The sequence below is a fragment of the Dermatophagoides farinae genome, chromosome 3 (genome assembly GCF_024713945.1).
Source record: "Dermatophagoides farinae isolate YC_2012a chromosome 3, ASM2471394v1, whole genome shotgun sequence".
Taxonomy (NCBI): domain Eukaryota; kingdom Metazoa; phylum Arthropoda; class Arachnida; order Sarcoptiformes; family Pyroglyphidae; genus Dermatophagoides; species Dermatophagoides farinae.
The window spans coordinates 926,392-1,209,235 of record NC_134679.1 but is presented as its reverse complement, the minus strand read 5'-3'; the positions used below and the strand labels follow the sequence as shown (position 1 = coordinate 1,209,235).

At 29.4% G+C, this 282,844-nt stretch overlaps 50 protein-coding genes and 3 long non-coding RNA genes across 77 annotated transcripts; 26 read left to right on the top strand and 27 right to left on the bottom strand.

Moving 5' to 3' along the window:
• Window positions 1-356: 356 nt before the first annotated feature.
• Window positions 357-4,233, bottom strand: LOC124498391 (sodium/potassium-transporting ATPase subunit alpha-4). Its single transcript, XM_047062133.2, has 5 exons — window positions 3,638-4,233; window positions 3,408-3,521; window positions 1,077-3,332; window positions 860-990; window positions 357-737 (listed from the first exon to the last, which is right to left on the bottom strand). The coding sequence occupies exons 1-5, from the start codon at window positions 4,151-4,153 to the stop codon at window positions 512-514; spliced, it is 3,243 nt and encodes a 1,080-aa protein (XP_046918089.2). The 5' UTR covers window positions 4,154-4,233; the 3' UTR covers window positions 357-511.
• A 25,914-nt stretch (window positions 4,234-30,147) lies between these two features.
• LOC124498546 (cytochrome b-c1 complex subunit 7-like) lies at window positions 30,148-30,905 on the top strand. The gene is made up of 4 exons (XM_047062313.2): window positions 30,148-30,272; window positions 30,336-30,395; window positions 30,459-30,628; window positions 30,698-30,905. Exons 1-4 carry the CDS (start codon window positions 30,245-30,247, stop codon window positions 30,794-30,796), a joined length of 357 nt encoding a protein of 118 aa, XP_046918269.1. The 5' UTR covers window positions 30,148-30,244; the 3' UTR covers window positions 30,797-30,905.
• Window positions 30,855-32,675, bottom strand: PIG-S (phosphatidylinositol glycan anchor biosynthesis class S). Its single transcript, XM_047062312.2, has one exon. It carries the CDS (start codon window positions 32,622-32,624, stop codon window positions 30,903-30,905), a length of 1,722 nt encoding a protein of 573 aa, XP_046918268.2. The 5' UTR covers window positions 32,625-32,675; the 3' UTR covers window positions 30,855-30,902.
• A 63-nt stretch (window positions 32,676-32,738) lies between these two features.
• Window positions 32,739-33,910, bottom strand: LOC124498187 (surfeit locus protein 1). 2 transcript variants are annotated; one of them, XM_075729366.1, is made up of 3 exons: window positions 33,666-33,910; window positions 33,134-33,614; window positions 32,739-33,061 (listed from the first exon to the last, which is right to left on the bottom strand). In XM_075729366.1, exons 1-3 carry the CDS (start codon window positions 33,864-33,866, stop codon window positions 32,775-32,777), a joined length of 969 nt encoding a protein of 322 aa, XP_075585481.1. In that variant the 5' UTR covers window positions 33,867-33,910; the 3' UTR covers window positions 32,739-32,774. The 2 variants fall into 2 exon arrangements, with proteins under 2 accessions (XP_075585481.1, XP_046917865.2); XM_047061909.2 differs by having other exon boundaries at window positions 32,739-33,077; window positions 33,138-33,614.
• Window positions 33,911-33,997: 87 nt separating this feature from the next.
• On the bottom strand, window positions 33,998-36,268 carry Tif-IA (RNA polymerase I-specific transcription initiation factor RRN3 homolog Tif-IA). The gene has a single exon (XM_047061910.2). The coding sequence runs from the start codon at window positions 35,926-35,928 to the stop codon at window positions 34,027-34,029; it is 1,902 nt and encodes a 633-aa protein (XP_046917866.2). The 5' UTR covers window positions 35,929-36,268; the 3' UTR covers window positions 33,998-34,026.
• Window positions 36,269-36,664: 396 nt separating this feature from the next.
• On the top strand, window positions 36,665-39,624 carry LOC124498186 (ADAM 17-like protease). 2 transcript variants are annotated; one of them, XM_047061907.2, is made up of 5 exons: window positions 36,665-37,227; window positions 37,295-38,440; window positions 38,517-39,095; window positions 39,155-39,298; window positions 39,363-39,624. In XM_047061907.2, exons 1-5 carry the CDS (start codon window positions 37,146-37,148, stop codon window positions 39,410-39,412), a joined length of 2,001 nt encoding a protein of 666 aa, XP_046917863.2. In that variant the 5' UTR covers window positions 36,665-37,145; the 3' UTR covers window positions 39,413-39,624. The 2 variants fall into 2 exon arrangements, with proteins under 2 accessions (XP_046917863.2, XP_046917862.2); XM_047061906.2 differs by having other exon boundaries at window positions 36,668-37,227; window positions 38,514-39,095.
• Window positions 39,610-45,814, bottom strand: LOC124498615 (uncharacterized). 2 transcript variants are annotated; one of them, XM_075729143.1, is made up of 4 exons: window positions 45,479-45,808; window positions 44,934-45,386; window positions 43,736-44,862; window positions 39,610-39,829 (listed from the first exon to the last, which is right to left on the bottom strand). In XM_075729143.1, the coding sequence occupies exons 1-3, from the start codon at window positions 45,513-45,515 to the stop codon at window positions 43,772-43,774; spliced, it is 1,581 nt and encodes a 526-aa protein (XP_075585258.1). In that variant the 5' UTR covers window positions 45,516-45,808; the 3' UTR covers window positions 39,610-39,829; window positions 43,736-43,771. The 2 variants fall into 2 exon arrangements, with proteins under 2 accessions (XP_075585258.1, XP_075585257.1); XM_075729142.1 differs by lacking the exon at window positions 39,610-39,829 and having other exon boundaries at window positions 43,530-44,862; window positions 45,479-45,814.
• On the top strand, window positions 40,568-42,633 carry LOC124498350 (ADAM 17-like protease). Its single transcript, XM_075729094.1, has 3 exons — window positions 40,568-40,760; window positions 40,827-41,963; window positions 42,026-42,633. Exons 1-3 carry the CDS (start codon window positions 40,679-40,681, stop codon window positions 42,631-42,633), a joined length of 1,827 nt encoding a protein of 608 aa, XP_075585209.1. The 5' UTR covers window positions 40,568-40,678.
• Window positions 45,815-47,869: 2,055 nt separating the features above from the next.
• On the top strand, window positions 47,870-48,937 carry LOC124498464 (uncharacterized). The gene is made up of 2 exons (XM_075729145.1): window positions 47,870-48,129; window positions 48,208-48,937. Exons 1-2 carry the CDS (start codon window positions 47,944-47,946, stop codon window positions 48,790-48,792), a joined length of 771 nt encoding a protein of 256 aa, XP_075585260.1. The 5' UTR covers window positions 47,870-47,943; the 3' UTR covers window positions 48,793-48,937.
• Window positions 48,938-48,977: 40 nt separating this feature from the next.
• LOC124498461 (nucleolar protein 16) lies at window positions 48,978-49,995 on the top strand. Its single transcript, XM_047062218.2, has one exon. It carries the CDS (start codon window positions 49,037-49,039, stop codon window positions 49,736-49,738), a length of 702 nt encoding a protein of 233 aa, XP_046918174.2. The 5' UTR covers window positions 48,978-49,036; the 3' UTR covers window positions 49,739-49,995.
• Window positions 49,996-50,043: 48 nt separating this feature from the next.
• On the top strand, window positions 50,044-52,332 carry LOC124498460 (uncharacterized). The gene is made up of 3 exons (XM_047062217.2): window positions 50,044-51,281; window positions 51,355-51,774; window positions 51,842-52,332. The coding sequence occupies exons 1-3, from the start codon at window positions 50,518-50,520 to the stop codon at window positions 52,212-52,214; spliced, it is 1,557 nt and encodes a 518-aa protein (XP_046918173.1). The 5' UTR covers window positions 50,044-50,517; the 3' UTR covers window positions 52,215-52,332.
• On the bottom strand, window positions 52,241-53,378 carry LOC124498463 (uncharacterized). The gene has a single exon (XM_047062219.2). The coding sequence runs from the start codon at window positions 53,014-53,016 to the stop codon at window positions 52,369-52,371; it is 648 nt and encodes a 215-aa protein (XP_046918175.2). The 5' UTR covers window positions 53,017-53,378; the 3' UTR covers window positions 52,241-52,368.
• A 680-nt stretch (window positions 53,379-54,058) lies between these two features.
• On the bottom strand, window positions 54,059-60,389 carry LOC124498459 (retinoic acid receptor RXR-alpha-B). Of its 3 annotated transcripts, XM_075729141.1 has the most exons (7): window positions 59,763-60,389; window positions 59,430-59,539; window positions 59,279-59,332; window positions 55,759-56,269; window positions 55,047-55,687; window positions 54,776-54,985; window positions 54,059-54,706 (listed from the first exon to the last, which is right to left on the bottom strand). In XM_075729141.1, the coding sequence occupies exons 1-7, from the start codon at window positions 59,831-59,833 to the stop codon at window positions 54,660-54,662; spliced, it is 1,644 nt and encodes a 547-aa protein (XP_075585256.1). In that variant the 5' UTR covers window positions 59,834-60,389; the 3' UTR covers window positions 54,059-54,659. The 3 variants fall into 3 exon arrangements, with proteins under 3 accessions (XP_075585256.1, XP_046918172.1, XP_046918171.2); XM_047062216.2 differs by having other exon boundaries at window positions 59,430-60,389; XM_047062215.2 differs by lacking the exons at window positions 59,279-59,332; window positions 59,430-59,539; window positions 59,763-60,389 and adding an exon at window positions 56,462-57,360.
• A 4,315-nt stretch (window positions 60,390-64,704) lies between these two features.
• On the bottom strand, window positions 64,705-67,285 carry LOC124498563 (uncharacterized). Its single transcript, XM_047062334.2, has one exon. The coding sequence runs from the start codon at window positions 66,487-66,489 to the stop codon at window positions 64,960-64,962; it is 1,530 nt and encodes a 509-aa protein (XP_046918290.2). The 5' UTR covers window positions 66,490-67,285; the 3' UTR covers window positions 64,705-64,959.
• Window positions 67,286-69,926: 2,641 nt separating this feature from the next.
• On the top strand, window positions 69,927-73,316 carry LOC124498562 (platelet-activating factor acetylhydrolase). 2 transcript variants are annotated; one of them, XM_047062333.2, is made up of 6 exons: window positions 69,927-70,434; window positions 70,620-70,736; window positions 70,812-71,656; window positions 71,715-72,122; window positions 72,184-72,609; window positions 72,992-73,316. In XM_047062333.2, exons 3-6 carry the CDS (start codon window positions 71,146-71,148, stop codon window positions 73,075-73,077), a joined length of 1,431 nt encoding a protein of 476 aa, XP_046918289.1. In that variant the 5' UTR covers window positions 69,927-70,434; window positions 70,620-70,736; window positions 70,812-71,145; the 3' UTR covers window positions 73,078-73,316. The 2 variants fall into 2 exon arrangements, with proteins under 2 accessions (XP_046918289.1, XP_075585254.1); XM_075729139.1 differs by having other exon boundaries at window positions 69,932-70,434; window positions 71,721-72,122.
• Window positions 73,317-78,579: 5,263 nt separating this feature from the next.
• Window positions 78,580-122,994, bottom strand: SLO2 (slowpoke 2). Of its 6 annotated transcripts, XM_075729130.1 has the most exons (25): window positions 122,558-122,994; window positions 119,100-119,798; window positions 96,306-96,385; window positions 95,989-96,088; window positions 94,863-94,991; window positions 94,682-94,730; window positions 94,357-94,416; window positions 93,450-93,524; window positions 92,641-92,724; window positions 91,869-91,963; window positions 91,530-91,769; window positions 90,101-90,209; window positions 89,805-90,005; window positions 89,153-89,261; window positions 88,940-89,048; window positions 88,670-88,819; window positions 84,854-85,484; window positions 84,194-84,762; window positions 82,169-82,274; window positions 81,258-81,505; window positions 80,929-81,175; window positions 80,534-80,851; window positions 80,325-80,469; window positions 80,159-80,243; window positions 78,580-80,049 (listed from the first exon to the last, which is right to left on the bottom strand). In XM_075729130.1, the coding sequence occupies exons 2-25, from the start codon at window positions 119,447-119,449 to the stop codon at window positions 78,960-78,962; spliced, it is 5,379 nt and encodes a 1,792-aa protein (XP_075585245.1). In that variant the 5' UTR covers window positions 119,450-119,798; window positions 122,558-122,994; the 3' UTR covers window positions 78,580-78,959. The 6 variants fall into 6 exon arrangements, with proteins under 6 accessions (XP_075585245.1, XP_075585244.1, XP_075585247.1 ...); XM_075729129.1 differs by lacking the exons at window positions 119,100-119,798; window positions 122,558-122,994 and adding an exon at window positions 102,866-103,776; XM_075729132.1 differs by lacking the exons at window positions 119,100-119,798; window positions 122,558-122,994 and adding an exon at window positions 96,684-96,812.
• Window positions 122,995-126,919: 3,925 nt separating this feature from the next.
• Window positions 126,920-130,696, top strand: LOC124498352 (uncharacterized). Its single transcript, XM_047062095.2, has 3 exons — window positions 126,920-127,254; window positions 127,370-128,424; window positions 128,533-130,696. Exons 1-3 carry the CDS (start codon window positions 127,017-127,019, stop codon window positions 130,267-130,269), a joined length of 3,030 nt encoding a protein of 1,009 aa, XP_046918051.2. The 5' UTR covers window positions 126,920-127,016; the 3' UTR covers window positions 130,270-130,696.
• A 183-nt stretch (window positions 130,697-130,879) lies between these two features.
• Window positions 130,880-137,194, bottom strand: LOC124498354 (mitochondrial adenyl nucleotide antiporter SLC25A23). 3 transcript variants are annotated; one of them, XM_075729137.1, is made up of 10 exons: window positions 136,922-137,194; window positions 136,601-136,853; window positions 136,292-136,533; window positions 134,729-136,218; window positions 132,907-134,659; window positions 132,337-132,675; window positions 132,109-132,267; window positions 131,902-132,048; window positions 131,555-131,836; window positions 130,880-131,477 (listed from the first exon to the last, which is right to left on the bottom strand). In XM_075729137.1, the coding sequence occupies exons 5-10, from the start codon at window positions 134,035-134,037 to the stop codon at window positions 131,157-131,159; spliced, it is 2,379 nt and encodes a 792-aa protein (XP_075585252.1). In that variant the 5' UTR covers window positions 134,038-134,659; window positions 134,729-136,218; window positions 136,292-136,533; window positions 136,601-136,853; window positions 136,922-137,194; the 3' UTR covers window positions 130,880-131,156. The 3 variants fall into 3 exon arrangements, with proteins under 3 accessions (XP_075585252.1, XP_075585251.1, XP_075585253.1); XM_075729136.1 differs by having other exon boundaries at window positions 136,300-136,533; window positions 136,922-137,190; XM_075729138.1 differs by having other exon boundaries at window positions 136,300-136,533; window positions 136,754-136,853; window positions 136,922-137,078.
• Window positions 137,195-137,240: 46 nt separating this feature from the next.
• On the top strand, window positions 137,241-139,270 carry Vta1 (vesicle trafficking 1). The gene is made up of 3 exons (XM_047061853.2): window positions 137,241-137,471; window positions 137,662-138,780; window positions 138,872-139,270. Exon 2 carries the CDS (start codon window positions 137,671-137,673, stop codon window positions 138,682-138,684), a length of 1,014 nt encoding a protein of 337 aa, XP_046917809.2. The 5' UTR covers window positions 137,241-137,471; window positions 137,662-137,670; the 3' UTR covers window positions 138,685-138,780; window positions 138,872-139,270.
• A 1,042-nt stretch (window positions 139,271-140,312) lies between these two features.
• Window positions 140,313-141,938, top strand: LOC124498146 (serine hydrolase BPHL). The gene is made up of 3 exons (XM_047061854.2): window positions 140,313-140,555; window positions 140,710-140,917; window positions 141,015-141,938. Exons 2-3 carry the CDS (start codon window positions 140,782-140,784, stop codon window positions 141,752-141,754), a joined length of 876 nt encoding a protein of 291 aa, XP_046917810.1. The 5' UTR covers window positions 140,313-140,555; window positions 140,710-140,781; the 3' UTR covers window positions 141,755-141,938.
• LOC124498144 (KRAB-A domain-containing protein 2) lies at window positions 141,865-143,435 on the bottom strand. The gene is made up of 2 exons (XM_047061850.2): window positions 142,881-143,435; window positions 141,865-142,822 (listed from the first exon to the last, which is right to left on the bottom strand). The coding sequence occupies exons 1-2, from the start codon at window positions 143,313-143,315 to the stop codon at window positions 141,968-141,970; spliced, it is 1,290 nt and encodes a 429-aa protein (XP_046917806.1). The 5' UTR covers window positions 143,316-143,435; the 3' UTR covers window positions 141,865-141,967.
• Window positions 143,436-143,521: 86 nt separating this feature from the next.
• On the bottom strand, window positions 143,522-238,636 carry Mlc1 (Myosin light chain alkali). Of its 3 annotated transcripts, XM_047061855.2 has the most exons (6): window positions 144,825-145,000; window positions 144,649-144,715; window positions 144,540-144,567; window positions 144,166-144,306; window positions 143,851-144,105; window positions 143,522-143,786 (listed from the first exon to the last, which is right to left on the bottom strand). In XM_047061855.2, exons 2-6 carry the CDS (start codon window positions 144,649-144,651, stop codon window positions 143,731-143,733), a joined length of 483 nt encoding a protein of 160 aa, XP_046917811.1. In that variant the 5' UTR covers window positions 144,652-144,715; window positions 144,825-145,000; the 3' UTR covers window positions 143,522-143,730. The 3 variants fall into 3 exon arrangements, with proteins under 3 accessions (XP_046917811.1, XP_075585242.1, XP_075585243.1); XM_075729127.1 differs by lacking the exons at window positions 144,649-144,715; window positions 144,825-145,000 and adding an exon at window positions 238,610-238,636 and having other exon boundaries at window positions 144,540-144,568; XM_075729128.1 differs by lacking the exons at window positions 144,649-144,715; window positions 144,825-145,000 and adding an exon at window positions 179,152-179,165.
• LOC124498555 (uncharacterized) lies at window positions 146,285-148,291 on the bottom strand. The gene is made up of 2 exons (XM_047062323.2): window positions 146,744-148,291; window positions 146,285-146,668 (listed from the first exon to the last, which is right to left on the bottom strand). The coding sequence occupies exons 1-2, from the start codon at window positions 148,289-148,291 to the stop codon at window positions 146,363-146,365; spliced, it is 1,854 nt and encodes a 617-aa protein (XP_046918279.2). The 3' UTR covers window positions 146,285-146,362.
• LOC124498556 (uncharacterized) lies at window positions 148,291-149,728 on the bottom strand. The gene has a single exon (XM_047062324.2). It carries the CDS (start codon window positions 149,726-149,728, stop codon window positions 148,463-148,465), a length of 1,266 nt encoding a protein of 421 aa, XP_046918280.2. The 3' UTR covers window positions 148,291-148,462.
• Window positions 149,862-151,789, bottom strand: LOC124498210 (uncharacterized). Of its 2 annotated transcripts, none has more exons than XM_047061933.2 (3): window positions 151,459-151,789; window positions 150,778-151,373; window positions 149,862-150,717 (listed from the first exon to the last, which is right to left on the bottom strand). In XM_047061933.2, the coding sequence occupies exons 1-3, from the start codon at window positions 151,481-151,483 to the stop codon at window positions 150,592-150,594; spliced, it is 747 nt and encodes a 248-aa protein (XP_046917889.2). In that variant the 5' UTR covers window positions 151,484-151,789; the 3' UTR covers window positions 149,862-150,591. The 2 variants fall into 2 exon arrangements, with proteins under 2 accessions (XP_046917889.2, XP_046917890.2); XM_047061934.2 differs by having other exon boundaries at window positions 151,529-151,656.
• Window positions 152,516-152,923, bottom strand: LOC142597359 (uncharacterized). Its single transcript, XR_012832097.1, has 3 exons — window positions 152,913-152,923; window positions 152,726-152,858; window positions 152,516-152,671 (listed from the first exon to the last, which is right to left on the bottom strand). It is a non-coding gene; the product is annotated as an uncharacterized LOC142597359 (long non-coding RNA).
• Window positions 153,550-154,079, bottom strand: LOC142597425 (uncharacterized). Its single transcript, XR_012832155.1, has 3 exons — window positions 153,973-154,079; window positions 153,722-153,920; window positions 153,550-153,669 (listed from the first exon to the last, which is right to left on the bottom strand). It is a non-coding gene; the product is annotated as an uncharacterized LOC142597425 (long non-coding RNA).
• On the bottom strand, window positions 154,367-155,448 carry LOC142597420 (uncharacterized). The gene is made up of 5 exons (XR_012832149.1): window positions 155,278-155,448; window positions 155,197-155,221; window positions 154,849-155,078; window positions 154,595-154,774; window positions 154,367-154,541 (listed from the first exon to the last, which is right to left on the bottom strand). It is a non-coding gene; the product is annotated as an uncharacterized LOC142597420 (long non-coding RNA).
• On the top strand, window positions 158,941-163,867 carry LOC124498201 (uncharacterized). Of its 2 annotated transcripts, XM_047061922.2 has the most exons (6): window positions 158,941-159,288; window positions 159,354-160,589; window positions 160,645-160,965; window positions 161,023-162,096; window positions 162,157-162,846; window positions 162,916-163,867. In XM_047061922.2, the coding sequence occupies exons 2-6, from the start codon at window positions 159,437-159,439 to the stop codon at window positions 163,380-163,382; spliced, it is 3,705 nt and encodes a 1,234-aa protein (XP_046917878.2). In that variant the 5' UTR covers window positions 158,941-159,288; window positions 159,354-159,436; the 3' UTR covers window positions 163,383-163,867. The 2 variants fall into 2 exon arrangements, with proteins under 2 accessions (XP_046917878.2, XP_075585355.1); XM_075729240.1 differs by having other exon boundaries at window positions 158,947-159,288; window positions 161,023-162,846.
• Rpt2 (26S proteasome regulatory subunit Rpt2) lies at window positions 163,922-165,912 on the top strand. Its single transcript, XM_047061929.2, has 3 exons — window positions 163,922-164,065; window positions 164,149-165,047; window positions 165,116-165,912. Exons 1-3 carry the CDS (start codon window positions 164,063-164,065, stop codon window positions 165,555-165,557), a joined length of 1,344 nt encoding a protein of 447 aa, XP_046917885.1. The 5' UTR covers window positions 163,922-164,062; the 3' UTR covers window positions 165,558-165,912.
• Window positions 166,229-170,048, top strand: LOC124498202 (peroxidase-like). Its single transcript, XM_047061923.2, has 5 exons — window positions 166,229-167,512; window positions 167,602-169,154; window positions 169,226-169,598; window positions 169,664-169,769; window positions 169,847-170,048. Exons 1-5 carry the CDS (start codon window positions 166,558-166,560, stop codon window positions 169,920-169,922), a joined length of 3,063 nt encoding a protein of 1,020 aa, XP_046917879.2. The 5' UTR covers window positions 166,229-166,557; the 3' UTR covers window positions 169,923-170,048.
• Window positions 170,168-172,373, bottom strand: LOC124498204 (phosphatidylserine lipase ABHD16A). The gene is made up of 3 exons (XM_047061926.2): window positions 172,139-172,373; window positions 170,528-172,057; window positions 170,168-170,456 (listed from the first exon to the last, which is right to left on the bottom strand). The coding sequence occupies exons 1-3, from the start codon at window positions 172,193-172,195 to the stop codon at window positions 170,352-170,354; spliced, it is 1,692 nt and encodes a 563-aa protein (XP_046917882.2). The 5' UTR covers window positions 172,196-172,373; the 3' UTR covers window positions 170,168-170,351.
• LOC124498355 (uncharacterized) lies at window positions 172,139-178,006 on the bottom strand. Of its 3 annotated transcripts, none has more exons than XR_012832105.1 (4): window positions 176,482-178,006; window positions 174,433-176,191; window positions 172,407-172,662; window positions 172,188-172,197 (listed from the first exon to the last, which is right to left on the bottom strand). XR_012832105.1 is itself a non-coding variant. In XM_075729120.1 (3 exons), coding segments are annotated over exons 1-3 (3,201 nt in total). In that variant the 5' UTR covers window positions 177,923-178,006; the 3' UTR covers window positions 172,139-172,196. The 3 variants fall into 3 exon arrangements, 1 of the variants encoding a protein (XP_075585235.1); XR_012832106.1 differs by lacking the exon at window positions 172,188-172,197 and having other exon boundaries at window positions 172,411-172,487; window positions 172,555-172,662; XM_075729120.1 differs by lacking the exon at window positions 172,407-172,662 and having other exon boundaries at window positions 172,139-172,197.
• On the top strand, window positions 172,811-174,388 carry LOC124498206 (uncharacterized). Its single transcript, XM_047061928.2, has one exon. It carries the CDS (start codon window positions 172,863-172,865, stop codon window positions 174,309-174,311), a length of 1,449 nt encoding a protein of 482 aa, XP_046917884.2. The 5' UTR covers window positions 172,811-172,862; the 3' UTR covers window positions 174,312-174,388.
• Window positions 179,319-179,786, top strand: LOC124498215 (uncharacterized). Its single transcript, XM_047061939.2, has one exon. The coding sequence runs from the start codon at window positions 179,331-179,333 to the stop codon at window positions 179,697-179,699; it is 369 nt and encodes a 122-aa protein (XP_046917895.1). The 5' UTR covers window positions 179,319-179,330; the 3' UTR covers window positions 179,700-179,786.
• CkIIbeta (casein kinase II subunit beta) lies at window positions 180,540-182,004 on the bottom strand. Of its 2 annotated transcripts, none has more exons than XM_047061935.2 (3): window positions 181,903-182,004; window positions 181,609-181,826; window positions 180,540-181,522 (listed from the first exon to the last, which is right to left on the bottom strand). In XM_047061935.2, exons 2-3 carry the CDS (start codon window positions 181,807-181,809, stop codon window positions 181,058-181,060), a joined length of 666 nt encoding a protein of 221 aa, XP_046917891.1. In that variant the 5' UTR covers window positions 181,810-181,826; window positions 181,903-182,004; the 3' UTR covers window positions 180,540-181,057. The 2 variants fall into 2 exon arrangements, with proteins under 2 accessions (XP_046917891.1, XP_075585240.1); XM_075729125.1 differs by having other exon boundaries at window positions 181,609-181,853; window positions 181,903-182,002.
• Window positions 182,156-184,049, top strand: LOC124498356 (casein kinase II subunit beta). Its single transcript, XM_047062098.2, has 2 exons — window positions 182,156-183,157; window positions 183,219-184,049. Exons 1-2 carry the CDS (start codon window positions 182,600-182,602, stop codon window positions 183,777-183,779), a joined length of 1,119 nt encoding a protein of 372 aa, XP_046918054.2. The 5' UTR covers window positions 182,156-182,599; the 3' UTR covers window positions 183,780-184,049.
• Rad1 (Radiation insensitive 1) lies at window positions 185,823-187,019 on the top strand. Its single transcript, XM_047061932.2, has one exon. It carries the CDS (start codon window positions 185,839-185,841, stop codon window positions 186,916-186,918), a length of 1,080 nt encoding a protein of 359 aa, XP_046917888.2. The 5' UTR covers window positions 185,823-185,838; the 3' UTR covers window positions 186,919-187,019.
• On the bottom strand, window positions 186,934-191,278 carry LOC124498208 (uncharacterized). 2 transcript variants are annotated; one of them, XM_047061931.2, is made up of 4 exons: window positions 190,793-191,278; window positions 187,758-188,711; window positions 187,599-187,689; window positions 186,934-187,524 (listed from the first exon to the last, which is right to left on the bottom strand). In XM_047061931.2, the coding sequence occupies exons 2-4, from the start codon at window positions 188,652-188,654 to the stop codon at window positions 187,199-187,201; spliced, it is 1,314 nt and encodes a 437-aa protein (XP_046917887.2). In that variant the 5' UTR covers window positions 188,655-188,711; window positions 190,793-191,278; the 3' UTR covers window positions 186,934-187,198. The 2 variants fall into 2 exon arrangements, with proteins under 2 accessions (XP_046917887.2, XP_075585237.1); XM_075729122.1 differs by lacking the exon at window positions 190,793-191,278 and adding an exon at window positions 188,810-189,690.
• On the bottom strand, window positions 191,455-193,512 carry LOC124498214 (UPAR/Ly6 domain-containing protein rtv). Its single transcript, XM_075729126.1, has 3 exons — window positions 193,265-193,512; window positions 192,415-193,166; window positions 191,455-192,339 (listed from the first exon to the last, which is right to left on the bottom strand). Exons 2-3 carry the CDS (start codon window positions 192,542-192,544, stop codon window positions 191,981-191,983), a joined length of 489 nt encoding a protein of 162 aa, XP_075585241.1. The 5' UTR covers window positions 192,545-193,166; window positions 193,265-193,512; the 3' UTR covers window positions 191,455-191,980.
• On the top strand, window positions 193,678-194,868 carry LOC124498213 (uncharacterized). The gene is made up of 4 exons (XM_047061936.2): window positions 193,678-194,056; window positions 194,114-194,336; window positions 194,437-194,627; window positions 194,711-194,868. The coding sequence occupies exons 1-4, from the start codon at window positions 193,955-193,957 to the stop codon at window positions 194,831-194,833; spliced, it is 639 nt and encodes a 212-aa protein (XP_046917892.2). The 5' UTR covers window positions 193,678-193,954; the 3' UTR covers window positions 194,834-194,868.
• On the top strand, window positions 194,873-196,380 carry LOC142597375 (uncharacterized). 2 transcript variants are annotated; one of them, XM_075729124.1, is made up of 2 exons: window positions 194,873-195,252; window positions 195,353-196,380. In XM_075729124.1, exons 1-2 carry the CDS (start codon window positions 195,231-195,233, stop codon window positions 196,276-196,278), a joined length of 948 nt encoding a protein of 315 aa, XP_075585239.1. In that variant the 5' UTR covers window positions 194,873-195,230; the 3' UTR covers window positions 196,279-196,380. The 2 variants fall into 2 exon arrangements, with proteins under 2 accessions (XP_075585239.1, XP_075585238.1); XM_075729123.1 differs by having other exon boundaries at window positions 194,875-195,255; window positions 195,353-196,378.
• LOC124498203 (peroxidase) lies at window positions 197,040-202,004 on the top strand. Its single transcript, XM_047061924.2, has 12 exons — window positions 197,040-197,512; window positions 197,571-197,756; window positions 197,824-198,380; window positions 198,440-198,554; window positions 199,176-199,352; window positions 199,432-199,708; window positions 199,770-200,211; window positions 200,273-200,499; window positions 200,577-200,692; window positions 201,178-201,231; window positions 201,315-201,420; window positions 201,599-202,004. Exons 1-12 carry the CDS (start codon window positions 197,074-197,076, stop codon window positions 201,960-201,962), a joined length of 3,060 nt encoding a protein of 1,019 aa, XP_046917880.2. The 5' UTR covers window positions 197,040-197,073; the 3' UTR covers window positions 201,963-202,004.
• LOC124498158 (aspartate dehydrogenase domain-containing protein) lies at window positions 202,298-204,530 on the top strand. Of its 2 annotated transcripts, XM_075729648.1 has the most exons (5): window positions 202,298-202,574; window positions 203,151-203,592; window positions 203,667-203,816; window positions 203,897-204,177; window positions 204,246-204,530. In XM_075729648.1, exons 2-5 carry the CDS (start codon window positions 203,233-203,235, stop codon window positions 204,454-204,456), a joined length of 1,002 nt encoding a protein of 333 aa, XP_075585763.1. In that variant the 5' UTR covers window positions 202,298-202,574; window positions 203,151-203,232; the 3' UTR covers window positions 204,457-204,530. The 2 variants fall into 2 exon arrangements, with proteins under 2 accessions (XP_075585763.1, XP_046917828.2); XM_047061872.2 differs by lacking the exon at window positions 202,298-202,574 and having other exon boundaries at window positions 202,986-203,592.
• LOC124498357 (uncharacterized) lies at window positions 206,930-221,178 on the top strand. Its single transcript, XM_075729119.1, is given in 13 exon segments — window positions 206,930-207,010; window positions 207,098-209,605; window positions 209,737-211,440; window positions 211,505-211,770; window positions 211,836-211,964; window positions 212,026-212,203; window positions 216,658-216,793; window positions 216,861-216,891; window positions 216,893-216,981; window positions 217,108-217,189; window positions 217,256-217,383; window positions 217,459-217,708; window positions 217,790-221,178. Coding segments are annotated over 12 exon segments (6,198 nt in total). The 5' UTR covers window positions 206,930-207,010; window positions 207,098-209,076; the 3' UTR covers window positions 220,466-221,178.
• LOC124498162 (uncharacterized) lies at window positions 214,694-216,471 on the bottom strand. Its single transcript, XM_047061881.2, has 2 exons — window positions 215,812-216,471; window positions 214,694-215,594 (listed from the first exon to the last, which is right to left on the bottom strand). Exons 1-2 carry the CDS (start codon window positions 216,224-216,226, stop codon window positions 214,888-214,890), a joined length of 1,122 nt encoding a protein of 373 aa, XP_046917837.2. The 5' UTR covers window positions 216,227-216,471; the 3' UTR covers window positions 214,694-214,887.
• LOC124498358 (uncharacterized) lies at window positions 237,958-255,130 on the top strand. The gene is made up of 6 exons (XM_075729121.1): window positions 237,958-238,291; window positions 240,688-241,641; window positions 242,192-242,291; window positions 244,914-245,583; window positions 253,006-253,965; window positions 254,030-255,130. Exons 2-5 carry the CDS (start codon window positions 240,723-240,725, stop codon window positions 253,942-253,944), a joined length of 2,628 nt encoding a protein of 875 aa, XP_075585236.1. The 5' UTR covers window positions 237,958-238,291; window positions 240,688-240,722; the 3' UTR covers window positions 253,945-253,965; window positions 254,030-255,130.
• Window positions 255,131-255,205: 75 nt separating this feature from the next.
• LOC124498282 (lysosomal protective protein-like) lies at window positions 255,206-256,768 on the bottom strand. The gene has a single exon (XM_047062016.2). It carries the CDS (start codon window positions 256,704-256,706, stop codon window positions 255,216-255,218), a length of 1,491 nt encoding a protein of 496 aa, XP_046917972.2. The 5' UTR covers window positions 256,707-256,768; the 3' UTR covers window positions 255,206-255,215.
• Window positions 256,769-257,471: 703 nt separating this feature from the next.
• Window positions 257,472-262,226, bottom strand: LOC124498276 (dynactin subunit 1-like). Its single transcript, XM_047062011.2, has 3 exons — window positions 259,226-262,226; window positions 257,792-259,161; window positions 257,472-257,707 (listed from the first exon to the last, which is right to left on the bottom strand). The coding sequence occupies exons 1-3, from the start codon at window positions 262,086-262,088 to the stop codon at window positions 257,540-257,542; spliced, it is 4,401 nt and encodes a 1,466-aa protein (XP_046917967.2). The 5' UTR covers window positions 262,089-262,226; the 3' UTR covers window positions 257,472-257,539.
• A 24-nt stretch (window positions 262,227-262,250) lies between these two features.
• mRpL53 (mitochondrial ribosomal protein L53) lies at window positions 262,251-264,198 on the top strand. 2 transcript variants are annotated; one of them, XR_012832107.1, is made up of 5 exons: window positions 262,251-262,405; window positions 262,665-262,819; window positions 262,883-262,995; window positions 263,064-263,290; window positions 263,403-264,198. XR_012832107.1 is itself a non-coding variant. In XM_047062015.2 (4 exons), the coding sequence occupies exons 1-4, from the start codon at window positions 262,283-262,285 to the stop codon at window positions 263,162-263,164; spliced, it is 492 nt and encodes a 163-aa protein (XP_046917971.2). In that variant the 5' UTR covers window positions 262,272-262,282; the 3' UTR covers window positions 263,165-264,198. The 2 variants fall into 2 exon arrangements, 1 of the variants encoding a protein (XP_046917971.2); XM_047062015.2 differs by having other exon boundaries at window positions 262,272-262,405; window positions 263,064-264,198.
• Window positions 264,199-264,745: 547 nt separating this feature from the next.
• LOC124498280 (histone H2A) lies at window positions 264,746-266,970 on the bottom strand. The gene has a single exon (XM_075729118.1). The coding sequence runs from the start codon at window positions 266,968-266,970 to the stop codon at window positions 266,596-266,598; it is 375 nt and encodes a 124-aa protein (XP_075585233.1). The 3' UTR covers window positions 264,746-266,595.
• Window positions 265,886-267,045, top strand: LOC124498277 (histone H4). Its single transcript, XM_075729117.1, has one exon. The coding sequence runs from the start codon at window positions 265,886-265,888 to the stop codon at window positions 266,195-266,197; it is 312 nt and encodes a 103-aa protein (XP_075585232.1). The 3' UTR covers window positions 266,198-267,045.
• Window positions 267,046-267,217: 172 nt separating this feature from the next.
• LOC124498278 (histone H2B) lies at window positions 267,218-267,874 on the top strand. Its single transcript, XM_047062013.2, has one exon. It carries the CDS (start codon window positions 267,335-267,337, stop codon window positions 267,710-267,712), a length of 378 nt encoding a protein of 125 aa, XP_046917969.1. The 5' UTR covers window positions 267,218-267,334; the 3' UTR covers window positions 267,713-267,874.
• Window positions 267,875-282,844: the final 14,970 nt, after the last annotated feature.

Here is a 282,844-nt window from a genome sequence, read left to right as displayed (position 1 = left end):
AAAAAAAAAAAAAAAAAAAACACATGAGAGTGATCTAGAAAAAAGAATGAAAGCAAAGAAAAAAAAATCGAAATTCCTGATTCCATCATCCATTATCGAAAATGATGGCAAACGAATCGATCGATCGATCGATTGGCCATTGTTTCAACAGTAATACTAGATGTGCGCACACACACACAATCATAATTACATTCCATAAAAAATGATTCGTTCGTTCACCTTTCTCTCAACGAACAAATTTTTTTCATCAATCCAATCATCATAATCATCATGGTGTTAACAAATTAACATAACGACCTTTAGGAAAGAAAAAAATAATGAATTTTCATATATTCATAATATATTTGGTATAGTAGTGGGGATTTCAAAGAATTGTTTATTTGTTCAATAATAATAATAATGAAATTTGACAAAGCTTGTTTCATCATCATCATATTATTAGCCTAAGTCCAAGAGATAATGATAAAATTTCGTTTGTTTGTTTGTTTGTTTGTCCAGAATATTCTTTTGTTTAGGCCAATAATTCTTTACTAAAAAATGATGAAGATGGAAATTGACGAATAATCCATTTACGAAATTCTTCATATAAAAACATTAGAACCATAAATGTGAATGCCCATATAAAACTATGCCAATCAACTGTATTTATTTGCATCACTTGATTCAATGCAGGCACATAGATAAATGCTGCTGCTAGTATTGTTTCAATTACGATACTAAAGTTAAGAACCCAATTACTGTATTGTTGTTGACGGGATGAGGAAATGATGGGAGAGGAGAAAAAAAAATAAATAGCAAAAAATGAAATCAAAAAGAAACAAAAATTTTTATGTGATTTTGATCAAACAAACTAAATCACCTCATTCCGTGTCGAAAAATTGATACACGTCGTGTTTTACAAACAATCACATCCATCCATTGCATGATGATTATTCCGGCAAAATAGGCACTTTGAGCTTCGATTTGAATTGACATTCGTTCTTCGTATGTCTGTGTGAATGGGGAAATGAAAGGGGAAAAAAATTTTTTTGATTTTTTTTTTGATGTTTGAAAATTCGAAAAAACAAAATTCATACCGTATTAATAGAAGGTTTTTCATGTAGATGATAATGTTCCATATCTAATCGTGGAAATGTATCATTTGGATTATTCCAACGACGTTGTGATTGGATCAACATTAATGGATCAAAACCATGACGCCACATTGTTACGAAATAGCAGAAAAATGCTGCCGAACTAATCATAATTCCAATAGTTAGATATGCACGTTGTAGTAATCGTCCATCGACCATACGATCTTTTTTAGCATCTCTGGGACCAATATTCATGATATCATCTTCAGATTTTTCATATGCTAATGATATGGCCGGTGCTATATCAGTGCCTAATGCAATCAACAATGCTACCGATGTGGACATGGCTAATGGTATACCGAGTGTAGCATACAATACGAATGGATAAATTGTCGTCACATTTCCGGCCAATATGTAGGAAATTGTTTTCTTAAGATTATCAAATATACGCCGTCCTTCTTCAATACCGATGACGATGGTAGCAAAATTATCATCCAATAATATCATATCGGCAGCTTGTTTTGAAACTTCTGATCCAGTAATACCCATTGCAATGCCAATATCGGCTTTTTTCAATGCCAATGAATCATTAACACCATCACCGGTTACGGCTACTATTTCACCCATTGCTTGAAATTGTTCAACAACACGGAATTTTTGTTTTGGTGATGTACGTGCAAACACAATTTCACCATAATCAAGAATTTGTCGTAGATTTTCATCCGACATTTCCTCTAATTCATTACCCGGTACAACAATTGATCGTTGATTATCTATTATTGATGTTGTACTTCGTAATGATGCAATACTCGTACCACGATGTACTTGTGATATGATTCCACACATTTTTGCAATTGCTTGTGCTGTAATTGGATGATCACCGGTAATCATTACGACACGAATACCGGCTTGTCGACACATGCTAACAGCGTTTGGAACATCCGGTCTTGGTGGATCAATCATTGAAACGAGGCCAAGAAATCGTAAATTCTCTAATGTAATAATTTCATCTAGATTTACACCATCGAATTGATAATTATCACCAAATTCTTCAGCAGTATATTCATGATCACAAAATGCAAGTACACGTTCACCATGAGAACCATATTCTCGATATGCATCTTCAAACATTATTATGAAACTATCATCAATCGGTACGGTTTTACCATTCTCATTAACTCTCCATTTACATCGTTCAAGAATTCTTTCCGGTGCACCTTTCATCACTAGAAAATGATTGGAAAATAATCCCGTATTTGGATTAATTTGTCTATGTATAGAATATTGATATTTGTTCGTTGAATTGAATGGTTTTTCGGCCAATTTAGGATAAAGCTGTCGATATTGTTCTACTGGACCAATGGATTCTTCTAAAAATTTCATGATGGCCGTTTCTGATGCATCACCAAGTGTTTTTCGTTCTTTTATAATCGGATTATCATCAAGAAATTCAGCTCTTGAACAAAGCATTGCACAACGTTTCAATGCTAACCAATCTAAACTTTGTTTAATTTGTTCATTTTCTTCTTCATCTGAACATAACATTCGATTACGATTTGTGTAGCTATCACCACCAAACCAAAGATGTTCAACTGTCATACGATTCTGTGTTAATGTACCGGTTTTATCTGTACATATGACCGATGTAGATCCAAGTGTTTCCACGGCTTCCAAATGTTTAACCATACATTTTTTTGCTGCCATTCTTTTAGCAGCCACTGTCAATACAACGGTCAATGCAGGTAATAATCCTTCAGGTACATTGCCAACCATAATACCAATCATCAATATGAATGCATCAAATATTGATTCACCAAAATAAATGGTTAAACCAAAAAATAATGCACTACTTATTAATGAAATAATGGTGATAATATTGACAAAAAATGAAATCTCCCTCGCAATGGGTGTTGTTTGTTCACCAATATTCGATACAGTTGATGCTAGATCACCAATAACCGTATTATCACCGGTGGCAATTATAACGCCAATACCACTGCCATCCGTACAATTGGTGGAAAAAAAAGCTAAATTTGATGCTTCTAGATATGATTGTTGATCATCACAACGATCTATTGTACGTAGTAATGGTTTTGATTCACCAGTAATGGATGAATTGTCAATTTTCATACTATCCGAATGTATAACACGTATATCGGCAGGTATACGATCACCAGCTTGACAATAGACAATATCACCAATAACTAATTGTTCGACAAGTATTTCTTGTTTTCGACCATTACGTAAAACGAATGCATTCTGTTGGACAAGGGGGATAAAAAAATATTCAGTTTTTTTTTTGATATATTTTTTTTTTTATTTTGACCAACAAACCTGTGGTGTCATTTGTTTGAATGATTTAAACACTTTTGAACTGCTCATTTGTTGATAATAGGAAAATAAACCGGTCATAACGACGGTGGATATTAAGGCACCACCCAAATATGCCTGTGTGTGTGTGTGTGTGTTTACGCACACGAATATTGATTGATAAGAAATACAAACAACAACAAACGTGAGAAATTTTTATCTAAGAAAGAAAAATTAAAAAAAAAATAACTTACATCTTCGTTTTTATGTTCAGTAAAAAAAGAAACAAAACTAGCGATACCGGCAAACCATAATAATAGTGCAAACCCGCTGGTCAATTCTTTGATAAACAATAGATACCATGGTTTACTTTTTGGTGGTGTAAATGTATTTGATCCATATCTTTCTAGCCTTTCGATTGCTTCTCGTTCATTTAGGCCATCAATGATTGATGTATTATATTTTTTAATCACTTCTTCAATGGTCAATAAATGATCGGTGATTTTATTTTTATTTTTTACGTTGTTATGATTGTTTTCAATGTTTGTCGATGGTGGTGGCGGTTGTGTTGATGATGAATTCTGAACTTGATGTTCATCAATGGTGTTGGTAATTGGAATCGATCCATTATCAATGGTTACCCGTTTTCGTGTTGTCGATGATGATGATGTAGAGGGCTCTGCAATAGAAGATTGATTGCCATCATTTTTATTTTTATTTTTATTAACTTTGTCGAATGAATTCATATTTTGTCGATTCTTTTTCGCCATTTGGAATTGAATGTTTTTTTTTTAAATAATTTTTTGAAAAAGTCAATGCAATTTAATGTAATGAAATGAGAATCATGAATGATGATTTTATAATTTTTTTGATGATTTTTCTGGACAAAAAAAACACCCCCTCTTTTTTATGCATTGAAATACCAAATGATGTAACATCAAATTGATTGTATCGTTCAATGAATGGATAATAATTATACCTCCCCAAATTGATATCGGAAACTATGGGAACGGATATTTGGTTAATTTTATTTCATTTTTTTTGTTTTGTTTTCAAAAACATGATTACCACTGTGTTAACGTTGATGATTTCCAAATGTTTTTCTTTCTGGTTAATTATTTTTACAGTTGTTGTTGTTGTTGTCGATAAATCAATTTTTTTGGTTTCGTTTGGTTGAAATGATGAAACGACCAATCAATCATATATATATCGGGTTACACCATTTGTGGACATATAAAGGGTTTTTTTTATATATTTTTTTTCTCACGGATTCCACAGACAATTTTTTTTTTCTTGTTACATCAAATTTCAAAGACGGAACCGAATTCTTGAATGTTGAGATTTTTGGGTTTTTTTTTGGTTTGCTTCTCAGTCATAAAATTTTTTTTTTACTGGAGAAACTGAAAATTTAATTCAAACTCTTTCCCACGATCAGAATAGGAATGTTTCATTTGTTCATCTATCAATCAATCAATCAATCAATCATTCAATGGAAAAATGAGTTAATCAAAACATTGATTTTTTTTCGCTGTAAAAAAATTGGTTTTTTTTCCACTGAATTTTGTTTGTTTATTTTTTGTTTTCAATTTTTTAGCAAATTCGATTTTTCTTTTTTCATCCAAAGTTCGTAGAAATTTTTGTTGTTGTTGTTGTTGCACGTGCAATTTTTTTTCAATGTTTAATAATGATTGGATCCTTTCATTTCAATTTAATTTTTAGATTTCATTTCTGTTATCATCATCATCATCACACACGACACACGACTTTGTTGTTGTTAGTTATTGAAAGGAGGATTTTCAATTTAAAAAAAATTGAAAAATTTTCAATTTTAAACTAAAAAGATAATAATCAGAATATATATGATGTCAAGCGTAACCCCACACACATACACGTTTTTTTTCTTGGGGCGTTGGTGTAAAAATCAAACCTGAAATGATTGCGCATGACCCACACACACACACACCGAACAATATTAATTAATCATCATTTCATTTTTTAATTCAATTTAGACATATATGCAAGTGATTAAAAAAAAGTGTAAATTTTTTTTCTCTCATTTATAGAGAACAAAAAAAAAATTGAATGCCAGTAAAGCTTAAGTGTGTAAAATAATGTCCTGATTAACAATTTTTATGCTAATTTCACTGGATATTTATATCACTGACGATCCAATTTTGTGATTCGAAATTTGTAATTTTTTTTTCACTCTCTCCATTTGAATTTTGATGTTTCAATTCAACTAATGGAAGTATTACGAATTTTTTCCTGATTTCGATATGATCAGCAAGTTTTTTTTGTTTTGTTTTTAGTTTTTTTTTCGTTGCCATAAAATTCGGAAAAAAATCTCAATCCATAAACCGATTTGCATTTCCGCGTTTTTTTCTCCCCTTGTTACACATACACACACGAAAACAAGCAAAGCACCCAACCGAGTTTTGCATTTATTTTTCCCGCTTCCACTACTTTGAATTGATGTGTGTTTGAATTTAAAGTTTTTGAGCAAAAAAAAAACAGAAAAAAATCTGTTATTCACTTGTGTTAGATTACCGAATAAAAAACCATCCGGTATCGACAATGCATCAATCAATTGTTGTTGTTGTTTTTTTCTTTAATTTTTTTTCCACATTTCCAACATTAAAATGGAACATTCCACTAAAAACAAATTCAGGTTTCCATGGTATGGTATGGTGTATTCCATACCCTTATCCATTATTGTCAACAATGAAAATGAAAAAAAATTCATGACATTGACATGTCACCATAGCAAATAATAATAATCCTTTTTTTAAAAATAAAATAAAGTTTGTTGTTGCATCCACCTATCTATCTCGCCCCTTCCCCCACCATCACCCGTTTTCTGTTCATCCATTCATTCAATCTTCATTTTAGTTTAGTTTAGAAAATCCATCCATTATTATTAAATGTTTTTTTTTTCGTTGAACATTCAACTACGACGTAGATAAAAAAAAACTTGGATGGATGGATGGATGGATGGATGGATGGATGATGATGATGATGACACACGGACAACTTGGATCGATCAAACACAGGAAAAAACACACACACAATTTTACAATGTTGATCAAAAGCTGTCGCTTTATTGCAGCATCGTTCATTTTTGTTTGTTATGTTTGAAATTTGTTTTTGCAACCCAACTGATCATTGAAGAGTTTCATCGATATTGTTTTGTGTCGTTATATATGTGTGGCTTCAATGATGATAATAATAACCAGTGTGTTTAGTCCTTTTTTTCATTTTGTTTTGTCAATGAATGAAAAAAAGTACTGTCAGACTGATGCAGTCGGTAATTTGACTGAATGGGTGAGTCTCAAAAACGAGATGATGATGGTGAATGGCGATGAAAATGAAATGAAAACCCGATTTGAATAGATATCGAATGAATGGCCAATGGAAAAACAACGACATCCTTTTTTTCCCCCGATATAAAAGCGATAGAATTGAAAAGTTTGGGGTTTTGAATTTTTTTTTTAAATTTTCAAACAACATAAAAAACAAGGGAACGGAAAAAAAATCAATACGCGCGTGTTCGGTGCCGGGTTGAATTTGCATAATTTTATCAGCCAAAACGAAAAAAAAAAAAAAAAAAATCCATCCATCTACTAATGAATCGAAATTTTCCATCATTGCCTGTTTTTTTTAGATTCGTTAATGTGAATTTTCTATTCACCAGGATAATCAAAATTTAGAATCGAAATGAAATTTTATTTTTTTTTTTGAATTCAATTGTGAAATAATCAGCAGTCGATTTGAATTCGTTGGAAATGAATGAATGAATGAATGAATGGAAAAAAAATTATGCACAAATGCAGATGTATAGAATTTGAATAAAATGAATTTGAATCGTAATCATGGTTGTGTGTGTGTGTGTGTGTTTGTCTTCCCTTAGGCCGATGATGATGATGACGTTTTCACTAGGCTTTTTCCCCCCAAATTTCCATTTCATTTCATTTCGGGCATCCATTTTCCACGAAAATAAAAATAAAAAATAAAAATCGGGTGAAATGATGAAATCCGCATCCATTCATCCATCCATCCTTGGATTGGGTAAATTTTTTTTTTATTTTTCAACCAGATGAAAATGGCCAAAATCAAATCCAATAAGGTCCCAACGGTTGGTTGGTTGGTTGGATTTTTTGCATCATAAAATTTTTATTTTTTTCAACTTGGTTCTCATCATTTTTCAACATTCATTGAACAATAAATTAACATTTGATTTGATTTGATCAAACGGTGGTAAAACTAAATGTCATTTGCATAAAAAACATCCAGAAGAAATAAAATTTGCAATTTGTTACTTGGTCTTGATTTCAACTGATGTTGTTGCACTGTTTGACGTTCGCTCAATTGATTTCAATGAATTTTCTTTTTCTTTTCCTTTTCGTTTTTTCGTTTGTTTTTTTGAATAAATCCAAAGAAACCAGAAACGTTCAAATTTTTTCTCATCATCATCATCTTTGAATAAATTATTACAATCAGATTGATACACGGTTATTTTCACTTGGTTTCAAGGATGAATAAATGAATGAGATATATGAAGACCTTGAAGTGTGGTGTAATTTCTCAAAGAAATTTTGAACTTGAAAATCTTTTGTCCATGACCTTCCCCTGAACAAAACAAAATTAAAAAAAAGTTTGGGGTTTTTCTTCACACACACACTCGCACCGAAACTAGTTCACATACAATGTCTTAACCTCTCTAGGTCTCTCTAAAATGAACGTATGTCATTTTTTCTCATCATCATCATCATAATATCTCGATCCTGTCACACATGTGATATCCATACAAAAAAAAAAATTTTTTTTTCACTTCGGTCCCTCCATTTGACTCTATAGGACATGATATGCTTCTGGTTTCTGGTGTGTGTGTGTGTGTGTTGTGTATGTGTTTTGAATGCAAAATTTCTAAACTTTTTTTTCAACCAATTCCAAGTCAGTTAGAAAGAAAGAAAAAAATGAAATTTGAAATTTAAAATTTAAATTTCATTTTTTTTTGCATTTTGACGTTTGAGTTTCATCATAATGGAATGGATAGAAGAAAGGCCCAATATTACATAATGGCATGTGTGTGTGTGTGTACATTACATTATGCTCAAATAATAATGATCAAAAAGTAGTTGTTTGGTGTGTGTGTGTGTGTGTGTGTATATTGGACCCCTCTGTTTCATCAAATATTGTTTTTTTTTGTTTCACCCTGTGTGTTTTGTATTTTTTTTTCACTGTTTTTTTTTTGTTTCATCATGACAGGCATCCGTCGTTTGCATCCGTTCACAAACCGAAAACCCTAACCGAACGGGCCAAAAAAAAGCATAACGAAGAAGAAAAGAAAGGGGCTACCACATCAAAATAGAGACCCAGAGAGAGAGAGAGAGAGAGAGAGAGAGAGAGATGATGTCAAAAAAGATGTGAAAGGCGAATTTTTTTTTAAAAAATGAATGAATGAATGGAAAAAAAGTTTCAGTACCCAGTATTTGTGTGTGTCATGCCATATGATAGGGATAGGGATAGGGAAAACATACACACACACACACGAAACCCGACAGGCTGTTAACCAGGCTTCCTTAGTAAAATAATAATAATAATAATTGAAAAGAAACACTACCACTTTTGGAACCTACCCGAAAATATATGCATATATAGTAGTGTCTAGTGTGTGTATTGTAGTAGAAGAGCTCGTTTATATGTACGCATTGCATACACACACACACACACACAATATTGTGCAATAATAATAATAAATATCCATCGATCCAAGATCATGATGATGATGATGATCCATAGAACTTGAAATTGAACATTGTGTGTGCGTGTTTGTTCAATATATTCGTTTCTCTTGTTTTTCATTTATTCAGTATTTTTTTTTATTATTATTATTCTACCCTTGATATCTATGTGTTCCAGTTTGATGGTCTAGTTGATTGATTCATCCGTTCAGTTTGTTTTTTTTCGTTTTGTTTTTTTTTTCGTTTCGTTTCGTTTCGTTTGGTTGTTGGCCTTTCACATTTCATTCATTTCGTTCGTTTTTTTTTGCATCGGTCCGATCAATTCGTATTCACATTCAATTATTCGGGTTTATTTCATTTTCATATCCGATTCATTATTATAATGACATGTTTTATACTGGAACAAAATGTGTGTGTGTGTGTCTTTGCATATATATAACCCGAATGAATTTTTTTTTTTGTTACACAAATACTTTTTATTCTGCTATATGATGACGATGATGATGATGGATACCAAATTGGCCTCGCATGTTATACAATAAGATGCAATACATATATTTTTGTTGTATTTTTTATCCATTATTGCCCGTTTGTTTTTTTGGATTGTTCTTTTTTTTCGGGTTACCGCTGCTGCTGCACTGCTGTATTTGCCCCGTTCGCATAACCCAAACACACACACACACATTCACATTCACTTTCACTAAACAATTTAAGTGACATTAGAGTTAAGTTCCATTCGATGGTTATTAATATTGATATAATATTATTTGATCATATTGACCTTAATCACTCGCACACACACACACACACACACTTGCACACACTGGACCCATATGAGACGAACTGTGTAATTGTGTAAATGGTTACTTCTCTTTCTAGTCTATTATTGTTGAAACTGGAACAAAACAAAACAAAACAGAAAAAAAATATGTTATGCAAAAAAAAAAAAAATGTTGGTCACATTTTATATACGTATATATATAAAAGATTAATTGAACCATCCAAATCATCATTATCATCATTTTATCAATGTGTTTAGTCTATGATAATAATAATAATAATCGGAAATAATATTGTTGATGATGGTAAAAAGAAAGGAAAAGGAAATTGGCTATAAAATTTCTTTGTTTTTTTTCTCTCTCATTTCTTTATGGTCTGTCTGTGTGTGTGTGTGTGTATTGGGAAAAAATGTCGATTTTTTTTTTTTTTTTGATCAATGATCAAACATCATCATTGAATTGAATGAATGTCATTGAAAAAAGGAAAAATGTGAATGTTGAATTTATAAACTACATACACACACACACACACAATCCACTTGACAATGTTTGTTCAATGCAATACCATTCCATTCCATTCAATGTGTGCAAAATATTAATGTACAATGTGTGTTGGTCCACACACACACACACACATATAGTTGATTTAGTTTGTTTGCTTTTTTTTCTATTTTTTTTTTGTTTTATTTTATTTTACCATCACACAATAGTCCAATAAGCAGCAACAGCAGCAGGTTTACTAGCCTAATAATAATAATAATAATGATGATGATGATAAGAAAAAGTGAAGGATTCGCATCTCAACAAAGTGTAATAATAATAAATAAGTGACATAAATCAACAGAATTTAGAAGAAGAAAAAAAAAGAATATTTCGTATGTACATCGCCATCATTTTTTTTTTTTTTTTTGATAATAACTAGCTAGCTAGCTAGCCAGTATTTGTTGTTGTTGTTGTTGTTGTTGGAAATTGGATCCAACAACAATGGCACACATTGAAAAAGAATGAATTTTTTTTTCGTTTAGAATCCATTTCATATGAATGAAAACAAAAAAGAATTTTCAGAGTTTCAGAATAATACTCATACACATGCATGCATGTAAAAATGTGAATTTTATGAAGCTGAACATAATGGTCTTTTTTTTTTTTTTTTTTTTGTTATTCGTGATTTTATTATCCATGGCAATTTTTATGTGGAAAAAAAAGTAAATTGAACGAATCCAGTGATTCTGGTAGTAAGAAAAAAAATGAAAATAAAAAAAAACCAGATCCACACACAAACATTGATGGATCTTTGGATGATGATCCTAATGATCCAATGAATTTTGACCAATTTTATCTGTTGAATCTATATTCAGAACTGATGGTCATTGGCCATACATATATACCCGCAGCATCCATAATTGTTATACTATGATGATGATGGTGATGGTGACTTTTTTCCTTTTCTTATTTCATTCATTTGATGATGTTTGTTTGTTTGTACGTTGTCCAAAAAAAAAAAAAACGGTAAAACACACAGAGATGTTATCTTTTTGGTCATTTCATCTATGGATTCTCTTTCTGTCTGTGTGTGTGTGTGTGTATATGTCTGTATATGGTTGGATTATTCTTCTTTTTAACGCGTTTCGTTTTTCAAATCATTAATTTTTTTTTCTTTCCTGGTCGTTATAGAAAGATACACGCGTCATTGGTCGACAAGATAACGACCGATTTATTATTATTATACCAGAAGATATCATATTATATAATACACAGCAAATATTACATCTAAATCATTGGCGAAAATAACCGTAGAATAAATATTTTCAGAGAAAATCTTTTCTTCGTCTTCTTCATCATCAACATTGTCATAGTTTTTTTTTGTATTTCTGACGATAATTTCATTATTAATAGCCCTTGTTATGCTGTAGTTGGCAAAGCAAAAGCAAAAGCAAAAGAAAATAGCCATGCACACATTTTGGATTACCATAAACCATGGCCAGATGTTTTTTTCATCATCATCATCATCATTTTTTTCTGGTTCTGATATCTGGTTTTTTTTTGTTCAACCCGAATATTCTGTTGTAAATGTAAAAAACAAAACGAACTTTTTTTTCAGCTAGCTAGCCCGTGAGGCTTTTTTTTTTGTTCGCAATGCTGCTGTGCATCTGTGGTGTGTATAATGTTGCTGTTGTTTTTTGCGTCGACTGCCTTTGCTTTTGAGTGGAATTTTAAAATTTGAACAAAAAAAATTTAAAATTCAAGTTTTTTTCCCATTATCATTATTCGGAATAAATTTTTAATGAACAACGCACACACACACACACACAGCCGTTATGGTTTTCACGAATTGAATCGTTGTATAGTTGAAAGAATTCAAGAATTCTGTGTGTTTGTGTGTGTGTGTGTGTGTAGAACATTTTTTTCCATTATTCAACATATAAAACGAATGTAGAATGTTCATGAATCTCACTGAATTTTTTTTCTCTCTCATTTTGATGATCATCAATTTTGGGTTGAATTAGTTCCAGCCTTTCACAAACAAATGTATGTATGTGTGTGTGCTTTTTGTATGTTTTCAAGAGACTAATGATCATCATCGATTGTCGTTTTTTTTCGAGTTAGTTTGTTCGTCGTTGTTGTTGTTGTTGTTGTTGAAAAAAAACATGATTTCCATCTCTCTCTCTCTCTCTATGCCCGATTTGAATTGAAAAAGATGAAATTTTTTTTTAAATTTTTTAAATTTTAAAAACCAAAAAAAATTTGTTCCCGAAACTTTGCAAAAATGATCCTGCCTTTATTTTCTTTTTTTTTCTCTGTCCGTTGTTTGGCCCTAATGATTTTGTCATTAGATTACCCAATGATGTGTTAGTCGTTAGCAAACACACAAATGGCTCGAGCTTAAATATTTTAAATTAAACATCAGTGAAAAGGAAAAGGCAAAAAAAAAAATGTTTAAAAATTTCGAGTATCTGTGTGAACTTCTGTTTGTGTAAGTAGCATGTAGAGAAATAATCGAGCCTAACCAATGAATCATCATCGTTTAGAGTTGAAAATTGAGAAATTAAGCTGAAGAAAAAAAAATGGTGTTGGACAATTAAATTTCATATATATATAAGTTTTTCATTCCACATAATCATGTGTTTAATTATCATTTTTTTTCTCTCTGGATCGAAAATCCATGGAATTCAATCAACTAAATGGTTTTTTTTTTTCGCTTCCTAGTGGTTGTCAAGTTTCTGGAACCCGTCATATGAATACAAACGATTCAAATGGGACATTCAAACAACAATAGCAAGCAGCAACAGCAACAGCAACGGCAACCGACAATGGAAAAAAATTCATTTATCAAAAGCAAAAAAAAAAATTTCAATTTTTCAAACTTGAATTTTGCTTATCAAAATGAATTATTTTTCATTTTCAAAATTTCATAAATTTTTTTTTCTCTACAAAATTCATCGACATGAATTGTGTGTGTGTGTGTGTTGATTCACATCGTTGAATTCGACATGTCGATGCAAAAAAAAAAAAAAAAAATATTGTTGTTTATCTCAAACAGCAAAACATTGCACAATTCAACAACGAAAAAAAATTCATTTTTGATGATCGATTCGTTTCGCAGAATTTTTTTTTAAAAAAACAGAATTCACTTATTCAATGAATGGCGCTTGCTTGTGTGTGTGTGTGTAAGTGTGTCGCATGACTGAATGGATATAAAGTTTTTTTTTTCTCTCTCTCTCTCTCTCTATTTTTGTCAAAAATTCAGAATATAAAAAAAAATCAAAATTTTAAATTTTTTAAACCAAACTGAACTGAACTGAACTGTCACCCGATTGATAATAAAACATGTTTACAGCCACTATGGATGATTGAATCGTATGGAAAAAGTTACAAATACGGCTGAAATTGTTGTTGTTGTTGTTGTTGTTGAATTCATAAATAGCCAGAAACTTGGAGGAAAAAAAATAAATTCTTTCAATTCAAGCTTACTTAGTTTGTGATATGGAATGATGAACGAAAAAAAAAATCGTTGTTTGCTACACACACACACACACATCGCGCGTACTTTTTTTTAATTTCGTGATCATGTCGGCATTGCTTTTTGCAGAATTATCGTCATCATTAGAAATGACTATTAACGAATTGGATTTTTCTTTTTTGTTGATGATCATCTTCATCATTATATAATGATAATGATAATGATGATGGAAGGTGTGCATAAATTGATCTCAGATGTTCTCAAATCATGATAATGATAATGATGATGGGTAATTTTGGTTGAGAATCAAAATGAACAAAATTGGCGCCATCATCATCATCATCATCATCATTATTTTATTATTATTATTATTATTATGATTGGACATACCACGCAAGATTCATTTACATAATTTTCTTGTCCATCCATTGCCATTATTATAAGCAACACATAAATTTCTAATACAGATTTTTGTTCCCATTTTTGGCAATCAGCCATTAATTTTATTATCATTATTACGATTATGATTATGATACCAGAATATATGCGGCAAAAATAAAGAACAGAAAAAAAGCCATCAAAAACATTGATCATCGACTTAATTGATCATCATCATTATCATTATAATGTTTGTATATATTCCATCATGAAGCTATTAATTTCGAAGTGATCGTTGCCGTTTTCTGTGTTTGATGTTAATTTCATGGTTTTCATTTTACCATTTCTATTTGTTTCTGTATCAAAGAATTCCTGGTGTTCAAAGTGTTTCATCGATTCCAGTTGATTGAGATTATTCAGATCTGTGTGATTTTTTTTGCTAAATCAAAAAAAAAATTCATAAAACTTGAAATTTTAATCTTTTTTTTTTCGTTGCACAGGCCATAAATTATGATGATGATTGAATTTGGCTATCGTGAATGAAAATGCAATAACTTTGTTGGTGGTGGTGGTGGTGGTGGTTGGTTTTTCAATGATAATTAATTGCTTACAACGATGTTGACGACCACAGCCATTGAATGCATTCAGCTTGAGCAATTCAGTTTTACTTTTGACAAATTTTTTTGTTGTTGTTCGCCAATACAATTTTGTTCATCTTATCTTTTTGGTTGGTTGTACGACCACGGCGACTACGACGACGACGACGACGGCAACAATTCTCCACAAGGTGCACCAAGCCAACAACAACAACGATGGACAATCGACCGCTATCTAATTCTAAACATTTATTATAGATTGCTACACATAAATCATCATAAAAAAAGAAATTGGAATGAAAAAATTCATTGCTCATGATACAGCATTGGTGGTGGTTGTTGTGGTGAATAAAAATGGCGTCGTGATGACCAATGGCTATATATGACCATTTTTCATATTTTTTATATTCGAAACACGAAAAGAAAACAAAAATTTGCAGAATCAATCAATTAAATTATTATTATTATTTGGAGGTTTTGAATTTTGGTTCCAAAGAAAAAAAAATATTGAAAAATTCTTTCAGTGATCGTGGAACATGTTATTATGATGAAAACAAGAAAACAACAACAACAACAACAACAGTCCGAAATGAAATAGAAAAACAAAACAAAAACAACAACAAAAAATGATTTATGAGACACTAATAATAACGTGTGTATCGATTGCTTCGTTTCAAATTTTTCTCTTATTTCAAATCACAGAAATGTCTAGTTCCAAGACATTCTTGAATGAATTCTGTTCTGAATTTCTGTGAACAAATCCTGATTCAGAACATGAAAATGAAACTTTAACTTTTTTTTATTCAATATTTTTCAATGAATCATTGTTGAACTATAGTTGTGGTTTCTATTGCTAGTATTAACCAAAAGATCGACCAAAGTTGACATTTTGATTTTTTCTCTTCATGAAAAATGTTCATCACATAAATCATAAACGCTTTTTTTTTATTTATTATTAATACGATATCGGTATCGTATGACCCAAAGATTATGATGTTTTGTGGTTCCTTTCTCTCACTCATTCTCTCTTTCCATCTGTATCTGTATTTGCCTAATCTCGAATGATAACACGACCACCCCAAGTCGATGATAAATTTATGTAAATTTTCATTTGAAATTTTCATTTTCTCCATAATCACTACATTGATAATCTCTATTTATATTCAGAGTGAAAAAAAAATTCAAAATTTGTTGAATTTATTTGTTGTTTTCTCTTTCATATTTGCTCATTAGATTCGGTTCATAAAATATTTTTCTTTCATAATTTTGAATGGAAATTTTGAAAATTGAGTTATGTTGGTGGTGGTTGTGGTGGTGCAAAAATCCTGCAAACTTTTTTCTCTTTTCCAATATTGACCATTTGAAAATGATGATTCGATAAAGAAAACAACTTTTTTTTTCGTCGTCGTCGTTGTTGTCATAGTAGTTTCCATCACAATTTTTCTTTTATTGCCTTGATTCTAAACTAAAAAAAAAAAACAGAGAAAAAGTTGGTGGTGGTGGTGGTGGTGGTTTTTTCGCCTACACACACACACACAATAATAACGACAACCAAAAACCATTAGAAAATTATGATTTATGGCCATTTGGTGTATTTGCAAAAAAAAAAAAAAAACTGAAAGAAATCAAACAAACCAAACCAAACCAAAACAACATAACACAACACAGACAAAAAAAATTGCAAAACAATCCCATACACAGTTTTTTTTCTCTCTCTGTGTGTGTGACATAACTTTTTTTTTATTTTATGATTTCTAAATATATATAAATGTGATGTCTTTACATAACATGGATAGACACATAGATCATCATCATCATCATGATCATGATGATGATCATAAATGTGTATATACCACACACGTGTTTTATGAAAATCGTTGTTGTTGTTGTTGAGAATTTTATATTTTTTTTTTACAAAATCAATTTTTTCTTGCTCAAGTTTTACTCATTTTTTTTCACAAATTGTGACAGATGATCATCATACATACATGATGCTGAATTAATCCATCACCAGCATTGGTTTTTTCATTCATTCATTCATTTATTCACTGGAATATATAACAAACATGAAAAATTTGAAATAAAAGCAAACAAACAATACACATTTTGAAACACCCATTTATCATCGGACGAAAAAAAAGATGTAGAACCAGAATGTGGTATTTATAAATCTTTATCCATGGAAAATCTATGCCGAAAAAAAAGTCATTTTTTTTCTTGCATTTTAACATTCGACATTTTCGTTCAATTTAAATTGTAAATTGTTACCTGATCCTGTGTTTTATTACCACCGCCCTCCAAAAACACGACACAAACAAACAAACAAGCAAACACATCAATCTAATCAAAATTAATGATTTTTTCTTCTCTCTCTCACATTCAACTACTCAGTCACTCATTAGATCGATACTTGTGTGTATGTGACACTCAATAAAGTCTTGAGTTTTGGTTTGATGATGACTTGTGGACCTTTTATTTTTTTTTCTTTTTTAGTTGATGTAAAATAATAGTAAGAGAATGAATGTTGCTGTTTTGTTGTTGTTGTTTTTTTTTCTCTCTTGTCATTGGCCAAAAAATGGAGTGACGCACACACACTTTTTTGTCAAAATTCCGGTCACCAATATTGCTGTAGGGTGATGGCAAGGGAAACAAAAATATGATTCAATAATTTATCATAAATGTTTCGAAACATTGCAATTACCATTTTGAAAAGTGTAGGAGGATATGGAAGAGGAGACAAAAAAAAAAATCTTTTTTCATCCATCCATCCATCCATCCATGTGGCCATGACAATTTTGTTGTTTTTTTTTCTCCACTAGCCAATGGTGATGATGGTCAGCTGTTGTGCCATGAAATTCGTGATTTTTTTTTGTTCTCCTGTTGTCGTGTGTGTGTGTGTGTGATGGTCATTTTCATAAATCGTATGAATTGAATGAAATCAAATGAAACCATAGTGGTGTAGGTGGATTTTTTCTTTTTTTTTTTTTTTGTTTTTTTCTGGTGATATATAAACTACAAGACCCACTTACAATTCAAAATACATGATGATGAAATAATGAAAAAAATGGGCACCCACGCAATACTGATGGACATGCAATTATAAGTGGACATTGTGTGTATATGACATCTAATCTCTTTGCATTCACTTTCTATTTCTTTTTCTTCTTTTTTTTTCGTTTGTTTGATTCAATTGAAACGGTTGTCCATGTTATTATATTCTCTCTCTGTGTGTGTGTGTGTGTGTGTGTGTGTGATTCTAACGCACTGGATAAATGTAACAATTTTCGTTCTTTTTTTGTATGTTTTTTTTCCAGGATTTGATATTTTTTTTTTTGCTTGTGTTTCATTGTCAAAAAATATTATTATTATTATTATTATACATCAACCGCATATGTATGTATGTATGAACAACTTTTCAATGGTCAAAACTACTACTGACAACAACAACAACAATCACTCTTGACCATTGGCCGGATTAAGCAAGCAAGCAAGCGAGTGTGTGTGTGTGTGTGTGTGTGAACAAGCAATTTTCAATGTGTCACCGAATAATCATAATAAATATCGGCTAAAAAAAAAGAAAAGAAAAGAATGGTGATATAGCCCAAAATGAGAAGAGAATTAAATACATTTCTGATCAAGAACAACAACAACAACAACAAAGAAAAGAAAAAAAAATCGACATGTGACATATATATTCATCTTCGGTGTGTTATGATGATAATTACAAGTTGATTACACAACACACAGGCAAACAATAAGTTCCACACACTTGTATACATGTCAAAGTTTCTATCATTATAATCGGTTCCAGTACATACACCCACGCATAATAAAAAAAGAAAATCTGAATTATTAAAAAATAATAATCATCTTTTGTTTGAAGCATTAACATTTACTAATAAAAAAAACCATTTGAAATACTTGAAATCAATAATTCAATTTGACAATTTGATTAATCGAAAATTATTAACAAATAACCAGTGTCATTCATAAAATTGAATATATCACCTTTGCCCTTGGTTAATCATGGATTTTGTTGTTGAATTTTTTTTTTACTTTTAATAATAATAATGATGATGATGATGATCCTAGACACACGTTTCATTGGAATTTTTTTTTTCGTTTTTTTTTTGAAAACGCGTTATACTTGTCTGTGTGTGTGTGAAATGGACAGGCGATAAGTGTCCATGTGTGTTTGTTTGTGAAATGGATATTTATATCGAATATTCTCAGTTTAGTGTTTTGTATGTATTTTCGTTATTGTTAGCTAAATTGTTTAGCTAACACCAATGGATGGATGGATGGACGGATGGAAAATGCTGTTTTGTACAATTTTTTTATCCTAATCACTGGACAATCATAGACACATGAACACATGAACATTAACCGGAACGTGACCTGAAAATGAATCCAAAAGAAAAAAAATTCTTCTTCATTACCCACCAATGGTCAATGTGGATAATTTGTTGCTGATGGTTGTTGTTGTTGTTGTTGTCCATGAAAACAAAACGGTTCTATCGGCGATTTGACCTGGCCTTTCGGCCGTGACATCGATAATAATTTGAATGAAATGAAATGACTTTTCTCTCTCTCTCTCTCTCTCTCTCTCTCTCTCTCTCTCTCTCTCTCTCTCTCTCTCTCTCTCTCTCTCTCTCTCTCTCTCTCTCTCTCTGTGTATGTTTGCTGTGTTTTTGTTTCGAAAATCCAAAATTGATTCAAATGAGAATAATAATAATGATGATGATGATGATGATCATTATTTGATACAAATTGTTGTTGTTGTTGTTGTTTTGTGACAACAACAAACGATGACCTTTAGTATAATAGAACCAATTATCATTATCATCATTATATAATGATGATGGTGATAATGGTATATTGTTATTCTTTCATTCTTACATCATGTCATCGTTATTGAACAACAGCAGCTAATAATGATCATGGTGTGTGATGCACACAGATGCTACAAATAAATTTTTTTTTTGTTTTGTTTTTCTCAGAAAATTTTTCTCTTCACCAGAAAAAAAAGATTTCTTCAATTATAACATGTTAACACGTTGGTTGTGTTTTCTGGTTCCAAAAAAAAATCTTCAGTATCTAATAGAATATAAAATTTGAATCGATACAAAACAAAACGAAACGAAACGAAAAAAAAACGAAAAAAAAATTTTCATTATTCAATGTTTGTACATTGAACTTTATCAGTTATATTTGCTTTTCACTTTATTATTATTATTATTATTCTTGTTGTAAATAGAGATAAAATGTATTTTTTTTTCTGTGGCCACCAACAACAACATTTTAAATGTGTTTTTTTTTATCATTTTGGGCTATCGCAGTACACTGCAGAATTTTATTTTTTTTTTTTTTTGTTTACATAATATCGCCATTATACAGAATAATATAATAATATATATATGTAGAATATAGATATAGAATTTCTCACATATGGCTTCATCATTTTGGTTGGAGAATATTTTTTTTTTTATTTTTTATTATCATGTTTTTTTTTGTTGTTTGTTTGAATAAATGGATTCTGCTTCTCTACTATTAATGGTAGAACATTGAATGATTTTTTTTTCATATATATATATCGATTATTCCAATGCACGAAACATTTTTTTTTATCTTCATTTCATTTTTTCCCCAAAAAAAATATATATTATCGATAAAGAAGAAGAAGAAAGATCCTCATATCATAATCGTGTGTACAAAGTAGGAAAAAAATAGACCCTTTAGGCAATTCTAACAATTGGAACACTTACAGATCCAAATATAATGAGATCATACCACGCGCGCATCATCACCAATCACAATACAAAAAAAACACTATTAACACTAGCCAACAAACAAAATGGCTAGCGTCGCGTGACCATTCAATATTTGATGATTTTAATGATTAAATGAACAATTTTTTGTTGTTGTTGTTGTTGTTGTTATTGTTTTTGCCTTTATGAATGATTTAATTTCGATCGTTTTTTGTGTGTTTTTTTTTTGGCAATTAATTTATCTCAAAAATATCATTATTTTATTACTCAGTGATTGATTCTACGGTAAGATTAACAATTCATTCAGTGTAATTAATTTTGTGTGTGTGTGTGGCTTATTGAAAATGGTCAAATAGTCCAGTTCTAAAATTAATTTCTTTCTCGAAACTTCCCGGGAAAACAAAATTCAAATCAAAAATTTGAATCCACTACCACAGTATGATTAAACAAATTATGAATATGCAAAATAATGGTTATAATATATATCTGAATAAAAACAAATTACCAAAAAAAAAATCCAAAAGATACGAATGCGCAACGCGCCTTTGTGTATGTGCGTGATAATATTAGCAACAACAGCAAAAAAAAAAGAAAAAAAAAAAAGCTCATAATAATTTTCTATGCTAATGAACATTGAACGATTCAATATCTATGAATGAATGAATGAATATTGGATACTAGATAGAAGTGTATCCAAAAAAAAAAAAAAAAAAATGTAGCCACCATTACCTTTTTCTTTGCCGCTACACTTTTTTTTTGAGTGTATGCGTGTATATGTGTGATGTGGCATGTATATATCTTTCTCTCTCTCTCTCTTTTTCGTTTTCTCTTTCCATATATTGCTTATCACACATTTTATCACAAGTCCCACCTTATTGAACCACGCCTGATTGTGTTGCAAACACTAACACACACACACACACACATATATATATATAATAATGTTAAATACATATATATATATCATATCATTCACAAATGCTGCTATCATCATCATTTATATTATTTAAAAGTGAATAGGATTTTCAAATTTTTTTTTGTTTGTTTGTTTGTTTGTTTGTTTCTTCATGCAATGCGCCAACACATCCATATAGAGAAGAATATTGGATCCTAGGTATTTTTTTTTTTTGCTGGCTATATAATAATTTCTTATTTCTGAATTTTTTTATTCCATTCATATTGAATCCTCCTTGGTCATCATCATCATCATCATTGGATACATATATGGCATTCAAAATTGGAAAAAAAATTCGTACGTGTACACCTGCACCTTTCTGTTGCAGATTGATGATTGAAATTTTATTCTGATCAGATCTGATTCTGATTTGAATATTCTATCAATTGGATCTTAAATTCTTGATGATGATCTAATCATCAATTATCATAATAACATTGTTTCTTTTATTTTGGAACAATCCAAATTATAATAATGGAATCTGGATTTTGATTGACATGCAAACATACAAACACACACACACACACACAATGATTTGACTTTGAGGTTTTTGTTTTCCATCGATCACTTGTCTGTCCTCACCATCAGACAACATCCAAAAAAACCAAAATGACGTGACATATTCGAACCACTTTTTTTTCGACATAAATATATTCTCCAAAGTTTAAATTGAATCAATCAAGCTAATGTTTTTTGGCGTGACATATACAGACATATTCATAAACATTTCCACTGACAACAACAGCAACAGCAACAGCAATTGTCCAGAAAATGGCAGTATTTTTTTTTTCTTTACAGCTTTATCATCAAATTACGTCAGAAGAAACAATAATTTTTTTTTTCATTTGATCTTTCCATGAAACCATAATAATAATTATAAAAACAAAACAAAAAACAAAAAACAAATCATAAAACATACACATTGTCTCCGCCCATATCACCAATGCTGCCACCAATTGAATTTTGTAAAATCAAAAAAAAAAAAAAAAAAAAATTTCATCAAAATTTTCGATATAATTACAGGGTAATTCTTTAATAATTTTCGTCCGATATATCCATCGTATCCGTGTGTGCAATCATAATGATGCCGTAATTTAACATAATTTACATAAAAAATCAATTAGTCACATCATAGGATAGTGTGTGTGTGTGTGAGAGAGAGAGAGAGAGAGAAGGAGAATAAAAAGGTGTGTCTTGTGGCCTGTCCCATAGTTGTTGTTGTTGTTGTTGTTGTTGTTGTTGGTTCATTGATTGATTGTTGATAATAATGGATAAGTCTTGAGGCTACTTATATATCGATATCGATAAAAAAAAAATGTTGTTGTCTCTGGTCCTCTGTCATCATTTATGGGTCGTATTCAATAATGTCATGTGATGTGATGTGAAAAAGAAAAAAAAAATCTTTTTCCACTGTTTATATGCAATGTATTAGATTGAAACATTTATGAACGACCAATATTTTTAATGGTTTAATGAGATATACAACAACAACAGCAGCAGCAAAGTTTCATCGTTTAGAATTTGAAAAAAAAACTGTAGAAATAAGAGGCTTATCATACAAACAATCAATATCAATAAAAATATTAAGTTGAGAATTTCAACGATTTAAAAAAAAAAAATTTTGAAAATTCCATTTTTATGACCATAAGGGTCATTATTATTATTGTCCATATATAGATGCTACAAACAGAATAAAATGTACTTGTATGACACATCCATAAAATTCTTTGGTTCATGGATCGAAATAATATTGATGACACATGGATCTGTGTATGCATCATTTTTATGATTAAATTATCATTTCAATAAAAATAAAAAAAAACATGAAACATAAAACATAAAATGAAATAAAATAAAAAAAAAATTATGACAATTTATGTCCAAAATCCTTAAATTTATAAATATTTGCCTTGTAGAATTTGTATTTGACACGTGTCCAAATGAACAAATGAATGAACAAAAAAAATTACGATATGAAATTTAAGAGAAAGAATTCAATAATAAGCTAATTACATGACCATTAGCACAAAAATTTTAAAATCATTCCCCAGAATCGTTTCAGAATCGATTCTTGAGCCATTATAATAATGAACAATAAATGTTTAGAATAATGTTTAATAAATTGATAAGAAAATTTTTCCACATAAAAAAAGCTTTTTTTCCAATTTTTTTTTTTTTTGAAAACCAAAAAGAATGCACCAGAATCCAAACTAACGTAGAGAGAGATTCTGGATTGTTGTTGTTTGTAACACACACAACAACAACTTTATTACGACTCAATGAAGAAAATAAAGTTGGTAAAAGTTAAATTATTTTATTACATTTCATTTAATGATGATGACATGGTCGGTCACTATAGTATGTCATGGATGTCATTTGATACACACACACAAACATACAAACCATGAGTAATAAGTTTCAAATGTATACCACACACACACACACACACACAAACATTTATTGATGACAATGAAAAAAAAAATTTGAACGAAGAAAAAAAAAATAAAATTGATTGCCTTTCCTTTAGGAATAATTTCATTTCTATTTACTATCTCGTATATGTTGTGTTTTTATGTTTCTGGATATACAGAAACAGAATGATGGTCAATCACCATCATCTGGTTTCTATTACGACGGTTATCATTATTATTATTATTATGGCACACGCGGTCGATCAATCCAATTGGATTTTTTTTTTTGAATCATTGTTGTTGTTGTTGTTGTTATTGAGATGTGTAAACCGATATCCTCATCATGTATGAATGAAAAAAAATCGTCCAAAACAGAAGATTTTCTTTTTTTTTATTTCTTCAAATTTTGTATCTATTTACCATGATGATGATGATGTGTATATATAAATTTTTCGCATAAAAATTTATTGAATTTATTCTGTGTTGTTGTTGTGGTCAGTTAGTCATTTTTTTTTCGTTCAATCACTGACGTTGTTGTTGTTGTTGTTGTTGAATCATTTAGTGTTTTTTTTTTAATTTGGAACGAAAATTGACTCGTGTCGATAATATTTTTTTTTTCAAGATTTTTTTTCCTATTAACAAATGAATTTTTTTTTATATATATATTTCTACTGCTCTAAAATTTAGTGCCGGAAATTGGCTCTGTCAATTTCCGTTTGATTTTGGCAATTGGTGCAAAAATTTTTTTTTTTTAACATCCGTTTTTATTTTTGGAAAATTGAATAAAAATCAATTCGTTGTTGTTGTTGTTGTCGTTGAAACATACATATAATTTATGGAATTTGTAAAGTGTTTTTTTTTCTTTTCATTCGTAATGACTATTACGACAACAACGACGATGAAAGATTCAATTCAAAAACATTGATTGAAAGTGAAAAAAAATGAAAAAAATAAATATTTGATAGGTGGAGTAGATTTGATTTGATGTTTAGGGATGTGTGTGTGTGTGTATTATCAACCAATATATTGGTGAACAAAGTGAATAATCGAAAGAGAGAGAGAGAGAGAGAGAGAGAGAAAAAAAAAAAAAATTGAAATTTTGTTTGATTGGTTCAACATAGTGTTAGTGTGTTTTTTGTTTTTTTTTTTTTTTTTTTGGTTGCACATGTCAATGCCAAATGTCGATCCAAAAAGGAAAAACTTTTTGGGTTGGTCCTTTTTTTTCTGTCTGTATAATTTTTTTTTGCTGGAAATTTTCTCTGAATAAATATTTTTTCTGATTGATATGCATCATTGGATTGTCGTTTGTTGTTGGAATATTTTCACACACACACACACTCGAAAATTTATGAATTTTTGAATAAACGAAAATTATAATAATTTTCACAAATATTCAACCATAAAATGTTCACATTTTTTTTTGTCTCTACATCACACGATAATTATTTATTCAGCAATTTGATCCATAGTTTATCCTTGGGATTTCCGTAAAGTTTTTTTTCTGGGTAAATTAATATCTATAGTAACAAAAAAAATTTGATCATTTTGTGTGTGTGTGTCTGTGTGTAATCCATGAAATGAATGTTTAGCTAAATGTTCATGCTGTGTGTGTGTATGTATGTTCATTTGTAGATGATTGTGATTGATGTGTCCCATGTTTATATATGCTAATATGATGTTTTGGCTGGTAGAAAACTATTAAACTAAAAGGCTTTATTTGCCTATATCGATTTAATTATCGATGAACAAAAAAAAAAAAAAAAAAATACTATGCTGTACTACCAGCTAGTGAAATACGATCAAACAAAACAAAAAAAATGTGATATAATTTGTACATACACACACAACAACAACAACAACAACAACAAAAACACATCGAAAGATAAAATGGAAATCTTTTTACCAGAAAAACGAAAAAACCGAAATGCGAATCATCATGAAATGTTTTTTTTTCTTTTTTTTTTTTTTTTTTGATTGATCGATGATGATTATTTGTACCCAACCCTAACCAAAGAATAACCATAACAACGCAACAATCACCAAACGACGACCAGAACTCAAAACAAAACAAAACAGCAAAAAAAAATGAACGGAAAAACCAGAAAAAAAAACGAACGAACTAATAACATTTGAGTAGTTTCATATTATAGATATCTATGGTCATTTAGTTGGTCATTCAATTCATTTTGGAATGTTGTTATTTTTCAAAAAAAAAAAAAAAAAAAATAAAAAAAAATCTTATCATAATGATAATGACATTGTGTTTGAGACATTTTTGCCGAAAAAATTCATACAAAATCTTTTGGTTTTTGTTATACAAGATCGATGAACGATGGATCCGTTCTGTTATATAAACTAGATAGAGATAGAGGATAGACCACTTGATTGATTGATCACTAAAGTTTGAACGCCACTATTTGTGTGTGTGTGTGTGTGTGGCTAGAACGGAAATGTACATGTAGCCAAATACCGTACATGCATAGATAGATGGATTTTTTCGTCTTTTTTTTTGAAAATGAATTACCCGTAACGTATTGTGTGTATGTGTGAGAGAGAGAGTATAATATGATATTCCGCAAAAACACTATTTTATAAAACAAATGATAATAAGCTCGAAAATTTGATCCATATCGATCGTGAATGTTGTTGATGATGATGATGATGATGATGAGCAGCATCAAATACATCATTCTAATGTGACGATCCCAAGTTCTGTGTGTGTGCAGAACAAAACAAAAAAAAAAAATTTCAATTTTTTCAAATGAAAAAAATGTTAATGTCAAAGTCAAAGTCAAATTCAAATTCAAAAAAAAAAAAAAAAATCAAGTGATATCAATATCCTGGTCATGGTCATGGCCATCATCATCATCATTGATATTAATATCTAGAGGTCACATACACACAAGATACACACACACACACACACACGCGTGAATATAAGTTTTATATGGATCCAAAATAAGTTCATGACCTCATGATGGAAATATTTCTATTTTTTTTTCACTAATATTTCCATCATCATCATCATCATCATAAAGATAGATCGATTTTGTGTTCCACCGGATGGGCAATATTGATGAATGAATGAAAAGGATGGATAGATGGATGGGGAAAGAGAATTTTTTCATCATCATCATCATCATCGTCATCATTTTGTATTGATTAATGATTTTCTTTTCTTTTTTTTTAAAGTTTAATTTGTTATTTTTTTTTGAATGAATTTGAAATGAAAAAAAAAATTTCAATTTCAATGTCAATTCATTGTGTGTGTGTGTTTGTCCGACCACTGCATGTGTCATTTGAATTGGTAGTGGTGATGGTGGTGGTGGTGGTGGTGATGGTGTTGGTGACAATATCCCAACCTCAACGAATGTGATGTCACAGAATTATTGTGTGTTGTGTTGTTGTTGTTGTTGTTGTTGTTATTGGCACATAGTGAACAAACTGGGTATGATTCAATTTAAAAAATTTTAATTTTAAATTTAATTTATTTTTTGTGTGTGTGTGTATCTGTGTTTGCGCAAGATATGTCGTCGTCGTCGTCATCGTCTGGTATCTGACACGAGGACATACAAAAAAAAAGAGAGACTGACAGGTTCGACACACACACACACACACTTGAGGCCACCAACACGGTTTTATCATTCAAAACCAATGGATCGATCGATTGATATCTGTGTACCAATAGCGGCCAACCAACCGGCTATTTAGCTATTTGGAACAATGAATTGTTTTTTTTTTGTTTGCTTGCTGGTAGTTTTTTTTAGCCCTAACCAAAAAAAAAAAAAAAAAAAAAAAAAAAGAATGGAATGGAATAGAATTTGAAATGATGAAAAAAAAATGAAGAATTTAATTTTTAAAATTGAAAAAAAATTTTTATTTTTATCAGTGAAAAAAAAATCCATGATTCACATTATTATTGTTAGTGTTTCTCTCTCTCTCTCTCTCTCTCTCTCTCTCTGGCTCGTTTTTTTTGGTGCGGTCATCATCATCATCATCCACAATAATCCACTGAGATCTTGCTGCTTACTTTTTCTATCATAGATAAATAGATCCAATTATCACATGGAACAATTTGCACGTTTTTTGTTTGTTGCTTTTTCAATAAAACGTGTCATCATCATCAATTGGATAACATTTTGGACAATTGACGAATGTGAATGGCCATGGATGAAAATGGTGATTTTTTTTTGTTCATTTCATTTCATTTGATTGATTGATTGATTTTAAAGCCGATTTTGGTGGTATGGTTTCACGCCAATACTGTCAAATTGGTTTCACTGATTTTGGAAAAGATTTTTTTTTCAGTTTAAATTCAACTTTTAAATGAATTTCAAATCACGTACTTCCATTTTTTCGTTCGTTGGTAACAAATTAATTTTCAATTATTTCTTTTTTTTTCTGTTGTAAATCATTTTCTGGTTTTCTGGTTTTAATCAACAACAAACTGGATCAAATCAAATCAAATGATCGGATTGCAAATTTTCTACCGGAAATGGACCACACTTTCACAAACACACACACTGTCGGTGGTCAATGTATTTCCATTTCCATTCAACCATGATGAATGAATGGATCCAATTCAGTTAGTTGGTTACCACATTTACACACAATACATATATTCAATGATGATGATGATGATGATTTGACTTCTATTGACTTTATGTTTATGTTATACTTGTTAAACCATTCATTCATTCATTCATTCCATTTACTACCATTAATAATGGCACCCTTTCTTGATTCAATTTATACTTGTCGTCATCAACATCAACATCATTAACGTTATGCACATACAAACACACACAAAGAGAGAGAGAGAGAGAGAGAGAGAGAGAAAGAGATATATTTCTCATTGCTTTGCATTTATAAAACACCGAAACCAATTAGAATCCATATATACACACATTTTGTCTTTTGTGTGCATTGATGGTGTATGGGGTTAATGTTTTTATTTTTTTTTTCTATACACTAAATAGTTAAAGTTGAGTTGAGTGCAAGTTTTTCTTTTTTTTTTCTTGATACTGGTGTCAAAAAGAAAAATTAACACTTTTGATACTAGTTTCCGTTTTTATTATTTCTTGCTTTATTGTTGTTGTTGTTGTTGATGGAATGTTTTCTGAAATTTTTCTTTATGACCAACCAAAAAAAAAATCAAATGATAATGGATAATGGAACATGAACATTTGTTCCAAATTTCAAATTACAGTCTACATTGAATAGATTACATCGATGAGTCAGAGATTCCACAGAAAAAGAGTTATTTGATCATTTCTATAATAACGATGACATTGACAAGTGACAAGCTTTGCCAGAGAAAAAAAAAATAGTGAACCATTTGATTAGCTTTTTCGATGTAGAAATAAGAATATTGTTACTCCTTTTTAATTTCAATGAGAAAAAAAAAGATCAACTGACAGAAGATCTAACTGAAGATTCAATACCAATAATCAAATTATATTTGGAAATATTTTCATTTGTCTTGTCTGTTCTATTTCCATCAAAATTCATGGTTGTCACAAATTTTCATACCATGAGATTCACAACGGTTGATAACCCTTGTGAATGTTTTTTTTTTTTTTTTTTGAAAATTGATTTTCTACTTACTTATCGTTGTGTATGTTATATGCAAATATTTACTCAGAGAGAAGAAGAAAAAAAAATTTGATGCATTCATTTTTTGTACTGTATACAACAAAAACATTGAGAACCATTTAACCAAGGAAAATCAAATTACACACACACACACACTCTATCTATCTCTCTCTCTCTACTTTACCATCCTTTTTGATGTCGTTATTTTTTTTTATATAATTCTCAAATGTCGCATTAATGTGATGTGTCTGTGTGTATGTGGAAGACCACAGATGTTCGAGTCTAGTTGATAGATATATTATTATGGATGTATAATTTACTTAACTAACATAGAAAGAATCAAATTATTTTCCATTCGGCCATTGAATGTCATTCTTTGTCAAATAATCCTTTTGCAAAATGTTTTTCTTGTTTTTTTTTCTTCAAATTACCGACCACATCAATCAAGTTTAAATATTTGAAATAGATAGATTTTTTCACATGAACACTGTATGGCCATCTATTGATGATGATGAAAAATATTGTCATTGTTTTACCGGAAAGTTTCTTTAGATTAATTTGAGTTTTAGTTTTGTGTTTAGGAAAATTTGCCCACCGTCCTTGTGTATATCACGCTCAGGAGGACAAATATATTTTAGATTTTGTATCCACATTTTTGTATCCAGATCGAAAAGAAAATGGTTCATCTTACAAAAACTCTTCGATGTAAGTCCATGTAATCCACTAATCGATCGATATTCATTCTTGATTATAATTTTTTTTTGTCAGTCATTAACAATCCTGGTTTTCGAAAATTCTATTACGGACTCCAAGGATATAATAAATATGGTTTGTAAAGAAAAAATGTCAAATGGACAATTGTTTATTATTGATTGATTAATTCACATATAGGATTGTATTATGATGATTTTTATGATTATACTGATGCCGCTCATCTAGAAGCTGTCCGTCGATTACCACCCGATCTTTATGATCAACATACGTATCGTTTAGTTCGTGCATCACAATTGGAAATAACAAAACAATTTTTACCGAAAGAACAATGGCCATCGTATGAAGAGGTAACATCGTTTACATGCTAAATAGACTTTTAACTAAAAATTTTTGATTTTAAAAACAAAAAATCATAGGACATGGATAAAGGTCGATTCCTTACACCATATCTTGATGAAGTAATGAAAGAAAAAAAAGAAAAAGAAGAATGGATCAATTTCTTGTCGAAAGATTGAATTAAAAAATTCAATTTATTAAAAAAAAAATGTATAGAAAAAAAAGAGACGAGCGAACTATTGAATATATAGAATTCATTTAATCAATAAAAAAAAAATTTCATTTTCATTCCCGTTTATCTTTATCATCAATTTTCATGTTACGATTTTTAAACATTTTAAAAAGATGATAAACATTGTGCAATAATGGTATCGATATTGGTAAAAATAATGGCAAATAAATGGCATATTTTTGATCATCTGGAAAATAAAGTAATGATAATAATGATGGATCATAGAATGCTTGTTCACTATATGAATAAGCGATCCAACTTTTTTCATATGCTTCAATAATATCACCATTTGAATTCAATAATTCAGCCGCTTTCATTGACATTTCCATTGAATCATGTATGCGACGTGAAATTTTCTCTTCAATAACCATGTTGCTCACTTTATTCAATAATTTTTCAATCGATTCCAATGATTTCAATGTTTCGTGGATATGTTTCTGCACCAATGCATGAACAATGGATTCAATTTCTAATTGTGTAAAAAATTCACCCGATACTTGGCAACGATTTGGTAGATATAAAAATGAACGAATTAATTGTCGGAAACCATTGAAAAGATCTTTTTCATTATTCACAATAAGTATTGATCCACGAAATGGTGTTGATATTAGATTTGATTGATTATTAGTTTGATTATCGAAAAATTTCAACACTGGTAATGATTGTGATCGAACATATAGAACTAAATGATAACTTTTATCATTATCATGTTCTACACGGCTTGTTTCAATTCGATTCAATATGGAATCAATAGATGATATTGGTAATAATCGTTCTTGTTGTTGTTCCGATGTATTGTTTGATGATTTCAATAATTTTGATTGAATAAAATTATCACGTGGAAATACATAATGTAATACCTGTGTAATGAAATTGATACGAAAATATTGACTAAAACTAAAACGATGTGTATAGAAACGTTCCAATAGTTGATCAATTTGTTTGATCCATTTTCGATGACGTTCTTTACGTTCGTTTAGATTTAAATTTTTATCCACATGATCATCTTCATAAATGATGTCAAATAAAAAATCAAAATCTCTAGCCATCAATAGAACAATATTTTGTTCTTGTTTATCAGCTTGATGCGAATAAAAACGTGTGATGAGCATTTGAACCTGATGAACATACTGGTTGATTTGTTCGCCCAAACATTCGACAATATTTACCTGGCCACAGATATTATCCAAATGATTTAGATCAATAAAATAGGATCGATATCTGCCGGCATTTATAAATCGATCTGTATGAATATTTCTAGGTAAAATATAAAACATAATTGAATTGATTGATTGAATATTATCGGCTGATAGCAGTTGATCCAAATCATTCAATTCAAATGAATCTTGATTTCGTATCGATTTGAATGCCATTAATTCGTTATTGAATGCTGATCGTACTGTCCATTCTTGACGAAATGAAAGACTATTATCAAAGCTAATTCTTGTATGATGATTTGCATGCAGATAATTGCGGAGATCAATATTTTGGAATGATTCATCAGATTCATTCAGATGAATTATTGATATTTTATAATAATGTGTCAATGTTTGTGATCGTACCATTAGCCATGAAATATCTGGTAATGGCCATCGTTCGGGTGTTGTTGTACGATACCAAATCGGTAATCCAATCAAAAACAATACGGACAAATAGAATATGGATGCAATCAAAGTGGAACGATTCGATTGTTTTTTCGATTTTTCTACACAATCTTTAACGATTCTTTCGAATTCTCGTTCCAATACATCATTATTTTGGTCATCATTGGCCATGTTGATTTAAAAACAATTTATCATCAAACAAATGATAATTCATGCAAAGAGTTATGAGAAACTTTCCGGCAAAATGTTAGCCGGTTAGTAAAAAAAAACATTCTCGGAAAATGATTGGAGATTTATTTAATTTTTTAAAAATTCATACATTTACAATCTTGATTTAAATATTTTTTTATACCATAAATAGGAAAAAATACCGGTTAAACTATACCAGGTTATTATATAAGATAAATGTTCATTACGAAGATTGATACGAGTTTGTCCACCAATAGGGCTTACATCGAATTGTCGTTGTTCATGATCACCATTTTCACAGATTAATTTCAATGGATGTGTTTCAAATGCATCCAAATAAATTGGTGTCGTTTCTAATTTTTCCGACATTTTTTCAATATCACGTCGTGTCCAATATCCTTGTGTATATTCTTGTTTCGCTGTAAATGGTTCACGCTGAATGAATGAAAGAAAAAAATTTACTGCAGGAAGAAAAAACCTAATTATTGAACAAACCTTTTCAGTTTTTCTAATGACACCGATTAATTCGAATTCTTCTTGTGGACTAAGATGAACTTTATGATTTTTAAGTATCAAATTAATTTTATCCATTTTTTCACGAGTAATCCATCCAAAATTGACCAATATTCGCAATGGATTCATATCGAATCTTTTGTCTGTGATTACAAACGGTAACACTAACTGAGCTCCTAAACCTTGACCACTTCCTTTCGATATTAATGATCCTTGATTTGTGGATTCATCTCTTTGGATGATTGACCTAGGAAAAATGAATTGTGGTGCAGATAACCAATCAATATGTCCTTGAATTTTCACTTTTACATATTCCATATCATTTATCATATCTAATTGATCGGGAAAATCAACAGGATCATTATTAATGATTGATTCTAATTTTGCAATTAGATCAAGTTTCCATCGTAATCTATAGATTTGCCATGTTCCCAAACAGAATGTTGCAACTGGAAGTAACTATATCGAGATGATTGATTAATGATTATGGTAATAGATAAAATGACTTACAGCAAATAGATAACCAACTGGCGATCTTGGTTTCTGATATTGTGATGATGATTTCACTGCCGATTCTCCAGCAATATTAATCGAACGTAACTGAATACGTAATTTATTCGAATGATTGGAATTAATTGGTGTTAATTTCAAACAAAATTTCAATGTATTAATCCGAGAATTAAACGAAATTCGATTCGATATGGCAAACATTTTTGAGAACAAAACAAAAAAAACACAATCATCAATCCGATGATTCACGTGATAAAACACATGATTTTTAGAAAAATAAATAAACAAATTGCGCATGCGTTATAAATCAATCTTTAAATCAGAAATTTCAATTTTTTTTCAAATACAATTCTCAATTTATTTATTCCATTGTTTCACAATCATCACTAAGCATATGATTCATAATAAAACTAGACATTACGGCATTATTAATACCACCTTCATTTGGACTTGTGGTCATTCCATCATCACTTGTTGTTGTTGTTGTTGCTGTCGTCGTAAAATTTGGACTTTTACCCATCATCATCATCATTGTTTTTTGTTGTCGATAATTTGATGAATCATTTTTCTTGAATAATGATTCATTACGAATTTGATAGCCAAAATTTTCATTTGTACCATCAAATAATTTATCCAAATCATTAACATGTAATTGAATACGATTTTTAACCGTTTTCAAATAACAGCTACCAAAATGACAAGTTTTCGATTGATGTGATGAAAATGTTTGATTCAATGTACGATGTTGAATATCGGAAATATTTGCATAACCAATACGATAATAATTACAAAGATGTATAAAATGTTCACCAAGTTCCAATGAAACATATTGTAATGGTTTATAATCCGATATTAATATAGTACGTTTCATGTCCATATTTTTTAAATAATCAATTTGATTACGATTAAAATCATTATGGAATATACAGAATAGTTGACAGAAACCAATACACAATTGATAATAGATTAAATCATTTTCATTCATATTTGATTTCATTGTTGTTGATGCATTATGATGATGATGATTCGAATGTAGTAGATAGCTGTTCAATGATTGTAGTATAAGTTTCAATAATGAAAATATTGAATTTGTATTGATAAAACGTCCATTTAGAAATAGAGAAATGATAATATTTATACTACTCTGTCGTATACGTATCGGTGTTTGTGTGGTGGATAACAATGTCCAAAGATCATTGACAAGAATATCACAATATGATTCTGATTGTGAACAAATATAAAATATTAGATATTGACAATGTATAGAATTTGATGATAGAATACGTTGAAAAAATATTCTTGTTAATATTTGTATCAATTTATCCCAATGATTGTTTTCATTTTCATTCTGTTGTTGTTGTTGCTGTTGTTCATGTTGACATTTTAGATGATCATCAATCTGATTAAACAATATGCTGAGTATGGAATCAAGAATTTTCAATTTTTTAAATCGTTCATTGTTATTATCATTGTCGACGATCGAAAATGATTCAAGTTCAATTTCAAATACATTCGAATTTTCTTTATTCTGGTTGGCAAATTCATTGAAAAATTGTTCCATATCAATTTCTAATAATTTTATAAATAAAAAATCCATCAAATCGATTGCATTATCAAACGAAAATAGTTCAACAAATTGAATCATATTGAATGCAAAACAAATAAATTCATGTACACTAGAATTATGTATGAATGGATAATGTTTTTTCATCAATCGTACTAGAATAAATTCGAAATTCTTCACATTCGATATCAACGATTGAAATGATTGTTTCAAACATAAGAATAATTCCATTTCTTTTTCATTCACGATCACAGTTTCATTGTTGTTGTCGGTTGATTGGCCTCTTAAAATGAATAGAAAATCATCCAAAAATTTTTCACATCTATTCGGAAATATCTGTACATATTCGGCTATAAAATGAACAAATATTGATGGTTTTAATGATTCTTCCGCATTATCATTATCACCAGTGTTGAACAGATATTTTTGCCATTGTATTTGGAATAATAATTTTTCATATTTAAAATTTGATAAACAAACATTATTCAATAGATTATCGGTTATTTTCGTTACAATTTCATTTATACACAATGGTCGTTGTCCATTGGTTGAACAATACCATTCATCAGAATATTTAATAAAATATTCAAAATGTATTAGAAATTTTTCTTTATTCATTTCGGCAAACAATTTTTCCAGATCAAATTGTTCATCATACGATTTTGTTTTGTTATTCTTATTGTCCATTGTGTTGGCCATTATTAATTGTTATTGTCGTAATTAATTCACATAAAAATGACGAGGAACGTGTTTTTTCTTTGATAACAAAAAAAAAAAAAAAAATCAAACAACGTGGAGATAAATATAAAAAGCGTGTTTTGGATAATAATAAAAACAACAACAAGAAATATTTGAGCAGACAAGATTCATCCATAAATTGAATGCAGACATGCGTATTATCAAAACATGTCCGCATTGCAGAATATCATTGAATTTGATGGATTTTCGTCATTTTCTGGTTCTTTTCTTTCCATTTTTTAATTATGACATCAGTGTTATACATTTACCAACAACAAAAAAACGTTTTGACAACGTTATTTTTGTCATCGAAAAAAAAACAGCTCATATGATGTTGATTCAGCCCTTCCTCCTCATTCTAGTCAACAATATTTTCGAAGATCAAAGATCTCTCTTTTTGAAATTGGTCATGAAAATATGCCAATTTTTTTTTGTCATGATGATCATTTCTATTCGAATTTAATTGTCGATTGAAAATTATCGAAATTTTTTTTTTTAATACTCATTAACCATGACGACGACAACAACACAACAATGTTGTGTGATAATATTCGAAAATTTTTGTGGCCACATAATATTTACATTGTAGCATAATAATTGTCAACCACCAAAAACAAAAAAAAAAACTCTGAAATACAAATGATGATTAAAATTGTGATTTGTGATCAACGCCATCATTGTGAACAATCAGGGTCACAATCAAAAACAATTCACCATGATGATCATGATCATCACAAAAGCATAATGTGAAATTCCGCCATAACACACTCTCATCATTATCATTGATGTTTTGTTTGTCTTTCAATTTGATTTTGCTCATTATCCATAGAGATTATCTTCAATAATTAGCACCTCATTCTTTTATTTTATTTTATTTTCTATTTCTTTGTTGCCATCATATATTACATATATACAAGAAGTAGCAGTAGTAGCAAAAAAAAAGATTGTAATTTCGATTTAATTTAATTTGATTTTTTTTTCGCCAATTCATTGTTGATTGTTTTATATTTACTTTATTTAATCATTATCATCATTAACAATTAACCAAACCAAAATATTGCCTTGACACAAAGACACTCAAGATTCCGCCAAAACCCTTTTTTTGTATTCTATTGATACATGTGTGCCATTTTTTTTATGATAAAAATCTCATTTTGTAAATTCATAATTTATTCAAAATGTCATCATTTTATATGCTAATTCATAGTAATATTTTCGGTATCATCTTCATATTCTGGTTGAATATCACTATCAACACTTGTGAGTATCTTTGTGAGTAAAAAAATATCTTTGTCATCATTTTGAATTTTGTTTTTTTTTTACATAGCATCAATCGTACAACATCAAGCATACATTAAGCTGATAAAGTTATCAAACAATAATAATTTCATACTATTATTGTCATGTCCAAGCAATGATTATTATGATGATTCCATTATTCATCTGAATTCACTAAATACGGACACGGAACCATTGAATGTATTCACAATCAAATCAGATGGTCATATTGAATCAATTAATAATTTATTACAAACACAACATTTCCATGGAATGATTACAAATTCCAAATGGAATCATGTGATTACAATTTATGCAACCGGTATTATTGCTGTTGTGAAGAAAAAGATCTCTTTGATGATATTTACCGATTCAAATGAATTCTATTTAACACCACGCATTTCTTTTGATGAAAATCATCAAAATAATAATTCAAATCCGCATTTTATCATCATTGATAATCAATTACCGCATCGATTTTTTATACCAAATCTTTTTCCTTTAAATTCTCGTCGACATCGACGTAGTACAAACAATTCATCAATTTATTATTGTGGTATCAAATTAAGAATCAATTATGATTTATTTCAAGAATTCAATGGTGATTTAATTTCCACTGTTCAACATAGCCAATTTGTGCTACGATTTCTTAATCAGATATTTTTTCAAACCAAATGGTCAGAAAATGGATTTGAAAATTCATCAATCGATATGGGAAAATTTGGTGTAGTGCCATGTAAAATAATTATTGAAACTGAACCGCAACAATTTACGATACAATCCAATTGGACATATTCAGACATGGACAAATATATTCGATCCATTTCTGATGGTGATTTTTGCCTATCACATGTATTCACCAATGTGAATCTTTACAATATTAATGGAATGACATATAAATCACGTATTTTCGATGAAAATATTAACGGTGGTATATCAAGTTTTGGTCATTGTGAAAATCCATGGGAAATTTATTGTATCCTAAGTGTTGTACATGAATTCGGTCATAATTTCGGCTCATCACACGATATTGAAAACGAGGATTGTATGCCTGAAGAAGGTGGATCTTATATAATGAGCTTTCCATTTAATGATAAAAAAGGACCGAATAATTTTAAATTTTCACCTTGCTCAAATCGTGCCATTTATCATAATTTAGCAAAGAAAAAAGGACAATTCATTACCATGTATTTAGGTGAGTAGTTTGTATTTTAACTGATTGAATTCAATTATTTGATTTGATTATTAATACTTTTTTTACCAATTAGAAGGTTCTTGTTCTAATAAAAATAAATGTGGTGATGGAATTCTTGAAAAAGGGGAAGAATGTGATGAAGGTCCTAAAGGTGGTCATTGTTGTGATAAAAAATGTCATTTGAAACCTGAAGCCGAATGTAGTAAAAGTCAACCGAATGCTTTATGCTGTAATGATGAATGTAAAATTCGCCAAAAAGGTGAACAATGTCTGCCGAAAGATTTGAATTTTTGTCTAAATAATGCCGTATGTGATGGTTTCTCATATGAATGTCCTAATCGTAATAAATTACCTGATAATACTTCTTGTGGTGATAAACATTTGGATGGATTTTGTTATAATGGTTATTGTAAAATGTGTGAACGACGTATCGATGGATGTTATTTTTGTTGTGTGGATAAATTCCAAAAAACCTGTATAACAAACCCAATAATGATGCCAGCTGGTTCAACATGTCATCTGAAAGACTCATCTATGCCTGGTAGATGTGATCTACAAGGCAAATGTCAAGATTTAAATTCGATTATCGGTACTACTGAATTGCCATCTACAACGATTCCTATTGAAAAAATTCCTTTGGGTCCTTCAATACAAGGTATTTAAGAAAAAAAAATTCTATTCCACCGTATTCATTCTTTTCATGTATAATTTTAGAAATTATTGCCATTGTCATTAGTATTACGATAATAATTCTTGTCGCAATACTAATATGTGCATATATGTTGGCAGAAAAAAATTCATTTGATGATGAATATGATGGTGGAAGTAAAGTCGAATTGATTAGCTCGAAAAAACGAGGTACAAACTTTTTCTTTGCTTTTCACAATTTATTCAATCTTTTTTTTTTGGTTTTGTTTTCAAGGTTCATCCAATTTGACTTCATTGATGGCCGTAAATGTTAGAAATTCATAGCAACAATGAATGATTTTTTGTTTTATGCTGAAATTTTTCTTTGACAATCAATTTAAACACACTAGTCACTGTTGTTTTTTTCATCTTATGAATTTATATCGACCACCACTACACTGTATATCAACGGGTAATTTATAAACATTGTAAATTGTACACAAATTGATTTTTCATTCATTTGAATTGTCAAATAATAAAATTGATTAGAATTATCACTGCAAGTGTACAATTTATATTTATTTCATTCTATTTACAACAACAAAGGAATAAACTTGGTTATATGGGATGGAAAAAATGATATAATTTCAACAAAAAACTAAAAAAAAGAAAGAATATTTCACTCAACAATGTATTTCGATTTCAAAAATTTACATTGTTAAATTCAAAGAAAAAAACAGGTGATTCACTGTTTATCACAGTCTCAAAATCAGCAAAAGAAAGGCATAATGATGATCACGTCAATTGAAATTTACATTTATCAATTGTTGATGAATTTGTTCGATTTTTCTGGTCATTATTAATACCACCTTCATTAGGAACGAATTGCGCATGCGTCATAAATCAATCTTTAAATCAGAAATTTCAATTTTTTTTCAAATAATTCTCAATTTTATTCCATTGTTTCACATTCATCGCTAAGCATATGATTCATAATAAAAATCGACATTACGGCATTATTAATACCACCTTCATTAAGACTTGTAGTCATTCCATCATTTATCACAATGATCGTTTTCATTTTGTTGTTGTTGTTGTTCATGTTGACATTTTAGATGATCATTTGGTGATGATTCTTCCATAACAATCTCATCACCATTGATGTTTTTTTGTCTTTCACTTGGAGTTTTCTCATTATCCATGGGGATTATCTTATCATTAATTAGCATCTTATTTTTCAATACTTTATTTTCCTTTTTTGCTGCCAGCATATATAAAAATAATGTAACAACAGTAGTAGCCAAAAAGATATTGGTAAAACTTAATACGGATACTCCATTCATTGAAAATTTTAATGTTGAATTAGTGTTAAAAAAACTGTCAAAATAGGTATATATTTCGAAGATAATAGAAAATTCTAGAACGATATTGTGATTAAACTAATTGATTCGTTTGATTCATTTCCGATGAAGTTGCAAGTCCAAACATTGCAAATACAAAGAGATGCGCATACATACACAAGATTCCAACGAAACCATTTTGATTTTTTTATACGTATGTAACACCTTTATATAATAAAATTTTATTTTGTCAATTTTTATTTTAATCAAAATGTCATCATTTAATTCCGTAATTCATAGCAATATTTTCGGTATCATCTTCATATTCTTGTTGAATATCTCTATCAACACTTGTGAGTATCTTTGTGAGTGGAAAATATCTTTGTCATCATTTTGAATTTTGTTTTTTTTTTACATAGCATCATTCGTACAACATCAAGCATACATTAAGCTAATAAAGTTATCAAACAATGATAATTTCGTGCTATTATTGTCATGTCCAAGTAATGATTATTATGATGATTCCATTATTCATCTGAATTCACTAAATACGGACACGGAACCATTGAATGTATTCACAATCAAATCAGATGGTCATATTGAATCAATTAATAATTTAATGCAAACATATTTCCATGGAATAATCACAAATTCCAAATGGAATCATGTGATTGCAATTTATGCAACAGGTATTATTGTTGTTGCGAAGAAAAAAATCTCTTTGATGATATTTACCGATTCAAAAGAATTCTATTTAACACCAAGAATTTCTTTTGATGAAAATCATCAAAATGATAATTCAAATCCGCATTTTATCATCATCGATAATCAATTACCTATCGATATACCAAATCTCTTTCAGTTAAATTCTCATCGACATCGACGTAGTACAAACAATTCATCAATTTATTATTGTGGTATCAAATTGAGAATCAATTATGATTTATTTCAACAATTTAATTGTGATTTAATTTCCACTGTTCAACATAGCCAATTTGTGATACGATTTCTTAATCAGATATTTTTTCAAACCAAATGGTCAGAAAATGGATTTGAAAATTCATCAATCGATATGGGAAAATTTGGTGTAGTGCCATGTAAAATAATTATTGAAACCCAACCGCAACAATTTACGATACAATCCAATTGGACATATTCAGATATGGACAAATATATTCGATCCATTTCTGATGGTGATTTTTGCCTATCACATGTATTCACCAATGTGAATCTTTACAATATTAATGGAATGACATATAAATCACGTATTTTCGATGAAAATATTAACGGTGGTATATCAAGTTTTGGTCATTGTGAAAATCCATGGGAAATTTATTGTATCCTAAGTGTTGTACATGAATTCGGTCATAATTTCGGCTCATCACACGATATTGAAAACGAGGATTGTATGCCTGAAGAAGGTGGATCCTATATAATGAGCTTTCCATTTAATGATAAAAAAGGACCGAATAATTTTAAATTTTCACCTTGCTCAAATCGTGCCATTTATCATAATTTAGCAAAGAAAAAAGGACAATTCATTACCATGTATTTAGGTGAGTAGTTTTTATTTTAACTGATTGAATTCAATTATTTTATTTGATTATTTACCAATTAGAAGGTTCTTGTTCTAATAAAAATAAATGTGGTGATGGAATTCTTGAAAAAGGTGAAGAATGTGATGAAGGTCCTAAAGGTGGTCATTGTTGTGATAAAAAATGTCATTTGAAACCTGAAGCCGAATGTAGTAAAAGTCAACCGAATGCTTTATGCTGTAATGATGAATGTAAAATTCGCCAAAAAGGTGAACAATGTCTGCCGAAAGATTTGAATTTTTGTCTAAATAATGCCGTATGTGATGGTTTCTCATATGAATGTCCTAATCGTAATAAATTACCTGATAATACTTCTTGTGGTGATAAACATTTGGATGGATTTTGTTATAATGGTTATTGTAAAATGTGTGAACGACATATTGATGGATGTTATTTTTGTTGTGTGGATAAATTCCAAAAAACCTGTATAACAAACCCAATAATGATGCCAGCTGGTTCAACATGTCATCTGAAAGACTCATCTATGCCTGGTAGATGTGATCTACAAGGCAAATGTCAAGATTTAATTTCGAATATAATTTTAGAAATCATTATATTTTTTTTCCCAATGCTAATACTATGGTTTATTAGTATAATACTTATGTATATACATGAAAGATTTGGATTCTAAAAGAATCATGTTTTGGAATGTTAATGATCAAAGTTGTGATGTTTGAATATTTTAAATGAAATGTTTGACTTTGATTTAATGAATGTTATAACCTGATTAATGTTTCTAATGGATTGTAATCTAGTATTTAAACTCATCCTAAATTATCATCATTCATCGATTATCTTGGATTTATGATCTGAGTATACTTGACCAATAAAGCTTTATTTTATTCATCAATATTTCAATAGTGTCCAATTCCCAACCATAGCTGCGAACTTATTATCGATATGATTATTACGATGTTGAGATCATCGTAATTTATTACATACATAAGTTTATAATATATGTGAGCAGAAATAAAAATTCACTTGCTGATGAATATGATGGCGAAAATAAAATCGAATTGATTAGCTTGAAAAAACTTTTTCTTTGCTTTTCACAATTTATTCAATCTTTTTTTTTGGTTTTGTTTTCAAGGTTCATCCAATTGGACTCCATTGATGGCCGTAAATGTTAGAAATTTATAGAATTTTATATTTATTTTTTATACAATTTGTTGTTTTATGTTGGAATTTTCCTTTGACAATCAATTTAAACACTAGTCACCGTTAGAATAAGAGACGATTCTTATTGCTGGTGCTGAGCCACATTCCAGGATTTTTTCTTCATCTGATGAATTTATATCGACCATCACTACGCTACACCAAAAAATGGGGGAGTCAAGTCTATGGACGCCACGCTATTTACAGACAATTTTGCATCCCCTGCCTTACTGTTGCTGTACAATGCCTACCTCCATTTTTTTGGACGACTTTTTTCGGTGTATATATTAACGGATAATTTATAAACATAGTAAATTGTACACAAATTGATTTTTCATTCATCTGAATTGTCAAATAATAAAATTTGATTAGAATCATCACTGCAAGTGTACAATTTATATTTATTTCATTCTATTTACAACAACAAAGGAATAAACTTGGTTATATGGGATGGAAAAAATGATATAATTTTAACAAAAAACTAAAAAAAGAAATTTGAATATTTCACTCAACAATGTATTTTGATTTCAAAAATTTACATTGTTAAATTCAAAGAAAAAAAATCCCCTGTTTATCACAGTTTCAAAATCAAAAAAAGAAAGGCATAATGATGATCACGTCAATTGAAATTTACAGTTATCAATTGTTGATGAATTTGTTCGATTTTTAACAACAATTTGTCTGGTCACTTTGTTCCAAATTGATTCTAGGTTTGATTCTTTCATTTTTTCCGTAAAAATAATACTACGATTATAAATACATTGATCAATATGTTTTGGTTCAACATTGAATTGAAATCCGGGTATTTGATGTCGTCGAAATGAAATTTTTGAAATTTTTTCCAATTTTTCCGGTACAATACCGGTTATATAGATATCTTCCCACAGTAATGCAGGCATTGCTTGCTGTACAGCTGCTAAATAAATGAATAAACAACTTGAACGACCATTCATAAGCCAAGCGGAACCAGAATAAAGTGGATAAAATTTTTTGGAATAATCACGAAAACTAGTAAAGAATTTATTCTTCTGTAAACGTATTACTGCCGAATTATTCCAAAGATTTCCATAGATTGCAAATCGTGGTGGCAACATTTTTGTTTCATTATAATCATCTGGTTTTTGTTTTTGTTTTAATTTTCGACAAAATTCAATAAAATTATCATGATTTATCAATGCATCGGCATCCACTTTGAATACATTTACGGCTAATGGACAATAAACGCTTGCCCAACGTATAATGGCCATAGATTTAATTGTTAATCGAAAATAATCTTCCTGATAATTCCATTGAATAATATCATTGAAATATTCATTTTCTCGTCGAATCAATTCTTCAATTTTACGAAAATCAAACATTTTCTGTTTCATTTGTCCGAATACAAAATATAAACGACTTGAATTGTCTGTTTGAAATTTTGATGCCCAAGTTGATCGAATTAATGATCGTAAACGAAAATCATCCGGTTTAGTTACAACCAATATGACCACCGTTAAATGGGCACCATATGTATATGGATCACATAGTCTTGCACCATAAATTAATCTAGTGATTCCTTTGAATTCAGATTTTTTTATATTAGTTTTCATTCCCAATTTTCTTCGTCGATCAATATCTTTTTCAACAATGGTCATCGATGGTTGATCAACATGAATGTAGACATCAATTTGATTGATTATTTGAAGATGAAATAATAGAATTCTATCTATAATTTAACGATATAATAATAATAAGAAAAAATTCAGATCACCAGTGAAAACACAGACAAAAATTTACCTTTAAAATGATTAATTGTATCAAAACCATCGATGGACAGGTTAAATTTAGCTGGTAAATTTTTCACATCGTAATTGGTAATAAAATTTTCAAACAATGAAATATTACCATTTTCAATTTGGGGCAATTGATTATAATACAGATCGGTCAAGTTCAAATGTTTTATCCAATGGATAGCATTAGCATTGATTTTTTGTATTTCACGTAAACGTTTCAATATTGCGGCCGTATTGCTATCACTGATGGACATATTGTCAACTATCAATTGATTCTGATATAATTGATTGGTGGTATGTTGAATGAATAACAATGTTGAAATGATTATCAAACAAGTTATAATGGTGAAACATTGTTTCAATTTATTTGATAATGAAAACATTTTTTTTTTGGCAATGGTAAAAAAATATTTTATTTTTACGTGGAAAATTTTTCTTGTACGTAATTCATAGCTACCTAAATCAATATGGTTTCGGTTTCAATATTAATTCATTTTGATTATAAAATAAAAAAAAATTAATGACTTAATCTGTTTTGATGATTATTACCATAGAAATGACAAACAAATAAACACATAGGTAGCATTGATTGATTGATTGGTTGATTGATGTGTTGATTAACATGGTAGTAAATGATGAAAGTTCAATTGTTTGATAATGATGATATCGTTCAAACTAAGACAATGTCAATCGTTTTCTTTAACGATGAGACTCATTTTTTTGTTGTTGTTGCTTTAATTTTGATTGAATTTGATGATTAATACATGTAGCACATTTACTGATTGACGTAATGGACTGTTTGGGAAAAAAAAGATTGGCAATTTAACGGGCAAATTGGTATGTTTTTCAAAAGTTTAAATGTTTTTTTTTTTTTGAAAAATGTAAAAAACAAACAAACAGACAAACTTTGCTTCATCATCATAACACCATTCGAATGATGATGATGATCATCATCATCATCATCGTTGTTGTTTTTTTTTTCACCAGCAACAGAAAAAAAAGTGATTGTCATAGATTTTTTTTTTCTTCTGCGTTTTCTGGCTCTTCCAACCGAAACGGTTGCCAACTTTTAGTTTCTTCTTCTTCTTCTTCTTCATTCTTTGCATTTCATCATTGAATCGAATTTCCGATAAGCAAGGTGTGTGTGTGTGTGTGCGTTAAATTGTCGTAAATGTACAAGCCAGACAGAAAAAAAAACACAGTTATAGAACAGTTAGGTGTTATTGTCATCGTTGTTGTTGTTGTTGTCGTAGTGTTTTTTTTTCACCACCATCTGATTTAATGATTCCATTCAAAAGTATGGCTGGGCTGTTTGAAAGAAAAAGAGAAATATTCCATTTCATCATCATCATCATCATCGTCACCGTTCGTTTGAAAAAATATTTTTGAAAAGCGGCATTTTTAAATTTGAACAAACAAACTGAACATTTGAAATTTTTTCCTCAATCTAGCGGTTTCGGAAATTCGATTTTTTTTCACTTTTGAATTCCAAGAAAAATGATGATGACGATGATGATGATATTAATGGTGTTGTGTGGCAAGCAAGCGACAGTAATGATGACGGGTAGCGGTAGCGAAAAAAAAAATTGATCCACATTTAAATGACAGATGATTCAGTGATAAAGATTATTGGGTAGTGGAATGCTTAGAGAGAGAGAGAGAGAGAAAAAAAGGTTAAAGTTTATTTTTTGAAAATATGGAGAAAAAAAATTTCGATTTTTTTTCTTGTTTGACGTGTTTGAATCCCAGAATATTCTATCACAAGGTCTTTGCGTTCAATGTTGTTGTTGTTGTTGTTGTTAATAATTTAATAAAAACACACGATGCACTGAGAGAGAGAGAACTGAAAATCTAAAATTATCAGTCATTACCATTTTCTAGTAAAAATCATAAATTTGGAATAAATAATTTAGTTATGCATAACAATAATCGGATAATATTATGGAACGAGCACAGATTTTTTTTTTTGATATTTGGAAAACAGGAATTGGGCAAAACAAACAATGATGGAAAAAAATCCAGTGTGTGTGTGTGTGTTAACGATAGCGTGACTGGCTGGTGTTTATTTTATTTTATTTTTTTTTTTTTTTGAAAATTTAATTTGTCGTCCATGTTTTTTGTTTCCGAAATTAGATCATCTGGACACTGGTTAAAATTTCATTCATAAACATGATGAATTCCTGTGTATGCGTCAAAATAATAATGATTAGAATTATGTAACCGAATAATAAATGATGATGATGATGGTGACAATGGTTTCTATTCTGGTTCATCAATCATTTTTTTTCTGGTTTCATTTGAATTCCAATTCCAAAAATGGAAAATTTTCATCTTTTTTTTTTGTTATTTTTCAATTATCATCATCATTATGATGTAAAAATCATCATACAATCATCGATCATCATTCCAAAACAATCGGTCACACTCATTGATAATCACGTATCATCATCATCATCATCCATTAAATGAATAAATAAATAAACAAAAACAAAAAAAAAAATTTGCGTCATCATCATCATCATCATCGTGGTCTTGCGACTTGTTGGAAATTGTTTTTTAGACACACATCAAAAAAAAAAAAAAAATTACAGTATCAAATAATGATAATCAAAAAAAGAATTGAAAATGTTTATCCGAAAAAAACAAAAATGTCAATAAAATTTGAAAGAAATGTATCCACAATATATCATTATCATCATTTGATTTTGATAAAAAATCAAATGGATCGATATTTTCGTTTGCTTTCACACACACACTGATATCCAATTGATTTGCCTATATAGACGTCAATCAATAAAATCAATGATGATTGACTGATTGATTGATATTGATATATTATTAATGTAAAAATGCGTTATCATTATTTTTTTTTCAATTGGCCAGAAAAGAAATTCAATATGTTTTGTTTCACACTATATAAATATTGCACATTACATCCAAAATCAAAAATCATTTCAATTGAAATATTGAAAAATTCATTTTTATGTGAACGAAAGTAGTAAAATCAATCAATCATGCGTTTATTGACCATAATTTTGTTTGTAATTACATTGATTGTAATCGATAATAATAATTTTGCAAAACAAGTTGATGCAAAAAAACAAAATTCTATACAATCAATCAATGATGATGATGGTGGTGGTGGGGGTGGTGGCGAAAAAACATTCGATCCACCGATTGATTCATCTGACACTTGTAATGTAAGTTAATTATGATTTCCATTTGGAAATATTTTTTTTTGTTTCTTTCAACATTTCATTTCATTTTTTTGCGGACAGATTTCAAATGATGAAAAATTGGCAACAAAAACAATAGCAAAGAAATCGAAAAAAGCAAAAGAAGTGATTGTCGAAGACATAATCGTTGAAACAAAAGAACAACAAGATGAGCTTATTGCACAGCAAAAACAAATTGACGAAAACGATACCACCACCACCACCACCACCACCACCACCATCAATTATCATGAAAAGGAGGAGAAAATAAAAAAACCTCAAAATGATAAACCGAAGAAAAAACAAAAACAAACCAAACAGGAAACAGTGGAAACTAAAACAGCAAAAACATCCGATTTTAAAACTAAAACTAAACGAGAAATCAATGTTGAAGTAGCCAATCATGATCAATCGATTGAATCTTCTTCTGTGGAACAACAACAACAAGTTGATGGTCAAGAACAAGCTAAGAAAACAGTCACCGAACAGCAACAATCAAAAAAGGAGAAAAAATCTAAACAAAATAAATCGGATAATAAAACAAAAGATTCAAAATCAAAATCGAAATCAAAATCAAAAAATAAAAAGAATAAAAAAAGTAAAAAAAAGAATGGAAAAAAACGTAAAAATGGTAAACGACAAAATTAATTGATTGATTATTGATTAATTGCAATGACATAATAAAATGATGATGATGACGATTTGTTTGTTGTAAATAAATGGATGATAATTACCTATTTTTTTCTTTCTCTCTGTCTTTTTGAATAAAATCGAATGATTTTCATCGTTTAAATTTGGACACGTCCTATATGAACGGTCTTTGTATTTGAATACACGTGTTTTTTTTGTGGATTTATGTTTTCTTCTGTTTTTTTATATTTTATACGATAAAATGGGAAAAGCATCTGGTGTTTCACGGCGAAGATTGAAAGCCGGATCGTTTCATTATAGACGTAGTAATAAACTAAAACGTCAACGATTACGTGTACTACGTAAATGTAATACAATCAATTGTGATGCCATACGTCAATCGTGGGATGATAAAAAATCACTTATAAATAATATGAAAAATATGGGACTTGCAGAAGATCCGAATAAATTATTGAGTGATGTGAAATTTCATGAAAAATATAAAAATCCTGCATTGAATAATGATCGTAACGATAGTATTGTACAACGATTACATAGAAAACTTGAACGAAATCATCGGAAACGAAAAATGAAAAAATCGAATGAATTTTCCATCGATGATATGGCACAGAATGCAAAACCAAATACAACGAAAACATCAACAACAGTTGTTGAAAAACTAACCGAATTGGCATCGAAACCTGTAAGGAAAAATTTTCGTTTTGGCCCCGAACAGATAAAATTCTGTGCATATATGATTGAAAAATATGGCAATGATTATGAAGCAATGTGTCGTGATCGACGAAATTATTATCAAGAATCTGTTGGACAGATTCGTACGAAAATTCAAAAATTTCTTGCCAATCAATCACATAGAAATGTATATGAAACAGCTATAAAAATGTGTGAAACTAAAATCGATGATGACGACGACGACGACAACGATGATGATGACTGTTATTGATGTTGTTGATGAATTTTGTTGGAAATTAATTGTCAATCCGATTAGTCATGGTTTTCGTGTTTTTTTTTTCGTAAATAGCCATTACATTTTCTATCCCATCCATCCCTATTTGCACCATTACCGATTTTTGCTTCATTAGTCTCAATGTTTAATTGATTTTTTTTTCATTATTCCATATTTCATTTCATTATTATTAAACAAAATAAAAATAAAATACCAGAACCATGACTGATGGCGATGGTGATGATAGAGATTAACCTGGTGCAATGTATGTGTGTGTGTATCCAATATACCACGAACAGATTGTTGGTTTTCTTTATCGAAGAAACAAATGCATATGTGTGTGTGTAACCATATATCAATCAAAAAAAAAAAAAAAAAAAATGACATCCACGTAAAATTCACCTGTATATCCTGTCAAAAAAAAAAAAATTAAATTAAATTTTCGAAATTTTTTTGCTGCTGCTGCTGCCATATTTTTCATATGACATAAACATCGTGTTTTGCTCGTGTTTTTCAGATTCAATCTGAACCAGATATAAATATTCATTTATGTCCTTGATTTTTCTTGATTGATATTGATTTCATCTAAATTAATCACAAATAATCATCATAATGATGACGACAATAGCAACAAAAAAAACGCGTTTGCTTTTAAATAATTTTTTAGTGTAAAAAAAAATTCATTGTGTATTAGTGATTGTCAACTGAAGAAACTGCTATTTTTTCTCTTTTTTTTTTTGCTGGAAAAAATTTCTTTTAAACATCTACAAAAAAAAATGGACACTACTTCAATATCGATTCCAGCGTCATCGATTCATGAACAACCAATCGGTACAATGTTGCTTGTATTACAATTATTCAACATAATCAATAAAAATGAAACCAATTCGAATGTCATCGATAATAATAATAAATATTATCATCGAAATGTTCCAACAACAATATTGACCAATAATTATAATAATGATGATTCATGGTTTAATCTTTTCAATGATCAAGAATTAATGAAATATCATCCATTATTAGCACTTATTTATCATCAAAATGAAATGTATCCAAATCGTAATCGAACAAAACAATCATCATCATTGTATACAACAACAACAACAACAACAGCAGCGACAACTACAACGACGACAACAGTGCCAGTAAAAATAGCAATGAAACCTAATGAACATTATTGGAATCAAAACATTAATCATAATCTATGTTGTACATCAAATTGTGGTAAAAATGATTATTATTCATTTGCTCGTCGCCATGATCCAAGACCACCTTCACCGTCATCATCATCATCATTGTTGTCATTATCATCATCATTTGCTAATTATTATGATCATATAAAAACATCGAATGATCCATTTTTTCGTCGTAATCAATTAAGAATTGTCGGTGGACATGGTGTTGATATTAGCCAGATACCATGGCAAGTGTCATTTCAACGATCACGTGGACCATATACATCGAATTATAAACATTTTTGTGGTGGTGCCATCATTCATCCAGAATGGGTGATAACAGCAGCTCATTGTTTTGGATGGTTTGTTTTTTTTTTTTTTTAGTTTCTCTATGCAATTGTAAATGTGTAATTTCAACAAAAAATTTTTTTTCAGGCTTAGAGGAAATCCTGTGAAATCTAATCAGTTGAATGAAGTGAGAATGAGTTCCGGTGCCAATACTGCTTTACCGAATGGATATTCAAATTTTGTATATATCAATAGTCATCAGAATAATAATAATGATGATGATGATCATAATCGAATCATATCGAATATTGAAAAAGTTATTAAATATCCATTATATAGAAAAAATTCATCCAAATATGATTTGGCTTTAGTTAAACTTTCCAAACGATTACCATTGTTACCGAATTCTATACAAAATGCAATTTGTTTGCCAACATCATCGCAACTAGAACGACAATTTCATCATTATCGTGATCATTTTACTGTTTCTGGTTATGGTCGAACAATGGAAAATGGAAAATCAGCACCATCGTTGCAGGCGGTTAATGTAACATCCAGATCCGATTTGTAAGTTGATCATGATTTTGTTTAAAGATTTTTTTTTTATTAACAAGTTTTTTAAATTTTAAATTAGTGAATGTAAAAATGTTTATGAAGATTTATTTACACCGGAAAATATGATCTGTGCCGGTGATGAAGGTGAAGATTCATGTCAAGGTGATTCCGGTGGGCCATTATTTCGTTTTGATCCATTGGTTAATCGTAATATTCTATATGGTATTGTTTCATATGGTGTTGGTTGTGGCCGTCGTCATTATCCGGGTATTTATTCACGGATAAGTTATTATTCTGATTGGATACAAAAAACAATTAACAATGATCATCATCGACAACAACAAAAACAAGATGAATATTCAGAACAAATACAAAAATTTTTTTATTCCAATTATCATCATAATAATGATGATGATGATCTTTATAGTGGTGATAGTTTTTATGGTTATTAAACATTGTGTTTGTCTTTCTGTTTTTTTTCTCTGCATTTGTATTTTGTTTAAATCCAATGTGTGTGGGTGTTTTTGGACAATGAGTAGTGATGAAAAATCAATAAATTAAATCAATAATTGATCGATCGATTGATTGATTGACAGGTTAAAACATTTATCTGCCTAATGGTCGAGCTGTAACCCAATTTTCAACACCACATGCATGACGACAATAACCTAATGCACGGCGACAATCGAATGCAAAACAACAATGGCCAATACAATTACGTTGTTCATCATTTGCATTTCGTGCATCCCATGATGGATCAAAATAATATCGTTCACAATAATATTTTTCACATTCTAATTTATCACTACGTTTTAGGCCAAAACGATTCGGTGTTTGAGTGCCACATTTACGCCGACATTGTACCAAATGTCCCCAATCTCTACAATCAAATGCTAGGCAACAATGTGCAATACAATTACAACGATTACGATTGGATTCATAGCAATCTTTTCCTTCATCAAAATATCCATCTGTACAATTTAATGTTTTTGGACAATTTGAACGATATGTTGAATGTTGCTGTTGTTGAAAATTTATGGTCGATGATGATGATGATGAAGATGTGGCAATATCATTTGTTGTTGTTGTTGTTGTTGGCAATGATGATTTCGAAATCATTTCTGATGATGATGATGTTGTTGTTGTTGTTAAGGTGTGAACAAAATGATTATCGAATTTATAAATTAATAACACTAATAACAATAATGATGAGAATAGATTCGAATAATATGAAATAATGATGATAAGATACATATTTTTCCGTTTCACTGTTTTATCGATTGATTGATTGTTGTTGATTATCGAATAAATGAATGAATCAATGATGAAGGATTAGGTGACTAGATTGTTATTATGAGGGTAGGAATTCTCTTTCTTTTTTTTCTGAATTATTTGAAAAACAAGGATGGATCGTCGATGTTTATTTGTTGATGATAATGATCATTGGATCAATGTTTTCTTCGTGTGTGTGTGTGTGTGTGCATGAATCTCACCTTCGATTTTGATCAATAACGACAACAACAACAGAAAACAACAAATCATTCATAAAATGTCAGGATCATTTCAATTTGAATTCAAAATTTTTTTTTTCATTTCTTTATACACACAAGATTATTGTGATCGAGGACTACCACTCAGTATATATGTGTGTGTGTCTTTAAGATTTGAAATGAAATTAATTTCAAGTAAAAAAAAAACTCATCATCCAAGTTTTTAAATAATGATGATGATGATGATGATACGAATGCGAGAGAAAATAAACTTGTCATTCATCATGGATCATCATCACATGGTGGGAACAACAACAACAACAACAACGACGACGACGAGGTGAATGTTCCGCATTTTTTTCTCATTTGCAGCAATTAATTTTTTTTCAAATCTAAATTTAAAAGAAAAACACGATCCTTGATTACCTGAAGAGATCGAATGAATGCAACCATTCCAAGCTTCCGATATTTTTTTTTTTGTTCTGTACTCTATCTCATACACACACACACACACACACACACACACACACACACACACACACACACACACACACACACACACACACACACACACACACACACACACACACACACACACACACACACACACACACACACACACACATTTTAAACGACGAGTTTGAACTGAATAAATTATAATTTAAAAATTTAAAATTACCGGTATTTGATTGATGAAAGTGCTGCCGTCTGATGGAAAAAATAAAATAAAACTATGATTCAGTTATTTTTCAATTTCAACTTGAATTTAATGAACATTGACCAATGTCCACCACCATACACAAATGTTCAACCCTCTGGAATAAAATTTTATTTAAATAACATTTAGTAGTAGTAGCCTGTTGCATATACAATAAATTGCATCAATTTTGTTGTTGTCATCATTTTTTTTTTTTGCAAGTAAATCTGATAAATCATCAACAGAGAAAAAATTGATAAATTTTTGGAAGTGGATATAAATCCAAGATAGAAAGAGAGAGAGAGCAATGAAGAGATCAAAACATTCGATGACAATATATATGAGATTGATGGATGATGAGAGTTGTTTTAAGAGTTTGTTTTCAATTTTTCATTTTTCAATTTTTTCATTTTTTTGAATTTTACAATAATTACCAATGTAATAAGAAATACATGCATACGAGCAAACAATGTGATTACACATAGAGAATAAAAATTTACAAAATATGTAATTTCTAATAATCCGAAATCAAATGATATGAACAGAACAAAAAAAAAATTTCTAAAAGATAAAATTTTAAAGAAAAGGAAAAAAAACCACAATGAAATGAGATATCATGTGAAAACAGGATTGTATGATAATCAATTGAAAAAAAAGAAAATCAATATTTCATCGGATAGAACAGCGTATGGGGGCAGAATGATCATTGATTATTGATTGATTGATGGTGATTCTAGATTCTCTAGAATATAATCATCTGATTGTGAAAGAAAAAAATTGAATGAATGAAAATGAAAATGGAAACCATACAGAATAAAAAACATACCGATATTTTTATTTAATAAACCCAATTGTTTAACAAATAAATGATCAACACATTTAAGGCCAATACTACGCAATGGTGGTAAACGTAATAATAGTTTAGCAAAACGGCCAGGCTGATTTGGATAATGTGATTTACAATGTTCTTCTAATGCTGCATATACTTTATCTCGATATTGTTCAACATTGGAAACGGATTTAAGATTTTTCATTTCTGTATAAAAATTGATTCAAAAAAAAATTAGAAAAAAAACCAAACAACATTCAAATGTTACCTGAATTGAAAAGAACCACCGAACGTAAACAACCAATTTCTGTTTTATCCATTTGCATTTCACGCATTTTACTAACCAATTCGGTCAATACACGTTGAAATACTTCACCAATGCCGGTACTTTTTGCCGCTTGTTCATTTATATAGAAACCATTGGACAATACTAATACTTTATCCGCTTCTATTGAACGATGTGCAAATTCAGCAATGAGCAATTCATTCCAACCAGATTTCATTAATGATACTTGATCATCTAAATGTAATTCACTAAAATGTGGTATCATACGAGCCCATTCAAATAATTGAGCAACTTGTTGTTTCACTGCATCGGTTATATCCGTTATTCTTTCTTTACGTAGTTTAATATCTATACGCATTTCTGCTTCACGAATCTGTTGTAACAAGAGATCATGATTATAATTGGAAGTACTTTCTACTTCATTATCATTTTTTTCTTTTGTACGTTGCCGTTCTTCTTGTACTGCTTCACGTTTCATACCCATTTGTAAACATTTCTGATAACGACAATATTGGCAACGATTTCTTTGTTTTTTATCAATTATACAGCTACGTTCTTCACGACATGCATAGAATAGATCTTTTCGTACGGTACGTTTAAAGAAACCTTTACATCCTTCACAACTGAAAAATTATAAATGAAAAAAAAAAATTATGAACTATAAACCAAGAACCAGAAATAAAAACGAACGAACCTATAAACACCATAATGTTTACCGGATGCACGATCACCACAAATGGCACATAAATGTTTTGATCCACTTAATGGATGATTTGGTGGATATGATCCACCAGATTGATTATTATTTGCCGTTGATGATGATGAACTATTATTATTATTTGTAGTTGATTGTGGTGAACCAACTGAACTTGCAACAATTTGATTATTACCGCCATTGGAATTTCCATTACCATTATTCATTTGTGGTGATGTTGTTGTTGATGATGATGTTGCCGCTGTTGTTGTTGTTGAGGACATATTGTTGTTTATAGATGATGATGATGATGGAAATAATGAAATTGATTGTGTTGAAGAAGATGATGTTACTGGAACTGTTGTTGTTGCTGTTGTCGATGGATATGGTGAAAATACATTAGTACTGCTCGAAGATGGTGATATCGATGCTATCGAACTGACTACACTATTTGGACCAGAACCATTTGTTATTGTTGCTGTTGTAGTTGTTGTTATTATTCCGTTTGCAGCTGTAATTTGAGAGAAAAAAACAAATTATTTATTTCAAATAAAAATTAATGCGAAAGGGTTAAGTGAAAAATGAGAAAAAAAATAACCACTAGCATCCAAACACACATAAACAAAACAAAAAAATAATCGCGCGTGCAAGTTGATAAATTGTGAAACTATGAATCGTTGCGTTTACAAGAGCAACGATATACCTGAAGAAGCTGATGATGAGAATTTAGATTGAAAATTCTGTGAATTAATCCAATTTAATGTTTCCGATTGTTGGATCGATGAATGTTGTTGTTGTTGTTGATAATAGACATTTTTCGATAATTCCTGTGATTGATGATGATGATGATGATGGTCATTATTAAAATTTTGTATATAAAATTGTGTAGAATTTGTATCATTCAATGAATTTAAATGATTAGTGTGATGATGATGACGATGATGATGATAAGGATAATAAAACATTTGAAATGATGCTGTATCAGGATGATGACCATGGCCATGATGATGAAAATGATGTTGTTGTTGTTGATGATGGTAAGCATATGAATTGGTCATCATATGATTTGTAGCCGTTGTTGATGATGATGAATTTTCAAGATGATGATGATGATAATTAGAAATCATTTCATAACTACCGTTACCACCACTACTACCATTTTCTTCATCAATATCATGATGATGATGATGATGATATGAAGAAAATAATTTCGGAACAATCATTTTGGCATCATGATGATGATGATGATGATGATTATCAGATTGTTGTTGTTGAATTCGTTGATCATCATCATTTGAATTATTATTATTAACATTAATCGTACCATTAAAACCGGAACAATGTAATGCAGTTATATCACAAAATAATTGATAATGTTGTTGTTGTTGTTGTTGTATATTATGACCATGACAATGGCCATCAACATCATTCTGATGATGACCATTATCAATGTCCATTGATAAATTATGATTATTCATCATGGATGAAGTCATTATTAGTTTAAAAATTCAATTCAATTCAATTCAATCCAATCAATCATCAACTACGAAAACATCAATTGAATATAAATGTATGAATCCGAATCTGAATGATCGTCATTTTTTTTTTTCGTTTCTTTTATTATTATTACCGATATATATTCAAATCCACAAGCATCAATCATCAACGCGCCAGCGCTCATACATTGGATTTTACAGCTATTTAATTTAATTTTTTTTTTATAACCGAATAGTAGTAGTGGTATATATGAAAATTGATGATAAAAACCATCATATGTTAACAAATAATAAATAATAATCGGAAAAAAATGAATCGATCGAAAGATAATCTATAATTTCAATCAGCCGAAAAAAAAGACAAAACAGAACGAAACGAAACGGAAAAATCTCAATTGATCCATATTAATTAATTAATTTGTTTATATATCAACCATAATAATGTCTGATGAATTGATGAATGTCAGACAATCAGACAAAATTGTTTTTTTATCATGGTTGCCTGATAAAAAAAACAATTCAAAGTAAATCAGATCACCAAGACGAAAAAAAAACAGAATAATTTCATTAACAGCGTTTTTATTGTTTTTGACATGAGTAAATGAAATTTTACCCGAAAATCAATCCATCGAATGTGTGAATTTATCGAAATCAAAAAAAAAATTTGAAACAACAAGCAAAATAGACAGAATAATAATATACAATGGGCGTAAAACACAGACTGTTAACGAATTAAAACAAAAACAAAAACAAAAAAAAACAAGAAAATGAAACCAAGTGCAGTTTCGCCAATCAATCCAAAATCCTTTTTTTTCTTTGTATCGATTCGAAATTGAAAAACGAAAAGAAAATATGAAAAAAAAACATTTCAACCAGAAACCAGAATAGATTAATCAAACAAGAGCAACAACAACAACAACAACAAATTTTGGTCAAGAACTTTTTTTGACCTTCAAAATATGGAATTAGAGATGAATTTATGCAATAATATATTTTTTTTTTGGGGATTTAATCTGCTTATTAATTTTTTTTTCATTTTCTTTTTCTTTCTCTCGTTTGCCTGACCAGAATGTGGTGTTGACACATTTTTATTTTTTTTTTTCATTTTGTGAGTTTTTTTTCTGTGTTGTTGATTTATTTTTTGACAACCCGAACAACGAAAACAACAACAACAAGCATCTTTTGCATTGTAAAAATCAATATGGATAATTGACATTGAAATAGTGGAAAAGATTTTTTTTTTACCCATTTTTTTTTTGGCTGAAAATCGTGAAAAATATGAATTGGCTGTTCGTGTGTCGAATGACATTTTTCATTTTTCGTTCAAAATACATATAAAACATTTGTCAGACTACGATCGTATTTGAACCTGATCGTCGTCTGATGAATATTGATATGGATTTAAATTTTAAATATTGAATTAAATTAAATTTTCTGGCAATATACAAAATGTAAAACATTACATTACGTCTAGCTCATTTTTTTTATTGATTGATTGATTGATTCTTTGCCATTTGATTCATACAAAATTGGTAATTGAGTGAAAAAAATTTGATTATTTTGCTTTTGTTTCACAATCAATTGAATTTGTTCAATAATAATGATCATCATCATGTCTGATGTGTGTGCAATCGAATCAGACAGTGAACAATGATGATGATGAACTTTATTTAATTAAAAAAAAAAAAAATGAAAACTTCAACCAGAGTGGTAGACAGAAAAAAAAAATTTAAATTTTTTTAAAAATTCACCCACACACACACACACGATAAATATATTGCCATCTATTGGTATGGAATAGAGATCACGTGTGTGTGTGTGGGTGGATGTGCTTTTTTTCTATGTTTCTTCAGTTATAATTTATGTATGCATACAATAATGATGATGATGATGATTATTATCAACACGATGTAATAATATTTTTATCATTTGAATGTATATGTGTGTGTGTTTGTCTGTGTGGTTGGATGCAAAAGGCGCCAAAAAAAAAAAAAAAAATAAACAAAACAAACAAACAAACTTACCTAGATAAAGTGATTCATCCAACGATTCATCTTGTTCAATTTTAATTTGTAACACTGTTTGAAATTTTGTTGAAAATATCAAAAAAAAAAAAATGAAATTTAGATTTAGATTGTAAAGAAAATTTCGTTAAAAAAAATCAAAAACACCTACTATTTTTATTCGATTCAGGTATGGACATTTTATGATGGTGTTCACACACACACACACACACCTTAACCGTAATTGGTCGTTGTTGTTGTTGTCCAGCTGTTTTTTTTTGTCTATTCACAATGACAATCACAATTGGTCAATAAAAATGGAATGAAAACAACAACAACAACAACAATTCACTTTTAGGAATGAATGACGAAACAAATGTTGGTGTTGAATGTAATTATCTAGTATTCAGGAACAAATAATTACATCACACACACACACAAACTATAGTTGCAAGAAAATAAACAGACAAAACGCACACACACAAACATCACATGGGACACCTACACAATAAATTTTTTTTTATCCAGGAACATTATCCAGGAAAAACCAAGAAAAAAAATAACAGCAACATTCATTGGAACAATTTTCAGGTATTTTAATCGGTTGCAACGAAAAACCAACCATCATATCATCACACACAAACACAACGAATTGAGCGTCAAAAAAAATGTCAAAACATTTTCAATCACACTACGCATACACACAAAACACGAACAATTTAAGAATTTTGGTTTTGTTTTGTTTTATTTTTAAAAATTATTCTCGAAAATTAATCTTGGATTCACTTTATTGTTTCGACGGATTTTGTTTTTTGTTTTGTCTTGTTGTATCAATCAAACACACGACGCAAAGTGCACTCATGAGCACATTGGATCTTTTCTTTTCGTTTCTTTTCTTTTTTTTTTTTTAGTTCTGGAGAAAGCGCTTTCTTTTCACTTTCTTTCTTCTGGTTTTTTGTTGTTGTTGTTGTCGTTGTTGTTGTTATTATTGTTGGGTTGGCTGTAGAGTATCCACACATTCAATCATTGTGTTGTTGTTGTTGTTGTTGTTGGTGTTCTTCAAAAAAAAACTTTCGTTACGATTCACACAATTCTATTCTGATCTTCAAAATATCCACACACACATACACACACAAGAAGTGGTTTCTTTTTTGTTGTTATTATTGATCAAGTAGTGGCATGACATACAAACCACACTGATCATACTACCACCACCATCGTCATCATCATCATCAACAAATATAATACCCAACCATCCAAAGCCAAAGCCAAAAAAAAAAATGCATAAAAAAACATGACATTTTTTTCTGTGATGTGATGCGATGTTCGTTGGATACAACCAAACAAAACAAAACAAAAAACGTAGCAAAAAAAAAAGTCAGTGACTGATTGTCATGACACACACACACACAGTGTGCATTTATTATTGTCTCTGTCATTCGATAATGATTGACTGAATGAATGATTTGATGAAAATTACAAATCATCAGCCATATAGAAATTATTTATTCATTTCGATTCTTCTTCTTCTTTGTTGTTCGTTGTCGTTGAATTCTATATTCCATATTTGTGTGTGTGTGTGTGTGTGTGTGTGTGTGTGTGTTTTTGTTGCTGACATTATCGATCATTTATATATAAAAGTTTATTGACCATTGTGTAGTTGAATGGAATCATTAATTTTGTCATTCGTAGAAACAATTCTGTATTTCATTGGAATTTTGTATCATTCAAAAGGAAATGGTTTTTTTTTAGTGTATTAAAGAATTCTGGTTCAACATACAGTGGTAAATTATAAATGACCTATATAATAAACACATTATATTATGCTAGCAGTATTATTCATCAGATATATCAGATATATTTTGTGATCTATATATATCGGATTTTTTTTTTTGGCCCAATTTAAAAATTATTACAGCCACATGTGTCGCCATCTATTGATTTTCGAAATTGATCAATTTTTTCATCGAAAGATGGCGACACGTATTTTGTAATTTTCCAAAAAAAACTATCCTATTTATGAATTCGCTTAATTCGAATATATGCGCGCGCGCCAATTCTTTTCTATTATAATTGGGAAACAAAAATAATAATAAAAAAATAAATCCTACTGGATTCTACTATATAAGGGATTCATTATTAAAAAGAAGCAGAAAAAAATAATGAATTCAAATCAACCCTCAAGCCTTTAGTCTCTCTCTCTCTCTATCTATCTATGGATAATTGCATTCAATACACTTGAGATAATGGTTAATTAACGAATCAAATTATATTAGAATAACCGGCTAATAGAATAATTTGGAATTCAGAAAAGCCGGAAAGAGGAATCTTTGATTCTATTTAAAAAAAACACAAATGCTATTGATGAATGATAAACAGAATAATGAAATTAGTTGAAAATCATTGATTCACATGATCTTGATCAAAATTTTTTTTTCTGTTCCAGAAAAATTTCTAGAATTTTCTAGAAATTGTGTGTGTGTGTATGTGTGGGTGTGCATTTAAGTCTAACTAACAATCAAATTGGTAGATCTTTGTTTTTTTTTTCTTTGTTAGTGCCAATTTATTATCCAGACGAATGTCTTTATCTGTCTATCTATCTTCTAGTGTAGAAGAATATTCTCGTTGATTTGGAAAGAAAAAAAAACGATTGGCCAATAAGAGAAAAAATTCGAATTCCAATGATACTTTGGCGGCTACCGAAGAAGAAGAAGATACAAAATTAAATTTTACATAATATTACATTCATTGTCTTCAATAACAACAACAACGACGACGACAACAATAATTGAATTCTTTACATTTTCATCTTCATTATAGAACAAAAAAAAATTCTTCTCTGTCGCCCATTCACATCGGACAGAATTCTGCTTTAAATAAAAATTCTAGTGAATTTTTTTTTCGTGTTAAGGTTAAAAATTTTGTTGAAATTTACATTTATCGATTAAAATATTTCTGTTTTCAAATGTGCGTGTGTGTGTATGAAAAAAAAAAATTTCATTTCATAATCACTGAATTATATATATGAAAAAGGCTTAAAAACAAGAAAAAAAATTGATCGACATAACAGCAACAACAATAATCGATCCAGGATGAAAAAAAACCTTGATAATTTCCAAAAATAATCTATTATTATCCAGCACCACCACCACCACCAGTACCCAATGACACATGATTTTCTAACAACAATAGCTAGAAAAGAAGAATCAATCATACGACATTTTTATTTATAAACCGATTGATAGAAATCAGACATTATTATACACACCATACCAGCTGACAAACAAACAAAATATGGACGGATATTATCATCATCATTATTATTACAACAACAACAACAACAACAACAGCAACAACGACAACAACAACAACAACAACAACAACAACGACAAACGAAAACGAAAATCAATCCCGGGTAAAAGAAACAATTTGCATTATGCGTCAATACTAATTTGTTTATACAGCGTGTGTGTTGTGTGTGTGTGTGTGTGTGTGTGTGTGTAATATTGAAATTGAGACCAGAAAATCAAAAAAAAAAAAAATTCAATTTACAATGAATACTATGTACTACAAAGTATTGGATCATCATCATCATCATTTTTTTGTTTGTTCGTTTGTCATATCGATAAAATGTTTTTGTGCTTTTTTTTTGTTGATCCAAAATGTTTATCGCCTGAATGATGAAATATCAGCGGCCATATCTCTTTATGTGTGTGTGTGTGTGTGTGTGTGGGATGCATTTTTTTTTTTTTTTTTGCTGGTGCATCAAACATCAATCAAATTTGATTGATAATATTGGATAAATGGTTGTTTGCAACCACAACAACGATGACGATGATGTACATATGTATGGAACAAAATTTTTATTAGCAAACGAATATGGTGAACAATCGAGAGAAAAAAAAACGAATGACCCGGAATTCCATAATTTATCTTTAAACATTTATATTCTGACTATTTGTTGTTGTTGTTGTTGTTGTTATTCCTGCTGTTTTTTTTGCTATCCATCCATCTATTTATTCTATATCCAAATTTTGATCCAATTCATTAGAATCAACTTGATGTTTGTGTGTGTGTGTGTGTGTATATATGTATGTGCAAACAAGTTCAAGTGTGTGTGTGTTCAAACAAGTGCAATTGTAAAAGGAAATTATTAAGAAGGGAAAAAACCGGAATCGAATAAAAAACGAATTAATGAATGAATAACATTGACATGAAATGAAAAATGAAAAAAAAATTTAGCTGAATTTTTTACGACAACAACAACAAAACAACAAAAACACCAACTACAATCAAATGATTGTTGCAATTTCATTCATTCATTCATTTTAATTCTGCAAAAAAAAATAATGACAACAACAAAAACAGATTAAATAGTGACAATTTGAATGAAATGTGAAAAAAAAATTCAACAAAACATGTACCGGAATAATTTTGATCAATTCTTGGCTCCTTGCTTTTTTTCTGTCAACAGAATTTTATTATGTGTGTGTGTGAGAGAGAGAGAGAGAGAGAGAGAGAGAGAGAGAGAGAGAGAGAGAGAGAGAGAGAGAGAGAGAGAGAATGACGAGAGAAAGAGAAATGAATATCCATTTCAAAGAGAGAGAAAAAAAAATTCCATTACCGTACAGAATTTTTTAAAAAAAGGACATAAAATTTTATTTATGTGAACAGAATTTAGATTTTATTTTGTTTTGTAATTCTTGTGTATCTGATTCTATCGTCATCATCATCATCATCATCATCATCAGCGAAACAATTTGATTCAACAATGATTCACATCATTTATATATAGAAAAAACAAAACGAAAACTTGAATGAATCGAAAGTTAGTTTTGTTTTTTTTTTTGGCACATGATTCTGATTTATATGATTGTGTGTTTGTATAAATATAGCCAATCTATTGATTTGAATTCGATTTATATCCATTGTTTTGGTTTTTGTATTTTTATTTTTACTATTGGATAAAATGATACATGTAATTTGAATGGAAACCATATAACAAACAAAATAAGCCAACGAGAAAAAAAAATCCGAGATCAAGAGATGAATAAATTTGGTTGGATAAATCAAACACATGAATCCGTACAAATGAACCTGAATTCTGAATTCTGAATATCTGAATGAATGAAGTGAATAAATTCTTTTTCTTTTCTTTTTTTTCGGTTATATTAACTTGCACAATTTCCAACGACTATTTTCCTATAGGAATCAAAAAAAAAATTCTATTTTAAATTTTCTGTCAATTTAGTTTTTTTTTATTTCACAACAACAACAACAACAGCAAAAAAAATTCAACAAACGTAATCGATACACAAATAATGTGCTCATTTTATCGCACACAAAATACACACACGAATCAACGAATTTGATTGCCACCACCGCACAAACATTTGCATATACACAAGAGAGAAAGAAAGAGAGAAAAAAAAATCGATCAAGCAGCAAAAATTTTCGGGTTTTTTTTTATTTTGGCATTTATTTATTTATTCATGATTTCCATTTGGACAATTTTTATTCAATTTTCTTCAAGGCCAGATTATTGACTTACATTTTTTTAAAAAAAATCGGAAAATGAAAAGAAAAACGAAGAATTTTGTTCTTCGTCAATGGGAAAATAAAACTCTTTTTGTTGTTGTTGGTGTTTTTTGGGTATAAAATTTATTTTACAAAAACAAAATACAGCAAAAAAAAACGTCGGATCAATTTTTTCGTAGATAATCTTTCATTTTTGCTGACCATTTACCAAAATGAATGGATGATAATTTTGTCAGACTTGTTGCCGTGGTTGATGATGATGATGATGACGATGACAGCCTATGGTTATTCATCAATTTTTCATCATTCAATAATTGTTTATTACCACCGTTTGTTAATCCTGAATTGTTATTGAAATTTTTTTGTTTCAATTCTAAATTTCCATTGATTTTTTCAATGTCATTGAACTTTATTATTGATTTTTGTTCATCATCATCATCATCACCATCATGATCGTCTTCATGATTAATTCCATTATCATTCTGATTGTTAATATGGATATTCATTGAAAAAATCGTACCATTAGTATCAATTAAATTATCCATTCTATTTGCATTATAATTCATTGTTTTTACTGGCGTCTGGATCATTGATTTCATTGATGGCTGATGTTCATTATGATGATGATGATGATTGACAACAGATTGATATGACAGTCGACTGTTATTATTAGTATATTGATGATCAATTAATAAATTGTTTTCATTATTTTCCTTGTTATTTATAGTAGAATTGTTATAGAATTTCATTTCATTCAGGTTATTCACCGTGTTTGGTTGTGAAGATTTTCTTTTACTACTAAAGTGATGCTGCTGCTGCAGCTGCTGCTGTTGGCCACTAATTGAATCTTCATTAGTGGTCGTTGAACGTCTTGCATTGGTTTTCAATGTATCACAATCATCATCATCATCATTATTAACATTCTTATGGATCATTTGCCAATAATAATGTTTCAATGGTTCATATTTTGTACTAATCCTACGGATCAATTCTCTTTGATATTCATTTAATGATGGTTTCTGTTGCAAATATTGTTCAGGCGCCATTATCATTTGTGGTGCTTGTGATTGCCAATTTGATGGCCATGTATGTGGATCATCTTCACAGTAATTTGTCGGTGTTATCGTGTCGTATTGTGGTGATATATCCGCAGGGAGTATTTTTCGTTCTTGAAAATGAATCAGTAATAATTTTGAAATTTGTTCATATTCTTCTGATGATAATTGTTGCTGTTGTTGTTGTTGTTGTTGTTGTTGTTCATGTTCATTGAATTTCTGTTTTTGCTTTGTTGTTGTTGTTGTTGCTGCTGTTGTTGTTTTCATAATCGGTCGATCTGTTGATGATGAATATCTTGAAACATTATCATATAATGATGATGATTTTGTAATATTTGATGATGAAATTTTTAATTTTGATTTAAATTTATCATCATTGTTTGGATCATGATCACCGGTAGTAGAAACAGCAGCAACAGCAGCAGCACCAATATCGATCATTCGATTCAAACTTGGCGATGATGATGATGATGATAATAAAATTGATTGATTTTTACGATTTTCATCTTTTTGTTGACAATGATTATTATAATAATGCTGATGATTATGATAATGTTGTGGCTGCTGTTGATAATGTCGTTTATTATGTACACCATCATTACCGTATGTATTCGAAATGTTGATTGATTCCATCATCATGGTGTTTTTTTTTTTTTTTTTTTTTTTTTTTGATATATTTGCATTAATCAATTTGGCATAGGGAAAAAAATGTTTTTTTTATGGATCATAAATTAATTTTTGAAATTAAAATTTGCAAAGTAAAAAAAAGGCACACACACACAGACAAACAAACAAACAAAAAAAAATGAAACTCCAAAATTCAATCAATCGAATGATCAATAAAATTTAGTGTACAACAATGAGGATAGCAAAAAAAAAAAACTGACAACGACAACTTTGACAAACAGAAAATGTTATCAAAAAAAACAAAAAAAAAGTTTGTGTTTTTTTTTCTCTTGGTTGGTCGGATGATGGTTGACGTGTGTGTGTGTGTAATTTACATACGAAAACCAATAGAATCTATATTACCAAACAAACAAAAAAAATGGAATCAAACAACAACAAAAACATTTTGTTGTTATATACAATATGCTTGTACGACAAAACGAAAAAAAAACAACGACAAAGACGATGGCAACAAGGACACCACAGACGTACACACACACAATTTAATTCGACAATAAATATTCAGCTCAACAACATTAAATGTTCAACAATGATGATGATTTTGATGATGATTAGGATGATGATGATGATGATAATGGTGAAAATGATAAAAATGAAATGAGATGAGATCAACAACGAATCCACTATAGTGAAGAAACCAAATAAATCCAGCAGCATTCATTCACGAAGAAAGTGTGAGAGAGAGAGAAAAAAATTCTTGAATTATATTTGGCTTGCCATTTGGTTGTTGTTGTTGTTGTTGTATTCCATCATCATTCACGCCTTTGAATGGCGCCGGCGTCAGCACAGCCGCTTCTGCTGCAATTATGCTGCTGCTGCAGCTGCTGCTGCCGTTGTTGTTGTTGTTGTTGTTACTGGTGTAATTTAATCTTGAAAAAAATTATAGACAAAAAAAAAGAATGAAATGAAAATCAAAACTTGTAAAACAAATGAACATCAACAATTGGAATGGCCAAATTCATCATAGAAGTGGTCATTTTTTTTTTGAAATTGGAAAATTTTTTTTTCATTTTGTTTGATGAAAAAGAATTCCAAAAATTTTAATCCAACCAAAAAAGTGATGAACATTGTTGTCACAGATTATTTTTCGGTCATTTGTTTGTCAACTAGCCAAATTTTTTTATTGTTTTTCTTTTATGAACAAAAAAAAATTGAAGAATTTCCAATCAAAAACAACAACAACCCAATCCGAATAGATAAATCCAACAAAAATTCGATAAAGAACATATGGACAACGAAATTGATCAAAAAAAAAAAAAATAGTTATCCACGTTCAATATAATATATATAACGATCAATCGATTTACACATAATCTCATCATCAGAATCAGAATCTGAATCAGAAAAAAAAATTCTCCACCCAAATGCTCACACACACACACACGCAACAAAAAAAAAAAATAATCAAAATGACACTTGAATGCGAATTCTGTTTTTGTGGTTTTTATATACAACGTAATTCACATAATAATAAAACCACCAGATCAACCAAACGAATTGAAAGATTGGTGGAAAAAATAGCCAAACACAAAAAAAACTTTCAAATATCGTCGTCGCCGTCGCCGTCAGTTGACATACATTTTATGCGACACACAACTACATTGTCACACACACACACACACACACAGTACATTGTATTTAATTCAAAGTGAGACAAGAATAAAAAGAAAAAAAACTTTATAGTGATGAAATTGCAGAAAAAAAAGAGGATTAATGTTTATTACACATACACACACACACACACACAAACGTTATTGTTATGTAATATTGATTTCGATGGTTTTAATAATCTTATATTAATCGATCGATATTAATAAGTCAAAAGTAAGTATTTACTGTCGTTGTTATTAGCATAACCAAAATCTATCTATATATATGTCATTAGGCCATCGCTATTGCTTTCTATTGATGATGATCGGCGATTGATTGAAGAATATTTTTAAGAAACATACACAGACACAGACACACTGTTGATGTTTTGTGGTTGTTGTTGTTGTTCAAAACGATTGGAAATCTACAAAAATTTGCAGTAATTATAATCAATGAATAGATAGGGTAGAGATGGATTTCTGTTGTTGTTGTTGTTGTTGTTGTTTTTATGGTTGTAAAAAAAACTAATTTTATATGTCATTATCATCATCGTAAAGCGAAATATAGCCGTCATCACATACGTCATTTATTCATTTGTGAATGCCTAAATTTGATGATGAATCGTAAACAAAGCAACCACAGCGATAGAGAGATAGAGAGAGAATTCTGATTTGATTGAAACTTTTATTAGATGATAAATCTGATTTCCAAATAATATACGATTGGAATATATGTGCATAGAGAAAATTTACATTGGAATTTCGTTTATTGTATGAATTCTACAGAATTTTTTTTTTCTTTATTTTTTTTCTCCGATTGCCCGCAATCGTTATTCTACGCCATTCATTCGTCCATTTCATCAAAAAAAAAAATTTATTATTATTCTGCAATTGAAACACAATTCAATTGCAAAAATCGTATTGATTGATAATGAAAAAAAAATTTTGCGCCATTTCTCGTTTTAGAATGTTGAAAATGTTTTTTGAATTCGAAATTAATAATTATATCTACCGATTGACCATTAGAACTGAATGAATGTTTTCTTTTCATTTTAATTGAATATACGAATCGCCAAGGTTAAATTTCAACAATTTTGTTAGTGTTTTGTTCCTTTTTGATAGTTTCGTTTTAGTGCACTAATTAATTTTAGTGTTGCCAAACTTTTTTATTTCTTTCTTCACATATGATGAATATTATAGACCTGATATATTATGATATGCAGTGCTTAGGTGCAATCGCCACCAATGGGCAAATAGAGAAAGCGAGAGAGAAAAAATGTTTGAAACAATCAATCAATCCATTAATCGATCGGTTGGTCGATCGAAAATAAAATAAATGATGATCAGAATGAATGAAAATATTACCTATTACCATCAACCCTCTGACTCTATATGCATATATTATGGATTTGAAATTCAAAAATTAATCAAAAATATATGAAATCTATCTATCTATATGTAACATGCAACATCATTACAATTACACAGATTGCATTCATGGAACACCTACATACAAACACAATTTATATTTTTCTTTGATTCGATAAATATATTAGGATGATGATGAGTTCATTGCATTCATTTTTATTCAAGTTTTAATTATTTTATTTATTTTTTTTTATCTTCAAAATTTTAATTACAAAAAAAAACAACAATTACACACACATTGCCATCTAGCGATTAAGATTAAAACATTTTTCATTCATTATAATTATCGATAGATGGCGTACAGAAATTCTTGTTTTTTTTTTTTTTTTTTTTTTTTTAATATAAACAAATTGGCCTGATTTGTTCCATCGTTCAACTGTGTGTAGTTTCATTGAATTGAATTGAATCTCTCTATGAATTGTGTGTGTGTGTGTGTGTATACAATATACTTGTTTTTTAGTTATTCACAATAAAAATGAATTTCACGCATACATAAACACACTCACACAATGAACTCTTATGGATGGTGATCATGATCATCAAACGAAATGAAAAAGAGAAAGAAAATAAGAAACTCAATATATACACAATACGAATACGCCCAATTTCTTTAAATATAATAATAATAATAATCATTTAATGACAAAATTGCCGATTGGCTTATGGCTTAAACCACACACACACACAAAAAAAACGAGAGAATAAAACGTACACATCAATCAAATCAAATCAAATTTAACTAATCCTGATTGCCTGTTATCATCATCATCATCATCATCATGATCATGAAACTCAAATGATGATCACTTCATTTTGGAATAATTTTTTTCCCTTTTTTTTACCATAATTATTCGTTTGATGATGATGATCAAAAAATCAAGTAAGTCATTTTCTTGAAACAAAGTATCTTTTTTTTTAAAAAAAAAACTCAAATTGTACTTGTTTCACTCAAATGAACCTGTTGAATGTTGTTGTTGTTGTTGTTTTCTATTTTTGTTGTTGAATGTGTGAATTATTTTTATCACTCTTTCTTTCTTTTTTGTTCTTAATAAAAATCGAAAATAGTTTGACCTTCACAGTCAGTATAATATTTGGTACAATCCATCACCATCATCGTAATCAACAAGAAAATTTTCGTTTATTTTTTTTTTGGCAACAGAAAAAAAATCATCATCATCATTGGTTAGTTTTTCGTATGATTATATATGTTTTATGTTTCCTAATTTTTTTTTTTCGTTTTTTTTCCTGCCTGACCAGAAACAAACATCAAATCGAATCAATTTTTTTTTCAGTATGTGCCCATTATTCATCCACATTTGAATGTCAAATGTTTATCGATCGTCGATTATTATGAGTTATAAATAAAAAAAAAATTTATGCTGAATTGTTTTGTACACACACACACACATCTCCACTGACGTCAAAGTACATCCTCGTCATCATCATCAAATCCATGACCAAATTGGTTATTTGTTTTCGACAAAAAAAAAATAAATAAATTCTAAAATTGTTCAAATAGATGGATCGATTATTTTTATAGATCGATAGATAGATAGATAGTTAGATTCATCAAATAAAATTACAAATCTCGATGATTAAATCGTCTATAATTGCTAGAAATAAAATCATGCCAAAGAAGAAAATTAAATTGAGTAAATTACGTGATTATACGTTGAAAACAAATGATCGTCATCATGTACCATTACCAACGGGAAAATATCAGAAAATTGGTTGCCGTGATCTGATGATAGGATTATCACGAAAAAGTGGAATACTCACACGTTTATATTATCCGGCTAAAACTGATCCTGGAAAACAATATGAAATGAATCCATTTTTGTGGCCAAATTGGTTACCGCATGAATTTTATACACAAGGTTATGCCGATGTTGCCAATATACGGTCAAAATTTATGTTTTCAATGGCCAATAAAACACGAAAAAAGAATGTTTTCATACCTGCCGTACCAAATGCACGGCCACATCAATTGCCTGTTGGTCAAAAATATCCGATTGTAATATTTTCACATGGTCTTGGTTCATGTCGTACCACTTATTCAGCAATCTGTTGTGAGCTGGCTTCACAAGGATTTGTTGTCGCCGGTAAGATTATCATATTCGTATTCGTAAAAAATTTCAAATTTTTTTTTGGTCCATCTAGCCTTAGAACATCGTGATAATTCGGCATGTTTAACATTCTATCCAAAACGTCCAACGTATTCATTTAAAAATTCGAATCCAGATTTTTTCAATCAAATCGGTGATCAAGTTGATGCCGATGATGAAGTTGATTTTGGTGATGAAATCGATGATCCAAATTATATACCACCAAAAGCATTAACGGCATTGACACATATACCACATCTAGAATTGGCTTGGATTCGTTTCCGTTATGTAAGCGTATTTCGTGCCGACGATGATGTATTGGCGTTTCGAAAAAAACAAATTCAACAACGTGTTCGTGAATGTACACGTGCTTTAGATCTAATGGAAGCATTAAATGCTGGCTATGAAATTGATAATCTTCTTGATCCAGGATATAATTATCGTGAATTTGAAAATATGCTTGGTATATAATGAGATTTTGTTATCTTTTTGTTAATATTCAATTATTCGATCTAATTCCATAGATATGGATCGTGTATCATTAATGGGTCATTCATTTGGTGGCGCAACAGTATTGATGGCCGGTGCATCTGAATTACGTTTCAAAACTATTATTGCGCTTGATCCATGGATGTTTCCAATTAAAGATGAAACATTAGATCTAATACCGCAACCAGTATCGATGATATTTTCGGAAAATCTTTCAAAAATACCAAATACAAAATCAATTGATGAATGGCTTCGATCCGATGTTAATAATGATTATGGTGATGATCGTAATGCCATCATTATAAATGGTAGTAATCACCTGCAACAAAGCGATATACCATATGTATTCAGTGCCTTTAATCGAATATTCAATACATTCAGTTGGCGTAATCGTATCAATCCGATCATGGTGCATGATTTAACAACAAATTTATCCATACAATTTATCGGCAAACATTTAGGTAAATCAAAAAAATCAATCAAACAAACAAATTTATCTAGTGTTTTTTTTTTGTTGATTCGCACTCGTGTTTGTGTAAAACAACAAGAAAAACCTGATTTTGTTTTACCGATTTTTTTTTGTTTGTTTTCTATCCAACCTTTAACAAATTGATGATATGAATGTTGTTGATCATGTGATCATCATCAACAACAATCATGCAACGGAAAGAAAATCATCACCATAATCATAATCATAGGCAAATTAATCACATGATCTATCACACGGTGGTGACTTGTATATAAACACACGTATCACACCGTTTTTATCTTCTTTTTTCGTTGAAATAACTTTTGTTTTTTTTTATTTTTTTTTTATTATGCGATATATATACTACACTGCAGATATTCCTATCGATGAACGTATCAATCAATATGTGGATGAACAACGAAAACATTTACGGCCATTGATTAAAAAAAAGACTATATAAAATCGAATCCAATTCCAGCCGCTGCCGCTACTATTCAATCAATCAATCAATCAATCGATCCTTGATTAGACACAATCATTGTATATTTTTTTGTGATTTAAAATCAATCATCACAATCTAACAAAAACAACAACAACAACAACAGAAATTTTGTGACAACATTTTTTGACATTTTTTATTTTGAATATATTAAAAATGATAAAAAAAATTCGAAAATTCACAAATGAATTGAAACAAAATTATATATGTTAAATAAATGGGAAAATAAATAATGTGTGTGTGCGTGGGTGTGAAATTGAAATCCATTCAATGACAATAACCAAAAAAAAAAAAAAAAAAAAATGATGATGAATTTAAATAAAGTTTGAAACCAACAAAAAAAAACAATGATTTGTTAAGTTTGTTTTTTTTCCATTTGATTTTTCAAAGATTTAAGTATTTAGTGATCGATCGTTCGATCGATTGATTGTTTGATAGATCGATCAATCTGGGGAAAAAAATGTGTAATTTTGAATTGTGTAAATGATATTAATATAATATAATAATTTAAGATGAAAAATTTGGCAGAATAAAATTAAATAATAGGAATGATAATGATGAATGTGTTGTGTGAATGATTGATATCTGCAGTTTTGTGCGTGTTTTTTTTTAATGTGCAAAAACAAAAAAAAACAAAGGAAAATCGGTGGTAAGTATAGAATAAGGATGAAATTTGGATTTTTTTTTTTGTTTGAAAAAAATTCAAATTGAAACATCAATGCTGATGATGATGGTGATGAATTATTTTTTTGATTTTTTTCTTTGTTCAACATCCAAATCATAATTGACAAAACTGATACAATATTCACGTACACCATCCAGATTTAGGCAACAAAGATAGAATGCATCTTCACTACCTGTCCATTGGCCACATTGTGAACACATTGTATAATTTTCATTTGAACCGCATGGATTTTTTTCCGTCATTTTTTTCAATACATTTTTCCATTCATCATTTTCGGCTGTATATTGTTCTTGCTGTTGTTGATTATTAGACAACGTTGTTTGTAATGTTGATGATGATTCTTCATTTAAATCTTTTAAATTCATCATCGGATTACATAATACCAATGTATTTTTATCATTTTGATTGATAGTTAACATTATTATGGCTGTAATCAACAGGCTAGCCATAAATGACATGTTTGTTCTTGTTATTAAGATCATTATTTGTTGTATGAATGATGAATGATGATTCATTTTGTTTTAATAGAAAAAAAAGCGTGAAGCAATTTTCTTGAAAAATAAAAATAAATAAAGAATTCACACACACACACACACACACACACAGGTAAATGATAATCAATATGATAATGAATGTTCAACTCTGTGTAAGTAATAATAAATTAAGTATATATAAGTAAATGGTGATGATGAAAACGAAAATAGAAAAAATTCAATCTTGATATTGGTCAACAAAAACAAAATATTCACGTAAGAATCGTAACGAATTAATTTTTGTTGTTGTTGTTGTTGTTGTTTGGTTAACTGTTACCAGATACGATGATGAATGATTTTTGAGATCATGGATTGATCATCATACGCTTTTTATATCGATTATGATGATGATCAATACATCGAAGAACACACACACACACACACACACATTCAATTTACAATGAAATCAAAAAAAAAAAAAAGATAAAGACACACAACATCATCATCTATTAATGTTTATGGATGGTGTGTGTGTGTGTATTATATGGGACGATCATTGCACATTAAACACACATTAAAAAAAAAACGAAACATCAATGATGATGACGATGAACATTTTTATTCGTTTTTTTTTTGACAATTTTTTTTTATTATTATTTCGATCAATGTTAATGGTGGTAATGACGATGACGATGGTGGTGGTGGTGGTGGTGGTTGTGGCCGTCAATATATCATGTATGTATGTGGTGTGTGTGTGTTTAAAACACCATCATCATAATCATCATATTTGATACATATATTGGGTATATTGCCATCATTCATTCATTCATTCATTCATTGTTTATATATTTTGTATACAGGGGCCGACAAATGAAAAATTTTTATTTTCTTTCTTTTTTTTTACTTGAAATCGATGATCATCATGATAGGATTATGTGTGTGTGTGTGTGTATGGCATACACTGACACTAGTTGCATTTTGAAAAGTCTTTTTTCTTTTTTCTTTTCTTTTTGTTTCGCGACAGATTTGAATTTTTGCTGTTGTTGTTGTTGTTGTTGTTGTTTTTACTCAGTCTGAAAAAAATGAATAAATAATCGATGCTTGAAGTGAAAAAATATTGGATAAAAATAGCAAGGTTGAACCGAAAAAAATTTAAATTGAAAATTTTGTTTTTTTTTTCATTTCATTTGCTTTCACTCAATGGATGTTTGAAACAAAAACAAAACAAAAAAAAATCAACACACCACGCATCATCATCACGATGTGACAATCATCATGTGATCACAAGATAATAATCATGATCAAGAAGATCATTGTCAATCAATGAATAAATTTTGATTAATTTTTAAATTTTAAACTAAAAATCAAATGTGGATCTGAAATCATATTGTCTTCGTTTTCAAATTTGAAGATATGGAACGATAATTTTTTTTTTTTGTTCATTTCGTTTAAAATTTTCAAATTTGACATTGATATCGGTATCAACATTGATAATTGAATGGTGAAACAAAAAAAGAAAAAATTTCCGTTGAAAAAGTAAAAGTAAAACAAAAAGTGAAAGTAAAAAAAAAAAAAAAAAAAGCTGTCTCCTAAAGATAGATTATTTTGCCCAAAAGTTGATTGGTAAAACAACAGCAACAACAATAAAAAAGAAAGAAAGAAAGAAGAAAATCAAAATCAGAGCATCTCATTTTGAATTCATACACCGCACCCGCACACACACACACACACACATGAATATTATCTGAATTAATCAATACGAGACGATGGCGGCAAAGATGTCTGCGACAAATCATTAATAATAATAATAACATATATATTGGTTAATTGAACCAACAATAAATGTATGAATGAATGAAAATGAGAATACTCATTTTACGTAGAAAAAGTTCAAACACTATATCTTTCAAGGACAACAACAACGAAATACATTTTCTGCTCAATTCCAATTTTTTTTTCTTCTTCTCTTCTCGCTGCGTGTTTGTTTATTTTCATTTCACTGACAGAAAATAAAAATAAAATAAATAAATACAATTCTTCAGATGTTTTTAGGAAGAAAAATAATAATAATAATTTCCAAGCCCAGACAATATATTATTTTCAAATCATACAATCATAGAATGAATTAATCGAATCATCATCTAGATCTCATAAATTCCAATTAATTGATTGATTTTTAATGTCAAAAAAATTTTTTTTTATTATTATTGATTGATTTTTTCCACAGAAACTCAATCAATCAATCAATCAATTAATTGACTATACTACTCTATATATTTAATGATGAAAAATTGCATCAGCATTATATTATGATGATTATGATCAAATGATTGCAATAACAATAAAATTTTTTACACTATATGACGATGAATATGTTTGGATTTTGGCTATTTTTAACTTTTTAACAATTCTGGCTCTGTTTTTAGTGTTTTCTTTTTTTTCGTTCATGAAATGACGACGAGAACGCAATAATAATGATGATTGCACACACATACACATGCACAATCATAAAAAAAATGACCGATGAATGACGCGGAACATCAGCAACGTTTGTTCAACGTAATCATCATCATCATTTGAGGTCAATAAATTGTGATAATGATGATGATTACGGTCATGGTGTAATCAGTGTGCAAGATTTTTTTCTTTCAATTTCAATGACAATATATCGATTCAATCGATATTTTTATTATTTTGTTTCAACAACGAGAAAAAAAACCGGCAACAACAAGTTATCTTACAATACAGACATGTGGTTTTTTTTTCGTCGTTGTTGTTACATTTCATTGATTCATTGATTCATTCATTCATTCATTCAAAAATTGTTTCTTCTGTTGTTGTATAGTTGAGAAAAAAAATGAAATTAATCACCATATATAAAATATATCGATTGCAATCATTGCAATGATGCGAATGACCATTTTTTGAATGTGAAAATCCGTGTGAATAAAACAAAACAAAAAAACCATTTCACTTTTCGTCTAAATATTGAGTGAAATTTAGCTTCACACACACACACACACACACACACAACAGTCATAGATAGATTATATGTGTCATGACATTTTACACAAAACAGGAGAAATTTTATATTTTTATTTTTTGGCAACCTGTTGCATTCATATCATCATGTTATTTATTGATTGAAATAATCGATAATCTTTCCTTAGAATGTTGATTGATATTATAATTGGATGATGATGATGAAACTTTGGACTTTTAGGACGAAATCTTTTTTTTTATGTTGGAAAAAAAAGTAGATGATTTGAATTGAATAAACTTTCATTGTATGTGCGAGTATGATTTTGTGAACATTTGGTATTTATTAGTAGACGAGTTGCTAAGGCAAGATTTTCCATAACGAAACAAAATGAATGAAATACAAGCACCAAATTCAAATTTAATTTTGATTATTTAATCTCCTATATATCACACGCACACACACACACAAAGATTTGGATGATTTTCTTTTAGTGTTTGTACTGTTGTGATTAAGATTTTTGATCTTTTTTTTTCACTTGATTAATATATATCGATGATGATGATGATTATCTATCGCTTACTTTTTTTTCATTTTGATTTTTCCCATCAAAGACCTTGGCGTTTGAACACATCTCTTGTTCGTTCGTTCGTTAGTTTGTTTGTTGTTTTATGCCAAATTTAATGCTTTGCCAAATTTGATAATCAATTTTTTGATTTTTTTTTTAATACGCGAGAGAAAAAAAACTTTTTTCTTTTCACCATACAGTACGATGATTCAATTTACAAACAAGTTATTTTGGTTTTTTTCCTCACCAAAAACCATCATCATCATCATCATCGTCATCATTATCGATTGAATGAGAAAAAAAACCATGACCTGAATCTTGTTTTGGTAAATTTGGCCTTTTTTTTCAATTCAAAATGAAAATATCAAAATTTTTTTTTCTTTCACCACGACTAGCGATCATTGATCGATCAGAAAGAAAAAATTAAATTATCAAACAAACGATGATTATCGGTGGAAAGTTTTTTTTTCTTGCATGATGATGAGGAGTATGAAAAACATACACACACACACGCCATTTTTGTGAAGAAAATGAACACACAGCAAAACAGAAATTAAAAAAAAAAAAAAACATCAGAATCATCAACAAAAAACGATTTATCCGGAATTGAATTATTTCCGCGAATACTGGCTATCATCATTTAAATACGTGGAACGTAGAAAAAAAAATCCAAAACAAAACAAAAATATGTTTGCATTTCCGATTTTGATCAAACACACACACATAGAATAATAATACTGCTTTATTCTCTGGAAAATTTAGATTTTTCATTCATTCATAACAATAACAATGATATTCATTCGCATTTCATTTCAACAACAACAACAAAAAAAATTGGAAAAAAATGGAAACATGAAAACATTTCATAATAATTTTTTCACTATAATAATCTTGATAAAACATGTGGTGATCATTCAGTTTACAACAACAACAACAACAAAAAACAAAAAAGTTTTCAGTCTATTTTTGTTTTCGGTTTTTTTCGGACTGAAAATGACGGAAACATTTTTGTCATGTGTGTGTGTGTGTACATTATATCAAGTTTTTAATAATCCGGATTCGAAAAATAATTTTGTTTGGCCATCAGGAAATTAAAAGGATTGATTTTTTTTTCTTCTTTTTTTTCTTCCGAATCATTCAAACAATGGTACCATTGAATGTTTGATTATTATTGGCTGTCGATGCAGTTGTATTGGTTGGACCAGTTGTAGTTGAATTTGTTGTCTGTGACATTTTTGTACTCAATTCTTCTTCACTTGGTGAATCGATACAAATCTGTACGATATCTTGATTTTTTAAATTTTTTTTTTGTTGATCATCCTGATTCACTTTATTATTATTAATGGATTGTTGTACAGATAGATTACCATTATAATTTTTTGGCACTGTTATAGCAGGCAATATTATACAATCATCATCACTATCAGTATCATCATTATTATTTACATTATCACTATTTAGTCGTTTTTGTTGTTGTTGTTGTTGTTGTTCATCATCGTCATCACCATCGTCATTGTTATTGATTTTAGATTCAATCATTAATGTTGGTAATCGATGACCAGTACGACGATTAATAATTGTTGATTTTTTTGCTGTTGTTGTTGTTGATGATGATGATGATTTTTTCGTTTTCGACGACGTCTCAGATGATGACAATAATGATGTTGGTCGATTTTTCATTCCATGTGGACGAATATTACTATTATCGACAGACATGAAATTTGTTTTACATTTTAATTTACCTAAACGTGGTGATTTATTACGATTAAATCGATGACAATTGTTATATAAACGTTCTTCAATATTATCATCAACATGAAGTGATACACGTGATGAATTTGATGATGTAGATGATGATGATGATGATGATGATGTAGATGTGGAATTAGATGCTGAAGATGTTGATCTAGATGATTTAATCACATCATTTGTTGTTTGGGATAATTGTCTTGTTGAATCAGCAATACTAAGCATACTGATACCATCAACGGCACTAACTTTGAGACCACCACCACCACCACCGATACCACCAATACCACCAGTTAAATGACAACTACCACCACAACCACCATCATCGCCATCATCGTAACCATTATTATTATCATCATGAGAATTATTTTTGTTATTTTTTTTCTTTTTTCTTCGCATAGGTGATTTAGATCTCATGGAACTGGCACGATTCAAAAACATTTTCTTACTATTCACTGGACTTGGTTTGATTATAAAACTAGAGTAGTGGACAATTAAAAAAAAATGGGGGGAAAATGAGAATTTTTTTTTTTGATTTCTGGCAGAAAAAAAATCGCACACACACACACAAAATTGATTTGTCTTACATAATATCACCTTCTTCAAGTTTAAGATCACAATTTGGATTGATTATAACATAGGATAGTTCTGTTCTTTTTTCCGAACAATTATCTAAGAATTGAAAAAAAGAGGAAGAGAAAGAGAAATGAAAATGACAATTCTTTTTCTTTATCTATGAACAATTCGACTAACCATAATCATTCGATGGTATTCCAAGATCTTGAAGACGATTTCTAACTAGATTGGATATCTCTTGTCTTTCCACTTCATATGTAAGTGCCTGATAATTGATCTGTTCAGTCAATGGTAACATGAAATCAAATGAAATCTGTATGCCCTACATATTGAAATGATAAAAAAAATCAATATTTTTTTGGTTAATAATCAAGTGATCCAAATACCGTTCCAATATCATTTGAATGTGTACTTTGTGTACGATAAATACCGATTGGTATTTCACAAGTAGTTGAACAAAGACGTTGATAAAGTCGGCCATAAGTACGTATCCATAGATCATCTTTTGTGATACGCATCGATGAAAGAAATCCAGATCCAGGTGCTTGATCAATGCCCAATAATAAACGAATAATTGTAATCATATAATCCTTGACAAATGCTTGATATAGTAATGTATCCAACATTGATGCACTGAATACATTGCCAGCGGCAAATGGTAAACGAAACATGTATGATATATGTGAACCACGTTCACGTTCATGCTAAAAATAAACATAAACAACAATAATTAATGTGAGTGATAGAAATTCGAAGAATCATATTTTGATTCAATTTTTACCTTTTCCATTTTCGATAATGATAATGCATAAATATCATGTGCACGAAATTGCATAAAACGCATATTACTTGATTGTGATAACTCGGTAATAATCCGTACAGATGAAAACATTTTAAACATTGTCTGTACAGCCACAATTGTATTACAATCTGATAGATAATCTTCTTCAGCTGAATTTGTTGTCTCTTTATTGACCACCACCACAGAATCGGCAAGATTAATTCCGGCTCTAATTAAATCATCAAGACTTTTTTTTTGGTTGTTTGTGGTTATAAAACAATGAAAAAAAATTAATCAATTCATTATCGATAAATCATTAAATCACTTACTTATCAATGCAGCCTTTCATCCAATAGACCAATGGAAACCATGAAATGGCATCAATAAATGCTAAACTAGGTGTCTTTTCCAATAACAATATTATTGGCCGTAAACTGGTTGGTTGATGAAAATGTGCACGTAATGGTATGATAAAATTATAGATACCATAACTAGCATAATCGGCAGCCAATATAATACATTTGATACCTTGCCAATCATAATCACGTGCATGAAAATATGGACAATGTTCACATGGCTATCATATAGTAATAATAATGGAAAAAAAGATCATTATCAGTAAATAATGACCACCAGAGTAGCAGTAAACAAAACAAAACAAAAAACAAAAAAAAATCAAATGAAATGAAACAAATGATCACACAATGATAATCGATATTCATTATTTTTTATTTTTTCTATCCCAAAAAAAAGTCAAACAAAACAAATAACTAGTCTTTGGAGAGGAAAAAATGACAATTTTGTTTTCCAGTTTTTTTTTCTCTTTTCATTGCTCAAAATGGGTTTCTTCTTCTTTTTTTTTATTCTGTTTGTTTATTGTAAAACAAATGACCATCACACCATCACTATTATAGAATCGAAAAAAACCCGATTGATCAATTTGAATGATAAAGATAATTACATTGATTGTGGTTTTTTTTCTGGTTTCTATTCTATTCGATTCATTTTCTTTCTTCATTTATATATATATAAATAAAACCTATCAGTTTGTCGTTATTTATCACCATTCTCTACATCTGTATTCATTTATTTCTAATTTTAAAAACATCCCATTTGATGTCAAAAGTCAAATGATGACAAAAAAAAATTTATATTATATCGGTATATCCAATTGAATGATTTCCTAGTTTCACTATAGTTTATAATAAAATATATAACAAACACAACATATTATAAATACCATTGATATCTGAAGACAGCATGGTGGTTTTTTCTCCTTGAGCAAATAACATAATGTTGGCGATACACCAACATATGGTGACACTGGTGGAAATCCTTTGATGATCCTGATTGTTGTTTTCCAAACCGATCCAAAAAATAAAGAAAAAAAAGAAGAAAGAAAAATTCACTCAATAATTCATTGTAATACAATACAAATGGACAAACAATGACAACATACACACACAAACACAAGAATCAAGAATCGAGAAACATGAGAGAATACAAAATTCTCATTTGGGTTTTATTTTTATTTTTTTTCGTTTTGGTGATTAATCGATTGGAAAAGATTTTTGTGTTTTTTTATTTTTTTCTGTTCTAAGAAACAAGATCAAACAAGATTTTTTTTTTTGGTTTGCATTTTCAATCAGATTCTCATCAGATTTCGAAATTTTTTTCTTGGAAGAGAATGTGAATGAATGAAAGCTAAAACTTGTCATCATATCGTGTGATATCCATGGATCTGAATCTGGATTTTTGATAGTTTTTTTTTTGACCGAAAAAAATCTTCAATTCTACACAATATTCTTGTTTCGCAAAATACATTGATTGATTGAATTAAATGAGAAACAAGAATCATTTTAAAAAAATTTTTTATTATGAATCAAAAATCATCATCTACCAAAATGAAAAACTTTATCATTCTCATCCTGATGATGATCATTGATTTTCATTCATTCAATCAATTCGTTTTTTTTTGTTCGTTCGTTTTGTTTTGCTTTGTTTCGTTTCACCGATATATTTTCCTTTCTTTTTCTTTTTGGGTAGATGATGTTGCTAAGTAATAATAACCAGTCGAGCAATGAAAGAAAATCAAATCAAATAATGATAAATTCTATAGCGAGTGCAATGAAAAGGAAAATCTTTTTTCTAGAGAGAGAGAGAGAGAGAGAGAGAGAGAAAAAAATGAAAATAAAAAATCAAACCAAGCAAGCAAGCAAGCAAGCAAAAAAAAGTAAGATCAAATTGAAATGTCAAAATTCAATGAAATGGAAAACAGAAAGTGGAAATAAAAATTATTATCATCATCATCATCATCGAGAGAGAGATTTTTTTCCTCTTGTTTCTCGTTTTTTTTCGTTGTTTTCATTTTACCACGGAAACCAAATCTGATTCTCCATTTCTTTTGTCGTATATGAATAAAGAATTTTGCATGAAAAAGATAAAACGACAAAAAAAAATTTGTCATTTTTTTTCACCATCCCTCTTCTCTTCTCTTCTCTTCCCACTTCTATCAATTTATTCAAACAATTCGACAATCAATGATGATGATGATGATGATGATGACAAATTGAATTTTTATCTCATCTTATCTTATTTGAAAATTGAATTCAATAGAAAAAAAAATTTCAAATTTTGAATTTGAATATTTTTTTCTCTACATCAACAATTTTGGTTCGGTTCTTGACCACACCACACACACAAAAAAAAAAAAAAAAAAAATTGCACAACACTGTGTTTGTGTTTATGGCACACATTTACCAGATGGCATGATGTGCCACACACACACTTACACAAACAAACGCATCAATAGTGGAAAATTTTCCATTGAAAATACATGGTTGATATGCAATAGGATGTGTGTGTGTGTTTATACTATAAATATATTGTAAACAAAACAAAAAAAATGACGATGAATTAAGAAAAATAAATATATCGTCGGTAATAATAATAATAAAAATATAATGAGAGATACATTTGTCAATAATATCGGTTAATGGAAAAGTTTTCCATTGATTTTGTTTGGAAGACAGAACGAAAAACGTGCAATAAAAAATAAAAAGATCAAAGTGTTTTTTTTCTCATTTCGATTTCATCCACTGAACCACATATCGGTCAACCAACTAATCAACCAAATGATCAAGTATTAAGTACAAAAATCTTAATCCGTAATGAATTTAGAAAATCCACGAATAAAAATTAATGGATCAAAGGTTATTAGGTTATTAGTGTGGGGTAAAAAACTAAATGCAAAACAAAAACTTACACAGAATTTTCCACTGGAAATGTCCATTGATTTTCAGAATGACGATCCATTTGTTTGTTTGCAACATTTGTCACATCTTTTGATTGATTATTATCATTTTTTGATTCTGTAGGTGAAAAATTTGCTTCTTGTTGATCACCACCACCACCATTACCAACACATTGATCACTTGATTCTGTTGAACTTTCACTACTACTACTATCATCACCTAACATTGCTGGCACTGGTGCAATACTTGGTCTTCGGCCACGTGCAGCAACAACATCGTTTGTTTTTGTTGCCGGTGAACCAAATTCAATTTTAGGCACCTCTAAATGACTTAAATGTTTACCGGCTGTAACACGTTTCATTTTGGTTGCAAATTCAGCCACAGCACGTTTCAATCGTGTTGGTGATGAATCACGACGTTTTCCAAGTGCTAGATCCGATAAAAATAAACTGGATGATTTTCGTCGTAAATTACTAAATGAAAATGGATTTCCACTACTAGTTGTGCTTGTATTATCTTTTCCATTATAATCAGTAGATAATAGATGCATATCAGATCGATTATTGTCATTACGGTCATTCTGTAATTAAAAATCAATAGAAAAAAAGAGAGATGATACAAAATTGTCACAAAAAAAAATTTTTTGTTTTGTTTTGTGTAATGATACAAACTTTTTTCGATTTTAATAAACCAGGTGATAATGGTGGCGGTGGTTGTGGTTGCATCAATGATGATGGTGATGTATCAACATTATCGATAATCATTTTAATTGTTGGATCATCATCATCATCATCATCATCATTATCATCACAACAGCTATCTTTGTGTCCATTATTATCTTCATCTTGATGATTATTATTGGAACAACGACAATCATCATCATCATCATTCAATAATTGCAGTGCAAGTTGTTTTGGTTGTTGTTTTGTTTCATTATTATTATTATTATTAATATTAATAATATTATCGGATCGTTGTTTCTTTCCATTATTATTATTATTATCGATATTGATTTTATTATTATTTTGATCACCACCACCACCACAACCACCACCATCATTACCGCTGCCACCATGGCCAACACCATTTGTAATTAGTTGATGATTACTACCGGCTAAATGTTGTGCACTAATCGATGATGATGTTGTTGTTGTCGGTACAAATGTTGAATTTTCTTCTTTAGCTATATTCATATAGAAACAAACATCCGAATGTTTCAATACATATGATGGTCCCGGATTTAACATTATTGGCCATGTACCATGCATATCGGTTTGTATGCCGATTAATGCAACACCGTATCTATAAAAAAAAAAAAAAAAAAATACAAAATGAAATGCGTGAGAAGAAAAAAAAACAAAAAAAAAAGTTTTTTCTCTGTCCAGTCATCATCATCATGATTCATGATTCATTTTCAGCATCATCAACAAATCATTAATGTTTTTGTTGATCTACTAAACTAAAAATAAATTGTCAACAATTGATTTATTTGTTGTTGTTGTTGTTGTTGTTGAATGATCAACAACAACATCTGAGTCCTTTCTCTCAGATCCAATATGGACAATAACAAAGTAAATTACTTTTTTTTCTACTTTTGTTGCTGCTGCTGCTATAAACAAACCTTGCACATCAACAACAACAACAACAAAATAAACAAACAAACAAACAAACTTCACCGATTATCATCATCATCATCATCATGATGACCAAAAATTAATATCATTACTAATATCATCACAGGCGTGAAAAAAATTGTACCATCAAAAGTAAAACATCATGGGGGGGTCGAGAGAGAAAGAAAAGTTAATAAAGAATATTTTTCTCCCAGCAACCAAACACAAACAGCAGCAGATGCAATGGAATTTTGCATTCCAAACGAAATATCAAAAAAAAAAAAAAAAAAAAATCCCAAAGCTTGGAATTCTCTCATTGCTTTTATCGTTTGTTGAAAGATTCAATTAACCAAAGTTTTCACATCATTTCAGTAATAGCCATAATCAGAGGAATATTCATTAAAATGGGAGGTGTGTAAAGGGGTGTGTGTATGTGTTTGTTTAAAAATTATTACAGTTTGAAAAAAAAATACAGAATTACAAAGTTTTTTTCACTCTTTCTCCTCTCTTCTCTGTCGTCGTTTTAATCTTGATATGATTAATTTATAAACGAAAAAAAAAATTCATTCGTTTTATTTGTTGTTGTTGTTGTTGTTGTTTGTATAAATTATTCACTCGTTGCTGTTGTTGTTGTTGTTGTTGATTTGGATTTTTTTGCATTGCAAATTTTGTTTTTCTACCTTTTTTTTCAAATAATTTGACAGCTACAACATGTACCAGCACCGTTATTATCATCTACAAATCCACCAACATCATCATCGATATCAACAACAGAATTTTCCAGATTATTTATTGTTTTTATTCTCTTTGAACATTCACGATTCTTTTTCTTTATCATTTTTTGTTGTTGTTGTGGTTGTTGTTGTTGTTGTTGTTGTTGTACATTTTTCATATCTTTATTACTTTGACTTTTATTCGAATCATCATCAACGTTAGAATTAGCATCATTCATTATTATTGTCTTTACTGGATGTTGATCGTTATTAATTATCATTTTCATTTTTTCACGAATTTTATTCCATTCATCAATCTCTTTATCGGTGACACGTTTTTCTTTCACCATTATTTCCACCAATAATGATGGTGTATCCGATGGTATATGTTGTATATGATAATAATCATTATTTTTTCCACGCCATTGAAATTTTGTTGATTTTTGTTGCTGTCGCTGTTGCTGTTGTTGTCCGAGTTGTTGTTGTTGTTGTTTCGGTTGACCACCACCACCAACACTAACTTTTGGACATTTAAAAATATGTTGATAATCACCCGGTGCAATCAATATAGTTGGTACATCAGAATCAACGTGTTTAATTTGATTATTAAAATCATCACCATCGACATTATTATTATTATTATTATTGAGATTTGATTGTTTTTTCGTCAGCAATTTTTTCGTTAACGATTTTAGCAATGAATTATTGCTACGTTTTTGACTTTTATTATCATTTTTATTCACTGCTGCTGTCAACTTTTGATCAAATACATTGGGCAATTTTTGTTTAAGATTTTTCGAAAATTCTTCAACAACCGGTAACAATATCGTTGCATCATCGGAACGAACTTTTTTCACCTGGTTTGTTTTCGTCACTATTGATTGTATTAATCGTGATTGTTGTTGGTCAACATTACTCAACGATGATGTTGATCTGGATTTTGATTGTCGTGATTTTTGATTTCGTTGTTTTTTAATTTGACTTTTTTTATTATTTTTTCGTTTACTAATCGATCTTTTATTGACTGACAATGTTTTCGGTTGTTGTTGTTGTCGTTTTGAATCATTATGATCATCATTATCGGTTTGTTGTTGCTGTAATCGAAGTTTCGATAATTTAATACCACTATCGGCTAAAACATATTCACCTTCTTTCACTACAATTGAATTTAATCTTGATGGTATACGTTTATTGATCTGTGTTGATCTATATAATGATAGATGATCATTCGTTTGACGACCACCACCACCGCCACCACCACCACCATCATCATCATCATTTTTTGTTGACATCCGAACACCAACAGCAATTTATTTATGAATGTTTTCAGGTGAACAAAAATCACAATACCAAGATGATCAAAGTGGACAAAAAAAAAATATCAAGTATTTCTTTGGTTGCCTTCAATTAAAAATAGTAATTCGTATGTGAAATGAAACCAATGCCAATAAATTAGAGAATTTTTAAATCATTTTTGTCATTGTTGTTGTTGTTGTTGTTGTTGTTTATTTGATTTTTTCCACTGTTCTAGAATTTCTTATTATTCTTTGTTGTTTGTCAATTTTTTTTTCACACAAACAAAATTTGACCTCGATTTTTTTCAATGAAAAAAAAAAATTTTTTTTTTTCACCACTTGATATATATCACACACACACACATGCACATACATTTAATTAGAAATTACATTCTATAATATTCGTCGTCGGTAGGCCACTTCAATTGATTCAATATATTTTCATTATTTTTATTATTATTATTCTCAATCTATCATCACCAGATTCTTCATGGATTCTTTTATTTTCAAGTTTCAAGTAGTTTCAACAACAACAACAACAACAAAAAAAACGGTGAAAAATTTGACGTCGATCAATAATATATAAATCACAACAGCAGCAACAGTATACACACACACACACACACACAATTACTATTTCGATTGAAGTCAATTATATTTAGGTTTTTTTTCTTTCTTTTTTTTTTTTTGGACAGAAAAAAAAGCCATTAGCCATTTTATTGTCTTGAAAATAGTGGCCAACAAGAGAAAAATTCGGCAAGACATTATTATTATTATTATTATTCTGGTGACTTTTATACTCAATGTGCATTCATATACACACACACACACACACACTGGTAGATAGTGAAATTTCATTTACTTACTTTCGATGTGAATGAAATGAAGCATAGGTAAAACTTTTTCCTTCATATTCACCAAAAAATCGGCTATCACCAAGTCTTATATGATAAATTTCATTGCCTGAACATTTTCCATATAAACGATGCCATTCTTCATCCGATGTTTGACCTTCTCTATTTTATTATTATTGATTGATTGGTTGGTTAATGCATCAATAACCGGAAAAAAAACAAATGAAGTGAGGAAATGAAATTTTTTTTTTTTTGTTTGCAATATATTAAATCACCACTTACTGTCCACGTGATGTATGCAATAATAATGTGACCAATGTAGATGTTCCTGGACATAGACAATTATTGGCCAATAATGCATATTTGAATTCATCTTCACAAACAACGTGTTCTGTGTTTGTGTTTATTTTTTCAATTTTGAACGAAAAAAAAAAATTGATTTTATCACAATCAAACAAAACAAAACAAAACAAAAAATGTGATTTGCATATTTACCGGCAAATGCAACATGAATTTTATTTTCCGGACGAAATATCTGTATATATTGTGGAACGTTTGGTGCAAAATCTCGTACTGCCCATGATCTTAGAATTGTATGTTGATCCTATATAATGATGTTTTTGAATCAAAAAAAAAAAGAAAACAAAACAAATATTCAAATTATAATTAAATCAATTATTAATCGATTAATTAGTGTACGAAAAAAAAACATAGAAATAGACCGAGAATCTGACAAAAAAAATTGAAATAAATCAACAGAATATTCTCTTCTTTTCAATCATCTTTTTATCTTCAACTAATTAACTATACAACAGTTTAATTGATACCCATTTTTTTTATTCAGAATCAAATTATTATTTGTTTTCAATTAAATAGCTGAATACAGTCACACAAACAGAGAATCTCTGAATGTTAATATTGAATAGACCGAAAAAAATTCATCAAAAAAAGCTAATCTTTTAATGGCTGTGCTATCAGGAATCAGTAGTATCATTTCAAATGGATTAAGAGCCTATAGGATGGAGTTATTTTTTTTTTGGAGACAAAAATGAGGTCAAACTACAAATCAAAAGGTCTATTGTTGTTGTTGTTGTTGTTGTTGATGTGAAACAGAATAAATAAACAGAAAAAAAAATTCAATAATTACAGCAGCCGATCGATCATTATAATTACGTGCAGCCAATATAAAACAGGCTTCAGCTGCATTCATTCTTGCCCTTGTTAGATCCGTATCTTTTAATGCTGAACCTTGTAGATAGATGACACGTTGTACCCACATTGGCATCTGTAATATCATTTTCATTGTTGTATCCAATTCACATGGTGATAATAGTACAACATAAAAATCCTATATATATTAACGAATTAAAAGTGGCAAGTTTTCAGTTTTACATTTCAAAAAAAAAAAAAAAAAAATTACATCATCAACAATAAATTTGTTACCTGTAATAAAGGATGAGCATAAAATTCATTCAAAAAATCCATCACAGTATCTGATCCAAGTGTTGTGGAACAAACGACAACATGTTTTTCTGTTTGAGCACGATGAGTACTAGGAAAAAAACAAAATAATAATGTATTGTCAATTATTATTTGTTTCAATTTATTATCATTTTTTTTGTTTTATGACATGAATGTCATATTCTTTATTATATAATAAAGAATATTCTGTGTGTGTGTACATATATGTAAAACTAAATTAAGTTTGACAGGTTCTCAGTAATATACATAATTCTTCATTTTAGAAATAAAAAAAAAATGAAATGAAATGTAATGAACCAAACCAAAACTGGAATAATTTTCATATTATTAGATTTTCTTTTTTTTTGAGGGTTATTCATTCGATTGATAATTAGAAAATACCGGATAAGATATCAATCGTGATCGAATGATCTAGTGATCTAGGGTTCGGGGTTTGATGATGATCATATATAACAAAAAAAAAATTTGATATTCCAATTATTATTAAATAACTGATATGAATGTATGTGACGCCGCCCATCACACAGACAGAAAGAAACCCGGGTCTGAAGATTTCCATTCTAATGATAATAAATCTAGGTGGTCATAATTTGTTCGGAAAAAGACAAAAAAAAAAATTTTTTTTTTTTCGTTATCTTCCACTTTTTGTTCATTCATTTAGAATGAAAATTACCGGAATAAATGAATGAATGAATGAATGAATGAATGAATCTTGTAGAGAAAAAAAAAGAATAAAGTCACGAATCATCATCATCATGAATCCAAAAAAAAAAAAAAATTATTGAAGAAAAAGAAATATTAGATAGATAGATAGATAGATAGGTAGTGTAACATAATAATGATCATAAACCAATTTTGTCTGTATGTTTTTCTTGATTCATTCACATATAAATAAAGATCGTTTTTGATATAAATTTCAAATGAAACGAAACGTGAATGAAAATTTAATAAGTTTCATTTGGTCAGTGTGTATGTGTATGTTTATGGGATCATCATCGATAATTTTTTCAGTTCTATTTTTCATGTAATCATAAAATTTGACATGAATTTCATTTATTTTCAATATCAAAATATACCCGATACATGAAAAAAAAACACGGTTAAATTGTTTTTTGATGACTTATTCGTTTCAAAGGGAATTAGATGATGATAATGGTGATGATTCATCATCATATATCTCATCATCATAATGATTATTATCAAGAGAGATGATTGTGAAAAGGATGTCAAAGTCTGTGTGTGTGCGTGTGGAAGGAATTTCAATTTAAATGAAACGACAATGAACAAAAAAAAACATTTAATTTGGGCAATTCACTAATTCTAAATTGGTTGTTTTTTTTTTTTTTTTTTTTGTTCAAATAGTCATTCAAATAGTTCAGTTACAACATACCTATAACTACCACCAAGTTTTTGTCGTTCCATCCATGTATATGCTAACTGTTCAAATTGTGTAGGCAATACAATCAAGGCAACACCAATCATAATGACCATAAACAGCTGTGATGGCCAACGATCGGGTTTATAATCACCATAACCAACGGTTGCAAATGTTACAACAACAAAATAAAGGCTTTCAAATAGATCAACATTACGTCCACCGGCACGTTGAAAATGTTGAAATCCACAAAGACTGAAACAAAAACCAAAAAAAAAAAATTATTGAAAAATTTAAATTTCAGAAAAAAAAATTAAACAAACATTAAAATCATCGAGTAGCCAAAAAAATTACCTCGTAAATATAAGACATAATAATGTTGCCGAAAGAATCATTAAACGTTGTGATAGTGCCGATTGTGAACGTTGCATGGCACGATTCAAATCGTTCTGTGTGGTCAGTGTGTGTGTGTGTGGTTAGTTTTAAAGAGGCAAAAAAACAATAATTTTTTTTTTCGTTTAGTTCATGGATCAAATTATTAACGATTAAATTATGTTAATCAAAGAAAAAAAAAAAAAACAGAAAATGTAATGGTATGTTTAATGGTTCATTGCGAAAGAAAGAAGGAAAAAGAATTCCGAATCTAAAAGAATCATAAACAAAACGTGAATGAAAAAAAATTCTAGATTCTAGATTCTAGAATGAATGAAAAAAATCGATTTATGAAAAAAAAAAGAAAATTTTCTCATGAATATTTCAGACACAGATCAAGTTCAAGTTTTAGAGATTTTCAAAACGATTTTATAAATCGGTTTTTCTCTCTCACTCTCTCTCCCTCATTTCTATCCTGCACTCCTCTCTGCCTAAATTAGCTCATAACCATTTTGGTTTTATTTATATATTTCAATATTCAATTACGTCGTATTTTGTTTGTTGTTGTGGTGAAATAAATTCTCCACGAACCATTTGGAACACACACATGCACAAATTCCTGGAACGCACATCATACCAACATGTAGATTATTGATCTAATAAACTTTAATAGACTTTATTATGTCTAAATGGTTGGATTTTAAATTTTTTTTTCAACAAAAAAAAACAGCGTGTGAGTGTGTATATGACTTACAAACATATTTTCCAACGTATATTTAGCCAGCCAACAATTTAAAAATGATGGAACAAAAAGATTACGTAAAGGTGAATAGAAAAACTGGTAAGAAAAAAAAACGAGAGAAAAAAAAACAATGTGATTGGCATCAGTCAGGAGTAAAAAAAAAAGTTTTAAATATAGTAAAAAAAATGTCGATGATGATGATGATGATGAAAAGTTTCGACACACACACACACACCAGACACAGAATCAGAATCAGTATCATCGTTGAGCTAAAATTTAGCTGCAGTTGACAAACAAATAAAATGCGAATGATGAAAAAAAAAATTGTGATTTCATTATCACTGAATGAATGGTGAATGGTGAATTGAATCAACTTTTTTTTTGTTCCTTTTTGCTTCCGTTTTGTACTTTTACTGGTTTTTTTTTCGGTACAGAAAAAAAAGTTTCATACAGAAAAAAAAGAACAGAAAAAACCCGATATAGAGTAAATATAAATGATATGACGGAATTTCTAATTTTCATTCAATTTGTTGTTTTTTTTTCCTGATATTGCACAATAGAATTCTGATTCTGAATTCTTCAAAGAATTTGTTGATTTTTTTTTCATCTTCTTGTGGCTACAACGTGATTAATATATTTCAACCGAATGATGATGACGAAAAAAAATGGCAAAATAATGATAATGAAAATTTACATGATAAATAATAACCTGAATCTATCTAGAGATTAGGTGATTTGATTTTTTGATTATTAAATATGAAATAAAAATGAAACATGATCGATGCTATAATATATGAAAATATAAAATTACTACTACTTACCGATACAATGTATGGAAGATTAGTGATGATTTCAACGACAAATTGAAATGTAAAAATTGTTTGTAAACAATTTCCCTGTGTGTGTGTGCGTGTGTATATATATGAATATTCAGATTACAGAATTCAGGCCGTTACAGAATTTTTGTTTGAATAGAAAATAATGATCAGGAACAGCATGAAAAAAATGAAAAAATGAGAAAAAAAAGAAAATGAAATACCATTAGTGATTTTTTTTCAATATTTTCTGTTCGTATTTGTTAAATTTCCTGTATTATGATTAAAAGAAAAAAAATTCTTGTATTTTGATGCATTGTGTGTGTGTGTGTGTGTGTGTGTGAAAATTCAATTTTTTCGTATAAATTGGAAATTTGAACCCATAGAGAACATGCACACACACACACACACAAAATGATAAATACTGCCATTTTTTGACAGCAAATTGCCAATGATGCAAATAATTATGCCATGACCTGAAGAATTTCTTATTTTTTCTTTCGGTTTCATGGTTAGTGCCATTGGGTTGAATATAGATGGTGATGATGATGATCTGAATGATAATCATTTCAAAAAGATGATGTAATGAGAATATTCAGTGTTTTGTGTAGTGAACAAACAAAGTAATGAGAGAAAAAAATTAAATCAATTCTGTCAACTTGATTACAATGATGATGATAATGATGATGATGAAGGTGAGAAAATTATTTTATTCCTCTCTGTTGCTTTGTTAATGTGATGACAACTTTGAATTTTCGTAATTTTATTCCTGTGTTGTTGTTGTCGTCGTTGTTGCATACACAATTGAACACGTTGCATAATTTGCATAAAAATAAAGAAAACTTTCTTCTACTTCTTTTGTTTTGATTGCAATCCAAAGAAATCAGAAAAAAAATCACGAATCATCACTCACCTTGTTGCTTAGATAAGCTAATAATAAGGCCTCCGTAAAGCACATCATTGATATAATTGACTGTTTGTTTTTCATTTCGTTTCGTTTTGTTTCGTTTTTTCGATTTTTTTTTTGATGAATGAAGGATATGTGTGTGATGTGTGGAAAATTTTTTTTAGATTCAGCAAAACCAAAAAAAAAAAAAATTTGTCGTTGCAAGCAAAATTGCAATGAAAAAAGCATTCAAGATGAATTGAAAGTAATTAATTTATTTGAAAAAAAATAAATGGAGGAATAAATGAAAAATTAGATCAAGATGGGTAATAAAAAAAATATCTGCACATACCTGTAAAAACCAAACCCCAAATGATCTGTCCACCCAGATTATGGCACGCCTAGAACAAGAATAGTGATAAACCATTATCATTTTAAATTGTCACACATGAATATGGTTTTCATCAGCTTCATCAGTGACTAACCAACCCCCCACCACCACCCCCAAAATAAAAACAAAAAAAAAGACATACCAATTTAATGGTGCCATCTGTGCAGAAACATTGACTGGAAGCCATCGATTATCATACATACGACAATCATACATTGAATTATAATTTGGTGATGTTTGATTTGTTAGATCCGGTGGTGGACATCCATGGCTATATATATATATAAACATGGTGTAGAAAAAAAAATGAAAATTAGCCAGAAATTAACCAGAATTTTGTGACACAACAACAACAACAACATTAATAATAATAATAAAAATGAAATGGAATAAAGAGAAAAATGCCTGAAAGAAAAATAATTCCTATACAGAATAATTTGCCTGCCGAGAAAGAATTATGATAAGCATCCCTAGTTTGACATCCATAAAAAAGATAGAGATACAGAAACAGAGAGAAACATTAATAATTTCATTACTTTCAACTTTTGTTTCTGGTTTCATATTTTTATACTTGTGTACTTGAAATTCTTTGAAAACAAGACAACAAAAAAAAAATAAATAAATAACCTCCTGAATATATCTGTATTTAGAATGAAAAAAACAAACAAACAAACAAAAATGTGTAATAATAATATTATTAATAATATCCAGAAAAAAAAGACATCAACATGAATATGATGATGATGATGATGATGACTTTATATATTCAAACACATAATCTAATTACAATGATAATGATGAATGATGGTGATGGCTTTTAATGGTTTCTGCTTAATACTTGTTTTTCACAAAATAAATAATTGATGATTAAATGAAATGGAAATGAAATGAAAAAAACAAAAACAACACACAAAAAGAAACTTGGACATTGGAGAATTGTATCGAGAGAGAGAGAAACAATTAATCGATTAATTAATAATCAAAGTTGATAATGATGAAATATTTGGTATTGACAAAATCTATATATATGGAGGTTTTGATTTTTCTGTTTGTGTGTGTGGGTGTGTGCGTGTGTGTGTCTTTGGGCATTTTTTTTCATCTCTGTTTATGATCAAGTCTCAAGTTTTTTTTTCTATATTATATTGCTGCCTGTCTCAAAAATGTCAAATGTGTGAAAATAAAATAAAAAAAAACAACAACAACTGAATAACAACAAAAAAAATGAAAATGAAAATTTTGAAAAAAAACAACAACAACAACAAACAAACCAATTTGCCAACAATGGTCCAGCATCGAATATCACTCGTACAATGTAGAATAAACATGTCAACAATTTCAATACGGTTTTAATGATTCGTATTTGAAGGCCTAGATGAGAATGGTGAAAATGGAAAAAAACAAAAAAACAAAAAACAAAAATTTGACAGATTTTTCATTTCAACAAAAAAAAACAATGAATAAATGAATGAAGATGACAACCAGACCAGAAAAATGAAAAAAAAAATAAAAAACATAAAAGGAAATTTGGATCGAAAAAAAAAATTTTTTTTCTTTTTCATTCACCACATGAACAGAGAAAACTTACTTGTACGTTGATTTTTGATGAAAAATACATGTAATTTTTCTTTGATCGTATTTTCATTTTCATAAAATTCCACACGAATCCTTTTGGAGGCAAAAAAAAATGAGAAAAAAGACAAGACAAAATTAGAAATTTTTTTCCTGTGTGTGTAATGGTGTTGTATTGGTAAATGGATGATATAAAGTCAAGTAAAGTTTTTTAGAAACAAACAGAAAAAAAAGCAAAAAAACATTGTGATGAGTGGTGAAAATAAACAAAAAAAAAATGCTTAGTCATCTATAAATACCGAGCAAAAAAAACAAAACAAAAATCTGGAGTATATAAGATGACAACCTCTGACATGAAAAAAAAACGAACGAACGAACGAACGCACACAGATACCTTGACAAGTTTGAATACACAAACAGAAAAAACATGTGGATTTTGATTTATGGATTTTCATCATCAACATCATCATCATCATCATCATCATTTTAAAACTTTACAGAACAAATGAAAAATGTATTAAATTCTCATGTAATGTAAAATTTTTTTAAAAAACAAAAGTTTAAAGAAAGAAAAAAAAACAAAATGACCAATGATCATCATGTTTTTTTTTTGTTCTCTGTAAAGTTCAACATCAATATATACCCTGTTTTCAAAGGTTTAACACAAACAAACAAACAAACAAAAATCTTCTTGTCAGACATATAAATACAATAGTGATCATCATCAATCATCATTCGATTCAAGTTTAGTTTAGATTCTTTAAAATTCTTTGCTGTTGATGTTTGTTGAAAACGGAAACACACGCACACGCACTTGAAATATTTCAATACAAAATATTCCATCAATTCTTTGGACATTTTTGAATGAATATGATCAAAGAATCGTAGTGAAAATCAAACAAACAAACAAACAGAATTACTAAATGTCAAAATGATAGTGGTGATGACAATATATTCTGGGATGTTTTTGAATAATAAAAATGTTTCTGTGTGTGTGTGAATGGAACAACATTGGTAAATAATGTACTTTTTATTGATGATTAAATCATGCGAAATAAAAAAAAAAAAAACTGCCCCATAAATCGATTAGAACACAGGTGTGTTTGTGTGTGAGTGTGTGAAAAAAATGATAAAATACATTTACAACTAACTGATGATTGATAATGGAACTAGAATAGAAAATAGAATCGAAAACGAAAACGAAAACAAAAAATCATCACCAAGCATCATCAAACATATTTTCGGATCGATATTTCGAAATACATTAAAGTTAAATGTTTTGCTATACTATATGATGTTACAAAGTCCATTTTTGATTCATTGAACCAAAAAATTAATCGAACGCACACACAAACACAGGGAAAAAAATTACTAAGGAGCTTATTTATAACCACCACCAATAACAAATTCAATTTATTGTTGCAAATCTTGAAACAACTTTTGCCAGGCTCTCAATTATTTATTTGTTTTTGTTTGTTTGTTTTTTGCTTTCCATCAATCAATGGTAACAATCATTTCATCAAAAAAATTTTTTTTTTTTGATGATAATCATCATTTTTCATATTTAATATTGTGTAACATAAACCGGGGAAAAAAAATTCCACCATTTCGATTAATTTATAGATCGATTATGGTGGCAAATAAAAAAATTGGCATTTTTTTTCTCATTCTGGTGAATTATTATTATTATTCAAAATTACGAACACGAATCGGGTGGAGCCAAGTGATTCTATTTGATTGATTACCATATTGTTGCTGTTGTTGTTGTGGAAAATGTGTGTGAATAGAAAAACATTTCCAACAACAATCATACAAAGCCCAAATCATCATCATCGTCATTTTTTTTTGTTGAATTTTAAGATTTTCTAATCCAGATAAATATTCAAAATATTTGAAAAAGCACCACATTCAAAATGGATGCCAAAATACTGCTGTTGAAATCGATTTTCGCTAGAAAGCGAAAAAGATTTTCATCATTTCAAAATTTTCAACAAAAAAAAAAATTCATCAAGTAGTCTTGAGTAGATGATTTTTTTTGAACACTCACAAACACACACACACAATAAAAATAACTTGATGGACAACAACAACAAAAAAAAAATTCCAATGAAATTCATTGTCATCTCAAGTATGTCATTTTTTGGATAAAGAAAACAAATAAACAAACACACAAAAATAACAACAGAATCAGAATCAGAATCAGAATCAGCAGCAGCAGCAACGAATAAAAAAATGTCAATAGCCCAGAAAAAAATTCCATCAAATCATCAGATTCAATTCATTCAACATTTCAACGTGAAATTCAAGAACTTTTTTTTTCTTTGATTCCTGGATAGAAAGTTTTTTTTTCATTATTACAGGATTAATCATCATCATCATCATGGTTGGATATCAAATTGCCAAAAGGTATTCTGGTTGAATCAAAAATTGATTTTGATGAAAAAAAAGTAGCAAAAAGAAAAGAAAAAACATTGTAAAATTTGTAAATTTGAGCAGTCCAAAATGACTCACATATCAAATCACATTGATTGGTTTCATTTCATCAACAAAGATTAATTCTGGATAGAATCAGAATATTATTATTCTTGAAATCAATGTGCATGGATGTTTCTTGTGTTTGCCATTTGAACATGAAACAACAACGTTCATGTTCATGTTTGTTTTTTGTTTTTTGCAAAATGACATAACGTGACTATTTTACATTATTATGTGGAGTTTTTTTTCTATTTTTAATTGAACATCAACAGTGCCATGTGTTGGTGAACTACAATTCAACACCCAGGAATTGGAATCGATGTTAGTGAATTCCGATGAACTAGGCTTGAAAACAGCTGATTTAGCCATTCTTCTGCTAGGCTGAAATTTTACATTGCAGTTATGATGGAGTTTTTTTTTTCTTTTGATTGAATTTATTGATTGATTTTTTTTCTGCTTCTCGCTGCTTTTTACTCGATTAATGTTTTTTTTTTGCATGTTCATTATGAAAAATTGAATTTTTTTTCCTATCTACTGGGTCCATATGTCAGGTTTGAATTGAATTAAAAAAAAGGAAAAAAAACACAAACATAGAAAATAGCAATACGTAAATCCTGAAATTCAATTAAGTCTAGGATGTAGGCGAAAGAAATTAAAAAAACACAAATGTAGGTGAAAAAAAAATGAATGAATGAATCTTGACAAATGTGTTTCCATAAAATATAAATTCAAACGACAAATAAACAAAGAAAAAATTTCGAATATTTGATGATGATGATAGTGAAAAAAAGAAACATTCAGATTGTTGGAATTTATTGTTGAAACAACAACAACAACAGCTCGTATTTATGCAGATTGTGTGAAAGATAAAAATCGCAGACACATAAACAGACATAAAAGTCAATTTTTTGTAGGCGAGGTTATTATCGTTATCAATTCAATTTTGAATATCCGGGCCAAAGAATCCAAACATTTGTGCTCTCATTCTGTCAACAATGACAATGATGATGGGCTATGCAAAGATTGGATTTGATGAATCAAGAATATTGCGTGTGTGTGTGTGTGTTCCGGAAAGCGGAAAATTTGTTTAACGTTCTCCATTTTTTTCCAGGTAAGAAGAAATTAAAATAAATGAATAAATGAACGAGGTAAAAAAAAATCCTAGAAAACCATAGTGGTATCAACCAGAGTATAAAGAAAATCATCAGATAAAATCAGTGGTGAACCAACAACAACAACAAAAAGTAATCATATGATATGACATGAATATTGACTTTTACGATTGTGTATGATGAATCTGTATATATGAATCTGAGATTCTAGATTCTAAGATTCTGATAATAATAATAATAAACTGATCTGATCTGATCTGATGTGATATGAATATAATATAACCATAAACTTTGAGTGAACTAAATTCTACTACACACAAAGAAAAACTCAGACAAATGACAGAATTCAAATTTCAGAATATTCCATTGAAAAAAAACAACATCAAACATTGAGGATGATGGGGAAAATTTTTTTTTCACTACTTTTTCAAATATTCAAAAAATTTGATTTCCAAACATAATTTATTTGAGTAAAAAAAAACAAACGAAATGAATAAAAAAAAATAAAGGTCGATGATATTTGTAACACAACCAAACAGAATTATTGACAAAACAAAACAAAAAATTCACAGAATACAGAATCTTATTCTCATCTGGCATCTGGAAAACAATTCATTATGTAACACACACACTTACACACACACACATATTGTTTTTATTATTATGAGCATTATTACAGCAACAATTTCTTTTTCTTTTTCTTTCTTTCTTTCTTTCAGTTTTTGTAGACGTTGTTATCATAGTCCATTATACATAATGTATCGTTGTGTGTGAGTGTGTGTGTGTAAATAAATAAATAAATAAATAAATGATTTGAATGCATATAAGCGTAAATAATCTCTATTGTTTTTTTTTGTTGTTGTTTCGTTTTGCTTTTGTTTTTGTTTTTGTTTTTTTTTTTTTTTTTTTTTTTGAACCAAAAGATATATTGCCTCGGAAGTAGCTAGTGGTTCAGGGACTAGAAATGTACGTTTTTTTTTTTTTTTTTTTTTTTTTTGCTAAGTTCTTGATGGAGCAAATGAGTGTGTGTTTCATAATAATGACGATGATGATAATGTGTGTATTGGGTTGTTGTTAGTATAAATCTAAAAGATATATACAAATAAACCGATAGGATAAACAAGAAATACAAATAAATTACACATCATCATCATCATCATCATCAGCGACAGGAGAAAAAAAAAATAAAGCAATGAAATGATCAATCAATAATCAATCAATATATATGTGAATGGATTTCTGTTTTGTTTTGTTTTATCATCAAATTAATAATGATGATAATCAAAAAATATATAAATACCATACAGATTCTGTGTTTATAATCAAGAATTGTGTAGAATGTGTCATTTTCATTCATTATATAAAAATAAAATTATCATCATTACAATTAACAGGAAAAATTCTGGAATCGATATTAAGATTGTCATCAATTTTTTTTTCTATAGTGGAAATTATTCCACTAGAAAATACCACTACACACACACACACACACATAAGGGAATCATAATTTCATTGTAAGTGTGTGTGTGTGTGTGTGTACTTAACCGTAAATTTTCTGGGAAAAAAAATTGTTAGAAAATTTTTTTCTTTAACAACAACAACAACTTGCTGACTCAAAATTATGTAATCATCACCGAAAAAAAAAAATATAAATTCAAGAATGTGTGTGCGTGTTCATTGTAAATGTTTAAAAAGCTAATATAAAAAAAAATAATAAATACTCAGGAGAGAGAGAGAGATGGAGAGAATGAAAATAAAATTTCTGAAACAATTTTTTTTATCTCGTTTTTAAAATAAATTCATCGGATTAAATTGCCTAAATTGATTATAATGATTTTTTTTTCGCTTGTTCTCTCCCTCTCTCTCATACATTTTTTTTTGTTTATCTAATTCTAGCTCAGTGAACATTTTTCTGTTGTTTTTTTTTTGTTTTTATAATTTAAAAAAAAATTCTTGACACATTCTTTTCATTTTTAAGAGAGAGAGAGAAAAAAAAATTTGTTTAAAGAAATTTTTCTTGTTTCCAGGATAAAAAAAAAAATATTAGACCAACCAACAGTGGATACATGGGATCTAATCAATTTTATTTTGTGTATTTTTTACAGCCTCTAGGGCTAAAAAATTGGACTGGTTGCTAACAATACCGTTGGATCGAAGATGATGATCACGATGATGATGATTACAACATAAAAATACTTGATCATCATTTTGTGGCAATGTCCGAATCATCTTAATGCCAATAAAAGTGGCCAAAATAGCCAAAAGATATACACACATTAGTATACCTGAATTCAATGGAATTTTTGCACCACAAAAAAAGAACTAAATGGTATTTGTCATCATTTTTTAAGTGGACAATTTTAAAATGAAAAAAAAAATTTAATAATTTTTCACATTCTGATGGAATTTTTTTTTTCAAATGAAACATCATCATTCTGTTTGTTTGTTTGTGTGTTGACCAAATACATACATACACACATATGGTTTAATCCTGTGTTTATTCTGTTTGTTTGTCTGTCTGATTCTCTTTTTTTTTTTTTGTTGCCAATCGACATTTAAACATGGTGAATAGTGAGAAAACAGCAAAACAGAATGTTTTTTTTATGATTCTTGTTTGACCAAAGTCAAAAATGATGGCAATAATAATAAAAAAAATAAAAAATAAAAAAATAAAATTCGTTTGCGTTGGTGTGTTCACCGGCAAGATTTATTATCATCCAAAACGGCAACAACAACAACAACGACAACAACAACAAAAACGACAGAGTATTATAAATATTTCCACTTTTTCGTTGTCAAAACAACAACAGATTATTTATCTTGTCGTTGTTGTTGTTGTTGTTGTTGTTGTTGTTGTTGTTTGCTCAATTCATTCACATTAACGTTTTTTTTTATTACAATTTTGTCAAATTAAAATATTTTTTTTTCATTGTTAAGAAAATCAAAAAATGATGACAAAATTGAATATACAACAAACGACAGAATATACCTTGGTATAAGTTGTGCAACATTATCCATTGAATCCGATGCTTGTGGATTACCGGATAGAAATGATCGCCGATGTAATGGTGGTACATCACCATATATATGAAATGTATTTGTACCAACACCATATTGTACACCACAATATGATGTTGTTGATGATCTTGCCGAATGTATACGAGACATTGTCTGTGATAATGGTGTTTGACCACTTGTTCGATGTTGTTCAGTTGTAATTGTTTTACTAAATGGCCTAAAATTATGATCTAAATCTACAATCACTTGTGTTTGAGCTTTATTATTAGTGGCTGTATTTGTGGCCGTCGCTAATGCTGTTTGTGTTGTTGTTGCTGCTGCTGCTGTTGCTGTTGTTGTTGTTGTTGTATTTGATGATAAAAATGGTCCACGTTCTGACGACGATCGTCGTCGATCCATTTGATTGGATGGAGGATTTGAACCACTTCGTAAACGAAAAAACCATAAATTTGACATTGACAATAATAATGATAATTTTTTGGCAGAAACAAAAAATAGAAAAAAAATGAAGGTGATGAAACGAAAAAAAAAAATTATGCTACACACACACATCCAACACAAAAACAAAAATGATGATCAAAAAAAAAATTATCGGAAAAATTCTGGACGATCAAGAATCTCAAGAATCATTCCGCACACTCACACACACACACACACACAAATGAATCGTGATTGAAAAATTTTTCAAAAAAATTTTTTTTTTCTATCACGGCAAATAAATACAAATTGCCTCAAGTATTTGTTGTTGAAATAAAGTTGACTTTTGCTGGCTGTTGTTATTGTTAACGGTTAAAATTATTATAATTGAAATGTAGAATAAAAAACAAACAAACTTGTGCATTGGAAAATCGATGGAAAAAAAGTTAATTTTTCAATCAAAATTCGGTTTTTTCTCATCCATTCATTAATTCGCTAAGTTCAAGTATCATTATTGTTTGTTTGTTTGTTTGTTGTTTTTTTCGATCGAAAAATTACGAAATGAGAAACCAGCAGCAACAGCAACAACAACGAAAAAAAAGAGTTGATCAGAAAAAAATAAATAAACAGAATTTAATGAGAAAATCTGATTAATTGAATCTTATTGCTGTTTTGATCATCTTAATCATTCATTCATCATCGCGACAATGATGAAGTTGAATAATGAATCAATTCATTTCCTTTGTTCATATATGATGATAATAAAACAATAGAATTTGTGCATCAGTTTATCAGCCTATTCACAAATTCATTGATGACAAAAATTCCAAATTCAATCAAATTGATTTGATACACACACACGCAAACAAAACTAACAGTTGATCGATTCTGGATGGTAGATGGATTGAAATTTGCTTTAATTTCGCCTTGATTTATCTCTTGCTCAAATATCACACATGTATTCAATTTAAATCACATTTTTATTCATCACAATTGGTTTTAATTTTCAAAAAAAAAAAATTATCGATCACCATGCAAACGAAAAAAAAACTTTTATCAATCAATAAAATTGAAAATTATTTTCAAAATTCAATAAAAAGTCGAATTTTCATATTGCCAACGTTGTGAACCGGTTTATTGATCGGATGAAAAAAAAACATCACCATTGAAAATGATCAAAATTTATTATTCTGAAACAGGAACAAAAAAAAATGATGATCATCATCATCATCTTTTAAATATATCGATCGATCAATCATAACCACAAGAAAAAAAAGAAATAATAATAACAGTAAACAGAAGTAGATTCTTTCATCAACAGAATAACAATGTAGAATCGGAGAATAGAATAAAGGAAAGAAAAAAAAATTCCATCAATAATCATATAGTATCCATCACACAAACATAGTGGGATTGATTTGATTTTTTTTTCTATTTAAGAATGGATGAAACATCCAAAACACACACACAAACACAAACACAGACACACAGACACACACACACACATTTCACATTTGTCAGAAATCGAATGAACTGAAAAAAATCACATATCATCAACATCATAATAATCATCATAGAATGGTAGAGAAAGAAAAAAAAATCTAACTTTCACACCGAAACAGCGCAGACGATATATATTCGGGTATAATAATAATAATAAATATAACCGTATATAATATAATGCATGTAATGCGTGTGTGTGTGTGTGTGTCTGTCTAGTATGATTCGATTCCATTACAGAATCATTCCCCATCATCATCATCATCATCAACATTCGATTTCAATTCGTTGATTCTTGTCCATTCTTTTTCTTCTTCTTCTTCTTCCTATTTCCAGTACCTTTACGCTTGCGGTATTTATTTCTATTGCGCAAAATCCAAGGAAGATCCAAAGAAAAAAAAACCAGAAGAAAATCCTTTCATTAAAATAATATGTTTTTATTCGCCATGATGATGATAGACAACCATCATCATCATCAAAACGAAATTATCATTATTACACATAACAACGACAACAACAACAACAATGGCGAGAGAAAAATGAATAATGAAGAAATGAAAATGTGAAAGAGTTACAATTTTATTCATTCTTATCCAGATTTTTTTTTTTTAAAGGAAAAAAAATGAAAAACTTTTTTTCTTTCAGTTCGCTATAATAATAATAAGCTTATTATATGTTTAAAATGTAATTAATACTTTTTTTTTGCTGTGATTGGTGTATGATGATGATGACGAACTGACAAACTGACGAACTAACTCATGATTCATTCAATCATTCATGAATATCCGGATGATGATGTAAATGAATGATGTTTTTTTACTTTGGATTTTCATTTTTTTCCACTGTTTTTTTTCACTTTTCATTTACAGACGATTATTATTATTGTCATTATTAGCCAACTTTTGTGGAGACAAAAAAAAAATTCTGTACAAATTAATTTTGAAGAGAAAAAGCAAGAATAAGATTCTAGTGATTCTATAGATTAATTTCCCAGATGATGATGATAATGAGAACTTATTACTTTAATGGCTAAATCGGTTGTATAACGAACTAAAAAAAAAAAAAAAAATCTCTACAGGGAATTCAAGAATTATTCTATGGCCAGAAGTAACCCAAAAAAATTGATGGATTTTGAAAAAGATCTATTGTTGTTGTTGAACACATGGACCAAAAAAAAACAAACAAAAAAAAAATTAGCTGGCTATAATTTCAAAGTTTTTTTTTCAACATACATCTCCACCATCTTCAATAAAGTAACCAGATTTTTTCATTTTCAATGTTTCAAAAAAAAAAAAAAAAAATAAAATAAAATAAAATAATGATGATAGAAAGGATAGATTATCACCATTTTATTATTATTATCATTATTATGAACAGGAAGACATAGAGATTTATCTCGTTATCAGTATTGGTAATTTTATTAATTTTTTTTCTTTTACTTTCACTTGGATTATATAATGTGATTTCAATCGATAACAATGAATCAATCGATTCTATAGCGATTCTAAACACGAATACACACACAGACACACAGACAATCGAATGTGAAGAAGACCATTTGTACGGCATAAAATATTTTCACAATCATAGAATCCATCTATAGTATGTTTTTGAATGAATTTTAAAATCAAAAAAAAAAAAAGAAATATGAATTTTGAATGAATGAATAAATGATAAACAAAATAACTCTGGTTGATTCTCAATTTACGAAGAAAAAAAAATGAAAAAAATTCTTCTTGATGTGACAATCATCATCATATTCATAACAAATATCAGTTAGTCGTTAGTCGTTTCGACATCGATGAATACATTTTTTAATAATAAATTATTAAAAAATGAAATGTGAATTCAAATTTTTGTGTTGGAACAAAATTCTTAAAACATTTCTCCTTTTGTAGTGAAATTAAAAAAACCGAAATTGACTGCCATCTAGTGTTGAGAAATTTGAATCATTTTATCATATAAGTGTTTGTAATTAATCCACGAATAATTGGATTTGAAACGAAACAAAACAAAACAAAAAAAAAATGTTTATCTTGATCAAAACTAGATAGCAGTGTAGTAATAATTGATAGGAATTTTGTTGAGAATAAAAACAAAAATTCTGTCCACAAAACATACGCCTACACACAAGGTGTGTGTGTGTGCGTGTGTACATGTGTTAAGGGTGTAACGCTTTATTGAATTTTTTTTTTCTTCTTCTTCTTCTTTCAATGTGTTTCTTATCAATTGTGTGTATATTTTGAATGTATATGAAAATATGCAGAATATATTGTTAAGAACCGGAAAAAAAATTCAATAACAATTCAGCAATAGAGTAAAAAAAAACAACAACAAAATTCTTGAAAGAATTTCATTCTTGGTACAATTTCATAAAGGTAATAACAATATACAATACAAGTATATATATTGATTCATAATTCAATTTTGTAGATGAAAAATATGAATGAAGAAGAATGGAATGGAAGATTGGAAGAATTCCATTATCATTTTATATGTGAAAATAATGATTTTTATATTACAACACAAATATATATATGCCACATGTGAAAACAATTTATTTTGTTGTTGTGATTGTTGCCGCAGCTGTAGTGGCAATGGAATTTATTCATTCATCATCGATTGATAGATTGATAGATAGATAGATGGATAGATATTGAAATCTTGAACGTTGATATTTTCCATTTTTTTTTTATTTATTTGTTTATTAACAGAGAAAAAAAATTTGGTTATTATTCTGTAGAGCTTTGGAAAAATTTGCATATAAAAAGCATGAAAATTTTGGAATCGGAAAAAAACTTGATATTTTTTTTTTAGAAATTTTCGAAACTTTTTTTTTCTTTTTTTTTTGCCTTCACTCCATTCATCCATCGGCTCATAATAAGGAATGGTGAGAATATGGAACAACTTGGAACAAATGAAGACAAAGAATTTTTTTCCATTTTTCATCAGATTTCAGAATACCGAAAAAAAAAAAAAAGTGAACAAAGAATCATCGTGAAGGAATGCATGAATGTCCATTTTTCTCAATAAAACTTGACACATATGAAAATGTTTTTTTTCGTTACACTTGAGATTACAAAAACAAAAAAAAAAACCAAAATAAAAGTAAACTGTAATACACTCATACATAAGGGTCCCAATTTTTTTCACCCAGAAATAAAATATTTGGTTCTTGTTGTGTATTAAGTCATCATCAACATCATCATGATCAATCGATAAAGAAATGGAATATAAATCCATCCATTTATTCAATGGAATTACAACAAAATGGAAAAAGAATTTTGTAGAATTTTGTTTGTTTTTTTTTGTACAAAACTTGTTCTTTTTTTTCATATATTTTGAAAAATGAAATGATTCTTGAATAGCTTTTTCTTAATGAGAATTGTTTTATTTTATTTTTTTTTACATTTACATTTGAATTTTTTTTTATTCAAATGGAATTTCGTGGAAAAACGAAATAAAACAAAAAAAAATTCATTCGTTCAATTCATTTCAATGGATTCACTGTTGTTGGTAACAAACAAATGGCAAACAAGCAAAAGCAAAATGTTTTTAAACCATTCTGTTTTTTTTGTATGTTTTCCATTTGTTTGTTTGTCTTTTGTCTATTTCCGGGTTAAATATCATTATCATCGTCATCATATTACCATCAACTTTATCACCCACGCAAAGTGGATTCAATATGAATTTTCGATGAAAAATTTTTGCTTGTTATTTTTTTTCAGTCGTTGTTGATAACCATGATGATGATGATGATAATGATGGTCCAGGTAACACTATGACAATAATCAACATTTTTTTTGGTTATCGTGGGCGTTTGCGGTTTGTTTGTTACTTTTTTAGTCAAAAAAAATGAATGGAAAAATTCTTTTCCCGAATAAAATTCTTTTTGTTGTTGTTGTTCACTAGTGATCATCATCATCATCATTTTTACCCGAAAAAAAAACAGAAACAACAACAAAAAGGCTCATCCAGAATGAATTATCATTATTATAAATGAATAAAAATGGCAAAATATGAAAAAAATGGCAAAACAGCAACAACAACAACAACAACAAAGGTTTTGAACTTGTGGGGAAAAAAAATTTATTATTATCATAATCATTCTTATGCGTTTTCTAAATCCACTTGGGAAAATGTATGCCGTGTGTGTGTGTGTGTTTACAATAGCAAAAACAACAACAACAACAACAATAAAAAAAAACAGCGACACAGCCAAATGAATGGAATAAAAATAAATAAATATAATGACATTTAACGTGTACAATACTGAAAAAAAGAAACTAGAGAATATGGTATTCTTGAAATGAAGGGAAAAAACCAAATATTTCTTCTTGTAGCTAATCATAGATTCTTTTCTTTTCTTTTTTTGGATTGTGTGTGTGTGTGCGTAAAAGTGAATAAAAAAAAACCAAGAATTTTTTATTTCATTCTCATGAAATCGATTGTTTTTTTTTCGTTTGTTTGTTTTTGAGTGAGTGAGTGAATAAAAATTCTTCGTAAATATAGAAAAAAAAGTAACCAACCAACCAAACACCAACAACGGCAACAACGGATCATCATCATCATTATTGAAGAAGTTGAAGAGAGAAAAACGATATTATTGCCAGAATCAATTGATCGAATATCGATATCGTATTCTGAATACAAAATTGAAAAACATTGATAAATTCTTATATGTATCAATGTTTTTTTTTTTTTTTTTTTTGATAATTTATGAATTGTGAATCCAGAATTTTTTTTTCTCAGTGGAGATTATAAAATTGTAAAATGGAATTCTGAGTATAGCGAAAAACAAAACAAGAAAACAATCAATCGATTGATCGATCCCAACACCACCACCACCACCACCCCCTCTCGTTCAAACACGCACACAAACACACATCAATATTTAATGTAAACTAAATAAAAGTTTCAAAATTTTCTTTTCAAAACAAAACAAAAAAATTCCCAATAAAACCTAAAAAAAAACAGATAAACTTTTTCCAGCAATGGCAACAACAATCATTGTGCCTATGGGCTGTATGGGTCATGTTCATTGAAAAAAAAATTTCATTATTTGCTAGATCAAGAAATTAAAATTGAAAAACTTTTTTTGTCTTCTTCTTGATTTGAAAGTTACAAAATGAACAAGAAAAAAAAATTAATGAAAATCCAACGATAATGTTCAATGCGGCTGGTGTGAAAAAAAATAAATGAATAAAATAGAATACAACACATGATGGCTACTACATTCAAATACCAAACGGTCAAAAAACAACAACAACAAAAAAATGGACCAGAAACAAAAAAAAAATTCATTAAAAATAACATCAGATGATTATATATTACACTGAAAAAATAAGAACGAAAGAAAAAAAATGACCATCACATTAAATGAATGAATGAATAAATAATCGTCATGAAAATGTTAATAAATGGAATCATTACATACATAACGAACACCATACAAAAACCATTATCATCATCATCATCATCATCATTTTTATTAACCAGAGAAATGGATTGACAAATATTTGTTATATGGACCATGTCATCATCATCATTGTGGCCATTTCTTTACCATTTTTATTTTACTATTGTGAGAACCATTGTGGATAAGTGAAAAAAATAACAAAAAAAAACGACGACAACAACAACAACAACAACATTGACAATGGCCAATGAAAATGAATAGAAATGATGATGATGTTTACTTATACACAATTCTATTGTAGTTCTGTTGTTGTTGTTGTTGTTGTTATAGTCGCTTGTGGCTATCCGTGTTTCATTTCAACAACAACAAAAGAATCGATAACCTCAATAATTCAATGACTATAACACACACACACACAGAGATAAACATCATCATTGTTATTCTTTTTTTTTCTTTCTTTTCGGGTTAAACACAAATCATTCATTTATGGTATACAATAAAAATAACATAATGGAAATGAAATGAAAAAGAAAACAGTTACCAATTGTGTTTCATATCATTTGATCATCGATTGATTATAATCGATATATATATATGTATTATCGTGATCAATTTATCGATTATGAATTGTGTTGCCATTATACAGAATTTTTGGATAAAAATTCCCATTATGAATATAATAATTCAATATATAAAACATATGATATTCAAATGTGATGTTTGAATTATCATTTTTATTGTGATCAAATGATTACCGGAACAATCAATCATTCATCATTTTTGACAAAAAAAAATGATGAATGATCCAATGTAGTAGAAAAATAATGATCCAAAAGAATTTTATCACATTACATGATTATTATTATTATCATCATGATGAATTTTAATCGATGATCATCATTGTTTCATCATCATAATAATTGATAATGAAACACTGATTTTACTCACAAACTTCTTTTTTTTGTTGAATAATGATTTAATTAACACACAGATCATCAATCGAGTAATAAAAAGTCAAATCAATCAATCAATAAAAAAAACAACAACAGAATCATTCTAGTGTGTTTACATTGTTTGATATTTGAAAATGAATGAATAATCCAACCGATTGCATTCTTCTTCTTCATTTCGGTTTTGTTTACCATTCATCCATTTTTATTTTTCTGTTAATCATAAAACAAAAAGAAATTTTACGAGCCGTAATTTTTGTTTCCAATGATGATTTGTTCATTCATTCATTCATTATATTAATAGGAGCAACAAAAAAAAACGACCAACTTAAAAGCTGTCAATGTTTATTCTATCTCGACATTTTGTGTTGTTTTTTTTGTTGTTGTTGTTGTCGTTGTCTATTTGATTTTCAGTTTTGTTTTTTTTTCGATACTCACAACAAACAATCTCTTTCTGAACATCATAAAATGAATTTTTTTTTGTTTTTGTTTTTTATTATCATTATTATAATGATGATGATGATGATGATGATGGTGAAAGAATGGCAAACAGAATATTCTGTTTGCCATTGGATGCGCTGCTTTTCGGTACTGTAACATTCAATGGAACATGATATTCATCATCAGATGAAAATTGTCTACCACGAAATGAAATGAAATGGAATTTGAAACTTTTCAAACACTAATAAATTGAATTGAATTTATTCATTTTTGCAATCATCGTAATGTCCAAACGAGTGAGTGAAAAATTGAATTGAATCAAAATGTTAAAAATCCAACAAGAAAAACATTGTTTTTGGTTAATTCCAAGCAAAAAAAAAAAAAAATTCAAATTCGGTAGAAAAAAAACGACAACGACAAACTTGATCCAAAAAGAATTGAAAGATGAGAAAAAATAGTTTGAAGAATCAGCAAATTAAATTTGAGTGTGTGTGTGTGTGTGTGTGTGTGTGTGTTGTTTGTAGGTGTGTGTAGGCGTATGTTTGGTTTTGTTTTGTTGTTTTTTTTTGGCCAACACAAACACTCACTTGTTTGAACTTTTTTTCAGGCTACTTTTACTTCCACATATACATGTTTGTCCGTTGTCCATTTTTTTTGTTTACACAGTGGATTTTTTTTTTTTTTTTTGGTTTGGTTTGGTTTTTTTTTGCCCAAACAGCATCATTATTATTCCATAGTTTAGTTCCATCCACTATTTTTTTTTCAATTCATCTTTTCAGTCTGTTGATGATGATGATGATGATTATTCGTCTGGAATGTGGCACAAAATTTTTTTTTTTTTTTTTGAAAAAAAACTTGAACTTGTTAAACAATCCATGAATGAACAATTCAGATATTCTATGTGTGTGTGTGTATATAGTGTTTTGATGTTCATGAATATGTATAGAAATAAATAAAATGGCTGAGTATGAGTCTTGTTCAGCTAGGTAGAAATAGTCGATTAAAAATGCAAGTTTTTAAGATTATAATCAGAAAATTCATTTCCGTACAGAAAAACAGAAATAAAAACTTTTACAATAAAAATATCAATTTCTGTTCACTGAATTGAATCGAAATGAAATGTACCGAATACGTTGTTTGTTTGTTTTTTTTGTGTTTTAAAACTTGAAAAATCAAAAAGAAAACGAAAGAAAAAAAAAGTTTTACAATCATTATGCATTGAAAATAGACGAAAAGGGATGGAAAAAGACGCATACAAGTTTCCATTTTAATGGAATATGATGATTCAGAATAAAGATTTTGAAAATCAAATTTTTTTTTTTATTTTACTGTCTTGAATATATTCGATTTTGATGTTGTGTTGTTGAATAATATTGAGAAAAGGGAAAAACGGGGAAGGGAAAAAAAATCTTTTATGATAATCATATGTGATTTTTTCCCCTATCTCTTGGGTAATCAATTATGTATGTAATAGTTGTCAACCGGAAATGAAATAATAAAGTTATGATTTGGCTGTTTGAATAAAAAAAAAAATGATAATGATGAAAATAATGAAAGAAAGGCAAATTAATTGCCCACTGTGTGTGTGTGTGCGGGTGTGTGTGTGTGTGTGTGGGTGTGTGCGCGCGTGGGTCTTAACGAAAATCCTAAAAATCTGTATGAGAGTTAATTTGGAAAAATAAAAGCACATCTGATGATCATCATCAAAGTCGAAGTATCTCTCAAATTCAGTAGTTTAGTGTATTAACAGACAGGCAGCATAAAAAAAATTGGCATTAAAAAATCCATTAGTTGAATGATGACGATGATGTATGTGTGTTGTGAATGAAATATTGTTAACACCATTATTCTGGTGGAACAAAAACAAAAAAAAACAAAAACAAAAATCTGATAAACCAAATTAGAATTATGATAATTGAAAGATTTTTCCTCTTGTTCCTCACAAATGATAAACGTTGGTTTTTCAGTGTGCTTGTGATTTTTGTTTGATTAGAACAAAAGTGAAAAAAAAATTCCATAGATGATGACAATGTTGAATGTCGTCAATTATTGGATTTTCTTTTCTTTTCTTTTCTCTCTCTCTCTCTCTCTCTCTCTCTCCCAAAACAAAACCAAAGCTAAAACCACATAATCGATCATGCATTTTGAAGGTTTTTGAAGCTTTCAAAAGACGAAAAAAAAACAATAGAATTTGCAATAAGAATGCGAAACTGCTGTGAGAAAATGGATGATTTTTTGTGGTTCAAATGTCAATGATTTCAGAGACAAAGAGAGAGAGAGAGAAATGATAAATTCGTCCGCACATATTTTTTTTCCTTTTTCAATATTTGAAATGAATAAGAAAATTGTAAGAAAAACACGATTCTGTCCCCAAATGGTCGATACCGGAAAAAAAAGTGCAAAGACATACATGAACTCACACAAACAGACAGACAGACACACACACACACACATACACAGGAATTTTATTTCGTTAGAATTCATTATTCAGAAAACTTTTCAACCATAAACAAACTGAATTCATTTGAACACATTTTTTTTCTCTATACTGGAAATGAAAATTTATCTTTTATTTTTCTCCCGTTCTCTCTCTCTTTTTCTTTTTCTTTTTCTTTTTTATTTCGGATTAAATTAGAAAAATTCAGAATCGAGTGATTTTTTTTTTTTGCTTGCATGCCATTCCATTTCATTTCGGCAACGTTATTGTTGTAATCAATAACCTGAAATCAAATGAATGATAATAGTGGCCGCAATGAAATAGTGCAACGAAAAAAAAAAAACATGCATATCCATAATTTACATATATATATCAAGCTCATGTTATGAGAAAGTGAAAAAAAAATATTACAGCCAAACACGAACAACGAATTTCTACGGGTTTTTTTGTTTGCTTTGAATTCTTTTATTCTATTACGAATTTCGTTCATCTGTCATCAAGATTTATTTAGCCTCTAATTATGATTGCCGTTAATTTGCTTTTTCTGTTCAAAAAAAAAAATCAGAAAAAGAAAGAATTCTGAGTACTACCATGCAGCCAATTTGTTAGTTATATTGTAAAGATGAGTTTTTTTTTATTTCTTTCTTTCTTTCTTTAGGCCATGTTGATGATGATGATGATGATGAAAAGATGTTTTTGGATTCTAGTGTCTGTATTCATTGAAAAATTCCAATTAAAACTTGACCTAAACTATAGTACAAAATGGAAAAATTCATCTAATGATGGGATCAAGTAAAAAAAAACGAAAAAAGACGAAGAGGAGAAGAAATTACCATCAAATTCTCTACCCTCACTTTCTGGTTATCAACAGACAAACCAAAAAAAAAAAAAAAAAAAAAAAAAAAAACACACACACGCACACACTGGTCATTTTGCACCATTATACCGGAGAGAAATAAAAACGTTAAAGATAAATGGAACGAAAAAAAAGGAAATTTTTTTTTCATTTTTTTTCACGATAACCGATTTCACAATAGAATTAGAAACAACAACAACAACATGGTCATCATTATCTCTATATGGATTCTATTTCTTTTTTTTTCTTGGTTGGTCAGTTAGATTCTTGGCTGTCAATGACAATCATTCGTGCGTGTGTGAAAAGAAAAGAAGATTCGTTTTATTTTATTTTTTTTTCATAATAACTTTATTTCCTGTTGTTTTTGTCGGTCTGTTTTGTTTTGTTATACGATTCTAAAAAGTTTTTTTTTGTTTTTGTTCATGTTTTGCTTTGATTTGATTTTTTTTTGTTGTTTTTTCATTTCATCACCCTGTTTACTTTATTTTCCGTTTTTTTTCCACTGTGTTCGTGTGGAAATGAAATGATTTTTTCCGTAAATAAAATGGCTGAATAAATATTTTTTTTTTTTGGATCGCAAGAGAGCAAGAATAAAAAGCACTGGAATCATATATAATTAATAGATAGATGGATAAATGAAATGAGCAACTAAAAAAAAACTGAGCATTTTTTTCTGGTTGGAACACAAAGCAAAATGATACTGTATACGTGAGAAAAATAATCTAATTGAATGAATGTCAATGATGATGATGATGATGATGATGATGATTGAGTTTGAAACGAAATTGAAACGAAATTTACCATTTTTTCGGTTGTTTGATTTTTATCGACAATTTTGACAATCATTGACCAATAGTGTAAGATTATCAGATGTTTTCATTTTCATTTTCATTTTTTTGTGTGTGTGTGTTACCAAAAAAAAGAAAAACCAAACATTGCAAGCACAGAATAATTGTTCGTTTCGTTTTTCAATTCGGATGGATATCATTTTTCTTTACTTATTTTCATTTTTGGTCAAGTTTTTTTTAAGAATTCTAGAGAATTTATCATCATCATCGCCATCACTGCAACAAACAAAACAAAAAAGTTTTGAAAAAGGAGAAAAAAAAACACTGAATTTAATAAACCGGAACCATAATAAACATGATTAAAATGTCCAATGTGTGTGTGTGTGTGTGTGTGTGTGTGTGTGTGTGGACGACCATCCACTTGGTGTTAGTGTTTTCAGAGCTGTCAAATAAATATGACAACAATCGACATTTATTTTTTTTTTTTTTTTGGTTCAATCTTGACTTTTATTTTCCTTTATTCGAATAAATTGGAAATTTTTTTTTCATCCTTCTTTTACTTATCTAGAATCTTAAAGAATCAACTTTTGAAAAAAGAAAATAAGAAACACACACACACACGCACACACACGTTTGTTTCCCACATTCCAGAATCCAGTGAATAGATTATGGGAAATCACAAGATTCAATGTGATGATTATGAGTGTTGCTGGTTGTTTTTTTTTCATTTTCATCATCATCATCATCATTTTCGTTGTCTGTGGATTATTGGAATTTTGATTTTTCAATTTGACCGGGGCAAAAAAAAAAATTTTTTTTTTCAGGAAATTTTCTTTCTGGTTTTTTACTCTCTTCTGGGAAATGAAAGGATTTCGACGACGACGACGAGAACAAAAATTATTCAAATTCTTCTCTTTTTTTTTATTCACAACTTTTGAAAGTTTTTTTTTCTCGGAAATCATTCCATTTCCTGTTTCAAACATACAATATTCTTTGTTTGTCAAATGATGAAATTTTCGGTCAATTTAACAAACTATAAAGTTGTTGTTGTTGTTTTTGTTATTGTTTTTTGTTTCGTTTTGCTTTCGTTAAAAAAACAAAACGAAACAAAAACAAAACAATTCAATCGGCCATATAGGAATGACAATTTTCTAGCCATCAGATTTTCAATATGAATACAAGAGCCAGAGAAAAAAAATTTGAAAATGAAAACAAAAGAAAACGGATAATGGTGATTCGATTGAATTACCGAGTGGAAACATACGAAAATTTTTGCTGCTTTAATGAATACAATATATGGTTTTTTGTTTCTGGTTCCAATGGGGCCACATTTATTGCAAACAACATCATCATCATGATGAACATCCAGCCACATTTGTTTGGAGCAGCCACATTTTATTTTCTGGTTCCATTGTTTTATTTTCAATGATTTTTATATAAAATGATGAATGTACAGGAGGGAGCTGGTTCATTTTTCTGGTTGATCAATTTGTTATTTATTTATTTTTTTTTTTTTTTTGGTTTCGTTCACTTTCAAATTCATAATCAAACATTATTTCATATTTTGAATTTTTTTTTTCGGTGCGGGTGTGCATACAAAAAAAAATTCTGTCGAAAAGAATAATTCAGGGAGAAATTAATAAATTCTTCACTCACCAAAAAAGAGTTCAAAAATAAAACCATCAAAAACAGGATGTTCGACATAGTTTAAATCAGGAAATCAAGAAATCGTTATGAAATTCATTTTATCTGTGAATTTTTTTTTCACCCTATATAATGGGTTTGTGTATATGTTTTCCAAACATTTCAATGTATCGATGAAAATCATGAAATTTAGATTTGTAATCCATTGGAAAAATTTGTGAACAAAAAAAAAAAAAAAAAATTTTTGTTCATCATCATCGTTGTCCACATATCAAAGCAAGATAATTATCTCATGATATAATAGGATTATATTGGCAAAAAAAAAAAAATTTTTTTTTTTCACAACACATTATCATCATGATCAATTGATCGATCGATCGATTGATCGAACAAACAATCAATCAATATGAATTTGAACAAGTAGGACAACAACAACAAAAAAAGTAAACAAATCCGGATCTCATTTCAGTATAAAACACACAGACATACACGCACACGAACACACACACACACACAATGTGAATAATGATAATCAGATCAATAAAAGGTCACGTATTGGTGTAATTTATCGATAAATAATTTGTAATTAAACGACAACTTGAACTGATAAAAAAACGAGAAAGAATGAAAAAACAAACATACACACAGAGAGAGAGAGAAATATCTAAATCAAAAGAAAAATTACCCGCAAGACTTTTTATTTGGACCACTTGAATCATGATTCACGATACGATTGTCTCTTTGTTTCGATCAAAAAATGTTTGTAACAGTAGCAAGAGAAAAAAAAATGAGAAATCTTTCCAGGAAAAAAATTCATTGAAATGGAAGAAAAATGAATTTTTTTTTTGCAGAAAAAAAACCCATCATTATGTGCCTGAAGCATTTGAATGCTTATGAAAAAAAAATGATGAAAAAGAAAAAAATTCCTTGGATGAAAAATACTTGGAAAATTTTTCAAATAATTTTCTGGATCATTGTTTTTCGATTTGAACAATTGTTGATGATGATGATCATTATTAATAATAATAATGATCATCATCATCATTTTTAATCATAATTATTCTGGGTAATCAACTTTTGTTTCGTTCATCTGATGAAAATGAACAAAACAAAATTGAAATGAGGAACGTTTTCTATGAATTTTTTTGTTGTTGTTGTTGTCGTTGATTGTTCACGCTGAGAATCATTTTGAAAGAATAAAAATGGAAATCAGAATGGAAACAATCAAAGAAATGTTCACATTTTTATTGTTTTTTGGTTGCAAATTTTTGGAAACAAATAATGAAAACATTTGGTGCAAATGTAAATGCAAATGATGATGATTAGTCAATTTTTTTTATTGCAACAAAATTCAGGTTTCATGTTTGTTACATGGAAACAACCAGAAAAAAAACATTATAACAAATTGGTTGGATGATTACCATTTTCATATTCCGGTCATTGATGTGGCCCATTATTCATTCAAATCAAGAAAATGGTCAACGACAATTATCATAAATAAATGAATGAAGCGAACACTCAAACAACAACAACAAAAAAACCATAAACATTTAAAGTTTGAGTGGTTTTTGGTCACTTCAATATATTTATTTTTTTTATTGTTATTCTAAACACACACACAAAAAAAACATTTATGTAAAACAACAACAAATCAAAAAAAAAAAAAAAAAAAAAAAGAATCGTGATTTATGTCTTATTTTGATTTTGTGACTGAAAATCATTATCATTATTACAAAAACACAAACAAACATACCTTTCACCATCATCGATATATGTATTATAAGTATCGGTAGTTGCACCCATTAATAATTCTCTAAAACGATATCTAGGTGGTAATGGTGAACCAAGTAAAGGATTGTTGTTGTTGTTGTTGTTGTTCTGGTTGGTCGATGTTGTTGATGGCTGTTGTTGTGTTGTTGTTTGTACAGCTGATGGTGATAATGGTGGTACCATTGTTATCATTGACATTGGTGCTAGTGGTGGTGGCGGTGGTGGTGGTGTTAGTGATGATGGGTGTACACAAGGTGTTATCAGTGGCGATGGATCGCTACTGCTACTGCTGTTTCTGCTGCTACCGCTGTTGCTTGATAAAAACATTTTCATTCATTTATAAAGGTGATTCGTCTTTTTTTTTTTTATCTCGTTGTTTGTTTGTTGTTGTTGTTGTTGTTGTTGTGATTAATGTTGTTGTTGTTGTTGTAGTTGTAATGGAAAATTTATTATTTTTTCATTCAAATAAATCACGTATGAAAACAATGACAAACAAACAAACAAGTAGATACGAACAAAAACTGGACACATGAATTCACTTTATATTATTCTGTGCACAACAACAACAACAACAACAACAACAATAAACAATTGATCATGACAGCGGTAATATGGAAAAAAAATCTGGTTGTAGTGCAACAATCCGGAAAAAAACAATATTCGTTTTACAATTAAAACAATGCTAATGATGATGATGTGATGAAACAAAATGGGAGAAAAACAGGAAAAAAGTGAAAATAAAAATAAAATTAATTAATTTCTACACATATATACAGTCAATATGTTGATTATAAATAGTTGAAGATGTTTCAGTTAAAGTGACTGGATGACTGTGATAATCAACCATTCATCATATAGGTATGTGTCGATATATATAGCTGTTGGTCTTGGAGTAATTTTTTTGTTTTTCATCTGTTTGTTCATAAGAATTGAACAGAACGACAACGACAACGACGACGACAAAAAAAAACAAAGTGGATTTGTATGATCCACAAAGTAAACATTGTGATCCACATTGATGATGATGAAAAATGCTGTGTTTTATGTTTTTTTTTTTCACTGTACTCGGCCAAAAATAAATATCACGTGAAATTTTTGCAAATTTTTTTTGTTCTTGTTTTGGCAATAATAAAAAACAAGACAAAAAAAAAACATTTCTTTTGTTTGACATTTCTGGCAACCGATACATTCCATTTAGGTTGTTGTTGTTGTTGTCGTCGTTGTTGTTGTTCCTGGATCATTGTATGAAAAAAAATGATAATGATGATGATCATCATGCGTAGGTTTTCACTGCATGTGGTCGTATAATTTTATATATAAATTATTTATTATCAACTGAAAATCATCATTTTTTTCCAATCTATATCTATTCAATATATTCAACTAACAAAAGAAAGATTTTCCAAATAAAAAAAAAGAAAAAAAAAACAAAGAAAGAAATACGGCTATTTGACATTTTTTCTTTACTGTTCCAATGGGTTTCATTATTATTCAACTACAACAACAATGATGATGCATGCGCGCACAACGTTAATCATCATTATCATCATCCATAAGTGGAATGAAAAGAAGGAAGATAAAAAAAAACATTTTTGTTCTGTCTGGCCAAAAAAAAAACAATGAAGATCGATAAACGGATTGAATCCAACAACAGAAAAAAAAGAAAGAAATGTCTAAAATCATGTCAAACACCTGGTACACACACACACTGAAAAGAAAAGATTCTGTTCTGTTTTTTTTCTTTCTTAATAATTTAATGTTTTTTGGGGATTTCGTACAATCTATTTCACTGTTATGTTCGTGTATTTTGTTTTTTTTTCGTTTTTGTCATGTTGTCGCCAATTGTAGGCCAAATACACAACACATTAATAGCGATGATGATTTATCACAGGTAAGCCAACTTTTATAGGAGACCAAAACAAGAAAACATTCATTTCCATTATAGAATTGGGTTTGTTTGTTTGTTTGTTTGTTTCCATTAACCATATATGGTTTAACTACAATTCATTTTTTTCTCTCTCCCAACACACACTCATAAATCTCAACAGCAACAATTTTGATCAATCAAATTGTTGATGAGATTAAATGAAACAGAAAAAGAATTTATTATTGGGCGTAACATTGGCTATTTTGTCCAATGAAAAAAAAATTGTAATAGCCAAAATAGACAAAAAGAAAAAAAAGATTATTGACCCAACCACAACAGTCAAAATGGAATAAAATTCCCCTAAAAAAAAACTAATGATGACATTGAATCATTCACACATGAGACAATCTTTTGACAATTCTTTGAGAATAATGTTTCTTGATTGATAAATTATCAATGATGATTTTTTTTTTAGAAAATGTTAACGAACTTATCATCATCATGATCATTAAGAACATCATTTTTGATCAGAATCTACACTTTGTCAGACTAATATCTAATAATAATAATAAATTGAATTTGAAAAACACACACACACACAACATGACTTGCTGCTTGCAAATGAATCACGCACACACAAACACTCTTGGGACGTTAAATGATGAGAAGCAAAAAAGGAAAAAAAAGTCCATCAAATTTTTTTGTTTCCACCAGAATTTGACTTATTCTGATTGCTGATGTTTTTTTGGAGAGGAAAAAAAACACACACACACACAGCGGGCAAATGTTTTCTTATCCATTTTCACAACATTCAACTATGGATGCTAAAGTAAAGTGAACAGAAAACAAAAAAAAAAAAATTTGAATATTTATTGATAAGGAAAAACGACGACGACGATGATCATCATTATGATGGTGGAAAAATAAAATGAAAACAAACGCACAAATCAAATGCATTTCGTGTGAATCTAGTGAATGAAAAATGTTTTCTCTATCTTTCTCTCTCTTTATGAATCTCTGCTTATTGATTCATGATTCGATTATCAGTTTTTTATGATCATCATTTTATGGATAAAACAGATTGTTGCTGTCCATTTGTTGTTGTTTTTTTCATCATATTGCCATTAGATCAAGAATACAAGAATCTAATGTTTTTGTGGTTTTCAATGGTTAAAAAACAGAAAATTCTCACCATTATTTTAATGAAATTTTCTGCCCAAAAAAAAACAAAAAACAATCCGCAAATCAGACTTTGAATCACATTTTTTTCAGCATTTGTTTTAGCAAATTACTTATTCTTGTTCATTCACATGAACAAATCATCATTTGTGTAATTGTTTTTTTTTCTTTGTTCATGTGTATGCGTGCGTTATTCATGATTCATGAGGTTGTTGCAGCAAAAAATAAAAATAAAGAATCCTGAAGAATACGTGAAAGGGAGAAGAAAAAAAAACCACTTAAACTTTGTTAATTAACAAATCATCATCACCATCATCAATGTAAATGGTAATATTCATTGGATTTCAACAAAAAAAAAAGAAACAAACAGAGTTTTTTTCTGTTTATTCACTTACTTGCTCAATTGATTTTTGTGTTCAGTAAAAAAAAAACACAAAAAAACATCACAATCAATGATGATGATGATGATGACAATTAGCGAGAAAATTGGAAAAACTTTTTTTTCACCATCCATTAATTGTTTGTCACAACTTGTGACGACAATTGAACATGAATTTTTTGTCTCCGTTTGTTTGTTTATTTGTTTTAGAAATAGAAATTTGGATAGATGCACATATTATGAACTTTTCATTTGGACACGATTAAAGTTTCAAATTCGCTGATGATGATTATTCACATATGGATGAATGAACGATGAATACAGCAGCTACGAAATGATAATTGATAATCAATAAGTTGTCATATGATTCAAAATATATTCCAATTAGATGAAAATTTATGGAATTTTTTTCTCTCGTTGCTTTTGTTGTTATCTCGATGTCAAGAACATTGAATGAATGAATGAACGAATGAACGACTTAAATCAAATCAAACTAAAGAAAGAACCGTTGAAACTATTCACAATGAATGAAAAATTTTTTTTTTTTTGATTTTTATGATGTGATATACTTTGTGTGTGTGTGTGTTTGTGTAAGTTGACTGTGCAAGTATCTTTGTCTTTCTATTATATAAAGTCTATGAATGGAATTATTGGTTTACCGTACCCATACACACACACACACACACATACACTTATGAATAGAATTATGGCGCCGGTGCTATGATCACTATACACACACACAAAAAAGGTTCCAAAAAAGCACTACCACTAGGTCCTGTGTGTGTGTGTGTTTGTGTGTGAACGATACCATACCAGTGTCCAAAAAAAAAACAAATCATTCAGGCATGTATTTTTTTTCTCTTCATTTATCCTGTGTGTGTGTATCAAAACATCATTATTATGCTTTTCACTTTATTTTTTTTTTTCATTGATACTAAATCATTCTCAATATTTGATTCATAATAAAGGTATATATAAAAAAAAACTAAAAGTAAACATCAACGATATTGAAGATGTGATGATGATGATCATGATCATCATCATCATTGAAAATATTATCAAATATCAGCTTGTGATATCAAATTTCAAACGTTCATCATTCTGTTTTCTGGTGGAACAAGAAGAAGAAGATGAAGATGAAGAGGAAGAAGAAGAAGAAATGGAAGAAAAACCAAAAAACGATAATTGATTATTGTTAATTTACACACATAAAAATAATTTGACAATTTAAACAATTCCATAAAAATGGTAATGATAATGATAATTTTTGGCTTGATTACCAACTGCTGCCCATTTATCTATCTATCTACCTGGTGTGTGTGTGTGTGTGTGTGTATGATGAAAATTGATTTTTTTATCATCATCGTCATCATTATCGTGATGAAAAAAAAAATTGGTCCAACACTTAATTAGTACACACACACACACACACAGAATGAGTGAATAAGAATTCTATAATTCTGAAAGAAAAAAAAACTTGATCGATTTATTCTACTTTCATTTTTTTTGTCAGTCTCACTAACTTGTTTCAAAGTTGAATATCTTGATGATGAAAACTTTCATTCACATTCACTTCATCACAAGTATGATTGTCAATATTTCATTCATTCATTCATTCACTTTTGTCAATCTACATTATATTATGGATTCAAAGTTGGTGATAACAATTTCAGCAAAAAAAAAATTGGAATTTCCAGCCAAAAAAAAAACTAAACGAAACGAAACGAAACTAATGATGACGAAAATCGATATCACACACACACTTTATTCTTTTGCAAATCAATTCATAACCACCACATCAAATGGCGACACCATTCGACGATGGTGATAATGACCAAATATTTGGTGGTATTTCAACTTGAAAAAAAATAAATCATGATTCATCTATATCCATCACCATCATCGTGAAATTTAATGATAATTTTTTTCCTCTTTTAATCAGATTTTGTTGTTTGTCACACACACACACACATTTTGTTGTTTGCCAAAATCTAATCAACCGAATAATAATTCGATAATGATGATGATGATGATGATGAAGATTTACAGTGCTAATTTCATTATGGCAAAAAAAAAAATTTCTCACGAATGAATGAATTAATTAATAGCAAAAATGAGAGAGTAAATATGTCTACAGAAACAGAAAAACCTAGATCATGTAATACAAGTGAAACTAAACAGAAGACAAACAAAAAAAAATTCATCAAATTCAATCGATTTCATTGGCCACACAGAAACATTGTTATTCAAATATAAATATGAATGATGAATGAATGAATGAATTTTTTTTCTACTTGTTCAGGTTAACTTTCACCAGTTTCATTAATCATCAATAACCAGTAGTAGTAGTAGTGGTAGTAGTTTCAGCTGGTAAAATGAAAATAATTTCAACAATGAAAAAAATAAGTGTTTTTTCAATGAAATTTTTTTTCTTTTACCACTTACACACACACACACACACACACTGAAAAAAAAGAATGAAAAATGATGATTTTCATAAACCACACACACACACACACACACACACACACACACACACACACATTTATCGATCATCAATCAACCATCATCACCATCATCATTATCAATGAATATATTTTGAATTGCAATCGATTGATCATTGCAATCGGAATTGATCGATCAATTTATATTTATTCATCGTCAAACATTCAAATAATAAATACAGTCTCTCTCTCTCTGTATGTGTAAACGAACGTGTGATATAAATAATAAAAACATGTAATTCTCTTGTCATTTTTTTTCGAAATTCACACAAATCAGATCATCAAACTATCAATTTTTTTTCTGTTTTTTTTCTTTGATCTGGGTTTGGCTCGGTTCGGTTCGGTTCGGTTCGGTTTGGTGTGTGTGTATGTCAAAAATCTTTGAAAATCAAGGCTAAGAAATTGATTTGATTAGACAAATGAAAAGAAAAAAAAAATGCTAAAAAAGAAAAATTATTATTATTAGTCGAGGATCATTTTGTCAATCAAAAATGAATCAATGTTTTCTCGTTTTCTCCTTAAATATTTGGTGGGCAAATTTTTTTGCTTTTTTACTTTACATTTGCCATCATTTATTAATCTCATCGGATTTTAATCGAGAGAAAGATGGAGCTACTGCGAATGTTTCGAAATGTTTTTTTCCTCTTTTCGGGTTTTTTTTTCATCATCTTCATCGTCATCGTTTGGATTGAGTGTGTGTGGTGAGTGGGTGGAATGTGTATGCATGTTGAGCATGTATTTGTCAGTATTAATTAGCTTCAAAACAAAAAATGTTGTTGTTGTTGTTGTTATCCATAATGAGCGTAAAACAACAACAACAACAACAATGATTGACAACAAAGAATAAAATAATCAAGATTTTCAAAAAAAAAAAAAGAAATTCTCTTGTGTATGCGTGTATATTAATCTACCACAATTGATCATCATCATCATCATCACCGTATTCTTAATTTATTCATAATGATAATGATGATGATGATAACAATAGAAAGATAATGGTAATGATAATGATCACTTTATGTGCATAAAGTAAATTAAGTAAGTAAGAAAAAAAAATCTCGTTTTTTTTTTGATTCTTTCACAATTATAAAGAATAAATCCTCGAGAATGTTCTGCAAATGTGAAATTACTTACGGTTTGTTGTTTTTGTTGTTGTTTTTTTTTTTGGTTCCAAAAAAGCTTCATCTTGCCCTAGCCGCATTCTTTGGGTTATATAACTTGTGTTGTTTTTTTTCTTCATTTCAAATCTAATCATTTACGGATGAAGAAGATAATGTGGACAAAGAATAAAAATATATATATAAATCCTCTTTGTCCACGAGTTTGCATGTCATATATGTTGTAATGTTGTTTTTCACTTTCACTTTCGCTTTCATTCTTTCGTTTTTTCTATCTATCGTAAATCCATTTGTAATGTATAAAACGTTGGTCAATTCATGATGGATCGTAAAAAACATCAAAAAAAAAAACAGATGAAAAAATCCCATTATAAATATTTGTTTCTCTCTCTCACTCTCTCTCTTTGGGTTCGAAATATCAACACAAGCAAAAAAATCAAATATTCATTTTCATTGCCATCTGGTGGATAAGAATTTGATCGAAAATGAAAAAATTTTTTTTTATATTCGAAAATTGTCAATAACCGGCGGCTTTTATTCGGAATCAAAACAAAAATATTAAAACATAACATAAATCATTCAATCATCAATAAATTAATCACACACACATCATGGACTGTCATTCACTGATAACATTTGGCTGAAAAAAAAATCAGATTATAAATCAAAAAAAAAAAAAAAAAAATAACCTTTTGACAGATTTATTTCCATTTTTTTTTTTGAAAGATGTTAATGATCAAGAAACCAATGGAAAAGAAATCCAATTCATTTCATCTTATTCCATCGTCAATATTCCATCATTTGTTTGTAAAAGTTTGTGTTTTGAAAAAAAAAATTGAAACACAGAAAAAAAATGACTGATAATCGTGAAAAAGAAGATAATCCAATGAATGATAATTCAACAATTGATTTTCATCATCATGAAGATGATGATAATCTCAATGTTCGTTCATCAAATTCTTTCATTCGATCAATTCGATCATTTTTGGTTACAGTATTTCCAATTTTTGGTTGGTTACCATATTGTTTTACAACCATTTTCAATGATATTATAGCCGGAATCTATATTGGTCTTTATCAGATTCCACAATGTAAATTCTTCTTCTTTGCTTTTTTGAATAATAATTAAATTCATTTATCACGTGAATAATTTTGTTTTTGTTTTTGTTTTCGTTTTTTTTTCTCGTATAAAAAATTACCAATTAGGTATTGCATATTCAATTATAGCTGAATATCCATTGGCACATACAATACATACAAATGTTATTTCATCAATCTTGTATGCATTAATTGGTGCTAATCGTCGTTTTTCTTATGGCACTTTTTCATTAGTATCAGCCACATATATGGGTATTATTTTACGACGAATCAATAATGATTTTGATATGGCCGAAAATGTTGTCATTGTTGTTACATTCACTATTGGTATTTGTTGTATGATGGCTGGTCTATTGAGAATTGGTTCAATGGTACGTTTTATTCCATATGAAATACTAAGTGGTTTTCGTGCTGGCCTCTATCTATTGATAATTACATTACAAATCTGTTCAATGGCTGGTTTTCATCAACAATGGACATTGGGTGATGGAAAATCGATAATGATTATACCGAATTTATATCGAAATAATTTCTATAAAAATCTCGTTACAATGAAACATATTAACTGGAATAGTTGGATAGTATCGATTGGTTGTTTAGCATTATTAACATTGTTTCGATTATTCCATTATTATTGGCAAAATATATTCAATTATCGTTTGAATTGGCTACGGCAAATTGTTTGCCGGATACCGATTGAATTTATATTGATTTCAATCAGCATTATTGTTGTTTGTTTTGTCGATGTGAAGAAATATAAAATTTATACAATCGATGGAATTAATTTTGGCAATGAAACTCTAATCGATATGTCGAGCAATTTTCATCTGGAATGGCCACCAATTAGTCAATATATAAACCGTATATGGTTTGAATGTATTACGGCTACGTTGTTATTCTTGATCTATATGCATTCATTAGCCATAGATTTGGTTATCAAAGATACTGAAGAAATTCATCAACCAAAATTCGCTAAACGTAAACATCAATTATGGCCAAAACAAATGAAATTTTATCGTTTAGGATGGAAAACCTATAATATTAATAATGAATTATTATATAAAGGTATTATTGATTTGTTTGGATCATTCATGAAATGTTTACCAAGTGGTCCATCAAAAATACGTAGTGATCGTATGCGTAATGTTGGTGCCTGTACACAGGTAATTCTTGATTGTGATTGATTTATAATTCTAGCCATTCATTGCCACTCATCATAATTTTTTTTTCTTTTGTTGTTGTTTCAAAAAAAAAAAAAAAAAAAAAATTAGATTTCCAGTTTGATTGCTAGCACGGTAACATTGGCCATTTGGTTAACATTACAAACATTTATTGCCAAAATACCAAAATGTATTATTGCCAGTATTGTTGCATTCGATACCGTTGTTGCTTTGATTGAAGAAATTGGTAATGTTAAAAATTTTTGGAAAACATCCATCTTAGACATCGTAATTTGGACACTTACTTTTGTATCATTTATTTTGCTGAATATTGAAATATCGTTATATTGTTCTTTGGGACTTTCATTGATTATTTATTGTTTACGATATAGACCATTTGAGTCGTTTACATTTTCCATACAAAAAGCATTGATAACTAAAACAAATTTAGTTTTACTTGTATCCAGAAATATTTTACATTCAAAATTTGATCATCATCATCATAATGGTCAAGATGATGACGATGTTGATGATGATGATGATAATGAATGTAATATATTAAAAACATTGCCATCATCAACATTGAAAACGATAAATATATTCCATATAGATAAACGAATATTGACAATAGCAAATATCGATAGTTTCGTACGCGATGTTTGTCGAAAAGTTTCCGATTCATGCATGTTGACAACAAAATCAAATGATGATTCAAATTCAATGATTATGAATAGAAAATTAATTTTTGATTGCAGATCAATATCATATCTTGATTGGCCAAGTATACGTGCTATAAAAGGAACAATAATGAGAACAATACAGATATGTGAATCATGGCAACAATCAAATTTGATCAACAAATCATCATCTTCATCGTCAGCACTCACTGTGACTACTGATTTATCGAATAATAATGATCATGACCATGATCACGATCATCGTATGAAACAATCATCATCAAAACAACAACAACAACAACATTCATTGGTTGTTATGTTTATATTTCACACACGATTAGTACAAATTATTCATAATGCTGGTGAATTTAGTATACATTTTTATCATTCATTACATCAATCATTGCATATTGGATTGAAAGCAGCTATTAATATGGCCATTACGATTCCAATGACAAATTCAAATCGATATGATACATTGGAAACATTACATAAACAATTACGTTTAAATTCATCAAGTGATGAAGAAAAAATTCCGACAACGATGACTACCACAACAGTCACTGATATTCAATCATCAACCACCACCGGTAACAATAATAAAGATAAAAAATCCGGTAAAATTAAAGAGAAAAAATTGAAAAATTTTTTCAATAAACGTGTCATTGAATTGGAGATGGAATCCAATAATTCGAATAATGATGATAATGGTGGTGGTGAAAAACGTGAAACCGATGGCCATTCAATCAATGACAAATCAACCGTACTTCCTATATCATTTAAGCGACAAAATTCTATTGATCATTCTGAACAACAACGACAACAACAACAACAATCATCATCGAATCCTTCAAGATTTCAAATAATTAATCAACAATCTTTAAATAGAAATTATGCACAACCACCTCCACTAGCAAATGAATCAATTGTTCATAATAAATTATCAAAATCAATCCCACCACCACCACCACCAGAACCAAAATTTACATATAGCAAGCCAGGTGTTTGGAAAAAATCTGAAAAATCAGACAACAAAGAAAATCAACAACCACAACCACAACAACGACGACAACCAGACGATGAAGAACAACAACAAGATGAAACAACATCATTCTCATCAATGTCGGATTTCAAAAAACATCTAGAAAGCTTATTTATACAATCAAGATAAAATTTTGACATTCTGCAAAATATTCTATATATATTGTGATTCACAATGATTGGTTTTTCATTTTGTGTGTGATAAAATAATATCAATAATTTTTTTATACAAATTACACAATAAGTTATCAAAAAGAAGAACAAGAAAAGCAAAATAAGAACACACACACACATACATGTCATGTTTATTTCGCATTATTTTTTTTTTTTTTGAAAATTAATCAATTAATCAATCAATCAATCAATCAATAATCATCAACATCATCAATAATAATAATAATCAATAAAAAAAATGAATAAATTATCAATTAAAAATTTTTGAAGAAGAAAAAAAATCACAATCACAATCTTGGTTCACAATTCATTGATTCATTTATATTTTTGATACCTAATTTTAAATTCCTATTTTTTTCAATATAAAGCTATCATATTTTTGTTGTTGTTGTTGACTATTGTCGGTGTGTGTGTGTGTGTGTGGGTGTGTGTGAGAAGCAAATTTTTTGTTTGTTTGTTTTCTTTTCACTAACTAATTTAATTTTTTTTTTACCTAAAGAGAATTGTTATTCTAAAATGCATTCAGCTGATGATGATGGCGATGGTGAGAATCCCAAAAACAACAAGAAATGATAACAAATTTATTTATAAAAAAAAGAATTGTGAAATTCTTGTTGATTTGTGGTGTTTTTTTTGAACTTTTTTTTTGTGTGTGTGTGTTTAACGAATCGAATTTATTATTTAATTGATTAATAAGCAAGCATGTGGGTGTGTGTCTGTGTATAAATATAGAAAAATAAAGAATCGAAGGTCCAAATTTCAAATGATGATGATGACGATGATGATGATGATGATAACAAAAATTTCTTTTTCTTCGGAAATTCGAATGAAAAAAAAAATTTTTCAAGTCATAACAGCTCCTAATGGCCTTCTTGTATATTCATAAACAACATAACTGATTGATACGGCCGGTGCAACTTTCATTATATTGGCAGTGATACCTCGATATAGGCCACGAGGTCCTTCATTACGCATTATTGTACGAAACATATCAATCATTGAGCTACGATGATGTCCAGTTTCTGATTGCATTCGTGTACGAATCAATGCTAATGGATAGCTAGCAATTTGACCAAATGTTGATGATACGGTACCACAGGTAAGACAAACATAAACAGGTGCTTCCTCTAATGAATGACTTTTCATATACATTTTTTTCAATGTCTATAGAACGGTGTTGGAAATATTTGTTAGTTATCGTTATAGAAATTCCATACACAATTATATTCATTATTAATTACCTCATAGATTGTCAGATCAATACCAGCATATGGTATTATACCAATTAAATTTGGAATATATCCACGATAGAAATTTTTAATTCCACCATTTGAATAAATTTTTTGTGCTGCATCAAACAATCCACGATATTGTCCCGTTTCACGAAGACAAAAACGTGTCTTCAACACTTCCATTGGATATATCACAGTTTGAGAAACAGCTCCAGCAATCGATCCTGCTAGAAATCTTTCCATTATTGTTATTTCAGTACTAGGATCACCTGAATGTATCCAACGTTTTAACTGCAATAATGTGAAACAGCCATATTTTAATTTTTTTTTAAAACTACGAATAACAATCAACATACCTGATCAAAAGTCATAAATTTCATAGCAGTTTCAGGAGCAATCTTTAGTACATTGATTCCATTACCACGCCATAATGATAAAACACCACCTTCCTGTATCATATGTTTAAGACATACGCCCAGGCCATTGAATTCTGCACCACGAACCTGGTGGGCCCAATTGATAGAATATTCATAGAATTCAAAAAGAACACAAAATAAACATACCTGAAGAAATACTTTAAGACGATCAAGTGGTGCTGTTGATGTTCTCGAAACGGCACCGGCAACACCACCGGCCAACATGTGTCTCCACCACATACCAGTTTTCATTTCGGTTTCGCTGAAATCCACTGGCATAATACCATCTTCGCCAAAATCGACAAACTGTGATAGACAACAAAAAAATGATGATGATGATGATGAATTGAATCAAATCAATGAAAAAAAACTAACTGTTCCAAATCTCCATGATCGCATTAAATCATTTAATGAATCGGTTGGATGTAATAGAAGATAATCACGAAATTCTGAAAAATTCAATTCAAATTTATTCGGATTATTTGAATCGGCTTTAATACGTCGAACAAGACGGATGGCTTCCTGTTCATCCACTTTAATGCCAGCACGTTTGAATGCCACCACCAATTCATGTGAATCAATTTTTCCATCACTATTAATATCAATATCTTTAAATATAACATGTAATTGTTTTTCATTCTCCAGGCAATATGATACGAATTCAGCGAAATCAATATCACCATCAAGATTTATATCCGATCGTAATATGAGATGCTACGAGCAAAAAAAAAAACACAAAAAACGAATTAAAAAGACAATTAAAAAATGCACAACAAAACACAGTATTTGTGTGTATGCAGCTAAAAATAACAACAACAACAACAACAAAAATCATCGTTATTCACGAGACTTTTTTTCCTAACACAAAAAGAATTTCAATTTGGCAATAATAATGAAAATAAAAAAAAAACGAACAAAACACCAGAATTCACATGATATTATTACCTTAACATTTTCATGTGTTGCTTTGATACCTTTCTGTTCCAAAGCTTGTAGAAGATCATTAAAATCGATGACACCATTACCATCGACATCGATCTCCTTAAATAATCGTTCTAAACGCTGTTTATCCGCCAGTGTTAATTGTTTATATTGTGGACTTGTAAAAATAGCTTTATAATTTTCCACAGTAAATGTTTCGTCGTCGTAAAAACGATTATTGTATTCTTCTTCTTCTTCTTCTTCTTGTTGTTCGTCATTAATCACTTCATCAAAATAGAATCGATGTTGCTGCTGTTGTTGCAATGGATCAATGTCATATTCTTCAGCATTGACCACCAATGATGTTGATGATTGATGTTCATCAATTTTGTTTGAATATTTTTCACGAATGTCGTTTTTGTTATTATCAACAATATTATTATCACTATTATTGTAGCTAATAATGTTTTGATTTTTGTGTTGTTGATGTTGATAATGTTGATTATTGCCGCTGCTCGGATGCAAAAGTAGCGTTTTTGATGTTGTAGATGATAATGCTAAATTATCACTGGCCTTCGTGTTTGTTGTCGTTCTCGTTGTCGTTGTTGTTGTTGTTGCAGTTGTAGCTGTTGCTTGTAAAAAACATTGTTTATTATTATGAAAATGTTCAGAATTCAATTTAGAATTCTGATTATTTCCTCTCACTAATAATAAACTATTATTATTATTATTATTATTATTCAGATTAGAAGATGATAATTTTCGTTGTTGCACTTGATTATTATGACTAGGTGATATTGTCGATTTAATTGTAAATATTGATATTGATGGTATTGATAATGATGGTAAAAATAATTGATTCAATCTTGATTTCCATACATTCAATATATTTAATGAATTAATCTGCTGATAATAATATGAATGAAATGGACAAAATGTTGATGTTAATAATTCTTGCTGCTGCTGCTGTTGTTGTTGTTGTCTTTGATTATCGTTTGATAATTCTGTCGAAAATGTTCCCGTTGTTGGTGATGTTGATTTACTACCGTTGTTTATAGTGGAAGAAAAAGCTGTCATAGATGTACTCGATGATGATGATGATGATGACGTTGTAGTGGTATTAAAAGAATAATTTAATGAACGAAAAATATCCATTGTTAATAATGATGATGATGATGATGAAAAAAGGCGAACGGAATATTATTGGTGATGATGATGATTTTGTAATGGTAGTAGTAGTAGTAGTAGTAGTGGTATTATTATTAGTTAATGATGTTTGTTGTTGTTTTAAATTCATCATCATCATCATTGAATTATTATTACTACTATAACTAGAATTTGAATTTAAATTCTGTTCATTTACAGAATTCGATGATGATGATGATGATGATGAACAAGATGCACGCATGATTGGTATCATTAAACGTAAATTTAATGCTTTCATTGATGAAATTCCATTAGAATTTGAATGAATTTGTTTCATTTGTTGTTTCTGATTATTATTATTATTATTTAAATTTAAATAATTATCACATGGTAACGTTGATGCCAATTGATTATGTTTAACAATTTTTTTCTTGTTGTTGTTGTTGTTGTTGTTGATTTCACCGGACGATTGTAATAATAATTTTCTTTGTTGTTGCCGTCTATGTTCATTACCATTATCATCATCATCATGACGATAATGATGATGACCATAATCATTTGTTTCAACCACTAAACAGATTGTTGTTTTATCCATTTTTTTTAAATTAATTTTTTTTTGTATATGAAAGACCTTTATTTTATACAAAATAAAAAAAGAAGAAATTAATGAAAGAAAAAATTTATAATCACATTAACTTACTTGCTGAGCAATTAGTCACTTTTGTTTTTGTTTTTTTTTCTTGATTTATTCAGTTCACATTGAATCAAAATTTTAAAAAAAAATCGTGTGCGTGTGATTTGAGATTCAAACGTTGACGAAACGAACGAAAAACAAACAAATAACAACAAATGAGATAATGAGTAAAATTCGAACCCTTTTTTTTAAGTGGCTGAATGAATGATGGAAAAATTTGAAAATCCTAAATTATTATCGACCAGAATTATTATCATGTTTTCGCCCCCCAAAAAAAAGAAAAGAATTTTATCATGAAAATTTTCATCTGATATTGAATTCATGATTCTTCAACACAGCAACACTGACAATGAATACATCGTCATTTTTTTTGTTTTGTTTTGTTTCTTGATTCCAAAATTTCGAATTAAATTAAAAAAAAATGGAATGCTTGCCAAAAAAAAACAACAAAATAAAGTTATCAAAATGTTTTTATGTGGAAGAATTTTTACCGGAATCTTGTTTGTGTGTAGATGATGTTTGAATGTACAAAGAATTCAGAATGTTAGTGTTTGTGTCGGTGTGTGTGTGTGTGTTCGTGTGTACAAGAATAAACAACTTGTTGTAAGAGAAAAAAAAACATAAATTATTGAGTACTACACTCGACAAAATGATGAATGAATACGGTGGAACGGTGGTGGTTGATTGAACATAAACATAGAAAAAAAAGAGAGAAGAGAGGTAATATAAAGGTCAAAACAATCTGTTGTTGTTGTTGTTGTTGTTGTTGATTGTGGTTGTGTGGCAGAGTGGTGGTGGTGGTTGTGATTGTGATATGGTATAATCATCATCACAGAACAAAACAAAACAAAAAAAAAAACAAAAACTGAATTCAAAATGAAAATATCGATATCAACAATAAAAAACACATGATTCATAATCAAATGTTCCAAATTTCAAAATTCCAAAGTTTTTGGATTTTACACAAACACAAACGGACACACACATGTGAATCGATCAAAAGAGACCAAAAAGGACAAATTACTATTGATGATGATAATTTTCAAGTATTACACATACACACACAAAAAAAGGGACAATGATTTTTCGTTTAAATCATCAATCACATTATCAATCAATCAATTATTGTTATCAATTCTTTAATTCAATTTCGTAATCATCACTGATCACACTGATCACACACACATCACATTTAAATTCAAATCAACTGCTGATTATAAGGAACGATGGTAATGTTGAACGAGTTTCAAATCAAGTTAAAACTTTCAATGGCAAATGTGATGATGAGTATGTTTTGTTTTTGTTGTTGTTGTTGTTATCATTAAAAGTTTATGGATAGATTGATGGATGCTATGATGATTTTTTTTCTAATTTTTTATCATTCTTCATACACACACACACACACACAAATATATAGATGTAATTAATTCGTATGACGTGCTATTTGTTGATGATTTGGTATGATAAATTACACATACAGATGAAAAAAAATGTACCTTTATGTAAATGGATACAAAAAAAAAATTTTTTTTGGTTAAAATGATGATTTTATGATGGTTAGATAACTACCAACTAACCAACAGCAGCAACAACAACGACACAATTCATCAGGATCTTATGTTTGTTACAATTCCATCGATTGATGATGAATGATTGTATTTTATCGACAATTTTTGTATCAATCATAATTTTGCATAAAGATCATATTGCACACATATATTGATTTCGATTATTCTATTTCGTTGTTGTTGTTGTTGTTGTTTGCTGTTGTTGTCTTCTAATATAATAGGACAAGGTCAGGGTTCAACATTCTGTAAAAGAAAAAAAGAATACGGATTTTAGAATTTTTCTTTTACCGAAAACAAAAAAAAAATTCACCAGAATTTTCTTTTGAAAATCATCATCACTTTTCTCACTGTTTACGGTGTTGTTTTGGTTCGAATGAACGCAAATAAATACAACCACAAAAATGATGATGATGTGAATGTTTTGTTTTCTTTATGGGTGTGTTTTGTTAGTATGCATACATACACGTTAATCGTTTTTTTTGTTTTGTTTTGTTTTCTGATCTTGATGAATTCATCAATCAATTATATTTTTCTATTTCACATATGAAAACAAAAAGTGTACACTAAAAATAGATGAATTTCATAATTAAATTACTGATCACGGTTTTTTTTAAATTTTATTCGAACTTACCGGGTGTTGTTGTCGTTGTCGTTGTCGTTTTGTTTTATTATCACCATGGTATTGTTGCCGGAAACTTGAATAAACTATTTCATCATTGAAAAATTATTCATTCTCATAAATCAATGAACTAGAGACATAAATCATAACAACGAAAGAAAGAAAAAAAAATTGGTGATTAGAATGAATTTTCTTCTATCTTTATCAATTTGTTTTTCGGTTTATTTTAGAAAATTTTTTTTCAATTTTTATTCAGACCAACATTGTGCATATACGCGTATATATATATCATTTTTTCAACAACATGTGAATGTGATTAAAAAAAAAACATCCATCGAACTATTCAGGTGAAAATAGACGTCTCACTGTGAATATATATAACATAACATAACATAACTGTTTATTCTTAAGCAAAAAATTTTTTTTTTCGTTTTTTGTTTTTGTTTCATCGGTGATTTTCCAGATTTGATTCATCATCATCATCAGATGTTTTAATTTTTGAACAGTAAAATTTTGGAACAAAAATCTCTATCTATTCAAAGTTTATTGTAGATAAAAAAAAGTAAGATGATTATTTTTCGAATCAACACGTAATCGATCATTGCATCAAATGTTGAAATAAACCAAAAAAAAAAATTTAAGGCGTTGGCAATCATTTTATTTTGATTGTCATTGAAATAATTTGTCATTATATTGTATTCGTAGATTTCGTGCATATGCAATTTTTTAATCATTTTTTTTTGTTGTTACAGAAATCCAAAATGGATCAACAAACATTGGACGCATTTTTGAAACAATCGACAACCAAACCAATTTATAAACAATATTTACCATTCATGAAATTAGCACGTGATTGTTTTGTACAGAATCCAATCATAACATATTGGACATTATGTTATGTGGTTGAAGCTGCATTAAAAAATCAAACAAAACCAAGTGATGATTTTCGTAAATTTTTATTGGAAATAATGTCATGTTTAGAAATGGAGAAAAAATCACGTTCTAGTACTGGTGATAGATTATTCTTGGATGAAAAAGAAGCACAAAAATTTATAGAAGAATATGGTAATAAATTGGTGGAAAAAGCTGAAGAAAATGAAGAATTAATGGAAAAATATGATCTTGCATATAAACTTTATTTATCGGCATCAAACATATTTCAAATGTACACCGTATTTGTTCGTGATGATGAAGAGAATTTGAAACGAATTAAATTCTGTAAATGGCGTGCTGTTGAATGTTTTAAAAAGAAAAAAGAACAAGATGAAAATCCAACACCCAAACCTGAAGATAATGATATTGGTGGTGGTGGTGGTGGTGGTGGTAGTGATGGATCGCTTGGTGATAATAATGAACAACATCATGAATCATCATGTCCATATCCATCTGGTGGTACATCAACATCATCAACGAGCAATACATTGCCTTATCCATCAAACATTGGATTTTCTCCTGGTTCTAATGATTATAATAATGTTCATTCTAATGAACCGATTAATCCTATTGAACCATCACCATCATCATCATCATCAATCCAGTATCCTACACCAGCACCACGTGCAACACCAACAAACGCAGGATCAAAACCTCATGATGATCGTCAAAAACAATTGGCACAAGAATTAGCTTCATTACAGCTTTCTGAATCAGATTCAAAACGTGCTGAATTATTATGTGAAAGTGCATTGTATGCAATACGTGCCAATGATCTATTGACAGCAGTGGAAACATTAAAACAAACATTAGAATTGCTTTATAAACGTGCAAGAAAATGAAATGACCATCAACAACTTATAAATCAAAAAAAAAAAAAAAAAAAAAAAATCCATTTCCAATAGTACAAAGAGCGAGAATATATTCGAATAATTCTGGTAAATTCATTCAAAATACTTGAACATGTTATTTTTGTGATTCATTAATTTTCTATTTTTTTATCTCTTTTTTTTCTAAATTTGGAAATAGGTCATCAACATCATCACTTAAGCAACCCAAATCTCAAATAATTACCTGTCTTACAAATGAACAACAGAGAAAAACATCATGATGATGATGATGATGAAAAATCAAATTTAGAATTTCAAAATTGATGCCTTTTTCCTTCATCAAATGATGATTTCCGTTTCCCATCAAAAAAAAAAACAATAAATTTTCATCATCATCATCATCACTTGGCCTTAATTGTTTTTCATATAAATACGCTGCTTGTGGTCATTCATTGGGTGGTGGTGGTGGTGGACAAGTGCAAAAATAACCAATTTAATATTTCGAAAAATGATGATCATAATACATACACTAACTACAGCTACTGTTAACAAAAATTTTTTGTTTTTTTCAAATAAAATTTTTTTTTTATTTTGTTTCATTTTTTTTTTTGAAAATTAATGGAAACACCATGTGTGTATGAAATGGCAAAAAAAAAAAAAATTCAATTCAATCCAATATGTGACATAATCCTGATTATAATCAATCAATCAATTTGATTTATATATGTTGTACTTGCACTTTTTGTGTGTCAACGTCATAAATAAAATAAATAAATAAAAAAAAACGGAAACAAAGTGGATAATATGTAGTTTTTTTTTGTTAACGAGAAAATCATCAATAAAGTGGTTAAGCAACAACAACAACAGCGACAACAACAAGAACATTGGAAAACCTTCAAGAGTTGATGAAAATGATTTTTGTTTTTGTTTTTTTGGTATTGTCTCTATATATGTTATTGATTAAAAAGTCATTGATTTTTTTTTCTTCACAATAATAATAATTATTTTATTTATTGAAAAAAAAGAAAAAAAAATTTTCTGGCCCTTGGAAACTATAATTATATGTCCCAAATCAATTAATTAATTGAAATGAATGAAACGCTCCAATGAACCGGTGAATTATTATATACATTATTTGTGGATAAACGAAAATCAATCTCGTTCGAATTTTTGGTTTTTGGACACAACATATGTGTGTGTGTGTGTGTGTGCGTGTGCCATTTGGTTACCTTGTGTGAAAAGATTTCAAAATAATTTTATTTTTTTTTTCTTTAAAAGTTTCCATCATCACCACACCGCCACCACCACCACCACCAAGAAGAAAAAAAAAACACACATAACAACAACAACAACAAAATAATTATCGGGTATGATACAAGTAAAAAATAAAAATAAAAATATAAAAAAAACAAGTTTAACTGGTCGTTATTATTTTTGTTTACAGATATAAAAAATTTTTTTATTATTATTATTATCTCATCATTCGTCATGATTCTCATGCCAAAGATAAATGTAATACTTAAGGACTTGGAATTCCTGTATTAAGAATGTGTTTTTTTTTTTTTGGTTGCAATTTCTCTTTCTTTCTTTCTTTCTGTGTAATGAATAATGATGATAATCATTTATATAATCAGTAGGAAAAAAAATCCTGTTTATCATGATTACACGAACAAAAAAAAGCCTGATTGACCAGCACAAAAATAACGAAATGTACAAACGAAAGATAAATTCTTCAATCTTTTTTTTTTCTTTCAACAAACTCTCACTTTGAACTGGTTATTTCTCTTTCTTATCTTTCTCACCAAAAAAGATAAAAAAAAATAAACATCGTCATCCCGTTATTATCCGCATCTTGTCATTGCCGATTTACGAGTTGTGTGCTGGTAAATAAATTTTTGTTTTCTCTACATTTTTTTTTCTTCATTTTCTTTTTCTCTTTTTGTCTTTTTATCTTTTCTTTTTTTTCTACGGTCTCATTTTTCGTCCATCATTCATAATATTTCGTTCTGGATCTGGATTTTTTTTTTCCAATTTTAGTTTCGAAATTAATATCCTTTTTTTCTGGTGACTGTATATATCATTTATTTTCAATCATTTCATCTTGACGTAATGAATGAAGCAACAGGAAAAAAACCCGATCTTGTGCCTGATGATGAAGGATCTGTAGACATAAATGGATTTCCAATACATTGGCAAAAATTTGGCCATGGTCCAACAATTGTATTGCTTATTCCAGGAGCATTAGGTTTGTTTGTTTGTTTGTTTTTTATTTGGTCAATTTCATTGGCATTTTATCAAAAAAATTTTTTTCTCCTCTCACATTCACACACACACACACACAGGAACGGCTAAATCAGATTTCTACGTACAATTAACTGGACCATTGGCATTCGATTTTAATCGCTATACATTCATTGCTGTTGAATTACCTGGTTGGGGTAAATCACGTCCACCAAAACGACCATATGGCTTGGATGTTTATGATAATGATGTCAAATGTTGTATGCAATTGATGGATCATTTGAATTATCATAGCTATTCAGTACTTGGTTGGTCAGATGGTGCAAAAGTTGCAATACTATTGGCAATATTACAACCATCAAAAGTTCAAGCTGTTGCTGCAAGCGGTATCTATGTGTTCGCTAATAAGACGAATATTTTACCATTTTTGAAAACACAAAAAATTGAAACCTGGGACAAAAAAATGCGCGGTAATTATGAAGAAATTTATGGACCAGAATTGTTACAACAACTTTGGGATAATCATTGTAATTGGTGTCGTGATTTACAGGCCACAATTATGGCCGTAAATGCAGCAAAACCTGAATTGAAAGATCTTCGTTTTGCTATACACAATGATCTAATGAATGGTTTGGGACGTATTCGTTGTCCAGTATTGATTATACATGGTGACAAAGATGCATTGATTCCATTGGAACAACCATTATATTGTCAGGAACGTATTGCCAATTGTACATTGAGACGTTTTCCTGATGCAAAACATAATCTTCATCAAACACATACAATGGAATTTCGACAACTTATTGATCAATTCTTTGAAGATTCAGGTGATTTCTATTGATTCAACCATTTTGGTAAGAATTTGTTTAATCCAAAAAAAAGAGTTAATAAATGAAACAAAAAAATGCTCTTTTAAAAATAAACAAAACAAGAAAAAAAACTTTCAAAGTTTTCAAACACACATATATATTCACATTTAATAATCAAACATAATTTTAATCAATAAAATTTCATATCGATATCAATTTAATGATTGCAAAATTCATAATTCCATCTATTCATCATCATCTATTATTGTTCTATTTTCACAATATTTTTCTTGTCTATGACAAAAACTACTACATTTTGAATTGGCAGCCAAACATGAACATCTTTTGGTTGTACAACCAGTTTTACAATGACAAACCACCACAGACATTGAACGATGTAGATTTGGAAATGTTTCTTCACTTTCATCAGTGTCTGAATCACTATTGCCAACATGAGCATCCGAATCATCGGATAATATGGCAGAATCATTGAATGATGTTGATGGTTTTTTACTAGAATTTGAATTTGTATTCAAATATTGACGACAAAATTGTTCCAATTTTTCTTCAATTAAATCTTCTGTTTTGAAATTTTTCGGTAAAGCAATATTCAAACCGAAATTCGGTTTACGTCCAAAGAAACGTTCGTATGGTGTACATTGATCATGATCTTCAATAGTGTTCAACATGAATTGTAATTCCGGTATTACTTTGGCCCAGGAATCGGTTTTTCGATTCTTACACAATGTGGTCAGCAATTTTTTGAGTTCATTTTTCCATTCAGAATTTTGGCAAGATTCTTCTTCTTTACCAGTGATTATTTTGAGATCATTATAAAATTCTTTCAATTTTTCTTTTACGTTTTCAACGAATTCACGATCACCTTCATAGCCAAGAATTTGAGGAGCACCTAACCATCCGAATATTTCTCGAAGATTTTCCGCAACTTGTTCGACATCGTTTCCTTTCAGTGGTTTAAAAATACAAAATTTCGTACAAACATCTTGATATTTTAAAATGTATCGATAATCACCATCACTAGAATTGGACATGTCGACAAAACCAATCAACCATTTAGAGAATTGTCGTGAATCAAATCCCTTTTGAATGTTGAAAATGAATATATTAGAAAAAGTTAATCAATTTGCAATTCATTACCTTTAGACTCTTTTTCGTTTGACAAAATTCACAAGTTTGAATATAGAGTGTAATAGATTCCATCGTAATGTTCATGTATGTAGATCGAAGATAATCAAACATTTTCTTGGCGCTAGCATGATTCAATTCATGATGAGCTTTTTCGAATATTCGAAATAATTCACCTGAATGAACAAAAAATCTGGTACCAAAAAATTTGCTACCACGTTTAACCAAACGTTTGGTACCTTCCAAACGTAGTAGATCAAATTTATTCAACAAACGAATTTCCTGTGGACTTCGTGTTGTAGCCAGTTTTCTATTCGCATCGATGTATTCACGAATCAATTCATCATGATGTTCTTTAGTGAATAAATTACTTTTAGTTTTTTGTTCCAATAAATTTTGTAATTCTTGATTAAAATGATCACGACGAATTTGTTTGGAATTTGCCATTTTTTATTTCATTTGATCTGTTTCGAAATAATAGTTAGCCATGTGTTTGACAGGGAAAAAAACCGGAAAAAAGAATGATAAAAAAAACAACGCGTATATTTTTAATCAATAGATTCGATCCAAAACTATTTCGATCCAACTATTAAATTAGCCTTTTGAATTTTTTCCAAAAAGGATGATTCAATCAATTCAAAAAAATTTTAAAATTTTTTTTTCCAATAAATAAATTAGAATTTTATTGTAAAAGGCACAAATTGGTGTTTACAAATGATTTTTTTTGCCATTAATTAATTTGATTGTGGTTATCAATTTGATTGTTGTTCTAGAATTTGTGCTTTTTGTTTTCGTTGATATTTGTGTTTGTTTGGGTGTCTGTCTGTTTGATATTGTTATTGTTTGTTTTTTTTTAGTTTGATTATGATTTTCCTGCCTCTTCTGGGAACGGACCTGCCATGACATTTTTGATGAACGCTAAATAAATTTTAAAAAACAATAAATTAATCTCATTGAAATCAGAATTCTGAAAAAAACATACTTTCATATTTCATGAATCCTTCATCATCACAGCCACCACCACATGTTTTAATAATTTCTTCCACTTCAGCATCGGTCAATTTTTCACCCAATGACAATAAAACATGGGCCAATTCTGCTTCCATCATGGTACCATTTTCAGCTTTATCATAAACTTTTAAACCTTCAACCAAATCTTCGAATGCACCACAATCTTTATCTTTCTTTACTTGGCTATAAATTGGAAGAAATTCTTCGAATGTCATGAATTTCTGACCTAAAAATAAAAAGCCATCATTTTATCATTATTTCGAATTGTAAACAATTATTAACATACCTTTTTTCTTTTCCCAGCCATTTTTCGCCACTGAATCTTGGGTAGGTCGAAGATCTAATGATCTCAACAGATCGCCCAAATAATGATAATCAACTTTGCTTTGGCCATCGAAATCATAGATATCAAAATGAAGACGAGCCTCTGTTGATGAAAAAAGAAAACAAAATTTTTTTTTGTTTGAAACAAAATTCAAATATCAGTTAAAAATAGGTCATAAGCTCGCCTACGCTTAATTATTCTTGGCATTCGATTCGAATCATTTTCATCAACAACTATTTTAACAACAACAACAACAATCACCTTTAATGGTAATGGTAATTGAAAAAGGCAAAAGCAAATTCGAATGACAAAAAAAAAATCAATTTAAAACTTACTTTCAACTTCTGGTGGTCTTAAATCAGCCTAAAATTGTTGGACATCAGCCCCCCCAATAACATTGAGTGAGAATTTTGAATTAAATAATTTCAAAAAAAAAATGCTTACCATTATTTTTTTTTTTTTTTTTGTTCAGATGAATAAAAATTCGAATGAATTAAACAACAAGAAAATACTGTGTGAAGAAAAAAAAATATCGAAGCAATGAAAAAAAATTCAAAGTTCACAAATTTTCATCAATGAATCAATAAATGATAAATCAATTAAAAAAAAAATTGCTCTACCTCAAATGAATGAGTTGATCAATGGACGAAACAAGAAAAAAATTTCTTCAATCAAAAACCAGAAATATAAAAAAATTTCACCAAACACACCAATCTCCAAACAGTGATGATACGATAGACAGGCAAACAGACACTGGCAGTGGATTCTTGATGAAAAATTCTTGAATGAAAAAAGTGAGAAGAAAATTCCGATCACAGAAAATTCAAAAGATTCATCAAAAAAAAAAAAAAAAAAAAAAAAAGAAAGAAAATTATTTCCATAATCATTTGGTGTGGCATAGTTTGGCGTAATGTTTGAAGAAAAAAAACAAAGTAGGCGTTATTCATTGCCATATTCAAAATCAACATCATCATGTTGTTTTCTGTTGTCGAAATGATGCTGATGATGATATGATTCTAATAATAGAAAATTCCGTTTCATACAACAACAACAACAATATTAGCTATCCGATTTGCTGCTGCCATCAGAATGTCTAATTGACCTAAAATAGTCACTAGCTTCTTTCAAGAATGAATTGAATCTAGATTTTCTAGAGGAATGAAATTTTTGTTCTTTTCAAAGAATTTTTTTTTCTCTTAATGAAATACCGACTGGTAATTTTAATAGATGGTAAAAACAACACATTTGCTTTATTTTTTTCATCAACTTTTTCTATTCCGTTGTTTTGAACCCATTCGCTCCATTGATGATGATTCTATTCGATGGTGGCAGTAACAACAACCACTCATCGAATTTCAAAATATTATTTAGCCTCAGAATAATTATTCAGTTTTTTTTACTCGTTTTCTTATTCACAATCGGCTAAATTAACAATAATTAAATCGACTGAACAATGGAGAGAGAGAGAGAGACAAATTCTTTTTTTTTTACTTTTGCCCTTCAGCAGAATAAAAAAGAATCTGTTTTTTTTTCTTTTTGCTGTTCCGAAAAGTTTACGAGAAAAAAAACTTGAACAATAAACACACACACACATACACAAGATATATCTTTCTAGAGATAAAAACACAAGAATACTATAGATTGGCTTTTATTCAAAAATTTTTCATCATCATCAAAATCATTTGATGTGTCGGGTGTTTAATATAAACACACGCACACATGTCTTGCAATGAAGAATCTCACAAGGTTTTCATTTTTTGCTTGTGTATAAGTTGCACTTGATATTCACCTAGCCCAGATTCTAAATTGTAAAAAACGGTGTGTGTGTGCGTGTGTTGATGCATTTATAACACACACACAATGAAATCCTCCTACACGATGATGATGATGATGATGATGATGATGACGATGATCTGGCATCATAATCATCAACGCCCAATGGGAAAAAAAATTCTTTATTTAGACAGTGAATAATAATTCAATGAAGAAAATGACAAAAGATTATTTGAATTTTTAGCTTAATTGGGTAATCACCATCAATGGGCCTCCACACAAGGTTAATTCAATTGTTGAAATTCAAAGAGTTAAAGTTTCTTATTTATTTAATTACACATTTTTGTTTTAAATAAAAAACATTAAAATAGAATATATTCTATCGCTAATTTAATCGTAATTTTAATGAACGCATATTCTGTTGAAAATGATACGGTAATGGTGCACGTATGAATATGTTTTGGCCATTTTTACCCAATTCTGGTATCATTATTAATGATGCATGTAAATGCATTGGAATTGTACGTGATTTTGATTGACGTATTTTCAATGCCATCAATATGTCCGATGGTAATCGTTGTGGTGATAGACTATCCAGATTGGAATATTTATGATCACCAAGTATTGGACAACGTAGACCGAAACCAAGATGAACACGAATCTGATGTCGTATACCGGTTTCGGGTGTAACCTAATGATGAATTTACAAATCAAAAAAAAAATGATTAGCACAGATTTTGGGATTTGAAAATCACACATCACTTACTTCAATTAAGGCTGCATTTCCATGATCGGATCGAATTTTATAATGTGTAATGGCTTTACGTGCTGTACGCCAATTTCGTTGTAAACGAATTCCTTGTACTGGTTCTGGACATAATACCATTCGTTCACGTTTTCTGTCAACACCATCTGATGATGATTTAATATAACCTAATTCGATTGGAATATCAATAATTCCTTCTGGTTTATCGGGTTTATTTTTCGTTATACAATAATATTTTTTCATTATTTTTTGTTTCTTAAATAATTGATTCAATTGATTAGCTTTTTCTTGAGTTTTCGTCAATAATAATACACCGGTTGTATCACGATCTAAACGATGAACAGTGTATAATTTCGTACAATTAAGATGTTCAGCTAATTTTGGTAGAAAATAACCAAGATGTATTACATGATGAAATTTTGAATTAATTCGATGACTAGAAATTTTTGAATTTTTTATTGTGGAACCAAATGCACCATGAATAGCGATACCATATGGTTTATTCAATGCAACAATATCTTCATCGTTGAATAAAATTTGTGCTTCAAGCATTTTCAATACTTCATCGTTGGTTAAATGAGAAAAATCTGGTACCTGATTCGTCAATACTCGATAACCTTTTGTATCAAGTTTCTCTTTTGGAATCATATTTTTCATTTCATCAAATTCTTTCACTAATTTTGGTTCACGTTTTCCATGACGAATTTGTTTTAGATATTCATATCCGGAAATACTTTTTGGTTTAATGATGACACCTTCCTCTTTGTTGAATGGTTCAAATTTTACAGCCATAATTTTTTCCGATTTTGATGGTTCTGGTTTTTCTTTTTTCGGTGATTCACGTTTCGTTTGTTCATATGTAATCCAATCATCATCAACATGGTCATTGTTTTGATTGTTTGCAGTGGAAATTTTCCCATTAAATTCTGATGATAATTCTTTTGCATAACGAAATTGAATCGAATCATTATTTCTCGTTGATCGTTTTCGTTCGGTTGTTTTGCAACCATTTTCGGTGTCAAATGGAACAAAATCTATTTCCATTTTTTTAACCAATTTCTTCTGTACTGGTTCATTAAATTCAACATGATTTCTGCCAATATGATTGACAACATCATCCATAGTTTTGAAAACTAATTCATCACGTTTTTCAAATTCACCATGAAATTGTGCTTGATTTTCTGAATCAAAACGAACATTTAAAACACCCAATTTTTTTCGAATATCATCCACATATTTTTGTTTAGGCCGAAATAATGGTTTATATTTCTGGGCAATTTGTTCACGATATTTCATGTGATCATTACGAACATAATCACCATGAATTGTGAATGAATCTTCTTTTGGATTTATTCCAAGATAATTGTAATCAGATTCTTTATCAAGAATTTGCGAATTTTCATTTTCATCATGTTCAATCGTTGGATTGACGCTAGAACGAATCAATGTGGATCGAACAGATCGAAGTAATTGTTTCGGTTGATACAGAATCTGTCTACAACATATTAATTCATGAAAACGAATTGAATTACTTATATTCAACAACATTGATAAAAGGAATCAGGTTGATTTTTTAATCAGATGAGAAAAAAAATATGATTTTTTAAAAATTCAATTCAACACATGAAAATGCATGGCGCATCGCAAAAAACATAGTAAACACAATTTGAGTGAAAATAGTGGATTTTTGTATAAATAGAAAAAATGAATTATTTTAATTTATGATGAATTGATGAAATTGTCGATTTCTTTCATTTTCTTTGGATCATGACCAAAATGTTTCAATACACGTGTTTTATATAAATGTTCAAGGATCTGATGTAACGACAATTGTTGATGATCAGGTATACGTACACGCATTTCACGCCATTTACGTAATAGAATATTGAAATAATCACTGGAAAATTTTTCCTTTATATAATCCCAATCGATCATATTATGATCAGAAAAATTTAAATGTTTCAATAAAGCAATAAATTTAGCTATATCCAATTTTTCATTCCAATCATCGATTTGTGGTTGTGAAATCACTGTGAATAATGTTGATTTGCTGAAAAATTTCTGTCGACATTGTATATCGGAACGATGAAGTTTTCTAGACACAAGACTCCATGGAATACCATCATATGTTTGAAGATTTAGTCTTTTCATTAATTTAAGAACAACTTTTTTTAACTTTTTCACCTCTTCCAAACTCCATTCACCATGATTCAATTCAACACCATTGGATTTGATTGCATGACGAATAATTTCTCTTGCACATTTTGGATTGTAGCCATATTCTTCACAGAAACTTGTATAATGATCACCATGTGTACGATATAGATCCAATATGATTTGACGATCGTTTTCAGATAAATCTTTTGCTATTTTCAAATCCGACAATAGGAACCGAGCACGACAATATATCTGAAATATCGTACGATTAGGAAGATCTTTAGCCAACCGTAGCCATAATTGTGTTTCATTAGCAAATTTTCGATATGTTTTTTTAATTTTTTGTTCACCATCTTTTGAACGTTCATATTGAAAATGTCCAAGTAATAGAGATTTATTAGGCACATTATAATCATTTAGATAACGTTGCCAATTACGACGAAGAATGGTATTTTCTTGCCGAGTAAATCGTCCATTTTGAATAGATAAATTATATTGTTGTAATAATTCTTTATCATTATCATTAGGTTTTCGTAATTTTGGTATCAAACGATGTAATTGTTCATCAGAAATTAATGTTGAATCCATTTGTACACCATCTTTAAGTGATGGTAAATCATCCGACAATCGATCATCATCGTCATCATCATCGTTTTGTAATCGATGATTGGATTCATCAATTTCATTATCACAATGTTTATTCATTTTCTTATTTTTCTTTTCATTTAAAGTTTCATCACATTGTTCGTCTGAATCTGGTTCTTGTTTTAGCATCACAATTTCAACATGATCATCTTCAATTTGTTTTTGTTTTTTATGTTTACCCATTGTTGTTGTTGTTGTTGTCGTTGTTGTTTTTGTCAATATTGATGGAACAATTTTTTTTTTCGAATCAAAGAAGAAAAAAAACAAACAAAAATCTTAACATTGAATATATTCATATATAACGTGACAAAAAAAATTTTTTTTTTTTGAAAATTTTTATTTTATCGGTATAATCATCATCATTATTAATAAATAGATAATATAATATAGGTTTCTCTCTTTTTTTTTCGAAATAAATAGCGATGATGACTTCTTCTTGTACGCAAAAAAAATCATCATCATCTAGAAAGTGAAAAAGAATTCAAAATAATTGCTTGTAAATATAATGGAAATTCTTTTTTTTTATGTGTAACACTTTGATGTTTGTTGGATGTATGGTCCAATTTTGAGTAATTTTTTTTTGTCTTGTTTACTTGATCTGAATCTGTTTATCTGATCGATTGTTGTTGTTGTTGTTGTCGTCGTAAATCTTGATAATCGATCAAATTGTCGAGAAAAAAAAATTAATCACAACAACAAAAAACTGGAAGTTATCAAATCGAATGACGAGAGAGAAAAAAAAATGATGAAATTGCTCAACAACAAAAAAAAACGATGAAAATAAAAACTTAATAATAATAAAATCAAAATGTGTGTGTGCGCGAAAAAAAAAATACTGAATATCATTTGGATCTAACAAGAAAATAATAATTTTCGATGTTTATGTCTTTTTTTTCCAACGTTTTCTTCTTCTGTTCTGTGATCAAGGATTCAGAATCAATGATGGATAATTGCTTAATGTTAGTGTGTATGTTGAAAGATAAGAATAAATTTGCTATTGCACATTTTTATAACCACGATTGATTAATTTTTCTGATAATTTTTTTTTAATAGAATGGTTTTTTCAATGGTTTCGATACCAACATTGTACCATTTCCATTTCCCATTGCACCATACATTAATGCCATATTTCCCGATGGTACTACTGGTGGAATATGTCCAAATGGTGGAATCTGGTGATGAAAATAAATAATAATAATAATAAAAAACTAAAAATTTCATTATATAATTACCGGAATAGTTTGTCTGGCCATCTCGATTTCGAATGCACGAGAATGATGATGTTGATTTCGTGGATCAAAATATGGATCGGTTGTTGCGGCTGCTGCTGTTGTATTCGTAGTTGGTATCATCATTGAGGCTGCCGCTGCAGCAGCAGCAGCAGCATTTGTCATTGGTGGAAATTGAATTGGAGCAATCATTGGTCCATATGCTGTTGGTATCACTGCCGTTTGATACAGACCGTATGGTTGAGCTGTAGCTGGTATATAATTATTTGGACCAATTGTTCCATACATTTGATGATGATGAGGTCCAATTGTTGATGGATGTGTTGCCATTAATTGTGTTCCAATCATATGTGGGGGTAATTGTGGTGGTGGCGGTGGTGGTCCCGATGTTGTAATACTACCATTCTGATGATAGAATGGTGCAAATGTTGCAGCAGCAGATGTCATTGGTATTGGTCCATAAGGTGATGTTGTTGTTATTGTTGGTGGATATAATGATGAATACGGTGGTGGTGGTTGCTGTTGTTGTTGTTGTGATGGAACATCGGCAGACATTGTTAATGATGTTGTAGTATACAATTGATTTTTAATTGAATTCACTAATAATGATAATCAGAAGATAAAAAATTGAATTCAATTAAATTTTTTTTTTTTTCGTTGAAGAAGAAGAAGAAAACAAATCACCTTTATCGGAAGTCATATCCCGCATATACAGCAGCCATTAACGATCAATAGTGCAAAAAGAAAAACTTACAATTTACAACCAGAACAATATTTGATGAATTGATTCAAATGACTGAAACACTGTGGAATGAAAATGATTTTTAATATCATCAGACCAATTTATTGACGATGATGGTGATGATGATGATGATGATGGTGTTTATATTAAACCTCCAATTGAACTTGACTTGCAAGCAAAAAAAAATGTAACACACAGCTAATCAAATGAAACGACTAGCCCAGTGAACAAGATGCGAAACAAAAAAAAAAACGAAAAAAAAATCAAGATTTGTAACACACAGCATTCAATGCGTAAAAAAAAATGAAGGAAAGAAAGAATCAAATGGAAGAAATGAAACGACAATATATACCACCAATTCCTATACAGCGTTGCCATTTCTATATAAGCAGCTGGTATGCACAGCTGATGATCAGACCGATGATCGGAATTTTTATTTTTATTTTTTTATTCTGGAACAATATTACCCGAATGATAGAGAGAGAGAGAGAGAAGGAAAAAACACGAAGGAAATGAAAACATAAAGCGCGCGCATCATTTAAAAACAAAAAAAAATAAGATTCTCGTAATTTTAAATATCGATACAATCGATATGTTGTTTTTTTTTTGTTTTTTCCATTTCACTACCATTATCCTGTGCTTCTACCGAAAAGTTTTTTTTCATCGTACACCCTCGAAACTGAGGAGTGAACAAGAAGCATAGAAAATAGTTACGAAAAAAATGAGAGAAAATTTGTACAGCCAAAGTAACAATGTTGGAAGCATAGAAATGAACGGTCAGAATTCTCAAAAAATCAGGTGAGTCGCTTTGGGCGACTTAGCCGATGGTATCGCAATTTTTTTCGATTGTTTTTAGTTTCAACAAATCACGTGACTTTCATGACAATCGATAGTATGCAGATTTTTTTTTGATTGTTTCATTAAACGATTGTTTTATTGATTTTCGGAATAAATCCGGAAATTAAATTAAAAGTTTCAAATTGATAAAACGGTCGAATTTTGAGGTACAATCAATGTAATTTGCATTTGTTTACATTGATTGTGATACCGTTTTGTTGTAATCGGTCGAAAACCATTTTAAGATGCTCTTTATGTTCATTTTCATTGGTGCTGGCTACCAAAATATCATCTGAATTCTGATAATCCAATCGAGGCCTGCGAATGAAAAAGATAATTAGAATCAGAATTAATAGAAATTCAATAATTTACATTTATTTCGAGAATCTCCATTCGATTATCCATATCCTCAGAAATGATGGTGATGAAAAGTGGAGATGGTCAGACAAATGGCCAGATTGACTTATTGATGATTCGGCGATCTTGCAGGAACATTTATTGATGTCTAAGAAAAAGAATTGTAATTAGAATCTGAGTTGATAAAAATTCAATCATTTACCATTAATCCAGCATGAGAATTAGAATAAGTCACGTTGAAATTTTATGATCAAAATCATGACAATTCTCTGACACAAATTAAAAGCCAAATTAAAAGCCACAAATTGATGAAACGGTCGAATTTTTGAGATAAATTATAAAATGAAGCCAGAGAATTTGGATAATCCAATGGATGCCTGTGAATGGAAAAGATAATTAGAATCGGAATTGATAAAAATTGAATAATTTACATTTATTTCAAGGGTCTTCACTCGGTTATCCATATTCTGGTAAATGATGATGAAGAAAAGTTGAGATGGCCAGATTGACTTTGACTGATTGATCATTCGGCGATCGTGCACTTGTTAATGTCTAACAAAAGAAATGGTAATTAGAATATGAGTTGATGAAAATTCAATTTGTGCTCATCTATGATTTTCATTATTCCCAGAGCGATGAGAATTCGAATCCATCGAAATGATTTATTTTCATGTAGCCAATGTGTGTGACGGATGAATGTGGCAAAGATTGAACTTGATCGTCAATCAATAATTATGATTCATTGATTGAACATTTCGAGACAGAGATGAGCATTTTGATGAAAAGTCGATTGGTACAAAAATCAATCAAGTGAATAAGTCAAAGTGGCCAAGTCAAAATGTTCATCTCTGTCTTGAAAAGTAGCATCGTTGAATCAAAACGTTCAAAAAAGACCAAGTTCGAAACATGCCTTTAAATTTCGTGATGATAATTTTACATCTTCAGTTTTGACTAAAAACCTGAAAAAAATGAAGAATAATATGCAAAAAATCATGTATTACCATAACTGACCTTTTGTTGACAACAATTATCATTATGAGAAATCGGAATGATTGATAGATAAGAATATTGATGGGAAACACTTGATTATAATGGCTCAATATTAATTATTTCACGAGTTTTTTCTTCGTAACAATCTCGAGGTATTTCATTCAGCGAATCTTGAGTCAAGAAATCATATTTTTCAAATTTGGTAATCAAGTTTCTGAAACTCAATTATAAAAAATGTCAGATTGAAGCTTTTAACGAAATGTTATACTTACTGAAAAATCGGGAATGGCTAAAATTTGCGAGTGTGGATTTTCAATGAATAATCGATTGATAATCCGAGTTGACTGAAATTCGATCAATTGATTTTGAATTTTCAATTATCTTCGGGAGGATAAGAAAATAAGAAAAAGAATAAGTGTTGTTGAAAATAAATTGATTACCATCAATTGAAGATTCATTCGAACCATTGATCAAAACGATGAAAATTGAATCCATCCTATTGATTGATTTTCGTGTTGACAATGATTGTACTTGGTCGCCAATCAATAATTTTAATTCTTAAGAATTTCCTTACGAAAGTTGTTAATGTTGCCTTTCAAAGTCTTTCGGTAAAAATTCATGACAATTTTCAAATTCATATCTTCCGAATTGGCATGGTTTGTCAAAGTTCATTGCTCAGATTGAAAAATGAGAATTAGAAGGGTTGTTGTTAAAATAAAGAAATTTACCATCATTTGAGCTTGAAAAAGATTCATTTGAATATCCAGATCCATTAACCAGAACGACGAAAATTAGAAATGATTCATCTTCATGCGAGCAATGATGAACGATGAATGAGGCACTGATTGAAAAATGAAAAATATCAAAAAAAAATCCGGTATTTACATAACTTACCTCGTGTTCACAATAATTCTACTCGGTCGTGATAAATTGGATCAAGTTAGAAGAGTAGATTGATGGAATGTAATTCACCGATTGGATAAAGAGCCATTATTCGTTCAATATAAACTTTGAGAAAATAAATACTTTTTCTTTGACTGTCAATTTCGATGATTTCGGCCAATATAAATGAATCTTGGGCAAGGGAATTAAATTGCTCAAATTCGGTAATCAAAATTCTAAAACTCAATTAAGAAATGCTAGATTACCTTGCTAACGAAATGTTATGCTCATAGGAAACAATGAGGGTTTTTTTCGGGGCACCAACAATGAGAATGGCCAGAATTCGCCGTTGTAGTTTTTCGGTAAAAATGATCATCGATTGATTAGGTCTTTATCAATTGATTTAGTCGTTAAAGCATTCGAATCAATTTGAAGTTTCAAGCCTTTGTTTAATTCGTTTCATTGAAATGGTCGTCAATTAAGTCTCAATGTGACCCTGATATGATCATCGATCAGTCATTTAGAATAAATTTTTGATTATTCATTTATCAAAATTGGAACAGGTTTCATTATGTTCTATGAGGTTATTAGGAAAGATGATGATAAAACAATACCTTTCCAGCCTTGAAAAGTGGTTGTCTAAATTGAAACAAAAATGGAAATTCGGTTGAAATTTATTAAATTTTTGTTCTTACTTAACTTTAGAAATAAATCAAGTTGATCGGTTTGATTATCCGATTCCAACAGTTGAAAAAAATTGATGAATATTGCCATGATTCATCATTTAATTTGAGTCTTTCTTGAATATGAATTTACGAAGTCAAAATTCACGAAATTAAAATTTGCACATGCAAGCAAAATTTCGAACTCGAAAACGAAACGGTCAAATCACTTGTTCGAATCATTTGCGCGGGATTCGGTGCACTCGTTGCCGTTCATAAAGGTTGTTACGCATTTTTTGCATATTGATTTGAAATTTTTTTAAGTTTGATTTATAAATATTTTTATTTTATTTTGAAATTCTTCAATTTATTTTATTTTTTTTTTATAAGTAAATATAAATAAATCAACGAATCTCAATAAACAAAACTTTTATATGTCAAAATTATAAGGATGAAGATCAATATAACAATGAAACAAAAATGAAAATGAATTATATTGGATAGAAACGATATAACGATGGCAATTGACATTATAAATGTTGAAATCTACCCATAAATAACGATGATGACAACGTACATCGGAAATCCATATCCAAATTTTGTGATGGAGTAATAAGATTGACATAATGGTCGATCAATCGATTTTTATGACTTCTCCCAGTCCGTCGATTGCTTCAGTTGATTAAACGAAAATTCCTTTTCTTCGTAAAAATGAACTTCAGCGGGATTGAAAAAGATGATGATTGTCGCAATAGTTTTTTGATTGATGGTCACAAGCATAATTGAAAAATCGTGGACCCATTATGTCGGCGAGTCCGGCCAACCACTTTGAACCCATGGATCTCCTTTTATCAATCAAGATGAAATTCATGATTCGTTGTTTTATAAGGTGAATCCATGGGCCCAAAGCAGTGACCGGACAATATGTCTGTGCCAAAGTTTGGGCCGGTTAGGAATGTCAATATGTTAATTTAAGATCATATATATGTAATAATTTACGATGATCTCGACATCATCGTAATGATTGTATCGATGATAATACGTTCGCAGCTATGGTTGAGGATTGGACACTATTGAAATATAAAGCTTTATTGATCAAGTATACGTAGATCATAGATCCCAGATACTCGATGGATAATGATAATTTGGGATGGGTTTAAATACTAAATTACAATCAATTAGAAACATTAATCAGGTTATAACATTCATTAAAAAATAATTAATTTGTTCCAAGTTTGACAAGTTTGTTTATTACAATGCATCAATACAGCATTTTCTTGTCATGAATCACTGTTTATCATCCAGGCAGTTTGGTTTTTTACCTCAACAATATGCGGAATTGGCTCTAAAGTATGCTGATACAATTCATTCAATTCATAGAATGGACATCGCTGGAATTTAACTTTTGATGCCGCTAGATATATTATTCTTGGAAACTTGAGAAGTTTTTCTGTTCCGCCAAATATTTATGCTATTATTGTTGATTACTTTCGTGATCATTTGGTTGAATTGCCATTGATAGATCATACGTCTTCTAAAATTGCTACTGGTGGAACTCCACAAGGTGGGAAGATTTCACCATTATTGTGGAATGTTTTATTGGATGATTTATTAAAGCTTATGCAGATGATTGTTTACTAATTTGTGAACATCGTGATATTGAAATTTGTGCAACTTTGACCAACAATGTTTTGGCAATGATTTCAGATTGGGGTACTTATAATGATCTGGTCTTTAATCCTGTTAAAACGAAGTGTATGCTTATTACAAAACGCCGTAAATTTAATTTGCCACAAATTACTATGAATGGCCATTTGTTAAGTTTGGTGTCCAGTATGAAAATTCTTGGTTTGGTTATTGATTCAAAGCTTACTTGGAATGGTCATATTGATTTTGTTGATTTTGTTGAATCTAAGGCACTAAAAATTTATAATTTTATCAAACGTAAATTTGGTTCCAGATGGGGTCTTTCTTATGATGTGCTACGTACAGTTTATCTTCAAACTGTTGAACCAAGGATACTTTACGCTTGTCCTGTGTGGAGAAGTGTTTTATGCAATGTTACAAAGCGGAACCGATTACTGAGTTTACAACGTCGCTTTGCCGTTGGTATGATTCGAGCGTATCGAACTGTATCGTTGGAAGCATCTTTGGTGATTGCTAATATTGTTCCGATCGATTTGAAAATTCAGTTTTGGTGTGAAGTTTTTGATGCTAAAAATTATCCTTCTTTGATGTTTGGTTCTTATCAATTACCATTAAAATATGCTGATACAATTCATCCGGCTTTGATCACCTCTTTTGATGTCCACGGAATTAATGATGGCAATATGGAATTTTATTGTGCTAAATTTCATTTTAACGCAATTCGTTTCGAATCACGGAAATTTTGGCGAATACCTATCCCGTTTTGGCCTGAATAATTCTGATTGTTCATTTTGCTCCTCATCGATGCAGTCCTTGTTGCATTTGTTGCTCGAGTGCCCTGCTTTCCATTTGGAGAGATTCCGTTCTATGATTGATGCCAATTTTGATTCTACTAATGTTGATATGTCTGCTTTCCTCCAAGGTATTACTATGCCTTTATTTTTGGTTTTCGTTAATTCTATTTATTCCAAATTAATTGTTCAATGATTGTTTTTCTTTTTGTCTTATAATTTATTTTGTAATTTTTCTTATTACCCTTATATTTATAACGGAATAAGGGTTTTTCGTTTTGTTAATAAATAAATAAATGATCTTAAATTCAATTATAACTATAACTGTATGATTGTTGTTAATAACTCAACTTCAACACATTGCAATTAGTATCTGTAAACAAAACGAATTTATAATATTTCCTGTAACAAGAATAAATTTATTGGTGGAATGTGATCTGAAATTTTATCCATTCGTGATCATTTCGTCCAATGTATAAAGAATACGGATTTTAATCGCAATTCAAATATCCCTTCGATCGTGTGAATGGTTCGAGCGATTATTATTTCGAAAGCAATAATAATCATTATCCAGAATAAAACGATAATAATAATTATGATAACCATTATCCAAATATCGATGATAGGAATTTCGTTGATAACTTTCAAATTGCAATCGTCGTTGACCGACATCTCATCAACAATATTGATTGGTTGTCATGATCGAATTCATGCATGATAATATTCCACACCGACAACTTTTATAATTCATCATTATTTGATTTGAATTATGATATTAATGTTGAAATTTGGATTTTCGATGATAAACATTTTGCATTGAGAACAAATTGATCGACCCCATCCGATTGTGTTTGCCAGATTTAAGATGTACGGAATTGAGATTTAATTTCGATTTACAATCTGAATAGATTTTTTTTATTGACGATCTTAAGTGTCTTTTTCATAATCGGATTCATCAATGATAATATTCGGCATTAACAACTTTTATTATTTTTCATTTCATTTAAATAATTTCTATGTCCAAATTCACATATGTTTTGTGAAAACAATCGAAACAATCGAAATGACAAAAAATTCAACATTTTCATAGATTGCAAGTTCGTTGATTTATTTTTAAAGTACAAATCGGAAAAATCTCGCATGCAACATCATCACCAGAATTGGTAGCGGCATTGCCAATTTTTTTGCATGTGCCTCTCCTTCGTAAAAAAGCTGGTCGATTTGCGAGAGTGTATTCAAAAACCTTCTTATTCGTAGTCGTCGTCGTCGTCGTCGTCATCATCATCATTAATTGAGCTGTGTGTGTGTATGTTTGTTGGCCAACACGTCAGCTAACCTGATGATTTGTTTTGCAAAGTCCTCACTCTTTTTTCGTTCTAAATCCATTTGCAAATGATAATTTTATTCGATTCGATTATAATATGAAATGATAATGATAATTTATCTCTTTATTTTATTTATTGTGTCGTAACAATAATCATCATCATCATCATCTTTGAAAACTGAAAAACACATCGATTTGGTCTAAAAATTCTTCTGGAAACAAAGTTTTTTATTATTCGAAAAAAAAGTTTATAGCAAAACAAAACAAAATCTTGTCTTTCATGTAAGTTTTTTTGTGTTTTGTTTTTTTTTCTCAAATTAATAGTCTTTTTTTTTTTGCTGGTAAAGATTTAGGATTTAGTTCAATTTTTGTTTTCTCTGGTTTACAACTCAAACGGTAATTGAAATCATTCGGTTATATAGACTCATTGATGGATTCAAATTCTCATCATCATCATAACTATCAATCGTATCAAACTAATCATCATATGTCTCAACAACCATCACGGCCACCAAGTGTTGATTCAGTAAACCTTGGTAGTATTTATAGTGGTTTCTATCCACAAGTATCAAGTGCTGGTCCTAGTTCATTAACGTCAAACATTCCATCAACAATACAAAATTCATATCAGATACCTGGACAATATCCACAATTATCACATCATCAACAGCAACAACAGCAAGGATATCATAACTATCCAAATACTACCGGTAATGGACCAGTATCATGGTCATTACAACAGCAAGCCAATTATCATCAGCCAACTTCACAGCAGCAACCGACAAGTTTACCACCAAATCTTAGTTATCATTATCAAATATCAGCATCTGCTGCTGCGGCTGCTGCATTTGGTTTTAATTTCCAACAACAACAACAGCAGCAGCAGCAACAACAACAACAACCACAAATAAATCAAAATGCTGGATTAATAGTTTCACCCACTTCTAATCATCCGAATATTGGTTCGTTAGCACCAACATCAGTTCAATGGCCAGGCAATGCAGGACAACCGCAATCATTTGCACCAGCAATGACAAATCAGATTTTATCACCATCGCATTCACAGCCAAATCATCATCAACAACAACAACAGCAATTGACATCGATGGCTGTGGCTGGAATAACAAATCCAAATGAATATGTTAGCCAATATTATTCACAATATTATCGGGAATATTATCAAAGGCTGGTTGCATTTCATAAACATCAACAACAGATACAGAATCAGAAAAAGATTGCCCCATTTAAATATAATCAATTCCATACACCTTGTGTATTTTCACAGCATGATAATCAATTAATTGTGGTTGAACCAAATTCAAATGTCGGTCTTTATGGCCTGCAAGAAGTTTTTATTGAACAATGTTATCCTAATCTACATTTACAATCATTGCTATTATATTCAAGTAATGATGATCCAAATGCTACATTATTACCATTCGAAGATTCACAATTATCATTGGATTGGATTCGTGTAAAACAATTAAATGATTCAACAATGAATTATGAATTGAAATTAATATTGAAAGTAATAACAATGTTGTTTAGACAAAATGGTACATTATCTGGATTAGATCTTTCGGGTAAGAATTTTTTTCAAATTGAATGTAAAATACTAAATTAGCGTTTTTATTTTAGAATTATTATATGAACTTGTACAACCAAATGGTGATGATTCGGAAAAATTATCACAATCAGGTGGTAGTGAAGCGGTGACCAAAGATTATTATCGTGATTTACTTTCACATCTTCGACAATTATTGATGCGTGGTCAACGTCGTGTAGCGATTACATTTGCTCAAAATAATGGTCTTTTTGATCATGCATTGGCTCTATCATATCTACTATCGTTTCTATCTTCATCGTCAAATACAAATCTTGGCCAAGTTGTGGATAATAATTTGATGATTTCAACAATCAAGAAATTTATCACCACTACTTTGTCTACGGAAGATCCTCGTAAGTTTTTTTTTCTTACATTTGAATTTCATATAACATTTTTTTTTATTGTTTCAGTCTATGTATTTTATACTCATCTTTTACAAATTGCGACAAATATTCTAAATTCTGCTACATTAGAGAATGGTTGTATGATTCCATCACCAGCTACAGGAACTACTGCAAGTGCCAAGATTGATCGATTAGAATCATTCATAATATTGTTAGCTAATGATATTAAATTCGATAAAGTGGAAATTGCCGATAAATCTTATCGTAATCTTATTGATCTAATGATTGCATTGTTGAAAGATGATTTTAATTATATTCTACCCGACGAATTATTCAATCATGATCGATTCGATTGTTTACTTGTCAATGAATGTCTTGAATTTGCTCGTTTCCGTGGTGAACGATTGAATCCACGCTTGATCCTAAGAAAATTGGAGTTTGCCTTTGAATTATTTGATTTTGGTTTCACACGAAATGCATCGCGTTATTTGACGAAAATTGTAAACAAACTTAAAGATCCTGAATTTGAATGGAAAATGTTGATAGATAAAAAATCTAAATATTCAAAATGGCTGCTGCCGGATTCGATTATGAATAATGAAGATGATCAATTAGATTTGAAATTATTGCAAGAGATTTGGTCATATCAATTTAACAAAATATTCACTCGAATAAATCGAGAAATGCGACAATTTGATTCACCTTTATTTGCTATTAAACAAAAAGATGATTTTAAGAATGATGAAAATAATAATGATGATAATGTTGAAGCCGATGTTGATGTAGCTGGCGAAGAGGATGAAGATCGTACCGATGTTGTTGAAGATATTGAAGATGAAGAAGTAGATGTTGAATTGGATACATCTGAATCATCATTATCAAAACCGGAACAACAAATCCGACAACAATCATCACCGGTTTCGACGTCTTTATCTTCAAATCAACAAGAAAATTTCAAACAACATCAACAACATTCTCAGCAACAAAATGTGGATCATAGACGTCATTCTACGATGATGATGACGGCCACGTCTACTACTGCTAATACACCAGTGATCGATAAATCCTCTTCGTTGAATGTATCGGCAATGTCCCCAATTGAACCATTGAATCCAAATGACATGATTGCTGATAATTCAAGTATGCAGAAAATTAATATCAAAAATAAATTCGAATTAAATTTTTGTCCATCTCCATTAGATTCATTACCATTGCAATCGAATAGATTGGTTTCACAAGGACCGGTACAACAAGGACCTAGACGTAGTTTACCAACTATAGCTAATCATACATTTCCAAGAACATTGAATCCTATAATGGAAACAACGACACAACAAACAAATCATGTGGAAACCGATTCTATTCACCATCAAAAAAGTTTCGATTCATTGGATTCAGCTTCACCGCCATCATCACCTAATGATAATTTCAATATGAATGCTATGCAATCAGCTTTGCCTTCGTCGTTTCAAAACACTGATGAATCGAGTGAAAAAAATCCTGAAAATCACCAAAATACTGTTCCGTCATATCCAGCCTTTTTCCAACCACCACCACCATCGTCGAATGATTCAACATCTCCATTTGATTTCATTTCAACAAATGGTCATGTTACATCGATACCATCATATGATCCATATTTTAAAAATAACGATGCACCATTGGATAATCAGACTTCACCAAATGGTCAAGTTAATCATGAAAATAATGAATTCCTACAGAATACTAATAATATACCGCCGGTGAATAATAGTGTAAATGAAACATTAAAAAGACCGGAATCCAATAATAATAACAATAATAATAATGGCGGAGAATCGACAAAAACATCACCAAGTAAATCGAATAATAATACTGGTTTGCTTGGCGCCATTCTAGGTCGATTAAAACGTAAGTTGAATAAAAAAAATTTCGAAATTTTATTTCACAGTTAAAAAAAAATTCTTTTTATTTCTTCAGCTAAAAATCAAATGATATTACCGGATGATAAAGATCCACAAATAATATATGATCCAGTTAGTAAAAGATGGATCGATAAATCGGCAAATGATCAAGGTGGTATGGGTGCTGGCGTACCACCACCTCCTCCAAAAATACCAATACCGGGTATTAATAGTGTTGGTTCAAGTGTTCAAAGTGAACCAAATTCAACAATAACATCACCAACATCGATGAATAATAATTTTCCACATTCTCCTACATTACCATCGTTACAACTAAATACAAATAAAACAAGCAGTGATACTCCACCAATGATGATGATGATGAATGGCAGTATTTCTGGTTCGAATCCATTTGGAGCATCAATACCACCACCACCACCATCATCATCAACATCATCAACTGGATCAACAGCAAATGCCTTTCGAAGTGATTTACGTCGTAAACGATATGTGAATGTATTTAATAATCCAACATCAAAATAGTCAACAAAAACAATTTTTATTGTTAATAATAATTTTTGGTGGCGATAAAAAAAAACAAACAAACAATTTTGGTCATTTTACATGTTTTTCTTTTCAATTATTGTGATTATATTTTAATTATTTTTAAAAACAAATTGTTGTTGTCGTTGATTGATTGATTAATGCATTGGTGAATTTTTTTTCCTTCTCTTCTTGGGTCACTATTCTTTTTTTTTGTTTTTCTGTTTTTTTTCATTGATTTTATATTGGCCTTTTCTTTGAAACAAAAAAAAAATCGATTGAATTCAATAATGTAAAATTCATTTTTTTTTTCGCAAAAATTTTCTGTCCATCGTCGAATTAGTAATTGCAATAATTTATATTTGTTATTATGAGCTTTTGTTTCGTTAACCAAGTGAAAGAAAAAAAAACAAAGAATCGAATATTATTGAATTTTTGTAATCTTACCAAGTTTAATAAACTTTTCAAATTGAGAAAGAAAAAAATCGAAATTTTTTTTTAAAATTATATATCGTCATAGCCTTTATGAACGGCTCACTATTACGAAGCAAAATTTTTCGCGAAATCATCATCATTCTTTTTGATTTGTTTTGTTGTCACAAGTTGATTCATTTAAAAAAATTTTTGATACATTTTTTCTGTCTTATCCTCAATTATTTTTTTTATCCTGATTCTTTAAAATGGTTTGTCTGTTTTTCTTTATCGTTGTTGCTTGTTTCATTTATTAATTTTCATATTTTTTTCCGAATTTTTTTTTTGACAAAAGGGACAAAGTCAATCTGGCGGTGGTTCAGGTTCGGGTAGTGGTGATAAAGATGGTAAACGTCAAAAACGTGAACGTCCACCACCACCGCCACCATCTACGATTCGTGGCCGTAAACGTAAAGGCGGAAAAGGTCCAGATGCAGCATCGAAATTACCCACCGTAACACCACATACTCGATGTCTTTTGAAATTGCTCAAAATGGAACGTATTCAAGATTGGCTATTGTTAGAAGAAGAATTCCTGAAAAATTGTAACGCTGCCATTCAAGCTAATCAAGATAAAGATGACAGTGCTGATGATGAACGTAGTAAAGTTGATGATCTCCGTGGTACACCTATGTCTGTCGGAAATTTGGAAGAAATTATCGATGATAATCATGCAATCGTTAGCACATCAGTTGGTTCTGAACATTATGTTTCAATATTATCATTTGTAGACAAAGAACAACTTGAGCCAAATTGTTGCGTTTTGCTAAATCATAAAGTGCATGCTGTTGTCGGTGTTTTAAGTGATGATGTCGATCCAATGGTGAATGTGATGAAATTGGAAAAAGCTCCACAAGAAACCTATGCCGATATTGGCGGTCTAGATCAACAGATCCAGGAAATTAAGGAAAGTGTTGAACTGCCTTTAACACATCCAGAATATTATGAAGAAATGGGTATTCGACCACCGAAGGGTGTCATACTTTATGGACCACCTGGAACTGGTAAAACGTTGTTGGCAAAAGCTGTAGCTAATCAAACCTCGGCAACATTTCTACGAGTTGTCGGTTCGGAACTAATCCAAAAATATCTAGGTGATGGTCCAAAATTGGTACGTGAATTATTTCGTGTGGCCGAAGAACATGCACCATCTATTGTATTCATTGATGAAATCGATGCTGTCGGTACTAAACGGTAAGATTTATTTTTTTCCAATTTTTATTGGTTATTGTATGTAATGATTTTTTATTATTATTATTTAGTTATGAATCTAATTCCGGTGGTGAACGTGAAATTCAACGTACAATGTTAGAATTGTTGAATCAATTGGATGGTTTTGATTCACGTGGTGATGTTAAAGTTGTAATGGCAACTAATCGTATCGAAACATTGGATCCGGCATTAATTCGTCCCGGTCGTATTGATCGTAAAATTGAATTTCCATTACCTGATGAAAAAACCAAACGTCGTATATTCAATATTCATACATCTAAAATGACATTAGCTGAAGATGTAAATTTCGAAGAATTGGTTATGGCTAAAGATGATCTTAGTGGTGCCGATATCAAGGCCATTTGTACTGAAGCCGGTTTAATGGCATTACGTGAACGGCGTATGAAAGTGACAGGAGAAGATTTTCGTAAATCTAAAGATAATGTTCTTTATCGTAAAAAAGAAGGCATGCCCGAAGGATTGTATTTGTAAAAAAAAATTCGTAAACATCATCATCATCAGATTTAAGATGTTCACCATCATCATCATCATCATCAATCAATCAAATTGACGATTTGATGTAATAATTGAATTTTTTTTTCTTAATATTTTTAAATAATAAATTCTAACCACTTATTATTTGATGATGATCATAAGTGGATATTAAATTTTTAAAAAATTTTTTTTCATTCAAACGATAAATTTGTATATGTTTTTCATTCTCTTTTACGTAATAACATCCGTAAAATGAAATGAAATTTTTTTTTTCAATTTCACAAATTCTTAATCTGTCAGCCTGGCCTTGATGTAAAACATATAACAATGATGATGATATTACACACTGGGAATTTTTCGTTTGTTTTTTTTACATACACATCGCTTGTTTTTTTTTGAACATACACACATAGTTCTCGAACAAATATCAAACTATTTCTCTTGATTCATTGATAAGAATGTAAATATTACGTGTTAATTGAAAAAAAGAAAGGAAAATGATGATTGATTTGATTGAAAATCAATTAACATTTATATACATGTAATATATTGTTGTGGCGTTTTGTTTTTTTTGATGGTGGTGTATTCGCATTCATTCGAATGATCATCATCCTTCGATTGATGATCGAATGATTTAAGGAAGGAAATTCGGCCAATTTCATACACATATTCATTCGTGTTTTTGATTTCGCCAGTGATACATCGATCAAAGAGATCTTTTTTTTTAATCAAATCCATATTGACACAACACAATGGATACATCCGGAATTTTTTGTTTCCCTTGAAACAGATTTTTTTTTCTTCTGTCATTTGTTGTTTTACAATTTTTTTCAATAGTAATCTGTTATATAATGTTTAATGTTTAATGTATAACTGTTTCGAATTAACTGGATTAATAGTGTCGTGTATAAAATTTCCTTACCAGTTTTCATTTTGATTCGATTTTTGAACGAATTTTTGCATATTTAATTTCGACGTTTTCATCGCTAGTTTGAAGATGTACAATTGTTATTGGATTTTGTTGTTGATTGGTACAACGATTTTATCGTTACCAAATGGATACGATACGCAAGCTTCACCATTTCATGCGATTATGAGAGAAACTGTCAACGGTATTCGTAATATACAAAGAAATGTACAGCAGAAAATACAGAATCGACAACGACAACCGAATGGCTATGAATTAGCACAGGATATAAGTGAAGCTATTACTGAAGATATTCAACAGAATCATGGTAGACGATCACAAAAAATTTGTGAATATTTACGACAAGGTCAAGTATATCGTGGACCATGTCCAGCTGATGGTTCAAACAATGGTTATGGTGATGGTGGTGGTGTTGGTGGAAATTATGGCGATGCTACAAACGGTGCTTACTTGGAAGAAGGTGGTCGTCCATTAAGTCGTCAAGAAGCTAAACTTATTCGACGGCAAGAAAAACAACGACGAAAAAATGAACGGCGTGAACGAAAACGTCAACGTAATCGCGAAAGAGAAGGTTATGGAGAACCAGAAATAGAATATAGGAATCAGCCTGATTCGGAAACAAAACTTATTATTCGAATAAATCCATCACGAGGTGGCGTAAATAATAATCGTCCTGTTAATAATAATAACAACAATGGTTATCAGGTTAGACCTGAAATTATCGTCAGAGATGAAGAAGAAGATTATCCTCGAGGCGGAAGAGGTGGTGGTGGTGGTGGTGGCCGTGCACCATCTGGTTTTAATGATGTTGGTCCTAAAAATGAACGACAAAATCGTGATCCAAGCGAAATGGTTCCTTGCCGTACAAATAATGGTCTGGATGGTCTTTGTGCACCTGCAGCATATTGTTATGCACAATACAGTGATCCAGATGATTATCAATCAAATATTTGTCAATATGTTGGAACCGGTGCAAATGGTATTTGTTGTCCAATCGAAGGTGATCGTGTCCAAAGACGTTATAGTAAGTTTAATGTTTTATTATCAGTGATCATTCTAATTTCTCATGATTTTTTTATCATTTCCATATTATCAATCACACAATGATGACAGATAATCCAATACAATTGCCTCAGGAACAGAAACCATCAATGCGTGTTGGATTCATCAGTTTAGAAGATATTAATACTGCTGCAAAAGAAGCAAATAAATTCATTGAAAATTACATTCAACAAGAAAGACAATTAGTTTCACATGGTATGGTTCAACGCCATGGTTCTATGCAAGCATTGCATCAAGCATTTTTCGGTGAATTTGATCCAGTACAATTTCGTCTAACGGTTGGAGGTTTCATCAATTTAGTAACCACTTTGGTTATCAAAAGAAAATTCAAACTTAGTAATGAACAAGCTCGTGATGGACTTTATCGATATTCGATTGAACATACGGATTTAGAACAATATTGTATTCCAGAACCATCATGTCAACAGGGTAAATATCGAACAATTGATGGTAGTTGTAATAATTTACAACGACCATTATGGGGAAAATCAAATACCGCATTCGAACGTTTATTACCACCACAATATAATGATGGATTGAATGAACCACGAACTAGATCGGTAACCGGTGATTTGTTACCATCAGCACGTTTAGTATCACATTCATCAGCACCAAGCCGAAATATTCCGGATCCAAAATATACATTAATGCTTATGCAATGGGGACAATTTATTGATCATGATTTTACATTAGCATCATCAACTCGTGCTGCTACCGGCCAAGGATTGATTTGTTGTCATCCAGAAAGTCAAAGAAAAGTTGAACATCATGCTTGTTTTCCCATTGAAGTTCCTGATCAAGATTCATTCTATCGTCGTTTTAATCAAAAATGTATGAATCTTGTACGTAATGCACCAGCACCAAGAAGTGGTTGTTCTCTGGGACATCGTGAACAGATGAATACATTGACACATGTTATTGATGGTTCAATGGTTTATGGTCCTACGGTGGAACGGGCAAAAATTTTACGTTCATTCCGTGGTGGACGATTGAAAACATCGTCATTTCAGAATAAAGAATTTTTACCATTCGATCGTGGTAATCATTCCGATGATTGTGCTATACCGGAACGTGATCAATCAAGATTTAAATGTTTTCTTGGTGGTGATGCTCGTGTCAATGAACAAACCGGATTGACAATGATACATGCATTGTTTGTACGGGAACATAATCGTGTGGCTGGTGAACTAGCAAGGTTAAATCCAAATTGGCCCGATAATACTTTATATCAGGAAGCAAGAAGAATTGTTGCAGCCGAAATTCAACATATTACTTATAATGAATTCTTACCCGTTGTACTTAGTCCAACAGTTATGAAACAATTTGGTTTATTACCAAAAACTTTTGATTTTACCTATAATTATGATCCAAAAATCAATCCTAACGTACTGAATGAATTCGCCGCCGCTGCATATCGTTTTCATTCATTAGTACAAGGAACTTTTCGTGCTTTAGATCAAAATGGACAGCCAACACAAGTTATTCGATTACATGAAGTATTCAATAATCCATTGACTTTATATAATGCAAATGCTTTTGAACAATTTTTGAATGGTTTCGTAACTGATGCCGGACAAACATGGGATCATTTCTTTGCTGATTCGGTGAATATTTTTCAATTGATTTATTGATCATCGATTACTGATTTTTTCTCTTTTCTTTTTTTTTTGTTCAGTTGACCAATCATTTATTCGAAGAAAGAGGTTCAGGTTTCGGTATGGATTTGGTTGCCTTGAATATTCAACGTGGTCGTGATCATGGATTACCTGGTTATAATCAATATCGTCGTTTGTGCGGTCTACAACCAGCCAATTCATTCAATGATCTTAATCGATTCATGACAGCTGGTGCAGCCGAAACATTTTCACAAATGTATCAGAATGTTGAGGATATTGATCTATTTATTGGTGGTGTACATGAAGATCCATTACCAGATGCATTAGTTGGGCCAACATTTGCTTGTATTGTAGCCGAACAATTTCGTCGTTCAAAATTCGGTGATCGATTTTGGTATGAAAATGGAAAATTACCACATTCATTTAGCAAAGGTATTTTTATCAATGAATTTTTGGAATCATGATTTTATTTTTTTCGTTAAAAAAAATCCAATTAGAACAATTAATGGAGATTAAGAAATCCAGTTTGGCTTCATTAATCTGTGATAATACAGATACGATTGGACGAATACAGCCAATAGCATTCCTTAGACCAGAATCATGGTAAGCTTTTTAATCCACAAACACATTTTTTTATCACAAAATTCAAACACATTTATTTTTTTCCATCGTACACAAAGGAATGGCAAAATTAGCTGTAATCAAATAAGCCGTATGAATCTATCACCATGGCGTAATGAAAGAATTTGGTCTTGAAAAATTGATTTTTTTTTCTGAATCACAAACATTATCAAACAATATTGTTGAAATGAATAATAAAATGATTGATGATTGTTTTTGTTTTCTAATTTATTAAATCAAACATACACATTTTGATTAAAATTTTTAGCAGTTTTTTCTCTGTTAACAGATGGCTGCACCTGCAAAAAATCGAATACCTATAATTTCGAATCATAATTGATTGTGATTGAATACTGTTTTCAATTAGAGAGAATTATAAATTGATGATAATCAGTGCTTTATTTTTGAATTTTCATTTAAAATAAACTATTCAAATAAAAAAAAGGATGGTAATAAAATCTTATAAATCATTTTTTTCCATGAATCATTAACATTTTCATTCAACATGACAACAACAAACAACAATTATGATGATGATCATCCGATGACAATGTAATGACAATTTTATGCTTTTTTAATCAATGATAACAAATCGACAGGTTCTTTGAATAAACTTGATGGTAATGGTGTACAATGTGTTGAATCAAATTGAGTCATTAATTCACGACACTGGTAGAAAAAAAAGAGATTAATAAGTGAGATTAATCGTAAAAAGTAATGAATGACAATTGTTCACTTACCAAGAATAAAATGATTTGTTGTCCCAATAACATACTAATCTCTAAATCTTTATCAACATCAATTTCAATTGGATATTTTTCCATTGCCGATTTCTGTGCATAACGTGATAATGCTTCCATTACTTTACTATCATCAACTTTACGAAGTAAATAACCATAATTTTCTGAATGAAGAAATTGTTCTACTTCATCACTAATATCATCGTGTGACATTAAACGTGGAAAACGTGATTTTAATAATTTAATCAACAAATGATTACCACGATTTGTTAATAATGGCCGTGATGCATCGATTGGAATGATTTCATCTTTTAATCGTCGAATAAATCGAATTGGACCTTGATAACGATTCAAATATGATGATACATTTAGATTGAAATAATTTCTTATAGTAGAATCAACAATCGGTGCTAAAAATGGCATCATTCGTGAACGTGCCAATGGAAGTACATCATCAAAACTTGCATCAAGTATAACACCTTTCAGTTCTGGATAATTCGATACAGCCCATGCGGCAGGAAAACCACCAATTGACCAGCCAAATATAAGAATGTCTTCTAATTTGAAATTCAATTTGGTTACAGCAAAATTCACGACAACTTCCATCGCATTTATATCATTCTGTGGAAAAGGTGTTCCAGTACTACCGCCGAATCCTGGATGATTCCATCCAATAACCGAATAGTTTAGATTGATCGGTGTTGTGACCGATCCAATTTCATAAAAACCAGCATTACCTTCACATGTGATTACTAATGTATTACCAGGATAGGTTCGATTATTATTTGGATTTCTTTTATCAACAAAAATGACATCAATTTGATTTTGGTCTCGTGCAAGCAATTTAAAACGTTTGGCTTGATAATTTTCCATAAGAAAATGGCGGCCAGTAATCAGATTGTTTTCGATAACTTTTTGCAACAAACCAATGGATCCAGGATAAAGTAAGATTCTTCCAATAGAATTGGCCATTAAATATGAAACCATATTCACTACTGGACTTTCATTCAATGTTTCATTACTAGCTTCTTTTATTGGTAATAGTCTTGCCGGACGTTCATAACAATATCTACCTTCAGTCCATTTGAAATCAATGGGCCAATGTTGAAAATCATAATCATATTTTTCACGAACTATATTTCTAGCATCGATTATTCGTTTACGGATATCACCATCATCATCACCACGATGATCGGCCAACAATGATGTTGATGCAGTTTTAAATGTTCGAATAAATTGACAATAATTAGGATTAATGGAACGTGAAAATCCACGTAATAAATTTGCCAAAATGTAAATGGATGTAAATGCCATTAAAAGTCGAACATATGTACTATTCGATAATAATGATAACAATGATGATGATGATGATGATGATGATGATTCAGATTGTTCTGTATCACGTGTTTGACAATATAATTGATAGGCCAATAATGGTGAAACATATGTCAATGTATTCTTACAGAATTGTATAAAACGAATTATTCGATCTGTATAACGTTCCAAATTATAGGGTTCATAGTTACGATGCTAAAATCAATAGAAAAAAAAAATTTTCATCATTTTCGAATAATTTCCATCATAAAATACAAATTATAAAAAAAAACGAACCGGATTCTCAAAAATTCGATAAAGAGCAGGACCAAAAATACAATCAAAAAGAGACATCTCTACGAATGGAAGAAAAATGATGATTTATTTATGATCGAATGATGATAATGATTTCTTTTTTCAATTAATTATTAATTGTTAATAAGAATTTTGCAGCAATAATTCAGTTAGTCTTGCCACTAATTTTTAATTTTTTTAATTTTATTTAGTAAATTTTACAGTTGAAATTACAAAAAAAAATACATATGAAAAAAAAAACATGACTCACATGATAAACATTGAAATTATATATATTCGCATAACAATCTATTTGAACGGTCGTTTAATTTTTCAATTTTTTGGATAAAATCTGAAAAAAAACCAGAAAAAATGACCAAATTATATATAATTAGCGCAAGGAAAAAAAAAAGATGAACCTGATCATCTGTTTGAATTCTCGACATTCTTCAAAACAACATCATGTGAGGTGGATACTATAAATAGAATTTTGGAAAAGAAAACACCAACATCGTCGATCACATGTTCTGCCATTGTTGTTCACAATAATCATGTAGTATAGAATAAATATAAAATTATTAAATTTTAAAACGAAATTGATTAAAATTGAATTACATTCGAATGAATAAATAAGACCAATATATTGGAATGGAATTTACAATTTTTTTTTGTTGTTGTTGTTGTTAAATTGAAAGTGAATAGAATTGGATTGAAAAAAAAACAAAATATGCCAATAAAGAATCAAAAAATCAAAAATATGTTGTCATCTTCGGCGGCACCAATTGTATCGGAAAGATTCAAAACAAGAACTATTCAACGTTCATCACCAAGTTTATCAGCATTGAGTATTGGAAAAGATTCTGTTTTATCATTGAATGATCGACAGATTTATGTTCTAGATTTGCCTACAAAGAGTTTATCTAAAACTAGACAAAAAACAAAGTCATCATTGAGAAATAAATCATCAAAAAATCGATCAAAAACAAGAAGATCTGCAAGTTTTAAATCTAAAACTATGGTCAAACAACAACAAAGCAAAAGAATATCTGCGCCTAAATCACGGTCATTATCAATGACCAAAAAAGGAAAAAAAACATCTCAAAGTGTAATGAAATTGTATTCGACAAAAAGACGGGCATTATCGAAACGTAAACGGACAATGATGAAAAAAGGAAGAGCAGCATCAGTAATGGGAAAAGAAAAAGGTGGAAGACGACGAACAATCAAATCTTCAGCTAGAATTCGAACTAGAAGTCCAACAAAAAAACGAACAACAACAACATCATCATTGTCATCTATAACGTTGAGTAAAGGTCCAAAAACAAGTGGTTTAAAAATGATGAAAAGTAAAAGATTGATAAAACGCAAAGGAAGAGGTGGAGCACGACGACAAAGAAAACAACAATCTTCGATTGGTGTACGCAGTAAAAGTGTTCAAAGTCAATCAAACACAAGTCATAGTTTCAAATCAAAATATTCAATTGATGGACAAAGAAGACGACGACAAATAGGAAAAAGTAAAACTTTATTGAAACGAAAAATGGTGGCGAAACCAATAAGAAAATTTCGACAACAATTACCCGAACAACAACCACAACAACAACAACAACAACAAGAACAATCAATGATTCAAATGTCAGAACGTATATCAACATTGGGAAGAAATTATCGTAAACGATTGAATGAAATTGCAAAATCTTTATTGCCGAAATTATTTCCTAAAATTGTTGATAATGAAATATCCAGTGAATCGTCATCTTTACCATCATCATCATCATCGTCATCATCATCAGCATCACCATCATCTTCGAAAAAATCACAACGTAAATCAAAAGGTGAAAAAATTTCATCGAAATTACGGCAAAAAAATTCATTATCATGGTCAAAATTAGATAATGATAGTGTGAATGAATTACAGAAATCTGCATCAATTAAAGTGAAACCAGTTAAACCTAAAACGGCAGCTACAATGAAAAATAATCGTCGTCCAAAATCACAATCGAAATCATTATCGAAGAGAAAAACGGCAGCTGATAACAAGAAAAAATCACCATTACCACAGATCAAAACAATGAAGCAAGATTCATCGTTGGATACCATGAAGAAGATATCCACCACTACAGCCATGTCGGTCGAAAGTTTAAACAGCCGAAGCGGCAGCAATACAAGTAATTAAAACTTATAAAAGAATGTGATTTTATTTCATAAAAAAATGACAAAATTCTAAGAAGTAAAAAAATGAATTATTCTTAATTTCTCTGAATACACAGAGAGCCCATCATCGTTTTTTTTCCTACCAATGTTGATGAAGTTGATGATGATAAGAAGTAGGTGGTTGTGGTGGTTGGTGTGGATGTGATGTAGGTGGAACAAAATTTTGTCGTAATGTTGTTGTTGTGTTGTTTGAATCGGAATTTGTTGTTGATTTTGATACATCAAATATATAGGAATATGGGACAGTAGCAGCAGCAGCAGCAGCAACATTAGAATTCATTGATTGTGTGAATGATGAAAAATTATTATAGTTTATCGTTTGTAAACCATAATGATGATGTTGTTGATGATGATCATTATTATTCAAAGAATAGATTATAGAATTTTCCAGCAAAGATGTTTGTTGTTGTTGTTGCTGCTGTGGTTGTTGTTGTTGTTGTTGTTCAAGATCATATTGATGATGATGAACGATATCATCGATATTTCGTGATTCAGAAATCATTTGGCCATCACCACTATCCACTAATTGAGTTGTTTCAGCAACATCTTGAACAATAGATATTTCCGATTGTTGTTGCTGATGATGATGATGATGTTGATGTTGATGACGATGATGTTGAGGTTCATCAATTTCTATTTTAATCAAATTTTCTGATGATGATTGATGATTATCTTTTTTACGTGTTTTCTTATTATTATTATTGCCATTTTTATTCGATTTAACATTTGTTATTGATTGATTAATATGATTTGTTATAATTCGTTTTTTCAATGTTGAAAATGATGATGATGATGATGATTCTTCAGCTATCGATGATAATGCTGGTGATGATGTTTTTTCCTGTTCCTGTTGTCGTTGTTGCTGCTGTTCACAATCAGTGATCATATCATCATCAGGATTTTTTTCTGCTGCACGTGTTTGCAGCTGTTCCTTACCATTATCCATCATTATTTGTTTATCAAAATGTGACATTATTGTAATTGGATAATAATTATCATCGGTTGTTGCGCTTGTTGCGGTTGTTGTTGTTGTATCTAATCGATTTTGTATATCATTTTCATCTTCTTTTTTTACATCGAAATTTGTTTCCAAATTCATTTGTGATATTCTTGGATATAATGATGATGATGATGTATCGGTTAATGATGAAGTTGTTTGATGATGATGATGACGATGGTGGAAAGCACCACCGGTATTTGGATAAAATTGATGATTACCCGTATGATGATATAGATTTGATTGTTGTCCAAATAGATGATGATGTCCAGTTGTAGAATGATGTTGATGATGATATGAATGATTATTTGACCATGAATGATGATGTAATCCATGTGGATGATGATGTTGCGATATTATTCCATTATCGTTTATCATACGATTTTGATCATCGGTTATCGTTGCTGTTACTGCTGGTGTTCCAAATGGAATGTTTGTCGATTGTAACATATTACCATAACCGTTTGTTGCTGCTGCAGCAGCGGCAGCGGCTGCTGCTGCTAAATGAAATTGATAATTTGATTTAGCGTTCAATTGTATCATTGCTGGATCATAGACATTTGTCGATGATGTTGAGGATGAAGATGTAAGTAAACCACCACCACCACCACCACCACTACCATTAGCACCGGGTCCAATAAATGTAACCGGATTTATAGTTTGTGCTGTTGTTGTTGTAAGTGGTAATGGTGGTAATGTTGTTGAATTATCTCCATTGTTTTGATTTACTTCTTCATCCGGTTTTTCTGTATCATTATCATGATCATCATGGGATTGTTGTTTACCAAAAATTGTGGTTGTTGAAGAATTATCGTTAAATTTTGTTATCATCGCTGGTGACGATCCTTTTTTGAGTAGAAAAAAAAGAAAAGAAAAATTTTTGGTTCAAAAAAAAACAAACAAACAATAATCATTAGAACACGGAACTAGATCGAGAATGTTAAAAATGGAGAAAAAAAATCTTTATGTTTTTTTATTGGCCAAAAAAAAAACGAGAAAATTGATCATCAAATTTTATGACCTAGGCTTGACCACACATTTCTTGAACATGGACCAATGTCCTTATTATTATTATTATTATTATTATTACTGTCATCATTGTATGAACAAATAACGTTGACAAACTGATACCTACCAATGATAATTGATGATGAACTTTGTTTTTCCTGTTGATATGACGTTGTATGCGTACCGGTTTCAATATTCTCACCATCGTTGCCATTATCATTCATTGATTGTTGCCGTTGTTGCTGAGTTGTTGTGGTCGTTGTATCTGTCATCGTTGTTGTTTTTGTTGTTGTTGTATTAAAATCACTATCATCAACATTATCATCATTATTATTGATTGCTGATGATTGACCGGTATTTGAAAACAATGTTGATGTTGATGTTGATGATGATGATGTTGATGGCATCATCATCATTGTCAAATGATTATCATTTCCATTGTTTTCAGATTTTATTAAATTTGATGATGATGAAATTGCGAATGTATCATCAGTTGAAAGACGTTGTTGTTGATATTCAGAATTCGATATTGTTGTTGATGTTAATGTAGCGGGTATTGTTGAAATAGTTGCTGTTGTTGTTGTTGCTGTTGCATCCGTTGTTGTTGACATGATAAATGGCCGACTTTGTTGATGATTATGATTATGATGATGATGATGATATGGTGAATATGGTGAATTATTTACCATTGATAATTGTTGACCATTCATTTGTTGTTGATGCTGATGCTGCTGCTGCTGCTGCTGTTGCTGGTGATGATGATGATGATGGTGAAAATTCATCATCATCATTGACGATGGTTTAATTGTACGACGTCTTCTTGTACGTATGGTTTCTTTGCGCATTGTTGCCGGTCGATTTATTCCATTCAAACGAAAATATAATCCACATGCATTGCAAACAGAATCACCGGAAGAATTTCTACGCCACATTGATGTTGCTTTAGTACCACAATTGGCACAAATCAGACCAACACGACGTGTTGTCGTCGATAATCGTCGTACATTTCTTACTAATGGCCGATGTTGTCCATTAACCCTTTGATATAGGCCACATGCATTGCAAAGAAATTGATTCGGACCAAAACGACGCCACAATGGTGTAATAGTTGTACGACAATTGTAACAAATACGATTTTCATGTAATTGATCTTGCAATTGATCATCATCTGGAATTGATGGTGACTGTAAACCACTTGTTGCTGTTTCGGTTGCTGTTGTTTCATTTGTTGATTGCTGATGATGATTATGATTATGATGTTGATGTTCTGACAATGATAATTGTGTTGGATTAGATGAAAAAATCAAATGATTGTTATTATGTAGATTATGATGATAAATAATTGCTGCTGCAGAAGATTCCGTTGCTGGTGGCTGCTGTATCATCGACGATGATGATGTGTTTGTTGTTGGCAATGTATTTGCTTGTTCTTGATGAATATTATTATTAATGAAAAGTTGATGATGATGATGAACAAATTGATGATTATGATGATGGTTCTGGTGATGTTGATGGTGATGATCATCACCATCAACATTTAAAATATTATTGGAAACATTGATCATCATCGATTATTTAATGGTAAGGAGGAAGGGCAAAAAAAATGTTGTTATTTTTGTCGATGAGAGAAAAAAACACGCGATTCGTATCGATTATCTATATATTATTACACACACACACACAAAACATTTGATGATCATTATCAATATTTAAATGTTTAAAAATCATTCGATCCAAGCACAATTGATTGAAAACAGAACATATTCATCGATTGATTTTTGTTTGTTTGTTTGGGTTGTCCCCCGTCTCTTTATTAAAAAAAAAATCTTTATTCTCATTGGGTGATGATTATACACGATGATGTTGATGTTGATGATGATGATGATGATGAAGCTAGATGATCAGGCATCGATCGATCTCAATCGATACATTCACATCGACAAGATCGTTAACGCGACACATTAAATGTGGCTGTGTGTGTGTATATATAAGTGTGTCTGTGTTATCGCAAATAAAACAAACAAACAAAACCAAACGAAACAAGATGGATGGGGGCTGATCATTCATGAAATTTGAATCGATTGGATAAAGAAAAATTATTTTTTTTTACAGTTTTCAATGGGCGTGAATAATATGATTCGATAATGTTCCAAAGTTTTTTTTTACAATAATTTCAAATTAAAATAGAATTTATAACTCGATGATGATGCATATTAACATTCATGAATTGATCAAATTGAAATGGAAACATTTTTGAACATTTCGAAGGATTTTTTTTCAATTTTGTTGAATACCTGTTGCTATCATCATCATCATCATCATCATCATCGGCATCGGCATTGCTGGTGGTCGTGGCTGTTGAATATCATTTTTTTTTGCCATTCTTTCCATCCAAGTCTTTGTAAAAAAAAACATCGAAAAAATTACGTGATAAAAAATTGTATTTTACTGGCTAAACATTAAGCTTCTTGTTAATTGTTGATGATAGAAGAAAAAAATAACCTAAGCCACACCTTTTACTATGGCCAATTGGCCAATGGCTATTAATTTAAAGAAAAGGTATCCTATTTTTTTTTATAATGTGAACAAGGAGTGGTTTACCATTATCAAGCTCCTCCTACTTTCTCATCTCTTTTCTCTTTCCACTTTGTTTATCAATTTTTTTTTCCATTTTGATTACTCTAACCCCTTTTTATTGACTAAATATAAAAAACTGAAACATCTCTTGTGTGTCTCAGTTCCTTTATAGGATCCAATAACAACAACAACAACAACACTTGTTGAATGATCACTTGGCCATTATTTATTTTTATTCATTTTTTTTTCATTCTTTAATTGAATTTACGATTTCAATCAAATTCGAAAAAAGAAATGGCTATTGAATTCGAACAAAGGAATGATGAAAAATATTTATTTTCGAATGAAATATTTTCAAAGCATATTTTTTTTGAATTGTGTAAATTTAAAAACAAAACAATGGATTCATCTAAACACAAAGTTGTTGATAGTATCAAGACACGTTTACAAGAATTGATTAAATCATTAGATATTCTATATGATAAATTGGATAAAGAATTTTCAACATTAATCACAAATGAAGATATTGAACAGATTAATATAATAATAACGGAAGGATTGGATGATATCCACAATGGACGTCCACCATTTGATCAAATATCCGATCAATCAAGTAATGATGATTATAGTGGTGAAACAATGGATGATGAATCTGAACAAAATGCCAACGACAATGATGGTGTTGTGGATGATGAAAACATTCGTGATAAAAAAGTTCAAGACATTATTCGTATGGTACAATCATCCATTAATAATATGACACGATGAAATTTTTTTTTTTTTTTTTGAAAATTAAGAAAAAAAAACAAAATTTCATGAGAAATGTGCAAATAATAAAATCTGATTATTATTGAATTTCTTTTTTTGTTCTATACTTTGCAAGTTGTGTTTGTGTGTGTCTTTTGTGGTTTTTTTACTCATCATTTTTTTCTGTTTTTTTTTTTGTTCAACTTGACAATCTCGATTAACGTGTGTGTGTGTGTGTGTGTACATGCAACAACAACAACAACAACAACAACAACAACAACAACAACAACAACAACAACAACAACTTGACAAAGATGTGAATTATTATTGTGTGTCGAAAAGTTTTTTTTTTTTGCCTAACAAAAATTTTTGCTAACTTAACTAGCCATCAATTTTTTCTGTACCTTTCCTCATTCATTCATTCATTCATCGTCGATGTGGTTTTATTTCATTTTTTTTTCATTTTCGCACAGGTAGCATCAATTATTACATTCATTTTCCATCAATAGAATGATGAATAATGGATGAATAATGAAACAACAAACAATTTTGTTATTCATAAACAAACCGAAACAAACCAAAAAAAAAGAAAAAAAACTTTCTTTCCTATGCGAATGTGAATGAGTGAGTATATATATAGGATATTTAAATTTAACCACCAAATGCGATATTATATTCACAAGTTTAATTTGGTCACAAAACAAATGAAAAAATTCATTATCATCATCAAGATAATGATGATGATGATAATTGTTATGACAAACGCGCCTCACACACACCTCGATTATATATATTTTAAAGACGGATTTTATTTCATATCTGCTGAAAAATATAAACACTTACTGTTGATATAGCCGGATATTTGAAAATTTTAAATTTTTTTTAATTCATTTATTTTATAGATTAACAATTTTTTTTTGTTTTGTTTCTTAATGATGATGATGATGATGATGATGACGAAGACGATGATGATGGTGGTGATGGTGATGATGATCATGATCATGGGAGCAAAAATAACTCGTGGATGTATTATTTGTTTTGTTTGCTTTTTTGTTTGTCAATTTGTGTTTTGTTGTTGTGAAATGAATCAAGATTAATTAAATTAATTAATCATGATATATATGAGATAAGTGTGTGTGTATGGGTATTTGAAAATATTTGATTTGATTTGTTCAGAAGAAAATACTTTTTTTTTTGATAGAATTTGATGGTATGTAAAACACTACACTAAACACACTATATATGGCTATTAATAACTACAAAGAAGGTATGTGTGTACGTGTGTGTGTTTATGTGATTTTAAATGACAATTAATTATTAGATTTTTTTTTTGGGCCATCGATTTTTCATCAATTTCATAATTGGATCACTGTTTTTTTTCAATTAATATTACCACCACTTTGATTACGATAATATGTTTTTGGTGATATACGTTCAGCTGCTTCTTTCTGTAATTGATAGGCCATTGGATGTATTTTGAAACCATATAGACGTGGAACAAATTGTCCAGTTGGTGCTTTTGGCCGTAATTCTGGATGTACCATGAATAACATGTGAGGAAAACCAGTACCAAAATATGCACCATCTGTATGATGAAATCTTGATGATTTTGGATTATAAATATCCATACATTTAGGACAATAAAGTTTCACCATCAATTCGCCTGGTATATCAGATAAACCTATCGGTAACATTGGTTGATTTTCACAAAATTGCCGTGGACAAAAACCAAAATCACCATTTTGATATTTTTCAATCATTTGTGCTATACCACGATTAGTTAGAATGAAACGGGCATGAATCAATCCATATAGCATTTCGGCAGCTTGTTCAACTAGATCAGCCTTTTTATACAAACAAGAAAAACAAAGATTTTTAAATAATTATTGAAAATTCAATCTTTTACCAAAGAAAAGAAAAAAAATCATACTTGATTAGGATTATCTTCGTCTTCATCTGGTTCAAGATCAAGAATCATATCCAATGCTTGACGATAATGTGGTACCGATTCAGATAAACCGGTCAAATTAAATTTATCATGTATATAATCTTCATCAACTTCACAGAAATAATCATTACCACGAAGACCACAGAACCAAGTGATCCACGATACTTCTTCGGATGATGACATTTTCTTTCAAATACGTTCTATAAACAAAACAATCAAAATGAAAACTGAATCATTAATCAATGGATAATCATTTTACCCGAAAAAAATGCATACCTGATTATTTTAAAATTTTTTATATCGTAAAAAAGAATTTCGATTTTTCAATATTTTGACCAATGAGCAGCCAAAAAAAAAATACACACAAACAAACAAACACACAAGAGAATAACATTTGCTCACTGCCGGCAATATTAAAAAAAAAATATCGTCAAAAATGATTCAATGACCCATGTAAAGTGTAAATAGGCAACAACAAAAAAAAAAAAATTCATCGTGTGCTCTAAATTCGGTTACAAAAAAAAGTTGTGTGATTTGTCTGTGTGTGTTTTGTGTCTGTTTTTTTTTTAAATTGATTTTGATCATTTATAAAAATCAATATAGAAACTGATGATGATGATGATGATGAGAAAATATTATTGATCTAAACGATTGATTATTGATCCAATCAATCAGATTTTTTTTCTTACTTTTCCATTTTTTTTTTTTTTTTTGCAACAAACAAACAAACAAACAAACAAGCAAAAAACAACAACAACAAGAAGATTTGATTCTTGTATTAAAGCTCATCATTTGTGCCTTATCATTATGAATCTGTGATCTTTTTTTTCTATAATTCTATACAATAAATGAATAATTCTGCTAAATTGATTATTATTGTTTTTTTCCCGTTTTTCAGAGAGAATATTCTTTTGTTTTTGCGAACACAATATACACATAAACACACATACTAGTCTTCCAAATTTGATTATTAATGTTTCACTTTAACACAAACGAACAAATTGATAATAATATATTAACCATGCAATCATTAAAATCACCTAAACGTAGTAGTTCACAAAATGCTAATGAATCATCATCGACAATGATTCCAAGATATATTGATTATCATATGAATTTTACAACATATAACAGCAACAACAGCATTAATAATAACAATAATAATAATCATAATACAAGTTCATCGATAACAACAAATTCATTGTCATATAATCGAACCACATCAACAACAACAACAACAACAACAAATGCAGCCAATACAAGTAGTACGAATTCGAGTACAAAAAATTCATCAACAAATAATACAAATACAACCAAATGGATTGAACAATTTTGTTCTACGGATAAATTTTTATGTAAAATTGATACCGATTTCATAATGGATGCATTCAATCTAATTGGTTTAGAGGAGAAAATTCCACATTATCGTCAAGCATTATCAATAATATTAGGTGATTGTTCCGATAGATCACAATTTGATTCATCCACTTCATCGGCAGAAAATTTTTCCAGTGATGATGGACGTGAAATTGTAAGTGAAATAAAAAAATAAATGATGATGATTGTTTAATCATTTGTTGCTTTTATTGTAGGAAATTTTATCTTCAGCTGAAAATCTTTATGGTCTAATACATGCACGTTATATATTGACCGATTCTGGTTTGAAAAAAATGTTGGAAAAATATAAAAAACGTCGTTTTGGTCTTTGTAATCGTTATTATTGTGATCGTGCTGCAATGTTACCAATTGGCCTTAGTGATGAACCAAATATCTATTCGGTTCGTTTATATTGTCCACGTTGTATGGATTTATATGCACCACATTTTAGTTCAAAATCTGTTCTTTCTGATGGTGCATGGTTCGGTACATCATTTCCACATATGTTTTTTATGGTTTATCCAGAATATCGGCCATTACCACCATCACAACAATTTACAGCAACATTATATGGTTTTAAAATTCATAATGAAGCATATGAATATCAACGGCAACAATTTGAAGCAGCTGAACGTGCAAGAAAACCGGTGTTTATTAAAACAACAACAACAACAACTACAAATCAACAAACAATATCAACATCGTCATCAACAGCAACAGCACAACAACAACAACAAATGCAGCAGCTACATCATCATCAAACGCAATTAAAATGAATGGCGATATTGGTGATAGTAGAAAATCTACATTACATTAAATTAATAATTTTTTACAAAGATGCAAAAATATTTATTATTTATTCATATCTTATTCCTGTTCATACAAAGCCATCATCCTATCCTTCTCTTATACAAACATAAAATGAAAATTGAAAAAAATATAAAATTTTTGTATACAAACATAAAATGATAATAATAATGATGATCTATAGAAATGAAAAAGTCAATTGATTAATAATTATAAATTGTTTAATTGTAAATAGAAAAGTTTTTTTTTTCTTTTTCAGTTCTCAATGATTGATTGATATGTCAATTGATTGATCGTTGAATTTGAAGAAAAAAATTCATCATGATGATGATTATTCATGAATCAATGGTTGTCGACTATCTGGAGTTGATTGTGCATTAATTTCATTTGTAAAAAATAATCTAGCACGTGATATTCTTGATCGTCGTATACGTGTTGCTGTTTGTGGTGTTTTAAAATGATCATCAATACTTTTATTTGAATCAATAATAATCGATGATGATGATTGTAATGGTGGTAATTCTGTACGTGATTGATGATTATTCAATAATATTGCCGAACGAATCGATGATGATGACGAATGATTCAATTTTTTTGTTGCTCTTACTGTTACCGATGATGATAATGATGAATATTGATGACGAAGAAATGGACGTTTTTTTACCGTACCATTTTGTGATTGCTGCTGTTCCAGAATATTCGTTTGTATCGGTGTAAAATTTTCTTTATTCATTTCAAATGTTTTCGCCACATGATTTGATGTTGATGCCATTATTGGACTAATACCAATATCATCGATTGGAAAAATCATTGGAATCGAACAATTAACACCACCACCACCACCACTGTTGAGACCAATATCATAACGATATGCAGTGATTTTCGGTGTAGTACATTTCATAGTTGATGTTTCCATAAATGATAATTTTCTTCCATCAGAATGAAAACTTAACGTATGACATTCCATTTCGTCGTTCATCATTGAATCAAAATCACTATCCGTTTCATTATTTAAATGTTTTTCACATTCAATTTGATGATGATGATCATCATCATTAGTTTCACTTTTCATTGAAATATCATTCATAACAATTGCAGATTCAAAAAATTGTTGATTACTTGAATTTGTTGTCGTTGTATAATGTGATTCAAATCCGCCACCAGTGGTCGAATGAAATGGTATAGAATCTAGCCAACGTATAAATGATCCAGTATTACGTGAAATACTATCGTTTGAAAAAAATGTTTGATTCTTTTCTATCAATGATGATGATGATGATGATGATTGTGTTGGTGGTGATGAAAGAATTTTATCTTGTGAAAAAAATTTTTCATTTTCTTCATCCAATTCTTTTGATATTAAATCAACAGTATCAAGTAATGAATGAAATTCTTCTTGTTCATTATGATTAGAAAAATCTTTTCCATAAAAATCAGAATATTCTTCAATAGACCAATTGAATTGATCATAATCATCATCATTATTGGTGGATGATTGATTATCGATTGAAAATTTTGGACTAAATATTGAAACATGTCTGGATGATTGTTTTTGTGTTGTCGATGATGATATTTCCAATACTGTTGGTGAACAAATACGTGGTATTGAACGAATAAATTCAATAAATGCTTCTTGTCTTTCGGGACTAATTTGAAGAATTTGATCTTCAATTTCACCATCATCATCATCATCATCATTAACATCTGTCATATGTTTTGATTTCATATTCAAATTTTCATCATCATTGATTGATATGTCCATCATATTATCGTGTCGTGTTATAAAATATAAATGTTTTTGACCAAAATGAAAAAAAAAATATATTCAATCAACGTTCCAAAGACAACACACACAAACAAAGACCAAAATAAATCTGACCACTACTACTTCGAATGAATGCATACACAATTTAAATACTTTTTTTTAAAAGTCCAACGGAAAATTTTATTACGTCCTTTATGAATGGTATGGTGTGTCTTGATTTTTTTTCTCATTTGGCGCTGTGTTTATATTTTCGAATTTATCGAATGTTTTTTTTTTTTAAATCGAAATTTAATTTGATTCATCATCATTTTTTTTCGTTCGAATATATCATCATCATGATTATGTCATCAAATACGACATCATCTGATTTTCTTTTAACACAGGAAAGTCATCCGGATCAATCACAACGACAACGTTCGATAATATTTTCTGGTGAAATAAAGAATGCCAAATTTCTATCACCATTATTGAAATCGATTAATATTGATAAATATATCGAAATGGTCATCACTGAATTTGGTATAAAATTCATCTGTGAAAATGATCGATCAATACAAGCTACAAGTTTTATTGATCGTAATTTATTCACCAAATATGATATGGAAGATGAAAAAACACCACAAACTATAAGAATTTTAAGCAAACATTTATTGAATGTTTTAGAATTTTTATTGACAAAACGTTTGAATCAATATCTGATGAATGAACAATCAATAGCAACAACTTTAGTAATCAAATATTATTGTGATAAACGTTTTAAAATGAAAGTTATATCAAAAGAACGATTATTTTCAAGCACCATACAAACATTACAAACAAATAATCTGAATGTTTGGACAATGGCATTTGTTAATCGTATCACATTAGATTCATCAGTATTGATAGATTTTTGGAGATGTGTCGATTATCAAGCAAATTCTATCGTTATTGAAATGAATAATAATGATCCATGGTTTGTAATGAGAACAAAATCACATCGTGCCGAATTTTCGCAACAAATTGATGCACAATCTGTTCATGTTGAACATTATGAATGTACAGTGCCATCCGTTAATCATTATAAAATGAAATCATTGAAATATACATTACGGCCATTAATGTTGGCCAATAAAATTAATATCCGTTTCAGTTCCACTGGATTGCTTAATATGCAATTTTTCATTCAATTAGATTCAGTGAATAATCTTCATAATATTAATGCTGATGATGATCATGATTATGATGACGCTAATGATGGACTACAACAACAACAACAAAGAGGACGAATTACTACAAGTAGTACAACATCAGATTCTCATCATCGTTGTTTTGTTGAATTTTTCATTATACCATTTATACCATAATGATGATGATTATTATGTTGATGTTTATCAAATTTCTTTATTATTTAAATTTAATTTAATCAAATCAATAAAAATCGAAACATTTTTCTATTTCCTATAAATATTGCTTTTGCGAAAAAAAAAAATTTTCTTTCCTGAAAGATTCATTAATTATCAAATTTGATTTTTTTTTTGGAAATTTTTTCCACTTTCTCGTTGTTGTTTTGTGTAAACTAATTCGAAAACAACAATGAAAATCTGAGATCTTTTTCATCGTCATCATCATCATCATCATCAACATTTATCGAAGTAATCGTTGACGAGGTGAATATGATGATGATAATGGTGATGTTATGGTGGTATTCGTAGTCATCGTGGAAGAAGAGTTTGATGTAGATGATGATGATGATGATGATCGATATGAATATGGTGCCAATAATTGACGACGTGCTTTATAACGACAATAACGTTTATGATATGGCCAATCCAATTGTTGACATGTTGTACCACAATATCTTGTTTCTTGACAACGTCCACAAATTGAAAATTCTCTTGGACAACGTTCAATACGTACACATGGTCCATAATGGCATTCAAAATAGCTTATTGATGATTCTGAGGATGATTCTATGATGAATTTATCAAAAAAAAGAAAAATTATTTATATCAATAAAATAGAAATTTTTTTTTTTGAAAAATACCTTGATCATTAAGGGAATTTCCACGAAAATCAAAACATCTTGAAGCACTATTTACTTCTGCTTGACTATCAAAATTATTGTTCGATGTTGACTGGTGTGGGAGAATAATTTCTGGTTAGTTGGTTGGTTTGTTCAAAAATTTTTTTTTCAATGACAAACCTGTTGTTGTTGTAAATGTTCCGGTGGTAATTGTTGTATAGCTGCCCAATATAATGTCAAATGAAGATCATTTGATGATGATTTAGGTGGTTGAAAATGTTGTTGTTGTTGTTGTGATGATGATGATGCAGGTTGATTTTCCACAACCGGCATTACCTGTTGTTGTTGTTGACCATCAACTTGATTATTATTGATATCATGATGATGATGATGATGATGATAATGATGACCTCTTGTAGTCGACCTTTGATTATTGCTATTATGATGAATCACAACTTGTTGTTGATTTTGATGAGAATGAGAATGATGATGATGATGATTATGATGATTATGATGATGAACCTGATTAGCCATTGTATACCAAACATGTGTAGTAACATTATCATCATTTGAACCAAGATCTAATAAACAAAGATTATCCAAACGATTATCCATTGAAATATGATTACGATGTACAACACGTTTATTATCAGGTATTGGTCCATAATGACGACGCCATATTAAATCTTGTAATAGAATCATTTGACTATTATCATCATTGATTATCGATGTAGAATGATGATTTGTTTGGTATGCATATGCAAATACAACAGCACCACCACCGGAAACATTATTGAAATTATTACTATTGCCATGATTTAATACTTCTAAACGTGCTTCAAATGTATATTCTCTTGCCAATACGATATCTTGTTCATCGACCAATGTATATTTTAATTTGCCAGCTGAATAACCTAAACGTACGATACCTAGTTTAACACCAATTGGCCATAATTCTTGTCCAGATTCTGAAGTTGATATTGTTGATCTAGTCATACCATTATTATAATTCATCAATGATGATGATGATGATGATGGATTTAAATATCGACAATCACGTAGTAATGGATCTTTCATTTTCTTTTATCAATTAATTATGATCAACAATAGGCGGAAAAAAAATTCAAATGGATTCTAGTCAATAATAGAGAAAAAAACTTTGATTAAAATTACATAGAAAAAATAAACATTCGAATTCGACAAAGGTTAAATGGTGAAAAATCTAGACTGACCAGTTTTTTTTTCAGTTCCAAATCATCATCATCGTCGTCATTATTAATAGATACACATAGAAGACACACACATAAACAGATCTATCGACAAAACATATACCAAATATAATGATTATTATTATATGAAGATGACAATATCTCTTGGTGAATAAAGAGATATATTCGAATTGTATTTTTTTTCTATTTCATTGTTGATGATGCTCACCACCACAAACACCACCACCACCACCACCATATACAGTAGTCATTTTTTTGTCGTCACAAAAATAAAATTTGAAAAAAAACCGGGATGACGCGCCTTTGAATAATATGATGAGGATTTTTTTATTTCTCATTTCTTTCGAATCTCTCAAAAATCTATCTTTTTGTCCTCACATATATAACGTAATAACATGATGATGATGATAAATTTTTATGGATCACAAATTGAAACACATCGTTCTTCGGATCGGAATATCATCTAATGAGGAAAAAATTTTTTAGAAAATCAAAAAAAAAATTCAACAATAAAAAGGATTTTTTTCTGGTTTTTCTCTCTCACTTTTTTTTCTTGACTACTATCTAGTTATACTAGCTTGAATGAATGATTGATCATTTCAGGTAATAACAACAACAACAACAACAATGATGATGATGATGATGATGATGAAGAGATATAAACAAACTAGTCTATTTTGACATAATACACACAAACAGAGCGAGAGAGAGAGAGAGAAAGATTATTTACGACGATAAGAATATCGGTTTTTTTTATTTATATAAAAAAAATAACGGACTTGTCTAATCAACAATCTTCAATGTGTAATTCAAACCACCACCACCACCACCACCACAACAAGTGAAACAAGTATTTGAAAAAAAAATTCAAACAATCGAAAAAAAATAACAACAACAACAATAACACCAAAGTAGCTAAGCCGGTCAACCAAGTTGTATGTTTTTTTTTTAAAAATGTTGATTTGTTTCGTTCGATGTGTCGAAATAGTTCAAAACAACAACAACAACAACAACAACAAAAGAAAATTCCGGATTTTGTTCAAAATTCCAGTTTTTTTTTATTTTTCATTTTTTTGATTCACTAGAGAAAACAAAAAAAAAACTGGACAAAAACAAATTTTCTCTCAATTAAACTTGATTTTTGAAATTCCTGTTTGGTTCCATTTCAATGATTGATCAATAGATTCACGAATGGTGATCGAACATTTTCAAAACATTATAACAAAATCTTTTTCTATTGATGATGAAAAATAAACTTGTGAGGTTGTCGTTGTTGTTGTTGTTGTTGTTTTTTTTCAAAATAGGAAATGTATATCATAAATATTTCGGGTGAAAAAAATTCCGGAAACATTTCTCGTACATTGATTCATTGTCATCGACGATGTCCATACGATTTTTATATATAGAGAAAGATACTTGATAATGGAACACTATTCCATTATTAATATGTGTGTGTGTGTGGTTCATGTTATATAGATTTTGAATGCCGTTAAACTCACAGACACACGTGAAGAGGTTAGCCGAGTTCATTTCATTTTGGGCGACCCAAGATATTATTGAATGATAGGACATTGGGCGACCAAAGAAATGAGAGACAAACAATGGAAAAAAAAATTTTTTTTTAGATGCGCGATGCTCTAGAATTTTTTTTCTTGTGTTTTTTTTTCATTGTTCCGAAAATATTTGGGCGACCAAAGAAACAAGAGAATGAAAAATATATACATTTAAAGGTTATTGCCATCACGATGGAATTAAAATGGAAATTGATCATGTCTCACTTTGATCACTTTTGATTCAAAGAATCAAAGTACCAAAAAAAAAAAAAAAAAAAAAAAAAGAAATTCTTATCATGAATTGGTCATGTCATTGACATTTAAAAGAATTTATGACGTGAATTTATAACAACAACAACAACAATGATGATGATGATGATGATTTGGTCACAAATTACAGAATTTGTGCAATTCGAATATAAAAAAAACTTACCTGAAATATATGGGTTTTTTTATCGTAGAAACTTTTCAGGAAAAAAAAATATTTAAAAAATGAGCAAATTCATTTCGGATAATAAACCTGAAATTTTAACTAATTTGTTGCGAATCAATGATGATGATTATGGATGAAATCAATTGATTGATAACTCACACACACACACACACAAACAGAGTGAATAACAAAAAAAAAAATTCAACATTTCAAAATTATATCGAACCGAACATTTTGAAATTCAGATTCAATCTAAAACCATCAACATCTTTTATCGGAACCGAATCCCGGTTTAAATACAACAACAACAACAACAACAACAAACATATAACAAGCGAAATAAAAACCGACCAACGACGCCGTCAACTTGTCCAATGAACAAAAAAAAAATATGGAACGAACAAAACAACAACAACAACAACAACAAGAGAAAAGGTGGAAGAAGTTGTGTTTGTTCACTCTTTTAGTCAGTGTGTGTGTGTGTGTATGAATAACTGGTTCGATGAATCTTTATTTTTTCCCTTAAAAAAAAACACCGTACATACACTATCAAGCCACACCAAAATATCAATGATGTCATAGAATGTCATCATCATTATTCTGTGTTATATACAAAAGTTGATCGTTTCGGAGTCGCCGTCATCATCATCATCAACATCGTCGTCGTTTTCGGTTGTCGCCAAATGGAAAAAAAACTGGCTTGCGCGCCACAAAAAAAATCGGGATTTTCTTTTGGAGTGATGAGAATTTTTTTCCCATTTTTTCCCATTTTTTTTGTTAGATTTGTTGCAACCAATACGAAATGGGGAAAAAAAAGTTAAAGTAATGGAATTTTTACTATGGTGCAATATTTGAAATGGTTCAATCCGTCTGTTTATGATTATCTGTGCCCGTTATACGGAATATGCTACCATAGATTCTTGTGGCTTGATTCTTCTATATTCTATGTTAATGATGATGATGATGGTTCGTATATAGCAAGCCATAATGCGGCGGCCATTGTTCCGGAATTGTTCCAGTTGGAATTGATAAATGTGAATATTGCACCGATATGCGGAAATAATGAACTTTTTGGTTCTTCTTCTTTTTCTTTTTTTTAATTTTCAAATGAATGATGAAACAATGATAATAAAAACAAAAAAAAATTCAAATAAAAAAAACAAAACAAAAACAAAACGACAAAAAAAATCATTCAGACATAATATAAATGGTAAGAAAAATCACTAAACCAGATATTGAAAATATTGTCGATATGTTTAATGAACCAATGAATAGAATAGCGCCAGCACTATTACAAAGATCGCCTTTACAAAAACACATATAAAATGTTTTACGGCTATTGCTTAAAAATGTTTTCGAACAACGTTCTTTACCATCACTTGGTGGACGTAATAGACACATTCTTTCTGTGGCCATTATATGTGGACCTTCATTTTCATCTTCAATGGATTTACCACACCAACCAGATGCACATGGTTGTAATTCCACTGGACTAGATCCATATATGCCATCAAATGTTGTTGCATTATATTCAAATGGATCTTTACCTAAATTGGTGGTAGCGGAAAAAAAATGGAAATCATTTAATCAAATGATTTATGTACAATTACAAATACACTTACAATCACCAAGATTACCACGTGAACGACATGCAAAACAACGTTTTCTTGTTGATGATGATTGATGTATCAATGCAAATAGAATAATGAACAAAAGTAGAAAAATTTTTCGAAAATCAATGAATTTTATCATTTTGCTAATGATGTTGTTGATGATGATGATGATGATGATTTTTTTTAAACACTTAAATGAAAACGATTAACATATTCTTCAGATCATAATCATTCTACATCATAATCTGATGAAGAAAAAAAAAGATTCATTTGGGTTTGTTGTTGTTGTTGTCGTTGTAGTTGTTGTTGATATTCACTCAAATTATTTAACTCATTTCATAAATATAGAACAAGATGATGATAATGATGATGATGATGGTGGTGGTGGTGGTGGTGGCAGTGGTGATCAAGTTGATGGAATCAAGTTTTTTTTCAAGTCAAAAAAAATTGGGCCAAAAATCATACACAGGGAGAGAGAGAGAGAGAGATTTGAACCAAGTAGAGAAAAAAGTGACAGAGAGAGACAGCCAAATAGATTCTCTTTGAAAGATGAGAGAGAAATAGAAAAAAAGCAACAGGTGTAAGATGATCTTTTTTGATTTTTGAATAAAATGGTGATGATGATGACGATGATGAAAAAAAAAAATCTTGTTTTTCGGGAAATTTAACAGGAAAGTTTTTTTTCCATTCGAATGTTTGTGTTTCTCTGCCTCCTCCTCTAGCCCGCCACCAACTTTTTCTTTCAAATAAAATACAGCCATCTATTGATGATAAAATTAATATAGAGAACAAAAAAAAACAATCGGATAACCGTAATAATGTTATTATTATCCGGTTATTCACATTTGGGTATATTAACCTTGTGGATTAGAACAACAACAACAACAATGGAATCTGGATTGACCAGATCAACAACAACAACAACAATAAAATTCAAAATTTTTTTTTCGAGGACAGAAAAATAAAAAGAAAATGGCCAAATCTTTTGAATAATATGATGAACTTCATTAAAATCATATAATCCATTTTCAATTGAATATATAGAAAAACAAAAATAATGCCGTTAATGGCAATGAGAGAAAATCATCATCATCATGTCCATGTCTGTTGATAGTTGTTGTTGTTGTTGTTGATCAACCCACACAATGTGTGTTTGTGTGTGTCGGTGTTTTTTTTTTTTTTTTTTTTTTTTGCATGCAACACAAAAAAAAACAAACAGACAAAAGAACATGACATTAAACCAGTATAACACATACACACACACGAACACAAACATAGGATGTGTGAGAAATATTATATGATCATCATTGAATATTGAAAATAAAATGTACCAAAAATGGACATTTGTTCTTTTGTTTGTTATTAATTTACAAAAATTTCAATTTGAGCATTATTCATTTGATGATTGTTGTAGCTGATGTTCATATATATATATTTTTCAATCAAATCTTCATCATCATCATCATTGTTGATCTCTTTGCTGTTTGAAAATCTGTGTTAATCAATTGATCTGAAGAAACAAAAAATAAATAAATAAATAAATCTTGACATGATTCATAAATTTTCATCATTTAATTGGTCGATGTCTTTCATCACCACCACCACCAACAACATGATCATTTCGATAATTTTTCTAGTCATAATGATTATGGTCAGTATTCCGATGTGATGAAGTGTTTGTTGAATTTCATTTTTTTATGATTAATAGCCAATTACATTTTTGGATGCTGATCCTGAAATATTACCACCAATGAATCTATCAACATTTCGAGATTCACCATTATTGCGAAGTAGAAAACGTATTTCGGATATAAATACTGCTGCTGCCGCCGCTGCTGGTCGCGGTGGTGGTGGTGGTGGTGGTATGGCCATTCCATTATCACCATTACCGATTGAACAAAATCATGATTTCATTACGGATCGTGTAAGCAGTAAGTTTTTTCCATTTATCGATAATGATGATTGTTCAGTGGTTTTTTTTCAAATGTTTTTCATTCAATAACAAAACAAAACAAAACCAAAACCAAAAAGTGAACTTGGAATGTCGACCAAAATCAATGTTAATGTCAATGAATTTTTCTGAACCATTTCGTGGTGTTGTAAGTGTTGGCAAAAGTACATTTGGTACATATGAACAAAATCAAGAATGTGCATTACGTGGTGATGGTCGACGAACATATTCGTTGCAAATATTTCATAATCGATGTCTGACACGATTCGATGTAAGTTTTTCTTCTTTTTTGTTTTTGTTTGTTTGTTTGTTTGTTTATACTTGTCTAATATTCTGTCTTTTTTCTTGTTGTAGAAAAAACATGGCCAATTCATCAATACATTGTTTGTACGTTATCATCCAACATTAGAAACCGGTGGTGATTATTCCAAAACATTAATCTGTAAATTTGGTCTTGTCGATTTTAGTGTCAATTAAAATTCAATGTGTATTTGATAATTAGGAATAATCAATTTTCATTAATGGTGATTAATTTAATTTAATTTGAAGAATTTTTTTCACACAATTTTTATATTGACTAACAAAAATTTCGAATTATGATTCAGGAATTGAATAATGAAAAAAAAAAATTCGAAATCGATTCGTACGCCATCTGTGGACCAGCGATGGAAAATTTGATTCATTTACATTCGAATTTTTTTTTTCTTTTGTTTTGAATTTTTGATATTTAAATGAATATAATTTCAACGAAAAAAAAAATAATTAATTGTATCCAAAGTGTTTTTTCTGTTTCTTCCTATTGGAATCTTTGTATACCACTAAATACTACTCTCTATATTCCTACTACAAAGTTTTATTTTAATAAATAAATCGAATGGGCTGCGCTAATACTAAAAGTAGTGAGTTGTTTTTCTGTTGTTCACCAAGTATTAAATAATGATATAATAATAATAATTTTATTTATTTATCTATTTATTTCATCATATCAACAATTAGCAAAAAAATCAGAAAAATCGAAAAAAAAGGATAATGTACAGCAAATTTTAATAACAAAACAGATTCCACAATCAACAATTGCACCGATATCAAATGTTGATTCAAAATATTGTTCGAAAATTATACAGCCACCAAATTTAGCAATGCAAAAACAGATACTTATACCTGGTAGTGCAATGGTATTGGCAAGCCAAATACAACCATCACAATTTGATTCAAAATTTAGTTCAAAATTTAATTCAAGTGATGTTTCAGTAATGTCTGCATTAAGCTCACAAGGTGGTGGTAGTTCAGTATTGGGTAGTCAATTAAATCCAAGTGATTTTCAATCATCTGCATTGGGTGGCCAATCATCATTTGGTGGTGGTAGTAGTGCAACAAGCTCATTCGCTTCATCAGCATCATCAGCATCATCAACACCATTTTCGGCAATGTCCGATTTTGGTGGATCATCATTTGCTGGTGGTTCAAATGCCTATTCATCAATGGCTGGTGGTAGTCAAGCTTATTCTAGTTTTGCTGGCCAAGGAAAAAATAGTAGCGTTGTTTCTTCCGGTGTTAGTAAACCTGGTGATGGTACTAGCTATTTTTCCGGTGTAACTTCGTTAGCAGTTGATCCAACATCAAAATTAGGTGGTGAATCAAAAGCAACATCTGGTGATCCGAAAATAAATGTTACCGTTACAATATCAAAAGCTCCACAACAACAACAACATCCACCAGCAGAAGCCCCTAATGGTAATTTACAAAAACTTTATACACCAAGTCAAATCTTTACGAAATTTTTGGATGAAAACAAACAACAATCACAAACACATCCACAAACATCAACAACAGTAAAGCAGCTACCAACGACGACAGCAACAACAACATCCACCAGCAATACTTTTACAAAGCAACCGGTAGCAAAATTTTCTAAAGTTTAAGAGAAAAAAAGAGAGTAAGAAAAGAAGAAGAAGAAGAAAAAGTGAATCAATCATTTTCATTTTCCTTCTCATTGTTTTGATTATGTTTTTCTTTTATTTCTTCCATTAAGAGGAGAGGAGGAGGATGAAAGAAAAAAAATTAAATTTAGAAAAAATTAATTTGAATAAAAAAAAAATTTTTTTTTTGGAAAAACCAATAACTAATGAATGAGAAATGGTCATTTGTGTTTTCAAATGGATCAAAGTTCACAACGGAAACTAATGATTTGACCGATTATCTACTAATGAGGCTATATTTGGTTACATCCTGGAAAAAAAACTGGATGACATACAATCATCAAATGAGAAATGAAAACAAAATAGATTTCCTGTAAAAATAAAAAAATGCCAATATATCACGCACACACAAACATACGGTAACTGCAATTCAATAATGCGTTTAGCCTTGATAATGTGTGCATATGATGAGTGACATCCTCATCATCATCAACTAATTATCAATAATCATTATGTGGTTCGAGATTATTACCATTAACAATTGCAATTTTTGTCTGGATTTTCATCCATAAAATTCACATTAATCATCTAATTGTCGTCTTATGCAGAAAAAAAAATTTTCTATTTTGTCGGTCGTTATTATGTTGAATTTTTTTTTTTTTTTTTTGTTTCTTCGTAATCGGCTTATACAATATTTATAGTAGAAAAAAAAATTTCCAAAACAAAAATCAATGATCATGATGAATTTTTAGTCTCTTGTTCGATTGTTTTTGTTTGATAAACACATACACATTGAGAATGATGATGGTTTTAAAACAAAATAGAAAAAATTTCAAATTATTAATGATGATTATTATTCGATTCTTGTTTTTGATGACAATTTTTCATCATTATCATGTCTATGCTCATGATTTCGATGATGGCTTTGATGATCCAAATGTACCATATTCAATATCATTACCCGAACATCATTTGATTATTGAAGAAGATGAAATAAAAACGATTGAAAAACGTGATTTTTTCATTAATGATGATCGAATGAATTCTCGTTCAAATTTCAATCAATTTGTTGAAAATGATTATCGTCATGGTGGTGGTGGTGGTGGTGGTGGTAACAAATTCAGTGGTGGTAAAAACAATCGCAATGGTAACAACAACAACAAAAACAACAACAATAGAAACAATGATCGTAATGTTTTCGATAGTGATGAACGTAATAATCGTAATAATAATAGAGGTAAGTTTTATTTGTTCGAAAAAATTTTTGAAAAAAAAAGATTATTCCACACAAACAGAATACAGATATTGTCGAATACGTTATGGAATTCCTAGTGTTTGTCGGCCACGTGGATTATGTCATTATCAATATGGTGATGTTCGTTATTCATCAAAAGAATCTTGTCAAACATCTGTAAATGGAAAAAATGTTGGAGGTGTTTGTTGTTCATTAGATGTTGATTATACAACAAATTCTCGTGATAGTATGTCGGATCCATTTTTATTTATTTAAATTATAATTTAATCATAAAAATGTTTATTCGCCATTAGAAATACCGTATCGATTAAAGGAGCCAAGAAAAACGAACGAAGAACCGATTCGAATATCTCGTGATCAATTTCTACAGGCAATCAAACAAGCTGATGCTGATGTAGCCAGATATTTAGTGTTGGAAGAAGTTTTCACTGGTGAATTAGGTCAAGTACAGGTAGCATTCACACCGGCATCCTTTCTACAAATGATGTTTGGTCCAGCTGATCAAAATCAACAGCTATCAAATCTATGGGGATTTCGTGCATTGCAACTTACCCGTGCATTAGGTGAAAATCTAAATCTTTCTCCTAAACAATTGCGTGATGGATTATCATTGATATCGATGCGTGGTACACCATATGAACAATATTGTCTGCAAAAACCTGAATGTGATCCAAATTATCCATATCGAACTATCGATGGTAGTTGTAATAATCTCCGTAATCCATCATGGGGACAATCAATGACACAATTTAATCGGCTATTACCACCAGAATATAGTGATGGTATTAGTGAATTTAGAGTTTCAGTGAATGGTCAGCCATTACCACCACCACGTATTATTTCACTCGAAGTATGTTGTTGTCTTCAATTTCAATTGTAATTTTTTTCATAATTTTTTTTAATTGAAAGATTTTTGAAAAATCCGACGAAGATGATGCTGATTTTTCGAATCGTTGGAACGTAATGTTTATGCAATGGGGACAATTTGTAGATCATGATATTTCACTTGCTGCTTCAACTCGTGGTAAGTTTTTCTCTCTTTTTTGTTCAATCAAATTTTTCTATCTAAAATACACGTCTCTCTCTGTGTGTGTGTGTATTCAAGCATTCAATTTGAATAATTTTCCATCATAAATCAGAGAGAAAACATGCAACATTAAACACAATAGAAAGAGAAATGTGTCTTCGATTCAAATTTTTTTTTTTTTGAATTCAACAAAAAAATCATATTAAATGTAACATGATTCTATTGTGTCGAATATTGAGCCATGAAGATGAAAAACCGTTTTTACTTTTAGGTTCAATGTTCCATAAGTTTTATGACAATGACGATGATGATGAAAATGATCCATTTTCATAGTTCCAAAAAAATAACCATAATTTTAATATGGTTTCTCTTTTTGCCAAACTAGATAGATAGATAGTTTGAATTTTTTTTTTCGCTCTATGGTAATGATGATTGTATAAACAAATTGAATTCGAAACGATTCTATTTGCATTTTTCACCGTGTCCTATTTCTTTCTTTCTTTTTTTTTTTTGATAGAATGAAATGAGAGATGGACCAAAATGTCCAGCTTTTTCTCGAATTCAATTATATCATCATAGGAAATTTAATTTTCTTTTTTTTTCTTTACTCTTGAATAGCTTCGAATGGACAAGGTTTACTATGCTGTAATCGTACAAATGCACAAGGTCCATTGATGCATCCAGCTTGTCGCCCGATATTTCTACCAGAAGAAGATCCATTCTATAGCCGTTTTGATCGTCACTGTAGTAATTTTGTTCGTAGTGCTGTTGGTCCGAAAAATTCTTGCAATCTTGGTTTGTTTCAATTATAAATAGCTGAAAATTTATTACAAATTTCAATTATGATTTTTTTTCTATTCATCATTTTTGATAGGATATCGTGAACAAACAAACGTGGTCACTTCATTTCTTGATGCATCAATGGTTTATGGAAATGATTTAAATCGTTCACGTTTGGTACGATCATTTCGTGATGGTCTTTTAAAAACCGAACAAATCAATGGTAATGAATGGTTACCATTTGATACGATGAACAATTCTTTAGCATGTGCTGTACGTAAAAGACATGGTAATAATCGTTGTGTATTTGCTGGTGATGTACGTGTCAATCAACAATTTGGTATCACATTATTACAATTGATGTTTCTAAGGTAAATTTTGTTTTTCATTTTTGCTTTTTAAATTGATCTTTTTTTCATCGATGTAATATAGAGAACATAATCGTTTAGCGAAATTATTGGCCAAATTGAATCCATATTGGGATGATGAAATCATCTATCAAGAAGCACGAAAAATCGTTTCGGCCGAAATTCAACATATAACGTATAATGAATTTTTACCTGATGCATTAGGTCGTAATGTAATACGTCATTATGGGCTGTCATTACAACCAAATGGTCATTCTTTAGAATATGATCCAAATCTTAATCCATCCATTTTAAATGAATTTGGTACTGCTGCATATCGTTGGCATACATTGGTACAAAAATATTATCATATGATTACTGGCAGGAATAACCCTGTACGACGTTTTGAAATGAATCGAATATTTAATAATCCAACATTTCTTTATCCACGTGATGCATCGGATCAAGCAATACGTGGTATTGTGAAACGTCCAACTGAACGTTTTGATTGTGCTTTTACTGAAGATGTAAGTCCAATGTTAATTAGTTATCAATTATTAATGAACATTGATATTTTTCATACATTAGATTAAAAATTTATTATTTGCACAACAACAAGAAACGAGAGATGATGATAATCAACGTGTTGGTATGGATCTCGTTTCTATAGATATTCAACGTGGTCGTGATCATGGTATGCCTACTTATAATCAAATACGTCGACTTTGTGGCCTGCAACCAGTAAAAAATTTTCGTCAATTAAAATCTATTCTTAGTGATGATGATGATTGGGAACATTTATCTCGAGTTTATTCGTATGTTTTTATTCAACTTTTATTTGATAAAATGTCAATGTTATTGATTCATTGTGTTTTTTTTTTTTTTTGTTTAGTCACGTGGATGATATCGATTTCTGGGTAGCTGGAAATCTTGAAAAACCATTACAAGAAGGTATACTTGGACCAACATTTAGCTGTATTGTTGGTGAACAATTTCGTCGGCTTAAATGTAAGTGATATATATGAAAAAACAATGACAACAACAACAATCATCATTATCGACACATACTCACACTCGCAAACAATTGTCTATGGCCAAATATGCGTAAAATTATTCCAAATGTTTTTTCAATGAATTGATGAACTGTTTTTTTGGCCACATTCTTGAAGCAAAAAAAAAAATCGATAAATCTCCGTAATAGTCAAACAACGACAGCAAAATATGATTGGAATGATGATGAGCAATGATATTGGAGTGTGTGTGTGTGTCTGAGAACTACTTTTTCTTACATCATTAGCTCAATTTTCTTCGTTTTTTATTTCGACAATTCTTTTGTCATCTTTCTTTATCGATATTTTGTCTTTTTTTTTGTTTGGTTCACATCATTCTAATATTTTTTTTCTCTCTATCTTTTTTTTATATCATTGGGCTGAAATTCAATGGATTTTTTTTTGTTTTTTGTTTTCTTTGGTTATTGGATCAAAAATCATAAGACGGTGATCGATTTTGGTATGAGAATGGACAAATGAAACATTCATTTAATGATGGTAAGTTTTTGTTCCATTATTATTCTCATGTTTTTTTTATTCATTTATCTTTTTCTATTTCCACACACACACACACATTCCAGAACAACTAACTGAATTACGTAAAGTAACATTAGCCGGAATTATTTGCCATAATTCGAATCATATAAATCGTGTACAACCATTAGCGATGGTCACTATATCAAAACAGTTGAGTTTTTGTTTTTTTTTTTTGTTTTTTTTTTTTACTCACTCACAGATGTCCAAATTGTGATGGTTTAATCATACAATATTATTAATGAGAATCATCATTGATTTAAATCTTAATTTGCCCTCAAACGATGATCATTAATGATTCTTGGTTTTTTTTTGAATTCGTTCATTTTAGAAATCCGGAATTGGATTGTTCATTGATTCCACAAATGGATCTATCACCATGGAAAACAGTTAAACCAAATACTGATAATAATGGCGGTAGTAATTCTAGACCAGATAATGGAAATAACCGTGACTACAATGTACGACGACGACCAAAACAACAAAAACAAAATGGATGGAAAAATCAAAATCATCGTAATCGTTTGAATGGACAATTACGATCTAATGATAATGATGATCATAATGTTTTTGTTGTTGTGCCAAATGTTAAACGAATTTATCATCATCATTCATATCGTCCTTATGATTTCCATGATTATCATCGAAACATACCATATCCATTCAATACTGTTATTCGTCAAAATTATGAATAATAATAATGAAAAAAAAAATTAAATTAAATCATGCCCATAAAACCTTTGCATATCTAATATTTCGAAATGTATATATATTCCATTTGGGAATCACGATAATGGAAAACAGCAACCGGATATTGTTGTTGTTGTTGTTGTTGTTATGAATCCCTTTTTCATTTTAGTCTATAGATTACTATAATAGTCTCCAGAGAAGAGAGATCGAAATATTCGAATTAGAGAAGAAAATTTCTGGAGAAATATTTTCTTCATTGTATATGTGAAGAGAGAAAAGAGACAAAAAAACAAACAAACAAACAAACAAACTAAAATAGTTCAAAACACAAAAACGAAAACAAGAGAGGGAAATTTTTGATTGTTTTGCATTTCATTGAATTGAATTGAAAAAAAACAAGCACAACAAAATTTCATTTCCAGGAAAGAATCTTGAATGATAATAACAAACAACATTGATTCCCAAGAGTCAAATCAACATTTTCATTTCAGACGTGAATCCTTTTATTTTTTGTTTTTTTGAAATTCAAGATTTTTTATTTGCCTCGATGATGATGATGATGATGATGAAATTTGTTATTTCAGCCAGGTTAATTTTCCAAGTTAATCATAAATAAGGTATGTGTAAAATTTATAGTGAAAAAAAAACCAAATCGAATTATTTTTTTCTGTTTTGTTTTCTGGAATCAAAAAAAAAAAAATCACATCTTTACCATTGGATTATAATTATCATTGATTTTGAATTGATTTGAATCAAATGGAAAGCTACCATCATCGATAATCAATCAATTGATTTTCATTATTATCATTGTGTGACATGAAATGATTTTTTTTTTCATTTTCATGCAATCAACAGATTGATTGATGAAATGATGATTTATTTGATTGCTGATTGATTGCAATTAATATGTGTGTTGTTGTTGTTGTTGTTGTTGTTGTGGTGGTGGTGGTGGTAGCCAGTGTAAAAACCAAAATGATGATCATCATTACGATATATATCGATATTTTTTTTTATCAACACAACATGTATGTCTGTTCCGTGATCATTTGTTTTTTATTTTGTTGAAAAAAAAATTAGGCCAATATATTGATGAAGAAAAAATATATGAGCATTACTGCTGCTGCTGCTGCTGCTGTTTGTTTCTATGCTGAATTTCTAAATTTTTTTTTCTCTTCATTTTTTTTTCTTTCCAGTTTGTTTTTTTTCTCTCTCTCTCTCTCTCTTGCTTGAAATACTTGAAATCGATCATCATCATACAATTAATCGTATAAAACAATGGAACTTGCTGATTTAAATCAAAATTTTGTTGGTACCAAGGCGCGAAGTTCATCATTTTCATTTGTTTATTCTATACGTATTGGTATTGTTGGTTATGGAAAACTTGGCCAATATCTTGTTGAACAAATAATAAATGATGGACAAAAATATCGTCTTGATTTAGCATTCATTTGGAATCGAACGGCATTGAGTGAAGAAACACGTTCAAAAATATTGATACGTTGTCCATTAGTGAAATTTTTGGAAGCAGTAAATCAAATTAATGAAATTGATTTGGTCGATCTAATTGTGGAAGTATGTCATCCGGAAATTGTTAAACAATATGCTGAACTTTTTCTGGATAAAGCTGATTTTTTGGTAAGTTTTTTTTTTGTTTTGCTATTGTTTCTTTTTATTTATATAACAAACAAAAAAAAATACAAAAACAAAAGATTGGCTCACCATCAGCATTAGCTGATCAGGAATTTTCACAAAAATTGACAACTAAATTGGCCACATGTCATCATCGTATGTTTGTAGCACGTGGTGCATTATGGGGTGCAAATGACATTCAAATGATGGCCAGACGTAATCGTCTTCAGGTATGTTTGTGTAATTGCTATCGGTCGATTGACTAATTTCTTTTTCGTTTTTTTTTGTTTTATATGATTCCCTGTGATAGACTGTAGAGATAAGGATGGGATTCCATCCACGTTCATTACGATTACAGGATGCTAAACTTCGTGAATTGAATGATGAATTAATAAAACAGGATTCGTTGAACAATAATAATAATGATAATAACAATGCTTCACCACCACCACCACGATCGATAGTTTTATATGAAGGTCCAGCTCGTGAATTATGTCATATTGCACCAAATAATTCCAATACGGTTGCTACAGCTGCATTATTGGGTGTTGGTTTCGATCATACAATTGGGAAATTAATTTCCGATACAAGGTATTTTTGTTTGAATAATTTTTTTTCTCTCTAAATAAATGTCTCTAATTGAACAAATATATATATAGTTTATGTGATTTTCATCGAATCGAAATAATCGTACGAGGAAAACCAACCATCGATGATAAACAATTTCAAGTGGAATTAAATCGACAAAGCCCAACACATAGTGCACATAATGTAAGCAGTCTGCATACATTTGAAAGTTTCTGGCATAGTATATTACATTGTACCGGAAGTTTTATACGTGCCAATAATCTGGAAATACAAGTCTGTTGATTTTTTTTTTATAAAACTGAATCTCAATGAATGAATAAATAATAATAAACATATCTACTTCTTTTGCCAATGAGAATGGAAAGAGAATTTAAATGAAAAAAATAAAATGAAATTAAAATGATTCATTTTGTTTGTTTCGTGTAAAATGTTTTCACAACTCAACTGGACAATATGTTGAGTGTGAATGATTAAATGTTCATCAATCACCCGATGATGATGTTGATGATGATGATGATGGTAATAGAAAAGTGGTTAAAACACCCGGTAAACTATACGATTACCACCAGAAACATGGAATTTTTTCTTCTGAAACAGAGAAAAAAAATCGATTACGAAAATTGTAATAGAGAAAAGAAAAACTTTCAAAATATTCTCTCTGTGTGTGTGTGTGTGTAGTTATTTTCCTTTGAATGAATTGATTGAACTTTTTTTTTCTTCTGATTATTTTTCATGTTTGAAAAGAATTCACTTTTTTTCCATATTGAACACACACACAATAGAATGGATGACTGATGATGATGATGATGATTTTTACAACGAAAAAAAAATCATAATAAAATCGGTAATATACAAGAATTGTCGATTTATTTGGCTGGTGTTTATACAATGGCAAAAAAAATGAATGAATGAATGAATGAATTTCCTCGTCTGAAAATGAACTTTCAATTCAAATAATGTGCGCCGGTGTATGTATAATATTTGTGAATAATTTTCCTCAAACAGAATTCAATGATGATGATGATGATGATGATGATAATCAAAATTCCAATCACATGATCAGAAAATAAAATCAATATATATACTTTCAATGAATCAATCACTATCGCGATCGAATCAAAATTCAATTAATCATTCAATCAATTAATGGCAAAACGAATGAATGAATGAGAATGAATAACGAGAATCAATCATCAAATGGTTGCCATCAAACAACAAAAGATTCGAATTTTATGTTAATATATATCCAGATGATGATCTAGAGATATATTCTAGGAAAAATTTTTTGGCAAAAAAAAAATTCCTGAGAATTTTTTTCTTGTTGTTTTTAGCAAAAGCAGAAAAAAAATCTCAAATCTTGAAACAAAAACAAACAAACAAAAAAAATGTCACATCTGTGTATACTGTCTTCAAGACAGAAGACAGTATAAAAAAAAAACTTGACACTTTATGCTATAGCACACGCAAAAACTAATACACCCATGGTCATCATCATCATCATCGTCATCATCATCAAAATATTTACTACAACTGAAAATGAATATAAACTTGGTCTTATGGTAAAGTTTATTTGTGTGTGTGTGAAAAGAAGCGTTTTTGATCTAAAGAAGTGTTGTTGTTTGTTGAAAGCACACACGCATCAAAGAGCAATTCTTCATCATCATCTTGATTCTTTGAATTGAACTTTCATCCAAAAACAAACCAACAAAAAAAAACACCATCATCATCCAAGAATGAAAGACATTAATTAATCTATATTTTGGCCATGATGATGATGATGATGAACTTTTTTTTTCTTCACTTGAAAGAAAATTACTAAAAAGAAATTCTGTATGGCTGTGTGTTTGTGTACTTGTGTTATGTAAGACATTTATTCGCATTATACATGCATATTGGTGTGTGTATGTTGAGAGAAATGGAACATTTTCATTTCCTATATATATGTATGTTTGTTGTTGAATTCTGTATTTTGAATCCATAAGAGAATGATGAGAATAATTTTTTCTATATATCCTGAATCTATCTGTCTACATTTTTTTTTTCATTTATACATGTCAAATACGGAAATTTGCCAGCCAAAAAAAATTTTCCTCCCAATGCAAAATGTTTGTGTGTGTGTGTGTGTATGTGTTTTTGGATTCTTTATGGATCAAAATGAAACAACAACAACAGCATTTGTAATAACACACACACTACAGACCTACTCTTTCGTTTTTTTTTTAAATTCTTTCATTCATTCTTGTTCTGGTTTGGGAACGTTTTTTTTTTTTTGCTATCTATAGTGAAGGTTATACTGTCTTAGTCAAGGCTGAATTTGGAACACACACACACACACACACACAAAAACACTGGGTGAATATCGTCATCATATAAATAGCGTCATAGCGTTAGATTGCAAAATAGAAGAAAATCATTTCTTTTTCCTATATTCTGTTGTTGATGTTGTTGCTGTGTAACCAGAATCGAATTTCCTATAAATCCCCCATCACCATCACCATGCATATAGAATCTGCTTGATCGTCTGCCGTTTATTTTTTTGCCTTTTGTCGTTCAAGGCGAAAAAAAAATTCTGTTCTGCAAATTTCTAAAAAGATTCTGTGTAAGAATGAAAAAGAATTTTTTTTTTTGTTGGATCGATTCTGGATCGAACCACTACCACTACTACTACTACTACTACTACTACTATTGCTACTACTACTACTTCTGAATGTTAATTTTTTTTTTTTTTTTTTTGATTGTTTCCTTTCAATAGCTCGGTTTTCAATTTCAAAACCTTCAACAACATTGTAATGGAAATTTTTGTCCACTAAACGTAAAAATGTGATGACCGAATGATGTTGGTATTACGTTTATTAGTAAAAATTTTCTCTTTCCGTTTTATAACCATATCAATGTGATTCATGCATTTATTTGTTATATATAGAATGCCGTTGTTGGCTTCCATCATCACTAATGATATATAGCAGAAAAAAAATTGTCGGTAACATCATCATCAACAACAACAACAACAACAACAACAACAAAAAATACTGGTGGTAAGAAGAGCCATGAAGAAAAAAAAAGAGTTTTCCGAAACTTTTCCCTTTTTGCTTACTTTCCATCCATTTAGGGTACACATTCTATATCATATAATGGATGCTCATGCAGAATAGTATTTGTTTGTTTGTTTGTATTGGTTGTATTCTCCGTCATCATATATATATGAAAAACATCTTTACCCGAAAAAAAAAATCCGCACCCGTTTATTCATTTCTTCAACGATTCGGTTTGTTTTTTCATATATGACCGAAATATCGATTTTTTTTCCCAAATAACTTACAGAATTTCGGACCAACCACTACCACTACTACTACTATTACTACTACTGCAAGAATATATTTTATCAGTATCATCATCATCTTCATAAATAAAAGGAAACATGTCCATGTATATAGTGATATGATTGAGTTTTTTTTCCCTATTTGTCTGTAAAGTAAAATTCTTTTTTTCGAAAGTTTTCCTCGATTCTATATTCTGTGTGTTTGTGTGTGTGTGTGTGTGTATGTTGTTGGTCGTCGTATCGTCTTCATTTTTTTTTGTGAACAACCCTAAATTCTGTATAGAAAGAATCAAGCAACAGCAACTCAATGTTGATGATGATGATGATGATGATGTTCAAGAAAAAGAGAAAAAAAAACTTTCGAAAATAGCACCCAATATCAGCAATAACATCGACATCATCCGGGGCAAAACAAGCAAGAATGACGAATTTTTTTTTTATTTCTTTTCTCAAGAATTAGAATAGACGACAATAACAGCCAGCCAGCCAGCCAGTCAATCAGCTAGCACAATCCAGCCATAGGCAATGAGCCAACTCAACTAAGAAAAAGTGAACGAGAAAAAAAAACAACAAACCCAACCAAAATTCTAATCAGCCAATTCTTTCTTTCATTTTTTGTTATTGTTATTGTTGTTGTTGTTGTTGTTTAAGAAATTGAATGAATCGACAAACGAATTTTTTTTTCAACAACAACAAACTATGAAAAAGAAATGATTTTGGTGATGAAAAATATAGAATTCTCACTTTTTTATTGAAAAAAAAATTTATAAATTGCCCGTATGTGTGTGTGTTCTGTGAAAATTATTCTCTTTTGAATACGGAAATGACGGATTCATTTTCGTCGCATATCGTTCACCACCAATGATGATGATGATGATATAATCATCAACAGAATATTTACGAAAACAAAACAATTCATTTGTGTTGCGATTGGTGGTGGTGGTTTGTTTGTGCGTGTTATTCCAATGATCATTGTCGTTTCACTGTCCATCATAATGTGATTTTTTTTTTCTTGAAAAAAATTAAATTCCATCATCTTTTGATGAATCGAATGATCAGATAGAGAATCCATTCGGCACTAAATGATTTCATGGACTTTGCACTTAATACATTGTTCAATTGAATGTTTCCAGTTTTTGAACCGTTGTTTCTGTTTCTGATGAATTCCAGAATCACCGAATTCATTTGTCATTACAGAACGACGACAATAAAAATCGACCATTTCCAGTGAATAATTAAATAATCGTTTTTCGGTACACCAAAAACAAAAAAAAAGAAATGGAAAAATTTTCTTCCAGCATTTCATTTCTCTTGTCTTTCACTGCACGAATGGCCAATTCATCATAACAAGTTATATGAATGAAATTTAATTCAGCGTCCGTATCGTATTCATTCAAACGAAAAAAAAATCAATGAAAATTTCAAGTTTTTCAGCTTTTCAAAATAACAATGTGGATATTTATATGATTAACCCGGTGAATTTTCGTTGTTGAGATTTTTTTTTATTATTCAAATTTTCATCATTTTTTCATTATTATATCTTGGGGATCATCATCATTTTGATTCATCAAAAATTCAATTGAATGAATTTTTTAAATATGCGACATAAACAAAGCCAAAATCAAAATGTTGATTTGGATGGACCAACAACAACAACAACAACAGCAACAACAAAAACTATATCGACATCGACAACAACGACCATCACATTTGCCACAATCATTCGAATTCTTTTGACTGCCATCCAACAACAAACATTCGATTATGGATTATCGATAATAAAAATTGCTAAATTTTTATTGGGGCCAATAAAATCAATATTATCATGGTTATATACTCATCATCATCATCATCATCATCGACGAAAAAATCGACCAATTCATAAATACAATAATAATGAAACAGTGGTCAAAACAATGGCCAATGATAATGATGGCCATTGGAAAAAATTTTCATCATCGACATCATCATTAATTACATGGACCATATTGTTTTATTTTCAAATGATGATCATCATATCGTCGCCTTATTTTCCAATATTTAATCCAGTTTTAGCTATAAAAAATTCTGCTGCTACTGCAGGTGGTGATGGTGATAATAACAATGTTTTAGGTAAGTATAATGATTACCAGAATAATAATCTTGAATGAAACAAAAAAATTATTAATTTTTTTCTTTTTTTGTTTTGTTTTGTTTTGTATTCAAATTTTTGTTTTCTTTTGAATAATTTTTTATTTTGTTAGGTTTAAAATTAAATACTTTTATACCACATTTTGAGCCATTATATTATGATCGTCATAGATTATTACATCAATATACAAGATTAAAACGAAATATAAATGAACGTAAACAAAAAGATGATGATCGTATGACAAAGAAAATGAATATGGCACATGATGATAATGGTGATGATGATGATGTTGGAACAATTGGAACCAGTCCAACTACAACTAAAACTGCAAATAATACTACTACATCGGTACCTGTGATAATGAATTCCAGTGTCGATATTAGTAATAATAATAATAATAATATTGCAATTAGTAATCAACAACAACAACAACAAATACAACGTGATTTAATGAATTTTACATCAACAACAGCAACAAAAATATCATCAACAATGATACCATCATTAACTACAACAACCGTTACAAATACAATAATGAATCTTACGACTATTGCCTTTTTTCGTCATAATTGTCCATTACCATTATATGAACATGATGATGATTTTGATTTTATTGTCGATGATAATGATCAACAAGAACATTCTTCTTCATTCGATCATCATTACATTAAGGATATTGATGATGAAGATTTCAATGATGATGATGATGATCATCATCATCATATTCGTTTAGAATTTTCGGCTCATAATCGTAAATTTCAATTATTATTAAAAAGTCAAAGTGAAACTGTTTTTGCTCAAGATATTATGATTGAATCCACTGGTAATGAACGATTCACATATGATATGACAAATGTTATAATTGGTCATCTTGAAGATGATGAAGATTCAACGTTTGTTGGTATTATTACTAAAAATGGTCTATTGGATGGTCATTTGCAAACGAAATATGAAGAATTCTATATTGAACCAGCTGAACGTTATTTTGATCTCAATTTTGGAAATTATGATTTTCATTCAGTTATCTATATTAGTGGTGATGTAAATTTTCCATTGAATGCAACACACGGTGCTGCAACAATGGCTAATAATGATCATCATAATTTTTTTGCCAATGATGGAACAACATCAACAACAGCATCATTCTTTGTACATTATATTCCATTGTTTAATCCATTCCAAACAACAACAACTGCCGCTACTGTTGGTGGTGGTGGTAATTGGCTTTCTTCATTCCATCAAAATAATTTTGATTCATATCATGATGATGCTTTAGTAGATCAAACAAAAATGAAACGAAGACAACGACGTTCTACAAATATTTCAAAAGCTCATATTATGTCAATGAATGGCAATAATAAAAGTTCCAGTTTAATGGATGATAATGAAACAACAATTTTGGAAACAATTACCAGTAGCAGTACGGCAAGAAATGATAATAATGCAAGATTAATCGATGATGATCATCATGGTGGTGGTGGTGATAAACAGCAACAGCCACGACAATTGAAACAAAAACAACAACAAAGTGGTAGTAGTAGTAGTAGTAATCATGGTATTTATTGGCGTGATATGGATTCATTACATTATACGGAATCAGAACCATACGGTATAAAAGCAGTGCATCCACGTACCCATTGGATCGATGACCAACGACATCATGATCGTCATGTTGTTGTGGATCCGAAAAAAACAACTTGTATGCTATATCTGCAAGCTGATCATTTGTTCTATGAAAAAATGGGCAGCGAAGAAGCATGTATTGAATCAATGACACGTCATGTACAAAAGGTTAATAATATCTATAAAAATACTGGTAAGTTTTTTTTTGGACAAGTTTGCTTATTCAGGATATTAATTTACGAATTTGATTTCGATAGATTTTGATCAAGATGGTCGTCCAGATAATATTTCATTCTTGATTAAACGTATCAAAGTACATACAATGGAAGCATTAAAAGATCCTGAATATCGTTATCCGTCCACTTATGGTGTGGAAAAATTTCTCGAGCTTTTTTCTGAAGAAGATTACGATGCATTCTGTCTTGCCTATATGTTTACCTATAGAGATTTTGAAGGTGGAACATTAGGACTTGCATGGACCGGTGATCTTAAGAATGCCGGTGGTGTTTGTGAAAAGAATGGGGTAAGTTTTTTTTTAGTCATCTAATTGATTCATTTTTTTACATTTCATTTATTCAAATCTATCAGCATTATCGTGGTAGCCTAAAGAGCTTAAATACAGGCATCGTTACATTGCTCAATTATGGCAAACATGTGCCTCCCATTGTATCGCATGTTACATTGGCTCATGAGATTGGTCATAATTTTGGATCACCGGTAATTATTAATTGATTGATTTATTGAGAATTAATAATGATTTTTTGTCTATATCCTCTAGCACGATCCTGAAGATGATCATGCATGTACACCGGGCGGTGAAAATGGCAACTATATAATGTTTGCAAGAGCTACATCCGGTGATAAACGTAATAATAATAAATTTTCACCATGTTCATTACGTAGTATCAATGCTGTATTGAATACAAAAGCCAAAAGTTTAAAAGGATGTTTTCAAGGTGAGTATCGAAGTGAATCGATTTTTCTTTTCTTTTTTTTGACATTTAAAAGATAGAATTATATATCGACATTATGAAGAAAAGAGTGAGAGAGAGAGAGCGAGAGAACGAGTGAAAAGTTTGTCATCACAACTTTGATGTGACTAGATGAAACCTTTTAGTCTTTTTTTCGATTCGAAACTACAATGAAAATGATTCCAATTCATTTCAATCATCATTTTATTGATTTTGATTATAAAGTTTGGACAAACATAGAGACCAATAATAATATACCCAAAAATATATTTTGGTTGTTTTTTCATGTAACACACACACACACACACACATTGATATCGACCAACAGATCTGTGATTTAACCATAAATCGATTTCTTTTTTTTGTCTTGTTTTTTTTGCTCTTTCGGTTTTTTTTTCATATCAGGAATATTTCATCTTAGAATCTTGTCTAGCTTCATCATCTTCATTCATAGTATAGCTAGGTTTGATGTTTGTCTGTGTGTTTTTTTTTGTTTGTTTGTTTGTTTGTCATTGTTTTCATCACTGTATATGATTTGTTTTCTTTTTGTTTGTCTTTTTTTTCTTGGATTCTTTATCTCACTGTATTTTTTTTCTTTTTTTGTTTTGTTTTGTTAAAGAAATTCTTTTTCAACGTCGTCATCTTTATTCTTATTTTTTTTCTTTGCCTATACATTACCAGTCAAATCACACTTTTACAATTGTGACTATTACACTATAGTCTTCCATCTATATGTATGTCTGAACAACAAAAATATCAAGATTTGAGACCAAAAAAAAAAAAGAAAAACGAGCCTCGGTCCTTTGTTTTGGCCTATATATATTTTTTTCTGGTTAAAAGACTGTTTGTGTACTGCTGCTGCTGCTGCAGCTGATGTCGTTGTTGTTTCATTTATATGAAACTTTGTTTAAAAAAAATCCAAGAAAAGAAAAAAAAGAGACCATTTCATTGAATAAAATGTGAGAGAAAGAGAGAGAGAAAGGATGAAAAAAAACTTTAAGAAAATCGAAAATTATACTTTTTTTCTCATTCTTTCACACTGAATCATCATCATCATTCACTTTAATTCCATTAACACGAATTCAATATAATCAAAAAAAAAAGAATGGAGAAAAAAAATGAAAAGAAAAGAAAATTCTATTGTTTAGTATGCCGGTCGTGATGAAAAAAAAAAATGGGAAAACAAAAAAAAAGGCCAAAACCGATCTACAACAAACAACTACGACGATGACGACGACGACGACGATATCGGAACAATGAGATATATTCAATTATTTCAAGTCCCAATCATTATTAAACAACATCTATCGATGGACAAAAAAAGCAATGAGAGTTTTTCACTGTGACCTTTAATCTTACATTGAATGATTATGATTTTTTTTTCTGTTTTGTTTTGTTTTCAAAAATTGAAAACTGTATCCAGTCCACAGATTGTTTTCTCGTTACAATAACACAAGAGCCACAGATGATGTTTTTTGGTCCAAAACAAACAAACAAACGAAATGATGACTATGATGAAAATTGCTGCTGTTTTCTTGTATTCATCATAATAATCAGCGCCATTATTGGCAAACAAACAAACAAATTATAGAAAAAAAAATACAAGATGAATCTATTAATTTTTTCCCACTGTGTGTGTGTATTTGAGTGTTTTTTGCCACATCAAATAATATAAAATTTTTGCTGTGGTCAGTGTTGTTTGTCTTCCTATAATTAATATATTTTTTTTGCCATATAAAAGCTTTTTTTTTGTTTCTCTTTCCGGTTTCTACTGTGTGTGTGTGTGTGTTTTTGGATATAGTAGTATATACCAGAACTTTGATAATGATGTGCACAACATTTATTTTTATCATTATATCATTATTATTGATGAGAAACGAAAAGAAAATGAAAAAAGAACGGAATCACACAGAATCATCATCAGACCAAAAAAAAAATGGAATACAAATTTCAATTTGTAAATATAGAAAATGAGAATTTTTCTCACTTTTCTAATTGGTTTCTGGAAAGTTTTTCTTTCCATTCAACAACAACAACAACAAAAAAGATGAATTTATCAGAATACAACAGAATACAATGTGTGTATGTAAAACTGTCATTCAAGATCATCAGATTCTTGAGAGAAAAAAAAACGATAAAGTTTGATTGTGTGACAATTTTGATGTTTCCATAAAAAAAAAATTTTTTCATTCGAAAACAAACTTGATCTTATTTTGATGAAATTCGATTATATCTCACTTTTTTTCCAGCAAAATGTAAAAACAAACTTTACTTTTTTATTTTTTTGCTACTTGACAATTGTCGCGATAGTGACAAGTATTAGCAAAAAAAAAACTGCTCTTTTCTCTCTCTCTCACTGTGTGTGTGTGTTTCGATGACTTTGACAGTTTTATAAAAATTGAATTTGAATTTTGAAAAAAAAGTCGATGATTCAAATATGAATGCGAAGTGTATGTGAAGACGATTGCTTGTCGATTTTGTTTTTCAATTTTTTATTTTTATTTTTATTTTTTATTTTAATTTTAGTCGATTTTTTTTATGCAAATTCGGTGAAACAAAAACAATAACAACAAAAAAAGAGAGAACAAGTGTGTGTGTATGTGTTTGACTAAAATGATGAAAATGAAAAAATAAATTAAAGTGTCGAAATAATTGATAGTTTTAAATGATCACATTTTTTTTGGTTGATTTGTAATTTCGTTAGTAGTTTTTTCATTATGAATTGAATTTTCAGCTATTTGATCATCATCATCATCAGCATTTTTCGATTGAGTTTGTGAATTTTCAATTTCAACCATCGTGGTTGTCGTTGTTTCAATCATCGATTCTGATTCTAAATTCAATGGAATCATTTTGTCAAGATCAATTTTAGTGATTGTATCCATTGGCTGTTGTTGTTGATTGATTTCTTCGACAATCGATGATAAATTCTTTAATGAATCGGTTTCATTAATAATGGATGCATACAATGGTTTACCATTAGCCCAACCAATCAATACTGAACCAAATTGTTTAGCATTTTTACCGGTATTACTTAACGATACACCAAAACGTTCAATACTCCAGCCTAAATTTTTAACACCTTGACTCAATGCATTCAAACCAACACCAGCTAGTATTGAATTAGTACCGGTAACAACGGCCAATGGTTGTAGCCATAATTGACCATTTTGCCAGAATGTTGAATTATTTGGATCAGAACCCAATGTACTATGCCATAATTGTCGTCCAGTACCAATAAGACCGACTAATTGTGCTGCACCACCCGAAGCTAACGATATTGGAATGGAAACAACTGTACCAGTAATGCCTGAAATGGCAGCATTTGCAGCCAAAGTGCCAAGTTGAATTGGTGTAGCGATTGCAGTGCCAAGAGCTGAAAAAGCAAAAGAGAGAGAAAGAAAGAAAGAGAAAAAAATTAAATGAAAAAACAAAATAAAAAAAACGATTAAGTGATCAGCCATTTGGAAAAAAACAGAGAACTAAAAAAATTCATTTGTTCTAGATTCGTTCTAGATTCTGATTGTTTTCTGGCATGATGATGATGATGAACATGAAATGAAACAAAACAAAAAAAAATATCTAGCACTAACCAGCACCATTGGCAGCAAACAATCCGGGCAAAGATCCGGCAGCCGATCCGATTAGATTATTGAAAAATGTTAATGGACGAACAATAGCATTAGTGATACCAGAAGATAATGATTGGCCAAGATTGATGACAATATTTTGATGATCGATGGTCAATGCATGATTAACATCGGGAGTCATTTCCAATCTGGATACATTTGTTGGCGGTAATGGTAATAGTGGTAGTTCATTTGTGGTATTTGTCTTATTCACAGATAAATTTTCAATACGTTTTGACAATGAATTTGAAAACATTTCGAAAGATCCGTTAGAATCATTGTTTTGGCTTGAAATTGGTAAACAAACAATTGTATCCAATACTGATGCCAGAATAATCATTACCACTGCCATTGGAAACAAGATGATCATTTTTTTCATTTTTTTGTTTTGCTGTTGTTTTCGCTTGAAATACGAATGAATTTATGATGATGATATACGATGAAATGAAGAATCAAATGGCTAGAAACAAAACAAAAAAAAACGAATTCAAAGTTGTAAAATATGTCGACACAAAAATTGTAAAATCAAAATAAAAATGTTTTCATCATTTCAAACGATGCTGGTTTTTATATTCTACGATGATGGTTAGATGTGATGATCAATCTCACTCATAGTCTTATGTGGTGTTTGTGTGTGTGTTTTCATAGTTGAAAATTTTTTTGTTTTCATTGTCGAAATTTTTAATGTTTAAACTTGAAACAAACAAACAAACAAACAAACAAAAAATGAAAATTCAAACTTGACAGTTAATTTTTCTTCTTGTTATTTTTTCATCTTTTTTTTTTTTTTTTTTTTTTGTTTTCATTTAGAACCACAAGATGCAATATGCGGTAATGAAGTTGTTGAAGATGGTGAAGAATGTGATTGTGGCTGGGAAGAAGATTGTAAAGAACCATGTTGTTTTCCAATGCGTGCCAATTCACCACCAGATGAGCCACCATGTCGGTGAGTATCTTATTTATTATTACCCAATTAATATAGTATTGATTGATTTTCATTCATTTTCACATAGATTACGTCCAAATGTGATTTGTAGCCCAAGTCCAAGGTCCATGCTGTACACAGGATTGTAAATTAAAAGTTGGCAATAAATGCCGTGATGATAATGGCTGCCGTACAGCAAGCTATTGCAAATATCCTTTTCATACACAATTATTTGATGAAACAAATGATGTTTTTTTTTATTTTTTAAATTATTTCTCCTTAACTGCTATCTGGATGTTTTTTTTTATTCTTTTTTTCCGTTTCGAAATATCCACTGGTCAAGGTCCACAATGTCCACCATCAACGAATAAAGCAAATAAAACAATCTGTAATGAAGAATATGTTTGCTATATGGGGGTATGAGAATTTTTTTTTTTTGCTGTTTATTTTCATTTTTTTCTTTCATTTTGATTCCCCTCATAGGAATGTACTGGTTCAATATGTATGGCATATGGTCTTGAATCTTGTCAATGTAAACAAGGTCCAAATGATTCACCAGCAAAACTTTGTGAATTATGTTGTCGTATGCCTTCTGATGATAGTACTTGCAAGTATGTTTTTGTTTTTGAAAAAAAAAATTAAAATTCTGATGATTTTTATTTATTTTTTTCTTTTTCATCAACAAGATCTTCATTTGAATGGAATACAAGTCCATATGATGTACCGGATCTTTATGCTAAACCTGGTACACCATGTGATAATTATAATGGTTATTGTGATGTAAATCAACGTTGTCGTGAAGTTGATCCATCCAGCCCATTGGCAACATTACGTCGTTTATTATTATCAAATGAATCGATGGCATCATTGAAACGTTGGTTCAATGAACAATGGTTCTATGTTGCCGTATTGATTCTAATCACTGTTCTTATATTGGTAACCAATGCATTTTTTTCTGTTCATTTTTTTGATTGTAATGTTTTTTTGTTGTTGTTTTCTTTCAAATTCATAATTTAGTTAATGGCATATAAAGTATTCAATTCACGACGTTCACTTCGATTAACTAAAACTGATATTATGGAAGTTGCATTAGAAGCAGTTGCTAAACATCAACAAGAACAACAACAAGCTGCCGCTGCACAACAAGCTCAACAACAACAACAACAACAAGCACAACAACAACAGAATTGCAATAATAATAATAATAATACGACATCAGAATCATCATCCATTGGAACCAATTCAACAACAGTAGCGACAACATCATCTCAAGCTATTCATCTTCAATCATCAATTAAATCTACAAATTCTAATACTACTGCTAATTCTGTGACAAATACACCAGGTTCCAATTCTGGTGGAAATGTTTCATCATCAAATATAACAAATTCAAGTACTTTATCATCAACAAAAACATTAACATCAACAACAACAACAACAACAACAACGACACCAACATCGACAGCATCTAATCAAACAAATGTGAATCAAATCAATGCAAGTCCATCAATCCATAATAATAAAAATTTAAATAGTGCAATACAACAACGTAATTCGATTGATTCACAATCATCATCATTAATAATGGATTCTTATAGTCATGGTAAATCTTATTGTTCAGCTGCTGTTGCTGTGAATTCAAATGTTGAATCAACTTATTCATCATTATGTTCATCATCTAATAATCAATCAATGCAACAAAATACATATAATCTTGATTCGATTGGATCATCATCAAATGCTAAATCAAATTATCATCAATTTGATTCATCAAAACATCATGGCCATCATCAACAACAATCAAATCTTTATGGAACAAATAATGGTGGTGGTAGCAACAAAATTGGACAAACATCAAAAACACCATCACATGCTTTATATTTTCCGTCAACAAATAGTAAACAACAACAAAATTCAGCATTATATCATCATCCATTCTCTGCTACAAATACCGTTGGTCATAATAATAATGCTGCCATAAATTCCATTTATGGATATACAACAACCGGTGGACATCATAATCATCTTCATCATCAAAATCAATCAAATAGTCATCATCATCATTCAATACCATCATTATATCATCCATCGGCGACAATGTTTGGTTATCCATCGCAATCATTGATACCATCACAAGCACAAGTTCAAGCACATCATCAATCTTATTATGATACAGCTGCTGCTGCTGCTGCTGGTGGTGGTGGTGGTTTGGCTATTGTTGGTCATCATAATCATCCACATTATGGAACAACCACTGGAGCTGTAGCAGCAGCCGCAACTTATGAACCAACTTATGGTCGTAGTTATTATGGTTATACGGGAGGAAATATAAGAAATTATCCTACACCATCGGCTATTAGTTATTATCAACCATCTACTATTTATGATTATTTACCATATCCGAATCAAACTGTAGCTTCTGCTACTGCATCGGCCACTGCTAATACTCAACAACAAATTAGTTCGGGTAATAAACCACCACCATTACCTTCAATGGCAACTCATCCAAGTCTTTTGGGTACAACAACAAGTGGATTAAATCAAACGAAAAATTCCTTGTCATCATCATCATCGTCAACATCGGCAACACCATCACAGAATAATACAAATGCTATTGATCCATATGTACCAACAACCACAAGAAGATTATATTCTTCATCTAAAGATACATCTACTAATAATTATGGTACTACTACCACTACTACAATGACAAATCAACAACAAACAAAATCAAATTCAAATTCAAATCTACATCATTTTTATTATTATCCATCATCATCATCATCATCAAACAATAATCATGGTACAACATCATCATCAAATTCAAATTCATCAAATAAATTTTCACAACAACATTATGGAACTGTACAACGGAATAAGAATGGATCAACAAATCGACATTATCAACATTATTTTCCATCAACATTACATAATCATGCCATTTCAAATAGCAACAACAACAATAATGATCATCATTTTCATCATTCAACAACAACGCATCAACAACAATCATTATCATCAACGCGGCAACATCATTCATCACATCCACAATTATTGGATACACAAGCATTTAGTTTGCCAACAACAAATACACGTGGTAATCAAACTGCCAATAATTTATTAACAGCTGAATCAATTTATCATTCGTCTTCTGGTCATCATCAACAACAACATAATCATCATACACATCATTCATCTGCATCATCATTTCGACGACATACAACCGATATTTATGAACCATTGGCAACATTACCATCATTAACATCCATTAGTCATTTTGGTTATTCATTGGAACATTCATCTAACGGACATGAATCGGATTCTATTTATTATTCATCCAGAAATTCAGATAATTTCCATCAACATCATCATCAAACCACGGTGGCCAATGATTCATCATTATCACAACAATCGCAACAACAACAACAACAACATCGTCTACATCATTCCAATAGTTTTCATGGACATTTAGATGATTTAGATCATCTTTTATTATTTGATCAACAGATGGCGGCGGCAGCAGCTATTCCATCGTCAAGTCATCATAGTCATCACCATCATCATCAAAATATAAATTCAGCTACAAATACAATAAGATCATTACGAAATGATGATAGATATAGTAGTGGTGGTGGTGGTGGTGGTTTTAACATCCACAACAACAGCAACAAATCGATCTCGAGAATCACGTGAATCAGATACGATGGACCAAATTACAAATGATAATAATAAATTCGAATCAAATCTTCAAACATCACAACAACAACAACAACAACAACAATCATCATCATCATCAACGGCGACAACAACAAATAAACAACAACAACAACATTTAAAACATCCTGGATCAAATGGATGGGTTTAAATAATCATTCATTCACAATGAATTTATTGTTGTTACTTTGTGACTTTGTATACAAACTATTACAATAACGAAACAAAACAAAACAAATTCCAAGAAAGAAAAAATTTTCTTATTTTCGGAAACTCATTTTATTTGGGATTTAAATTCATTCATTCATTCATTCTGCACAAACTTTTTTTTTGATTCTTTTTTTTCGTTGCTTTTCCTGTGCCCAAAATCAACGGGATATAACCGTTTTTTTATATATATAACTAAAAATAGGGACACAAATCCCTGTGATCTTACATACAAACAAACACACACACAAATTTTCTTTCCATTTTCATTTAACCCAAATTATTCTATATTGTAAAAAAAAAATAATTGATTCTTTCCAGGGATATGACAAACTCAACACAGCAAAAAAAAAACAATTAAAAGACTCAAAACCAAACACACACACACACGTGAACACAAAATTAAAAATCAATGATGAAAATTGGTGTGTTGGTAAACAAATAAAAAAAAATTGTTGTAAATAAAGAAAAAAATGAGAAAAAAATTTTTTTTTTTGTCCATAAATTGGATATAATTATTCCATAACCTTGACACTATATCCTTTGCGATATACAGGTGGAATATGAGGATGATGTTTTTTTTTGTTCAAAATTATCGCATCATTAATCTAAAATTTCGAATTTATTCTGAACATGAAAAAAAACAACAAAAAAAATCATCATCATCATCATTATATTAAATAGGCCAACAAACAAATTTTCATTCCAAAAATAGAATATTCTGGCCTCTCTACGTGCGAAAAAAAACCTATTTTTTTCATTTTTGTTTTACTTCGAATTTTTCTGTCCCATAAAACTTTGAATCTATAGGAAAATTCATTTGAACAACATTTACGAATGAGATGAAAAATTTTTTTTTTTTCATTTATTTGCAGCATCGTTTTTTTTTCAAGCAAAACAAAAACAAAACAAACAACTGATCTGCCAACAGAAAACATCTGCGAATATTTTTGATGATGATGATGACGACAATTCAAAAATGGTGATGGTGGTGAACGTACACACAAACAAAAAAAAACAACATTGACAATCATCATCGATTTAAAATTCCATTCCATTTCATTTCATGATGATGTTGATAATAATATAATGATGATGCTCATTACATTACAGAATTTAAGAAATTTTGATTTGTTTGTTTGTTTGCTTTCTGTTTCTTCTGTTTTTGTGTAGAAAAAATTTTTTTTTTATTCTTAAATTCTATAGAATCGAATTCTTTATTTTGATTGCTATTTGAAGTGTTTATAAATTTTATTTTATTTTCTTTTTGATGTATGTCAATAAATGAGTGAATAAACGATAGTAATAGAAAAAAAAACGAAGAAATCATCATTCTATCGTGGAAAAAAAAATTCAAAACTGAAAATTACCAACATACACATAACATACAAGAATATTCAAACCAATTTTTTTTTCATGATTGAAAATCATGTTCAATCATTGGAACAACTAAACAACCAAACAACCGAACAACAACAACAACAACAACACCACAAACGACATAACATGACGAATCATGAATCATTGAATGATGAAACGATAAGAATCATCAAAGAGAAGAGAGAAAAAAAAAATAAAAAATTCATGAATAACAAAAAAAAACAAATGTCAATGAACGAAAAATAATGAAATGATAAAATAATCAAGTATCATCATCATCATCATCATTGTATATGATAATTAATAATAAATAACTCTATAATTAACTATAATAAAAATAAACTGGATATAATCGATGAATGGAAATGATTTTTAATCATTTTTTTTATAACATCTTCATCATCATCATCCAATGATTATGATGAAGATGATGATGATGATAAGAATATTAAAAGTTTTTTGAACTCAACTTTTCTCTTGTTGATTGTGTGTGTGTGTGTGTGTGTGTGTGTTCATTTTCTGGCAGCTTTATGTAATAAAAAATCATTATGATTATTATTTTGTGATGTATCTGTCTATCTGTGTCTGTGTGTCTGTGTGTGTGTGTGTATATGTCTTTGGATGTAACTTGACAGCATCCCAAGAGTGATGATAATAATGAATGAAAAAAAAAACAAAAAAAAAAATAATAATGACGATGTAGATAATGGCTAATGGATATAAACTGTATTTAAACTTTTTTTTTGTTTTTTGTTTCTTTCTTTTTTCTTTTGTTATTGTTTTGGCAAGTTTTTGTTTTGTTTTTTTCTTCATTTCTGGATATTCTTATTGTTTGTTTTGTTTTGTTTGGTTTTTTTTTCATCATCACCATCATCATGCAAATGAATAAATACACTAGAAAAAAAAGTTGTACCAAAATTATGGAATTTGAATATAGAATATTCCAGAATCGGATTGATTCGGATTCTTTGTGTGTGTGTGTGTGTATATATAATATTGAATTCGGTGTAATCCATTCATTGAATTTTTGAATCCATTGTTGTCGATTTTTTTTTGTTTTGTTTACAATTAATTTGAATATATATTGGTTATTATTGCTATTATTGTTGTTCCACATTCATAAACAACGACGATGAATTGCCCAAAATGAAATTATACGGAAAAACATTTTTTTTCGCTGTTTTTGTTTTTGTTTTTGTTTTTTGTTTTTTTTCCCACTGGTTCTTCATTTTATTTTATTGTCGTTTTTTTCATCTCTTCTACTTTTTCATCTCTGGATGACAACAACAAAAAAAAACAACTGTTCATCCATGTAGTGTGTGTGTATGTGTGTGCGTGTGTTTTGTTCGATTCACTGGATACAACGAAAAAAAAAAATATCGCTATAGGAAAGATTGAAAGTTGAATAATTCCACAGTAATTTTAAAGTATAATAAATTCGAGATAGTAGGTCAAACAACAACGACAAAAACTACGACAACAACAACAACAACAACAAAAAACAGCAGAAAAAAAAACGAACAATTTCATGGAATAGCTCTATTGGGAACATATTACTCCGATATATTGTGTTCACTGTAACGAGAAAAACAAGAAAAAGAAAAAAAAACGTGAAATTTTTTTTTCTCTACTTTTTCTTGGAATTAAAAATCGGAAACAATGGAAGAATATTCTTGAATAAACTTGTTGAGTTTGGTCGTTGTTGTTGTTGTATTTTTCCAGAATTTTTTTTTTGCAGTAAAACTTGACCAATGGAGAATAAAGTTTCAAATCAAATTTCCATAATTCCCTTCAATGCTGTAGATTCAGAAATGAAAAATTTTCATAAACAAATAAACAAAAACCCAAAAAAAAACTGTATTGAATTTTTTTGTTTGTTTGTAATCACATTATCTTCATGAATAATTTGTTTTTATTATCTTTCCATTGTTTGTTTGTTTACTTGTTCATGTTTCCATTAAAAAATAATGACAAAAACTAAAAAATATGAAAAACAAGACTAAAACAAACAAACATATGATTCATATTTCGAAAACAAAAAAAAAATTTTGAATTTTTTATTCTTTAAAATAAACTTTCGGCAATAAATTTCATTTTTCATCGATTGGTCGGATATTTTTGAATAAATTTCCAGTTTTTTTTTCCATTTTTCTCTCTCTTGCTGAAATAAAAATCATCATCATCATGAAATAATAATGATCGAATGAAAAAAAAACAACAATAAAAACAAAAACAACATTGAACTTGACCATTGTCCATGAAACAAATGTAAATATAAAATAAACAAATTTATGATTTATATTTTCAATTGCATCCAATTTTTTTTGTGTAATCCAATGGTACTGAGAATCAAGAAAAAAAAACAAGTATCCTTTCATCAATCAACAATTGATTTCGATTGATCAAAAATAAATAGAAAATTGTCATTGATTCATTCAATCAATGAATAAATCGATGTTTTTTTTTTGCTTTTGTTTTTCTCTTATCATTAACAACAACAACAACAACAACAATAATAACATTTTCTCATCATTTGGATGACGTTTTTATTTATGAAAAAAAAAACAAAACAAAAAAAAGTTCATTGACTGCTGTGGTAAGATGTGCGTTGTTCACAAATGGATAAGGAAACAAAAATAATAATAATAAACACAAACAGAAGACAAATAAAAATGAACGAGAAAAAAAAACAAAGAAGATGATTCCCGATTGAATAAACAAATTGAATGAATTTCCAACCAAAAAAAAAAAACCAAAAAAACAACACCGACAACAACGACAACAACAACAACAACAATAATGACAGATATATAATCTCTCTGTTTTTTTTCTGTGTGTGTGTTCAAAATCAATTTGTACTAATCAAAATAATTCAATAGCCAAAAAAAACTGATTTTGCAAAAAAAAAAAAAAATTTTTTTTGTTTTGTTCTCCTCGTTTTTTTGCTTTGCTTTGTTTTTGTTTTTGTTTTTGTTTTGTTTCACGATCCGATTTGATTTGATTTGATCATCATCAACATTCTGACTGTCAATTGTAAGTACATTTATATATATATGTGATTATTATTCTTGTTGTTTTCATTTTAATCATCTTGCTCTGTTTCTTATCGATGATGAAACAAAAGAAACAATAATGGAAAAGTCAAGGACCGTTCAATACATCATCATCATCATCATGATGATGATCATTTTTTAAAAAGAAATAAGTCTGCCACAGCCACAATCAAAAATAATTATAATAAAGTGAATTCATTCAAGTGAATCTATCGTTTCCGACTATTATTATTTGACTAAATTCCCAAACGATATATTCTTGTGATTGCCTTTGTTGTTTCTTTTTTTGAGACTCAAAAAAAAAAAGAAAAATTATGATGCAGTCAATATGATTATGATCCGTATGGATCGATTGAATGTGAATGAGAGAATGATTGATTGATTTATAAATAAGAAAAAAAAATAAGAAACAATTTTTCTCATTTTTCAATCATTAATATTAGAAATCAGTTTATAAAGTATATACGAATATATTAGGTGAATTCAGTGTGTGTGTGTTTATTTGAAGAAAGAAATTTTTTATTTTTTTTTTTTTTTTTGAAAATTTTCGCATTTGGATTTCAGAATTCAGAGCCTTTTTTTTGGTTAAATTTGAAATTTTTTTATTTTTATTTATTAATGGTAGATGAAAAACGTCCGAAACATACTCATACTCATACACACGCACACACAAATGTCCATTATTATCGTGGCCAGCGAAAAAAAAGAGAGTAGAGATAGTGAGAAAAAAAAACTTGAAATGCCATAAAACATTGAGATTTCATGCGGAAAGCAATAGAGAGAGAGAGAGAGAAAAAAATCAAAAATTTTTTATTTTTTTTTTTTTTATTTTCTTCTCAAACATAATATAATAAAATATATGACCCATGTGTTATTGATAATAATGGAAAATAAAATATTTTTTTCTTGTCGTTTTTTTTCCGGCTCACTTTGATTGCATTTGAGTTTTTTCTGTTTTTTTTGTTTGTTTGGATGTCTATTTGCCGTTTCTGTTGTTGTTTTTTTTTTTTTTGCTGCTGGTTTGCCTTTTTTTTTGGATGAAAAATCGATATTTCGTTTCATTTTTCTTCACCTTGAAATGTGCAATTTGAATTTTTTTTTTTACCATTTTTCATTTTCAAACATGATCATCATCATGATGATGATGATGATGACGATGGCCAGTGTGTGTGTCAGCTTGCTTTTTGCCAGTTTGTCCAAAAAAAAAATTCTACATGTAAAATCAAGAAACATGAGCAGAAAGAAAAAAAAAATGTTGAAAAATCACTTAAAAAAATTGACAATTTTTTTTTGATTCCAACAAAAAAAAAATTTTCCCATTCACCCAGAATTTATTCACCCTCGCTTTTTTTTTGGTGAATTACAACAAATGTGTGTTACTGGACCATTTTTGTTTATTTGAATAACAATATCAACAACAACAACAACAACAACAACAATACGACAATAAAAATCCAATCCAATCCATTGTTGATTTTCAACATAAGAACGAGTGAAAAAAAAACGAAAAAATGAAAAAAAAAATTGAATTAAAATCCCCCCAAAAAAAAATTCAATTGAATGCTATATAAGAAGCAAAAAAAAAATTTTTTTTTCTTCGAGAAAATTAAAAAAAAAATATGTGGAAAACAAAACAAAATGACAATAAAAGCCATATTGAATATGTTGATAAACAACAAAATTCACCAGAAATTATCAAGTGTATTGGTCATCCATCAACAATTCAAGATTGTAAATCATCATCATCATCATCATCATCATCAGTTACCGCTGACAAGAATTTATTATTGAAACAAAAATCTAGGCCAAGTAATAAACAACAACAACAACATTTAATCTGTAAAACAAATTCATTGTCATGTTGCCATCATGATAAATTGATAGGATTTGAAATGAGAAATTTTATAAGAAATTTATTCAACAAAAATTTAGAATCACTAGTTTATCAATGGTTGCCAGAAATTATTATTGAATTGAATGATTTTATCCAAGAAAAATTATCAAACAACAGCAACCAATGTTCATTATTATCAAATAAGTTTTTAGAAACTTTATCCAATGAATTGAATGAAAATTTTCCATTTATGGCAAACATTACTACCACCACCACCACTACAACTACTGCTACTGCTACTGCTACTCAAAATAATAATGTTGTGATTAAACGCTTGAATAAACTTTATCAAAATGAAAATAAAATCCAATATTATTCAATGATGGAAATGAAAAATTCTTCTTCTCATCCTATTCATCATCATCATCAGTATTCATCAGTTTGTTATTATTGGCCAAACAAAAAGCTATTATCAATGAACAATATCTATTATGAATTGTTTAATCAATTACGATCAATACTCAAACGTATTGATGATCGATTATGGAAACTATATATCGGTATTGAATTATTACGGCCAAACATACAGGATTCTAATCAAAACATAAGACGTGCACATTGTGTTATGTTAAGAAAATTGCAAACAATTCGTTTGTCATTGATAAAACCAATGATAATCGATAATACATGGTTAGATTATACACGTGAACGTTTAAATATTCTAATGAAAATATTTCATTATCCACAAATCATTGATTTACGTAAACAATTACAACAATTTGAAAAACAACAATATCAATGGTTGATGAATGGTGCACAACAAATTATGTCATCATTATTGATTCTACATGATTTATTATTGAAAAATTTCGATTATATTGAAAATTCAAATTCATTCTATTCATGTTCATGTACAACATCAACGTCAACATCATCATTATTTGGTACAAATTCAGGTTCCATGATGATGTTCAACTGAATAAATAATGGGTGATGGTGCTGAAATAGGATAAAGAAGAAAGTGAAATAAAAAAAAATTTAATAAGAATTTTTCTGCGTGTTTTGTTTGTGCAAAAAAAAATGATGTGTGAATGAAAAAAAAAACAACAAACGCGTTATCTAAAATGAAAAATGGAAATAATAATGATGATGCTGTTTGTGTGCTTTATTAAATTTTTCTGTTTTTTTTTCAAGTTAATGAAAAAAAATTTTTTTTTTAATTTTTTCTTCACACATTAGTATATATATAGTATATAGTTAAATGAATGGCTAAATTGAAATTCTCGTTACCACAATAGACCAAGTTCAATGGCTGCTGCAGATGATGATCTCTAGTGGTCGTCCAATCAAGATAGATAATCAACACTAATCATTGATATTTTTACACTTGAACTGTAAATGACTTTTTATATGGACAATGAAAAAAAAAATGATTCAGGTGATATGTAAAAAAAGTTCAACAAATTCTGGGAATTTTCTTTTGTCTTTCATTTTTTTTTTTTTAAAAATTTTTGAACCAAAAAAAATCCCCACAGGACAAATTGAAAGTGAAAAACTTTTGCAAAAAAAAAAGAAGAAGTTATTCGTTTTCTCACTATATATAGAAATGAAAAAAAAATGATTTTATCGTCGTTATCAAATTAAATGGATGCCTAATAAAGTGGCCAGATAAAAAAAAAACACAATGTTTCTTTTTTATTGCTACCAAGTTTCCAGTGTATTTCCTGTGAAAACACATTTTACTCAGTGTTGATCGGAAATAGAATTAGATTCTTGATTCTTGATTCGGATTTTTTTTTTTTTTTTTTTTTTTTTGATGAAACAACAACAAAAAAAGTCGAAAATTCAACATCAATATTTGATATCTGAACAAATTGGATTTTTTTCGTTTTGTTTTTGTTGTTTATTCCAGTGGAAACATTGATAAGGAAAATTTCAGGAAATGAAATGAATCCATAAATAACGTATACAACATCATGATTATAAATGATTAAAAAGTTTTATGATGTAACAGTGTTTGATATGAATAATTGATTTTGAACAAACGAAACACATTTTTTTTTTGTTTTGTCACAAATAACAAATGACAAATTATTTTTATATATGATCAAGGTAAAGAAAAATGGAATATATTTGGCTAGTTAAAGATGTTAGAGTATTTATTTATAGAAGAATATTCTCATTATAATGAATTGGTATTCAGATTTGGATTTATAAACTATTCATTAGAATCTTGATAATGATGATGATGTTGATGACTTGGCTTTGTGAATTAAGATGTTTTGTTGTGAAATTAAAATGAAAAAAAAATTCCGGATAATCATTTCAAATTTTCATTATTGCTGCTGCTGTTGTTGTTGTTGAAAAGTTGGCTTCACTTTCATTATTGTTGTTTGTTACAATTTTTTTTTCTCCATTCTTGTTTCTTCACGATTACAGCATCTGATTTTTTTCAGCAGCAGAGTTCCATTTATTCCTTTTTTACTTTTACATTTTTTTTTCTACCTTACAAATTCACAGCCATTGCTGATGATGATGATGATGATGATGAATAGAAAAAAAAACGAAAGAAAAATTATTTTAATGACACACACACACACACTAGAACATGATCGAAAAAAGAAAATTGTGAAAGTTTTTTGTTGTTGTTGTTGTTGTTGTTGAATTGTATGCCATGGACATTAAATCATCATCATTTTTTTTTATTTCTTGAGAATTTTTCTTTTGTTGTTGTTGTCGTTGTTTGCAAATATCAACATCTGATTTTCATTTGCTTTTCATTGTGACATTGACAATATTTTTTTTTGTTTATTTTCTGTTTTGTTCTGCTATTTCATATCTTATTACTGTTTTTCAATAGCCATTCTCATGAATTTATTGTAACGTGAATTTTCTCGAAACACATTCCACAATCTAGAATCTAGATTCTAGAAACAAAAAAATTTGGCTATTTTTATATCACTTTCAAATTATATAAACAGAAAAAAATGTTTCTGCATCTTTACACAAGCATATTTTATTTCTTGTATAAAGCAATGATTATTCATTATTGATTTTTTTTTCTTATTCATTCATTCATTCACACCACCTACAGGTGTGGTTCTGATTTCCAATAAAAAAAAATATTGGCAAAAATCCAAATTTATTTTGAATAATAATAGTGAAAATGATGAATGAGTGAATGAAAAGAAAATAAAACGCACAAAATTTTGATGGTAGATAGAGAATTTTCATTTTCTCAAAATCATCATCATCATCATCATCAACATCAATTTCCGTCAATCAAATGCGATGAAAATAAAAAATTTGAAAAAAAACTGAGAGCAATGAACAAACGATTCATTCGGAATTGTTGACAAACTAGAAAAAAGAAAGATTTTTTACTGAAAAAATTGTGATTTTTTATATAAAAATTTTGTTTTTTATCGTTCTCTTTTTTCTGTGCCCAGCAATGACAATTATTATTATGAAATTTGATTTTTTTTTTTTTTTTTTTTTTGATTCTGACATTTATTCATGAATGAATATTTGCTAGTAATGGAATGTGATGCAAAAGAAGAATTTTTTTTCCCTTATACCAACCAACTATTCATATATGTTCAGGTTTCAACTGCAACAAAAAAAAAATCTTTTTTGTTGTGGCAAGAAAAAAACGAAGGATTTGACTAGTATGACGTAATTGCTGTTACTACTGAGAAAAAAAAATCAGGTAAGAAAATTACTTTTCAAACAACAACAATAACAACAAAAACAACAACAAAAACAACAATAATAACAAGAACAAAAATAACAACATTCATGAAACGTTGATCCAAAATGTTAACCAAAGACTTATGTAATCAAATAGATTTTGTTTTTTTTTTGCGAAAAAAAAATATTGAAATCATTCTTTTTTGTTGTTGTCGACTAACTTGCCCTACTAAACAACAACAACAAATAAAAACGCATCATTTGACGTAATCTTTGTGTGTGTGTATTTCGAGAATTTTCCACAAAAAACCAATTTGTCAATAGACAATCAAAACAAACAAAGAAAAAAAAATCACATGATTCATCGTTTTTTCTTCGATCTGTAATTTGATTTTTTTTATCCGTTTGTTCGTTTTACCTATTTTTTATGAATGGTGAATGCAAAAAAAAAACACTACCAAATCTAGTGAAAATGATTGAATGAAATTGAGTTTTTTTTTCAAAATTTTTCAATCTTTATTCATTATAGATGGCATTTGCATTGGAATTTTTGTTTTTCTATATAAAAGTTGTTGATTCCAATCATTCATTGTTTGATTTGATTCAATTTGATCCCATTATTAATCTTTCATCTTCATGGATTATGATTATAACAATTGGATGTTTGTGTTTTTATTTGTATGTTTGAATGGTCAAAAGTTTTTGATAATAATAGATATATCTCTATATCTCCGAGTTCGTTTACTATATATACCATGTTTATTATCTTTCTATTTGGCCGCAGAATTACATGAAAAATGAACATGAAAACTTTTGTAGAAATCAAAAAAAAAGTTGAAACCAGAAAAAAAATAAAAATTATTGCCCGTCTATATAATAGATTTGAAGTAATAAGATAAAACTTGCTTCTTACAATGAATGTTTTTCATGATTTTTTTTTCTATTCAGATTCATCACACAAATGCAAATTGCATAACAACATTCCAATGTCAATGTTGAATGTTTAGATATATGTAGAAATAGATAAACACAAGAATCACATAGATGTTGATGATGAATAATTAGATCAATGATTATTAACATCATTTAGGAACGCAATTCAACATTTTTTTTTATTTATTTATTTTATCTAGAATACACACACACATAATTCTTGTTTCGACCAAATTCTGGATATATCTAGAAAGAGAAAGAAAGAGAAAGTGATAGAATTCTCGACATAGTTTTCTGTTTGATATTTTGAAGGTCAACTTTATTTTATGAAATAAGAATTTCTACCATTAACATGTATGTATCAAGCATTATGATCATTAACTTTTCTCTTTTTTTTTTCTTAAATGTTTTTTTTATTATGGAATCAAAAGAAAAGTTGTGTGTTACTGACATTTTTCTCTCTCTCTCACTCATCTGAGCTTGGAATTCGAGTAGTATAAAAGAAACAAAAAAAAAAGAATTTAATTGATTTTTATCATTTTGGTCAACTTTTTGATGTTTTTTTTCTTACTTTTTAATGATTCCAGTATGTTTTATGATGATACAACCGTGATCGAAAGATCCATTTACTTGTTTCAATTATTGATAATAATTGATTCAATCATCATAACATTTGTAACATTTGAAATGATGTGCTGAATGAGGTTTCAAACTTCTTTTTTTTTTGATGGTTGTCGTTGTTATCGATTTTTATGTAATAACACAGTGTTATTTGAGTTGATTTTAAATGTTTTTTTTTTTTTTTTTTTTTGGTGAAATTGACAAATAACATTCAAAATTACCAAAACAACAACAAAATGAAAATGTTATAAATATAGATTATATTTTTATTTTTTTTTTTTTTTGAATTGATAATTACATTTTGTTGTAGCAAAATTTTTTGACTCTTGCAATCTAATTCCTATTTACATGATCAATTTATTCGAATGATTTTATTACCACACACACATAAACACTTATACACTTACTGTCAATATGGATATTTTTAGATGAAAAAAAATGTCATACAATTTGGTATTTTTCTTTATTATTTAGAATTTTTGAAAAATGCTAGTGAAAAAAAAAGAAACAAATTTTCTAAATTTCACTGCACGCTATCATCATAGAATCATCATCATGAATAAAAGAACATTCAACAAACAAACAACATTATCATTATTGATGATGATGATAATATTTTCAAATGGTTTATGCATCCATTTTATGAATTTTTTGTAAGTTGAATTTATGTTGATTTGACAAATGTGTTTGTATGTGTGTGTGTGTGTGTGTGTGTGTGTACGCAACAACAACAACAACAGTGAAGGAGAAAAGGTCATTTTTTTGGAATACAGAATTTCAACAACAAATAAATTAACTATAATAATAATTGTCACATATTCATCCATATTTTTTTCTGGCTTATTGACATTTTTTTTTTAAAAAAAAAACCATATCGGTTATGTTCAACAAAAAAAAATTGATTTGACCTTGAAAAATCTGGTAATGATATTAATAATAAAAAAAAACCAAAATAACAATAAAAACTAACCACTTTTCAATGGTCAATTTGTATTGTGTATTGTGTTTCGATTTTCGATATCCAGACAAAAATATTATAACAACAATAACAACAAAACATTTCATTACCATATACCCTAATGATCATTATGATTATTATGATGATGATGATGATGATTCATGATTGGGCTAATGATGCACATACTACACACACACACACACACACACACACATTGATGTAAATGGTAATAAATTTCAAACATTTACCGTTTATGTGGTTTATATGTTATTTTTATTCTTCTATATGTTTCTATATTGATCTCTCTTTCTCTTGTTTTATGTACATTTTTTTTTGTATAATGACAAATGATGATAAAAATTGGATAGCCCAAGAAGAAGAAAAAATCGAATTGTATAACCATAATAAAAAAAAACTTGGCTAGTTATCTATAAATCATTTGATATTTGTGTGTGTGTGTGTGTATGTATGTATGTTTTATACGGTTGAATGGATCAGTAAATAAATGTGTGAAAAGGAATAAAGTGAAAATCTAGTACCAATGAAATATAAATGGATATACTATTTGTCCAATATATAGTTGCAAATGAATAAGAGAAAAAATCATTCTTGCATTACACATCAATATATACTCATCAGTATATTATCAAGGTCAAATTTATATGTGTGCTAATGTGTATGTGTTTGTTGGTGGCCATCATTTTTTTTTTCTAAGATGGGCAATTTACGAATTTTCTTCTTCTCATTTTCACTTATTTCAATTTATCGATTTTCATCATTTGAAGCAATTCACATTATGAAAAAAAAAGGAATTAAGAATTTTTTTTTTACAGCATGATTCTTATCACTTCTTTTCTTCGCAAACACACACCCACAGAGAGAGAGAGAGAGAGAGAGAGACTGCACTTAGTGAATGGAAAAAGTTCAATGATTTTTATCTTTTCTATTATTGCCCCTTCACGTTTAAAAAAAATGAAAGCCATTCATTTATTCATTTGGTTCCAGAGAGAGAGAGAGAGAGAGAGAGAGAGAGAGAGAGAGAGAGAGAGAGAGAGAGAGAGAGAGAGAGAAAAGTAAACTTTTTTCATATTGTGAAAAAAATGCATAACCGACTGAGAGGTTCTCTTTTGGAAAAAAAATTATTAAATTATCCATCATCATGATATTTTTGTGTGAATAAAAAATAAAAACGGAAAAAAAATTCCATGGAAAAAGAAAAAGTGACAATTGCTGTTTTTTGAGTGTTGAAGAGAGAGCGAGAGAGAGAGAGAAACGTTTTATCAATAAAATGGGTACCGGAAACTGAGAAAAAAAATCAGAAGGGGGCCAAACTTTTTTTTTTTTTTTTTTTTGGTAACGGTTGATATTGAAAGGAGGCATCAAATTGGCTGCCATTGATTTTGTCGTCATTGATTTTGATATCGTGTATATTTTTTTTTCGATTAATGAATTTTCACTCCTTTTTCTTTCGTTTGATGACTGCTATTGCTGCTTGTTGGCATATGTGTATGTGTGTTTGAATTTGATTTTTGATTTGACAAGCAGAAAAAGCAGTTTAACACACACACACACACACACACACACACACACACACACACACACACACACACACACACACACACACACACACACACACACAACCCTTTAGGTTATATGAGATGATCTCTTAAGAGAATCACATGATTCATTCATTTTCACTCCATTTTCTTATTTTTCCACACTCAATCAATGATTCACTATCTACTTTATTTGGGCCTGGTGAAAAAAAAATTTCCATTCAATTTTAAATGAATATTTGATAACAATTTTCAATTTTCAATTTTGATTTCTTTCTTTGAACTTAAAATCACACACTGTCACTTAATTGAATTGAATTGATTGAAATTTTATGATAGAAAATGAAAAAAAAACTGACAATGAACAAATGTGAATCCCAATCGATCGGTAGACACCAAAGGGCAAATTGAACTTTTGGTTTTTGTTTGCATTTAATGAAAAAAAAAACTAAATTAAATTATTATATATCAACAACAACAACAGAAAAATAAAAATTTTTTCTCTTTTCATTTTTTTTTTACCTTGAAATTCCTACTTGAGTTTCACCCCGCTACTAAGATTTCTATTTCCAATTCCAATTATTGATTATCGTCATCAAATTTGTTGTGTACATTGATTCCATTCTCATGAATTGCAATCTACATTTTCTGTATATTTCTTAAACATACATTGATATATGCATTTATGACATATTTTCTATCATTCATCATATATATATAATTTAATTCAAAATAATGACAATTGGAATCTTGTTTGGAAACGCAAATTCCAATTCATCAATTGTAACTATTTATAATCATTGTCATCATTGGTTAATTCTACTGATGTTGGCAAAATGTAGCTCTAGAAACAGCATTTGTTTGTATTATTTTTTTTCATAAGATCAAACGGAAGAAAAACATGGAAAAAGTGTCAAAAACAAAGTGATAAAAACAAATATTTTTTTTTTGAGTTGAATTAAACAGAACTTTATTGTTGCTCATGTGTGTAGAAATGGAGAATTTTTTAGAATAGTCCAAGATAAATAAAATTCTGTTTCCATTTCTTGGGTAAAAAAAAATGTTTCATTTTTTATCGGGTGAAAAAAAAAGAAAATTTCACTCAGATAAAAAAAAACAACAACACATATTTTTATCATTAATTTTTAATCGATCGTGAATATATATATGAAATTATATTGTTTTTCAATAATGAAAAAAAACAAACATTTTGTTTTTTTTTTGTACTTGAGACATTGACTTTTATTTTTCATTCAACATTGAAAAAAATTGCATAATTTACGCCATCTACGACGATTCTGAGTCGAATCCAAACAAAACAAAACAAAAATAAAATAAAAGTAACATAACAACAACAACAACAACAACAACAACAACAACAACAACAACAATAATAATAGATTCAAGGATTTTGACAAAGTTATTTTTCATTTAAAAAAAAAAAAAAAAATTTTTTTTCAATCAAATTGACATCCGATTTAAATTTTTGTTTTTATTTTTTTTATGAATTATTATCGATTCATTTTCACACAAGCATTTAGGTCAATATTTTTCATTTTTTATTTTTCTCTTCTTATCACCAATACACATCATGCGACATTTGTTTTTTTTTTAAATTCGGTACATGGAAATAAAAAAAAACGTGACAGTTTTTTTTATTTTTTTTATTTTTTTTTTTTAAAGAAAAATAACTGTGATGATCGATTTATGGCAGTTTACTATGTGTATGTGTACGTGTGTTGTTTACTATGCAGAAAAATCAATTGATTCATTTTCATCATCATCATCATTTGATGAATTGATTGATGGATTGACATTGGATATGAAAAAAAAAATTTTTTTTTTTCACTACTGTTCATCATATCGTCAGCGAAAAAAAAACATGGCTACAACAACAACAACAGCACACATCCTGTTGTATGTTACCCCATTTTGACTTGTCATTGATATCAATCATTTGTTTGTTCGTTTATTTTTTCATCAATGAATTTTTTTTTTCGATTTAAAAATTTTCATTCAATTTTTTTTTCTTCTTTCCATTTCAATAGAATTTTGATTTCATCTTGTCATTTTGTTTTTTTTCTTCTTTGAATCATGATCACCGATGATGATGATTTGTATTTGAATTTTATTTTATTTATTTTGTTTTTTTGTTTTTTTAATTGTAAAATTTTTTTTTGTTTACATTTGAAAATCACATTTTTGTTCGTTTTTTCAGTTGTTTATATGAAACTTGAATAAAATTACCGCTTTTATGCATCATCAATAATGTGTGTGTGTGTGTGTGTGTGTGTGTGTGTATGATTTTCGCTTAATAATGAAACAAATCTCAAAGTTGTTGTTGTTGTTGTTGTCATGTTTCATATAAATTCGACAACAACAACAACAACAACAACAACGATGACGACGACGACGACGACGACGATAACAATAAAGCAATGGCCTTTATCAATAGCTATCATTCTGTTTTCAAGTTCAAAAAACAATCATAAATAATGAAAAAATCAGTTAATATATATCCTCGAATGAATGAATTGAAAAATTTTTTCTTTTTTTTTCCCCATTCATTAATGTAATTCAGATTAATTATCAGAGAAAAAAACCGATCATCACGATTTTTTTTTTATTATATATATAAAAAATCAAATAAAAATCAATAATTGAAAATTCGGTAATTCAGATGATGATGGTGTTGATGTGAAAAGCACAGATTTTTTTTCCTCTCGGTAAAATTGTTGTGTTAAGAGATGGAAAAAAAGATAAAAAAAACCCAGAATCAAAAATGTAAAAAGGTGATCAAAATCGAGAAATTACTCGAAATCAAAAAAAAAAAAAAAATCAATCTATTCAAATATAATATACGAGACGAGAAACGAGAAATACACGCATATGAGAATGATCACATTATATATAAATAATTTTAGCTCGATTGCGCATACTCATTCCAGAATCAATGATGATGATAATAAATATTTTGAAAAGATTGTTGCCCAGATTCAGTTGTGATCAGACCGGCCAACTGATAATATCGAAAATGTTTGTCTATATGTGTGTGTTTGTGTGTATGTGTGTGTGTGTGCGTGAACATTGAAAATTTTCATTCATTCTTCACATGAGAAAAATTTTTTTTTTATCAGATCAAAATCAGAGATCAATATTTAATCGATTGAATTATCATCAATTAAAATGACAAAATTTGATAAATTGTTTCTCATTTTTTTTTGCTTGTTTTTGTTTTTCACCAAAAAAAAAAACATTGTCGTGTTTTAGTCAAACAGAATATTGGGAAAAAAAAATTTCTCATCGATTTATTCATTGATTATCGATTGATTTACAAAACATTGTGTTTTGTTTTTTGTTTTTTTTTGATTGATTGATTAATTGATTAATTGTTAAAAAACAAAACAAAAAAATTCCATAACATTACCACTAATTTGGTATGGATTTTATGCGATGAAATGCGATAATCAAAACTGTAAACAAAACTAAACAGCAACAACAACAACAAGAACAACAACGACGACGACTACTACTACTACGACCTGACTGAAACTGAACTTTTTTTTTTTGCAGGCAAGTTTTCCATTATTATTATCATCATTTTTACCATTATTATTATTATATTGTCGGTAAAAGGAAAAATTTTCAAAAGAGAAAAATGTATGTCGAAAAAAAAAATAAAGTCTCCACTTTCTATTCTCAATCTTCGATGATCTTTATATATATGATTAATGTAATTCTTTTTTTTTTTTTTTTTTTTGCCAACAAACAAACAAAACATTCATCATCATTATTATCATCAATGAAAGTGAACGAAGGAAAAAAAATTTGTAAGCAACAGTGACATGAGAAAAAAAAAACAAGCCAATGAACTTCGAAGGACTAATTATAATTATTTATTTTATTTTTTCTATTTTCTATTTTTCTTCTTTTGATTTTCGTGATTCAGAATTCATTCAACGTGATTTTTTGGCAAAAAAAAAATAACTTTGATTCTGAACATTTGATAGAATTTTTCGTTTGTTGTTGCTGTCAACCAATGGTTTTTTTTCTGTGCACGATTTTTCTTAATTAAATAAATATTCCGGTTTTTTTTTATTTTTGCTGCTTGCATAGGTCGCCCAAAAAATATCAAAATGAAAGATTGATTAATTTTTTCCTATTTGCTGGCAATCAAAATTGATTATTTTTTTTCACCAATCAATAATGAGATCGAATCGATTACTATATATATGAATAGAGAAAAAAAAAGTGAGAGAAAAATTTATCACATCCAGAATCTGCAGAAAAAAATTCCATTCTCATTTCAAGTGTTATTCATTTTCCAGACAAAATGAGTAAAAAAAAAGTTGAATCAACTTTTCTTTCGTTTTTGTTTGTTTGATTGTGTGTTTGTGTGTGTGTTTCACTTTTTTTTGTTTTGTTTTGTTTTCACTGAATCAAATTTCAATATCATTAAATTTACGTTGCACAATGTCAATGTAATAGTTCAGTGATGTTTGAATATGAAACAAATGGTGGGTGAGAAAAAAAAACAAAACAAAACGAAAATTCTTTCAAGTTATCATCACCAAGTTTTAAAGAGAAAAATTAAGAAAAATGAGTTTGAAACATGAGTAACGAAAAAAAAACGGTCTTCGACCTTAGTCTGGTTTGATCGTATACGATACCTTCTTTTGATGAATGCGTGACTTTCTTTTCTTTTCTTTCTTTCTTTTTTTTTTTTGTTAAAAAACGGCTTTAAACGGTTTTTTTTCATTTTAAAATTTTTTTTCCTCTCCTTTCTCGGATTTTGTCCGTCTGTTTTATCAATATTTGAATCATAGAAAAAAATTCTTTCTTTAGATTCTTGAACTTTTGATAAGAAAAAAAAATCATGTACGTGCTTGAAATTTTTAACAACAACGACGACAACCACGACAAAAGTTAATGGAATTATTCTGTGCGTTTTTTTTGTGTTGTTTTGTTTTCCTGATATTCCAGAAACAATCCTGCCGCTGTTTTTATTTAGCAATTCAATTTCCGTTTTTTTTTTGTTTGGTGGAAAAAAAGTATCAAATATCGTATATCGTTTATGAAGAAAAAAAATTGATTAAAATTTCCGTTTTTATTTTAAATTTTTTTTTTCATTTAATTAGCCAAAGCCAAAAAAGGTCACATTTTTTTTTTGCTATCATGAAAAGAATATTTCGGTGAAAATAAATTACCATCATCATCGTAATCATTATCGTCATTAAACATGGTTATTATACAATGTAAATAATTTTTAGAGTGATTGTCATTAACATTGTACTCGACCAAAAAAAAAAAAAAAAAGAAATTAGTCCATTTGATATTGTGTGTGTGTGATTGGTGGATGATGACAATAAAATATTTTAACGATAATGGTCTACATCAGTAGCGGTATTTCCAATGAATTTTCGACTGTATAAAGAGATGCAGCAAGTTCATCACATAGTAATAATAATGATGATGATGATGATGATGAGAAATCCATTATATCATTTTATCTTACAATGAAAAGAGAAAAAAACAGTAGACTAAATCATGATCAAAATTGTGACAAACAAACAGAATGAAAAAAAAATGTCGCTGTCATTTAGTGCAAATTTTTTTGGTTTCGTTTTGTTTTGTTATGTTCGCTTGTTTTTTTGTTTTTTTTTTTTTTTTTTTTTTTTTTGTTTCATTCATTCATTGTGTTTTTGTGTAAATTTGTTGTGCAAATAATTCATAGAAATCTCTATTCATTCGAGTTGATTATTCAGATGAATAGAAAAAAAAATGACGTACAAAATAAATTTTTATTTTTTTGTTTTTTGTTCGCCAGAATATCAACAAACCATTAATGTTGATGATGATGATGATGAAAAAATTCTTGATTCTTATCTTTTGACCACATTCAATCAATTCTGACCATAATGATGTGATGAATAATTGTTTTTTTTCATTTTCTCTTTTTTTCCCAATAGAATAAAATGTTATTTTTGTAATAATCATTGTCATCATGTCATTATTTGATAATAATAATCATAGTTTGATTCTATATCCATCATCATCAAATCAATCAATATTTGATTGGCAATCATCATCATCATCATCATCATTATCACCATCATCACTATCATCATCATCGAAATTATTTAAAGATTTTATCATCAATGAAAATCAAACATTTACAGAATCATCAATATTGATGGATATTGATTGTTCATTAACAGATTCACCATCATCATCATCATTACCATCAACAACAACTATATTATCAACAACATTTTCTAGTTGTAATTTACGTTATTCATTATCATGGACAATCATTTTGATTATTGCTTATTTGATTGTATTTTTATTCGGATTATTTGGCAATATTTCTGTATTATGGATTGTTTATATGTTAAAACGAGAGAATAAATGTAGACAATCTGGTGTTGCTATTACAACGGCAGCATTGAATAGTCATAATAATAATAATTATACATTCAATTGTGGTAGTGGATGCGGTGGGGGTGGTGGTGGGTGTGGTGAAAAAGGAAATTCCGTCTTCACAAATGAAAATAATAATAACAATAATCCACAAAGTCCACACAGTATACATCGATTTATAACGAATAATAATAATCGTCTAAATAATAATAGTTTATCACCGAATCCAAGTATTAATCATCATCATCATCATCATCATAATCAGAATTTTATAAGCAATAATAATGTTGGTTTCGGCGGTAGTAGTGGTTCAACAACAACAACAACAACAACATCAACACCACAATATCATCATACAGTTTATTATACAACATCGGTACCATTGATTACAATCAATCGTTCGAATCAAGTTTTTTATCGTTTTGTTTGCAATCTTGCATTAGCCGATCTATTGGTTGTATTATTCTGTTTGATACCGACATTAATTGGTAACATCTATTTACGTAAGTTGTTTTTAATTTGAATTTTTTTTTTTGTTTGTTTGTTTTAGGTTTTTAGGTCAACAGGTTTTTCAATGGTTTTATTGATGATTTCTAGTGAATAATAATAAAAATTGAAAAAAAACAAAGAATTTAACAACAACAACAATTTTATGTTGAAAACAGAATCTTTTTAATTGTTTGTTACAAATTTTTTTTTTTTTTTTTACAAACTAATAACCAAACACACCCATTGATCATTCATTTATTAATTGTCCGGAAATGTAATCAATATCTTGTCATTTGATGATTATTATTTAATTGTCATGGTGGCCTAATTCTGTTTTGTTCTGTTCTGTTTTTTTTTTTTTTTTTTTTTTGGACCTACTGACCTAGAAAAAGAGTTTTTTTTTCCATTGACAAATGAATGATAAATGAGAATTTAATAATAATGATTGGTGGTGATTAAGTTGATATATTTTCTTTCCAGTTAATTAATCACGATTATGTAATTGTGTGTTTTATTCATTTTCTATTTTTTTTTCTCTTTCTCTTTTTTATCCCATTTATTTAGCCTGGGTACTAGGACGATCAGTATGTAAAGCTGTACCATATTTACAAGGTGTATCAGTGAATGCTTCGGTCTATACATTGGTTGCAATTTCAATTGATCGGTAAGTTGATTTTTTTTTTTTTTTTGTTTTGTTTCGTCACTGTTTCTGAATACAATGCAAGGTTCATACTTTGTTGTGACCTAAATATTTTCCTTTTTTTTTACCCTCTCCCCCTCATTCTGTATGGTTATTGCCAATGTTTTTTTGTCAATTTCCAAACAATTACACATGTTCATATGTACACTTTAATCGAATATATTTCATGAAAACGTGTATTACACACGAATAAGATGAAAAAAAAGGTTAATAAGCAAGATGAAATAATGGAATTTACGTGATTTGGATCAAATAAATGATGATGATGATGATGATGATAATGATCGTGAAAGGATTAAAAACATTTTTTTTTCTTCCCGTTGAACATACAGAGAAATCTATACGCAATTTATAATATTGATTCATCCGTAAATAAATAACAACATGGAAAAAAAGAAACATCCAAGTTAATAGTAAAAAAAAAGTGATGACAACATTAAAAAAAAAATCCGGTTTCATTTCCTTAACAAACAGTTAACAGTGATGTATGGCTAGTGTATACGATGGTAATAGTGGGGGAAAAAAAATGTAAAAGAAAGTGATTCCAACGATGATGATGGATAAACCATTCATCCGTTTTAGAGAGTGAGAGAGAGAGAGAGAGAGAAAAAAACACATTTCCAGCAGTTTTATTTCATTTTTTTCGCAATGATTTCTCATTCCCAATGAATGGCATTGCATATATGGTCGGAAAGAAATGTTTGAAAATTTACGTTTCTTTTTTTTAAAGTCTTTTCTCTATCTCTCTCTCATAGATGAAACCAAATGTAAACATGATTTTTCATGGAAAAAAAAAACATGAACAAAACTGTCAGAGAAATAGCCGATTTTTTTTTGTCTGTTTTATGTTCTTGGTGTTTTTTTTTTTTTTTTTTTTTTTTTTTTGGTTAAAAAAAATTCTAGAAGTGAAAAAAAAGACAGAAGCCATGATTCTGGTGATGATGATGAGAAAAAAATTCTAAAATTTTTTTTTTTGAACACAAAAAATAACTTATTAAACTCGTCAAACGCATAGTGAGAGACAGTGAAAATTGAATTAAAAATAATCATCAACCAACGAATGAGACCACCCACTCATTTATTGAACAAACCCCATGATACCAGAAAAAAAATCGTTGTTCCGTTCAATATTATTCATCACATTATTCAATAGTAGTAGTGGTGGTGGTGGTGGTGGTGTTGATGGTGGTGGCTCAAACATCATCAAAACAACACACACACACACACATATCATTGATATAATTATCTTTGATTCTGAATTCTGAATAAGAATAATAATAATGGAAAACATTCATCATTTTTTTTCCTGTTTATTTATCTGTACCATGGAATTGTCTTACATTCTGTGGAGTAAAAAAAAATGAATAAATGAATGAATGAACAATGTTACGATTCTAGATTCTGGACATTATTGATTTATTGAAATTGTTGTAATAATATATCTATTGTGCGGTAATATCAATTTTCATCATACACGTTTGTATTACATGAATTCTGGAATTCAAAAAAAAAAAAAAAAGTTTCGTTTTATTCTTGGCCATCCAATATTTACTTGACACAATGGACACAGAACCGAGTTTGAAAATTCAGTACATGGGATGTATGAATGTGAAAAAAAATGTAATTATCATCATCATCATCATCATCGAACCAAATTGCATTTTTTTTTTATAAATTATGCCAAAAAAAATAAACAACAACAAAAAAAAATACGAAAATTCTCTGGATCTGGTTTCTGTGACCAGAAAAACTTTTACATCATCATCGTCATCGTCATCTGACATGAAAAAAATTGCATTTTGTTCATCACTTATTGGTCGACCAAATGAATGTTGAATCAGCGAAAAAAAAAACAAAACAATACAGAAAAAAAAGGTCAAAAACCTACATCTGTCAAGAAATTTGTCCTTCAAATTGTCAGAAAAAAAAGATGATGATGAAAATAAAATCATACAGAATCTCAGACGAAAAAAAGAAATATGCCATAATTCCATAGAAAAGAAAATTTATTCATTTCTTTCAACAATCAACAAAATGCACTGGTATAAAAATCATAACTAACTAGACAAAATGAGAGGAAAAATTCCTGAAAAATCTGTATTTCATTTAACTTGTCAAAAAAAAAAAAAAAAAATTTTGTTAGGAAAATTGAAAATTGATTAAAAATTCTGATGATTCCATTTGCCATATTTCTATTTCTATTTCAATTTGAAAATCATCAACCAGACCCACCGACCGACCGACCAACCAAATAATGGCAAATCGAACATAACATTACTTTTCATTCACACAGATATTAAAAATGGTCACCATACTGGAATTTCTGTTTACTTTTTTTTCTTGTTTGTTTGTTTGGCCATCTATTCTATTTTTTTTTAAATGATAATGATGATGATGTTTTTTACATGGCAATTTTCATTGGTTTTTTTTTCATTTGATTGTAAAAAAAAAATTTCCATTTTGTTGACTAACAAATTTTGTTTTCTTTCTCTTTCATCTTTCAATTTTTGTGGTTTTTTTTGTGGTATCATCGTTTTTGTTGCCTTTGGAACAACAACAACAACAACAACAACAAAAAAATTTCAGATTCTATGCAATTTATTATCCATTGAGTAAAAAATGTTCTACCCGTATGTGTTGGACAACCATTATATTGATTTGGCTATTTAGTATGATTATATCATTTCCATGGCTTGTTTATTTCGATGTTTTCAATATTGATGTTGGTAATGATTTTCCAACTACTACTACTACTACCACAACTACTGCTACTACTGCTAATAGCACGATTGCCGCTGCTGCCGCATATATATCAATTGCAGCATCAAATTTATCAACAATAAAAACAAACGTAACCGCAACAGCGGCAACGACAACAGCAACAACAACAACAACAACAACAACAACAACATTATTATCAGATTCAGCCATTGATATAATGATTTCAACATTTGATACATCTGGATCTGAATTTTTAAATCATCATCAACATCAACATCAACATCAACATCATCATCATCAACATCAGCATCCACATTATCATCATCAACACCAGAACCATCACCAACAACAACAACAACAACAACATCATTATCATCATAATCAAAATCATTATCAACAACAACAACAAAATCATCATCATAATGGTCAGGCTAAAACTTTCTCACCAACAACACCACCACCACCACCAACACCACCACCATCACCACCGTCATTTATACAGCCATTACAGCAGCAATCAACTACAACGATTCAGGCAAGTGTCAATAAATTCATTCTATTTTTGTTTCATTTTTTTTTTCTTTTTCATAATGATGATGGTTATTTTATTTTTATTTTTATTTGAAATCTAAATTGATATAAACGATATATGTATTCATGGATTCAATGAAAAAAGAAAGAATATATGGTCTTTTATTCCAGAAAAAAAAGATGAAATGAATCTAAATACCTAAATTCTACCTTGTAACTAAATAGAATGATAATGGATAAATGAAAAAAAACGAGGTCTATGAACTTGAATATGTTGACAATTTTTTTTTATTTTCTTCATTTCTTGAAATTTTGCCATTTTTATCCACTGATTCTTATCCATCGTGTTGATCGATATGACTCACAATCGATTGATTGATTGATTGTTTGATCGATCCACCGATCTATACCGATATATGTGCCAAGTAAATTGAATTTTTTTTTTTTTTTTTTTTTGCAAACATGGACAGATTTGACTTTTGTTTCTGTTTTATTCATACCGATGATGATGAGTTTCGAATTTGGAAAAGAAAAAAAAAATTTAATCATCACCACCATCATTTAATGAGCACAAAATTCTAGATTTTCATGAATAAAAATAGAATCAATAAATAGTGGGTGAACAAAAAAAGTTGGAATCAAAAAGTCATTGAACGGAGAAAAAAATTGACGACTAAAAATAAAACCATTGTCCATGATTGAAATAAACTTTGTATCAAAATCATTTGGGATTACGAAAAGATTTGCATTTTATCATAAAGTTCTTTTCCAACTAACTGACCAATCAATTGAATTTGAAACTCAGCTGCAGAATCAACAGAATTTATTTGGTCATTTAGTTATAGACTGTGGCAATTTAGTCCACTGTCTATAATCACTCGTTTGGAATAATTAATTTCAATGAATGTTTCGAAATTGATTGAGCAAATGATCGGAAATAATTTCTTATGATTAACTCATTCAATGATTTTAGCAATCAAGCGATAGAGAGAGAGGATGATTTAGTGGCTAAACTTTTGATTGATCATTGAATGATGATTCTGATCTGATCTCAATTCTTTTTTTTTCGTTTTCGTTCTGTTTCAACTTGAATTCGTATTACTGGAACAAACACAAAATTCTTGAGAATCTGGCAAGCAACAACAAAAAGAAATAAAAAACCCTTAATGGACATTATTGAAATTTGATTTTTTTTTCTTTTGATACTCATATATATCACAACCTCAAAAATGTTTTCACCAGTACAAATGCTAATCACGATGACAACAACAACAACAACAACAAAAAAACAAAGCATCTAAAACGTTTTTTGACCCATGTTATCTATGTTTGTTTGTTTGTTTATTTGTTTATTCATCGATGAAATTGGATCCTAGAAACAAGAGCAGCTCATTTGCTTATTCATTACGTGCTGAAAATCTCAAATTTCAATAATGAAAATTTTTTTTTTTGCATTCATTTTTTCTTCACAATGTAAATATGACTTGATCATAAACAACAGACAACAACAACAACATACCTCTATCTACCTCTACAACAACAACAACAACAGCAGCAGCAGCAGCAGAAAAAACATTTAGTAATTAATTTATTTACATAATATAAATATATAAAAAAACAGGCAATGAAAGAAAAATTGAAATTGAAAATGATGACCAATTGGATGACCAATGGAATTTTTTTCTACTTATAAATTCAATTAGTCTCTACTTGACTACAGACAATCATTTTTTGTGATCGTTTCTTCATCTCTGTTTTTTTTTTATCTGGATCTTGTTGAAATTTGTCTACAGTAAATAATGACAATGAACTCTTGCCATTTTTATCTCTTTTACAATGCTACATCGATGTTGGAAAAAGTTTTCGTGTGTTTTTTTTTTTTTTTTTTGTTCACTTAACCAATGGAAAAAAAATGATGATAGAAAACCAAGGAAAAAAAAATACAAACTGCACCTAACAACAAGAAACCAATATATATATATATTGGCAATATGAAAAAAAGGAAAAGAATTGAACTGAATGAATCCGATTATTTTTTTTTTTTTTTTTTTTGGATTCGGATGACGAAGTTTCTTGCTTTTTCTATCTCTTTATCACTCGTTTGAATTCCATGGAAAAAAAATCCTAGATAGAATAATAAACTGAATCTTTCATCGTCATCATCATCATCACCGCTATCATCATCGCACAAAAAAAAATGTTTTCTCCCCATTTACCATGTAGTCTATATGTGTTTTTTTTTTATTTTCATTGGAAAAAAAAATTTTTCATTCAATTTCGGGTTTTTTTTTATTTGTGTGCGAGTGTGTGCGTGTGAACAATAAACACCAAAGACAACAAAAGCGAAAAAAATGATGATGATGATGAAAATCTTATGAAAATAAACTTATTCATGCGTTCAATCATCATCATCATCATGCCGATAATCAAAACAAGAAAATGAAAATTTTGCAAAGAATTTTTTTTTACCCATTCATTGCTGTTTCAAAAAAAAAAAAAAATAAAAAATTGGATTCTGATGGTGAGAAAAAAAAATGTTTCTTTCAAAACGGAAATGTTTCGGAAATGACAAAAATTGCGATAATAATAATAAAAACAAAAATAAATAAAGATGCAAATCATAATTACATTTGCTCGTTTTTTTGTATCATTTTGGAATTTAAAAAATTTTTTTTTTTCGCCCAAAATAACAATGGATTATGGTGGTTCATCAAGCGAATGAAAAATGAAAAACGTAAACAATGCGCCTGGTATAAACAAAACAACCGAATTGGTCATTTTTTTTTTATTTCATCTCATCAACGACATAATGACAACAACAACAACAACAATAACAACCACAACCGAACGACCAAACAACGGATATTTTTCCGGATTTTGTTTTTCTGTTTTCTGTTTTTTTTTTTTTGCTCCAGAATTTAACTCTAAGAATTTTCAAGACATAATAATTGTATTGCGAAACAACAACAACAACAACAACAACAACGGAAACCGGGATGTAGTTGTTTTTCTTAAGGGTGATCATCATCATCATCATCATTTTTTTTTTCTATTTTTATCACATTCCTCATCGTTATCATTAATACGATAATTTTGCTACAACCAACGCCACCATCATCACCAAACAGTACCAGTATATATAGATTCCATAATTATTATCTAAAGAAATTGGTCAAGAATAGAAAGAAAGTTCTTGACCATTAAAATTGATTTAAAAAAAAGTGAACGAAGAAGAAAATAACAATGAAACTTCTAGATAGATAATCACCACCACTACTACCCCAACCACCACCACCATCACCGCCGCCACCATCCACTACCAATTGCTTGATTGTGTATATGGACAATCTCATTATTTTTATTATTGTTTTATTTATATGAAATAAATCCCCAAAAAAATTCAATGACGACAGAGAGAAAAATTTTACGACATTTTTTTTTTGTTTTCTTCTTTTTATCTATCTAAATTCTTTTTGTTGATTGTAGCGCAACAACAATTATGGCATTTTTATTTTTCGTACTTTTTCATTAACAGCAAAATTTTTTTTTTCCATCTCTGTTCATCTGATCATTATCATTTCGTTTTAGCCATCATCACCACACATACCATGTCACCAACAAAAATAGATCTGAAGTGTATGGGAAAAGGAAAAAAAATTCTGTTATTATCAATTACATAATGATAATTAAGATAGAATATAATGATAGCTACTAATACAAACAAACATGGGAATTTTTTTTTCTCTATCTCTCTCTCTCTCTCTTTTCGATGATAAGTATTTCAAGTATTATTATGATGATGATGTTTGATAATAAAGATCGAAAAAAAAGATATGAAAAAAATTTTATCAAATATGGTGATCCAAAACATGAAACACACACTGAATGACCCACTTATGTGTATGAAATAAAATTGTCATTGGAATTTTGTATTTGAAAATTCGTGTGTGTGTGTGTGTGTATCAGATGAATGTATATGATCATTATTTCCAATAAAAACCATCTTTCATTGTTATCATGGAATAATCATTCACTTTTTTTTGTTTCTCAAATTCTATTCCATAGATTCTAGTGTGTGTGTGTGTGTATGAAACACGGAATAAAAAAATTCTGTGAGAGAATGTAATCATTTGAATCATTCAACAATAATAATAATAGGGTATTCTGTGTGTGTGTGTGAGTGAAATCCTTTCTTTTTTTTCTTTACGATATTCTTATTTTTTTTTGTGTGATTTCATCATGATGATGATAATAATGATATTTCGTCGAATTTCTTTTGGTTTTTATTATTCTTCTTCACTTTAATCATTTTGTCTTCATCATCTTCGTGTATCTGTGTGTGTGTGTGTGTGTGTGTGTCTCGGTCTCAGTCTGGATCTCCATATTCTTTCTTTTAATGAATTCCATTGGGATCAAACAATCGATCCAACGATAGATATAGATGGATGGATGATAGTAATGACAATTGTTAATATCAAAAAAAAAAATCATTTGTATTCATTCATTTGAAATCAAAATTTGAATCTACCTCCATTTTTAATGTATAAGTGGGAAGAAAGAGACAAAAAAAATCATCTTAGATTCATCATCATCATCATCAACAGCATCAAAAGGTCAAATACCTTTTTGATCACAAAATATTGATATATATGTTTTTGGATTTGGTTTGGTAGATGATGATGATTCTCTGTTTTTTTTTTCATTCATATAAATCAAACGATTACCACATTTGTTGCCTGTTTATTTGCTCACTATTTTCGTCGGAATTAAATTCTCTTTCTTCCTATCGATAAACATTTTGGATCATTGAAAGTGGATCGAAAAAGAAAATAAAGTCTGGCTTTCAATAAGACAGATAGAAAAATCAATAGTAGTGTAATTTGTTTGGAATTTCGGAATAAGAAGAAATAGAAAAAAGAAAAACATTGATGACGCTGATGATGATGATATTGATCCGGATTCTGGTCATATTCATAATAGTATCGATTACTTTTATAGTTATTCTTTGATAAATAAATAGATATTCTCTCTCTCTCTCTCTCTTTCTCTCTTTCTTCATCTTCCAATGTCAATGACATCGTTTTTTCTTTTTTTTCTGATTGATTTTAGCAAATAAGCCAATAGTAATCATCATCGTCATTTTCTTTCTCTCTCTTTCTGCAAAGGGGTTTAAAGAAGGTTATTGCCCACATTTGATCAACGATGACAAAATGTTATCAAACGTATCAAATGGACTGTGAAGAATGAAAAAAAAAACAAAAATTGCCCATTTTCAAATTAAGAATCACGATGATGATGAAATGAAATGTGAATGTGAATGTACTTTTCATCATCATAGAATGGATGGACAATCAACGTAAATCAATGCTGTCGTTGTTGGTTAATATGTTCCAAATTATAGTGTTATTATTATTATCATCATCATCATTCGTTTATTACAATTCTTTCCATTGGTAAATTGAATGAGAAATTACCCGAGAAAAAAAAATGTCATCACCGGATTTTCGTTGTTGTCGATGTTGTTGTTGTCGTTTCAAAAATGAGTAGGCAAAAAATCAATTATAGAACATGGTAACTTTTATTTATCGCACTATATAGTAGAAATAAAAAATTATAAGAAATGGCAAGATGCACAAAAATAGCCTTCGGACATTTATTCATTCTTATGAGAATATTCTTATGCGAAAGAGGGAATGAATTTAATTTCTTTGCGTTTTTTTTTTTTGTTTTGTTTTGTTTTTGTTGCCAAAAATTACATAAAAAACTTTTTTTTGTGTGTGCTGTTTTGTTGTTGTTGTTTACATCTTTGGGCAAAAAAAATTATTCATGGTAACCACCAGAAATATGAAGTAGAAGAATAGTGAAAAAAAAATGAAATGAAAAAACATCAATTGAAATTTGTTTGTCGTTTTATGAAAAATGTGTTTTTTTTTTTGACAAATAGAAAAAAAAATAACAAAACAATTACCAATGACAATCATCGAAAAACAACAACAACAACAAAAACGATCATCGAAAATGGTGGCCTTTATTCATATAAAAATGTTTTTTGTTGTTGTTGTTTTTGTTGTTGTTGTTGTTGTGGTTGTTTATTTTGTGAATGTTCATAATGGTAAATGATGATGACTAACATTTGAATAACAAAACATATGGACCCCAACATTGACCAATGTGTTTGTTTGTTTGTTATTTTTATACACAGAAAATTTAAGAAAAAAAAAATTCAATTTTCATTTCATGACATTTTAAAACGCTTAATATGTTCAAAATTGATTCAGGCTAGATAATCATCATCATCATCATCATGTAAAAAAAAAACAATCAGCCCTGAAGGAATTCTGTGGATGTGTCAGTGTATTGTTGTTGTAAGCCACACATTGACAGCTGAAATGAATTCCCATTTTTTGCTGCGAATGAATGACAAAAAAAAGCAAAAAAAAAACAATGAAAAAACAAAATTCAAATTAACAATGGTTGATAAATCAAAAAAAAAAAAAAAGAAGTTGACAAAGAATCAATTCTTCAAATGGAAAAACAAAACAAAACAAAAACTTCATTAATCAATATATATAACATATGTGCAAGTGAGTGAATGTGTGTGTGTGAGAGTGAGAGATATTGATTTGTGAAAATGAATTCTCATTTTCAATATTATTGTCATCCTTTATGGCAAAAAAGAAAAATCAGAAAAAATTTTTTTTTTTCACACACACACGCGAAAGATTCAATTTCGATTAGATTGTCATTTTATTCCATTGTGCTGTTGTTGTTGTTGCAGTGTTGTTGTTGTTGTTGTTGTTGAAAAAACAAATGACAAAATTAATGTGAAAAAAAAGATGAATATTCATGATCATCATCATCATCATGATAATCATTGTTTTTCTATGCATTTACAAAGTTTTTTTCTCTCTTTGCCATCGTCGTCGTCATAGTCATGACTTGTTTTTGCAGTAACAAAAATTCAAAACAACAACGAATACACAGAAAAATGAAAGTAAAAATAGCTCCAAACACAAATGTTTGTCGTTTTTGCCAGCTTTTTTTTTGCATTATGCTTCAACAACAACATTCGAATAATTTTAATTGAATTCAATAGAGCAAAAAAAACGATTCGACAAACACAAAAAAAAACAGCCAAAGAAAAAAAAACGTATTGTTTTACGTCAATTTCAAGTGTAAAATGAAAAAAAAAATGAAGAGAATCGAGTGAGTGAATAAACATTATATATATTTTTTTGTTCTAAATTTTCACACTATTTAACTTTTTTGAAATTCTTTCACACTACAGAATATTCAAGTTTTTTTTTGCCCAGTTCAAACAATGTACAATTCTTTGATCTGTGAATGAATAATAATAGTGAAAATTTTTTTTTTCTAATTTTTGTCTTGTCTTGTTTTTTTTTCTCCATTTCATATTCAAAAACAGATTTGTGGTGACCGATGGCCAAATTCAGCGATGGCAAATGCACATTTTTTAATAGTCAATCTAGGTCTACAATATTTGATACCATTGAGTATAATTGCATTATTTTATATATTAATATTGAAAAAAATTGCCGAACGTAAATTACCAAAATTGGCTAGACATTTACCATCCAATGTTAAAGATGGTAATCGACAATCATCATTGGTTATTGAACGGTCAAAAGTTAAAGTATTCAAAATGCTTATAGTTCTTGTATTGTTATTTGCATTAAGCTGGTTACCATTATATGTGATATTTTTTATATTAAAAATTGGACCACATTCAGATGATCAATCAATTTTGATGCAAATATTACAGGATTCAGTACCAATAGCACAATGGCTTGGTGCATCGAATAGTTGTGTGAATCCGATATTGTATTTTTTCTTTAATGCAAAATTTCGTTCATATTATCGTAGTACGTGGCTTAAAACATTTAATTGCCTTTCAATTATACGTTATCGTCATCCACGTGCTGGAAGTGGTAGCAGTATTAATAGTGGTGGTGGTGGTGGTGGTGGTTGCGGTGGAAATTGCAGCAATAGTAACAATAATTTTTATCATTATCATCTACAACAACAACAACATAATCAACATTCAAATAATCAAATGATAAATTTAAATGTTAATAAACAATCATTTCAACCAAATATTACAAATGCACAGAATCGTCAACATAAAAATCGATTACAATCACAATTATCAGACAATACTGGTATAGTGGAACAACAGGATGCAAGCTTATCAGGATCATCAACAATTATTATGCGTGATGATAATCATAAACAACAACAACAACAACAACGACAACAATCAACATCATCATCAATATCAACATCAAATAATTCAACAGCAATAGTTGCCACAACTGAAGAAATAGCAGCAGTCACAGCTGTTTAAATCTTGTTGATTATCAAAATGGTAAGTTGATTCATTATGTTTACATGGACAAAAAAATAATAAAAAAATTCGTCTTTGATTTCAGAATTGCAAGAAAACGAAGAATATTCAATAAATGAATGGATCAATCAATGAATGGAACAGTAAATAATGGTCATCATCATTGATGGCTTGTTTTTTTTCCTCACCACTTTTATTTAGTTTCATGAACGAACAAAAAAAAGACCAAAAAACAATCATAATTCAATTGAATGATGATCATCATCATTATAAAATGAAAGTTTTTTTTTGAAAGTTTAATTTTTTTTTCATTTAATCCATCCAAAGAATACACACACACACACACAAACATGACAAATACCGAGAAATGTCGTTTTTTTTCACTGACAACGACGAGTTTTTCCATTGACCACAAAACTAGTAGTAGTTTTTAATTAGAGTTATTCGATTGTTATTTTTTTTACTGTTTATTTCAATTTCGTATTAATTAATGATTTTAATCTTTTCTTTCGTTTTTCTAGTTTCACGAAAAAAAAAAAAATTTTTTCATCTGATCCGATTTGATCTGAATTTGGAGAATCAATGTACACACCAAAACTACTGGACCAATCATTTTAGAAGAATTATGATGAGAAGAAAAAAAAAGAGATGGACAAAATTTAATTGCCATTTTTCTTTTTGAAGAAACACGATGCTGAATGAAATATTCTGGTCATTTTTTTTCTATTTTCTGCTTTGCCGGTTGATTCCCAATTATCTTTGTTGTTGTTGTTTTTTTTTTGTTCCAAAGAAAAAAAAATAACCAAAAATCCAGATGGATCATACAGAATTTTTAATTGCAAATCTCACTATTTTTTTTCTTTTTTTTTGGTGGAAATTTTTACGCAAGACAACCACATTTATACCACAATAACATTCCCGAAATTCTGGATGATCACTTTTCATTACATTCACCCATTTTTATTCATCTGTCATTGTTGTAGTAGTAGTAGTTGTTGTTGTTGTTATTATTATTGTTGTTGTTGTTATCTTTATAATATTCTAAATAACAATCAAAACAAAACCAAGATGAATATTAACAAAACAAAAAAATTAACTTATGATGAATGTTTTTTTTTTTTAATTCTGATTTGTCAAATAAAGTAATATAAATTAAAAGATTATGTTCAAAATTCAATAAAAAAAATGATGTGTGTGTGGGCGTATGTCATATGGAATGTTTTTTTTTTTAAATTACAAAAATTCATCAACAACAACAACAACAAAAATTATCAAAAAAATTTGTCCGAATTTTTTTGATTTAAAAATTTATAAAATAAATATTTCGTTTCAGCTGGTTTATCCACGGCGGTTGAATGGCCAGCACCACGTATTGTTGCAAATGTTAGATTACTGCCACCATCCGTTGTATAGTGTTTATAAAATCCACCAATCTGTCCATTATATTTCCAATAAGTATGATTTATCATTGGCCGTAGTTTATTATTATCATCAATAGATTCTTTTAATAATAAATCATCGACAAACCATTGTATGCCAAGAAAATTACAAACAACATCCAAATCACCAGCATATAATAAACCATTTATACCGGAATCAATTAAACGTTCGATTTCGGTTCGTACAGATTTTGTTTCATTACGATCATAATCAACTTTATTACAGAATGACCAATGAAATTTCGATGGTACATGTAATGATTTTTTAACCGATTTTTTATTCAACCAATGTGTCAATGCATGTTCATCCATTGCACATGGTAATGATATCATTAATTTATTCAATTTTTCTGATGATTCTTTCCAATTTTTCAATAATAATTCATCATTTATTGATTCCTGTTTACAATCACTATTTATATTATAAAGATTTAAATCAAATGAATTCATATAAATATCAAGTAGATTGATTGCTTGTTGACATAATGGTGATTTATTCGTGATGAAATTACAATTTCGTACAGATGATGATGATGATGATGATGATGATGGTTGTTTTTTATGATGATGATGATGATGATCACAACGACAAAATTGTAACAATTTTAGCCAAATTTTTTCATCAATAATTCCATGTGAATAAAGATAAAAATATTGTGAATTTATATTAATATTTTGATCCAATAATGGATTTCCTAATGCAAATCCTTTCATATTTGGTGGATAATGATCATCAAGTATTAATGTGGCCAACATTGGTATGAATATGCCGGCATAACTTTCACCGGTAATATAAAAATCATTTTGAATGAAATTTGGAAATTTTCGATAAAAACTTTTCAATGCTGCCAGATTCATATGAGCAGTTTCATTATCATTTGTTTGATAATTTTGATCCAATTTATATGAGAAACCAACCTGTGCTGGTGTTTCAATATAAAGCATATTAACATTTGTATTCCATGTATGTGGATTATAATCAACGGTTAGATTGGAATTAATACGAAATGGACCATTTTCGGCCAATGCACCGACTAATGAACTGCAACCAGGACCACCATTTAACCATAATACTAATGGATCATTCAAAGGATTTTGTTGACTTTCAAAAAACCAATAATGTAGATAAACATCATTCAATGCAGATAGGAAACCAGAATAATGATGAAAATTTGGCCGAAAATTCAGACCAATTAAATCATCGACCAAGTCGTTATGATTATGATGATTCATATTGGATATTAGATGTTGAGATTGTTGTATAGATGATGATGATGATGCGGTCATTGTTGATAAAATGGCTGCAATATTCAAAAGGCTCATTTCTATTGTACGATCAAAATTATGGGATTTTTTTCAAAGAAAAAACAAAACAAAACAAAACAAAACAAAAAAACAAAAAACAAAACCAGATCAACACACATGGAAAGTTCAACAAACAAACAAACACAAATAAATAACAGCCAGTTTTTTTTGTGGTCGAGAAAAAATATAGTATTTTTATATATCGAAAGAACAAAAAAAAAAAAAAATTTCGACATTATCGTAATCGTTAATCAGTGTGTGATTATCAGGTTTTTTTTTTTGGTTTGTTTTCCACTTTTCAAAATGATTCAATGACATCTTTGATGATGGTGATGGTGATGGGAAAAAAAAATTCCAATGCATTCGTTTTCTTTATGTACTGTACTCAAAAATAAATATGTTGGTTGTTTGTTTTGTACGCGAATCAATCCACAATCATTCATCGATTATCGATTGGGGGAAAAAAATAAAGCCAATGTGATTGGCTTTATTTTTTTTTTTCTCTACACTCTGGTTATATTTATATAACGCGTTTTTATATGGTGATCACGCACGATGTGTGTTCACACAATCATCATCATCATCATCATCATAATAATCAGTTGATTTTGATTAAAAAATTGGTCATATCAAATAACGATTTGTTTGTTTTTTTTTTGAATGAAAACAAGAAAAAAAAATTCCAAAGCCAGAAAAAAATGTACAATGATGACGGTGGTTGTTGTGGTTATGGTGGTGGTGGTGGGGGGGGGGAAAAAATAAATCAGGAGAAAAAACCGGAAATTCTGATGATAAATTATCGATTTATTGAAAAAAAAAAATTTCATAATCACAATAAAATTATTTTATTATTAATAAAGTAAAATTTTCTGTAAACGATTCAATTCATCATTTGTTACTTCTAATGGTATGATTTTCGCCATTGTCGATGCTGATGTCGATGATGATTGTACAGTTTTACCACCACCACCACCACCAACAATAATTCGTGCAACCAATTTTGGTTGTGCATTTACAATCTATGTTTATAAAAAAAAAATGGAAAAAAACACAAAAAATCAGAAAACAATTTCAATTTGCATCTATTTATTTATTATTATTACCTTTGAAATGTGTGGAGCAATAAATGTTGTAAATGTTGAATCACATTGATAACCACCATTTTGATCCAATGTTTTGATAAATTGTTCAAAATCAATTTTCAATTGTTGAAAACGTAATGAAAAATTCAATTCATCCAATTTTTGTTGTTGTCCATGTTTATACATTAAATCGGCAAAACATTTTGTCCATCCAGGTTTATTATTATTATTATCTGGAGAAAATTGATCTAAATTAAATATCTGCATTAAACTTTTCAAACGATATTCAGTCCAATCATTATCTAATTGTAAAAGTTTAGTACGAAATTGTTGAAATTTCATTTCTATCTGATCATCATCATCATAATCAACATCATCATATAATCCGTGTTGTTGTCGTCGTTGTTGTTGTTGTTGACGCTTCATTGTATCTAGATACCATTTTGGACGAATTTTAATCAATTCACCATCATTATTTATTTGAATTTTTTCTTCATTCGATAATGTTAACATTGTTCGTAGTTCAATATTTTTCATTGCAATCTGTTTCATAGCTAAACGTAAACTTTGTATATGTTGCTGTAATTGTAAAACATCATTGCTGACCATTGGTGTTTGTACGGTGGTATTAGTGACCGCTACTGATGAACCATCTGGACCATATGTGGCCGTAGTATTCGATAATAATGATTGATTTAAACTTGGTGTTGGACTTAGGCTAATATTTGGTGAATGATGAATAGATGAAAGATTTCCCAGACTCATTGGACTTGTTGTTGATGACATTGTATTATGATTCATGCTTAAAGGTGAATTTGTTGAACTGGATAACATAGAAACTTTACCAAACAATGCATTTTTAGAATAATCTTTCAACTTTTCTTTCATCAATCGATGATCAGAATAAAGATCATTAATTTCTTGATTATATTTATTCAATGTACGTTCACGTTCAGCTTCTTTTTCCTTAAATTCTTTCGTTAAACGTTCCAATTCATCTTGAAGTTTTTGTTGTTCTTTCAATGATTCTTTGTATTTCTTTTCAGAAAGATCACGACGTATTTGTATTTCACTTATTTCATCAATTTTCATTTTCAATGCACGTTTCAATTCAGTAATATCAGATTCTTGTTGTTGAATTTTCATACGAAAATCTGTAATTTGTTCCGATTGTTGTCGCCATAGTAATGCACGTTGATCCAATGGTTGACATTGTAATGAACATGATGATCCACCAGCACCACCACCACGTGTAGTATTACTACTGAATAAACTTTGAAATGATGAAGGAAGTTGTAAACTTGTTGTTGGATTTGATTGTAATGAATCAAATGTTGAATTCTGTGATGGCACTGTAGTAGCTGTCTCATTCTTTGAAATATCATAATCACCTAAAATATGGGAAAAAACAGAGAAAAATTAATAAAAGTGAAAAACTTGATTATGGATCATTACCTTGTTGAATTATCGTACAGAATTTACAAATTGTACTCATAACATTTGTTAGCATTTCATTCAATGATTTAATACTATTACCATTCCATTCTTTACAGGTACGTTCCAAATCATCGATAGTAAAACGTGTTATTTTATTCATTTCATCGGAATCAACATTAGAAGTATCACCATCAACATTATTATTACGAATAAATTGATTAAGAAATTCATTCATTAATACTTGACGTATTTGTTTTAGGCTACGAACAATAAGTGAAAAATTATGAAATGAATCCAATAATTCTGCTTCAACAGTGGATGGAAATCTTATAAAACAGGCTGGATTCGTATCAGCTTGACCGGAACCAATAGATATCATTCTTCTACGAATTTTACGACCAAATTGTTCAATATCATTTAATGATGTTTCCATTGTGGAAAGAAACATTGATGTATCCATATCGGTCATACGTGAAATTATTTTCAAATCCAATATTGATGCTTCGGTACCAGTACGTAGAACATCAATCAAATCATTTAAGAATTTATTATGATTATCAACAGATTCTAGATTCGTGGATGCAATATAAATATTATATAATGAATGTAGATAATTGAGAATTTTTTCCAATGAATCCAATGATACTGTTTCGTCTAATTTATCTTCACGTAATAAATTCAGGAAATAATCAATATTTTTTTCATGTGCTGCCAATTCTGGATATAATGATCCAAGTTTCATAAACAAATCTGAATCACATTTGCCTAGAATATCCTGATATTTATCCAATGTTGAACGAATTGATGTTAATAAATAGACAATGTGTTTGGCAAAAATTTGTTGTTTCAATTTATCACTTGATTCTACTTGTATTCGATCATCATCAAAAAATTCTCGTAGAATCGATTCTGGCGTTACAGCCACATCAGCATCTTGTTGTTGGTTAAATGTTGTCGAATGTTTTTCCAATACTTGTCGTTCGATAATAAAACATTTTGTAAACATACGAGGAATGAACAACAAAACGGCTATTGCATCATGATCACCACCACGAACGAAAAATGATTCGGGAAAAAAACGTGACAAATAAATCATATGACGATAACATTGATCAATGTCTAATTGACGTAATTCCATATCAATAGCTCTCGATACATCTTTACGATCCAATAAGCGTGTTTTGAATTCAATATTGGCCAATTGTTTTTGCACATCGACAGCTTGTTGTACTTTTGTATGATCTTGTTCTTGTGCAGCACGAAGCATACCGTTTTCTTCTTTCAATATTGATACTAATTCACGAAATTTTTTGATTGTATTCTCATGATCTTGAATTGTTTCTTGTGCCATTACAAAACTACTGCGAATATTCATCAAATTTGTTTTGAATTTATCCACTTCATCACGTAAATCAGCAATGATATCATCTTTTTCTTCAATAATCATATTTGATAATTCTTTAATTTTTTCTTCTTCATCCAATGCTTTCTGTAGTTCTTCCAATTTATCTTCCATTATTAGATTTTTTTCAGTCAGCTTTTCGACCATTTCCTGTGATCCTAATGCCATATCAACTTGTTCTTTAAGTATTTCAATTTGTTCATAACATTTGGCCATTTCTAATTTGATTTTATCATTTGTTTGCATTAGATTTTGTATTTCGTCATTTTTACGTTCCAAATCTTTTTGCATCATCTGTATATTGGTACGATCAGCAGCGGATATATCACGCAATTTAAGCAATGCATCTTTATAACGAATATTTTGATCTTCTAATTTTTTCAATTGAAAACTATTTGCAGCACCATCGACACCTTTATCTTCGATTTCGGTTTTAAGTATTTCAAAATCCAATTTTGCTTCCTCCAATTGTTCACGCAGTTGTTCCAATTCTAATTGCAATTGTTCAGATTTATTTTCAGCCATCTCTTTATCAATGACGGCCATTTCAGCATTATCAACGAGATCTTTAATTTCTTCAGCTTGTCGTACTTGTTCTTCGCGTGCTTCACGGGCTTCATTTTCAGATTGCATTTTTGATTTCGATAATTCAGCAATCTTTTCGGCCATTTGTTTTTTATTCTCCAACAGCTGTTCATTCTGTATTTTTAATCGTTCAAATTCTTTGAATTTTTGCCTATCTTCAGCACGTTTCAACATCAATGTATTCAGTTTGGATTCAAGATCTTTGATTTTTTCATTTGCTTCTTGTAATTCTTTTGTTTTATGTGTTGGTGTTGATGATGATTGGGACCAATGTTGTGCAGCATCATCTTCACGAATCATTTCATCACGTTTGGTTTCAATTTTTTCCACCAATTTTTGTATATTAGATTGCGAATGTTGTTGTTGAGATTTTGCACTTATTTCATGACTTGATGTGGACATTAAATTGGTTGGTGGACGTATTTTCGAAATCTGACTGGTTGCCGGTAAATTAATCGATTCGGTTAGTTTGGAATTTTTATCAATAATCAAGGCACCTGTATCACCCCCATCAATAATACCGGCAAATGATTGAATCGATGATGATGGTGTCATTGATTTCGGTGTTGATGATGGTGTCGATGATCGTGATGTACGAGACATTGGTATACGACTACCATGATCAAGAATTGGACGCAATGTTGAAACACGTACGAAAACACCATAATTATCGGAACAATCAAAATATTGTCTACCTTGTATAGTGCCATTATTTTTACCAACCGGTTCATCCAATACGACACCACACCAATCATTTTCATTTGGTTTCAAATGAAAAGCACCGGGACCATAAGCAATAGTGCCAGGAACTTTGCGACGTTCACCATTAATAACGACAGTGTATTCAACTCGAGAACCAATTCGTAATGTTGTGGAAACTTTTCGATTAGACATTTTTCAATTGAAAAAAAAACATGGATAAATTCAATCAAATCATCAAAATTTTTAATGATTTAACTTTTTACAAATAGAAAAAAATCATTTTTTTCGACTGTTGTTGATAAATCACCATCGATGTTGTTTTCATATGTTGCAAGTTTTCATTCAATTCATCATGTACCAAGTTAATACGTTGAAACAGAATTCATATGTTCGATAAATTTTTTTTTTGCCAATTTATGATAATTAAAATTTTTATTGGAAATTTTGCTGAATTTGATATTTCAATTTTTGTTCAATATTTAGAATCATTTAGAACCAATTATTCATTTGTAAGTAATATTTTCTAATTTTGTAATGAAATTTCCAGATAATTTGGATTTAATCAATTTTTTCGATGCGTACGCGATTTGCTATATATATGTGATGATGATGAGTTGCTCGAATTTTTTGTTTCTTTTGTTCATTACACCGTATTTATTTTTGTTTGTTTGTTTATTATCATGCTTGATTCTCGATGTTTCTATATTCGCTATTCGTAAAGACGAAAATTTATTCATTTTACTTTTTACTTTCAATTATAAATAATAGTCGATGTTTTCAAAAATTTTACCAAAAACATTTCCACGTGCAAAGAATCCATTATTGTTGGCTAAACAGAATGAGATTCGTCAATTACAATTGAAACCATTTAAACGTATTCATTTTAAATTTGATCCATTTCATTCTCAAGTTGTTTCAATACGGTAAGTCTGTTTGTTTATTATATGAAATCTGATTCTAAAATTTTTACGAAAATAAAAATCTAGAGAATTTCTACAACATTTGGATCGTCGTCAAGTACACAAAACAAATCCAAAGTGTATGATTCGAACGGAAATTGTTTGCAATCAACAAGAACCAACAATCGTTGCACATCTTGGTATGATATTCAAATGATTGATTTTTGATGAATTCTCATCCATTACTTTGTTTTTTTTTTTTTGGTAGAAAACGGTAAAAAAATCCTCTTCAAAACGGCCAATTTAACAACCATAGAATTATTGGAATATTTTAATCAATATACAAAGAAATTTATCATCGATCAATGATTTATTGATTGATTAAATACAAATTTTTGTGCCTGTTGCAATAAATTCAAACAAACACCAAGCTAAATCGAACCAGCACCACCACCACCACCACCATCAACAATCATGCAGGATAGACATTATAGCGTATTAATCGAAATGTATGACATGGTTTATAACATTTTTCCCGAATTTGATCAATTATTTGATGAAGAAACATTCTATTTGGCTGCGTGTGGTATAACCATCATTTCGGTAGCAATTTGTTTTATACTTTCACGTTTTATACATTTACGTGAAGCAAATATTTGAATATATATCAATGATGATAATGATGATGATGTAGATATATACTAAATTTGAAATTATTAAAATTAATATTTAAAAAAAATGAATAGACAAGTACAAGATTTTTTTTTTTTGCTTTTATCTTTGTTTTCAGGTAAGATCGGAATTGAAACACAATAAATTTAGGATTACAACACAATTACAAACGACAACCGATACAAAATGTGTACATAAGGACAATTTGATCCATTAAGCAATCAAAATTATACATCACTTTTCATAAAAAAAAATTAAGCCAAGTCGCCTGCCAAGAGCTATTTCAAACCTATAAATAAAGGGAAATAGAATCCAATGTGTGTCGACAATGATTGGTTATTCACAATTGGCGGCCATAATTTTTGTCTTGACAATTTTTAGTGGAAAATAATCGATTGCGCCGAGGAGGAGGAACCATCAAAACTCGGCCAAAGGATAAACGTCCAAGGATCCAATGTATCCGGAAAAAATCGTGAATTGTGGAACCACACAAATGTTTCGTAATACCGATGTTGATTACTTCGTGAGTTTCCAAAAACAAACGAAGGGTACGGGAATCTCCATCACTACAGTGTGGATCTTCGACGATCCTTTTTTATGGTCATGAAAACAACCAAAAAATTGGACCTCCAACAATCCTTTTTCATGGTTATGAAAATAACCAAAAAATTGGATTACACAAGTTATTGAATGGCGTTTCGACCACCAAACAAAACAAGTTAAATGCGTACAAATTTTCTAAACATTTTACACAGCTATTTATAGTCAGGCTAAGAGCCACAAAACAATTGGTAATTCGAATCGAATGCGCATGAAACAAAATGGCGAATTTTCCAATTTCAGATTTATACAGTATATCCACCGCCATGTAATCCACACCCAAACAAACAAACAAATGCAAAAAAAAAATTGAAATCAAAGATTTTGGATCAAATTTTTATCTTATCATCATTGATTAATCAATTAAAGAAATCAATGATAATTGTAGAAATGATTAATTTGGTTAAATTTAAATCAAATGATGATGATCATAATCATCCACTTGAAAGTATGCACATGACTGACTGTATAAAAATCTTGTGATTTTATGCTTTCACTCCCTCCTCTCTCCTGTGTGTGTGTGTGTGTGTGGTGTTGAGCAAAAAAAAAAAAAAAAAAATCACGTAGTCCACAAAAAAATGGAAAATTCTCGAAAAGTTGAAAATTTTCCACACATACACACACACGCTATGACCTTGGAATTTGACCAAACAAAAAACAAAAACAAGGGACAAACGATTTTTTTACGTTTTTATCTTTGTTATATTTATTTTATTTGAACAATTAACCGGATTCATTGGAAAAATTTTGCCGGATAAAATAAAAAAATGTTTACAAACAATAAACAATTATACAATAATCATCATTACACATTAATAAAGTATATATAAAAAAATTTAGTGTGAGGACAGAAAAATATTCAGAAAAAAAAGAACAAAATTGGCAAATTCAATCAAAAAATGAAAAATTCAATTCAATTGATGAACAATGGGGGGGATGGCCAACAAGAAAATTTTTTTTTTGGAAAAATTCTTCATAGATCCATAGTGATGATGATGAAATGTAAATTGTTTTTTTTATCTATTCGGGAAAAAAAGTAAACAAATTAAAGCAAAACAAAAATCCAGTAACCGGTAATGTTCGAGTTTTTCATTTTTTTTTTGAATCTTTGTAGGGTTTAACTTTTAGGTTTTCCTTTTATTATTTTGCAAAAGTCTCTTTTATAAATATTTAGAATCCTATGAATTTTGATCAATAGATGTATCTTCTCTGGTTATAGCCAAAAAAAAACAGGAACGTTTCTTGCACCAAATTTCAGGAATCAGGAAAACGATAATCCATTTATGGGAGTTTTTTTTCTATTTTTGAGAAAGAAAATTTTTCTTCATATATTGATTTACACATGAATCAATTCATTGCTGAAAACACACACACAGAGAGAGAGGTTACAAATTTTGGCTGGTTTAAAGTTGAAATTCAACATTTTTTTTTCACTGTTTTTGTTTCAATTCAACACAAATGACCGCCGGAAACAATCAAAAAAAAAAAAAGTTTAATCAACGACGGGACACGCAACTAAATGCAGTGTAAAATTGGTTACGTTTTGCTCACCATTTTATACGCCAAACCAAAAAAAAAAAAATTGAGATCCCTGTGAGGATGACGCCCGATTCATTGTTGTTGTAGTGGCTGTGTCTCATTCGATAGATACACATCATAATAATCACATGTGGTAGTGGTTAAGATTTATTAACGTTGATGTTTTTTTTCCCAGTAACTATGAGCAATTGGGTTAGCGTTGGGTATTTTCACTTGCATTTCGTCATTGCTAGCGTTCATATCGTATTCAACTTTTTTTTCAAAAAAAAAAACCTAATCATGTCTGGCCGCGGTAAAGGTGGTAAAGGTCTTGGAAAAGGTGGCGCAAAACGTCATCGTAAAGTTCTTCGTGATAATATTCAAGGTATTACGAAACCAGCTATTCGTCGTTTAGCTCGTCGTGGTGGTGTCAAACGTATTTCTGGTCTAATTTATGAAGAAACCCGAGGTGTACTCAAAGTATTCCTTGAAAATGTTATTCGTGATGCTGTCACCTATACTGAACATGCTAAACGTAAAACTGTCACTGCTATGGATGTTGTATATGCATTGAAACGTCAAGGACGTACATTGTATGGTTTTGGTGGTTAATAATAAACTTATTGTCAATGGAATCAAATATCATCTGGCTCATTCATTCACTCGGTCTATCCATTCATTCATATCATGATAAAAAACGGTCCTTTTTAGGGCCCTGGATTCTTTTTTTTTTTTTTTGCTTTGATAAAAATAAAAATTTTAATTTTTCATCAAAAAAATTTTTTCGTTTGGATTCTTGACATTTCGGTAAAATTTCTCAAAATAAAACAATCCAACCAGTGACATGGTTGGGTGGAAATAGAGTCACGTGTTTATTTTATGAAAACAAAAATTTTTGGATTTTATTTACAAGCAAACAAAAAAATTGCTAAAATTCAATCAAAATGAAATTGTGGCCCGAAAAAGGACCGTTTTTCGTATAAATGATAATGGAATGTAGAATGAAAATTTCAGGCAGTTTTTTCCGTTTTTTTTGGCAACAAAACTGCTTGAATATTTGGTAGGACACCACCTTGTGCGATAGTAACACCGCTCAATAGTTTATTCAATTCTTCATCATTACGAATGGCCAATTGAAGATGACGTGGAATAATACGAGTTTTTTTATTATCACGTGCAGCATTACCGGCCAATTCAAGAACTTCAGCAGCCAAATATTCAAGAACGGCAGCCAAATATACAGGAGCTCCGGCACCAACACGTTCAGCATAATTGCCTTTTCGTAACAATCGATGAATACGACCAACAGGAAATTGTAGACCAGCACGTGATGAACGAGATTTGGCTTTAGTTTTGACTTTACCACCTTTACCACGTCCAGACATTTTTCGTTGTTGTTGTTGTTGTTCGGTATTTTTTTTCAAAATTGAAAAACAAAAAAAATCGAGAAAATTTGGTTTTATAAAATTTTCACATGACCATTTTTGAGTTTATATACTCAATGTGACAGTCAAAAAACTGGTATACACAACACGAACCAATCAAATCACGTATATCTGTAAAAAAGGCGGGTCTAAAAAATTTGGTTGGTTCATGTTGTGTACACCACTTCGAATAGTATAAAAATCTTGGTGTTGCTCATTTCTTCGGTTGTCATTTTGTTTTTGTCGTTCGGTAGTCATTATTGACCTGACATATTTTCAACAACCACCACCAAAAACAATCAACACTACAACTCTGAAAAAAACCATGGCACCACCAAGCAGCACCGGTAAAGCAGTGAAAAAATCTGGTAAAGCTCAAAAATCTGTTCGTGCTACTGATAAAAAAAAGAAACATCGTCGCAGGAAAGAATCATTTTCCATTTACATTTATAAAGTATTGAAACAAGTTCATCCTGATACTGGTATATCATCGAAAGCAATGTCAATCATGAATTCATTTGTCAATGATATTTTTGAACGTATTGCTGCCGAATCATCACGTCTATCGCATTACAATAAACGAACTACTATTACATCGAGAGAAGTACAAACGGCTGTCCGACTTTTATTGCCAGGTGAATTGGCCAAACATGCCGTATCCGAAGGCACAAAAGCCGTAACTAAATATACATCGAGCAAATAGATTTTTTTTGTTCTCTTCTTCATTCGTTTGATTTCTGATTCTTTTTTGCCGCTTTATCATTCATTTCATTCATTCATTATCATAACACATTTCCATTTTTTTCATTTCAACCATAAAATTTACTGTTTCGAATAAAAATTTCTTTTGTGTAAATCTAATAAATTTCATTTTTTTTGCAACATGAAAAAAATTTTCATTTTTTTTTTGGCGGTAAATAAAATGAGCAAAAAAAAAATTGGTAAACAATGAGTTTATCATTTTCTTACACCGGCATCTCCGATAGATGGCGCGTTGAACGTGAAATTTTTTTTTTGTTGAATTTCTAATACACTAGATGTCGCACAATATATCGGGTGTTTACAATTTATAAAATGACAACAAAAAAAAATTCCCAATTTCGAGTGTGCTGCTGCTGCTGGTAACACGTGAAATTGTAATTTTGTTTCTTTGTTTTTTTGTGTGCATGTGTGTGTACGTTATCCAAATGAAATCAAATGTGGAATCCTGGATTTTTCATTTCACAAACACGGTTGCTATGTGAAAAAAATATGCCAAAAATGAGTGAAAGAATCAAGTTGGTTCCAAGTTCAGAATATCAGTGTGTGTACGTGTGTGTGATAAGCTCTTCTGTAACCAATCAATGAAGACTTATCGATTTGTGAAAAGAAAATGGAAATTTTTTTTTCTATGTTATTTTTTGTTTTGTTCGAGAAACCTGAATCCAAAGTCAGTCATCGGTTTTTTTTTCACGATGAGAGAATAAAAAAAGTTTTTGTTTTGTTTTGTTTTTTTCCACATTGCGTGTGTGTGTGTTTGTGTGTGTAAACTTTACAGAAACAGAAATTTTTTCATTTTTTTTCCCAGACATTTATTGTTTCAATTTCTAAAATTGGCTTTTCTTGTGAAACAAAAAAAAAAAAAAAAAATAGAAAACAAAAACAAAAACAAAATTCGAAACATGAGACACCGTTCACAAAGTACGTATTCTTATTAAATGTTTGGTGAGAAAAATTGAAATTTTTTTTTATTTTTTACATAATACTAAACAAAAAAAAGTTGAATATAAACAACACATCAAGATATTGAAAATTGAGAAAAACTTTTACTTTTACTTTTTTTTTCATTCATTCATTTATTATAATTTTTGGACATAGCAAAAAAAAAAAAAGTTGCTGACGATGCTACTGTGTGTGTGTTTGTTACAATGAAAGAAAGAATGCGATTCTTATAAGATCATTAATCTTGGACACTAGCAACAACGACAACAGGGGCAACAACAAAAAAAAAATGGATATGTGAAAAAAAAGAACAGCAATCGTTTCTGTCTTCGGTCATGTTCTGTTGATTCATAAATCATCATCATCATCATGATGTTTAATATCCATATTGATCCATTAATGTAGTCGTTGTTGTTGTTGTTGTTTGTCAATTTTTATCAGCATTTTGAAATTAGTAACTAAATAGATTGTATTACAAGTAAAGACAGAAAGAGAGAGCGAGAGAAAGAAACTTTTTATTCCGGTCAAATCAACTATTTAGTTAATAATAATTATCAAAGAAGAAAAAAAAATGGAAAATTCTGATGATGATGATGAAATGATTTTTCATCATCATCATCATCATCATCGTTATTCTTCTTGGTTCATTCATGGACATTTAACTTGTTTTTTTTTGGCGTCTGAAAACCATTACAAGAATTTAAACAAAGAAACTGTTTTGCTGTTTTTTTTGTTGTATTCTTTGAACAAAAAAAATCGTTCAACTTTCAACAACAACAACAACAACAACAACGGCCATCTGTAGAAGAATCGACGAGAATCCTTTTTTCTGAGTGTGTGTTCACATCATCATCATTATTTTTTACTTTGAATTTTTTTTTGTGCACTTTATACCATATCATGACACACACAGAAGAATCGACGTTCCATAATGAGTATGGCAAGTGAAGAAAAAAAAATGCGACAAAGTAAGTGAAACGAACAAACAAAAAACAAATACATCTGTTTGATTGGTAAAAAACCGTGTTTTTGTGCAAAAGTGAAAAAAAGCTCACCGGAAAATAAAAGAACTGGTGAAAAAAAAAATGATTTGTAAAGGTTGAACCAGAAAAAATAATACCGAAATGTCATTAGTTTTAGTTTTTGTTCCAATTGAAACTACACCATTCAAAGACTATATATAATTTCCTGACCTAAATTGGTAAATTGTGATTGAATATAATTACAATTAGTGCCAAAATGTACCTGACAAATTCATTTGCATAAATTCCAAATTGGGTGTGTGTGTGTGTTGTGTATTTATGGGACTAAAGAAAAAAAAGCCACAATTATCATTCAATTATCAATTCCGATTCATTGATTTTTTGTTGTTGTTGTTGAAATGGAAAAATTTACCGCCCATCACTTTTTCTCGTTTTTATATTGCAATGTGAAAAAAACCATACCATTTTCGAAATCTAATTTAAAATCAAAATTTAAAGTGAAAAACTTTGTTTCACTTTTGATTCAATTTCGAAAAAAAAGTGAAGAAAAATCGAGCTATTTTTTTTTATTTAGCCAGAATTTTGCTTCAAGCCAAATAGAATGTTTCTGAGTTTGAGTTTTCTTGTATATTCACCAAATTCATCAATCACTGTTGTGTGACCTGAAATCTGATAGCAATTTTTAGGGCATAAATGACAACTTAATGATAAACAAAAAAATCGATAAAATTGCTCACAGCCATATATGGTTGATTAGGAGAGGATTTTTCACTGTTGTTTTTTTCCTCGCTTTTGCTTTTGCTTTTTCAACAACTTTAAAACATTAAATAGATTGCAGTAATAATTAACATTTTGATTCATTTTTCACAACTCGGATATAGTCATTAATTAATTGAATGAAATTAATAGAGAGAAAAAGAGAGAGACCAGTTGTCCAGCTATTTTTTTCCAAGAAAAACAACCATCTCTCTAAAAGATCTGAACAAGAATGGACAACCAAAAATTAATCAATAATCTGTAATCAGGAGAACCAAGAATATGGCCAATGGAAACGAAAATTTTTTTTTTCTCTTTCTCAAAATTCCAAATGAAACAACAAACAAACGGCAACAACAACAACAACGTCGAGAGAAAAAAAATTCTGAAATTTTCATCATCAATTTACTGATTGTTAGTATTGTAAAAAAAAAAAAAAATTTTTTTTTTCTTTTCAAAAATCTTGTTATAATTTTCGTTGTCCACAGTACAGAATATCCAGTAGAATAATATTGGACGACCAAAAATATGCCAGTCTGTCTTTTTTTTCTTTGCTTTGGATTTTCCACTGTTTTTTTTTTTTTTGTTCACTGGAATTTTTTTTTTTTTTTTAGTCCTCATCATCGTTTCTGGTTGTCATGTGGTTGTATTTCATTGTGCAAAAAAAAATCATGAATGAGAAATTGACTCAGATGATGCCGTTTTTGTTGTTGTTGTTTGGCTAATGATTTGTTCATAGAGAAAAATTCTTTGGCTCAGATGATCAAAAAATGGACGCTTTTTTTGTTATTTGTGAAAATTCTGTTTGCCTGCAAGAAAAAAAATCGTCGATTCCAGAATTTTTAATCTTAAATTCATCAATCAATCAATGTGGAAATGATGAATTAAATTATTCGATTTTTTTTTATAGCAATCGATGACAATGAATTACGTTTTTTTTTTTTGGTTGCTGATCAATCATCGATTCAATTATGCGCGTATATTGAATTTTCTATTCAACAATCACTTTTTTTTGGCTCTATTTTATAGGATAAGATAATCGAATTTTGGAATTTTTTTTTTCTCTTTTGTTTCTCTCTTGATATTGATCTAGGTAAATTGATAATCGACATGATGATGTTGACAGCGATGATAATGATGACGACGACAATCAACGCCAGCAGCAGTAGTGATAAAAAGTGTGTCTTAACATTTGTCTTTCAATTTTTTTTTGTTTTTATCAAATAATTGAATCTAGAATCAAGAATAGAATTTACCCAGAATCACATATTTTGTTTGCTAAATTTTTAAATTTTTTTTTTTTGGTTCCATGATTAAAAATTCCTAATATTTAATTCTTTTTGAATAATTTATGAAATTCTCGATAAAATTATCAGCGGGTAATGATTCTGTGTGTGTGTGTGTGAGTGTGTGGAAAAATTTTCTTTATTTCTCGCTCCATTTCATTTCATTTTCAATTCAGATTTAATGTACCGTTTCATTTTTGGATAATTTCGTTTTTTTTTCTTTTGTTCGTTGTTTGTCGTCTTTTTTTTCTAGTCTTCATCTTCATGTAAATAATCGATGATCTTATGATGACTTTGTAAGGTTTTTTTGGCATTGTCTGTAAAATGCATCTAATGTAATGAGATGACAACAAAATTTAAATGAACCATAAATAAAGCCATCATTCATTGTCGTTGTCGTCATTGTCTTAATTTGAGAATGCAAATTTGTTCATGACTTGGAAAAACACACACACACACACTCACTCACTAAATATCATCTTTGAATGTTTCTATGGACGAATTTTTTTTTTATTCAGCCATTTCTGTAGCAGTAAATTCTATTTTCATTCCATTTTCAAATTTGCCCGATGACGGTTTTAGATTTTTCACACATGAATTATATTCATAACCAATCATGGTTTGTAAAAAAAAATCCAGAAAAAAATGACAATCATGACAACAGCGACAAAAAAAAGTTATCGAAAAAACCAAAATGAATCCCTGTGGCAATAACAACAACAACAACAACAACAAGCAATTTTTATTGAAACAAAACAAAACATCTCGGACCAGAAGAATTTAGATATTCTTTTTGTTTCTGTTTTTTTTTTTTGGATACAGAAAGATTTTCATCTTTTTCTTTAATCAAAAAAATGGACATTATTACGTTTTTGTTTTCTTGCTGGCCATTTGTATATCATCATGTCAATTTCCTAAATAAAGAGAAATCGAGATAAAAGATCCAGAAAAAAATGTTGTTGTTGTTGTTGTTTTTTTTACATATTACTGATGTATTATTACAAATGGATCGTTGTCGTTTTTGTTGTTGTTGTTGTTGTTTCGGAATTTGGGAAATGAGAAAAAAATGAAACGATTTTTCATCATCATCATTATTGTTTGGTGTAAATTACGTTGTTGTCGTTGTCGTTTTTTTTTCATAACTTGCCAATGATCATTTTGAAATGATAATGATGATGACCATATTCCTGGTTCAACGGAAATGCTGTTTTCTTGTATAAATATAAATGTGAATGTAATTCATTAAATGGTTCGTTTTTTTTTTGTCATCATTTGCATTCGTTCATTTCATTTCAAATCAAACTTTTTGATTGTGTATGTGTGTGTGTGTGTGTGTGTGTGAATGATGAGTTTGTCAAATGAGAAAGTGTTTTTCAAACCAACAGACAGAAAAAGAAAGTGAATGAGGAAAAACTTTTTGCAAATCTTGCAACAGAGAGAAAAAAAGTTTTTAAAAAACGAAAAAATAAAATTCTGAAATCCATCATTCTGGTAGTAGTAGTAGTAGTGAGTGATGAAATTTTGAAAATTTTTAATTTTTTTTGTCTGGTTAGAAATATTTAAAAAAATCCTTTTTTCAAAGTTTTCATTTTCCAATTCATTGTCATCCATCGAAACAAACGATAATTTAAATTTCAAATCTCTTTTTATCAGAATGATGTCAGCTATTTGCAATAACACCAACGCATATATTGTTGAAATAGAGAAAAAAAATGGATTAAACAAACAAACACACAGAGAAAAAATTCCTACGATTATAAAAAACAAACGACGAAATTCTACATTGTCATTGCATTCATCAGCCTGTTGAAACAAAAAGAAAAAAAAACATTACATTCTGATCGAATCAGGAATATCAGTGAAAAAAAAACAATAATAAAAATTCTTGCTGTCGTTGCAAGAATATTTATTTTCAACCACTTTGAGAATGTGGCATGCCCACATGTTTTCATGTTTCAAATGTATTTTTAATTAGTTTTTCAATACTGGCAATTTTATTCTGTACGAGTCAGAGAGAAAACAATTTTGCTGTCGCTATGAAATTCTTTTAAATTCTGGGATTTCGATTTATACATATACTTTGATCGAAATTCCAGAATTTTTTGTTTGTTTGTTTGTTATGCATATGTGCACATAAGAAATGAAGCAAATCATCATCATCATCAGCTGTGACATGAAAAAAAAAATCCTGTACTGATGAAACAATTTAATCACAAGTAAAACCATAATCTCAATGAAAACAAAACCAAAAAAAAAGAAAAATTGTCATCATCAACATTTGACAACCACCGAACAGTTTTTTTTGTCCTTATTTTGCATGTATAATCAAACTAACATCATGTAAATGAGATGATCATCATCATTGTCTTGTCATCATCGCCATCATCATATATTGAATATTTTGATTGCTTTCTCGTTGACAATGACAGCGACAAATAATGAAAAATTAAAGAGAGAAAGAGAGAGAGAGAATAAATTCTTGTGGAATCATGTTTACGTCACGTTTTTAATAACAACACAAAATATGGATGATGATGATGGTGATGATGAAGGAAAAAAAATCCAGAATTCAAAAAAGAATGAAAAATTTATATTCAATAAAATCCAACTGATCAAAGCGGTTGGTCATCATCATCATCATCATCTTTTATTATCATGTGATCGGATAATTTTGTCCAAAACAGATTGCAGAATTCTTTATTCTTCAAGATAAATTGAATCGATAAGAAAATTGAAAAGAATCGAAAAAAAAATTGTGTGCAATCAATCATGTTTTATTTTCTCATTTTTTTCGGCAATAAAATGAATGATCATGGTGATTGCGTGATTTTTTTTTCTAAAGATGAAGAACAAGAAGAAGATTGAGACAATGTTTCATTGATGGTTTGTGTTTTTTGTTTTTTTTTTTGTTTTTGTTCCACCAGAAAAACAAAACACAATCTTATTCAATTATTGATTCTTAATTAAAAAAAAAATTTGCATCGTATCAAGAATTCTTTGTGTGTGTGTTTTTTTTACATTCTATTCTGTTTTCTGGAACAAACTAAATAATTCACATGAATGAATCGATTAATGAATTCTTGTGTGTAAGTGTAAGTGTGATAAATGAACGTAACATCTGTGAATATTATCCACATTCTTTTTTTTTCCTGATGAATGCATAAACATCTTCACTATGATATCGCGTGATTGCATTTTTTTTTACTGTTTTTCATTATTGATAAATCGAATCGATAACGAACAACAATCAAAAAAAAAAATTCACTCGATAAATTAATAAAGTATAGATGGAGAAAAAAAACGTGCTCGGATAAAAAAACGTAGGAATTTTTTTTTTCATTCTTTGAAAAGAATTCATTCTAGAATATATGCAATTCAATGTTGCAATTCAAACCAAATGAAAACCTATTGTTTTTTATTCTGACAAAACAAAACAAAACAAAACAAAAAATTCTCAATGATGATGATGGTGATGAATTGCACAATTCTTTTCAACTCTTTCACTCAATTTGTTTTGAAGAATCTTTTCTCTCAACACGCACACGCACGCACGCACGAACTCACACACACACACACTCAGAAAAGATTCAATAAACCATTTCGCCATAATCACAATAAGTGAAAATTAATTATTTTATCATTAATTTGGGTGGAAAAAAACAGAAAAAAAGTGTGAAACACACACACACACACACACACACTCGTACACAGCAAAAAAAAGGTTTAACTAAGAGACTGAATTATTCGAAAGAAAATAACAACAGAATCTTGATCTTGGCACGTTTTGTTTTATTTTTGTTTTTATTTTTTTTTTGTTCCATGTTCATATTATTATGATTTCATTTTTCTTATCGTCATCTTTGTCATAAAGTTGTTGAAAAATGTCCATCACCAAACAACAACCACAACCAACTACTATTTCAATTCACTTTTCATCCATGCCGTCACGTTCCTCATCATCATCATCATCATTATCATCGACTATCATTCAACCATAGATTATTTTGTTGTGAAAAAAACGACAACATTCAATGATGATGATCATCATCATCGTCATTCAAAAAACGACATTTTTTTCGTTATTTCTTTATAACTTGACAGTTGTGAGAGGGCGTTAATGATTGTTTTTTTTCTTCTCTTTTGCTTCGATAGATGATGATGATGATGATTTCCAAAGAATCCACCATCATCATCATATTAACTGTGTTACTAAGGGGTAAAGCAGTGTTTTTCCAACAAATTCAATATTAAAAAACGACAAATTCTTTAGGATTTTTTTTTGTTGTTGTTGTTGCCAAAGTGTTGACAGTTTAGTTTCAGTTTGTTTTTCAAAAGAATTATCGGGTTACAATTTCTTGTGAATGGCAAACAATCCGAATTTGATTGAAAATGTAAAAATTCAATTTTGATTTGTTCTATTCTCCATTCTGGTGTTTTTTTTTGTGAATTTTAAAACTTTTTACCAATCGATTGTTGTTGTTGTTGGTGATGATGATAAAAAAAATCACAATCAACAAAAAAGAATGATCGAACAATGAAATGTAAAAAAACCCCGGAATTTTAATCATTTTCTCGTGGTTTTGTGTCTATTTTATTCATCAAATTCTTTTTGTCACTGGATTTTGTCTAAATTCTATAATGCTAGCTGTGACATGCTGCTACTGATGAAGCTAATGGAAAATCAATTTCCGGTACATTCATTTATCTGGTTATGCAAACAATGTATTTGCAGGCTTCTGTTTTTTTTTATTTGGCTGAATTTCAAAAAAAAAAACGAGAACACTAACATTTAATGATACATTAAACACGCGTAAAAATCGATTAGCCGATTGTTTCTTTTTTTTTTGGCTGTGAAACATGTGGGTGTGTGTGTGGGTGTGTGAACAAAAAAAATTTGATTTTGAATGCAAATATTCTTTATACATTTCAATGACAAGAATAATGATGATGACGATGACAATGATGATCTATTTATTGATGGTAAATTGTCTAATAGTTGTAGCCAACGGATGGTTCATCGTTTGATCGATTAAATAATCATTTTTCTTTCGCTTTTCTGGCATTGAAACCATTATTTTTTGAATTTTTGAATTTTTTTTTGTCTTTTTTTTTCTTTAGAATCCAATCATTATTGAAATCGATTTTTCTTTCTTTTTTTTTGCTTTTCTTACAAGGAAACATTCGGCTTCCTTTTTTTTTATTTCATGTGGGTAGTTTTGTCAAATCATAATGGAAAAGTTTCATCATCATTTCGTTGATGATGATGATGATGATGATGTTTGTTATTTAATGAATAAAAAATGTAAAATTCTTCTCATAAGTAGGTAGGTGGTAACGATGATTCAATGATGGAGAAACGAAAACGAAAAAAAACTTTTTGTATCGATCTACTATAGAAATTAAATAGTGAGCAGTAACGAGAGAAGAGAAAAAAAATTTTTACCGAATTCATGAAAATTTAAATTTCAAGTTTTTTTTCTGTTTCAAACAAAAACGAACAAGAAAAAGAATAAATTCATATTTTTTGTGCAATTTAACCATCATTCTTCGTTCGTTTTTGTTTCATTTTTTTTTGTCCCTCACATTCGAACAATATTCAACCAATGATGAAACATTACCAACAAATCAATCGATAGATATTCGATAGGTTTTATTTCGATTCCATATGTTTGTTTATATTCAATTGAAATGATATGATTGTGAAAAAAAAATTGAATGTTCAACAACAATAACAGCAATAGCAAGCTAATTGACTAATCATTTATCATCATCATTTTATGTCATAAAAAAATGATGAAAAAAATTTGAAACATTTCAAACAAACAAAAAAAAAATCCATTTCCCAGATATATTTGTAGAATGTTGTTGTTGTTGTTTTTGTCTCTGGAAAACAATAAATGAAAATCGATAATCAAAAAGCGAGTAAGAAAACCAGATAAACGAACAACATATAATTTCAAATTTTGATTTTGAAAACGAAAAAAAACCAAAGAAAAAAAATTGTTCACTTGAAAAATGTCTACAGAGCGAGAGAGAGGGAGAAATTAAATTGATCCAGATGTAAAAATACATCATCATCATCATCATCATAATCGTGACCACAATTTATGGATTAACTGAATAGAAAAACCGAACAAATGAAATTTGATGTTTTTTTCCCTTGACTTTTTTTTGTGATTTGTGACAAGGGATAAAAAATGAATTTCTGATTGTTTTGCTTTTGTGCTGATTTTAAGATTTTTTTTTGGTACATTCATCACAGTCATAACCAGAAAAAAAACCCAATGGGACCACATCAAAATATATTGTTTTCATGGTGGTCAAGATGGACACACAAGCAATAAAAAAAGCACCAGATCACTAATGATGATGATTATGTGGTCAAGATTATGATGAACAAGAGTGCATACAGAGAATTTTCATATCAAAAGATAATTGAAAATCTAAAATCCAAAAATTGATTCATTCATCCATAATATATTGTCATCATCGTTGAATCATAATGATCAGTGTGGTAGATCCTTCTGTGTGTTCTTCATGTTTGGTGCAAACCACTGGTCCTTAAAATTATTCTTCAAGTTGAAAAAAAAATTTTTTCGATTCGATTATTCGATTGTTCGGGTTCGTAGACATGGAAAAGGAATTTTTTTTCTCAATTTTTCACTTTTTATTTTAATTAAAAATTATTTGTGCGTGTGTGTCTGAATGATGAGCAAAAGATGAAATTTTTTTGGTTGGTTTGTTTGTTTGTTTGTTCACCTATACATTGAACTTTTTGTCATCAAGAATTTTGTGTTTGTGTTTCATTTCATTTCGGCTCATAGCATTCGTATTAATTTTTTGCTTGTAATAATAATGATATTCGATTTGAAATGAAAATGAATGAATCATTGGAACAAGAAAATGGCCATTGTGTGATTGATCATTTCGAGACAATGGTCATTATTCAGGATGGATGAATGAATGAATGAATACGATTAATCAATAATTCATTATAACAGAATCAGAATCATGACAATAATAATGTCCAAGTATTGGTGATGTCCACCTGGACATTTTTTTTTCTCATTCTTTTCTTTCCACTGACGGATTATACAAAATTTAATCAGAATCAAAATTTCTTAGATACACAAAAAAAATCAAGAATTTCTTAATTTAAAATAAAAATCTTATCCAACTCTAACAAATTATTTTTCCATTTTATTTTTTTCCTGATTTTTTTTAGAATTAAATTCAGAATTAGAATTTTAGTTTCTCAGTTCTTCAAATGAATTGTGAATCGTGTGTATCAAAACGTAACGAATTCGTTCACAATTTTCCTATTAATATTCAATCGAATTCTAAACATTTCGTGTAAATATAATAAAATGATTATAATTGCTAAAATTTCTCTCTTTTTTTTTACTCTGAAAAGTAATCATTTTAGATTCTGTATGTTCATGTAGCGAGAAAGAGAGAGAGAGAAAGAATCGTTTAAAAAAACGATAAATAGAATGAAATTATTCTGGAACGTCAATTCTGAATTTTTTTTTTCATTTGAACTCTGAATCAATGATGCACGAAATGCAACAACAACAACAAAGGCAACAAGGAAGAAGAAAAATAGACAGAAAATGGTTGAAAAATGGCTCAAATCTAAAGCAGCTTCTAAATGATTATAAGTACAAAACTTTTTTTTTCATTTCACCAATATTTTCCTTTGGTTTCCAAACAAACAAAAAAATTCTGTTGTTTGTTCATTTTTTCAGGTCGAATTCAGAGAAAAAAAGGACAAAATCATCCAAAAAAAACGACTGAAAACATACAATTTCAAACATTGTCAAAATGATGTTGATTCACAACATCCAATTTACAAATTCATATCAAATTACCTTTACACACACCCACTCACACACAAACAAACAACAAATATTTCAGAAAAGTCAAATCATCAGGAACAAAAAAAAAAAATTCACCTGAAATATTAGTGTTGGTCCTTTTTTTTTCGATATTTTTGTTCATTTTTCCTGACACAAAACATGTGCATATTGTGTATACAATACTACTCACATGACAAATGCAAACAAAACAAACATTTATGGATCCATTGTCCAACTATGTGTGTGTGTGTAGAAATGTTTTTGTTGGCCATTTGTAGAGCGAATAAACAAAAAAAAAAAAAAAGAAATCGAACAAAAAAAAACATTGTATTTTTACATTTATTACAATTTCCATTGTACTTAACATGTTTGTTTTCCATTAATCTCAATAAAAAGATTATCGTCATCATCATAATACGTGAACAAAAAAAAAAATTGACAGGATTCCATAATAATAATACTAATATAATAATAAGTGATGAAAGTTTCTAGATAAAATGAAAAAAAAAGAAAACTTTCAACGAAAAACAAACGAATCAGGTAGATATACCTGTATAAAAATTCCGTGATAGAATCCATTGTTGTGATAAATAACCATTTTGGTGTGTTTGAGATGAAAAAATTGTATTCCAAAACGAAAGAAAAAGAAAACTTTCTGAATATTTTTCCATCATTTATTATATGAATTAACTACAACTATTTTTTTTTGTTTTTGTTTTTGTTTTATTCAACCAAAAAGTTTTCACTTGTTTGTTTGTTTGTTTGTTTGTTCGTTTGTTGTTGTTGTTGTACATTTTAAATACCTGAAAATGATGATAAACACATACATACTACTACGATACCTGAGTTTATCCCTAAGGGTTGGTGAAAATGAACAAACCAATTTTGGCCACAAAAGACAACACAAAAGTCCATCTTCCGGTCGCTGAATAAATGTGTATGTGTTTTTTTTAATGCAAAAAATTCCCATCATGAACGTCATCACATATGAATAAAAACAAAAATTAGAGATGACAGCAGAGAGAGGGGAGAGAGAGAGAAAGTTTTGTTTTTTTTTTTTTTTTTTTTTTTGGTCACTTAATATTCATTCATTCATTCATTTGTTTAGGAAACTATTTTTGGTGAGATGACACACACACACGCAGAATGCAACTTGATGAGAATTTATGATTAAATGTCTTTTTACCTGAAAATTTTCAGTTGGTCAATAAAATAAAGGGTGAGTAATGAGAATGAGATGACATTTTTTGAAATTCAAAATTTATGGAATCTATATGACATTGTCTTATAGAAACAAACTTGTTTCTGGTAGTGAATTGTTGAAATTTCATGTTTTGTTTTTTTTCTGGTTTACAATTTACATTAATACTTTATACTTGATTCTTGTAGAATATAACTGAATTAATGAATGAATGAATGAATGAAAAAAAAATTCAGATCCTCAATTGTCATTCTTTTTTTTGGTAGAATTATTCCAACTAAAACACATGCACGTATACATCATTATTTAAAGTGATGATGATTACCAATACGATGAACAACAACAACAACAACTGTTTACGCACGAATTCCGTTGATTTTTTTTTTTGGCTGGACAGACCAAAAAAAAAAAAAAAATACTACTGGACACACAGTGTACATTGAAAAGAAGAAGAAAGAGACGAAAAAAACATTTTATTATTAATTACAATTTGTTGAACAAGTTATTTTATTATTGTTCAACAAGAATGGTCAACAAATGAACAATGACAAAATTTATAGTTTGTTTTTGTTTTTGTTGGGTTAATTATTCTGAATTCTTTATTCTATTAGAAATAGGAATGGAAAATGAGATTCTGAATTTAATTTTAGAAATAAACCAAAAAAAAATTTGAAATTTTACACTATTTACACACACAAAAACACCATACCTTGTTTTTTGGAAATCAAAAAAAAAATTACAATGTTTTTTCATTTATATCATTACAATTTTGCCATTCTCCATTTCTGTTGTTGTTGTTGTTGTTGTTGTTGTTGTTGTTGTTGTTGTTAATGTTGATTTTAACTGTTTGTCAATTATCATCATCATTGCTATTGTTTTTTTTTGTCTCATATATTCTCAGAATCAAATTCTGTGAAAATAAAATGGATATAGAATTTTTGTATTTTTTTTTCATCAATAAATTCGTGAGCCATTAACAACAACGACAACAACAACAACAACAATGATGATGATGATGGCAATGCAGCATTCTTTTTCAATCCTGAAAAGAAGAAGAAGAAAAAAATCCAGTTTTTTTCAGTTTTATTTCTCAATGTCTATTTGTGTGTGTGTGTGTGTGTGGACTGTTTATCTATTTTAGATAAATGGTATGTATGTGCGTGTGTTTGGTATATGTGTAGTAGCCAAGTTTAAATTGTCATCAATTTTTTTTATACGTTTTTTTTTGTTTGTTTGTTTACCATTTCTCATTCTCACATTTATTGTTATTGTTGTTGTTGTTGTTGTTTGGAGCCACTGAATGAATTTCATGAGAGAATATCATGTATGTATGTCAACGATTGGTAATGATTTACGTGAAAAACGTTTATTTTTAGTTTAAAATGAATATTTATCCTTTTTTCTCTATGTGTGGTTTATTTTGAAATGGTTAAAATGAAAACGAAATCAAGCTTCTGGCTCTTTCTCTTTTTCTGGTTCTTTTACCATAGAAAGGCAACGGACAATTGAAAATGAAATGTGAACAAAAAAAAAATTCTTGGTAAAAAAGAATTTATTTTTATCATTTTCATGTGAAAAAAATTTTTTTATTTATTCTATGTGATTTGGTTTAAATTTATACACAACAGTGAAAAAAAAAATTTGATTTACAGAATTCATTCAGGTTTAAATTTTGCACAATTGTATTTGTTAACACCCACACAGAACAAGTATGGAGTTTTGGAATTTAATTTTTTAGATTATATTTTGCTCAGTTTTTTATCTTGTTTTTATTTTCATTTTTTCGTTTGCTTTAAATTTAATTTAACTAAAAATTTTTTTCCGGTTTTCCTGGGAACAGGAAAAAATAACATTCCAACAATGACTGATCGAATCACCAATACCAATTATTTGATGGTTTTTGCACAACAAAAAAAAAATAATGGCAAAGCAAGTTGTATGTTTCTCTCTCTCTCTCTCTCTCTCTCTCTCTCTCTCTCTCTCTCTCTCTCTCTCTCTCTCTCTCTCTCTCTCTCTCTCTCTCTTGACCACTCAAAGATCCGTAATAGA

What these genes read in the sequence shown, in the direction of transcription:
- LOC124498186 (XM_047061906.2), top strand. Translation starts at nt 37,146, where the DNA reads ATGTCATCATTTTATATGCTAATTCATAGTAATATTTTCGGTATCATC. An exon ending in GAATATCACTATCAACACTT is followed by an intron (nt 37,228 to 37,294) that starts GTGAGTATCTTT and finishes TTTTTTACATAG; the next exon opens with CATCAATCGTACAACATCAA. An exon ending in ATTCATTACCATGTATTTAG is followed by an intron (nt 38,441 to 38,513) that starts GTGAGTAGTTTG and finishes TTTACCAATTAG; the next exon opens with AAGGTTCTTGTTCTAATAAA.
- LOC124498146 (XM_047061854.2), top strand. Translation starts at nt 140,782, where the DNA reads ATGAATGAAGCAACAGGAAAAAAACCCGATCTTGTGCCTGATGATGAA. An exon ending in GCTTATTCCAGGAGCATTAG is followed by an intron (nt 140,918 to 141,014) that starts GTTTGTTTGTTT and finishes ACACACACACAG; the next exon opens with GAACGGCTAAATCAGATTTC.
- LOC124498202 (XM_047061923.2), top strand. Translation starts at nt 166,558, where the DNA reads ATGTACAATTGTTATTGGATTTTGTTGTTGATTGGTACAACGATTTTA. An exon ending in ATCATTTCTTTGCTGATTCG is followed by an intron (nt 169,155 to 169,225) that starts GTGAATATTTTT and finishes TTTTTTGTTCAG; the next exon opens with TTGACCAATCATTTATTCGA. An exon ending in ACCACATTCATTTAGCAAAG is followed by an intron (nt 169,599 to 169,663) that starts GTATTTTTATCA and finishes AAATCCAATTAG; the next exon opens with AACAATTAATGGAGATTAAG.
- LOC124498352 (XM_047062095.2), top strand. Translation starts at nt 127,017, where the DNA reads ATGACTGATAATCGTGAAAAAGAAGATAATCCAATGAATGATAATTCA. An exon ending in TCTTTATCAGATTCCACAAT is followed by an intron (nt 127,255 to 127,369) that starts GTAAATTCTTCT and finishes ATTACCAATTAG; the next exon opens with GTATTGCATATTCAATTATA. An exon ending in ATGTTGGTGCCTGTACACAG is followed by an intron (nt 128,425 to 128,532) that starts GTAATTCTTGAT and finishes AAAAAAAATTAG; the next exon opens with ATTTCCAGTTTGATTGCTAG.
- LOC124498204 (XM_047061926.2), bottom strand. Translation starts at nt 172,195, where the DNA reads ATGTCTCTTTTTGATTGTATTTTTGGTCCTGCTCTTTATCGAATTTTT. An exon ending in ATCGAATTTTTGAGAATCCG is followed by an intron (nt 172,058 to 172,138) that starts GTTCGTTTTTTT and finishes TATTGATTTTAG; the next exon opens with CATCGTAACTATGAACCCTA. An exon ending in AACAAATCATTTTATTCTTG is followed by an intron (nt 170,457 to 170,527) that starts GTAAGTGAACAA and finishes TTTTTCTACCAG; the next exon opens with TGTCGTGAATTAATGACTCA.
- LOC142597375 (XM_075729123.1), top strand. Translation starts at nt 195,231, where the DNA reads ATGGGCTGCGCTAATACTAAAAGTA. An exon ending in CTGCGCTAATACTAAAAGTA is followed by an intron (nt 195,256 to 195,352) that starts GTGAGTTGTTTT and finishes ATCAACAATTAG; the next exon opens with CAAAAAAATCAGAAAAATCG.
- LOC124498214 (XM_075729126.1), bottom strand. Translation starts at nt 192,544, where the DNA reads ATGATAAAATTCATTGATTTTCGAAAAATTTTTCTACTTTTGTTCATT. An exon ending in ACGTGGTAATCTTGGTGATT is followed by an intron (nt 192,340 to 192,414) that starts GTAAGTGTATTT and finishes CCACCAATTTAG; the next exon opens with GTAAAGATCCATTTGAATAT.
- LOC124498556 (XM_047062324.2), bottom strand. Translation starts at nt 149,728, where the DNA reads ATGGGTAAACATAAAAAACAAAAACAAATTGAAGATGATCATGTTGAA.
- LOC124498206 (XM_047061928.2), top strand. Translation starts at nt 172,863, where the DNA reads ATGCCAATAAAGAATCAAAAAATCAAAAATATGTTGTCATCTTCGGCG.
- LOC124498280 (XM_075729118.1), bottom strand. Translation starts at nt 266,970, where the DNA reads ATGTCTGGACGTGGTAAAGGTGGTAAAGTCAAAACTAAAGCCAAATCT.
- LOC124498215 (XM_047061939.2), top strand. Translation starts at nt 179,331, where the DNA reads ATGGATTCATCTAAACACAAAGTTGTTGATAGTATCAAGACACGTTTA.
- LOC124498187 (XM_047061909.2), bottom strand. Translation starts at nt 33,866, where the DNA reads ATGTTTGCCATATCGAATCGAATTTCGTTTAATTCTCGGATTAATACA. An exon ending in CAGTTGGTTATCTATTTGCT is followed by an intron (nt 33,615 to 33,665) that starts GTAAGTCATTTT and finishes ATCTCGATATAG; the next exon opens with TTACTTCCAGTTGCAACATT. An exon ending in TCATTAGAAAAACTGAAAAG is followed by an intron (nt 33,078 to 33,137) that starts GTTTGTTCAATA and finishes TCATTCATTCAG; the next exon opens with CGTGAACCATTTACAGCGAA.
- LOC124498278 (XM_047062013.2), top strand. Translation starts at nt 267,335, where the DNA reads ATGGCACCACCAAGCAGCACCGGTAAAGCAGTGAAAAAATCTGGTAAA.
- LOC124498277 (XM_075729117.1), top strand. Translation starts at nt 265,886, where the DNA reads ATGTCTGGCCGCGGTAAAGGTGGTAAAGGTCTTGGAAAAGGTGGCGCA.
- LOC124498563 (XM_047062334.2), bottom strand. Translation starts at nt 66,489, where the DNA reads ATGATGATGGAATCAATCAACATTTCGAATACATACGGTAATGATGGT.
- LOC124498158 (XM_075729648.1), top strand. Translation starts at nt 203,233, where the DNA reads ATGGAACTTGCTGATTTAAATCAAAATTTTGTTGGTACCAAGGCGCGA. An exon ending in CCAGACGTAATCGTCTTCAG is followed by an intron (nt 203,817 to 203,896) that starts GTATGTTTGTGT and finishes TCCCTGTGATAG; the next exon opens with ACTGTAGAGATAAGGATGGG. An exon ending in AAATTAATTTCCGATACAAG is followed by an intron (nt 204,178 to 204,245) that starts GTATTTTTGTTT and finishes ATATATATATAG; the next exon opens with TTTATGTGATTTTCATCGAA.
- Mlc1 (XM_075729127.1), bottom strand. An exon ending in AAGACCACCAGAAGTTGAAA is followed by an intron (nt 144,307 to 144,539) that starts GTAAGTTTTAAA and finishes TTTCATCAACAG; the next exon opens with AGGCTCGTCTTCATTTTGAT. An exon ending in TGGCTGGGAAAAGAAAAAAG is followed by an intron (nt 144,106 to 144,165) that starts GTATGTTAATAA and finishes TTTTATTTTTAG; the next exon opens with GTCAGAAATTCATGACATTC.
- LOC124498210 (XM_047061933.2), bottom strand. Translation starts at nt 151,483, where the DNA reads ATGCGGGATATGACTTCCGATAAAG. An exon ending in GGATATGACTTCCGATAAAG is followed by an intron (nt 151,374 to 151,458) that starts GTGATTTGTTTT and finishes TATCATTATTAG; the next exon opens with TGAATTCAATTAAAAATCAA. An exon ending in TGGCCAGACAAACTATTCCG is followed by an intron (nt 150,718 to 150,777) that starts GTAATTATATAA and finishes TTTCATCACCAG; the next exon opens with ATTCCACCATTTGGACATAT.
- LOC124498461 (XM_047062218.2), top strand. Translation starts at nt 49,037, where the DNA reads ATGGGAAAAGCATCTGGTGTTTCACGGCGAAGATTGAAAGCCGGATCG.
- CkIIbeta (XM_047061935.2), bottom strand. Translation starts at nt 181,809, where the DNA reads ATGTCATCATCCGAAGAAGTATCGTGGATCACTTGGTTCTGTGGTCTT. An exon ending in ACGAAGATAATCCTAATCAA is followed by an intron (nt 181,523 to 181,608) that starts GTATGATTTTTT and finishes TTGTATAAAAAG; the next exon opens with GCTGATCTAGTTGAACAAGC.
- LOC124498391 (XM_047062133.2), bottom strand. Translation starts at nt 4,153, where the DNA reads ATGGCGAAAAAGAATCGACAAAATATGAATTCATTCGACAAAGTTAAT. An exon ending in CTGAACATAAAAACGAAGAT is followed by an intron (nt 3,522 to 3,637) that starts GTAAGTTATTTT and finishes ACACACACACAG; the next exon opens with GCATATTTGGGTGGTGCCTT. An exon ending in AAAAACCTTCTATTAATACG is followed by an intron (nt 991 to 1,076) that starts GTATGAATTTTG and finishes CCATTCACACAG; the next exon opens with ACATACGAAGAACGAATGTC.
- LOC124498203 (XM_047061924.2), top strand. Translation starts at nt 197,074, where the DNA reads ATGATGATGGTTTTAAAACAAAATAGAAAAAATTTCAAATTATTAATG. An exon ending in CACGTATTATTTCACTCGAA is followed by an intron (nt 198,381 to 198,439) that starts GTATGTTGTTGT and finishes TTTAATTGAAAG; the next exon opens with ATTTTTGAAAAATCCGACGA. An exon ending in CATTTATCTCGAGTTTATTC is followed by an intron (nt 200,500 to 200,576) that starts GTATGTTTTTAT and finishes TTTTTTGTTTAG; the next exon opens with TCACGTGGATGATATCGATT.
- SLO2 (XM_075729129.1), bottom strand. Translation starts at nt 103,446, where the DNA reads ATGTGTGTGTGTAGCATAATTTTTTTTTTTCGTTTCATCACCTTCATT. An exon ending in TTATGTCTTATATTTACGAG is followed by an intron (nt 91,770 to 91,868) that starts GTAATTTTTTTG and finishes TTTTTGTTTCAG; the next exon opens with TCTTTGTGGATTTCAACATT. An exon ending in GCTGTCTTCAGATATCAATG is followed by an intron (nt 81,506 to 82,168) that starts GTATTTATAATA and finishes ACTATATGATAG; the next exon opens with CCATGTGAACATTGTCCATA.
- LOC124498282 (XM_047062016.2), bottom strand. Translation starts at nt 256,706, where the DNA reads ATGAGCCTTTTGAATATTGCAGCCATTTTATCAACAATGACCGCATCA.
- mRpL53 (XM_047062015.2), top strand. Translation starts at nt 262,283, where the DNA reads ATGTTCGATAAATTTTTTTTTTGCCAATTTATGATAATTAAAATTTTT. An exon ending in TTAGAACCAATTATTCATTT is followed by an intron (nt 262,406 to 262,664) that starts GTAAGTAATATT and finishes TATAAATAATAG; the next exon opens with TCGATGTTTTCAAAAATTTT. An exon ending in AACAATCGTTGCACATCTTG is followed by an intron (nt 262,996 to 263,063) that starts GTATGATATTCA and finishes TTTTTTTGGTAG; the next exon opens with AAAACGGTAAAAAAATCCTC.
- LOC124498463 (XM_047062219.2), bottom strand. Translation starts at nt 53,016, where the DNA reads ATGTATCTTATCATCATTATTTCATATTATTCGAATCTATTCTCATCA.
- PIG-S (XM_047062312.2), bottom strand. Translation starts at nt 32,624, where the DNA reads ATGGCCAATGATGACCAAAATAATGATGTATTGGAACGAGAATTCGAA.
- LOC124498213 (XM_047061936.2), top strand. Translation starts at nt 193,955, where the DNA reads ATGATTCATAAATTTTCATCATTTAATTGGTCGATGTCTTTCATCACC. An exon ending in TTCTAGTCATAATGATTATG is followed by an intron (nt 194,057 to 194,113) that starts GTCAGTATTCCG and finishes TATGATTAATAG; the next exon opens with CCAATTACATTTTTGGATGC. An exon ending in GATGTCTGACACGATTCGAT is followed by an intron (nt 194,628 to 194,710) that starts GTAAGTTTTTCT and finishes TTCTTGTTGTAG; the next exon opens with AAAAAACATGGCCAATTCAT.
- LOC124498354 (XM_075729137.1), bottom strand. Translation starts at nt 134,037, where the DNA reads ATGGATATTTTTCGTTCATTAAATTATTCTTTTAATACCACTACAACG. An exon ending in CAACACATGAAAATGTTAAG is followed by an intron (nt 132,676 to 132,906) that starts GTAATAATATCA and finishes TTTTGCTCGTAG; the next exon opens with CATCTCATATTACGATCGGA. An exon ending in AATTTATGACTTTTGATCAG is followed by an intron (nt 131,837 to 131,901) that starts GTATGTTGATTG and finishes ACATTATTGCAG; the next exon opens with TTAAAACGTTGGATACATTC.
- LOC124498356 (XM_047062098.2), top strand. Translation starts at nt 182,600, where the DNA reads ATGTTTCACTTTAACACAAACGAACAAATTGATAATAATATATTAACC. An exon ending in GTGATGATGGACGTGAAATT is followed by an intron (nt 183,158 to 183,218) that starts GTAAGTGAAATA and finishes CTTTTATTGTAG; the next exon opens with GAAATTTTATCTTCAGCTGA.
- LOC124498555 (XM_047062323.2), bottom strand. Translation starts at nt 148,291, where the DNA reads ATGTTGTTGAATATAAGTAATTCAATTCGTTTTCATGAATTAATATGT. An exon ending in GAAATGCAGCCTTAATTGAA is followed by an intron (nt 146,669 to 146,743) that starts GTAAGTGATGTG and finishes ATTCATCATTAG; the next exon opens with GTTACACCCGAAACCGGTAT.
- Vta1 (XM_047061853.2), top strand. Translation starts at nt 137,671, where the DNA reads ATGGATCAACAAACATTGGACGCATTTTTGAAACAATCGACAACCAAA.
- LOC124498358 (XM_075729121.1), top strand. Translation starts at nt 240,723, where the DNA reads ATGTCATTATTTGATAATAATAATCATAGTTTGATTCTATATCCATCA. An exon ending in GTTGCAATTTCAATTGATCG is followed by an intron (nt 242,292 to 244,913) that starts GTAAGTTGATTT and finishes AAAAAATTTCAG; the next exon opens with ATTCTATGCAATTTATTATC. An exon ending in AATCAACTACAACGATTCAG is followed by an intron (nt 245,584 to 253,005) that starts GCAAGTGTCAAT and finishes ATTCAAAAACAG; the next exon opens with ATTTGTGGTGACCGATGGCC.
- Tif-IA (XM_047061910.2), bottom strand. Translation starts at nt 35,928, where the DNA reads ATGGCCAACACAATGGACAATAAGAATAACAAAACAAAATCGTATGAT.
- LOC124498546 (XM_047062313.2), top strand. Translation starts at nt 30,245, where the DNA reads ATGGTTCATCTTACAAAAACTCTTCGAT. An exon ending in CCAAGGATATAATAAATATG is followed by an intron (nt 30,396 to 30,458) that starts GTTTGTAAAGAA and finishes ATTCACATATAG; the next exon opens with GATTGTATTATGATGATTTT. An exon ending in AATGGCCATCGTATGAAGAG is followed by an intron (nt 30,629 to 30,697) that starts GTAACATCGTTT and finishes AAAAAATCATAG; the next exon opens with GACATGGATAAAGGTCGATT.
- LOC124498144 (XM_047061850.2), bottom strand. Translation starts at nt 143,315, where the DNA reads ATGGCAAATTCCAAACAAATTCGTCGTGATCATTTTAATCAAGAATTA. An exon ending in AAACGAAAAAGAGTCTAAAG is followed by an intron (nt 142,823 to 142,880) that starts GTAATGAATTGC and finishes AACATTCAAAAG; the next exon opens with GGATTTGATTCACGACAATT.
- LOC124498460 (XM_047062217.2), top strand. Translation starts at nt 50,518, where the DNA reads ATGGACACTACTTCAATATCGATTCCAGCGTCATCGATTCATGAACAA. An exon ending in GCAGCTCATTGTTTTGGATG is followed by an intron (nt 51,282 to 51,354) that starts GTTTGTTTTTTT and finishes ATTTTTTTTCAG; the next exon opens with GCTTAGAGGAAATCCTGTGA. An exon ending in GTAACATCCAGATCCGATTT is followed by an intron (nt 51,775 to 51,841) that starts GTAAGTTGATCA and finishes ATTTTAAATTAG; the next exon opens with TGAATGTAAAAATGTTTATG.
- LOC124498276 (XM_047062011.2), bottom strand. Translation starts at nt 262,088, where the DNA reads ATGTCTAATCGAAAAGTTTCCACAACATTACGAATTGGTTCTCGAGTT. An exon ending in CTGTACGATAATTCAACAAG is followed by an intron (nt 259,162 to 259,225) that starts GTAATGATCCAT and finishes CCCATATTTTAG; the next exon opens with GTGATTATGATATTTCAAAG. An exon ending in TTGCTCCACACATTTCAAAG is followed by an intron (nt 257,708 to 257,791) that starts GTAATAATAATA and finishes TTATAAACATAG; the next exon opens with ATTGTAAATGCACAACCAAA.
- LOC124498350 (XM_075729094.1), top strand. Translation starts at nt 40,679, where the DNA reads ATGTCATCATTTAATTCCGTAATTCATAGCAATATTTTCGGTATCATC. An exon ending in GAATATCTCTATCAACACTT is followed by an intron (nt 40,761 to 40,826) that starts GTGAGTATCTTT and finishes TTTTTTACATAG; the next exon opens with CATCATTCGTACAACATCAA. An exon ending in ATTCATTACCATGTATTTAG is followed by an intron (nt 41,964 to 42,025) that starts GTGAGTAGTTTT and finishes TTTACCAATTAG; the next exon opens with AAGGTTCTTGTTCTAATAAA.
- LOC124498464 (XM_075729145.1), top strand. Translation starts at nt 47,944, where the DNA reads ATGCGTTTATTGACCATAATTTTGTTTGTAATTACATTGATTGTAATC. An exon ending in ATTCATCTGACACTTGTAAT is followed by an intron (nt 48,130 to 48,207) that starts GTAAGTTAATTA and finishes TTTTGCGGACAG; the next exon opens with ATTTCAAATGATGAAAAATT.
- LOC124498201 (XM_075729240.1), top strand. Translation starts at nt 159,437, where the DNA reads ATGGATTCAAATTCTCATCATCATCATAACTATCAATCGTATCAAACT. An exon ending in ATCTGGATTAGATCTTTCGG is followed by an intron (nt 160,590 to 160,644) that starts GTAAGAATTTTT and finishes TTTTTATTTTAG; the next exon opens with AATTATTATATGAACTTGTA. An exon ending in TTTGTCTACGGAAGATCCTC is followed by an intron (nt 160,966 to 161,022) that starts GTAAGTTTTTTT and finishes TTATTGTTTCAG; the next exon opens with TCTATGTATTTTATACTCAT.
- LOC124498615 (XM_075729142.1), bottom strand. Translation starts at nt 45,515, where the DNA reads ATGCTACCTATGTGTTTATTTGTTTGTCATTTCTATG. An exon ending in ATTTGTTTGTCATTTCTATG is followed by an intron (nt 45,387 to 45,478) that starts GTAATAATCATC and finishes ATATTGATTTAG; the next exon opens with GTAGCTATGAATTACGTACA. An exon ending in TACAATTAATCATTTTAAAG is followed by an intron (nt 44,863 to 44,933) that starts GTAAATTTTTGT and finishes GTTAAATTATAG; the next exon opens with ATAGAATTCTATTATTTCAT.
- LOC124498208 (XM_047061931.2), bottom strand. Translation starts at nt 188,654, where the DNA reads ATGAAAGATCCATTACTACGTGATTGTCGATATTTAAATCCATCATCA. An exon ending in AACATTTACAACAACAACAG is followed by an intron (nt 187,690 to 187,757) that starts GTTTGTCATTGA and finishes CTCCCACACCAG; the next exon opens with TCAACATCGAACAATAATTT. An exon ending in AAATTCCCTTAATGATCAAG is followed by an intron (nt 187,525 to 187,598) that starts GTATTTTTCAAA and finishes AATTCATCATAG; the next exon opens with AATCATCCTCAGAATCATCA.
- Rpt2 (XM_047061929.2), top strand. An exon ending in GATGCTGTCGGTACTAAACG is followed by an intron (nt 165,048 to 165,115) that starts GTAAGATTTATT and finishes ATTATTATTTAG; the next exon opens with TTATGAATCTAATTCCGGTG.
- LOC124498562 (XM_047062333.2), top strand. Translation starts at nt 71,146, where the DNA reads ATGATTAAATCGTCTATAATTGCTAGAAATAAAATCATGCCAAAGAAG. An exon ending in ACAAGGATTTGTTGTCGCCG is followed by an intron (nt 71,657 to 71,714) that starts GTAAGATTATCA and finishes TGGTCCATCTAG; the next exon opens with CCTTAGAACATCGTGATAAT. An exon ending in TGAATTTGAAAATATGCTTG is followed by an intron (nt 72,123 to 72,183) that starts GTATATAATGAG and finishes CTAATTCCATAG; the next exon opens with ATATGGATCGTGTATCATTA.
- LOC124498355 (XM_075729120.1), bottom strand. Translation starts at nt 177,922, where the DNA reads ATGATGATCAATGTTTCCAATAATATTTTAAATGTTGATGGTGATGAT. An exon ending in TTCATCATCAATTATCATTG is followed by an intron (nt 176,192 to 176,481) that starts GTAGGTATCAGT and finishes TACTCAAAAAAG; the next exon opens with GATCGTCACCAGCGATGATA.
- Rad1 (XM_047061932.2), top strand. Translation starts at nt 185,839, where the DNA reads ATGTTTTTTTTTTTTAAATCGAAATTTAATTTGATTCATCATCATTTT.
- LOC124498162 (XM_047061881.2), bottom strand. Translation starts at nt 216,226, where the DNA reads ATGAAAAAAATGATCATCTTGTTTCCAATGGCAGTGGTAATGATTATT. An exon ending in GTTTGCTGCCAATGGTGCTG is followed by an intron (nt 215,595 to 215,811) that starts GTTAGTGCTAGA and finishes TTGCTTTTTCAG; the next exon opens with CTCTTGGCACTGCAATCGCT.
- LOC124498459 (XM_047062215.2), bottom strand. Translation starts at nt 57,251, where the DNA reads ATGACTTCATCCATGATGAATAATCATAATTTATCAATGGACATTGAT. An exon ending in AAACATTATGGTGTTTATAG is followed by an intron (nt 55,688 to 55,758) that starts GTTCGTTCGTTT and finishes ATAATTTTTCAG; the next exon opens with TTGTGAAGGATGTAAAGGTT. An exon ending in TTTATTAAATAAAAATATCG is followed by an intron (nt 54,707 to 54,775) that starts GTATGTTTTTTA and finishes TTTCACAATCAG; the next exon opens with ATGATTATATTCTAGAGAAT.